At 38.6% G+C, this 288,358-nt stretch overlaps 1 protein-coding gene across 3 annotated transcripts; it reads right to left on the bottom strand.

Moving 5' to 3' along the window:
- Positions 1 to 46,483: 46,483 nt before the first annotated feature.
- Positions 46,484 to 268,180, bottom strand: DCLK1 (doublecortin like kinase 1). Of its 3 annotated transcripts, XM_088522248.1 has the most exons (17): positions 267,803 to 268,180; positions 257,625 to 257,971; positions 153,532 to 153,631; positions 116,337 to 116,453; positions 106,302 to 106,396; positions 89,662 to 89,746; positions 88,205 to 88,313; positions 82,622 to 82,679; positions 81,754 to 81,873; positions 75,423 to 75,569; positions 70,550 to 70,683; positions 70,314 to 70,391; positions 69,581 to 69,677; positions 67,635 to 67,715; positions 62,225 to 62,338; positions 56,353 to 56,426; positions 46,484 to 46,967 (listed from the first exon to the last, which is right to left on the bottom strand). In XM_088522248.1, the coding sequence occupies exons 1-17, from the start codon at positions 268,176 to 268,178 to the stop codon at positions 46,910 to 46,912; spliced, it is 2,190 nt and encodes a 729-aa protein (XP_088378374.1). In that variant the 5' UTR covers positions 268,179 to 268,180; the 3' UTR covers positions 46,484 to 46,909. The 3 variants fall into 3 exon arrangements, with proteins under 3 accessions (XP_088378374.1, XP_088378373.1, XP_088378375.1); XM_088522247.1 differs by lacking the exon at positions 56,353 to 56,426; XM_088522249.1 differs by lacking the exons at positions 46,484 to 46,967; positions 56,353 to 56,426; positions 62,225 to 62,338; ... (7 more) ...; positions 88,205 to 88,313; positions 89,662 to 89,746 and adding an exon at positions 100,258 to 101,491.
- Positions 268,181 to 288,358: the final 20,178 nt, after the last annotated feature.

Here is a 288,358-nt window from a genome sequence, read left to right as displayed (position 1 = left end):
AAGTTTATGCATGCTCTTGATGCCTTTTGTTCTTTATCTACTATCTATTTTCGTGCTATGCCTATCATTACAGAATCACAGAATCACAGGATGTTGAGGCTGGAAGGGACCTCTAGAGATCATCTAGTCCAGTCCCCCTGCACCAGCAGGGACACCTAGAGCACGTGGCACAGGGTGGCATCCAGGCGGGTTTGGAAGATCTCCAGAGAAGGAGACTCCACAACCTCTCTGGGCAGCCTGTTCCAGGGCTCTGTCACCCTCACAGGAAAGAGGTTTTTCCTCACATGGAGATGGAACTTCCTGTGTTTCAACTTACACTTGTTACCCCTCGTCCTGTCACCAGCCACCACAGAGAAGAGCTTGGCCCCATTATTGGTCATCATTGTATGTAGAAAATTTGGATATTAAGGAGTATGCACATTTCCAACAGGAGGGATGACTAACAAGCATTTTTAAGGTGATATAAAAATGAAGTGAACTGCTAATGTGCTTTTAGGGGAAGCATGATCACTATGGTTTATATTAGTAAATGAGACTTCTGTAGATTGCACCAATTCAAATGAATCTACATAATTTTTTGGCAATCACAGAAACACATATTGCTTTCTTCTCTACTGTGGCTGTTTACTTGTCCATGTTCTGATGTTAAAGTTCTCAAAATAGTGATTAGCTTGAGAGAAAATAGTAACCCATAGTAAGCCCTGTACCAAAATTCTTATTTTTATTTTTATTTTCAATTTATAGGGAGTTTTTTAAAATTCAGTGGACTTCCTTAGCAGTTTGAGGAAGATCTAAATATTCGAAGGGAGGATGTAAAGAGGATGGGGACAGACTCTTTTCAGTGGTGCCCAACAATAGGACAAAAGGCAACCATCATAAACTGAAAAATGGGGAGTTCCATCTAAATATGAGGAAAAACTTCTTTACTGTGATGGTGACAGAGCACTGGAACAGGTCACCAAGATAGGTTGCGGAGTCTCCTTCATTGAAGAAGTTCAAAAGCTTCCTGGAGACAATCCTATGCAACATTCTCTATGTGACCCTGCTTAAGCAGGAGGGCTTTTCCAGAGGTCCCTTCCAACCTCCACGATGCTGTGATTCTGTGTACTGCCCCGAGAACTGTGCTTGGAAGAGCTTCTTGTCTGTGCCAGGAATGGGGTCTATGGCCTAACCTTTACCTGAAAGAGGCTCCTAAGATTAGGAGTAACAAAAGGAGTTAGGATTAGGTTATGGTTATGATTATGATTAGGGTAGGGAGTAAAGGAAGCCTAGCTGTTTCATTGGTGTGGGTCTGGAAAGAGTGTGTGGAATGAAGGCATGTGCTGACAAGAGACCAGTGCTGTGAAGAATTTCTTGTCTGTTCCAGAAATGGGGGTCTATGTCCCAAACTTTGCGTGTTTGGAAACTTTGCAGCAGGAAAAAACTTTGCGTGTTATGGTTCACGCGAGGGTTGAGAGAAAAAGGACACCCAGAGATGCCTTTGGTGTGGGAAGGAGCTGCTCAAGGAAGATGTGTGCTGCTGAGAGAGTTGTGCAGTAAAGAGTTCTTGTCTCGGCCAGAAATGCAGGTCTACATCCCAGCCTTGACCTGAAAAAGACTTTGAGGGTCAGTTTCGGGTTAGGGTTCAGTCTGAGTGGAAGCCTAGAGGTGCCATTGGCTGGAATGGAGATTGCAGTTTTTGGACCAAATGAGAAACTTCTCCCAACAGAGTGCTCTTGGCAGCACACATCTTCCCTTCGCAGCCCCTTCCAACTCTCATGCCAACAACGCCTCTAGGCTTCCTCTTTCTCTCAACCCAAACGCTAATCCTAACATGAACCCTCCACATCTTTGTTTAGCCAAGGCTGTGATGTAGACCCCAATTCTGGCACAGGCAAGAAGCTCTTCCAAGCACAGTTCTCGGGGCAGTACACAGAATCACAGCATCGTGGAGGTTGGAAGGGGCCTCTGGAAAAGCCCTCCTGCTTAAGCAGGGTCACATAGAGAATGTTGCATAGGATGTCACAGCACAGGTCTCTTGGCAGTAACACACCTTCCCTGGGCAGCACCTTTCCACCCACACACCGGCAGCTTTAGGCTTCCTCTCTTGCTCAACCTGAACCTTAATCCTGACCTGAACCCTGAAAGTCTTTTTCAGGGCAAGGCTAGGACATAGACACCCCAATTGCTGGCCCAGATGAGAAACATCATTTATGCAGTGTCTTCAATATTATCTTTTCTTTTTCCTAACTTGTACTCTAGTTCCTTAACCACAAAATCCCACAAGAGCACATTCCCATCTCCTTTTTTTTTCAGAATTAATTTATCATCATAAAATGGTTTATTATACAGCCTTGAGCTGTAAGTCTTTTCTGCTCTGATGGCTGAGAGAAGTCTGGCACTGCAGTAAGTTCCTGCTCATTTACTGTCTGGATATCTGGGATACTGCTGATTTGAGAATGAGCTTCCTGGGAAGTCTCTCAGCATAGAAACTTGACAATCAAAGAACTTCATTCTTTGGGGATTTTTTCACTAATTAGGCTCTAAACAGTTTTATAACCCTTTGTTTCCTTAGCTTATTTTTAATGGAATCTGGAGTTTGGCAGGGAAGCATCTTTGTATCAAAAAAAAGGCACTAGAAAATAAAAAGCCAAACAATAGCCATAAACTACTGCTTAAGTTTGAACTGTTTAATCAACACAGTAATGTAGAGTAAGTACACTTAAGTATATGTGGATCTACATTTTTAATAAATACAATTTGTCTCAGTGAAATAATCAACGCTTCATACGTCTGGGAAGGAAGGAGGAGGAATGGGAAGGAAAGGGATCCAATGTATCCTTAGAGATGACTTCTATGGACCCATAAATTTAGGGTTTTCCAAGGTATATCATTCACTGCAGGAACTATTTGCCAGAGTAAGCAAGGCTTAATTCATAAACAGTCTGGTGTTGCAGAGATTGAAGGTGTCCCTGTTGTGCAAATTCCTGTCAGTGCGGAGAAGTGACATTGTAATGAGAAGGCTATTTGGAGGCTATTTCTGAATAGCAGTCACTATGTAACCTCAGATCATGTACCCGTGCTTGAACTAGGTCTATATAGACTATTTTGAGTAGGCTGGCCACATATGCATCTCAGTCTGAGAAGATGATTGAGCACAAATGAAAATGGCAGAGACTCTTCCCTCTCTGCTATTTGAAGTGACACCTGTGTAAAAAGGCAACGGCTGGAGCTCAGCTCCAGCAAAACTGTGATAAAAACATTCAGGTTTAGAAAGCAGGCCTCTTCCACCTATTTTACAGGATAATTGTGTTTCTTGTAGATGCTTCTAAGACAACTTGTTACCTGATAACAGCTGTCTTAAAGTTTATGTCCATTTATGAGTAGCCCAGCACCATCGAACACAGAGTAATGAGAGTAATGACACAATCATTTTTGTACTTAATCATTGCCACTCAGTCTATCATGAGGTTCCTTTGAGTTGTCACTGCACCCTGATAAAGTTCTAACAGATGCAACTGTAGCATGCTGTCCACTGAGTAATGTGTTAGTGTGATCATGATAACAGTATGTGTGCACTCTTCTTCCCTCTATTTCCTTCCTATTTTTCTTTCTTTCTTTCTTTCTTTCTTTCTTTCTTCCTTTCTTTCTTTCTTTCTTTCTTTCTTTCTTTCTTTCTTTCTTTCTTTCTTTCTTTCTTTCTTTCTTTCTTTCTTTCTTTCTTTCTTTCTTTCTTTCTTTCTTTCTTTCTTTCTTTCTTTCTTTCTTTCTTTCTTTCTTTCTTTCTTTCTTTCTCTCTTTCTTTCTTTCTTTCTTTCTTTCTTTCTTTCTTTCTCTCTCTCTCTCTCTCTCTCTCTCTCTCTCTCTCTCTTTCTTCCTTTCTTTCTCTCTTTCTCTCTCTCTCTCTCTTTCCCTCTTTCTCTCTTTCTTTCCTTCTCTATTAATTCGGAGTGTATTTCAGACCATTTATCCTGCATTCAGAGCCCTTTTGGGAATAGTCCTCATTACCTGCAAAGATTTTTCCCATAGCAGCTGTATCCCTGGGAACAATGAAACCATCAGTGAGCTTGGTTAGTGCATGGAAAGCAACCTGCTTCTCATGGCAGCTGGGAACGGACTTCGGAAACATTCCTGCAAAAAACATTACAAAGGACTTTGTCATTCAAAACTGAAACATGTGTCTCCTGACTCTGCACAAGGCTCCCTGCCAGCAGAGCTCCTGACTCTATTTTTGTCCTGTTTAATCAAGGACAGGCAAGAGAAGAGAATTTGTAGTTAGTTTCTACGAGCTCTGGTACCCTGGTACCCATTTCACACTTCTGTGAAAGGGCCTTCTTCTCTGAACTGAGCTCAGTTTGGTTTCCTATTTGCTCCTACTTCAGCCTGGAAGCACCAAACATCTTGATCACATGTGAGTGCTGGGAGATGACAGCTTTGGGTTGCAAAGTGGCTGAAGGACAGGATTGGGAGGAAGAATTTGGGGAGCTAGGTCTTCAGGTGGAAGGCCTTGGTGCTTTTGATCAGGGTGCTCCTAAAGCAGAAGGTTTTGAGGCTTATTTTCTCAAACTGAGGTCTGCAAGAGAAATTGGTGAAACCGTTATGGAAATCCATCATCATAATGTGGAGTCTGTTCTTTGTGCTCTCTGTACATACACTGTGTTTGTGGATGACATTTTGAAAGAGCTGTATTTACCTCAGGATGCTTCTCAAAGTGTGGAGACTTCTCACTCCGTAGTCACATATAAATATCTTATGAACAGGGTATACTCAGACTAAGATTTCTTCCGTTAAGCTTTCCCTTCCATACACTGTAGCTGCTTGGTACGCTTCCTGCAGACTCTGCTGGCTCTTCCTAGAAGATGAATTTTTGCCTCGGTAGCTCCAGGCTTTCTATTAGCTTAATCGCTTTCACTCATAGTTTACCCCCTCAAGGTCACATTATAGTTAAGGCACTACAGTGCTGAGCAATGCACAGAGGTGGCTACTGTAACTCTGTTCTCTTCCATGCCGTCAGGCCTCACGTGTGGATGTCACTGATGCTTGGTGGGCTTCCTTGAGGTGGAGGGTGCTGCAAATTGCAGCTCAGAAGCTCTCAGGTGAAGTCTGAGGACAAAGGCCTCCTGAAGAACCCATGAGCAAACGCACCAACGTGGGACTTGTGGGCTGGCTCGTATGTGTGTGCTGGGAGTCAGTCACTTCCTCAGGCCGTAATTCTGCCATTGTGTTCCGTAATCCCCTTCCTCACACTCTCTCTGAGTTCCCCAGGTGGTCTCCTGGGCACAGTTTTGGCTACAGTACATTTCTTTTGGCTCTCCAGTGCTACTGCTTTGAGTCAGCATTTTATTTTCATTAAAAAAAAACTCATTTATTTTGTACGCAACAATTCAGCTTGCTGAAATCTGAAATTAAAAGTTATTTCCAGGAATTTTAATTTACTAATTTACTCTAGTTCTCAATGGCCACTAGTAACTTTAGCACCACTTATCACTAAAACAATAACTCAAGTCATTTTATAATACTTCTAATTAGACTCTGATATTTATTTATGTATATATTTATTTATTTATTCTGCAAAACAGGATGTGAAGGGAGTTCAAGAAATAGAGCTTTCCATAGCTCTCTCCCAGGATCACATACAGTGGGACAAACTTGGCCTTGCGCTGTGGCCATCAGCTGGGCATGTTTATCGTATTAGCTGGCTTGCCAGGTACAGTGTTCTGCTAATGCTGCCAGAGCCTTGCAGATGTTGCCCGGTTCCCTGCTGGGTAGACGTGTAGCTTTCAGCCCTCAACCCCATTAACAAAAAGGAAACCGCTGCAAGCTCAGATGTGTTTTCCTGCCAGTGTATGAGTTACGTGCACAGCATCCTTTGGGACTCGGCTGCACATTTTGCTCTAATCCTAGCTCGGATCTCCTAGCTCATGGATCTCCAGGACTGCAGGTCTAAAACATATATGCCGCACGACTGCTGCTGTGTATGATCACTCCCAGTGCTGAATGGACAAGTGAAGTAAAAGTTGCTGGTACTTGAATCAAACTGATGCCTGCTGGAGTTTTAGGGGAGGAGGCTTTATTTAGGAATGCAGTCCCTCTTCTTGGCTGCTACCCCTGCTTGTGCAGAATAGCGCCTCAGTGGAAACACTTTAGTGAGACCTATAATGAATGACTCTGTCCCCTGAATTTTTTCTGAGACTTAAATGTAAAGCGTAGGGCTTGGTTTTGCAATGATGCTCTCCTGCCCAGCTTGTCTCTTTGCCTTGCAATAGCAAAAGGAGCTTATATGTGAGGGATTTCAAGTCATACCTGAGATATATTCATGTTCATCTTCATGATGAATCATCTTGCGCCTTCCTGATTTTGGATTCAGGGAGTGGTCTTGTCCCAGAGAACCATTTAGGTAGTGGCAATCTTCCTGATCTCCATCCACCTAAGAAAACCTTCACCTGAAGCCCAAACATGTCCACTGGTCCTGCCAATGGAAGTCAGGTGGAGAGGAGATCCCCTTGCCTAATTCCTGATGGTCACAAGGCCAACTTTACTTTTCTCCACTGACTGCAAATGGGTGTTAAAGTGATTAAAATTAGATGAATGCCACCTAGTCAGTCTTGTCCACCTAGTGCTTGATCAGGGCCAGTGTTCTCCCAGCTGTACATGAGGCTGTAACTATGCAGAGGGTTGGATACTGAATTAGATGATTAACAAATATCGCTGTGCCCCAGGGTACAGATAAAGATCAAACATATTTAGAAACATATTTCCACATATTTCTCTAACAGCATATGTACATAATAATGATTTGGAGATCAATTGTTCAGACACATAAGTATTCTGTCCGAGAAGTTGCATATTTTTAAACTAAAAGCTTGAGTCTCAGTACAGGCAGGTAATTGTAGAAATCTCATTACATACCAATTTTCTGCAGGCTACCTGCTCTTAACCTGCTCTTTGTTCCTGAAGGCTAACAAAAAATAAAAATCAAAACAGAAACCCAGGACCAATATTCTGAGAGCACTCTGGTCTTCTGCCATGTGTAATGGGAATTCTGCTCAGCATTTGCTTACTCAAGAAATTTCCCAATGCAGACAGGAGTATTTTTAGCAGCATGGCTAAAAATGAAATGGCTGTTATGTACTGTACTCTTTTTTGGGGGTAGTGATTAGATCAATGGTCTATGACCAAATATTGAGATATAGTGAACAAAATAATGAGGAAAATATGTTTGTCCCATTAAAAAAAAAAAAAAAAACAACTGGATCTCTCAGCATAAGTCTCCTTGCTGTGTTTGCCTAGAGCAAACAGGCAGGACAGGGAAAGCATTCATGTGGAATGTGGATGAAAATAATTCAGCAAGAGTTACTGTAAATACTGTAGAAAAGCATTGGTGAAAGCAGATTAAATTTCTATTAGACAGGTCCCAAATGCTGTAACACTATGGCATAAAACACAGAGAAGAAACAAATTAGTTTGCTTTAATAGCCTTGTGTATACACTAACGAAGAAGTATGTCTTTCCACTGTGATAGTATCTGCAATAGTTTTCAGAGCAGATAAAGAAGCTCTTTTCACCGTCCTCCTTTGGGGATGGCAAAAATTCTTTATAAATTAGCCTATACAGTTTCTTTCCAGCAGAAAAGTACGTAAGTTATTTTTCAAGACGAGACAGGCATCTTTTCTTTTTCTGGGTTCCACAAAGCACAGAGTTTTTACATTTTTATGTATTTTCTTTTATATATAGCATCTATATGCATTGTTAATATGTATTTCCTATTAACAAAATAAAAATGGGTATCACTGCAGTGAAATATGCATATTTTATTCATTTTATAACAGAAAATGTGTACAACTCTTTTCAGTACACAGAATCTGCTTTAATTCTAATTTTTTGCAGAAGAGATTTAATTCATTGTGGTACCTTAATTATTTCATGCACACAAAAGAATTGACTAATACATACTTTGGCTAGGGAAAGACAGAATCAAGTAAAATTGCTAGATTTTTTGTCTGAAGACTTGAAGATGCTACATGACGCATGAGGCTGGAAATAGTCATTTTTTAAGAGAAAGAAAATGTTTTTGACCATTGTTCTTCATTAAAGAAGTATAACATGCATCAGGGTAGTGATTTTGGTGCACCTACTTCATGCTATGGCCATTATGCCCCCAAAAATCCGTCTGTCTGCTGCAGGTAATAGCCTGAGATGCAGAACACTTCCTGAGGGCACACAGTGCTGCTTAGTGAGATGTGCTGCTTTAAGCACAGGCCATTTGCAGGGAATCAGTCAGTCGCAGCTGACCATGGCAACTATGTGAAAACAAAAAAAAATGAGGGACACCTCTTCTTTGAAATTGTATTTTCTTAATCTCCAAAACAGTACATTCTCTTTATTCTCCTCTTTACGCTTTTCCTTCTTCTGCTTTGCTTCCTTTCTCTGTGCTCCTCCACATGTAATTTTAAAGTGAAAACATACGAGTCACAGCCCAGCTCTGCCCATTTACTCAGCTGCACCTATTTATTCAATTTAAATTGGAAGGAGAGTTTACCGACTCTCAAAAACAAATCCAGGACTGGTGCAGAGTACTGTATAAACAAAGGTCTAATTTCATTTCTACTGCTCAAAAAAGAAAAAAAAATGTGTAGGGGGAATTTTATGATATTTTGACCTTCTACTTAAAAAAAAAAAGCGTGCAGTTGTTTTTCACTTGGTTCTTCCTCTTTGAAAACCACAACAAAATTAACAAGCCCTGAAACAAAACTGAGAGTTTAAATTAATGGCTTCTGGCAAACTGTCAACTGATATTAACTTTATCATTCAACGCAATGTCAGTTTGAAAAGCTCTGGGATAGGGCATTTTGAATGTTAGAATCCTGATTAGCAGATTAAATGAATTCCGCTTTATCTTTCAGCCCAGTCCTGCAGAGCAGGACACCTGAGTTAGTTCCTAATCTGCTCTGACTTTGGGGTAAGTGTCGCTGACTGCAGCTTGGACTCAGACCACCGTAAGACAGATGAAGGCAGCATGGCAGATAGCTTAGCTGCTGTTTTCTAGCAACTGTTTTGTTATTTTGGCTGATCTGTTTAGATACCATTTTTGCTAATACTAAAATAAATTCATGGCACACAATCCTAATCTGTGTTTCATGTGGCCTGAATTTTCTTGGAAGTAGGGGTTGTTGAATATTTATTTTATGCTAGCACTTAGTGTCACTAAGCTCCATGGGCCCGTCTTACTCTGTTCTGTAAAAACATTTAGTTCATACAATCCTTTTCCTAAGGTGCTGCTGTGCTGTGCTGATGGCAGAGCACAGCATGCTTCCCAGCCTGGTCCACTTTATTAGTATGTGCTCCTTCCTATTACTAAATCTGCCAATTTTATAATTTGTACCAGCAAATTTTATTTATGACATGTTAAGTTGGCATTGGAAGGAAGACAGTAGTGAAGCTTACAGGTTTCCTGGGGATTTATTTTTGTTTAAATAACAATAACCTTTTGCAAATTAGAATTTCACATCCTCCTAGGGTTCAGATGTGCAGTTCAGCCTGAGGTTTTTGTGCAGGCTTGGGTACATAAAAGCAAAGACCATATTCAAAGCCTGTGTTAATGTGTGCTTGGAACAGGGACATTGCTAATGTTAGGAATAATAGCATATGGAAAAGATTATAGCCATTCTGATTTCCAGACAAACAAACAGCTTTGTTTACTTCAGATTTCCTTTCTTTTAATGAACAGGAATATTTTCAACAACTTCAGTAAGTAATGATTAAATTGTAGAGACAGGTATCGTATCATGGCATGATGATATGTAGAGGAAATTTATCTTGGGGTGAATTTGGGGATGGAATTCCCCTTGCCTAACATAAGCTGTCTGCATTTGTGTTAGTCATCCTGAGCTCTCTGTATAAACAACTGAGAGAAACAAACATTCTAAATCTCTGATAAGTGTTTGTTTCATAATGGGAGGAATTTTACTCTGAAAGTTCTTATTTATCTCTGCTACCAATAAAAGCAACCAAGGATGACTAGCTCAGCTGCAGATGTCCATAGCACATACAAACTGTGCAAGTTCAACCCACTGGGTGCACATTTAATTTCTTGCCTTTTTGCCTCTTTCCAAGGACAGACAGACACCACTATATTCTTCCCATCATGTCTTCTTCCTGGACGGTTTCTCAAAGTTGATGAAAGAAAAAGAAACTTGAAGTTTTACATAGATATTCCCCATCATTCAGATTTCTCTTTGGCATGTCTGGCAAGTGGAATCTTCATTTTCATCTGGGACAAATTTGTTGGTTTTGCTGCCTGCTACAGAGCTTCTCTTTCAGGAACATGCACCTGAAATGCCTTTCCTTTTCAAGAGGAAGGTGGGTAGCTCAAAACAGGATAGTGTCTGCTGGTGAGGCCCTGACAGCTGATTAACTTCTGTTATCAGGATGTTTTCTCTATTCCAGCTAAGACTCTTGCAAACATGTGGTTCCAGCTTATCACATCACTTTGAAGGGAGCTGCATTTTGTTCTTTTGCTCTTTTGATCATTCTTCACAAGAAAGTCATTGCTTTGCTTTCCCCAAGAAGTGTATATTGGTCAGTGACCATGTTTCAACACTGTAGAACGCTAAAATATGGCTTTAACCCATTTTGCCCAATGAGAAAAGCACCGCAGAATTGTGCTTCTGCATTACCTCCCACCTAAGGAGGCCAAAGCCCTATGCAGGCAGGAATATGTGTGAAAAAGGAAATATAATATTCATGATTTTCAAGATGAGCAATGGAAGGAAAGGCTACAAAAATTGCCAAAGTGGCACCTGGACACACACACGGACACACACACGGACACACACACGGACACACACACAAAAAAAAAAAAAAAAAAAAAAAAAAGGCAGTTTTAACCCTTCTCAGTGCCAAAGCCAACTTGGAAACACATCTAAGTCTGCACCTTTCCACATAAGATGCTATCACACCCCCGCAGCCCGGGCAGCTCGAGCTGCCCCCTCCCAGCCCTCGCTCCCAGGCAGCTGCTCAGCCCTAAAACTCAACAGCAAACACCATTCATAAGAAGGCATTTGTTACTGTTACACAAGGGCAGTTTTCAGTTATGTGATGATATACATTAGTGTTTCTCTTTCCATTTCTCCCCACACATCATTGGCGTTATTTGAATTAAACTCGTGCTACTGATCTCTTCCTCAGAAGCTAACCCAGCAGATGTTATTTGGAGCGCACTCAGTGGAAACATGGCAGGTATTTTGTTAATGGACTATGCAGATTTTTGCAAGCCAGGATGGAGGAAATCAGCCCATTGCCAATCCTGACTTTACTGCCCCGTGTTTTCAGCATAATGTTTTCACCCAGCAAACCAAGAGCTAGGGCTGCCATGGGCAGCACAGCCTGGCCCTTCAACAGCATAGGGAGAAGGTTGGATGAGTGAACAGCAGAGGTGGCTGTGCTCAGATCTAGATTTAATTCTCACCTCTGTCAGACATTACTTTATATAACTTCTGCATTACAGAACTCGTAAAATGAGTAAAAGATATTTGCCATCTCAGCTGGAGAACAGAGGCATTACAGGGAAATAAATGTTAGGAACAACATAGAAATATGGATGGCAATTGCTAGAATGCATCAATTTACAATCTCTTAGTTCCCAACCTAATGTAACGCTTTCTAAGATACATGGTCTTCATTTTTCTTAAAGCAGTGGGGGAAGGCAGAAAGGAGCTCTTATATAAAAGTTATATATCATGTGTGATTCTCTGAAGGGCAACTCCACAGATACTAAAGGAATGTTATAAAGTCATCTGGATGCCATCATGTACAATTGTGCAGACATGGAGCATCTTTTGCTAGACCAGCTGAAGACAACAGATGAACTTTAGGACACACAAGTCCTTTTCAATCTGAAAGGCAGTCATTCAGTTTCAACCTAAACAAACTTGAGAAAAGCAGCTCAGCACTATTACTATCAGATCAACAGAGCCACAAAATAAAATTAAACAGAGTGTCCAGGCAAAAATAAAGAAATAAATACATAAAATAAAAACTTCAGCTGTTAATGATAATAATAATAATCATTATCATCATCATATGATTGAGGCAGTTAGTGGTTGATTTAGCAAAAGAAAATTTCTGCTACCATAATTCATATACTAAGCTGGGACAGCAAACCTGAATTAAAGCAGCTAGCACTGGGGTCAAAGCTCTTGCATGTGTACAGAGCAAAAGATGTTACGCTTAAGAGGTAATGCAAAAATTTGTCAGTGGATACAAATCTTCAAGCAGGTTGGTCTTCTCACAGTAAAATTGCAATTTCATGATTTAATTGTGAAAGTCTTGGTGAATGGCACTATGTGGAAGGTGAAGATGAAATATGGATCTAGGTAGGTAAAACAATTCAATTTTGGGTGAAGGTCATAGCTTTTTCAGTGTCCATAAGAATAGTAAAATCATCTTATTTTGCATCTCTTCTCAGCAACAATGACTGAGAGCCTAATCGCAGGGTCTTGCCTTTAACCAGCCCTTTAAGTGGCCATTTTTTTGATGTCAAAACATCTGACAGTGACTGTCGTGCCAAACAGTTATTTGCTGTTCTCTTTTTCCTGGCAGCCACATTTCAGATGACTCTCTGTTTAGCTCTCTAAACACTGGCTACTGTGTTGAATTGCTCTTCCCATTAATCTCTGCTTTCATAGACATGAGGGCGCAGATTTTTAGACTGCTCTTGCAGATCACCTCTGCCTTTGCCCTAGAAGCTAGGATTTTCCTCTAAAAGAGACTGTGAAATTCAATGTCTGTGGACAAGCTAGTTGTGCTAATATACAGAGTTTCCAAGTTATGGATCACTCAGTGCTGCGGCAGACGGTTGGACAGCCAGGCACAAGCTGATCATGTAAATCAAAGAGTGGGGTATTAGGCCTAATTCCATTCAGGACTGCAAAAATAAGACTGTCCCATTTATTTTGCTTTCAGTATTAATAAAGCTGCATCTCATTATGAAAACCATATGCTATGTCCTCAGTTGGGTGGGCTAATGAAATCCTCAGAAGAGGGGGGCTTGATTTTTGCGATTAAAAATGGGAACTCTTCCTATACTAAAATTCCTTTATGCATTTGGTAACAGTCTCCTCAAATCCACTCCTTGGTCTCCGGTCCAAAATGTAAAGAAAGATTTCCAAAGGGGCAGAGCCATGGGGGAGGGGAGAGTTGACAGGAACAAGGAATGATTTTCTCCAGCATTTCACGATCATTTTAAGTACTTCTTTTGATTTCTCATCCTTACACCCATGTAACTTCCTTGTGTAAGCAAGAACAGATGTTGCAACAAGCAGAGTTCACCCTTTGACCCCAAGATCTCACTGCTTCTTTTCTATGGTGCATGTTTGGATTCAGTGAGAACTTTACAAAAATGTATGGGGGTGGGAGGAGATGTGAGGCGGGGGAACAGTCTAATTTTGGAAAGTCTTCCCTTTCAATCCCTCCCCAAGCTCCACTTGTCTCACTTTAACTGTGCAAGTCTCGGTGCCAGAAGCTGGAGACATCTGCAACGCACTCAGGTACGACACTGAGCAGTATCGGATCAGCAGAGTCCCCGGAGCACCAACTGGATTGCTTTCTCTAAAATTATTTTCAGAAAACAGGGCCCACCACCATTCTTGTGGAGAATAACTCATTGCCAGAGATGGCAGCCCCTTGCTCACATGCACACACCTGTGCAGTGAGGTGGCTCTTACAGAGTTGCACATGCTCCAAGATCTCTTATTGACCAACAATTGAAAAAAAAAAACAGAAACAAGCACAAAATGACAATTTTGGCTCCCCATGCTGGCCGCGTGCAGTGCAGGATGGGCTGGCGCCCCAGCCAGCTGCCTGCTTCTGACCAGGGCAGCTGGCAAGGGCCAAGGAGCTGCTGTGGAGCAGCTGCTGGTCATGCTGAGCAGGGCGGCTGGCCCCGAGCACGGCGCTCTGCGGGAAGGTTGGAAGCCCCATCCCGCCCCAGCCAAGCAGGGCTCTTCCACGGCTGCTCCCTGCCTCTGCTTTGCTGTAGCAGATGCATGTGACAGCAGGGGCCTTCATCCCTACCGGGGTTGTCTCATGCTCCCTAGAAAAACCCACTCCAAGACATGAGAGAAAGAATAACAAACAAGCAAATCAGTGCAATTGCAGTCATTATATCTGAGTGTATAATTTGGAACTTTTTATAGCTTTTATGGCCTGGCTTGGTTTGTTCAGAGGGCCTTTCCCCCCAGAGATTACTTCTCAGTCCTGTCAAAACTTTTATCCAAAGCCAGTTTCCCACTCTATTTCTTTCTCTTTCGGATTCTTCTGAGATACCTAAGTACATGTCTCCATTCTTCCTCACATACGTTCTTAAAGTACTTGGAGATCAAATGTGTCTCTACCTCCTTATGCAACTTCACCTTTCAAACACCTTGCAACCAGACTATGAGGTGACTTTCTAAATCTTGAAAGCTATAATTCCACCAGAATTTCAAACTCTTTAGAGTGTTATTTCTTTACATGTATGCCCTGTTAAAATGTATATATCTATATTCATCAGATGCCTAAGAATATCTCGGAAACTAAATTTATTTAAGACAAAAGAGCTTTTTTTTTTTTTTTTTTTTTTTGAGAAGGTAGCAAACACTGGAGGTTAGAGTTGGCAGCTTTCCACTGTGTGACCACTTATTGTCACAGAATCCGGCAAGAGAAGGTTCTCGCCATTTCTTTTTGATTTCTCTCTGTAAATCTGCTCTCACCTAAAGCTTTACCACATGACAGCACATATTCACATTAAACTCATTGTTTCTGTCTGAACTAGACAGAATAGCCTAGAATAGGCACTCTTTCACATAAAAAATGTCCCTTCTGGAAATACCACCACACACTGCAGAAGGAGATGTATTTCATGGCCCTAAGAGAACCCTACATTTTATACTAACTTCTTGATGATAACCAGGCAGAAGACAGTTCAACCTAACAACTGTGTCAGATGTTGATTAAAATGTTTAGATAAAATATCCAGACATACGGATTAACCCAAAAAGGCGCAAGTTTCAGATAGTGCAGATCAGATTAAAATCTTCCCAGTCCTGAGAAATTTGAGCCACTCCCAAAAGCTGTGTTCACAAATACTGAAATAATCTGGAAATAGTCTATAGTTAACTAAGTGCCACCACAACGTGAGGAGGAAGAGATGATCCATGCCCTGCAGAGCCGACATGGTAGAGCACAAGAACAGAAAGTGGAAGCAGACAGGCTGGCACAGGCGCTGCAATCCTGATTGCAGAGAGTTCTCACAGGGATGACTATCCAACCCTTTTTTCAGAAATACCTCATGTGTCTAGAGAAAAAGCACAGCAGTGCTGCATCTTCAGGGAAGAACTGCTGGTTGATTCAGCAAGTTATCTTGCTGTCCCCTTAGATCATCAGAAGTATGGCTCTCTCTCCTCATTTCTCTTAACCTCACAGCTTGCTTGATGTCAAATGGTACATTACAACCACTAATCAAGCAAAAATTTACAGCAAAACCTAATTAGATGCATTTTTAATCCATTGCAGAAGTTGCTGACATCATATAAATGCAGGTTTATAGGTTGTTATTTGGAATATTAAGCTACAATAGAACAAAACGGATAAATCAGTCAGACCAAGTATGTAAGCAGTTGTAGAATTTCAAAAAGGAAAGCCTATTTATAGCATGGATATGACTCAAAATGATTTAGAAAGTCTCATTAAAAAGAACAGGATGCAGCATTTCAAATGTTTCACCATCTCTAGCTCTGGGATAAAGGTTTCAGGAATTCATAAAATTAAGCTGTTCGCATTGTTGGTTGCACGTCATCTCTGAAGCCACAAGGAAGTACCTGTCATCACTTTATTTGACTTTCCCTCTCAGATTTGTGGTATGTTGTTGGACTGCGCACAAAAACGGAGTACAGAAACTCCCATGATTATATACAAGTTTCAAGCATTTCTGAACAACCCAGAAACCTGCATACATAAAACTTATGTGCCAGAATCCCCTGTGCTAGGTGGCACACATTCAAGGATTGCTTTTGAATGATCAGAGACCAACTAATGTAAGAAACAGTGCTTGCATTCACATAGCCAAAGGATTACATAGAAATAAGATGAGGACTGGGGACAGGATGGCATCCAATGGCCTCAAAAGAAGAACCAGCAAAAAACTTCTAGGAGAAGATTCTGGGGGGGAAAGGGGAATGACAAGGTAAGTGAAGATAAACACAAAAATCATGCGCCTGTTTTTTTTGCCAGCTTTGAACAAAGCCAGTGAAGACCTTGGGACAATAGAAGAAAAGTGCAGCAAGAGCAGAGCCTCATTGAAGCTGAGGAAAAACAGCAACAAGAGCAGAACTGAACAACAAATAACTCCTCATCCCTGAATTTGATTGAACAAGAAGAATTAACAGATGATGAATTGTAAGCAGGCTAGGGGGTTATCAGAGGAGGATTAGCATGAGAGACAACTATCAAAGGCAGAAGACAGCAAAGCATGGCCAATAAACTGCCCCATGAACGGAAGAAGTGCATAGAGGCAGATGAGAAGTCCTCAATGCTGGTAGTCTAGAACCCACACAGCATCAGATTTCACTGAGATGAGGCATTTGCAGGGTGTACATACATAGGTCACTGAAAATTTGGGACTCACCATTCCACCTCATTCCCCTCAAAAAAGTGTATCTCTACCTAAGAGTTGCGTTTTTCTGATATAGGTAAGAACAGCTACCAAAGTGAATATACAGATGATAAGTAATAGTGCAAGTATACAACCATATACGGTATCTTCTGAGATAGCAGGTTCAGCCTCACTTTCATATATAATCATGACCATAATCCTTTCAAAAAATTGGCACAAGTTTCATGAAATTGTTTCTTCTGCTTCCTCCTGGTGTTACAAGACCATAACAGAGTTTGGAAACTTTCTTCTCATGTATGTGGTGATGATCTTCTGTGCTCTTCATTAATAGATTTGGACACAGCTACCTCCTCAGTTTTCATGACTCTAGACTGAAAGAGTTGAACTTATCCCAACAGTCTTCTTTCATGAGACTCTTCAGTCCTCCAGCTTCTCTACATTGGTCTCTCTCTGCACAGCTTCTCGTAAGAAAACACCTCTACTGAGAATGAGTGGTTAAAAATTGTGAGCTCTCATTGGCAAGAATTAAATTGGCATTTCCCTGAGAAAGTTAATGGTTCTGCAAATATCTTGATTGCTATGTCCTTGATTGTGTTTTCCATTTCCATAGCTGTTATTACATTGGTAACTCATAGTTATCTAACAGTGTCACTTATTTCACATGCAGGACCTAATCTGTTACATGTCCATAGAACATACCTGCTGGCAAAACACATGGGACAGAAAAATAAGCCTAATCATGGAATCATTATGGTTGGAAAAGAACTTCAAGATCATCGAGTCCAGTTGTAAACCCATCACCACCATACCTGCAAAACCATGTCCCTAACTGCCTCACCTACACATTTCTTGAACAACACCAGGGATGGTGACTCCACCCCTTCCCTGGTCACCCTCTTCCATACTCTTTCCGTGTATAATTTTTTCCTAATATCTAATCTGAATCTCCCCTGGTGCAACGTGATGCAGAAGGTCTTCTCTGCTAACACTTTAAAAAGTATATCAGGATTTCTAAGAAAAGCTCCCAATAAGCACATAACCTGCCATATTGTCATATCAAATTTCATCTCTATTACCAAAACCCTTAAGACTGTTCACCTCTTGCCTAATATTCCTTTACTGTATGCCTATTCCTTTGTATTGACGATGCTTCACAACTTGGTGTTTTGTGGAAATTTCACTACCACTCTTCTATGCCAAAAGCTTAAATTAAAATATTGAGGTCTTCAAAAATATCATTGCCAGTTCCAATACTAAGCCTTTAGCCTGGCAGCTGTCCCTCTAAAATGTTTTTTAATTCTTCATTTGATTCCTTATGGTTTTGCACTAATTTTCATCTTTTTGTGCTTCTATGTTGAGCACAATAAATTTAATTTCTTGCAAATGGAAATTTCTCATTTCCATTAGCCACCCCGTGTTCATCATCTTCCTGTTTATCTTAATTTTTGTTACCTTTATTCTCAGTCAGGCTTTATTCATTCAATGACTAGCTCTTCTAGAATGCCCTCACTGGTTACCAAACCAAGTTTAAAACAAGCTCTTTTTAATTCAATAAGCGTTTCTTCAGAGAATACGACCAGCTATCTGGGCTGGGCAAAGGACTATCTGGGCTGCTCTCCGTATTAGCCTGGAAAACAAATGTTTATGTTTCTTGGAAGCCAAGTCTCTGACGATGCAGTTCCCAGGTGCAGGTATTTCTCTAAAAATACTAATATTTTTATGCATACTAAACCTATAGGATGACAAGAACATAGTAGTATCCCTCCGTGTGTGATTCTGTGATCCCCCTCAAATCTTCTTTTTTGGTATTTTTGACTCACATGGTTTTGACTCAAATTTTACCTATGCTATCATTTCTTATGTTTTCTTTTTTTATCATATCACCATATACAATCTGTCCCTCTTGCTTCACTTTTGCATCTGTTTGAATTGTACGCACGCTTCAACAAGTGACTTATGCAATATTTCTCTTGTTCTTCTGTAATCTGGCTGTCCCTGTGACAGTAAAAGTTGGTTTTTTTGTTTCTTTTTTTTTCTTGTTTGCTGGGTTTTAATATTTAGGTATATAAATCTAGGCATAGATATTATAAAAGTGCTTGCCACGTTTACTTTCATATTTCTAGGGGTAGATGTTCTAGCCTGAGTCCCAGAAGACTGAAATACAGTTATTTAAGAGGAGTCTATAGAAATGCAAAATATCTTCCCTCCTTGAATAGCTCTCAATGCTCAACATCATAAAATATCTCTAAAAATTCAAAACTAACTATTGTCATCATAGTTTCATCATACTTTCCCCTGCTTGTCTATGGAAGAGCATGAATCTATTGAGAGCCACCTGAATTTCCACTTCTTTAAGTATCTTTGCCAATCTTTCCTCTATGAAGGCTGACAAATAGATTTTCCTATGTAATCCTCTGCAGCCTTGTGTGTGTTCATAGCAGACTCTTTCATTCTCTGCATCTATTCAGTGACGGGTTTATCATCTCACAGTAACGAGTTGTCTTTTGGTACGTAAAACTTCTACTCCTTGTGTTCACATTCTTCTCTAATGGATTTCTTTCTGTTCTCAGATCATTATGTCTCTTCTCTCTCTGTGTCGCAATTATCTGAAGAGCATGAGTCACTTTCTTTACATTTCAGTCTCAGGTTTTGTACACAGTTTTGTCTTGTTTTTCTGCTGTTCCAGTCTAGTCCTAGAATCTTCTCCATCCACGAGTGGAGCATTTGCTGTTTAAGAAGCGTGTATTAGTTGCTCATTTTAGAAGAATGTAGGTCACCACTTCTGCATTTTCTTTTTTTTTCCCTTAGATCTATTCTAGCTCTGTCTCAGTAGCCACATCTCTTCCTAATCCCTGTTTTTAAAACAGAAACGCAAATCTCACAAATAATTTCTTAGAGTTTTTAGATATATAATCCCATTTTCTATTTTCTGTATGCTATCTCATTAAAAATGTATAATCTGAAGTCACAAACAGAAAAATGGCACTTATAGCAGTTATACAAGAAGCATTCCCTTTAATGTCACAACAGCACTTAGAGAAAACATCTACATTTCTGTCATTTATAAACACCATGTTTATTGCTATCTTGTCACTGTTATGATTCAACGAGAATAATTTCTGAGATTTTTCACTCCTATGGCTTTCCTGCTCAGAGGAAATGTCTATGTAAATTGCAACCAGGATAAAGAATCCTTTTGCTTTCCAGTTCCCACTCTCTGTGTGCTGTTCAACTCTTAATAGTTCCCACACCAGAGTTTGCTGCATTTCAGTTTTCTTATCCACAGATATATGTTCAACCCCTTCTTATAGTATTTTCTACTTTTTATCCTCAAAGCTTTTTATGAACTCACCAGCTTTACAAGGAGATGCTATTTATATTGGATCTACTCCTTAATCTCTACTTATTTGATTTTACCTTATCTGACATCTTGTTTCTCATTGTTCTCCACATATACATATGCAAATCTGTTTACAGCATTTCTCATTTTTCTATATTTTTAGTTCCCACAATTGCATATCTTCTACAAATTTATTCAAGTCCCTATTCACTACTGACATCTTGACACTAGCAAACAGCCGTTCACTACAAATCTTTTCCCATGACTTAACTCGGGAATCAGTTGTTCCCCATTTCCTTTGTTTCTCCATAAGTTAAAGCACTAAAGATTTTCCTCTACAGCAGTCACACTGGTCTAAGCCAACTGAATTAGCCTTCTTCACATCATGCATTCTTCCAACCCAGAAACTAAGAGGAAGCCAACCCAAGCAGTAGATCATGGCATAAACTCTGCTGAGGAAAAAAAAAATCAAATGAATTTAATCAAATGACTTTGAAGCCACAGTAAAAATCACTGTACATGAAGGGCCTCATCAGTATTTCTGCTATTTCACAGTTTATTTCTTTCAGACTCCTCAGATTAATACCATCTGCTTCTGGTAATTCACTGCATTTGTCTTTCTCAAGTTGCTTCATAACTTCCTTCTGAGAGACTGCAATCTCTCTTAAGGCTATCATCTGATTTCCCATAGGAAATGCCCTCTGAATAGCACCTTCCACGGAAAACACAGATGCGGGAAATTTGTTTGACTTCATTCTTAGTTAAGCATCCTTCAGCACTGAGTCCTCATTACCTAAGCTCATTACCTATGAGTACAGGCACTCATACAGTTTTCTAAACACTAACAAGTAGTGAGATTCTAACTTGAAAATTTTTAGTCCTCATAGTGTCCCTTTCTGTTGTAAGATTTACATGGCACAAGGTCTTCCAGTTTTACATTTACCAGAGTAGAGCGAGAACATCAATTAAAAAGCTGTTCATTAGAAAATGTTTCAGACAAAGAATGACTGAGAAGTCTAACAAAAATTTTCCTAATTTTTAGCCATCCTTCTTTATGCACAAGCACTGTGTTTCCCTGGAAGAATTTCCATTGATTTAAAGTAAGTCTAGCCTTCTACATTCCTCACCTCAATTAACTCCTGCAATTACATGATGAATCTCTTCCTTTTTCACAGTCTCCAAAACGACTTATCAAATAATCAGTTACTTATGCTCTCAGTAAGCTGCTCCAATCTGCCATTCTGCAAAGGCCAATAAGGTGAAGCACTAATTACGCATCCCTACAGCTGACAGATTAGTAAAGCTCTTACAAAAGAATGGCTTTGGCTAAGACAATTGTTTGGATTTGAAGGTCACGTATGTGTGTTGCCTGCCCAAGCAGAACCACCAACATTAGTTAAACCTCACTGAATCAGTAAAAATATGGAGAGGCATGCAAATTCCTTTACCAAGCCAGCAAAGTAAACACAATAATAAGTAAACTAGGACACAATGAGATTAAAAACAAGAAAAAGATCTGTGATCAAAGAATCCTTGTCAGCACTTCTCATGCACTGACAGTCATTTCTCTTGCCAAATGAGCTGTATGGAAATACAAAAAGGAGAGAGGGGAAAAAAGATTACCAGGAATGTTTCAGGTCAGTGGCAACTCAACTGAAATCAGGCAGGTAGAAAAAGCAATCCACAGGAAAACCAAAATCCAAACCACTTAATGGTTTACAACATCAAATACAACTCTTCGTAACACTCTTATAAACAGTCTGGAAACTAGTAGACACTACAAAGAACAGGTATAGTGCAATCCTTCCTGCAAGGATTTCCTATTAATAGGTGGCTGTATTTTGTAGTTCTGTTTTACAACTGCAGCAGATCCAACAGCAGTGAACCCTATTCCCTAAATTTTATGTGCCAAATGGCTTAATCAGCTTGCAGTCTTTATTTTTTAGCCACAGGAAAGCAGGATTGAACAAACAATGATCAAACAGGAGAAGGGCATCCTCTGAACAAAACAAACCAGAGCTAGGTAATGCCAAACTGTCATCTTGTCACCAACATCTGAAAATTGCAACAGTGAAAGAACCAACCAGAATAGTTTTGTGAGATTTAGAAGTAACACACTGTTTAAATATTTTGTGTAAAAAAAGAACAAAAAGCTGTAACTGATAACACCAGGTAATAGCTATAGGATTCCTTTTCTACAGTTTCAGATATGCTTTATATTAAATTCTTCAGTCTTTAACATTGGATTCAATTGTTTCACACAATGGTTTTACTGAATTCCTTGGCTCACTCAGTTTTCATTGGTTATCTGAAGACAGGTGACATTTAGAAGTATCATGGAAATTTGCTATGAGGTAGGTAGGTAGAAAAGACACAGGAAGTCACAGAAAGACACAGAAACTTTCCAAGGACCAGCCATGACCTGACCTACTGGCTTCCACATGGCATTTATTTATACTGTACACTATTTTAAAATTAGTTCATGCTTTGAAACATATAGGAAAATTAAAACTCATAAAATTATTTTCTAGAGACTTTCAGTAATTTCTTTAAAACCTTTCTATTATATTTTAGATATCCCTATGTCTACAAAGTTGTTACAGGCTTTTTAGGCATTTCATAGCCAGGTAGAACAGCTACAGATTGTACAGCAAGAGAAAATAGTTTTTCTGGTCCTTTTGAAATGTGCTACTTTCCAATTTCATTGAACACATTATTTTTATTTTCTGAAAAAGTGTGAAAAATGATAGCGCTTGTTCATTTGGTGTTTTCCAGTTATTTCTTAGCATATTTTTATTATAACCCTTTTCTCTCTCTTCTGCCCTAAAGGAAATGGTCCAGCATAGGAATTAATCATTCTCCTTTCTTAAATGCCTGTCACAGATATATCCCTTCCTGATGAGATAACCTGACGTAAACATATTACATAATACTATTTCTGGTCTGAAACAACTACTGATATATGTAGAAAGCTTTATAGTATCTCTGGAATTATTATCATCCTTTTTCTAAAATATTGCTGAGGTTGTTTTTTTTTTTAGTGCTATTGTATATTAGATAGAAGTCATAATTATGTTCTCCATAATGGTACCCAGGTGTCTTCCCTGAGTTAATTTAGAATTCAGGAAGGCGTATGACTAATTAAAACTTCATTTAAGAACCAGATACTCTTGAGGGCTGTGCAGAAATGACTTTATGACATTTTAAAATGTATAACAAGTGAAATGTGGGATGATTCAGCTGCTCCAAACCTGTAATGTCTGATAAGCAAGTAATATTTTAAAATATATGACCTTCTTTATCTTAGCCTTTTGAGTGTAGAGGATGAGCAACAGATGAGAAAAGCTTTTAAAAAGCGTAAGAAAAAGTAAATGAAGAAACCATAACCCCCATTCTAGCGTTATTTAAATTTTGAGGCAAATTTTACAGGAAAAAGGCTAGAAAAGAGATTATGCAATATGGATAGCTAAAGCCAACAGGTTTTGGACATGATCATTTGATTCTTTCCTAGAGACAACCCTGCAGGTAACAAAACATAACTCTGGGTTTAAAAAGCATTCGAAAGTTATAAATAGAAATTCACTGTCAAATATTTCCCTGGCATCACTGGAGATGAGACACAGACAGGGAGGAGATTAAATCTACAGGAGACCTGGGGTGTATTAATTAAGTGTCTGACATTACAGAACACATGTCTGGGGTGAGATAACCAATCTCATCTTGGTGAATTGATTTTCTGATAGTGTCTTGAAGACTAGTGGCCTGTATCCTTGAAAAATCTCTACATATACATTACTTAGTGAAATCAGGAAGTGAGTGTCACATTCTGGGCATTTATTAGATTTAGTTCAAATTCTAAATTCTTGCCTGGCAAACTGCCACTTTTTCTAGAGTTACCAAACTTATTCTCTATCAGATTGAAAAATAACTGTGAAAAATCTTTACATAAACCTGCTGTTACTCCATCAAAGCCAGGTGTTTGGGCAGGAAAGAATTCTTCATCTGATCTCCAAGTTTCCTAAAACATTACTGCCTCCTCTGCTACAAAATAGAAGCTTCAGAAGAGACAGGAACTAAAGTTAACAGAAATGCAAAACAGAAATATGCAAGCATCATAAGACTGCGTTTTTATCATGCCTTTAAAAAGATTTAAACTTACATAAACCTAGGCAAAAGATGTATTAAAATAATTTTACTAAGCTTTCAAAATAGAGTAGTAAAACTAAGGATAGTCAAGTCAGTCTTCATTCAATTCCTCTTGCATTTTTGTGTTATCATAGAGCATAACTAATGCAATACATGATGAAGCTCCATTATAATCAAAAGGAGGTCTCTGGAAAACTTGGGAGCAAAAGCAAGTTTCAGAATTAAAGATTTATCTACTCATCACAACAGGATGCATATAGAGACTTGACATGCATGCATACCAACACACAATGCTAATTTATCCCTTTGCAAATTGCTTCCCCAGTTTTTACTTACAAATGGACTTTTTTTTTCTTTCCCCAGCAGTCTAATGATTTTTCTCCCTTCTACATGCAGATGGGAATAGCTATAATTTGCCAGTCCTTCCAGTGCACTGCTGCACTGCTCTTATTCCCCCTACCACCTCAATTCATCTCTCAGCAGACATATAAAATCTATGACTAACTTAAATTGATTTGTCTTGTTGTACCTTAAAAAGCACTGCACCAGCAAAAGGGAACATAGAGAGAACCACTAAGATATCCAGGTTCAGATCTTTTATGTTTAGACCCCCCCTCTTGACAAATATGCTAGAGGGATGAGGCAGGGAAAGAATGGAGTGGAAAAAATGTATGTGAGAAAAGAAATATGAACAAATTATTGCATGGTAAGCTGAAATCTCAGCTCCTTCTTTCTTCTCTCTTCTTCACCAGGACTTAAATACACAATAAAATGTTCATTTTACAGTTACCTCCGGCTTTTTTAGAACGCAGTCATGAGCTTTTTATTCTCTTTTATAGCATCTACTACAACTATGTTCTGATTTGTGGTTGGTGCTTCTGTGCAATACTTCATAGTGACAGCAAAAGCTTCGCATTTCAGATTTTCTTCAGAGGATTTTTCAGGTTTGGAACCTATGCAAGGGTCAGGAGAAGGAAACAGTATTTGTTTAGTTAATGTAGCCAAATGAACAAGACAGGGAATATTTTGGTTTACTCTGTGAAACACAAATGTCTCCCCTCTGTTCAGTTTTACATTCTAGTGACCTCCACAGTCTTAGAGAGGATATCTGTATATCATGAACAGAAAAGATCCTTAGGTATTTAATCTACTCCTTAATATATATTAGGTAAGACTACATGTTTTCTGGTACATATCCATTTAAAATCCCTTCTGAGAAAGGCTTAACATGGAAAGAGTTAATACCAAAAGAACTAGTGTCAGCCCAGCATCACACAAAGTTTACATCTGAGAGGAAGCTTTCAGAAAGTTTGAGGACCACCTCTCTTTTTCCTGCTTTTGTAGATATCCATAAAGAACCCAAGTGATGACCAAAAAGAGTAAGCAGATGACTGCTTTGTTGTTCAAAGTATGAATTCAGTGAGTGTCAAGCACTTTACAACTATTAAAACTTTTCTTTCCTATCTCAAATTTTGTACTATATATATTGATTGGTATCTCCCCTGGTCTATGTTAAGCTGGATCATCATAACGTTTTAACACAAGAGTTTTGTCAATTTGCTTAAGTAGAAAGAAAAATGCATTTTATATATCTATGTGTTTGTGCATATGCATGTCTATGCACAAATTTTATTTGCTCCTTTGTTGCAAATGAGCAACAGGTGCAATAAGTAGATTTATCATTTACTTTTCAATAAATAAAGCCTGGAAAAGCTTATGGAATTTGCTAGAGCAACACTGAACTCACCAGTAGTATTTTACAGCTATTAGTACAAGACCTTGCTGTATTTTTCTTTCTACAGGGGTCATGCACTTTATAGTGTTTTGTTTTTAAAGAGCCTCAGAGCTGAACAAACAAAAGAAAGAACTGAACAAACCAAGAACTAAATTAAATTCAGCTAAAACCATTGTGGTTAATCTAGGTGTGAAGCATGACATCATGAAAAACAGAGTTTTGCCCAATTTCCACATGAATCAATCATGGCTGCCTCACAAAAGACAGACTATGTTCATCAGAAACTGCCTAAACATTGTTTTCCTTATGGAACCAGTCTTCTTTTGGTGGCAGTGAGGGAGGGGGAGGAAGTAGAGTTGTTATTTATTTATTAAAATCAGATCCAAGAACAATTTATCTACATTTTTCTCACAACTCTCAGTCTCTTAAAAAGGATTATAAAATTTAATCTTCTCCTTTATATTTGGAAATACAGGAGCAACCCAATCTGAAAAAAAAGACTTTAACAGAGACCAAAAAAAAAGGGAAGGTCTCATAAAGAAAATTCTTTCAAAAACCTCAGCCTTGCACTAAACCAGATGTACTTCAGTTCATTTCTCAGTCAGGAGGTATGCATACATATTTTAAAACTGTACTTCAGTAAATGAAGCAAGCAGATTCATATCTCAGCTTCAGCAGTGAGTTCAGTACATAACCCAAGTCTTGTCACAAATCAATGTTATGTACCCCTACTAATTTTTGTACTAGTCATACAAGGCCTATGTCCAGAGGTCCTTCCTTAAACCTATTCATAACACTTTCATTTCATGTATCCTTTATAGTCTCTGCCCTCAATGCCCAGTTGATCTCATTAAAAATAAGTACAAAACAGATGATTCTGAAATATACTTTCTCTGCATTTCTGCAAAGAATTGCAGTTACACTGTAAAATGATGCTCTGGTGTGTGGACAGACAGTATTTGGGTTTTTGCTGCAACATTTGTTCACAATTCTTCCACATACCTGTAAGAGGAAGGCTCTAAGTGGGATCGCCAGGCTGAGAGGTTGTTGCCCTGCTGGGGAACATCCTTAGGCTGAAAGGAGCCATGCCAGGAGTTCCAGAATAACCTCATGCCATTGAAGTACTTAACAATATTTTATTTTAAGATTATTAGAAGGCTAAAGATTATAACTTTTCCTTAAAAAACGCTACAATTATTTCTTTCGTTACTGCATTTATTTTTTGCTTTTGCTTTCTTCTACCCCTCCTAGCATGTTGGAGATAGGGGCCTCAGTGCTTAGTGGGTAGACCATGGTAGTGGGAGAGAAGGAAGGAGACTGCAGGAGGTGATAGAGGGAACATGCTGCTATGCTTAGAGTCATTTAATAAATTCACTGGCTTTATGGAAAAAAACTTGATTCGGTTGTTTCACAGTGCAATGCTCTCTGCCATGATGATGCTTGGGATTGAATGATGCTCTTCAACACCTTTCTGCATCGCAGAAAGCTGCTCTGTCACCAACAGGACATGAATGCTTTTTCTGCTTTCCTGCTGTCAGTGTTAGCTCTCCATTTGGTCTAAACAGTTTAAGTGGGTCCGCTCTGTCGGATCCTTTGACCTAAGCGGAAATTTCCTAGAGAACATTTGTTGAGGTCCTGGATTTACGGGTTTGCCACACTCCGCGACAGGAAAGCTTCACTGTTAGCTAGTGAGTTACATACTGTTGTGAGAGAGCTATACTTAGATGAAACTAAGGAAAAACACAAACATGCATTTTTTCATATTATTCAAAACAGACAAGACAGTCACAAGCGTTTAGAAAAGATGTAGGCAGAAAAATATGACGAAAAATACACTGAATCTGTTTATACTAAGGTAACATGAGGAAGTTACCTCTTTCCATTACCCAGCTGATTTGCTCTTCACCTCCTGGTGAGATGATACCTTCTTTTTGAATGGATAGCTTAATTTTATAGCCAACAGCCCTTGAAACGTACTAAGGGGTGAAGATTGCTTTCATCTTTCATCCCGAAAGTGTTTCTTTTTTTGCCTTAGGTAGGAGACAGTCTGCTCATGCTAATGCTTGCCCAACCACAACAAGGTAATGGTCTGCTGTTGTGTTTGGCTGCTAACATGCAACACCAGTTACAGCATAATAGTAGCTATATTAAGAACTCAGTGGTATTTTAATGTTGACTAAGTAGTCACCTCTGGTTCTGAACTGGTCAGTGAAGGACTGCTTGGCTAAATAAGGCCTAAATTTCTTTCTCCTCTCCCTTTGACAGCTTGTCGTTATAACTTCAGTGAGGAATGCACCTTTCATTGAACCTGATATTCTCTTATCATTTTGCATGCAGAACTGTACATGCTTGTAGCACTCTGGTTGTATATAATTTATTACTAGCCTTTTGCCTGAGCCCAGGCAAGACAACAATCAATCACAGTGAGGCAGCAATGAGTTTGGGGTGACTGGTCCCTGAACTTCTTCAGAACAATATGAGGAACAAACTGAGCATGGATATGAGAAAACAAAATGAAAATGGTGAAATGGTTCTTCATATTTTGAGCTTTGCATGCACTCATGTATATAGAAGAAAGAAAAGTTGATCAGTTATTTGTGCAATTTTGAACAAAACAGCTTGAACATCTTAGTTATTGTTCTTCAGCTTCAAGCAACACTGTATTTTGTTGAAAAACTCATTAATTTATGAGATGAAACCGTGTATTCCAACCTGTCACATGCCAGAGGATCACAAGACAGGCACCACAAGTGCATATGCATTAAAGACCATTTGTGAGGGGCAGAAATTCTTAGCTCTGAACGGACTAAGGGATAAAGCAGATTTTGCTCAGTATCTCAGATCAGGCATGTAGACCGATTCACACTTTCCTGACACTAGCAGTGGGGCACAGGGGAAAAGATGTGCCAAGTTACACAGCTGTTCACAGACCCAAATGCTTCCGGCTCTGCATTCTCAACCTATTGGACAAGGTTTCCAAAAAAGGGGATTACCTGAAAGTCCAGAGAACAACTGTTATCTAGGCAATTCACCATCTGGTAAACGAAACGGAGCGAAAAGTTCCACTTGCTTTCCATGTAACGTCGTGCAAAAACAAATAGGTAAAAAAGTGTTTCAACTGAAAATCATCGAAGTTGCATGATTCATGCCAAACTGAACTGGATAGTAACCTATTGTTTGGAAAGAATTCAAAGATGTAAATATCGGCAGTCAATTACCCCAAAATAGTCAAAGCAGAGTCATTAATATTCAACAACTTGCTTTTGAAGCTTTGGATCACTCACATTCCATACCTGGTTTTAGCCATAGAAAACCAATTGAGACCACTGGAGAGGGATTGAGTTACGGGACAAGCTAGATGATAGACGACAAAATGAACAAATGAAAGATGAAGACAACAGCATTTCTTAAATTTTAAGTTATTTCACATGAAACAAAAGGAAAATCCCATACTGCTTAAGTTAGGAGAACAAAGCAAAGAAACCTCAAATAGGAATGATGAAACCCAGAAACCTGAGGGCTCAGGAGGAAAAGCAAGGGGACAAGACATAAACCTAAATTTAAAAAAGAAGAGATTTAAACTGGAAGGCAGGGATAAAATCCTATTCAAAAGGTTATTGGGTTAAAGACCAGGCTGCCAAGGGAAGTAGTTCAAGACACAATTATCAAAGAATTTAGCACTGGAACTTAAGAGCATCTAGAGACTAATAATGTTTCTGTATGGGGTGGATTCAGCCTGATAAAGCCAATGGCCCAGACTAGACAGAGCTGTGATTCTCTTCAGTCAAATTTCTCCTGTAGAAACCAGAGCAGAATTCCTTTCACCCATTTCCAGTAAATTAGACCACACTAAACTTAATATTTTTACGTAAATGTTGCAATGTGTCTGTCCTTGGAGTGCTTGTGTTGTGCCGCAGGTTTGCAAGGTTATTGCAGGTTACAGCTCTGTCATCCAACACACACACATTAATGGTCAGGAGTGAAACATTATTTCTGTAAACAGCAGTCAGTTGGGGCAAATGCGATTTCTGATGTGAGTGCCAAAGAACAATGCCAGCTTCTGCTGCCATATGGCATGGGGACAAGCAGCAGGGTCAGCATTTCGCAGCGTGTCACCTGATTTCATTCCTCAGAGTGATGAGCGTTAGCCAAGAAACTGTTCGCATAGGCGTGTAAGGCCGTGCTCCTTCCACAGTCAGCTTAGGTGAATTCTTTTAAAGAATAATTGTGAAGATGTGTAAATCCTTTTTTCCCGCTATGATCTTCCAATTTTGTAAAGGATGAATAATAACTTCTAAGGAAAGCTAGCTGGAAAAATAGCTTTTATTCTGAGAAAAAAAAAAAACAGAGTTATGAAATAAGGGATTTTTTTTTTCTCCCCCAAATTCACAGGACAAATATTTAAAGGGTCTGTTTCATGAGAGCTACATGCATTGCAAAAAGTTTCACAGCAGCACATTTGCTGTTGGAAAGGTCAAAATGATACAATTCCAGCTAGGACAGGAAGCCAATGCCTAATTTCAATGCATCAAGAGAGAAAAATGGAGGATAGAAAGGCAGGTCTCCCTCTTGCCCCTTGCTGCCCAAACCAGCATCCAGTTGGCTTTCTAGCCCCCCAGCCTGCCCAGCACCCAAGTCCCCTCCAGGAGGCTGGGCAGATGTGAAAAGCTACTGCAGTTGGTCTGCGCACTCTGGAGATCTCCTGTTGGCATCTTGCTGGCACAAGTGCAGACAGCTAATTTGGGCCTCCCTTGGCAACTGAGCTGCTGATTTTCACAGCGCTTGCAGGTACTTAATTATTTTGGAGAATTCTGCTTCGTCTCTCCAAATTGGTTGAAATCAGCCAACAGATTCAGAACTTGTGAAGGAAGGAGTGGGCTGATGACAGTGGTACAAACAGACAGAGAGGAAAAGAGGTAAGGCTTTAACTAATGGTGCTCTGGCACCCAAACTAATGAATTTTTCACTGCAGACGCATGCAAGCTGGGGAATGTTGACAGCTCTGTGGGCAAAGGAGCCTCATTTGAGTGTAATTTAAGACATACATGAAAGGCAGCACATATGAGAATGAATGAAAGCCCTTTGGGTGATTTTCTTACACATTTGGACTTCAAATAAGTAGTAAAGTACTTTGGGGTTGCAGAGGGGAAAGTTGACCAATATTCTCTCCTCTTCCAGTAACCTAAACAGTAGGGAAAAAGCCAAAAAGGCATCATGGAGGAAATAGCAGACAAGCAAAAGTAGCATCTTGTGTAGCTAGAATCCTGTGGTTGGGTGGGAATGTGACCAAAGTTGATTCAACAAAAACACTGGCTGCAGAAGTGAACGCAGCCCAAAACACTTGTGTTAGCACTTAGGGAGCCTCTGTGCTCCGGGAAGGGTGCAGAGGTTGTGGTGGGTGTCCTTTTTCTCCTGCTGAATTCTATTTTAGCAATAACCATTTACTATCCCATTGAATTTTCTGACTTTCCCAAATTTCCACTAGCTCATTTGGATAGGTGTGCTGGAAAGGTGCTCAACTGGAAAGGTGTGCTTGTAGCCCCAGTAGCCTAGGGCAAGAGCTGGGGTAAGGTCCATGTGGAGCAACTGGGGCAAGACTGTCTGGAGTTGTTACCTTTGCTATATTCTCACTGAATTGCATGGCCAGTTTGTCTCCAAGTGCTCATTTACTTCCTTTCACCTTTTCTCCGTACTCCTTGTCTGAAACCTTTCTCCTCATTAGCTCTCCCGGCTCAGCAAACCTTGCTGGAAGAGTGGTTTGAATTTCCCCTTTTTGCATTGCAGCCCACGCACATGGCCCCTCTGCCCATGCTTAGCCGTATCTGAGAGTGGAAGGGCTAGATGGGCCTTGGAAGCTCTGCACTCATCTGATTTCCTTTTTATTTCAGACACATGAGAGCAAACACCCCCCCTCCTCCTCTGCCTGACCTGGTAGTGCTGACAATGAGGGGACAGCACAGAAGGGCTTGAAGAAGAGCAGTTTTTTAAAGACAAGGTTTGACCATTTGTCACTGTCCTAATACAGCCCATTACCCAAATCCCTGTCTATGATACCTGAGCACGCATGTCTAGAGCTGGTCACAAAACGTATAGTCACAGTCTTTTTTTTTTTTTTTTTCCCTCGGTTTATTGCATTGCTTGTTGGGACAGGCCCCAAGTCAGTCACTGCTTTGAGGTGACCCTACCAGAACTTCTTCTTTCCAGGCAGCAACCCCAAAAAGGGCTCTCAGACTCCACAGGCAGGTTGCATTAGAACATAAGCTTGGCCAGCAATTTCTGTATTTGAGGCAATCAGGTCAAACAGAACAAAAATAGAAAGACTCTATTAGCATCCTGCCCTTTGTGCCCAGTGGGTCATTGCAGACAGATCCTTTCTTTCAGTCCTGGTTGCAGACAACTCCACGGCATTTGGGCTGTAGCAGACTCTTCCCAGTTCATTTTGATCCTCCAGAAGCTCTTTCCATCCACCTCAAGCTTGGGCTGGGTCTATTCCTTTCAGGAGCTCCTGTTTCCTCTGGCTCCCACCTACTGTCTGGCAGAAGGTGCAGGCCACCCTCTTCCCCTCCATGTCAATCATTTGCTCCTTAAAGAACACGGCACACAGGCTAAAAATTAACAAATAAACCAGATACTGGTCCTCACATATGCCTTAGCTGTTTGAACTGACAGTTCATTTTCTCTCTTCTTCCCTGCCATCATTTCTTTAAAGAGCCCTAGGACCTCAGTGGTCAGCTACAAAGACATAAAATTTGCCGCTGTGCTGATGTTGGGGTCAGAGAGAGGCCACTTGCTGTTGCTGTGATTTGGGAAAACGGAAAATGGACATTCATACTGGAGGTTATCAGAGCTGCGCTTGTAGAAATCCTCCCGCGTTTGACGCCTTTCAGGGCTTCCTACGCACCCGCCACCATGAAGCCTCCCCAGAGCCGAGCATAATCCTGCAGCACAGACTCATCACCAGAGCTGTAGGCAGGAGTCCTGTGGCAGCTGTCACCTCTTCATTTGCCCCTAAAAAAACCCCACAGGTTTGGGAATCACACAGAAAACATCAATCCTCATCGTTTGACCAGGGCCGGCTTGTACCCCCACGCCAGAACAGTGCGCAGGTGATCCTGGCACGCGCTGCCTGCTCCTCTCCCAAGCGCTGTGTCTCACCATCGCAACATCATTTGTGCACTCCAGCAGTGGGAAACACTATGCAGCCTGCTTGTGGCCCTGCTCTCCAGCTCTTGTCGTGAGAAAACCCTTAACCTGGGAGTCCCTGAAATCCTGCAGTCTGCAGTCTTTGCCATGGTTCCCGGCGCGTCAGGCTTTCCTGCTCTCCTTTGCAGCTCATCACTCTTCACCAGGTTTGTTCTCATGATTTGTGAACTGCTGGTCTCTAGGAATTCCAGCGCCACATGGTTATTTGTGGCTTGGCTCTCGCTGTCCTTCACTTTATGTATATATATCCTAGTCCCTATCCTGTTCCAACTTCTTAGACTGCCTGCGTCTGTGGCCTCTCCCAGGCTCGCAGCAGGAAAAGCCAGTTCTTGCCAGGCTGCATTCACCCGTGGGCACACAGTGTTTCATTGTGCCCCTCCCACGGTCTCCGAAAATTTCCATCTTTGGCAATTATGGTGCCATCAACCCCGAGGTGCAGGCAGCAACTTACAAGCCTCTCGTCCAAATTTAACAGTGCTAAGGGGCAGAGGTTAACATTTTAATGGCAACCACTGCATATTTTACACAAATGAGGCTATTGAGCACATGGATTGGTGCTGGCACTGTGTTAGCTCCTTAACTGATCACAGAATTACCGAATGGTTGAGGCTGGAAGGGACCTCTAGAGATCATCTAGTCCAACCCCCCTGCTCCAGCAGGGACACCTAGAGCACGTGGCACAGGGTGGCATCCAGGTGGGTTTGGAAGATCTCCAGAGAAGGAGACTCCACAACCTCTCTGGGCAGCCTGTTCCGGGGCTCTGTCACCCTCACAATAAGGAAGTTCTTCCTCACATGGAGGTGGAACTTCCCGTGTTTCAAATTGTACCCATTACCCCTTGTTCTATTGCTGGCCACTACCAAGAAGTTTAGTCCCAGTCTCTTTACATTCTCCCCTCAGGCATTTATACATGCTGATAAGATGCCCTCTCAATCTTCTCTTGGCTAAACAGGCCCAGCTCGCTTAGTCTTTCCTCATATGATAGATGCTTGAGTGCTTTAAGCATCTTCGTCACTCTCTGCTGGACCCTTTCTAGAAGTTTCACGTCCCTCTTGTACAGGGGAGTCCCGAACTGCAGACAGTATTCCAGCTCAGTATGGGCCAAATGAGAAAGGCTGTAGAAAAGTGGACTGATTTCTCCCGATGTAAAGAGAGCAGCATGACACCTCCTGATCTGCTACAGACACTCTCTTAGAAGAAAATATAATTAGGACCCACATGTGTTTTCTTTGTAACCACAAAAACACCAAAGGCAAATCCACAGTTCTCCCAGAATTAACGTAAAAGCAATATGATTTTTTTTTCTTCTTCTAAACACTGGTGAAGGAAGAATGGTATTTTTAATTCATGTATAGAAAAACCTAACTACTTAAAATCATGGTATTTTTCTCCTGCTTAAATTTATAGGCTAATGGGGGAGAAATTTCTGCAGAAGACCCGGAGCCTGATTACACCACTTTAGTGGCACTTATGCCCAGCATTTCTGTAAAGCAGATAAATTGCTGTGACATCCCAGCAGAACTGCAGCCCACAATCCTCTTCTTGCCTTAGTGTAGCCGCACTCAGCTGCAGCAGAAGCAGATCATGGGCACCCAGCAGAAGCAGATCATGGGCACCCAGCACTAACCTATGGCCACAATATCTGCAGGTCTCTACCTGCAGATAGTGAGTGTAGGGCTCTGTGGACTTCAATAATTCAATGTGCATTAGTTAAATGATTTTAAGAAATAATAGTAATAAAAATAATTAAAAAATCCAGGCCAAAATGCTTTAATTGATTGCAGCTTAACTTAATGTTTCCTGGTCAAAAATGAGATCTTTCATGTTCTTAAAAAAAAAAAGGAACTGACAAATTCATTACCTAATCAGGATAATCTAGCAAATTAAGAGGTAATTCTGAAGAAATAATGAAAACTCTCTAGTGGCATATTAATTATGATTTTCTTTTCAGCTATTAAGAAAGGAGGATTATGGAAGTGGCCAAGAATAAAGAGAGATCTATTTTCAGGGTCAGCGGATTTGTCTTTTCACAGGCCTAGCAACTCAAAAAAGAAGAAATTGATTTCTCTCTATGCAGGTGATTCGTGAAGCCTTGAGCAGAGATGTCTTTTTTTTTTCCTACGCTGCATAATTAAACTTGATATATTTCAAAGTCAATTATCTATTCCAAAAAAAGGCATATAAACCATTTGAACAAAAATCCAAGCCAACAGAATAATGACAACCTCTGATACCAAGCAACCCTTTGAGTGCTAGAAATTTAATTTCCCTATTGTAATGTAATTTATTAAATTTGCTACCTTTGGATTCGTTTATCCTTCTCAGACCTGTCAAAAGTTGTCTACCTGGGACATGAAACACCATGTTGTCATAGATTTGAGGCCATTGCAGGTAAAATAGCAATGCAAAAACCCATATATATGAAGAGAAATAGAAAAGTGAATTAACCAGGTTTCTCTATAGGTGACTTTTCTGCCTGGAATGGAATATTTCTGTACTTCAAAATAAGCAGCTGAACACAATCTAGTTGTTATATTCCTTATCTGCTTGTTACTCTAAAAGGAGAAACACAATAAGATTTGTAAGATTTGGATGGTCTTTGAAGTAATACTGTTACTGTTACTTTTTTATTGTCTCCAATGTCCCATTTTCCTAAACATAACAGCAACAAGCAGTAGGAAGTGATTTCCATGATCAAAAATAAAAAGTCAAAAACCAAGCAAACCAAAGCCACACCCATCTGCTTTCCAGAGAATATTTGATTAAGTAATTAAGTATACATGTTCTTTTACTATTGACTTTCAAACTGTCCACGAACTTCCTGTTTCCTTACTGATGCCTGGCATGACCTTGCAGCCAGTGCAGATGCAACCCCAGTCTCTGCATTTTCAGCCACTTTGCAGGAAGTGCATTGGTGGATGAACTATTGTTGTCGGACTGTGGATTGCGACCTTGTACCAAGGGACAAAGGCGACCCCATTCTGGTATGGGTAGGCAACTGCGGATAGACTGAAGTGCTCTGCTTCTAGGGTGACTTCAGAAGAGCTGCAGAAGGCTATGAGAGCAGAGAGGCAGGTTAACATCAGCATTAAAAGCTATGGTCACAGCATTTCTTCACCTCATTTTCAATAGTTTTGAACCACCAGAATGAGATTATATTGGCTGGATGCTTGGGGACATGTGGCAGTAGTGCCCTTAAGCTGCTGTTGATGATATGATCAATGCAACTTTTTGTTTGAAGCTTGCCTTCCTGTCCTCCTCTTTATCAGGCAGAAGTGTTTATTGATTCCAGTGTCTTTCAAAAAGAGGATTTAACTGGCCTCCATCTAGCTGGATTAAGTAGTGCTTAATGCACCCTCCGAGATTGATGATGACCATGAAGAGTGTAAGGGTGTGGAGGAGCCTCATGGCTGCTGGCACAAACCAGGAATGCCAAGGATGCCTGGTGGGTGCTGGGTGCCAGAGTCAGGTCTCCACCTATTCTGGAGCAACTGGAAAGCCCTGCCTACCAGGCCAGAGTAGAAAAGCTATGACTGGGGCAGTGTCTAGGCATAACGTTTCATGGAAAACTCAGGGCTATAACTTTAGGAAGACTAAGTGGAAGCAAATAATAAAACAATGTCATTTTTGGCCTTGGAGCAAGTGATTGCAAGATAGAGTTTGTGCGTATCTTCATTATATTCCTTTTAAAAGTACTGGAAAAACTTGAAATGCATAGACTAAAACATGATGCTTTCTCATAATAGATTCCCAGTTTAAACAGTATATGTGATATATAAATGTAAGTGATTGTGTCCCAACTTCCTCCAGCTCTTTCCTGTTTTGTTAATTCAATATTTTTTTTCAGGATCTCACACTCACTTTTTCAGCTTATTCAAAAGAAAAATGCTTTGAAAGATCCACATATAAATAACAACAGTAAATTCAAACATAGAACTTTTAATCTCAACAGTCAAAACATTCACCACCTAGACCTTCGCCCTTACTTTCATTTATAGTTTAAGCCACCATTTCTGTTGAAAACATTCCTACATCCCCACCATAGCTGTCACTTTTTCATACCCTTTTCTTTGCGTGCTGATGTATAGGAGCAATGAACAGAACCGGGGCATTAATGCAGGTTGAAACTTTTTAATTCGCCTGGAGCAGGTTCCCTGAACTGTTTTAGCATATGGACGTATAACATTTGCACTGCACAAGAGAAGGGAAGTGCAAGACGAGGAAGAAAACAAGGAGCCTGGAGAGGCCAGGGCTGTATGAAAGGAAACAGAGGAGAATGAGGCCGTTTCTTTTGAAGACAGTGAAGGTTTATGAAGGTCTAAAGTATTCATGAAACACTACCTCTTATTTCAGGACTTCAGGAACGTGTGCTGTCAGGATGATGTAGGACACACTCTTTGGGAAAAGGGTGTCAAAAAGAGGAAGTTGCAGTATCGTATAACTATAACCCTGTTGTCAAATTATAATTATCTGTGAACATATAAATTCATCTTCTAGAAAAACTGAAAGACTAGTATTTAGTTTTGCAGTTATGTCCCACACCTAGAAAGTGCCTATGAACCAGCTGTTAAATAGCAACTATTAACTAGTAAATGAGAGTAAAATAAAACACATGTTTTTATCAACATAGATAAAATAGCACTTCTTATGCCTTTCAGCAAAAATAATCAGAGAGCCCTGGTGGGATCTCATATTACTCAGACTCCTTATTTGTAGCTTTTACACTCCAGCACACTTGCTGATAATGTATGAAGTATGAAATTAAAACCAAATCAATTGTCAGAACAAATGAAAAAGTACACTTTGCGATGCATTATCCTCCAGTCTTTTATTGTATTTCTTTATTCACCTGATAATTCCTCAAATCCAGTCATTTACAATGGCTCTTCCAGTCATTAGTAGGATTTAGTGGGGTTCCACTGCAAAATAGTATTCACATTTCTCATGAGAATTGGTATGTGTAGTGTTGAAGGGCACCGGATACAAAAGCTGTCAGTCTACAGCTATATTCAATTTCCATATGCTTATCCAAACTCATGTCCTGTGCTGGGAAATTAACACATGAAGTGCAAATTTTTTGAATAGTTTTTTTTTTTTTTTTTTAATCATGCTCATCAAGACTCACATTGGTGCAGAGGTTTATGTGGGAAAACCAGGATGTGGTTGCAAGACTAATTTTTAAAGCCTGTGCATAGCCTCTCAGGAATGCAGCTGGATGCAACTCCTTAGTGGCTTGATTGTGATGGCTGCAAATTGAAATATATTTTAATGCTTCTCTGCTCAAGAAACATGAGCTCATTAGAAGTTGAGACTTTAGACAATGTATTAAACGAAGTGATCTGTCACTCTACTCATTCTTGTCATTTATATTTTACATAAAAAATGCAGAAATGTAAAAAATGTTTATGCTATCATGTTAAGGTGATAATATCAAATCTCATTCCTGTTCATCTACATTTAATAGCATAAATGGCAGGATTTGAAAAATGACATTTGGCTTCCTGTCCACTTTCCGTGGCAATATATAATGTTTGAAAATGATTGAATTGGTACCCAGAAAAATAAAAATTCTTCCACAACTACATACAAACTTCTAAGTTTCCAATTTTTAATGGAAATATTGAAAAAATATCTAAATTGAAATCATTTAGAAATAATTTAACTTCCTTAAAAGAAATCTGTTCCTTAGATACTTTTTAGCATGCATGGGAAAAGTGCTATTTAATTTCACACTCAACTAATCCTTTAATAATTTTCTTTCAGGTAGAATATAAAAGGTTATTATTAATTCCTTAATCAAATCAAAAATAAGTTATAGTGATATGTTTTAACCTTGGACCAGTTGCAGTAATTTTTCCCCATTCAGAGAAGGCACCAAAGATCAATACAAATGGCAAATGATAAATTGGCCTTTGGGAATTGCTCAAGATTCCCCCTCCTCGCGCTCTCACTCTCTTCTTTTTCTTTTGCCCACATAGGTTCTCTCTGCAAATGACTCTCCTGAACTTCTGTTTTTTAGCATCAATCAATCAATGTGACCTCCCCTCTCGTAACTATCAAAGGCAAAAGTTGTCAATATCCCATGTTATTCAGTTCCCAATTACACTGCAGTTATTTCACAAAGACTATAGCTAGTTAAGATTCATGATCTATGCTACATTGTCAGAAGTTCAGCTCATATCTCAGAAGCTTATTTGCCTTTTCCTATGTGCTTGAACTTTGCTGAGGAGAAAAATCTTTCACTCTCACTTGCAAGATAAAGCATCAAGAATTCCAATTTACATTCAATCCATTGCATCTGTAACTGGCAAATAATACTCCTTCTCATTAGCCCTCAAATTCTCATCATATTATGGACTCCAGAAATACTGCTTGAATAACTGTGGGCTACCTGTTAAAAAAAAAAAACTTGCTGTTATTTATCCCCTTCGAGTCTTAATAGCAGATGTTGAAGAGAACTACAGGCACCCAAGATACCTGCTTTAAAAGAGTAATTACTTCCAAATGGCAATGGTAATAGCAGTGGTAGTAATGTCAGCTTTTCTTGAGAGTTACTTTGGAGAAAAAAGCCGGGTTTCTCTTTCACCACCCCTCTCTTTTCTCCAGGCACTTATAGTTAGATGTGTATGAATAACTGTCATCAATAACTTTAAAATCTATTAGGAATATAGAAGTAGAAAGGATATTCTGGGTTTCTCAGTCCAACATTTTCCTATCACAGGAGACACATAGGGCATGCCAGAAACATCTCAGGAAGAAACTTGCTCATAGCAGATCAAATTCTACCTTAAAATTGCTTGGAGTTTCTTTACTCTAATGCTCCTGCCAAAAAAGCAAAACCAAAAAAACAACTCTAAAATCTGTTTGATCAGTTTGTCATAAACCATCTCCCAGATGTCAACTGAATTTATCATGGCTAGTACTAAATCTCTATCTGCCTTTTTGCTAGATCTCTGTTTTAAACTAAGCAGTTATTTTCCCAGCGTGATGTTTACCTGTGGCTTGCCAGAATGTCAGGAAGTGTTTGTTGCACCCTTAGATAATTTTGTAGGTGCTGTGCATCCAGGGAGGCCAAAGTAAAGAAAAGGTGCTGCTCTGTCCTGCTATCCCTTGCCACCCAAGCAGGTAGTCTAAACACTTTGGGAAATGACTGAGTTTGTGGTTCATGACTCAGGCTAATTGCTAGGAAGGGTTGGGAGGACATCACCATTACTGGTGGGCTATTCCGTGACTCTTCATTGCATGGATGGTTTGTTGTTCCCTGCAGACCAAATCTCTGTAGCAGAAACCTTGTGGATGGTAGGGTATGAACCACAGGCTCAATACAGCAACTTAGTTCTTATGAAGGCTTTTGGCCTGGGCTATCCACGTGTGTGCCCAGACAAAGATAACACACTTAGGCAGCACTTTTTGAAAGCTGTCATTTCCCAAAAGGAATCATTAAAGTTGAAGCATGCTGTGGAATCAGTATTAAAAGAATTAATTTACACTCATTTTTTAAACACCTAATTTCCCCGCTAGCCTGTATGTAACACTACTTCAAACAGCTACACACGGTGTCATTTAGTGAATATATGAGGCACAGGTTTGCATTATGTTTGCTAAAAGAACTAGGATTTCAATTCCATCTGCTGCTGGGTGTGTTTGATTTGTATATTAATTATGCCTGTTTGTAGCTGTAAATTTGCTCCAGATTAGTAGCTGATTGGTTCCGCACATGGATTCATTATACTGAGTGGCTCCCTTGCACTTTTACAGTTTTCAAATGATTCCATACTTACGCCTTTCAAAATGCTTTTTATACCTCACTTATTCAGTGTGAGCTTTCAACCCTGTTTTAGCCAGACATTTTTTTTTTCCCCTCATGTTCCTTTGATTCTTTTTTCTGGATACCTTTGCCTGCTGTAACTCCAGCTTTGTCCATGGTGCTGCTCAAAAATGCAAGAGGAAATGACTTCCTCTCCTCAGGTTACAGGGAAATTCAGCATATTTGCACTGAGCGTTTGCTACATGGAATGACTTAAACTAACGGGTCGAGGAATTACATGAGCACTCAGCGGGGGTGTATATACATACCTGTTATTGAGCAAACTTGAAATGCTTAACCCATGGAGATAAAGCTATCCCACATGTGGAACTTCCTCAGTGGTTTGCAAAGTTTTGAGCTACCCGCTTTGAGGTTTGGATCCCTGAGATACGCTTGAAAACTTAACACATTTAAAATGAGCTGTGTAAAAATGGCTTTTGTTGAAGTTACTGCTATTTGTATCTGTGGGTGTGAATGTTTGTGTACATTTAGAAAATAAATGTCAAATAGGTTGGGCAGATTTCCTTCATTTCCTTCATTTTAAGAAAAGAATCACTCTGAGCTGAAAAATTGTATGTCAAGGCTCTGCCTGAAGCAAATTTTTACGATCAAATTAAAAACCTTTGAGAGTAAGAGTTTATAATGGAAATACTAACAGCGTCTTAACCATGGCAGCACTAGCAGGCACTGCAATAATACTAGGAAAACTCTCCCTGCCCACAATCTAAACTAAATAAAAAAGATGCCATTTTCTAACATATACCCCAGGCTAGCAAATAATTTAATTTAATGTACTTGCCCTGTGGTAATATGGTAGCTCTGCAAACCTCTGAGCCAATTTTTCTTTTCTTTTCTTTCTTCTTTTTCTTTTTGAACATATATGCCCCATAGGGAAAGGATTGCAATTTAGCTCTTATTTGTGGATATATCGCTTTCCTTTCAATAATTCTTGGAAGCCTTCCTGCTGTCACACACCACTGTATGCAAGGACCCAACTGAATAAAGACCCACCAGGCTTTTTCAGGAGTTTATTCACAGGTTTGGCTTTGCTTATTGTAGTATGCACCACATTTAAATTAGATGAGGGCTACTGTAAAGCAATAACATTGTCAATGACTGGAATCTCACTTTCCCCTCTAACAGTCTGAAGCAAATTAATGTATTGGTTGTTCATTAACAAGTAAACAGTTTCTGCTACAATGTCAAGGAAAAAGAATGTGTTCATTAATATGAACGATCTTCATCTACAAAGATGATTTACACAATGCATGTCATGAGATAGCTTTCCCCTAACTAGTACACTACCAAACTGAAAGCTGATTCTTAGGACTTCCTTGAAATTACAATATTGTTTGTTTACCAATAAGAAAGACAGTCTCAGTCACCTATGCCACCATTGTAAGCTCTATAGTAAGTACTTAAAAAAAAAAAGATTTTCTGGAATCACTTGTAGAATTAGTAAAATTGATAACTACGGACTTACACTGCATCAATGATACATATTATTCCTGTGATAAGTTAAAATAAGATTAATTTGGTTATAGAAATCCCTTAAACAACAACACTTAAATTATTTCAAACTTGAATTTTTTCAAGAATTTTCTGAAAAAATCAGCAAACACTGGCTAAAAAAGCAAAGCAGTTTGGATACACCAATGTAATCAGCATGCCTTGTGCTTTTATGTTAACCCTCTGAGTATAACCATAGTATTCTGGATTTTTTGTGCATTAATGCTATTAAAATTATTATTAACAGAAACATTACATATGTCATTATTTAATAAATCATGTTCTAAATATATTTAGGACAGGCACCTCATCTAGTGGGTGTTTCACCTATCCTAAAATTTTAATTTTCCCCTAGAGAAGCCAGTCTCTAGGAACCGTAAGGGAAGTTTAAATGAGTGGCTTAGACTAAATGCCTGACTCCTAGATGGATCCATCTAGATGAGGTGGAGCCCAGCACACAACCTCACTAGAATATTGCACTTAGATTGCAGCCCATGTTACCTCCACTTGTATTTAATTGAGAGGAACTTAGCTGGTAGCTACCCTACTCTAATCTCTCTTTAATAGTAAGTTCAGACTGACAGGCATCTCCAGAGACCAAATATTAGATGACCTGAATCACCCTTTGGAAGTGCTTCTCTCTATCTCCTTGATGATCGACAGAACTGACAACGTCTGCTATCCTTAAAGTGCCCTAATTAACTACATAGACATAGGTGGGAGGAAGTTGTCCTTGTATATGTAATAAGCATTAAAAAATAATTCCGTCACATTTAGCACCAATAGAATTCAATGATTTGAGGAGAGATGAAAAAAAAAAAAGTCAGTAGGTCAGTAGGTAAGTATTACAGTAGAATGACCACAGTGTACTATATGCTCTCTCAGATTATCACATCAGAAATAGTCTGTTATCTTTGATTCCCTTTTTTCACTGCTGTTTCAAGTATATTTAGGGTCATGTGTTCTGTCTTCACTCACCACTAGGAATTCAGACAAAAGAAAAAGGGGAGAAGCTGACAAACAAGCCTAAACCATTATTATTTCCATCAAACCATACACACATACATATATAGAGATATGCATACATACATACATTATCTATATGTGGATATATTAAAACCGTCATGGATACCTCTTTTCAAATAGTTTAAATATTTCAGTACCTTTCCTTGAAGTCTAAAAAGGGGCTATCAACATTTTAAAACCCAATCCCTCACAGACCTAAAAATAACTTAAAATAAAGATTTTTATAGTTATGTTCATAAAATATGAACCAAAGATCAGAAACACTTAAGACACTAGGGATGAGTAGGGATTTTAGAATCTGGGATTATTTTCACATATATTTTAAGTAGTACAAGATGGCGAAAGATGGAGACAAAAATTTTATTTTAATGATGACCCTGGATTCCAAGGCAAAACAAAGGTGCCAGGAAAATCCTAGACAGGTTTCTGAATTGTATTTTGCATGCACAAAGTGAAACTTTTTTTTTTTTCTCTCCTGACTTCCCTGTTTAATTAAGAGGAATTAACATAGGCCTTTGTTTCAAGACAGCCAAATTTTCCTAACAGTCGAGGAGCATGTGGTATTAATGGACAACTTTTTATTACCAAATATATGTCTTGCTTTTACGTGGTTGAGTTGTATCTAAAAGGAAGTCTATAATATAATGTGGGAGGGGCAAGGCTGAAAGAACATATGCCTGATCTCAACCTACTCTAAAATGATGTAAGTTGGTGGCAAGGGAGGATTTACTTCAGCTAAGGGTTTGGTAAATGGGAAGAACAAACAATCCTTGTCCTATATGAATGTTTCCAGACTAAATACATTAGCAGCACAAGAGCCCCATCTACTTTGTGCCTCTAAGGCTGGCTGGCCATGGTCAGCAACCTGCCACAGATGCAGCCCATTCCCCAATCCTGATGTTTCAGTACTTTTGCATGGCAGTTCCTTTTTTCATCCTCTTGTTGCCCTGGTGGAGCTTGCCAGCAAGCCACCTAGTTGCTTCACCTGGGTTAAAAAGTTGACCTTTAGCCAACAACCCACTGTTAATTGCACATGAGTCAGCCATAAGGACATAAATCTACAACCTAACCCAGATTCATACTTCAACTTAGGTTTTCAATAAGGTAACTAGGACCATGCATAAGCACAAAGCTTCTCCCCATTACATGTTCAGAGATTAGAGTTTCCTAATGGCTCAAGGTAAGATTCATTTTACTAAACTTAATATTCTCAAGTTTGGTATCTATGTAAGCTTCCACCGCTAGGTTTCTTCCATAGCAGAGTGAGAGAAGAAGGTCTTTCCAAAGCATGAATGTCCCTAAAATATACGTCTGTGATAGATGAGATGAATCAAGCTTGGAAATGTCCTTCTCTGTACTTATAAGGACCTCTAGAGGTCTACATTAAACTAAATGCTTCTCTTAGATTCTTAAAGTATGATGAAATCAATTGCATTCTCTGTGAAATTCTTATAACTTATGTGAAGATTCAGAAGACTTAAATTCCTGTATAAAAATCTTCAAAGCTTTTAATATATAAACTCTTATGTCTGAAGAAATGAAAGATGCATTTTGAAGGATGGAAAACGAAACAATTCGAATGTTTCTTAAGAGATGTTTCAACTTCTACTTGAAACTAGAAATGCAGAAGAGCATTATTTTGAAGCCAACAAGCTGCAGGTAACACATTAAGTGATGCAACTGCTTTTAGCAATAGTTCTTTGAGTAAACACAACTCTGAATATACAATGCATTAAGAGTAACTTGCTCTGCTCTTCCAAACTTTATACTTCCCAGAAAGATCGGCATAATCTGCCTCACTCTTTGGGCACCACATTGATGATTCTAACTGGATGATATTAAAACAGAGAAAGAAAAAGAACAGAAAAAAAAGAAAAAGAAGAAAGAAAAAAAAGAGGAAAAAAGAAAGGGAGGAAAGAAAAAAGAAGAAAGAAGGAAATGGGAAGGAAGGAAGAAAATGAGGAAAAGAAAAGAAGAACAAAAGAGAAAGTATACCCCGTTCATGTGACTTTAAAAAAATACAATGACAAAATGTGAACTTTAGAAGAGAAAACTTAAAATACGGGTAATCTTATATGATTAAAAAGAGAAAGAATAAATTTCATGTTTTTTTTTATTTTAAAATAGGATTTTGGAAGTGTGCCATTTTTCTTTCTTTCAAGTGAAAATCTGAGTGAATTTGTAATATTTTTTCTTCTATTTACCATATTTGAAACCAAAATTTACAAAGCATAATATTTTGTGAAAGCCAACTTTACAATTATGACTAAATAATACACTATAAAGCTGTCCTGAGGTTTTAACAAGCCAGAAATGGATATTCTCTGTGAAAGTACTCATTTTATAAAATAGTACAAATCAGCTAGTGAATCATTTTTTAATTTCTCCATTCTAAGATGAAACTTCCACCAATTCAGGTTAGAAAAGGCTTTTGTCCACAGCTCTAAATATCTTAAAAGACTTTTTTTTTTTTTTTTCTGAGCTCGGAAATCCTCTAGCTATTTTAAAAGTAAAATTCTCATTAATGTTCATCTTTAAAAATGGCTCTCGCCACAGCATAACTGTGGTTATCTATGGAGTAACCAGGTCATGCTGAGAAGTTGTCTCTACCTTTCTGAATGCGAGGCAAAAGGAGCAGCAACTTTTAAACTAGATAATTACATACCATTACATGACAGAATGTGTCCTCGAGCCATTTCCCAAGACCCCGCACTGTCATTAGCAGCAAATGATATGGAAGCAACGTTCTGAGGCCATCATCATGTCATCTCCTGTAAACTATGAGACAGCACTAAACTGAATTTCCCATTTACCCGGCATAATATCGTCCAAAAACAGTCGCTCTTCTATGGAAGTATGAAGCAGGTTTAGAATGGGCTGCTGTAAAAGATACTGTTTGTTTCACTTTATGTTTGCTTTTAAAGCCCATATTTTCAGCCCTTAAGCAATAATGTGTCTGATATTGTTTTGGCCAGAAAGAGGCAGGGAACTTTAGCGTACTGTAAAAGATATATGTGTATAAAAGCAAAAAAGCCAGAAAAAAACCCTAGTGTGGGCTGTCAAGATTAAGTTGATCACTTACTCAGAGGGTTAACATGTGCTAAAATTACATACTGCAGTTCCTAGCTTCACTGATGAAAACATTCACTGCTTCTATCTTTAAATAAAAAAGCAAAATAGCCTTAACCCTTTGAGGATCATATTAGCAGCAAGTTGCAATCTAAACAGAGAACAAGTATTTTGATCAATTAGGAAATTATTCTTACAAAGATTCTGTAAACACCCTTTTGTGTTCCACCATTCAAGCTTTTAGCACTAGATAGATCAGCTGTAATCACTTCACAGGTCTGAAGGATTTTCAGGGCTCAAAGGGTTAAAGCCAAGACTTTTGAGTAAAAGTGTTTTATTAAAAGGGTGAATTAGGTGAGCGAACAGTCTCGGAGGAACTTGGTGAATAGTCTTCCGATTCGGAGTTGAGTTCAGGTGGAGCTTGCTGTGCCTTATAACGTCCCCTCACATCCTGGTTGCGTCTTCGTCGGAAAACCTGCCTCTCCTTATCAAGAGCGGTGGTCTGGCAGGGGCATAAAATAAGAATAAATGAAATTAGGCTGTGTGTGAAATGCAAAACTAATGAAAACCATGAGTTTGTATGTGGCCCGCAAATACCAGGGATAATAAATGTTCAGACCAAATTAAACCTGTTCAGTTTCAGTCAGGTCTGAAAGGTTTAGCCCACAACATAGCTAAATGCTTTAAAAAGTGCATTTCCCGAACCTTAAGATAAGGTAGCATGACATCATCAAGCAGATACAGTACCATGTATATGGATGCCATATGTTCTACTTCTGGATGCTATTAATTTCATACTTTAATAGATTCAAGTTTCAAGCCAAATACCAACTGACCTTCCCCCCACCCTTCTCAAGGTATAAATCTACTTCTACAGGCAAGGCAGAGATGTAGGCTTGTCTTTGCTTTGACCTAATGAAGGTTGATGCACACTCAGCCATGTGCAAGTCAGTGCAATCGGTTAACAGAGATGGATTGTGATGAAGTTGTCAGACAGGATAGAGAAACAAACAGCAAAGGAAGCTAGCCCAGCTCTGTGACACCTCCTCATGCCAGTCAATGGATGTTCTTAGGGAGAAGGCTGATGACTTCTTACTGAATAACCATTGAACCTGACCATCCTGCCTCCTCCTTTTAACCAAGGTCTAGCAAATTAAATAGTCCACTGACTTTATCTCAATTTGAGAAATATTGAGAGATGGGAATGGACATCTTTTACATGATGACCTTTTTTTCTTTTCTGCTCATTTTCTGACACTGTTGGGACTATAGGGTTTAAGGGTGATGTAGTTTCTAGCCACATTGCCTGACACATTTAGGCAAAACCCAGGTAAAAGCAGTATTGTCTGGTCAATGATGTCAAATGTGGGACTGGGTATCGCCTGTTTCTTGATGGCAGGACATGAGACCACAGTCCCTGAATCTATAAAATTACAAATTCAACAGGATGGCCTTGATTCAGCAAGAGCACCTTGACACACACTGCTTTCTGAAGCAGCGCTGCCTTCTTAAATCATGGCCCGTGATCTTGGGAAAATGCAAAAACCGCGAAGGTAGGCAGCTAGCAAGATGACCCACAAAATGCAATCAAATATCCAACATGGCACAGGAGCCAAAGACAATTTGGACAGCTGAATAGGTTGAACTGCTAAGGCATGTACGTTTTTTGCCTACTATGAAAACCTCCGTTTAAAAGAATGCAGCCAAGAGGTTCTCCTGCTTCAAATGATTTATTGCCTTCTCTTGAGATAAATTTGACTGGTTTCTCTAGAAAATTTACCAGTTATAGTGTATGCCTCAACAGAGAACAGAGATATGTTTGCACCCAACATATCCTTGAGAGCAAAATGAAAACTAAATCCGTTATACTAGTGCAGAATAGCATTATAGCAATCCGTGCTCTGAAATAATGCAATAAGCATTCAAAAATGATGTAATAGCGACAGAAAGATGGACCCGAGTACAGAGCTACTATAGCAAATGGATTTGGTAAGGCTAAATTGCTGAACTATTATTTTTGTGTCCAGAACCTACAAAGCACTACTTTAAAAGGGTAGAATAATTATCTTTGATAAGTTCATCCCTGTTTTTTAAATAATAATTGCTACAAAATCCAACACTTATCATCTGCTGAGAATTTGTTTACTGCTAATCTTTTGGTTAAGAACTCTAGTATTTCTCAATGCACGGTACATTTCTTAGCCTTGAACCAACTCAGTTTTTGATTATATTTTAATGTGAAACAGAAGAATACCTAGGTCCTTTACACATACTGAATATGCTGCATACAGCATGTAATTCTGTGTGAAAATCGGAAAGAATGGCATGTATCACCATTATATAAAATACAGATTTACATTTAAAAGATTTTTTTATGCTTATAGGAAATAAGCATTTATTTAAAGTTTAAACCACATCATATCATCTCATGGTAATAGATATTCTCCAATGAGGAAGTTAAACATTTCTGGATAGATAAATAAAAGTACTTGTATTATATTAAAAATTAATTTTAAAATCTGGTGCATGAGAGTGGTAAATGTATATGTAAATGCTGAAAGTATTTAAATTTAGATAAGTTACACAAAAGTGAATACTCCTGAATAAAACATTCCTTTTAAAATGTAAATGTAAAATGTAGTTTCTTTTTAAAAAACAAAGTTACAAAATTGCAAAATGTACCAGATAATTAAATATCATGGCATCACTTTAAAGATGTCTTAAAAATAAAATCCTAGATAGCACTTTTCTATCATTATTAGGAAAACTTTTGAGGTTTTTTTTTTAAATATAGCTAAAGGCATTTACTGCCTTAATAATCAAATAAGTTAGAGAAGACAAAAAAGTGATGATTCCACTTAATCAACACCTTACACTGTGGTTTGTAGAACCAAATATTTCTGGCTTCCTAACCCTTCAGAAACTTCCTGGAAGATTGTTGAGATGACATTTCCCTTTATATTTTTGCCCAAAGTCTCTATCGAATTTGATCTAATTGGCCTTTATTTATAAAGACATGTTTGTAGACTCAGTGCCACTATCTGCTTACTCTCCTGGGCTGAGTGACATACAAGGTCTTTTCTCACCCCATAACGAAATACCTATAAAATAAAATTTGTAAAGCCTAAAAAAGTCAAAGTAGGGAGTATTTAATCTAGTAGAAGCAAAAATACAAAAATCACTTCATTATAATACCTAGTGTTTAAAATGCCAAAACCACAAAATAGTTCAGTTCCTGTGATGCATGGAGAACTCCCAATACCTACTCTTACAGCATCACCATATTGCATTCTGCACAAATGTTTGTTTTCATTGAGTGAGGCCTCTGAAGAATTTCAAAATATAATGGATTACTCTTTTGGAAGCTGGGAAGATGGTAGTGTGTATTAGAGTATTGACTGTGTGTGCTTTATAAGTGTAATTTTTATCTACTGTACTCTATGCACAGGAGCATATTCCAAATGTGCTATTGTGATTAAAAATAAGCATTTTGATTATTATTACTGTTTTTGTAACAAAACCAGCTTATATTCATTTCCTTGGTTTAATAGATTTATTATTTCATATACTATTCAGCTGGATAGGTTGCTAGTGCATGAACTGGTCCATTATGGATTTTCAGGGCATATCTACTTTAAGCTGCTCTTTCAATAAATAATAAAGAGGATCTGAAGTGCACTTATGCTTCACAGGGCTGCAAATCCCAGATTTTCATTATCACATTTTGACATTTTTTTGTCAGCTTGAGGTGAGAAAGTGAGAACTTTGAGGACTATAAGATAGTAATGGCAACTAAATGCAAGTGTAGCATTTTTATTTAAGATATGCAGATATCATCTTACAATCCTTATGAGGAAATGTAGAGCTTCTTATCCATAGCAAGTAAGTGGATTGCCTCTAATGCTGATGCTTAGTGCTGATGTGTCTGAAGCACTTAATTAAGCGCTAGTGTATTTTGCATCAACATTTAGTAATTCTGACACCCTGTAGCAAATGGTTAACAAGCTCTTTTTGGAAATGCATTTAATTTGAAGAAACAGAACATTATTGTAAAAATCATTGTTTCTATTATGCATATACTCAAGTGCAGTTAGCATTTTTCTAGGATTTTACGATAGGGAGTATCTTTTTCCTGATCTCTAAGCCATGATGTTGCAGAACACCAGAACCATGCAAATTCTTTGTTTCTTGGAAAATGTTGAATTCTGTGTTTATGAGCAGACATTCAAAAGCGACACCTGCTTTGACATACATGTTGGATTGGGAGGACATACATGTTGCAGTGAGAAGAGCCTTATTTTAGCTGTGGGATGATATTTTCTGTCAGGTCAGTAATACTAGATTGAAGTGAATGCCTTTAATGAATGCAAGCAGTGACTGTTTTTCTTTTCACTTGTCTTAATTTACTGCTAGCCACCAAATATACATATATATATATATATTCATTTCATTAATAAAAGAACATTATTGTGCATTTTGCTTCTTGGTGCATCCATTATTCATACCAGCTAGGAGACTGAACTGGAGATGCAGCTGTTCATGCATTAATCTAAGAAACCCTTCCCTTCACTTGCTTTTATTTTGCAGGAAAATATTTGCAATTTGTTTGCCATTTTGACAATGCTTTATTGGTATCTAGAATTAGATCGATATATCTAACAAAAATGGTATTTTTCTTCCAGTGCATTGTTTTGTATACATGAATGTATACAAGCATATTTAAATGTTCAGATCTAGAAAATCTTATCCTGTCTATTTTTATTTTCTGGTTCAGGATTTTGGTATGTTTAGAGATACAACAGCAGATTTCCCTGGTAAAAGTGACCATTAAGCAATAACAGCAGCTTTACAATGCAAGGCATGAGGGCATGCCAGGCAGCCTTCTGCTCTGGCACTTCTTGCTTCCATGGGCCTCTCAGGTAATATGATTAATTAATGATTCAACGCACTTCTGGGCAGTACTTCAAACTTAGCAATGCACCGTAGGCCCCACGTGGAAGACACATGCTGTTTTCAGTCCCTCAAGCAAAGCTATAATTAAGTCAAGTTACATGGTGATTTGGAGATGCACAAATGACCACATCGAGGGACAGATGAATCGAGTGGATTTGAACCTAGACCTCCAAATACAAAAGGCCAGTGCTTTGGTGCACCATGTAACTTCTGGCATGGCATTAGCTAAAATGAAAGGAAAAAAAAATCCTTTTGATGTATGCTTTGTAGTGCGCTGGTGACTGAATACAAAGATAAGCATTCTACATGTGTAACTTCTGGATTCATACTGCTACATTTAAATTTGTGTTTACTCTTTGACATCCCTTACTTTTAAAGACAGGATTCCTCAGCTGGTTTCAATTACATGTGGAAGAGACCTAGTGCCAAGTTGTTTGCATGGGTGAATTTTATTTATAGTTTGTAAATCAGTTGTGGTTTTTGTAGTCAAAGAGCAGGAAAAGAGATTTTAAATGAGTTTAGGTGTTTGTCTGTTTTTACCAGGATTAAGTTTACAGCGGGTTTTACTATATTAAAAAGGACACTTTGGAAAGACTGAGCTTCATTCCCAACTACTTTTCCCATTCTCCAGCTATTTGGCTGTAACTTTTAACTGACTGGTGTATTGTACTCATTTGGGACATCTGTAAGTGACTTGACAGATGTAAATTAATGGGAATTAGGTAGAAAACATGTAAGATGGAACTATGGATTTACAAATTGGCTATTCAGATTTTTTTTTATTATTTGTGACTATGAGAAGTATATTTCAAAAACCCAGTATCCTGCGAATTCAGTAGTGGCAGGACTGACAATTTCATTGCATGTCTTTGTAATCAGTCTCCTTACTATTTATTGCCATTACATGGATAAGGCAATTAATGACTTTCCCCACATATTTCTTGTTTATTTTATTGCTCCTTTAGCTTTACACACTAATAAGACACTCTAATATTTTATATTAACATTACATATAATGTCACTACCTGATGTATTATACTAACATTTTACATTAGATTCATCCAATCTGGTGTATCTATCTCATTCAACTTGAAGAAAGCAGAAAGTACAGGCAATCCTGTCAATCACAAGTTAAAATAATTTTAAGATTCAGACAAGAATGTGATACAGTAAGGATATTCAGGGTCAAAGAAAAATTGTTAGGTTGCCATCAAAATGCATAGGAACAGGCAATGCATCTGAAGAAGACTATGTACTGAACATTTCGGCACTTAGATTCAAAGGGAAGGCTTGAAATACTGGAAATTACTCTTAATATCCTGGCTTAGGAGGTCAGAATATGTTGCACAATTATTAAATGTCTCGGTTAAGTAGACCTAAAAAAGATAAGTTTCTTATAAGAAAGTAAACCTACCAGTTATAATGTTTCTTGGGGACAATGTTTGTGCTACTCTATGTCTTTGGATTTTTATAGTCATCATTGCTAAGTTTCAACAAGTAAGTTATAAAAAATGAATCCATGGGTTTCGATCCTGTAAAATGATTGATTAAAGAATGGACTTTCTTAGGAGAAAAAAAAAAAAGATCCGTAACATAATATATCTGCAGAGGGAGGAGCATGGGCAATCTCTGCTGACTTTGACTTGGGTTGACTTTGGTGATTTGGGATGGCTGAAGCTGTGATTGCAGCATATCCAGCTGTTATCTATTTAGCCCAAAGCTGGCTTTCTTGGCCATGGATAGCCAATAAAGAGTTGGCAGCCTCAGGTCAAGGCACACAATGCAACTTTCCCTGGGATCTTGGGATCTTGTTCTCTACTTAAGCTACCTTGGCCTTCTCTGCACATCTGATTGGAGGAATGATGTTCCAATGACATTATATGTCACTGCTTTAAAATGTGTATCATATTTTACTGAATTGGCCATTGTATTTTTCCCATTTCTCACACTCAAGGTTTTCCAGACATCACATCTAACAGTTATTGCTATAAATAAAGTGTGTTGCATTTTAATACTTAAAAAAGTCACTTCACTTAAGAACACTTGCACATATTATCTTCCTGCCAAAAAAATAAAACAGGACATAAAATCAGTGCTTAGAAAATTATGACTTTGAGGCACTTTTTAAAGAAGGAAGTCTTTCAGGTAGAGAAAGGAAGAGGTTTTCTGGTTGACTGAAGGAGGAAATAGTGCCATTTAAAAAGATATTTTAGAAGACTTCTAGAAACTAGGGATGAAAATGATCAAAGGAGTGGAGGAAAAATGAATAGCTTAACATTAACAAAGGGAGTATTACATTTTCCTTTGGACATGCTTTCACTTATTGGTGTACTTGTGAATTCAGATTAATTTTCCTGTGCATGTGATAAATTAACTGTTTTATATATAGGAATTGGCGAAGATTTCATATGCTTTGCATTTGGGCTTATAGTGCCTACTATAAAGTAAATTACTGCTGAACTGACGTATACTAAAATGTTGGTTGCTACAGTAGTTGCTCTGTAAAGCTCTCCTTCCTTGGTGATGAAAGAAGAAGCAATAGAGACCAGTGCTTCTTGCTAGGTACCAAGCCGCAGAGCATCCCCTAATTAAGGGTATTAGCCTAGAAGCGCCACTTCCCTAATTTGCCTTTACGCACTAGGTGCACTGTTTAGAAAGCACTAATTATGAACATTGTTGTTACTGCCCCCAGCTGGAAAACAGAGCAGTTTATGTATGAATAAGAGAGATTATCGCCCATCTGCTCCAGCCCATTATTCAAGGAAATGTCATTTTGTATGCCGATGGCAGCCATTACTAGCGCTTTAGTCAAATGGCTTTTTTTGTTTGTTTGTTTGTATTGTTTTGATTTTATAGTGTTTATTTATTTACCTAGGTGCAGAATTACAGGCTGCCTCCCCAGCCCCCACTCCCCACGGTGCATATGGTTTGCGTAAAAATCTGGGCTCTGCAGTTAAACTGAGTCAAGGCCAATCTGAGAGGAGAGACTGTCTCTTTTCTCAAAGACACTTATTTTGGGTGGTCTGTTCTCTCTGAAGGGGCATTTTTAAGAAATCTAAATATTGAGTATGGTAAGCGAAAAGACACTATTGGATTTTTAGTGTAAAACTAAAAAAAAAAAAAATCAAAGTTGCAAAAGAGTATATAAGTGGATCGTGGATAATAATTAACTCTAGCAGGACAAATCAGCAATCCTATCAGCTTCCCTCTGTTTTCCAGAGGAAACATTAGATTTGCAACCACTTGATAAACTTTTGACGAAAAAGGTCATCTTTCCTAAGTGAGTGGGAAAAAAAAAATATTTCCAATACTACCAAACCCACATGGAGTCAAAGCTGGGTGCTCAGGACCTACAGAAATGCTGTCAATTCCCCTCTTTTTCAAGAAAAAAAGCACAGATGCTACGCCGCTGTTTCCTCTTTGCGCTGTGTTGTACGACTAGAGCCATGTGAAGCATGATGCTAACTGGCACAGCAGACACATTTTGCCATCTTTTGCAAGCTGCAGTAGGTTTAGAGCCATGAAAAAGATTGCAATAGGCACAAATGCAAAAGAACTACAGATACTCCAGCACATTTGAGCCCTTGGGGTGAAAGTGTTTCCCAGTTAGTTTTAGCCAGCATTTAATTCACTGATGGGTGGGAACTAGTTTTCTATTTCTTGGCTGAAGAGGAGGATTTTTCTTTTTTTTTTTTAAATTCCCCAGAACATCCATATCAGAATCTACGTAATTCTTGGTGTGCGCTCAGGGAACTGCTTGGTTTTATGGAAACTGTGCTGCAGTCCGATTCATGCACTCAGTGAAATGAGACAGGGAGGGGACTGGACTTCCCTGGAAACGCTTGCAGTGTTCATCTCTGCTGTTTCACTAATGTGGTTAATTTGCTGATTTTTTTTCCCCCAAATACCTCATTGGTGAGGTTTTAAAATTGTGCTGTTAGAAAAATGCAGGTTTCACGAGGAGGTTTCGAGAAAATCCTCTGACCGTTCACAAATGAGGTCTAGTGAGTAATAACCAGGCAAAAAGCCAGCAAACAACCACTTTATGGAAATTGCAGGGGACTCGGTTGACTGAGGTGGCGAGGGGGCCTGCTGTGGGCTAGCAGATCAGGATCCCTTCTTGCCCCCATTCCCAGATAACCCCCTCCCGGCCCAGCTCCCGATTTATCATACAGGTCAAGCCAACTAACGACAACCCTGGCACAGTTACACAATGAAGAAAAAGATACTGAAAAGATTCATGCAGTATTATAATAAATGAATAAATAAAAAGGCGTAGGTATCAGAAGGGTTTTGAAAGTAAAAGAGGAGCGCACTGTTGGGAACACAAGCTTACCCGCACATACAATGCATCGTGGTGCGCTGAACTCAGGAGAGTTTCTACACACGATGTTAGGCAAATGCATTGTGTGGTCTAGGGTAAGGATTGTGCTTGGTGGGTTTAAAGTGACAGTATATAGCTCCACATCTCACATGGGAAACAACAACAAAAAAAAAAAAGGAAAAAAAAGGGGGGGGGGGAGAAAAAGAAGAAGATATATGCTGAGCCCCTGTTGCTGCTCCATGTGCTTAAACCCAGGAGCTCGCAGGGAGCAGATGCCTTCGCAAGCAGTAAGGAGGGGGAGGGCGCATACTTCAGCATATCTCCTGTTTTCTATATGCACTGTCCTTCTAGTCCCCCCTTCTAGGGGGAATCGGTGCTGAGCATGTGCCATGAGGAGGAAGCGGGCGATGCCGGTGCTGTGGATGATGAGTGAGGAGAGGGAATGAGGGGGAGTGGCGTCTCAATCAAGGTCCAAATGAAACCGATAAAGCAGCATATGGACTGGGTAACAAATCAAAAAGCATGTTTATCCACCGAAGGAACTGGTTAATGGAGACTGCCAGCACGTTGCCATGGAAACACTGACTGTTGGAGCTGCACCATCTCATACCTTATCCAATACATTCCTGGTTGTTGGTAGTAGTCCAAAGACCCTGATCTCTTGATGGTAAACCCGTGGTCCAGCTGAGCAGAGAGAAACGGGGCAACTCAGTGGATCGACATTATGCTAAAGAATTAAGACTCCAGAGAAAGCTGTTCCTTATTTAGTGCATATTTACGGTTTTCACTTTCAGAAGGCACTTAGCTAACAGCCTACGTCTATGCACCGGAGACAGAAACAAAAATCATAAGGAAAGAAAAGCAAAAGCAAAAAAGCAAAGAAATGAAAGGAAAAGATACTAACTCTAGCCTTGCTCTTGCTAAATTAGAAGCCAATTTACCCAAACTAAAATGGAGTTTGTGAAATAGGTTCCTTAATGCATAATGCATTCATTTAAAGGTCTGACAAATAACTTGTTACCTCCAAAGACAGAAGTGCCCTTTAAAGTTGCACATACCAGTAATGGAAAATTATCTTTTGCAATTAAATGGAGCAGTTTAGTAATTTGAAAAAAAAAAAGCAGTGCAACCATCACAAGGAGTGGGCTAGACAGACTACACAAGGCTTAAATTAGGCTGCTTCATAATCGTGGAATGTGTAAAGATGAAAAGAATCAGGTTTTGATACCCCATCAATCATGGTAATTCATTTTTAAAAATGCGTTAACCTTGGAGAGCAAGACCACTCAGAGCCAGGAATAACATTGTTTATCATTTCAGCTTACACCTCGTGCTCAAAAAGATAAAAGTTCAAAACAGTTACATTGAAAATTGCACCAATTAAATTCCAAATGGAAATGAACTTAATGTTGTGTCCAGCAAAGTGCGCTTGTGGTAGAATTTAAAGAGAAGAGATCCTTTAAGCTTAAGCTTCTGGCTAGCCGAACTGGGTGCACAGGAACAAAGACAGTGTGTTGTTTTCTCTAGCCCTTCTGTGCTGTCCTAACATATGGTTGAGAGAGCGTTTAACTGAGTTAGATATAATTTTAGGGGAAATATCTTGAGAGAGACACTCTGCCCACTTTAATATTGGAGATGGCAATGATTTTCTCGTCGTGCCCTATGAAGAGAAAAGGCCATTTTGTGCTTCATTAGGAGCGTGGCATATATTTCCAATACTGATGACAGTTGCTAATTCTAAATGCAGAAAAGCAGTTCAATGCGTTCCTAGCTACCAGCTATGTTAAGGGTCACTGGGATCTAAATAAATTTACAGTTTTCTTGATGCCTATGTTGCAAGTATAGAATTGAATGATTTATTCTGTTTAGTTAAAACAATGCCTGATTCATTTGATTGAGAATTATTTAAAGGACGTTTCCTGTTTAAAAACAGGAGAACCTTGTAGCTATCGTTAATTTTCTGTAGGCTTAACTACACTGGTCTACTATTGCCATCTTCTGGTATCCTAGTATACTGCATAAAAAACACACGAAAGGGCTGGTTTTTTTTTTTGGAAAGAACCAATGTTCACAAATCTAATAGACAAAAAGAAATAGAGAGGAAAATCGGGCAAGGTGCATCTCTAATATGAGGTCAAACAATTTAGTCCCCATAGAAATTATTCTCTGAACAAACTAACTGCGCAGAATGCACCCAGGACAATACAGGTAGCTACAAAGTAAGTCACAGACTTTTCTTTAAACCAGACAAAACAAATATACTTGGCTTCTCTTTCTCACCACCCAAGAAATCCTGCTCCTAGGAATGCCACTGGTGAGTTGTAATATTATTTTTTCGATCAGCAGAAGGCTTGGAAATTGTCTCCTTCTCTTGAGATCTTAAAATCCCGCTTGGACGCAGTCCTGTGCCACGTGCTCTAGATGACCCTACGTGTGCAGGGGGGTTGGACTAGATGACCTCTCGGGGTCCCTTCCAACCTTAAGCATTCTGTGATTCTATGATTCTATGAAATGCCTCCTTGCTCTGCCTTACCCTTCCCTGGCGCGGGACAGCACCCCAACTTGTGACCTTGGCTATCTAGGGAGTCCCCAATGTTTAGGAGGCAGAAAAGTTGCTCTCTTTTTCTTTTCTACCTGGTTCATGTGAGTCTCAAGCTGGAATTTACTTCCAGTGCCAGACAGAGACCTCACACAGCCTGAGCACAGCAAAATCGTTAGTCTTTTCCTCTGCCTTAATAATGGCAAAAATGCAAGCACAAAGTGACAACATACAGGCAAAGCTTTAACACTTGAGACAAGACCACAAATTGAACAATGCTTGGTTAAGATACAGAATTACAGCACATCTCTAAATTGCAAAGCAGGGTTAGAAATGTTTTTGGCTCCCTCTTCCTCACTTTAGACACTGCCTTTAAAATGCATAGGGCCACAGGTGGTGTTTAGTGGCCAAAGAACTAACAGGGTGACATACTTGAAGAGCTGAATGAAAAATTCTGCCGCAGACCTTTCAAAGATCTATTTGGTAAACATCTATTTTTATGTTTTTACTGCAGTAGCTTTAAAAACACCATGGTGGAACTACAAAATATTATTCCTGCTGGAAAGCTCTAAGAGAAACCTGATGCAACTAATGTTTTGTCACATAAATAACAGAACATGGTGGTTGTGAGATGGACCAAAGGGGCACCTAATCTAGCAGCCTGTTTTTAACAGCAACCTGTAGTAGATGCTTACGAAAAGAGTTTAAGAGTAGGGCAAGAACAGTGATCTTTCTCCGATATACTCTCCCATCAACAAGCAATGTGTTTTAGGACTTTCTTAATTTCTGTTTTAAAAGCTGGCTCTCCAATTGCATTTTGCTGGAAAAGCTATGCTAGTTTAAGGGAATTACTGTTTTTTTTTTCCTGACTGACATATTGAGACTGGCAGAAATCTCTGCCTCCACCTCCTTGCCTGCATCCTTAATCTGGGGGAAGCATCTTCAGCTGCACCAGCAAGGGAACTGCATTGACAGGCAATGGACAAATTCTTTTAAAGGTAGATAAACTTTAAGTCTGGACACACACTCGAGAACTTGCAGTAGGTCTCTGGCCTGAATGGGCAGAGGCAACTTTTACTGAGAATTACTACGCACACAAAACTAGTGTTTTCTTGACCAAATGCTATAGGCACAATGTATAGGAACGCAGCTGAAGGAAACAGGAGCCACAATACAGGCAGGTAAAATACATGTGGCTTCAAACTTCCAGCTAATCATGCTGGCCAACCTCAGCCAAACTCAACCTTGTTAACATAATTTTCATATTAGTTTTAATTGGTGCATATGAAAAATATAGCTTTGAGGTGTGTTACTGCTTAGCACAAAAGAAAACAGGCATATAATATCATACCATTGTGAGGATAAATAAATACCCAACTAAATAGCACAGATTAGCTCTGTCTGGAAGCCAAAAATATGAAAAATTCAAAATAATACTAAGATTTCTATTGGATAATATTAAATAATCTATATAAATATATGCACATATTAACACATTTTCACAAACACACACACACAAACACAGATGTGCTATATAATATATAGAATTCCACATTATATATTATATACACAAGCATTCGCTCAAGAACTTACAGTAAACATACAAGCAAGCACAATAAAACAGTTTTTCTTTAGAAAATATACTTAGTGCACTCCTTTAGTGCTAAACAATATGCTACAGCATCTGTGCATACCTTGAAAATTTTAAATGTAGAGCAGGCTTAGATAATAAGATTTTCCTCGATGATATTTGATATCACAGTGAAAAAGAAGATTCCCAAATGTAAACCCCTAATGACTAACCACGTCAAATCTATGTTTCACATGCTTTTAAATGCAGCAACAGCAATTAAAGGCTTTGTCAGTTTGCTTTTGGCTTTCTTTTACTTATTAGGTTAGTTTTGTATCAAATAAAGGTAATTTATTCCTAAAATCAAAATTATCCAGCCTTCTGGAACATTACCAAAATACGGGAGTGATTTGTACTTTCCCAGCTCCTCCAAGTTCTTAGAAAAGAAGTGACAATAGCTAAGCAAACCACTTTCTGTTTTTTTAATAGTCTGAACATTTCTAGTTTATAGGCAAAACTATAGAATTAATCACGCCAAAGTGGGATATTTACCATAGTGATGAACACTAAAAAAAATTTGTTAAATTTTCGAACACTAAAAAAAGCTGTTAAAGAATATAAATTAACAAATACCTTTTTTTTTTTTTTCTGATGTATAATATTTTTCAGTGGAAAGATTCACTACAGTGCCTTTTCTCATTACTCAAGGGTCAAACTGCTGTAAACAAGTTCCTTGACAGAGCAACTGGGGCAAAGGGGAAAAAAAAAAGGAGGGTGAGGAAATTAAAAAATAAAAAGGAGGCGAGGGATGGATGAGGGCAGAGGCATCATTTCTTGCTTCTAAGCTGTGCAGTCATTTGCAGAGCAGCTCTGAGCAGTAATTCTCATGGACAAGCGTGCTGGCAGTCCATTCGCACAGAACACGGTTTCAACTAGTCTGTACAGAACATACCTGCATTTCACATGAGCAATGGGTATGTGATGTTTTAGTTGTGGGAGAGCTGTTGCAGGGTTATTGCTTAAAAAACGAAAATAAAAAAATGCTGACCATGTTAGCTGATGACCAAGAAAAATTTAAGAAAAGCATGAGGGACAATTTCTTTCCATGTTGAGGAAGTTCTGAGTTGGAAAGAGTAAAGAAAAAAGTATGAGAGAGGCACAGCTTGAAATTGTAAGTCCTTATACTGAGTAACTTTGAGAGAGTTTCCATTTTGCTGCACAAAGAGATCACACCTGTGAGCCAGATTGCATGTGCTGAGCTGAGTTTACTTCATGCTGATTTAACTCACCACTGGAAGGGCTGAGCTGAGAAACATGAAAGTGGAAACAGTACAAGAAAGTGTACATGTGCAGTCACACCACCTGCAATTTATGGAAGCTGGGAATGAACACAGAGTAATCCGATATGGGAATGGTTATGTTTAATGTGTCACTTATTTTTAGTGACTATCTGGAGCATTAGCATTACCATGAGTAATAAAGAAAAGCTTACAAACACAGGCAGATGTATCAAAAATGTAAAGGATGTACATGTTACTATTTAATGGCATTAGTATGAATATCTCATAAAATGCTGAATATAGTCTGTGTGCCTGTATATCTAACACACATGTTCATCTTTGGAAAAAAATACAAATGTGCATGATTTATGCTGCACTGCGGATGCCACTGAAATCTCAGCAGAGCTTGGTCAAGAGTTTGATCAAGCTTGGTTTCAGAAGCTCCAGTGCATTATATCTTGGAATATCTAGACCGTACAAAAGGTAGAAAGAAGCTCTTCAACAAATTTAGCCCTTCTGCTCAAAAGGGAAGGAGCTAGCAAGGTGCATGTGCTTGGGGCATGTAACTAAATAAAATGTTGCTGCTCAGTTACATATGAAATGGCTAATTCGTATAAACTATGAAGGCAGCACTTTTTTAGTACGCAGTGAGTTATCACAGCTCTCTTTGGTATCTTCAGAGAAGTTCAGGTTGCTGTACAGATTTGCTGTTACAATTTTGGAGTGCTTTCCACTCATTGTAAAATGCTGCTGTCCTTCCACGACAACCTCTGTGTTGCCTCAATCCATGTGATGATTCTGCTGCCAAGCAAAATGACATGATCCGCCAGTTTAAAATGTTGAATTTACATTGGAATTAGCCCACTGATCTTCTGTTAAAATATAGAAGTGCGCTTACTTTTTGCATCCTAGAGCTGTTAAATTACAATTTAAGGAGAGGAGAATCAATGGAAAAATTGTGCAGAATATCAGTCTAAATGCTTGAATATCTATAGATTAACCCTCTCTGGCTTCTCTTGGCGACATCTCCTAAACACACATTGCCTTGTGGTCACATATTTAAATGTTTCAGCTGTGTATTTCAGATGCTTACTGCTATGACAGAAACTCCAGCTGCTGTGCTGTTCGGTTTAGGGCCTGTGTTGAAATGCTTCTTTATCTTCCCAGCTACTGATAACTGATGCTCATTCTCTGGAAGGCCATCATCCTGCAGAGAAACAACACACAATACAATTTCAGAAAGAAAATGTCAAATAAAGGTACTGTGAGGCGAGCATCCATCATTGCAGGAAAGTTGGAAAAAAAAAAAAAGGACTGTAATGTAATATTTGTCAGTCATTATCCCCACTAAAATATCTAACCTATTGGCAACATGAGTATCATATTAGACTATGAAACCAGCCTCTCTCCTCTTCTTACTCTTCCTTCTCAAACTTTTGTAATGTTAAATAACAGTTCTATAACAAATATTTTACTCTTATTTCTAGCATGTCTTAATTTCCATTGTCCAGTTGTTTTTATGGCCATGAATATTTTAATGCGTGATAAGGTTGGTCCTATTCCTTATTTTGTTGAACCATCATATAAATTTTAAAGATATTGGTCTTGAATGCAGCAAGTGCTCAAGGCAGTAGAGAACCAGAAATCCGGTTTTAGTAGGAAGCTCCTCTGTAGCAATGTGAGGGGAAGACTTTGAATCTTGAAGGAGCTTGATGCAAGCAGGCACTACATGTGTGTCAAAAACTGACCTGAGTGAAGGCAACTTGTAACACCTCAATGTTCTAAGTTGTTGTAAGTTGCCCAATCATAAAGGCCACAGCCCAATCCACAGCCCAATCACAAAGGCCACAGATCAGGGACTAGTGGGTTGAGCGACCGCAGTTCCTGTTCATGTTCTGCTCTCACTCAGAGTCCCATGAGATTCATGGAGAGTCTCACTGAGGCCCATGGTGAGGAAATCCAGGCTAGGTGGGAATTCCTGGCTTCCCAGCAATTCTGGGGGCTCTTTAAGAGTTGTGCGGTTGCTGCAGTAACACATGAGTCCTGTGAGCATATGGGAAATTTAGGGAGGTTGGTTTGGGTTTGTGGTTTATTTAGTTTGGGGAGTTTGTGTTTAGAGATCCCTCTCTCACCCCTTCACAAAACGTCTCAACTGGCAAAATATGGTCAAGTGCACACAGCTGCAGAACGCAAACCAAACCAGTGCAATCCAGTAGCTGATTACTGTCCAGCACTGGGGAGTCTTGGCTCGGGGATATATGACCCCTAAAAATAACCTACATTCTGCTGACCTTGCCTTTCCCAGAAGAAAGCTCGTCTATAAAGAAATGAGCTCCTCTTCACTGGAAGGGGAACAAAAAAAGATCATTCTCTTGGCTGTCTTGACATGAAAGCCTGCCAAATTTTCATGTCATCTTGTCAAAAGACTAAATTACAGAGAAGACAACAGTCACCAAGACTGTGGTAATGTTTTATTGGTGAAGCACCACCCACACAACCCCAGTGGCAAAATGCCAGAGACGTAAGTATTGGCTCCAGCTTTTAGATAATATATATTCCAGCTCAATTTAAGATGCCACACAGGTTTACGTGGGAAATATTCTGTCACTCTTAAGTTTTCTAACTGCTTGGGCTAGTATCTGACATTTTCTAGGTATGTTTTTATATTCCAAATGTTTTATAAACAAGTTAATTTATGTACAATGGCTCCTGGAATCACTTCAACCAACACTAAAATAGATAGATATTGAGAGCGAGAGATGACAGCTGTTTATCTACACACAAAACAAATTGCTCTGCGGTTTAAAAAGGCAGGATGTGAAGAAAAACATAAGATTCACTAGAATCAGCAGGATAAGTTGTAGAAAGTTAGAACAGGCTCAATATTTCTGACAAAAATTTCATCAAGATTCTGTAATGTGAAGGATTGATAAAGAGATGAATGCAGTTTCTCTCCTCTACTTTAGCTATATGAACTACTTTTTGCAGTGGGTGATGATCACAGAAATTCATCTTAACCTTTAGCAGTCAGGACAAGATCTTTTAAAGATGACTAGCAGTTTTTGGTGCTCAACTCTGAGAACTTTGAAAGGGCCAAGAGCTTCAGAAAATGCTGATTGCTGACCTTCTGTAAAAAAAAAAAAAGAGCTTTCCTTTTGCAGGTTTCAAAAATTAAACACCCCAAACCAAAATGATGGTCAAGAATTTGAATTTTCAGTTGCATTCTCTTCATTGCTTGAAGTCTTGAGATTTTTGTTTTTTTTTTTTCATAAGGATCTGTAAAATGCCTTTTTGCTCTATTTGCAAGTCTTAAAAAAAAACACAATGAAACTCCAGGAAAAAAAAGAGGCAGAGTGTTATGGCCTTACTTCAGTACGCAACAAACACTATTTTCATATATGCATCATTCCACAAGGCAAGACACATCATCACTCAAAGGAAAAATAGGAGTGTTAAAGAAGCTGAACAAAGTTAAGGATTCCTAGACTCCTACTGCCCTGAAGATCCCTTTCACAGGCTAGTCACAAGAGGCTTGCTTCCCAGGTCTAAATGCACCAGATGAAGAGGTCATTATATAAATAATAGTAGAAAATCAGAGCAAATAAAAGTGCCGGAAAAGCATTTTGACTCTGTTTCCTTTAAGGATTACAAGGAGATTTTTCTTTGGGCAGTGTCTTAGGGTGTGATCAAAAATACTGCAGCTGCCAAAGAAGAAATGTCTTCTTAAATTAACTTCTTCACAAATGTTCACTTTATTACTATTTACTGGCTGGTTATTCATTTATTTCACAAACAAATCTCCAAGGCAAGTATCTTTAAGGAAATATAAGGCAAGTATGTTTAAGAAAATATTTAAAAGCTACAGTTTCCCTAATTCTTTTCAAACTGGGATTACAATCTTACTTCTCCAGTAACAACATGCCCTGTTTTTTATTGATTAGTTTAACAGAGAAGGATTTACAGAATGTAAACCTTCTCTTTCAGCATTCCCTGATCAATGCTATATGATAAATTAGAGAATATTTACTTCTCATCCAACAAAAAGGGAGTAGATTTGTCCCATAACTTGCCACTAGCATACTTCCAGTTATTCCATACTACCAATGTTTAAAATGCCAGACCTCAAGCCTCCAGCCCCTTTTATAGCTCTTTGGTTTTGTGAAGAATTTGAGCAGGTAAAGGAAAGAGCTGGGGTCCCAATAGGGGAAGTATAAACTGGTGGATTTGTTTCCAGGTCTAAGTGTACTGCATGTGAGAGACAAATCCAAATAAACTAAATGGAGGGGGCAGAGAACTGCTGCTGAATTGCATTTAGGATCCAAGATCTCCATCTGTGGCAATGGCAAGCAGCCAACATTTTTTTCAGGTTTTGTTTTTTGAATTGAAAACAGCTGGGATATTATTGACATAGGAACTGCTTTACTGGCCTGACTCTGACCATAACAAGTTTTGCAGTTTCCAAGAGGATTCCAGCTATTTTTATAGCAAAAACTGAAACTGAAATGAGCGTTGGCTCCTATTGAACCTGTCAAAATACATTCCAGGAATTTCAGCAATTTACCAAGTAATCACATAGTAAGCTGCTATAAAGTAGAATAGTTATTTACAATCTACAAAATGCTTTTATACAGTGTAAGCAGTTAGAACACCTCTATCAAAGTTTGGATCAAAGAACGAAAATGTTTCCTTAAAACTGTCAAAGAAAATACATGCCTGCTTTTTGATCCAGCTATCCTATCCAGTATTTTAGCTGCAATTTCACTAATCTTATCACGTTTTCTACTGGACAGGAAGAGACAATATTTTACAAAAATTGCAGAAAATTGCTCAGGTAATTATGACTCACAGATCTACAAGCATTATGTAAATATTCACTCCTTGTGTATTCACATTCTTTAGGAGAATTAATTCAGCACAGTGACCCTTTATGAAAACATTTATGTGCCTGTTTCAGCTCAGCCATGTTCAGACTTCTCCTGAAGTAAACTTGGCTTTAATCTAGTTAATTTTATTTTTAATATTAGGCATTTCCATGTGTGATGCCTTGAAATAGGAGCAAATTTTGAGATGTTCTGTAGTACTTTCCCGCACTGGCCCCAGTGCTAGTCTTTGCCTTCCAGAAAAAATATCTGGAAGATGCATACGAGAATTAAAACACATTTTTTAAACTGTTATTTTTAAACTGTCATTAGTGTATTGCTGAAGACAAAATACTGACTCTTCTCAGTTGCTAAGAGCAGCAATTGCACAGAAAAGAAGAGATTATGGAACTGTCATGAAATATTTGCTTCAGGTATTTATGAACAGAACTGCTACAGGCTCTGTTTGCAAAATTGTTTTCCCTGTTTCAGTTATACCATATATAATACACTTTAGGAAGCCATTTCAGCAAAATGTATCAAGAATAAGAGGTGCTGCTACCAGGAGGGTGGTGCTGCCCCACGCAGGTGACATGAGTGTGATCAAACTCCCTGTCCTACCTTGTGCCTCCTGAGGGGCACAAAGGGAAGATGGGGAAGGCTAAACTCTTTAAACACTCCAGTAAAGGCATGATTTGGTTACCAAAACACCCTGTGGAGTTCCTCGCTTTTATGCAGCAAGTTAGAATGTAGATCCTTGAGCCAGAGGATGCTACAGGGGCCAAGTATAAATGGATTCAAAGGAGAGTTTGATGCATTTTTGGAGGGTAAGTCTATTGATGTCTATTAAATACAGTGGTTTGGATAAAACTTTTGGTTCAGAAGTTCTGAAGCACTTGATTGCCAGAAACTGGAAGATATACCAGGGAAAGTTCAAGCTCCACTTGCCTGTTTAAAATGTACTATTTCATAAACAGTAACTACCATCCTCTACTGGAAATGGGATATTGTGTTGAATTCCCTCTTGGTCTAGCTCTGTCGCACTTCTTACAGTCTTTTGCTGATTATAATGCCTCACAAAGTTTCCAAAATATCCCACCCACCTCTTCTCCTATGAGGAAGAACAGATGCGTCAGTAACTAAAAGTCATACAAACTGTGGCAGAACACTGTGTCCAAGGACAGTACCTGGCACCAAGGAAAAAATACTATTTCTGCTGCTTAAATGTCATCTTTAAAAGATTTATATCATATGCTGTCCTCTATCCTTGCATTCTGTACATAGCAGAAGTGCTCTGCATGATAATAATATTTACAGAAAGAAAAAAAAAAGGGGGGGAAATAGAACTAAAGGCCTAAAAATGTAGTCTAGGATTAAAGTGCATACTTAGTAAAGATTTACACCGTCATTTTGGTCTATACAGAGAACACCTTAAAAAAATTATCATTTCAGATTATTGAATACTTAACTTTTTAGAATAGTGTTCTCATGAGAAAAATCCTAAATCTGTAGCATTTTTAGGAGGTGCCAGCTCCAAAAGGGCATGCAAGAGATTTGACAGAGAAGAGCTAGAGCTTAAAGGTGCCAAAGGTGCCAAAGGTGCCAAATTACCAAAGCATCATCTCCAAGTCTGGAATTACTTACATTAACCCATGGATGTTCAAGAACTTGCAAGGCTGAAAATCGCAGATCTACATCTACTTGAAGCATCATTGTGATAAGTTCCTGAGAAATGGAATACCGGGTCATACTTAAAGAACACTTTGCTAAAGCAAATCATCAGACTTAATTCATTAAAGCACTCTTTGACTTAATATATGAGGGTGTTCAAAGATGAACTACCAACTGCAGAAATTTATTAAAATTATTTTAAAAAGAACAGCTACAAACTGCTGAATTTTAAGCCGAACTTTTTCTGAATCTGTATCTAATGGTACCTTGGAAAGCTAGAAGACAGAATTATACCTCTGTAGCCACTGTTTAAAAGAAGAGCACTTAATATATAATGCACAAAACAGATGGTTGCATGAAATAAGGTTAGCTTCCTATCAAGAAAAAGCCAAATTCTCTGTAGGAGAAAGGCCAAAAAATCTAGAATTGTATTTTAAGTGCTTGTATAAATGACATAGAAGATATTTTTTAAAAGTCTTTAAGACATAATTTTTGCTGATTTGACTTCTTCTGCTACTACTTTTCTATAGTTTTCAGCTAGCATGTTAATAAACAAATGCCCAATTCCACCAGTGAATGCAGTGCAGTGCACACAAAATAAGATGGCAGTATGAATGCAAATAAAGGGATATCACCAAAGGTCTTAGTAACAAGGAGAAGTTGTTAAACTAACAGGCCTGCTTTAAGACAGGAATTTTAGAATGAACCAGTCAGAAGTAGGAATTTTGCAGGAGAAAACCACTGGCAAAGGACCTATGGATTTCTCATTAGTGATGCTATAAATTAAAGCCTGCTAAAAAACAATAAGGGGATTTAAGGACTTCTTCCAGCTCTGTGACTGTAGCCCATTTATTGACTTCACTTTACAGATTAAAATCGTATTCCTTATCGCTCTACATGTTTCTGTAAAATAAGGATGGAAAAAAATGCACCAAAAATGAGATTCAGAAGTTACAATTTCCTTTCCTCATATCCTGTTCAAAATACCGTAATCGTACTGTCATTAACTAAACACTGAAAGAAGTAGGAAAACAACTTTGTATGCGTTTGCCCTATGGGCTACAGAAGTGAACTGGCAGAACACTCACTTATTAGGGAAACTAAGTACTTACCTATATGCTAACCAAGTAAACCCTCTTTTTACATGCCAAGACAAATTTCTTTTTACATGCATACACATGTATTACCAACCTACCTCTCTATGTACAAAACTATAACCAATGCCAAATCCCTTGGAAATTGGAAAGGTAAACTGTCACTCTAGTACACTAATGAGAGCTTAAAAGCTTGATGCACCGTTTAAGTATGTTTAACACTGTCAGAATCTGCCCAGGAAAAGTGTGTTTGCATCTGCCTTAGCACTTTGCAAGATCTAACTCTGTTGTGCCAAAGGACTAGAAGCAATGAACCGCATGGACAGAGTACATTTATATTTCATACCCCTCCGGCAAGAGCAAGGAGTTACAGCCAGTGCGAGGCTTGGGTCTTTGCCAGAAAGAAACAACAGACATATCACCTAATGGGATTAATAGAGGAAACAGTCTCCCCATAATGTCATTATAAAATGTCCAAAGGCTCCAGGTTGGAACCTGGTCCTCATCATAAATCCATACAACGCAGAGACCTGGGGAGCTTTCAAGTATAGCAAGCAAAGTTACTCTATTTTTTTCTTGATCAGGAGGAGCCACTGGTGTGTCTGCTGTATGAGACACATAGAGATGGGGTCCAGTTTGAGAGTCTAAGATACAGACATGGATCAAATGAAAACACACTTGGTGACCCACAGGAATTTACAGGTATAGCAGGAGATGTTATGGGATATGGCAAATAGAGCACTGCGGAAGGATCATGTCCATTATATACTACTAACTATACTGTGAATGAAAGTGCAGAAGCAAGTAGTAACTACAGAAACCTACCTTCGCAGAGTCAGAAACATTGTCCCAGTAGGGAGATGGAAAATCCACCTGTCCCATCAAAATCTGATCAAAAAGAACTTCTTGGTCATCTCCACTTCTATAAAGTAAAAAAACAACAACAACGTACACATAGGAATTATTTCAGAGCTGGTTTTAGTAAATTTTTTGAAATTGCTTTTTATTGGAGAGCCCTTAGGATGCCTTTGGAAGCTGTTGATTCTCCCCAAGCACAGATATGAATCCTGAGATTATAAAATGAGGTGCATTTGGTACACTGTTTTGGAGGTAACCTGCTTGTCTTTAGGCCTGACAACAACTTTTCATATGGTTTGACGGGAAAAAAAAAGATCTTTAAGACAAAAATTGAAACATCCTTATTAAGTAGCTGACATTTTAATTACCTTTTACTGACCACAAAATATGTTGTATTTGATCCATGAAAGATGATGATTATTTCCCTGTGTATTTTAAACATCATGTAAAGGCACTCACAACCTGAAACGGAGACTCTTGTAATACAGTGAGGTTTAAGCTAAAACAAGCAAACGTGAGACAGAGATTTCGCAGCAAAATCACGGACATGTATGGCATGTAAATTACTATGCAGAGCATGGGAAACCCAAAGGCTATGAGTAGAGAGCTTTTTCCAGTGGGTTATCTGTGTACTTAAGACAGACAGCAGCACAGGGACCGTCCACAGGACAAGGATGGTTGAAGAGATTGGAGCCCATACCCACGGAACGGAGGAAAACCACAGAGCAGGATGTAAGTGATCACACCCGCTGCCCAGATGTCCACCTTCAGGCCATATCTAGAAGTGTAAGAAATGTGGTTAGAGAAATCACAGTTATATGAACCATACTGTAAAAATAAACATTTTTAGGATTGTTAATAACTTCTTATATGTTCTGACATGAACTTCCTCTATGCTCAACCTGCATCGATGAATCATCACTAGATGTGATTTACCCAGTTTCAGCAATGATTTCTGGAGCTACATATGTTGGGGTCCCACAAACAGTATAGAGAGGTCCATCCACAATCGTTGCTAGGCCAAAGTCTCCTAGCTTCAGAGACTTGCTTCCATCTTGGTGTTCATAAACCTAAATAAGGGATAAAAAACAAAGATTTAATATAGTTCTGTTAAGGAAACTGCTATATCATTTACTAAGTACCTGAAATGTTGCTAATTTACACTCTTCCCTCCTTACCTAACACTTGGAGCGGGGTCTGCTTTAGATTTCACAACTAGGACAACTTGTCCATTAAATGTACCCATTGTGACTGAAAATGTAGGTGGAACTTGAATACAAAGGCAGAAATTGCAACTTCTTAGAAAACACATCAGAAACTGCCCTGATAGTAACCGTAGAATCTTCTTTGTGTATTGATCAAATGCAAACCTACCTAGAATACGTGGGTTTCCTGGAAACACAGTCCTGTCCTTGAATGACTGTTAAATACCAGTATCTTAGAAGGATGTTCTCTACATGACCAATGGATGTATGTTGGCTGCAATACTGCACACTTGCAAATCCTATTCAAAAACATGGTTTATATACCAGAAATATGATCTTTTTGTTTTCTTTTTATGGGTACTCTCTAAAGGAAGATTAAGATATAGTCAAAAAAAAAAAAAAAAGCTAGAAAACACAGTAAAAAAACCCCACAATTTAAAAAGCTGGGCTCATGTAGAAGAAAGACACTCAAACATGCAAACACTGAAAATATATTTAAAATACTTAAAAGAGCAAAATGTATCTAAGTTAAATATTAGATTTTGAGTCTTTAAGGTAATTGTTTGTTGAGGTACTTGCTTCTTATTTTGAAACTGTTTATGATGCAATTTAATGCTTTTTATCTTAATGGAACTGAAATATCCCACAGAAGGGCATCTTTATGTATGTATGTATGTATTTCATTAGTTCTTTGCAACCAATTCAAAGTTGCATGCAGTCTGCCTCACTGCCAGTGATACCGCGACAGGAATTACCTGGCAAAAAAAGGAGAAATCATACTTCACAACAAAAAAAAAAAGCAAATAATGCTTAAGACGTATCCTGGATGGCTATTCCCGTAGCAGAAATCACAGAGCTGTTTGCATAGAAGTCCTAGATTTTTTCCTACCAAAATGCAACAAATTCTACTCAACTTTAAAAAGCTACTTTTACAGTCCCTTTAATAGTTTTCTTGCAGCAAAAATAAAATCTAGATGCCTCTCCCCACTGTTCACAACAGATCTTCAGTAACTCATAATAATTACTTATATCGTATATATATGTGTGTGTATATATATATATTTATGCATATACAACAGTACTACTTTGTTAATGCTGGTTTTGTCTAGAGAGGGAAAGAAACTCTTGAAACACTGTCCTGAACAGTCCTGAAACACTGCTATGAGGTGCTTGAGTGACATTTAGACATTCAGAATTTACAAAATTCTTCTCCTTCCTCATGTTGTTTGTTTTAATGATACAACGGGATCTTTAAGAGCGATTTGATACAGATTCATATTTCTCTGCTCCTATGCCAGAAAAAAAAGATGGGCTTGCAGAAAAGCCCTGGGAAAAAAAAAAAGCAATTATGGTTTTATTAAAAACACAGATTGTTAAATACATCTGGTTCCTGAAACTAAAGAAAGTGCTCTCTGAAATGGCAGTAATAAATCTAATTTCAACAACAGTTTTAATTAAAGACTAGGGACTAGAGACTTTAAATATTCACTTGCTGAAAAATGTAAAGTGTTCACTTAGACATCAAGAGCTGCATCTAGTCTAATTAGCATCTCATACTCTATTTTATAAAGTTATTTTTTATAAAGCCTTATGTGAATTATGGTAACATATCTGTTTATAAATCTCCTCCTTTAGAGGGGCTTTTATGACTTTTATATATATATATATAAGGAATTCATTACGAAAAAACCTTATTTGGGCAATATTTGCCAATGAAGAATATTTGGTACTTTATATTTTCCAGTATTTTGCCCCATCTGTTTCCAGGGATTACTTTCTTTGGAAAACGACTTCAGTTGACTTGTAAAGCTGAAGAAAGTAACTTTTCCTCACTCTGTTATAACTCCATATAAAAAGGAGCCCAGTGTGAAGCTGTGGTATGTTACTTGCCAGTCAAGGAATGCAAAAGATAATTTAATGCTCATGTTATTCAGAACAAACGCTATATATATTCCACTGCATTTAAATACTGAAGGCAATTAAAAAAATGGGGATTAGTGCAAATTACCCACTATGTAGTGCTTTCACTGTTTTAACTAAGCAATAAAACTGTGTAATTGTACAACACTAATTGAATGCAGCCATACATAATTGTGTGCCACCATATGTATCCTATTACTATAAAGACCCTCAGTATTTTCTAAACTGCTCTTGTGATCACTGCAGATGGCAACAGTCAGAGAAGTTGTTCTCTAGGGTTTATTATACGGCTATAAAGACATCCTAGGACTTGACAAAATAAATGTGCTAAATAGCAGCAATTATGAAAAATGTTCCAATTAAAGCGTGGAAGACACTCTCTAGAGGACAGAAAATGTGTGTGTCAGTAAAACATCACAAATATTTGGCATACCCTAAACTCTTGGCCAGTTGGCTGTTGGTCTTTGCAAGTCTTGAAGATAATAAGGAATATTTAAGCACTCCTACAAATGACTGCTGTTTCACCAAGGAGGTTGAGGAAGGTTCACAAGCAGGAAGGTTTTTTGGTCAGGTTTGTGGCTGATGACGTATATCAGGTCTACCAGAGACATTTGCTTTTGGAGAAGAGTCAAAGAAAATGAAGAGCGAGAGGGAGAAAAAGAAAAGGAGAAGCTCTCCCTTGTGGAAGAGATGTGGTGGGAAAGCACCACCCTGCCTTGGGTGTCCCCTGCACAACAGGTCCTTACCTGTCCTCCCAGGCCTTGTATTGGCTCCCCTCTTGCAACCCCAACCATGGGGTAGGAAAAGGGTAGGGGAAGGAGGTGTAAGGCCCTGAGAAGACCAGCATGGAAATGACGACATTCAAACCAGGAAAAAATAGCACCCTTAGCTGACAGCTTAGGCAAAGGGGTCACAGAGCAGCCAGCCAACGTACTGTATCGCAAGCAGAAAACCCATGGAAATATAAGGGTTGAAGCCTCTCCAATATTGTACAAGTGTTTTATAGATGCCAAGGAAATGCCAATCGTCATTTTTTAACATAAAGAACAGCCATCCTATTTAACAGATAGGATGATTGAAGCAGAAAGGGCACCTATGGGCACGAGCAATCAGTGTCAGAAAGGGTATCAGCGCTCAGGTAAGGCTTGCTCAAAAGCCCTCTCCTAAAACAGTGTTCACTTCTGACAAAGACCTGATAAACCTTAGAGGATGAGTAGTATAATTTGTGAACCAAATGCTAGCTTTTGAAAGTTACGATGCTGAAAGCAGTTCAGTGCTGCATATTCATTGCTTAACAGTAATATATATGACCTTTATTTGGGCACTAGAGAGGAAAAATCACTTGGAAACAGATCGATTACAATGCAAAACAATGTGATTCTTCATTTATTGCCACAGATGGGTGGGTAGGTGAATTTATTCTGCTCCCCACTTTCACCACCTTCCTCCCTTCCTGCAAAAGCTGCTTCTATCATTTTCAGACTTTAGAAATCAAGGACATTTCAGGAAAAAAAGGGAGGTGAGCCTTTCCCCTAGGCAGTCCTGTATTTCCCAAGTCTCACTGTAAATGAATCCTGGTGTGACGTCTATAACTTATGCATGCAGCCACCTACGAACACCAGCATTAAGGTTGCTATAGGCTGCTCTATATATAAGCAGTTGGAGATTAATGAATGTTCTACCCAACATGTTTTTAGCAGTTTCTGGAAAACCAGGGCAGCAATAGCTGCTTTCTCACCCAGAACTCTATAGGCATCTATCACCAGAGAAATCTCAACTGTTAAAAATTGCTTTCCCTGGAACTTCATTAAGATTTACTGGAGTCAGTTTTCCCGTAACACCTCCTCAGAGTCAAGCACTACTAAATGTGATGGTGGACAGCACACAAAATTGGTATTTTGGTATCTTAAACATTGCTACATGGTTGCAGAATATGTAGGAACTGGGACATCTTGACAGTAGAACATGTCAGCAAATTAGGAAAAGCTCAGAGAATGGTGAAGTAATTAGGAAACATTAGTTTCTTGGAAGAAATGAAACTCTCAGGTGGAGAACACAATTGTTTCATTCACAGGTGCAAAACCCCTAAAAGAAGGACTCATTACCAGAGGATCTTCATGGTCTTCATTGTTTGAGGTTCATACAGATTCAATCAGGAAAGGAAAGATTTAAGCTGTCTATCAAGAAAAGTGTCCTAATAGAAAGTGCAAGGATTATTTGGGAGATATAGGGAGATTATTTGGGATGGGAAGGACTCTAAAGATCTCTTCCTGGTTCTGCAACAGGAACAGTCCATCGCTTATGCACACATATTTTTAAAAACTGAACTGCTGCTAATTACTTAGGGAACTGTGTCGCACTGCAGAGGTACAGATTAGTCTATTAGGGGAGCGAACACTTCACATTTATGAAAAGCCTGGAATTATGTTGCAGCACAATACAAGATCACTCCTAGTGACCACTGGAACAGTTTGTCCCTGTGTCCCAAGCAGCAGAGTACATATAGCATCTGATATTACTGTACTCAGTGATAGCTGTTATTCTTAGGAGCAACTTTACAACGGTAAAGTTAAAAGACTGAAATAAATACAAAGGTGGGATGGAGAAGGAGCGGAAAACCCAGACACACTCTCATTCATTCCCAAATTAGCAAGAACAACGTCAAAAGCTTAATTTTCACTTACCAGCAGATTCTCAGGCTTGATATCCCTGTGAACAATGTTCAAGCTGTGAAGATACTTGATGGCACTGGCCAAATTGTAAAGCATCCCACTGGCATCCCGCTCTGTGTATTTGTTGGTGGAAGTAATAGCATCAAAAAGATCTCCTCCCTGGAGCAAAACAACCATGGCACATGAGCAACATTTACTTGTGAAGTGACTGACAAATTTAGGGAAGATCAAGGAGTATCATTTATGGAGGAGGAGGGAGGAGCAGTACATTTTCCTTCCAGCTATAAACTTTGGGTACTGTGCTGACATCTTCCCTAAAGGAAGATGAACATTAATTCAGAACCATTTCTCATGGTTTAACTGGTCAGACAGACTTTCCTACCAAACTGTTCCCTTCTGCGGCTCTTGTAACGTTTGGCAGTACTCACCAACGTGTGTGTTCAGAGCTCCTCTTGCACATTCCTGGTGTGCCTACACACTTGCCTGTCGCCGTGTTGGATACCAACCCTCACCACTGTTTATTATAATCACAAATGAGCTGACATCATTTTTTTTTTGCCCCAAATCTGGCAATTCCACAAAGATGAAGACTTTCTGAATAAAACTAAAAGAACTACTTGTTGTCACTGCTAGTGTATTTTAAAAAACTGTTTCCATCTTGTAAAACTTTGAAATATGGCTTTTAGAAACTGCTTTCTCTACCAAGATATCAGGTGCTTGGTATTGTGAGGTTCTTCTTTCAGATAATTCTGAAGAATTCTCCAGCATATATTATGGAGAATCATACTGCAAGAAAGACAGCTGTTTCACCATAGCTGCAAATACAGGTAGCTGCCTGCATCATCTCCAGATCCTCATGCTGTTTAATTCAGCCAAAAGCTACTGTCAGTGAAGAGTAGGCAGTGAGAGGGAGGGAGGGAGGAAAAAGGAAGGAAGGAAGGAAGGAAGGAAGGAAGGAAGGAAGGAAGGAAGGAAGGAAGGAAGGAAGGAAGGAAGGAAGGAAGGAAGGGAGGGAGGGAGGGAGGGAGGGAGGGAGGAGGGAAGGGAGGGAGGGAGGGAGGGAGGGAGGGAGGGAGGAAGGAAGGAAGGAAGGAAGGAAGGAAGGAAGGAAGGAAGGAAGGAAGGAAGGAAGGAAGGAAGGAAGGAAGGAAGGGAGGGAGGGAGGGAGGGAGGGAGGAAGGAAGGGAGGGAGGGAGGGAGGGAGGGAGGGAGGAAGGAAGGGAGGAAGGAAGGAAGGAAGGAAGGAAGGAAGGAAGGAAGGAAGGAAGGAAGGAAGGGAGGAAGGGAGGAAGGAAGGAAGGAAGGAAGGAAGGAAGGAAGGAAGGAAGGAAGGAAGGAAGGAAGGAAGGAAGGAAGGAAGGAAGGAAGGAAGGAAGGAAGGAAGGAAGGAAGGAAGGAAGGAAGGAAGGAAGGAAGGAAGGAAGGAAGGAAGGAAGGAAGGAAGGAAGGAAGGAAGGAAGGAAGGAAGGAAGGAAGGAAGGAACCCTATATATTGAAATAACCTTGTTTACCAAAATCCAAGGCAGACATCACATTTGGACAGTATTGCCAGAGCTGAGCAGGCAAGAATGTATAAGCATTTGGAGAAAGACTGAAAAACATTTTAAAAAAGAGATTACAGAGGAGGCTAATAGAGGGGAAAACCAAACCAAACCAAAACATCTTTTGAGAGACACTATTCGGAGGTATTGGGCTCTAGGCCAAAACCAAACCAGTACCTTAAAGGAAACACAGAACAATGGAAAAAGACGAAAGGACAAATCTGCAGAAAAAACACTGCTGCAGTCACAGCACCAGGAGAAAATATACATCACAAGAGTGATGTAAAGATTCTGAAATCAACAGAGATCCCAGCTTTGACAGCTTTCATGATTTTATCAACAGCCTCAAGATGTTTAGTGTTTTTTACTTTTTTAAGCTCAGCTCCTGAGGAAATGAGCGATTGTTTTCATTAAGAGAAGGAAGGAGGGGAAGGAAACAAAGATTTTTTTTTTCTTCTTAGAATCATGGCTACAGAAGAAAAAAAGTAGGGAAAGATGAACACTAAAGGCTCAAACATGAAGAAACAGACATTACTTGTTCAAAAAAAAAGTATACATATACATATATGTATACATATACATATACATATAAATACATATATAAAGAAAGTCCAGCTTTGGAAACTGCTTGCAGACAACTACCGTCAAATCTAGACCACATCAAAACTTTCTACTCTGGCTAGTGACCAAGCAAGATACCTCAAGGCGCACAGTGTCAAAGAAAAAGAGGCAGAAAAGGCCAAGCTAAACCACAGGGAGGATTAGAAGGAAAGGCCAAATATTTAGAAAGAGGTATAATACCATGTACTTTATGACATTAACTGATCCCTAAGTATTAGATATCAGCATGTGGCAAAATACGTGGGACAAATAATCTATCTTCCTTAAGCTCTTTTCTCTGAAGCTCCTGTACCAGCTGCTTTTTAACATGAGGTAGTGGATTAGACAGATCTTTGGTCCCATCTAATATGTTCCAGATGCTCAGCAGAAGTGTCAATAACATCAGCAAAAGATCTGCCTCAAGAAAACAGAAAATCTGAGGTGAGATGCAATAGTAGAGAAAGCAAGATGAAGAACCTTAAAATCAAAAGGAGTAGGAAAAAAATCAGCCTGAAGTCAGAACAAAGAGAACAAATATTCATGTGCAGAGGAAATCAAAACTCTCGAAAAAATGAGGCATTCAGAATCCATCAAGAAAAAGTCAAGTCAGTCTGAAGAAGAATCATTTTCTCCCATTAAGTAATCTGTTTTAGTGAGTAAAGTTTCTTACCAGACAGTCTGGCAAGAAAAAGAGAGCATAAGGTGATACCCTGGAAAGAGTTAACATAGCTGACAACTATATCAGGCAAAATTGTTTTCAGACTTTGCTCTCCCAAAAGAGCACTTCAACCTGCAAGAATCTGCTTAGCTGATTCACACAGCAGGTCACTATCATTTATTCAGGCACAAGGAGTGAGTTTAGGTTGACATTTCAGTCTTAAATCCCCTGTTCTGGAGTGAAATCAGACTAGCAACATCTGAATGCAGTTTTTATCATCTGTGCACATGAGGAAGTATACTTGGTACAGTACCCAATTATTTATTTATTACCTTGTTATGTAAATGATATAACCTCTCTTTTCTTCTGCAAAAGTGAAATCATATCCTGGAGCAGTAAAGGAAACTGTGTAATAAATCTTGCTTGTTAAACTGGCCAAAGCCCTGTTAGGTTTGAATAACAATTTTGTTTCGCTGTGTAAAAAGGCAACATGCCAGAGACCACGTCCTTGCTTCCTTTTACAAGCACCACTTGCAATGTGTTTATATTTGTATTTATGAAGTGCTTTTTCTTACACTTTACAAAGCAATGAATGGCATATCTGCCAGGAGGTGAGGCAGTATTTGCAGCCGTCACTTATGTGAAACATGTTACTGCCAATTAATGCAGGGTGGTATTAACTGAAACCGTGCTCTGCAGCATCAAGTCTTTTCTCCTTAAATTTCTTTCTTGTCTGTGAGTTTGATTTAAACTCAGGTCTTCGGAAGTCAGTCAATAACAGATGGTTAATCAACTCTAACAGTGCATGCTGTGAAATAGTACCAGTCAGCAATTGATGAATTAACAATTAATGTTTTTCCACAAATACCTCTCTTGGTGTCCACAGAGTATAACAACATTTATTTTTCCCAATTAATACAGATGTTTCTTTCAGAGACACAAAGTTAGCCTCCCAAAATTAGGATATTACTTTTAAATTTCTTCTATTATTCCACATGAAATTAAAGAACTTACGAAATCAGTGCTATGATATTTTAACTACACTGATGTATTGAGAAGCTATCTATAGCATGACTGATGCCATGAATATCTTAGTATTTGCAGTGATTCTGAAGATTGAAGGAGAAAGAGTGGGAAAAAACAGATTTTTCCAAGAAGAAACTAAAAGGGCTGTTTTTCCTTATACATTAGGCTAGTTATTTCACAAGAGATTTTGATTGAGGAAGAACTTCTTTACTGTGAGGGTGACAGAGCCCTGGAACAGGCTGCCCAGAGAGGCTGTGGAGTCTCCTTCTCTGAAGATCTTCCAAACCACCTGGATGCCACCCTGTGCCACGTGCTCTAGGTGTCCCTGCTGGAGCAAGGGGTTGGACTAGGTGATCTCGAGTCCCTTCCAACCTCAACCATTCAGTGATTCTATTATTTTGGTCTTCTCCTATTTTATTTAGCTGAATAGGACTTTGATTTAAACATCTACCAGAAACTACATCTTTCAAGCATAAATAGCACAGCGGGTTGAACCCATAAAACCAGCTACATGCTTAAGTCCTGGCATGCTAGACAGAGGCAGCTTTTACTACTTAGCACACCTCATGGGGCAAAGATGAAGGATTTGTCAATATGAGCCAAAGCTGCAGCTTCATTACAGTGTGCAACAGCCTGCAAAAGTACTTGATGTATCTTTACACAAGTTACCCTGGATACTGAATAACCCTACAGTGGTGTGGCTTTCAGAGTGCACTCATGTCATATGAAATGGCAGGAATTATGATTAAAATAGGAATAAATGGCTCATGGTACTTGATCTAACGCTACAGCAATGCAAGCCCCTTGATGTCCAGGGGCCACAGAGGGCTGCCACTATGATGAAGATGGGACAGTTCCTCCAGGGTCGGCTACGGAGAGGGACTCACAGAGTGGAAGAGTGCCAGTACTTTGCTTTTTTTCCCTAGAATTAAACTTCTCATTCTGAGACTGTGCTAAGATGAACGGGGAAGGCAAGTACCCTCTGTGCTCTTTGTCACTACCCTACAAGAGCTCAGGGGCAGTAGACAACAGGATTAGGTGGCACATAAACTCCATAACACAACTGAAACCAAGGAGGGCATCAAGCAGGCTAAACCTAAAAGTAAGCTGAGCTGTGGAGCATACCCTGAGCCTCCTAAGGATAACAAGGCTCCCTCAGCCTGACCTCAATGAGGTCCCTAAAAAACCTTCCGTAACCTCTACATACAACCAGCGTGAAGCACTACAGAGAGCAATTCTGCATGCAAAACCTTCCTTCTCCCACCACCTCTGCTGGTGCCCTTTTCTTACCATACTTCACAGAGGATGCCTCCTGACTGCACTTTTCCTTTATGATAGGTGGAACTGACCTGGGTTTCAGGGTTTAGAGAGCCTCACAACCGCTGGGTATGCACGTGCAACATGCCTGTACACAAATGCTACTGCACAGCTTGAGCTTCCATATTGCAAGGTTTATCCTTAAACACTTAAATTAGTGGATTTCTCAGCCCTAGGCCTGAAAGGGTGCTTGCTGACCAGGATATGAGAATGAAAGTGGCAACTGGAAAGATTGCCTACGTGCACAATCGCCGAGGAAGGCAGAAGAATCCCTAATTCCCCAAGTGAACATGATAAAGAGGGTATTCTGTTATAATAATTATAGAAGACAAAATTTCTGTAGTAGTTTTCTGGTCTAATTTGGACACTTGATTTTGGATAATTTGCTCAAGTGTATTTTTACCATCTGTTATGCATAGTGACATATTTGTGTATTTTGGCAATACTGGGGCAAGAGAAAATGCGGTCTGTGTTTTAGCATCCAATTTGAATTTGTAGCTCCATCAGGGAGGGAAAATAATTAATGAGATCTGGAAATTACTCTGAAGAAATAAATAGGACCCCAAATACAAAATATCATATATATAGTTTTACTTTTTGGAATAGAACTACGATTTAAATAGCAGATTTTTCTCTTTTTCTCTCCTCCTCCTCCTCTTCTTCCTCCTCCAGGTTAAATTTAGCTTATATCAAGAACGGAAACCTGTCAAAGGATCAGTATAAATCAGTGTGGAAGAAAGACAGTTAGTATGGTTTTAATTTAACAAAACCTAATAACATTTAATTAAAAATATAATTGCTACCAAAGAATACCGAATTTTGAGTACCTGGTACTTACAATTATTCAATAGGATATTATTTCAACTCATCTGAAGACAGCAGCATTTTTGCAGGTAAAACTTTTTTAATCACATTTTTTCTGGTCCAAAAAAACTCCACTTGATCTCCAAACTACTGTCCACAGAGCACTTTTGAATGTGGTTTGTAAAAAGTTATATGAATACTGGAAACATTTGAAAGGAGACTATTTGGCTGTGAGTTCCACATTTTTTAGCAGAGACTGGACCAGGTGACCTTGGGACATGCCTTCCAATCTAAAACATTTTATATTTCTAAGATTTTAGTAAGCATAAATATCAATGAAATTTCTGAACATGTTTTAAAAAATTCTTAGGTAGTAGCTTATCTCTAAAATCCTTACCTTTACCAGTTCCATGACCAGATACAATTCAGTTGGCATGTCCATCTCCTCAATCAGAAGTACAATATTGGGATGTTTGACTCGTCTTAAAATAGATACCTCATTCTGGATCATGTGTTCCTGCCACATAAGAGAAATTTTTAATGTCTATGTATTGGTGGGAAAAAAAAAATCACCTCCATTGTTCAATGAAAAAGGCAGACAGAACTGGGACTTGTATGGATTTTTCAGGATTTTTTAAAAAGGTTACAGACATTGCCTCTAGCCACATGGAAAGAACATATCAAGAGATGAGATCTTTGTGAAAAGGAAAAGAGGACATGTTTCTGTTGGAGAGAAGAGTAGGTTATGGCAACTTTTTCATTTTTTATCCAATGCAAAATCTTTCCAAAACATTAAAGAATACAACTGCATCTTCTCAAAAAAAAAAAAAAAAAAACTGAAATAAATTCAGTTAGCATTTGATTCCAAACAAAGTGGAAACAATTTGATCAATCTCGTGATACTAATTAGATATACAGGATGTGCTAGGATTGCCTAGTATTGTATTGCTCTCTTCTATAGCATCTGGGATTATGAAAGCTAAAGGACGTAATTACAAGTGTAAAGAGAAAAAGGAGGGAGTGCACTTGTAGACTACTAACCAAATGGAGAAACAATACATGCATCTTGAAAGACAGCTGAAGTATTTTAGAAAGTATCTAAATTTATACTCTGAGGGTCTCATGAGGGCAGAAGACTTCAATCAAATAGATTTTGACACTTGCTAAGGAGATAAATACCAACAGATTCTCCCAAACTGATCTTGTCTTTCAGATATTCCTTGAAAAATAAATGATTTGCTCTCATTTGAATTTTTTGTACTTACTTTTCCTCTACATTTACTTTTTTTGATTATTTTCAGAGCATATTCTCTACCAGTTGATCTGAGGAAAGAGGAAAAAAAAAATGTTCAATCACATCGAATATTTTTCTTAGTCAAGTCTGTATTAGTCATTTGAGCACAGTATTAATGACTAGGTCTGGGCAATAATTCTGTTCAAGTATTTGTTTTGTCAAGAAATGAAGCTTGTATTTTACTGAAATTATGATCTTCAGCCAAATTCAGTGAATACTTGTGTCTGAGAAAAAGAAAAAAACATTAAATATGTTCTGGGAAAACAAAGACATTCCAATGTTTTAAAAATTAAATAATTTGATTTTTTTTTTCATTTTAAAGTGGAATTTGTTATTTCTTCTGCAGCTTTCTCTAAAAACATAATACAGTATTAGAGATTCCAACCTTCTTAAAAATTAAAAGTTTTGTTTCCTATCAAGCAAAAGCTATGAGTTATGGAAAATGCTTATTTTTATTTAAAATGAGAAGACATTTGTTTGCACACTCACAAACCCTAAGCTAAAAGTCAGTCCTTAGAATAATGATTTATATATTCAACAAGTATATGATATGTAGCAGTTACATATGAGCTCTATGAAGCAGAATAAGAAAGGTTCTAGAGATGGGAAGAAATTACAGTGAATTAGTTCAGGATGAGAATACTTTTCCCTTTAAGTGTTTTATTTTATTTTTAGAAATCATATAATGTCTATCAGTACTACAAATATCAATATTTATTATAGAATACTAACATACTAACATAGAAAACTCAGCTTGTATACAAATTCAAGATAACAACTTCTGCTTCTTCATCAAGGTATATAATCAATATCTGTCTGCAAGAATAAAAACAAGAATGTTCATTCACAAGTTCTAGTTCCATTTTGCTTGAAATAGAAGATGGGCAATATAAGAAAAAGCTCTCATTGAAACGCTTTCCTCTTGTAATTCATAGAATCATAGAATGCTTAAGGTTGGAAGGGACTTCTAGAGATCATCTAGTCCAACCCCCCTGCACACGCAGGGTCACCTAGAGCACGTGGCACAGGACTGCGTCCAAGCGGGTTTTGAAGATCTCCAGAGAAGGAGACTCCACAACCTCTCTGGGCAGTCTGTTCCAGGGCTCTGTCACCCTCACTGTTAAGAATTTTTTCCTTAAGCTCCTGTGGAACTTTTGATGCTTCAGTTTCCAGTTGTTTCCTCTAGTTCTGTCAGTGGCCACCACTGAAAAGAGACCAGCACCATCCTCCTCACTGCCTCCCTTGAGGTACTTATAGACGCTGATCAGGTCCCCTCTCAGCCTTCTCTTCTCCAGGCTGAACAGGCCCAGCTCCCTCAGCCTCTCCTCATAGGGCAGATGTTCCAGGTCCCTGATCATCCTTGTGGCCCTGCGCTGGACTCTCTCCAGCAGCTCCACATCCCTCTTGTACTGTGGAGCCCAGAACTGGACACAATACTCCAGATGCGGCCTCACCAGGGCTGAGTAGAGGGGCAGGATCACCTCCCTCAATCTGCTGGAGACGCTCTTCTTAATGCACCCCAGGATCCCATTGGCCTTCTTGGCCACAAGGGCACACTGCTGCTTCATGGCCAACTTGTTGTCCACCATGACACGCAGGTCTATCTCCGCAGAGCTGAATTAATCTCTACAGAGCTGAATTAATATCAAAGACTGTTTATAGATGTTGCTACGATGCACTTACACATATGACTGGTTGAAAATAAAAGAAAAGAATGATACCCCAAGCAAACTGGGTAGTTTTCTCCATTCTCTATAGCATAACAGTTAAATTGCTATGTAATAACTTTATCTATTAAATTGATATATAATCAGTTCCATAAAGAATGTTATATGAATGTGCTACCTACTGCCAACAAGTGTCCACAGCTTTTCAAGTAGGAGATGTAAAGTGAGTCATACATTCAAAACAGTGCATTAACAAAATAACTGGGCATTTTCAGTTGTCCTTAAGCATGGAGCTATCTTCTGGCAATGATACACCACTAAGCATTAATTTAAGAACTGATGGGAATGTTCAGGAGAAAAGAAAAATTCCAAGGTCATCAGGAATCAAAAACACTCTTTATTAAGATGTCAGTTAAGAGACCATGCAAAGAAATCACACTGAATTACGTTGTTTACAACTTAGAAAAAAAATATATGACTGCTTAGGACTTAAGCAAAGAAAATTTAAAAACTTCTCCTAACTGATTAGAGGGTTTAATGCTACAGTTCCCACAAAGGCACCACACTTCACACAGGTGCCCCTTCCAGGTGCTGGTTGCTGGACAAGCTCATCTCGGGCTCAATGAGGTGACAGGCAGAGATGCCAGCACCTTTTTGCAGGGAACGGAAGGACCAGGTAGGAGTAGAAGGAATACTAGCCTTAAAGACATATGGGGTTCAAACTCAGATAAAATATATTCTCTTTCAATAGGAGTCCCATTCAAGCTCTTTGGCTGCACTAGGAATGCTTCCTTTCTGTCACAAGAAAGGAAATTGATGTTTTTTGTTGGCTGTGGGAGTCTCCATGTACTCCAAAACACTGGGAAACATGAGCTAGTGAGGAAATGTCAGAATTTGGAAGTATCTGAAAGTCAAAAATGAACACGTACAAAAACACCGCAGGACAAATTGCGCTTATGATAGAGCAGGCATGTAACGAGCAGATGACAACTCTGACTGCTCTCTGTTTTTGTACAAAGAAAATTAAAGCTAAGATAATGCAAATCCTTTCGCTTTAAAAAGCTGTAGAACCACAGGCTGTCAGCAACCCTGCAACCTCTGTAACCCACTAAAAATACTCACAGCAACTCCAGAAAGCTACAGCAAAATGGGTATATCATCTCTCACTTGTCACTTAAACTAAACAATAAAAAGGTGCCACACAACGTATGAAACCCACATTACTGCTGGGTAAAAGTCGGGGACAATGGAACTACCACACGGTTCAACTCCCGATCTCTAGTTCATAGAGGAGCTCTGTGGGTATTTTAACTTTTTTTTTTTAGCTTGTCTGGGGTTCCCAATGTACAAAAGACAGAAAGCTACCTTCATTATTTCTGTGCCTGTATTAAATGTGAGTGCACACACACATGTGTGTATGTGTGTGGGCAAAGGACAGTTAGAAGTCTCCATAGGAAAATTCTGGAGACTAGTTTTGGTTTCTATTTGCGCTCTATATTGTCAGATGAAAGTGCCTGTAGATGCATCCGTAGTGTCAGAGGGGCTGACCAGTGTTCTGGCTGCTCTCTATGGCTGTGGAGGAGTACCCATGTGAGCAGGGGAGATGTTTAACAAGACCCATTCCTGGTTGCTTAACACCTCATAGTGCTATTGCTTTGAAGTCTAATGCACACAGGAACTGTACAGCAGTAGAAAGTGGAAAAGTCCATCCCAAATATCACCCCATCAATTCTGGCTCTGCACATGATGGACATATCAGACTTTGAAGTGCTGCTTTCCGCTTCGAAAGACTGCCAAGAATGTTTTTGAAAGTGTTTTACATTTACTGGCTGTAATTTACTGTTGGAGCTTTAATTTCTCCTTCCACACCTGTGATGGCAAGGGCATCATGCTTTAGAAGTGGAACTAACAGAAATAATTCTACACTGTTTTAATTTTCAAACACTCCCAAAGCAGTAATATCTAACATAAATATAATCTATGCAATGATGTGGTTCAGAGATCATGACAGTACTTGGGAATTTCTGAGTAATGAGGCAACTTAAGCCTCACTAGATACATCATATTATCAAATACGTAAGAGACAAAGGAGGATAGGGAAGAGGACAGGAAACAGTTTTCAAGTTTTCCTTTATGTTGTCTGAGAAATTACAAGCAGTAGTATTTAGGGTGCGGTGAAGCCTATATTTAATTTTGTCCAAATCTTTTCTGCCAACTTTAGAAACACTCGTGAAGCCCATTCAAACTAGCACATTCAAACTACCTCTCAGTCCAACCAGAATTTTTAATCAAAGCACAGTGAATCAAAACTTTAGAGTATTATTCAGCCATATAATGTTTTTCTCAGCACATACTCACATTTAGCTCACTTTTTTTTTTCTCTTTTCTGATTTATACATTCACTTCCATTTTTTCCATCTGTCTCTCTTTCTATCCTGTTTCACAGATCTTTACTGCGCTCTTTTATTTTCATACTGTTTTGCTGTGATTTACTTTGATTTCTATAACCTCCAGTTTCATGTTCAGGCTCTGGGGTTTGGTATGAAGAACTACTGCCTTTTGCCTGATCATCTCTACTATAAACTCCCCCAGAAAGAACTCTAAAAGCCTCACAAGAACTTCAGTTAAGTCTCACAAGCTCACAGTCAGCTGATACAAAATTCACTCTCCCAGCAGCTGTTTTGATGGTCTCTGCCATGTCAGACTTTATTGGACCCAGATCAGGACTTGTCTTTTTCCAAAAGGACTTAGTTTAAAACCAGTCCATCTAATTCATCATCATCTGTTCCTGACTTAAGTCTCTACGATTCATATCACATTCCTTCAGGCTGGAAAGTAAATGTTTTTTTCAAGTCCAAATGTGCAATTACAGTTTGCTAAAAGATTCCCCCCATCCCCTCGTATATGGCAATAAGGGATGTAAAACTTCATTTATGGAATTTCATGATCAGATCTGGACCTTACTATGGTTCTTTATTCCACCTACCATCTAGCATGAGCTGTCTCACAACCACTTTGGATACCGGTACCTTCTCTCTGACTTATTTTTCAACAATACCACCAAAAGGCATCTACATTTCTGCTTAGAGCATTTTTGACTTTTGTTCCCTTCTTCTTCACACCATTAAGGCTGGATTGAGCCAGTTCAAGCAGCGTGGGCAAGACTAATCTGAAAAGAAAAATCAATAAACTGACACCTAAGCTGCTCAACCTGAGCCCTTTCTGAGGGCTCACCTTTTCTTCTCTAACCTCATGTCTAAAATCAGTTTGATTTAAAATCAGTCTTCAAGGGAGACTGTTTTTCTACTTTTCACAGGCACCCAAAACGATGAGACTTTGATGCCTACGCTGCAGACTCCTGAAGTTACATAGGGCTCATATACTGGTATATAGCAGGAGATAGTAGCATTTTGTTAAAGACAAACATAGAAGAGGTTACAGCTCCATGTTAGATGGTAAAATAGATGAATTTAAAGCCACCCTTCTACCACCACTATTATAGTACAAACAAAACCTTCGTACCTCTTTACAAAATGCTCTTAAATGCGAAATGTCTCACTAGTCTAGAACAAAAAGCATGTTGCAAGGATATACTGCAAGGAAAATCTTATTTCAGGGCAACAGGAAAGATTTAAAACAAAGAACTGGTAAACCTGTGCTTAGCACATCAGAAAAACATAAAAAACCCACAAAGATTTGAAGCCATAGAGTGTCTCTTGGAATCTCTTCTTTCACACAGGAGAGAGTATTAGTCTAATTTTTCTAATTTTTCCCTCTCGTTTTGAGGTTCCTTATTCCACATGCACTATATTCGACAAATAAAGACATGATCCAGAAAAGCATGACATTGATTGCTTTTACAATAATAAGCAAATAATCCTTCTCACCTCTCTATACACTCCTTCACAATAGCAAAATTTCCATCTCCTATAGTTCTTCCAACTTTATATCGCTCTGCTATTGATGCTGGAACCTGGAAGCCTTCCTCCAACACTTCTGAAAGAATCATTAGTACATTTTTATTGTTAGTGAAGGAAACACAGATGTTGCACATAACATGCATTTTAAGTCTATGGTTTAGGAGCCTGGAAACCATTCAGAGTCAGTATCTCACTTACTGTACAATGAAACCATGCTGCTGACATTGTATATACTCAACAGGTTTCACGCAGATACAATAATGAAAAATAAGACTTCTGGGGGCTCAAACATACCACCATTTGAGTGTTACATAGTTTACCGTTCCCATTCCAATATGCCCTCAGGACAAAACCAAAATTGTATTTTTTTAATTATAAAATGGCCTCTGTGATCTGCACAAGCGCAGACCAGCCTCCAAAACGGGCTGGAACTCCTTGACACAGCATGATTAAATATATGTACCAAAGAAGCCCAACACTCAAGCACTTATTTTATTACATCCTGTAAACTGAGACATCCATAAAACTCCTCATGTGCTAAGTGCTAGTTCTCCCCCTCCCCCAATATTAAATATTTAGTTTTTAAACAAATGTTCTCAATAATACTACCTCGCATGCAACCTGGGCACCAGATGTTTAGGTAAAATCGCATTACACAGTGTCTAAGCATAAGAGAAGTTTGTAGCTTCATGTGTTTTAGTGCTCATTCATGTGCCATTATTTTTAAATGCATTTGAAATAATGTGTTACAAATACCTAACACGCCTCTAAAAGCTGACTGTAAACTTCAGCTGATACAAACTATGTAAGTTTTTAGCATAAAGAGTGCCTCACAAAGATATAACTTAAATTTACACTTTTCAAGACAACACGTTTTAACTGTGTCTGTATCTGTCCTTTGCTGAGGCTTAGTATTGAAAGTGAACGCTACGACATATGGAGGCTGGGGGTTGCTGGAATTCATAGGTGCATGAAGAGTTACTGTCAGACAAGAACGTACATCCACACTTACGTATATGTGCATGTGAACAGGCACTATCCCTTAGCCAACTCGTTGGAAGCCTGGCTGTGCGGTGAGACTAGTCATTTCTGAGTAAGGACTCAGCACAGCACTGTGTTCTCTACTATCACGTACGGCGAGACAAAAAACACAGCGCAATAATCCAGCCAGCACTGTGTCACTATACAGCTAATACCCAGGGTATGCTGTGACAAAACCATTTCTGCGTAGGGATGTCCCAGATGCAGGATCAGATCTGATCCAGAGTGAACGTGCCGGGGTTCAGTGAGCCTGACGAGGCTCCTAACGGAGAGTCATCCTGCCTGCCACGCTCCCACCTTCTCCGGCAGGAAGAATGACTCATTTCCTACACAGCTGCTGTATCACCGTTGTCTGCTTTGAAATGTCAGCCTCCCAACGTTACCTTCCGCGGGTCCGTCATTTTCGTCCATAGAGCTGCAAACTTTGGTGGATGCTAATGAGGTGGAGGAGCCGCTGTGCTGGGAGCTCTGGAAATGGAGAGACACAAATGAAAAGAGAGGCTTGTTACAGAGCACAAACAGCCCCAGCAGCTTCCTACTGCATGGACGTCCCAGAGGGCCTTCAACGAGCTCTGCATTAAGTATGGATTTTCTTTTGTGGATGGACACGTGAGATGTTTGGAAAGAGTCCCATTTTTCCATTGAAGTTATATTTCTGGTACCCCATTTTAATGTAGAGATTCTCTCATTCATTATATGCAGCTACATATTTATGTAGACTCCGCTAGAAAAGAAAAAAAAAAAAAGAAAAAAAAAAAAACAGTGCTTTCTCTCTATTCCATACACATTTTGGCAGGGAAAACTGAGGAGCTGCATGCCCTCTACTGGCAAGAAACTTTTCTCGGGGGCATCAGTAACCTAATAGGAACTAGAAGCAGAAAATCTGGCTGAAGTTGGTTTGTTATGGCCTGAATTTCGCGCTTTTGCAGGTTCCCCTCTGATGATAACCTCCCCAGCTGTGCTCTAGAAAAGCAAGTTTGTTAGGAAAATATATGGAAAGAATAAAATGCAGCGTGAATAATGTTTGCTTTTTTTTTAGCAAAGGAAGTGATTGGATACAGCCCACTTGAGGCATGAGCCTGTATGTCAGTTTTAAATCTTACAAATTGAGTGTCTAAGCGAGAAGAATATACCTTTGTAGCCTCCAAAAGGAGACTCTAGCCCCCTAACTTAGATGCCAAATATACAGCAGGCAGGGTAGCAGTAGGGAGGTCTTTCAAAGTATCCATCTCTGCCTATCACTTACATAAGAAATCTAGATATGTACTTTAGAAAGACTTCTTCCTTAAACATCCCGAAGGGTGAAATTATACAAACACATGAGATGATGGACTGGGTTTCACCCAAAACTTTTACTCTGTGCTGTATAATAATTCTATGAAAATATCTTCACAAATCTTCCATCTTCAATGGAAACTGAGAGAAACTACAAAGGTAACAGTTGTCCTGTAATATTACAGTAAAAAATGAGCATTTCCTCAAGTGGTCATGTTGAAACATAGGTCATAGAATGCTTAAGGTTGGAAGGGACCTCTAGAGATCATCTAGTCCAACCCCCCCGCACACGCAGGGTCACCTAGAGCACGTGGCACAGGACTGTGTCCAAGAGGGTTTGGAAGATCTCCAGAGAAGGAGACTCCACAACCTCTCTGGGCAGCCTGTTCCAGTATTTCCAAAATTAAAACAACACCTCTCTTGGGTTCACATATTTTTCACACTGAAAGATTACAAAGTGCTGCAGTATTTAGTTACCTCCTTGAATCTAAGCTATAAGCTCTACTGCGTGTAACTAACATTACAGATCATTCCTGGCCTGTGATTGCAAGGTATCTACATGCTAGCAACCAGGTTGTCGATCCACTTTATACATTTAATACACAGGTTTTTTTTTGAAATTATTTCATCTGTCAGTGCATTGGAAAACAGATGTTAAATAGAACAACTAATCACAGAGTGGTCAATTGTTTTGCAAAGCATGGAGATGGGAAGGATGCAGACAGCAGAGTCAGAAACTGACCATCACACTGAGCTCATTTGAATAGACTAAGTTTTATTTTTTCCCAGATTAAGGCTAGATGATTTAGACTAAGGGTGAAGTTGGCCTATTGTTTTTCATTTAATAATCCTGAGAGCTTGCACGTACCCTGTCTACTGAGATTCTGTGTCTTTTTTAGTCATCATCAGATCACTTTTTGCATCCATCCAAGCATTGCTTCTTAGTTTTGACCAGAACTAATTGAATTCATCAGGTTTTGGGCCATGTATGCTGCCTCTCAATGACAGAAATGAGCACTGACTAATTTTATGCAGCTTGCTGAGACATTCCTGTCCTTGTTTCATGGTTAGGACATTCTAGGTGTTACTCCTGTTTAAACGCTACTAGATATCTCAGTAAAAACTTACCTTAGGCTCATGTCAAGCAAATGTGCAGATGAGGATCAAGGTAACAGGAAAATGCTATGATTTCTCAGAGCTGGAGAAGTCACTCTCAAAGTCACTCTTTTTATATAGCTTATAATGATAGATTTCCGCTACAATCCTGCTTGTAGAATAAATGGAAAAACATGCTTTTTCTACTCATACTTCTGCTTCAGCTTTTCTTTTTTTTTGGGGGGGAGGGAATCTGATTTGTTACTTCTTTTTTGCATCATACAACATTTTCTTAAAGGAATTTAAGTATGTTTAATATTTGATATATGTACAATCAGGAATTAAACTTTACATCGTTTAAAGGGTGCAATACAAAAAAATCTCAGTGGAAGCACTAGATTTTCAAGAGATTACCAGACAATTACCCTATTCAGTTTTGCATTTTAAATGCTAAGATGACACTCTCAGGCAGATGCTGGGTCAAGCACTGTTGCCTACACAGTACTGCAGCTTTCCTTAGCACTTTGAGGAACTCTTCACAGAGTCCTTCCCTCATTGTTCTCATGTGGGAGAAGAAGAGACAGTAAAATTAACACTTGGTGGCTAAATTTTCTCCAAATGGATGTCTAGAGAGAGAGACTCAAATTTCTATTTGGGAACGTGATTTCTCAAGGATCCTCAGCTCTGGTTTTGATGAGGTCTGTGAGTGCTTAGTCCTTCCCAACCTGGAATCCTTCTAGGTCCCATTTCAGAAAAATACTTCAGGGTTTCACTTTAAACACAAACAGTCTTAACACTCCATATACATAACTCTTTTAAACATAAACTCACTCTTAAATACTTGTCTTATGTGTACTTGTATGTAAATATGTATTTAGGATATGTTTAGTAACCAAACTGAAAAAAAAAAGTGGCCAATATAAATTTTAAACAAAACACATCACTAATATGAGATTTTTTAAGCGCCCCTATTTATTTTCTTACTGACACCAAGTTTGCAGCGCTAAATAAGAAATAGAAGACTAAGATGGTACTCAGAGCTGAAGATGCACTGAAGTGAAGCATTACTAGTATAGATTATATCATAGCTCTGCAAACAAAACACATCACCTTTACTAAGAGCTGTGTGCAGAGTACAAGTGTGGGGGCAGATGTAGAGCTTGCCAATGGCACAAACGCAGGAGCTAAAGATGGAACTGATAAAAATACATACTGTGATTTTAAAATCTACCGAACTGAAAAATACGAAGAAAACAGAGATTTTTCATTACCTTTGCTGAACCCCTCGTATTAAAATAGCAGACTTAAAAAAAAAATAGGAACAGGACATTTGAATATATTGCAACGTCTACGCACAAACCACCTTCTTTTACAATTAAAGAGACGTTACTAGGCAAACCTGGCATAGAGCAATTTCCTCTTTTTCCAGCCCTCCAGAACACCACGCAGGCATTTATTCATTTATCTTTACTTAAGCTAGAAGGACGCTCAGTCCATTTGGACCTTAACGAGCTCGTTGCTCTCACAGCCCTCCGGGTCCAAGACTCCTGGTGGCTCGCGGTGCTCCTTGCAGTGGCTTGCCCATGGGCAGGCAGTCTGGTGTGCACACGGTGGCTCTCACAGCTGCAGACCCCATCAGGGACATTACAGAGCAGGGGAAAACGCAAACTCTGAGCAAGAATATAATCTCTTCAGCCCACAGACCTTAATGCAATTAGCTGTTCTAATTTTAAGAGATGCTGAGGCGCTTGAAATGTCATCACTTTTGCCCAGATTTAAAGGGGTCCAGTTGCACAGGTTGCCAGCACATGGTCATTTTTACGGCACACCTCTGTAAAAGCTATAGCATAAAAAAATTGAGGTCTTTGGTGTAAGGATTTCAGATCCTATTCAGGTTTATATAACAGATGGCCAACACAACACACATCTTACTGATGTGAATAGAAACATTAGCACTATAGAGTTTCATCCATGTCTCACAGGGAGATTTATTTAGCAACTGTTTTGTAAATAGTTTGCACCTCAGTGGAAATTCCTCAAATTCAATGAAAAACAGAAGTCAATAAAGCAAATATTATTTTAATTGCTCTCTTCACATACTCACCTTCGTCCTGAATTAATCTTAAAATCGCATTCCAACTCAATAGCAGGAATAACTTTTATAGGCTATCAACATCAGCAGTTATGAAAGCAAACAAGTATGTCTAGGAAGTTTGTTAATGCGGTTCAGCTTCTTGCATCTTGAAATCCAAACACTGTATTATATTTTTCAATCCTCTCAAAACCTTTGTTAGTGCATATGGAGTCTCCAAAGTCCCCCGACAATAGATTCCTTTGTATGGCGTGAAGGAAGCATCTGGATGAAATGTGAGTAACAGAAATGTACACAGGTGTAAAGCTAAGCTGGAACTCATGGAGAGTTTTGCTCTTTTAGAAATGCTACTAATGAAACCAAGATCAAAACTGGTAAACAAACTGTAAATTCAGGAATGAGGCCCCTAGCACAGGGGGATTTTTAAAGTCTTCGAATGTGCTCCCTAACATTTCACTTATTCCTAAGAATTTCACAGAATGCAAAAAGCCTGGAAAGAGAAAAAGCTGAATATATCGGTAATGCGTAGCATAATGTTCAATTCAACAAAGATAAATAGGATTAAAAATAAAACAAAACACTTAAGCAACCACAGTCACTTGTTTGCATCCTGCACTGTCTAAAGTGTTCAGTCTGCCTATAAATAATCTTTGCAGGGTAGCTGTCATGAATTTCTGATATAACCCATTCCTTAGCCTGAAGATTATCATGTTTTTAACAGTAAAATAAAGACAACAGTACAGTATAGGCATTAGCTTTGAAGGACTTTGAAAGACTTCCCAAATTCCTGTAGCATATAATAGTGGCATGAAAGAAGTGAGTCAATACAAGAAAATGGTGTATGTCCAGGAAACGAAATGCTTTTAAAGGTTAAGCAGAGGACAGCTGGTTTGAAAACAGTAAAATTAACATATCTGGATGCAACTTTTAGAAGACAGTTTATTACTCAGTTTGGAGAGAAACAAAGGATTAAACTGAAACTCTCTCAACTGTCCTGTGAAAAATGTTCCTGGTTTTTGTTTAAATGCTTAGACTTTTTGACTCAGCCGGTTGAGAGGGAAGAAAATTCTTCATGTAAACAGTACAAAATGGGCAAAAATATGCTTAACAGAGAAGCATCAGCTCCTCAGTCTTTGTGCTGAACGGAAGGCGATGGGATTCAATGTACAGAAAGATAAATGATGCAGAGTTTTCTCTTCAAATTCAGACACTACATTACAGTGACATGTAAGATCCACATTTATTTATAAACTGCCTTCATCTGGAAAATGTGTGCTAGCCTGCCACTTGTCCACAGTCCTACATCCCACGCTGCATTTTTAAGACACGTCATTTAAAAGAGACCCTACGTGGGGGACCAGCATGCTTTTATGCATGCAATGCAGGGTTTGCACAGCTTGGAGAAGGGCTAAGTGCTAACAAGACAAGCAAAAACTGGGTGCTGGTTTCCTTTTTGGAGGGACAGTGGGGCAAACAGGAGAGTGTGCAAGGAAAGGGAGCTGACAGAGGGCAGCTAAATTTACAATATCTGAAGCACTTTGTCAGGATCCTCTCATTAAGCTGCAGCCCTGACTGCTCATATACCCAGTTGATTTGTCCAAGAAGGGAATTCTGAAAGACCAAAATACTTTCCTATATAGAATTTAACAGTAAACAAATCTAACCCCTGCTAGCTCCTAATAGCTACTTCCAAGGATGAGCTATAACTCAGACTCCAACCTCCTCAACCTTTGGCATCCTCGAGGAGAGATTGACAGTCCTAAAAATTTATCACGATTTGGGAAGTTGACCTATTGTAGCTCTATCCATACTGTGGTTAATGTAAAAAGTTACATAAGCAGTAGGAAAATGTCAAAGTTTCTTTTTTTCCCCTTTGCTAAAGTTATACAAAACTAAAATTTTCCACTCAACAACAAAATGAAAATAGAAAGGCAATAAAAGGAGGTTCCTGTTCCTGCCATCTCATTAAGAATACAGCACAATCATCACTTTAATTTTTAATCTGTTTGAGGTGAATTTTAAAAGCTTTCCTGATATTCTTAACTGTTACTGAGATATAAACTTCAGTTGTTTTCTTCTACCTCTCCTCATTTCTACAGCGTTCTTTCCTTTCATGTCTGCGTGTCTTTTCAGGCAGACCTAGTTCCTTATATTAGCAAGAGAGCTTCAAAACCAGCATTTATATCAGCCCCACTTCAAGAGAGTGTTTGAACATGATCTAAAGCAGCAGGACAGCAGGAGACAGAGTGTCATAAACTGTAACTACCAAACAGAAGTAGGGAAGAGATATGTTTTTTTAAAGAGCAAACAGATAATTCAAGGAAACTTATTTTAGAAGGCAGCAGGTACATTTGAGTCCCCTTAGCTTTTTGCATGCAGACTTCCCTGCCGACTGAGCAGGCTGGGGTCTGGCTGTCAGCAGGGAGCTGGCACGTTGCTTTGGGTGCATGATCCCGACCCCTCACTTCATACTTCAAATCTGTGCCCTGTCATGTGCACACAAACCCACAACCAGTTCACGGCAGGTGGCTTTACTGGCTCTAAAGGACCCATTAGAAACAAAATACTTCCTTCAAGGACCTTTTACATCTACGCTAGAGCCCAGAATTTATTACTTAAAAAGGTACCGAATGCATCTACTATTTAAAGGAGCCCATCAGAATGCATGAATCCCATCTGCTTACACTATGTGAACTCTTAGATGGACAATGCTGATCCAAAATGGACATGCAATACCAACCATTAGTGTTTTTTTTTTTAAAGTCTGTTAATCACATTTCCAAAATAAACTCACCAAACAGTGTGTATTTTTTAAATATATTTATTACATTGTTTACAATAATCTACGGCAATGTTAAATCTAGCGAAACAACAAACTGCCACCGGGATGACATGGTCAAATATGAAACACAAGTACAACACAGTATGATGAAACAATGGCACAGAAATGAAGGTGTTTTTTTCAGCTGATTATATGAAATAAAACATTCATCGGCATTTATTTTTCAAACTTTTACTTTTGTTGGTGTTGTTGTTGTTGATAAATCAACAGCTTTCTTTTTAGTTTCCTGCATCACATTAATACAAAAAGGTATATTTGAAAAAGCAAATACCCAAGCACTTTTGTTTAAAAAAAATAATTGTATGCAGAACTTTGTAAAATCTTTAACTTATGTTGTAAGTGTGCCAATATTTACAATATCATAGTGCAATTAACAAAATGATGAGGCCTTTGCAGAAACATTGTTAGCTCCTCTTTCACTAGAGTTTAAATCCCAAAACACTGTATTGCAGGGCAAACCACAAACTAATTACCTCATATAACATCAGACAACAAATACACACTGAATACAGTATTATCTTTTCTTCATACTTCACTGCTGAGGATTAGTTTAAGCAAATTTGAATATAATCAACATGCACAAATACAGACATTAAAATGCATACAAATACGGGTGTGTGCATTACATGTGTTTTCAACCCCTCTATAGATTGTGCATATACTATACATGTACCTACACATCCAGTGCGTTCAACGGGGAGTCCAGGGAACTTGGCCATTCTGCAAATTCAGGTGCAAGGTGAAAGAGGCAAAAAGGAAAAAAAAAAAACAGGAAAAGCCAGGCAAAAAGTGTTCCTACCGCACACTTGGCTCAGCGGAGCCTCCGTCTGGCTCCGAAAGCTCGGCTCTCTCAACAGAGGGTTTTCCTGGGAGCTCTCCCACCCATTTGAAACCTCTCAGACTTTTGAAACCTCTCACAGACTTTTATTTCCATGCAAAGCTGCTGCATGATGTAGGATTCTTTTTTTTTTTTTTTAGCTGATCACTCAAAATTACAAGATACCATCCCATCATTAAAAGATAAACTGGACGCTAACATTAGGTTAAAAACAATCTCCTATTCTTAGCTGGAGAGAAGGAAAAGAACAGATTACAGTAACCTAGGTATTTTCAAGTGATGAGGTAATTTAGCACCTTACAGATTTTATATTTGTTCGATTTTCAACTATTTTTTGACAAAACAGCAAACCCGTGTTCATTACAGATTGTAGTTGATTCACTTTAACACTTAAAGAGTTGGAGGACATTTTCTGTTACATACTGCACTACATAAAGTTCACGTCATAGTGTGGAACATGAAACTGTGAAAACAAATATTATTATTATTTTTATTATTTAATAAACCAATATCAACTCACGTGCTCTTCAAGGCTGTGTAACCTTTCTTACGATACACATACATATTCACAATGACAGGTGCATATTTATACAAATACCACTGAATTTTCATTTTGCAGCCATATGGTCCCTATGAAAATGGTTTAAGGGGCAAATAACTAAATAACTAAATATAATGTGTTGTCTGTGAATTACTTTACAAATTGAAAAGCATTTTTCACATTAGAGTCTGACTGTTAAAGACTTTACAACAGGTTCCTACAGGAAATCTTCGTAAGAGTTGATGACTTGATAACTGCACTACAGAACAGTGCATTTCTCAAAGAGGTACATGTTAAAAGAACATTGTTTTAACCTTATCATTAATCTTCAGTCAGTACAAGTAAACTTCCATGCATAAGGCCCTATCCTTCCCACCTTGAAATCAATCATGGTTTTGCCACTAACATGAAATGGAGCAGAACTAAGCCCTCATTTGTACAAGAGATCTCTTAAAATTGTATGTAATCCCACAGGGGAGTTGCTCAGCAAGGACAGACTGTCACAGTCCCATTCATTTTGGCAGAGTTGTGGCAAACCCCACCACATGAACAGCTTCCCACATCACATTTTCCCCATATATTCATTTAAAGAAGTCACAAATGTGACATGGTGTGCATGGATTTCAAACCCATTCATCTATACATATTTGTCTGTGCGTGTGTGTGTGCATGTGCGTATAAATGTACACATATGCACACATACATTCTGTGCTTCACATGTGAACTGTTTGTTGCATAAAAGAAAAAGAAAAGAGAGAAAAATAATAGAAAGTTGCATAAAGCATTAGGGAAATAATCACAAGAATTCATAAAGCTCAAAGAGAAGCAAAGCATTCACAATCTATATAAGGCTCTTTAGCTACACCATAATCACCTTATAGTAGGCACAAATAATGCAGCATACAGAGAACTATAAGAGGTTTAAACACTATAAGGTTTTTTAAGCTATTCTGTTATTTAATGAAGTTGATGAAATCTAACAAACTAAAGCCTGTGCTGTTGCAAGCAGCACTACAGTATCAAGAAACACAATTTCAGTTTCCCCAATAAACTGAAACCTTCTGGTCTTGTTCAAAAGAAACATATAATTTCTGCTCACGTATAATGGGAATTACATTCCACACTAAAAGGATCTCAAAGTCTATAAACAGTGTACCTTTTCAATCTCTAAGGGACTTTCATTTCTTAAATGAAATATTAATGATACATATTGCCCCCAAATAGCCCCTTAATACAAGTCGTATGTTGAAATGATTAAATGTTATGAACTAGCATATTCTTTGAAACAGTCTTGGTGGAAAACTCACTATGATAACAATTACTGATATAAGGTCCATTTTTCTTTTCCACAGCTAAGCAAAGCCATGGAATTCATGTTTGCTGGCAAGCTGTCCTCTCGGGGCAGAGCAAACGTACTGACTAAACTGCTTTAAGCAGCAGTAGTCTATACAGAAGAGGGGAGGAAAAGCAAAGTTCCTGAAATTTACTTTTTTTATAGACAAAAGCAATCCTCCAAAAGTCAGTTTTTTTTTTTTTTCTGTGCAAAGGAGTTCTCTGAATTTTTGGAAACTCATCCCAGTGCACCTTTACTTAATATGCATTTCTTGGGATTGAATTATATATTTTATAAAGACATATTCTCATAAGAAGCAAATATGCAAGTAATTTCACAGCTGTGAACTCTTCCAGTAGAACAGGACAGCCTTTTGACTGGGGGGAGGGAGCGGGGACTGTTCATATTGCTGGAAACAGCTTTAAATCTGAAATCTTGAAGCAGGAATGGCAAACACGCATTTTAAAATGGAATGACCTAACTGATTCAGCAAGCCTGCCAGATCAATGACTTTTTCTTCAGGTAACACTAGAACCAAGTATTGGAAACAGAGAAGGTAAGTTTTGTATTCTGCTGCCCTTTTATTTTTGTAAATACCCTCCATAAAAAAAAAAGGGAATACAGTGAAGCCATAGTATGACAAGCCAACAATTTTTAGTTGTGGAATTTTAGTACGGACAAATCAATTTAAGTGTATTATTTCTCTGCATAAAAGTCAGCAAGTAATAGCTAAATATTTTCTTCGTACTAAGTAAATTTTCCTGTTTTCAACATATATTAAATCATTACTAATATCTTCTCTACAGATTTTTGAAGGAGGTCAGAATCAAACTGATTTCTAATTTTTAAATCTTTAGTTTCTGAGATACTGAAAGGAAACGTATAAGATGGTAGAAGTGTGTTGATCAGTATACTATGCTCTTAAATACAACAGATAAATACTAAATCAATTTGCAACGTATAACTGGAAATATTGCTATTATGTAAATTAGAGCAGTTGACTAAAATTTGCACAATAAAGCAGCAGAAAACAAATAGAATAAGTAGATATTTGTTAAGCAACTGGTTATAATGCATGATCTACTTAACACTAAAGGAGTTTTGCATATTCATGCTGTACAAAATGACCACGTTAAGAAATTATGGAAACAGAGAAATTAGGTCAATAGGAGGATGACTCATAGTTACACCATTTCTATATGCTTTCATTTTAAAATGACTAATTTAGAAACAGCATAAAAGGTCTTATTAAAGCAAACAAAAAAAAGTTCCTGTCCTTAATATTGGTGAAAAAATATTAGCTTCTGAGGCCAAATGTGTTTCACCAAGAGTGTCATCATATGTGGGTCAGACTGTGCGTATGCTGCTAGCCAGCAGGCCCACATATTTCCTGTTAGGATTTTTTTTTTTCATATTTACTTATCTAACACAACAGTGATCAGCATTAACCACTCTTGCAATGTAAAACATTCCTTTTGCCTGCAAAATCCTTTTGCCACCAAACTGTAAAATAAGAAAGGTAACTTTAACATTGCTATAAGTGCATTCACTTTTAGTTCAGACACAGCATTTCTTCCTTTTCTTTTTGTTTAGATAAACAGACTAGCCACTGAAAAGAATGAGATCTGAGAGATCCAGATGTGCGTTCTGGGATCAGGCAGCATGGTAAAAATCAGTTTAATATGGTAGGTTTTTCTTTTCTGCAGTTTTACCCATTCATTGGTAAAGCAAAGCATTCATTAAAAGTTCATATCAAAATGAATAAAGATTCCTATGTTAAAAACAGAACATATAATCAGTACTTCAGATGATAAAAAGAGTGCTATTCATAAATGTGCTCACTATGGATCTGTGCGTTATATTCACCTTATCCAACCTCATCCCTTGAAATGTGCACAATGCTGTTTTTTATTTGATGGACATATTCAATGGCTCATTTTACAAATTATTTCCTTTAAAAGCAGTGGTAAAGCCAAAAATGCCCCCACACTTTAGAATTAATTTGGCCCCACGTTTTAAATATTAAATATGCAAAACTCTTTCGTGTGATTCACTGTTACTGTAAATTAGCAGCTATTCTCTTTTAAAATGTTAAACCTTCACCAAATCACAAACCATAAACACTGTTCCATTTTCTCTTTTACACTGAGTCTCCTACTGAATCCAAATCATCCGAAGAGAGTGGGCGATACAGGTCCTGTAAGATGAAGTGCAGTATAGATTTGTTTATTTTGTTTGATTTGTTGCACTGCAACTGTCTTACAATCTTTGGTTACTGTGGACCAGAAGACACTTTTAAACAGAAAACACACAGGTTGCATACATTTAGACTTTTAACTTAATTTCATAAGATAAATAGTTTTTAATCAATGAACACATGGCTAGTAAATACATCTAGAGTTTGAACATAAAAAAATTAAATAGCTATTATTTTCTTCTTTAAATCTTTCCTATTAAACACTACTAAAACAATATTTGGCTATTCCAGAGGGTCTCCAAATGTCTGGCAATATCAGTTTAATCCTTTCATTTTTTTAATCAAAATAAAAAACATATATCCTTTTGTTTCACAGACAGCTGTAGGAAAGTAAATGCCTACCTTTCATCATTGTAAGGCAAGCAAAACCTGCTGCCCCTTGGTCATACAGTATGAACCCAGCAAACCAGGAGGCTGCCACTGAATACTGCCATTAAGTGTATACATATATTCTGCACTACTTGACAATGATATGTATTTTATACTTTTTTTTTTGCTGGAAAGTATGTAAAATGCCCTAGTTTCTGTCTGTTCCTGATGGTAGCCAAGCAACCAGCTCAAGACAGCAGAAGGAGAGACCCAGAGTGGATGGAGGGCCTGAGACAACCAGGCCTGGCGCTGTAGGAGGCGGCGCTGCCGCCTTCAGCCCACAGGAGCCTTCCCTGAGATACGGACAGCCAAGAAGCCAAGAGAAAGTTCATCAAGGAGCAGTGGCAGAGGAACAAGTGCTGTCTTTGCAAGGGCATTAAGCCAAGAGGCTGTTTTAGAGAGGTGCCGACGGAGCCGGCCCGCTCCCAGCACTCCTCTTTAAAGCACCTTGGACGCTCTTAAAGTGTTTCTGGGGCTCCGTAGAGCGTAGAGCATAGTTCTCCAAAGTACTCCAAGAACACATGCAAGACCGAAAGTCAGCGAGGTCTCCAAATTAGGAGAGCACATGAAAATGCAAAGGCTAAAGGAAACAGCTTTAGCATTGGTCTAGGTTTTTGCTCTTGAGTTTTGTGCATTGTTTTAAAAATCACAGGAGGATAACTGAGATAAAATGAGCAAACAAACAAACAAAAATACCTGAAATCTATGCGTGCAAGCAAGAACTGCTTAAAATTAATGTTTTAAAAATTCAAATTTACAAACATCTAAGCAATCTATGTAGGGTTATGTTTCACTTGCAAGCATGTTATAAAGGTGATTTTAATTCCTTGGACTCCTCATTCTGCACCTAAAATTCTAATAGGCATGTGTACAAACAACGACAGTCATATTAATCTGACATACACTTGGTATTTCTAAAATACAGTACAAAAAATCTTCTGATTTGCTAGCAAGGATAAATCACCATTTTACTTTCAAATATACATGATTGATCTAAAATAAAATTATGTGCAAAATTTTAAGATTGTATTCTCTATTCCTTTTAAGTACTTGATGCTTTTTTGAAAGAAGCTTATTTTCTTTTTTTTTCAAATAAATAATATTAAAAATATAACTATAAGAAAATGCAATTATAGTACAAAGGCTGCAAGTTTAAATACTAGGAAGACAAAATATCCAAATGATCAAATGACTTTCAAGTGCCTATATTACAACTATAAAATTAAACTGACCTATTAGTTTCTCTTTTCGAGTCTCAAGTATAGGCTGAATTTTGCCTAAGATCATTAATATATATCCCCTATATTTAAGTTGCCTAATACATTTCATAATTAGAAGGACTTTTTTTTCTTTAGAAAATTCTAACATTTTTCACAGGCCTTCACTACTGACATGGAGAAATCCATCCATTTATGAAAGTTCCTTACTTTTGTGCTACTGAATTCAAACCCATCACTTCCTCTCACTCTCGTTTTTCAGGGAAAGTGTGGACAGTCTGTCCGCATCCCTGAGCATTTCAAGCACCATCCCCATAGCTCCCTCATAACACTCAAACGAGGATGCTGAAGAGCTGATCTACTAGTTACATCAAGGGGAATCAAGCTATGCTCGATTCAACACTTGATTCAATACTCAATCCAATTCTAGTCTTCCAGACCCAGCACATACCAATGGCATCCTGTTTACCACGTGGTATGACAGAGGAGAGGCACTCTCTAATTATATCCAAACGAAGAGACAAACAGGGAAATAACTACACAGCTGAGCTTGGGCTGGCATTCTCAGGACCTAGCAACTTATTTCAGTTCTAGAGCGCTCGTTCTCTCAGACACCAAGTAAAACCATGCCAGAATCCCAACCATAAACTCCAGCTGCAGGGCACAGATCTAGCTGCCAATGCTCTTCTCTTGCGCATGGGCAGAAACATCTCCCAAATAAGATGGGGACAAGAGCTACAGTCACACTAGTCTCCCCTTCTCTCCAACACCTCAACAGCCTCCTAGGGAATAAATCTCCTGTGGCTGCCTAGTTATTCTTGTAGTTCAAGGGTTTGAAGACAATACAAAATGCTCTGGGTTCAAATGTGGTTTATGACAATATGATGCACAAAATAACTTTTTCTATAAATAAATATGAAATGGGTAAATAAAAGGTTATGTACAAAGATGGCATTAAAGTAAAACAAAATATTATTAAGATTAGTAAGCTCTGTTTTATAGTTGTTCATACAACTAGTTCAGTCATACGAATACACATTGTGGCCCTTAACAACACAGTCACATGGTTGTGCTCATTCACTTCACAAGGTAAGTATGAAAGGACCTGAATTAAATTCTCCTGGCAAATGTAAAGTGTCCATTCCTTAAATTCTGAGCAGCAGATTTTTCAACCTAAGTAACATTGGTTTAGGGTATTTTACACAAATATACCCTTTGTTTTCATACGTACAAATATATTTTGTCTACAATAAAGTCTCAAAATAGAAGGTGTCATCATCTTTAACAATGTGGTTGCCTATCCTACCCTGTGTTTAAGGGTTTGATTCTGCTTCCAGACAAGCACGAAATTTCCCCTGAGGTCAATGGGATTTAATATGAATACTCAAGAGGAAAATTCAACTCTTATACAATGTTTTCTCTCTCCTGTAATTTTATTTCAAAACTTCTGAACACTTAGCAGTGTGATTATATGACCATCACACAATCCTTTGCATCCATAAGTCTGCTTTAGTGATCCTGTTGTGATTCCATATACGGAACCAGGTTAGAAGAGACCTATTTGCCTTCCACCTCACATTTAGAAAATCTCATGGACAAACACATCCTGTGTGTAATGGTGTTGACCACATGGTTCCCATTCAGCCATCCACAAATGTTAACAGAAAAACATTTATTCATTAAGTGGTTAGAAGCAACAAAGGAAGCTTTGGAGGGTTACCAATGGAAAGAGGAAGCCTTAGAACGAACGAAAATCCACTATATTCTGATATCATGCATCTTAATAGACACCGTTACATCATCAATGTATAATTCATTAGGAAGACTCTTCAATGACTTATTAATGATTCATTCATGAGTCTTGAGAATAAGAGCAAACAGGACACTGCAGTCAAGGAGATTTTACTACCAACTTACCCAACTATAACTTTCATCTTTACTTACTGTGCATCAAACAATGAACAAAATGACTATTCTGAGGTTTCAAGCTGACTCTCAGCGGCTACCTCTATGCTGGAAGACCACAGAGTACTTCCAAGTCAACTTCCAAATGTACAAGCAAGTCACGACAGAATCTCACTGCCCAATCCCAGCTTGGTATAAGACTTGGACATGCACAATTCCTCTGCCTTCTGGTATCCATGAGAAAGAGAGAAGAATGTACAGGCATGAAGGGTCTCATGCCTCTTTCCAGCTATCCCTGGGATGGATATCTGGGGCATCAGGAATGCACTTGCTGCTAAAGTCAAGCACTGTCAATTCTGTGTATAATCTCTTGCTATGAGAGATACAAATTATGTCTTAAACAGACAGGAAAAAAAACAAACAAACATGTATTTCAACTGTACTAGTAAACAGAAGTCTGAGATATAGAGCACTGCCTTAGGGAAGCTTTCTTTGAGAACAACTGATCACAGTTTAGAAAATATCAGAAGAGAAGATAAATAGATGTGTGTCCCACAGCTTCTGAATAGCTCAAAATAATTACATCTGCATGTAGAGTCTTTTGGGTGGGACCAGTAATATTCTATTACATGGTTACAGCAGGAAAAGGGGTATTACCATCATTCTGGATGGCCAGGTGCATTATAGATTATCTATATAGAATAACAGTGGAAACTTAGAGCTACTAAGAATTCTGGTCCAGCAAGGTACCAGAAGGGTGTCCCCTTGCTTTGCCACTGATAATATCTTTACTACACAAGGCTATAGTATCACAGATAAATTCCACACAGCATTGTTTCACTTTGTTTCAAAATCAAAGCTGCGGTAGGTTTTGCAAGTGTTATAATGCCTAGGGCAAATTAAGAAAAAAAAATAAAAAAAGACTTGGACAACATTTTCTTCTAGTTGTGAGATGCTTGGAAAATGAAACTAAAACAAACAAAACAAAAAATTGTTTTAGAAAAAAAGAGGATCTCCCTCCCCCTTTTTTTTCCCTTCAAAGATAAATCAATTCCCAGCATATTTAGCATTTTGAAGGACACAGAATAGTTGTATTCCACTTAAAAAAAATGTACAAACAAACACAATGAGGATTGTATCCAAGCTCTTCCAATCTACTGTTCGAAACACAAGGAATTGCTGAGGAGAATGCTGTCTGATAAAGGCTATGTCAGACCCTACCCGGCCACTCTCAGAAATCAGTTTCCTTATTTCCTTACCCTCTGTTTCCGTAGACTTCCTGGGCTGGTGGGAGATGGGCTTGGAGACTTCCCAGAGCGGGGAGTAGAAAGCTGGCTACCAGGGGTTCCATTCACTAAGGGGACAACAAATTTAGAAAATAAATACACGCAATTATTAAAAGCAAGGAAATAATTAAATCAACATCTCTCTCTCTCTCTCTCTCTCTCTTTTTTTTAGCAGATTCATTTGCTCTGTTCATATTTTAAGCATTAAATAAGGTCATTCACAAAAGAACTGTTTCCTCAGAGGTTGTAATCTTATGAAGCCAATTTTTACAGAGAGTCTAAGAAAATAAAGAATCTGAAGAGACTGTTTAGTCAACGACAGAGGACACTACTATATGTTAATCTGTATTGTTCCTACACTTCAAAGTAATGAAGATCAAGGTGCTTTGTGCTTATCCTTAGCAGATATTTGCTGTATTTAAAGCTCTTCCTTCCATTTAGTTGCTTCAAGTGGAACTAACAAAAATAAAAAGCTGTATTACTTGCAAGAACAAATCGACTGCTTGCTGTTGCTCCCTCACTCACTTGAAGAGATTATTGTATTACAATCTGACCCAAACGTCACCTCAGACTTCACTCAAAAGACCTTTCAAAATGTAGATAAAGTGGATGCAACATCTCAGATCTGAGTTACAGCAAGCCCTCACTTTCTCAAATTCAAATATGTCAGTGCTTTTCATTTTTGAAGCATCATTTGCATGCATGTGACATTATCCATTGAATAAACAAAACAACACCAGCAGAGGACAGAATACTACTACAAAGTAATCACAAAAGAGGCTATCCATAATGTTCACACTAAAACACCGAAATAAATACTACAAAGCGTGTATCACATATATATGTAAATATTCTTTAAACAAGCAACTGTCATATCACAGTCCGTATCTGTCAGCATCAGGACAAAAAGAATCAACAATTAGGTTCCCAAATTCTGCATTTAAGGAGAATATTTACATACTAGCTTATCAACGAGGCATTTGACTTACCTTCTATGAGTTCTAACATGGACAAAATCTTAGTGTTTAACCTGATAATGGCAAGCAGCAAAATTCCTGCTCTGCACTAAGCCAAGCTGAAGCAAAAATGAGAAGCAGTGGGATTAGTTAAGGATAGCTAGGGCTGTTCACAGAGAGAGCTGAATGCGATGCAGGATTCATAAGCAGAAGCCGTTTCTGCGTAAGGCTGACGTCTTCGGAGCAGCAGTGGGAGGTGCAGGTGCTGTCTTAGGGCTACATCAAAGGTGTCAATTAAGCATAACGCTGCCGCTCCAGAGTGCTGAGCAACTGCAACCCCCACTCGCGTTGCACGGAGCCCCGAAAGCCGAAGCAATGTTAGACGCTGTGCACTGAATCACAATGAGGTGCCTTTGGGGGCAATATAACAAATGACTCATCTGAAAATCCAAATGACAATAACTCTTGTAAAACCTTGGCTGAGTGGCAATCTGGCAAATACTAAAATCTTTGGAAAACACAGTGGGCATTTTTAATAGCTTTCTCTTACTTTTTACATAACACATTATTCTCACTGGCTAACGATATTGGGCCCACAGATTATGAGAGAGAAACATGTGTACCTACTATACTACACAGATCAATAGAACACATTAGACTGAAAAATAACGGTCACTCAACCGTGATTTGCTGCTATTACTGGTTAGATCTTCCCATCACTTTGTGCGAGACACTGTCTAAGGTAAAGGTTCGATATCTTTGTATAACCATAGGAACAAGAAGAAACAGTTCTCATAGGAACAATTGTGTTCAAATATGCTGCTTTTATATAAAGCCATTTCATTCAGTTAAGCTCAAAATTCACTTTGTACAGAGGACAACAGCTTGTACATAGGGGCACTGATTCAAACGCACTAAGTTTGAGGGACATGCCTATGGACACATTCACAGAAGTTCATAAGGATGCCCAAGATGTGACCAGCAATCTCTGAGTAACCCCAAACTGGTTATCAATACTTTTGAAAACATTTAGGAAAAGGGGCACAGGAGAATATTAAAAAAGAGCTGTTAGGAGTCTCGGATGGTCTTAAAAGTTTTCTTATAAACAAATACAGTGTCATTTAAAACTAGTACTAAAATACTGTTATTCACTTTAAGCTGAAACTCTACACTGTTCATTAATAAGTCTAGTGGGCGGTCTTCTCTTTAAACCAAGCAGATTGTCTATAGCTATGAGAAACTTTAAAATAACAACTACACTTTAGTAAACCTCATAAGACAAAGTACCAGATACTGTTCCTGAGAGATTATTTCCTCATAATCTGAAACAATTTTTTGCTTAGAATTACTATTCCAATTATTTTGTCCCAAAGACAAAGACTTGAGACCACTAGGTCTTACATGCAATGATGTACTCGACGTCCATGTATTTCTCACATCTGATTGCTAAGTATCTACCTAAGATTAAAAAGAAATATATAGGTACATATACAAACCCTAAAAATTACTTGCCACTATCAGGGAGCCCAGAGTGGTCAAATTAAGTTCTGGGGCGCTTCCTATTATCGTTTTTTTAAATGGCAGTTCTTATAGCTGTTATGTTAATGTTGGCCATCTGCAACATGTGAAATCAGAGCATAATTAATGGCTTACAGCCTTCAAGAGATTTAAGCGGAGTTTTCTCACCTTTTACACATGATCTAAATTTAGGTCCCTAAATGCTCATACCAGGATATTTGTGAGTATACAAGGAATTTCTATGGAGAGCTCTGTTAGGAAGCTCTAGCACAAAAAAAGAGATGTGAACTTGGATTTGGGTATGGGATTCATTTTACTGATCTTTAGTATATATTAAGTAGGCTCCTACTTCTAAACCTGTTTTCTAGACTTTACTTTAATTAATCAATAGGTTCTGTCAGAGTGTGAGCTGTTTCACCTGCAAGCAACTATCTAAAATGAATCGATGAACTGCACCTCCTGTTCTATCCTGTACGCTTTTAAAGTGAGATGAATCCAACTCCTGGTGTCTAATGGATTAAGATGTGTTGGAGATTAGAAGAACAAAACTGAAATTCTCCCAGACTACAAAGTTTGTTGGATTCTACGCTAATCCCAGAATACCATTAAACAAACTTGGGTGACCAAAGTCTGTACAAGGTCAGCATTAGAATCAACCTGAACAGGACTCTGGAAGATCCCAAGAAGGAAGCAGTAATTTCTAGTAATTCCCCAGTCCATGCTAGGGCTCCTCCTTTTGGCCTCTGTTCATCTTCTGGAACTCCAGTTATGTCCAGGACCCCATGCAGCTCATGACCAAATAACATGGCTAAAAATATTTGTCAATAATGTATTTAATCTTCAATATATAATAATTATAGGCTTCTGATAAGTTCAAGAAAATAGTCTAAACTGCCTAAAATGTTCCTTTCTTGGTGGGATATATTCTGGTTTGAAGCTGCACTCTTGTACAGATGTACTGGATGTCTCACTGACTGATGCAGCACATGTTCTTACAGGGAATCCCAATGTAGATAAAGACATATGAAATTGGTAAATCACTCTTGCGTTTAATCATTTTACTGAGTGAGGCAAGAGGCTCCTTGTCACTTTTTATTTATAAAATGGAAGGGATCGGTGAGTTCAGCTTAACACACCATACCCTACCATAGTCTCATGAAAAAGATTTATCTGTTCAAAATTGCACAGGTGAAATATGTATTAAAAAGCTAAAACAATAACAAAAATATTGTGGCTGCACTGAGCACATGTATGCACATGCTTAGCTATGAAATCCTTTGCTTACTGTCATTTCTTGCTGAGTCTGGAAGCACAACAGGACAGGAACCTGTCTTTTTATTTGTTTTTGCAGCACCTGGCACACATATGAACGTAGAGAAAAAAACACAAAACAGAACACTAAAGCTGGATACCACCATGGAAAATAGGTTTCATATGAAGACACTTATAAACTAGTGAAAATGTTGCAAATAAAAAGACCTTGACCACATTCCAGCAAATAAATCATTTTCATAATGTATCATTTTATTTTGCAATAAAAACAAATGTGAGAAAAGCTGGATTATAGTGTCAAATGCCAGTATGAGAGGCTGCCAATGCCAGTGAGTAGTTCTAAAATCATACTCTCCTTATAAAACCTGCCTGTTGATGTGTGACCATCTTGTACTCTGTGCACACGTTGGGATGACTCTGAGTTTACAAAAGCGGTTTGTTGAACAAAAAAGAAGTGTATGCAAAAAAAACAGGAGAGAGGGGACCGAGAGAAGGGAATGGTGTAGGCTTTTTCCCATCCATAACTTTTTGAAGACTAGGAGAAGAAGCACTCTAAAGTACAGGATAATTTACGGAAGTCACAACATGTGTAGGTTGTGTTCAGCAAAATTAATTAGAAAATAGTGATGCAAGATCACTACTTGACCTTGTCCCAATAACTCTTATAGTTTGCCATTTTACTTTTCAGAATAACACTTCTGTGCAAGGAAGACATACCTTGCTTTTACTTTCCTTCTGCATTTGTATTTTAACTATATACATCTCTCAATTTTTGTCTACATTGCAAAAGAGAGAGTTTGGTCAGAGCGATGATCAAGAAAGCAATTTCATTATCGCTCCTCAGTGAAGCCTTTAATAGATTCTTCCTTAGTACAATGAGCTGAGATATATTCCTGATAGTCAGCACTGCATACATTTTAACTACTGCTAAACAGTCCTTTTTATGTTCAGTCTTTTATCCAGATATAAAAAGAGCATCTCTGCCGCTGAAGACAAAGCTTAACAGAGCTTTAAGCCTATCAGCATATTAGAAATGTCGGCAGAAAAGACCAGTTTCAGGTCAGATTTATATTCCCACCCCAGCAACATCAGACACATAAGCAAACTTTAAACTCATTTTGGGAAGTCACCAGTATGCCAGCCTCAACACATACCCCAAGCAGCACAGATTTTAAAAGCCACCCAAGATGGGAGGATGAGTCTCAGCCCCTTGGCCAACACTGATCTCACGGGGTGGCCACTAGCACCCCACCGAGATGGCAACCTGAACCTGTTTGAGCTGTACCCACACCGAAAACCAGATGCAGATGTGTTGTAGACACTGTAATGCATAACCTAGAAAACACCTAAATTTATGTAAGACTTAATGAAAATCTCTTTCTTTTGAACTGTTTTGCCTAATTAGAAAGACAAGGATTCTCGAATTAGCCTAAAGGAAATGCCTACCAACTTGAAGGCTTGTTTGCTCTTAGATGCTTAAACTAGTATAACCATCTCTATTTCTCTTTCTAACTCTTGGTTTAAATACAAGCTATAAAATTATAAAACTTAATCGTTTAATATTAAGTTCTAAATATCAATATAAATAAAAAATTAAAGGATCATAGGATCAAAGTGAAACTATTTTGGAAAACTCTGGGACTGTAGGATGACTCCATCACTCCCATGGGTTTGCGCTGTTCAATTCAGAAAAAGTTTTGCTTCAGCACATTTCTTAGAAAAGAAAAAAAACCTGCCAGATGAGTATATATAATAGTGTGAATAAAAACATGTGGCCTCACTGAAGATAATATTATACGTCATGCTCCTTGCTTTGGGACCCAAAAGATCTTCTTGAGTCAGGTGGCAGAAGAAGGGTTGTTTCTGGTTAGAGGATAGGGGCCTAAGGATGAGCAAACTAAATGAAAACATCTTTTTACAAAGGAACATATCTAGCTCTTTTTTTTTTTTTTTTCTAAATAGCTTAGGAAAGTACAAGCATCTGCTCTAGAGAAGCTTTTGAGTAAGATCCAATTTCTGTATCCTAAAACATTTTTTTTCTTTAGGGGATATCTATCAGGTTATAGTTTTAAAATGACTTCATGCCTTCTTTGCCCAGCTGCAGTTTTTAAAAAAACACACAGCCCAAGATATTACCACCTACTCTATCAATTCTTCACAAACATTCCCTCTGTCACAGAGAATATATTATTATTTCACTTACTCCTGAAAAACACTAGTACTCAGCAACTTAAATTCACACTAGACCTAAATCACAGTTACAAACAACATCTTAAGGATTTAGAATATTTTGGGAGATAGTTTCAGGGTAAGATGGGGGAAAGTGAGGTGGGAAGGAAATAGTTCTGAAGAAGGTGCCCGGAATTTAAAAAAAAAAAAAAAAAGTTGTTGTTTTTGTTAAAAGTAAGTCCTGAAAATTAGAGTTTGGATTTCAGAAACTAAAAAGAGTTCACCTGTATGCAATAACTTTCCATAATTTAAGGGACTGAGGATATAATAATTCCAGCTGTCTCAAGCTGTTCTTGTTTTGATTAAAAATAATGGCCACGAAGAAGCAAGAGTGGTGGCTTGCTTCAGATCTGTGGGCTCCTCACCTGAACTGAGGCTGCCACCAGTGGTGTTAATTGGTAGCTGGACAGAAGCCGACAGCTACTGGATAGCTCTCAGACATAATTTTCAGTCACTGGCAATGGGTTGATAAGTGGCCTCACTGAAATTCAGCATCTCTTTTGTACTGTCGTCTCCTGAACAATACCCAATGCCAACAAAAAAAATCAAAGTTTTACAGTCTTGGAGAATACCTCAGGAAAAAAAATAAAGAAAGGCAGGATTATCTATTGCACTTGGAGCTAGACTTGAGCACACTGCCCGCCTGGGAGGTCACGATACCTTTCTCTGCTCTTGTTCCCTTGCTTTATTCCTGTTTGCTCTCATCTATGTAGGCTGTGAGCATTTTGGAACAAACCAAATCTCAAATTCATTAGTCAAAATCGGGCAGCAATCCTCCTGCAGTGAGATTTCCATCTTGTGACACTGTTTTGAAACACTGTCAGATACAAATAAAAGGCTGCATTAAACACAAAATAACACAGAAGCTGGCCCTTACCACAGATCTTCCCAGCTAGCCTATGTCTTTTAAGAAAGGGTGTGCTGTGTTTTCACATAAAAACAGGATGCATCCACCCTCAGAAGCCAGAGAGGCTACCAGGAAAATCTAAGCATAGTAAAAATATGGTGCACCAAAGAAAAAGAAGGAAAAAAACAATGATGGAAGAAGGCAACTACTGTCTACAGAAGGGCATACTTTCCCCTTAAAAATGTCAAGAAATTGTGTAAAAGCAGATGCATTTTTTCCTCATTTTAGGCTAACTGAATGCATTAAAGACTGCACTGTAATTCTGATGCATATAGGAGAAAAATAAGGGTAACTCGGGGTCATCCTCTCATATTAGATTTTTGTCAGTTTTAATAACTGATTTTGCAATTTTGGCATTTTTTAATCTAGCATTTGTATCTAGTCATAGTGTTTGTGTCTTCTGACTCATGTGGTAATGTATGTGCATTATGCTGATAAGGACAAGAATTGATGACTGAGCCACATATTGCTTTTGTGTGGCAAGAATGGGCAGATTTTCTGAAATGCAGCAGGAGCCAAACAAGAGGAATCACTTTCTACTTAGCAACACAAACCTCTATGGAAAGCCTTTTGTCCTAAAAGGTGCTCTCACTTGGCTTTTTCTCATCTGCTAGTAATGCTTTCTGCCTACCCCATCTCCCTACCCCATCTCCCTACTCTTCTCAACTTTTTGCCTCCCTCTAAAAGTTGTAAAGCACAAAACTTTAAAGAATGATAATTGAGGAAGGCCCTCTACATGTACACGCCTTTGTTTTTTTATATGTGTATTGTTATATGTATATGTTTTGAATTTATGTATTGTCTATGTTCTTAGCAAGGAACCTCCTCTGCTTCTCAACTATTTTTTATGTTTATGTCTAGTGAACAAAAATTTCCTAGCAATAAGTTCAAGGTGAAGTGAAAGCAGTTTGAAAGCACATAAGAAAAAAATACACATATATACACACTCAGCACTAGCAACAGTGACAGCAAAAGAAGACTCTAATATTGAGAAGATGTTCTCTATATGTAAACAATACAGAAAAACATATCCATAGGTATGTGCACTATATGGTAATTTCTATATTCTGCTCCTGTCATGTGTATGTAATTATAATAAACAGGCAGTATTTTTAGGCCTAGTGGAAAGTGTACTAGTGAAACCTATGTAATATCTGCACTTAATGGTAAAATTTGGGGTTTTAACAACAATTTTTATTTTTTTTCCCTCTTCTTTCAAACCCTTTTTAATATTTAAAGGACCAAAAGAGACTATTCAAACAATGACTATTTTCAGTTAGGAGCAGACTTCTCTACCTTGAGACAGCAACAGGAAAAACTGCAAAAAAAAATTTATGCTTCAAGCAGAATGTTTGATTTAGCCTGAAGCACTTACTTACTCCAACTTAGCTGTTGCTTTCTGAGTACACTGTCTCATATCAAGCTTTTTTAATTTGTCCTAAAAACACTTCTTAAGGGCAAGTACCTACTCAGACAATACGGATCCCTTTTGTGACAGCAATATTGATGTAAACATTCATGCAAATATTCAGGTTAGGAATTTTTTTTTTGAACATTCACATGACTTTTCTTCTTTGTTGTTTGCAGAAAGCAAACATAGAAGTTAGAAACAACCAAATCAAATCCATGTTCCCAATGCAGTTAATTAAAAAAAAAAATGTAAATTGTTTGTCCTTTTTACGCTGTAACAAGTTACAGGCTACTATCCAGGCAGGTGTTCTGTCAGCATCCTGTACATTTCTGCTCCAGTATCTCTTTCTAGGGAAATCTTCCTCAATACAATGTTCCAATCATGCTGTCAGATGGGGCAGATCTGGCAGACTATGATATGTTCATGTTCCACAAAGTTATATATATATTTTTAATGTGTTTTGAATAGGTAAATCTGTCATTAACATAGAGGCTTCCAAAACGCTTTTTAAAAAAATATTTCCATTACCATGCTTGCTTTCTTATAACTTTATAACTTTATAACTTCTTATAACTTTAATAATGTATTAATTATCTTTGTGGCACAATGAAAGCGTTTTTTTCATAAGCTGTAAAATAATCTTCTGATCTTTTTCAGTGGTTAAACAAGCTAAGGTATTCTGCTGAGACTAGTTAAATTAAATTGCAGGAAATTAGAACTTACTCATGTCCATTTCTCCTGCAGGTTTAAGTAAGTGTGTTAGTATTTATCTTGAAACAAAACCAATAAAGTAGCATGTAGCCAGGGTGTCAAAAATGCTGTCAATCACATTGACAGAAACATTTGTTTATGCACAGCAGGAGAGTTATTCCACACAGAAAACGCACATGCAGAGTTCAGTGTCCATTAACTGTACCCTAAATGAATATTCATTTAAAAAGAGTCCATAGTATCTGCTCACTAAATAAGACCTCCCTTTCTAAAGTTTAATTTAACTCTGCTCTACCTGCCCACAAAGAAAATTACTTAATGCACTTTTATGAAAGAACAGAAGAAGAGAATATATGCCAATATTTCTTTGTAGGCTTCTTCATTTCTCCTGTTCTTAGGACGTGTAGGAGGCCTCCTAGCCCTGCTTACCACAGCTACGCCTCCATCTCTCCTCCTTCCATGAAGGAGGATGCTCTGCTGCTCCATGCAGACCTCTTGTGAAATACATTGAGCTGGTTGATCTGTACCTCCCCTCTCTGAAACCAGCTGGAGCACCTGGGCCATTCCATTTGATCACCACCCCCCTTCCGTTTAAAGACTTTATGGTGTGGGATGCAAATACAAACCAGAGACCCCACTATGCAGCTTGGACTACTTTCTACACTGTGTTTATGCAGTCCCTAGTACAATCTTTATCTCTTATTTCAGTCTTTAGGTATTGTGATAATAATGATACAAAGGAAAAAAAAAAAGAAAAAAGGGAAAATGAACCATGATATTGCCAAAGTACAATCTATAAAGCACTGCAAAGTTCTTTAGTAGAACACTTCATACCACTTGGAGACACTTCATCTCAGATATGATTTAGAAAGCAAGTGAATTTTAACTGTCAGCTATTTTATGAATACAGTGTTTTGCCAGAAACACAGAATCTTAAGCACTTTGCCAATTGTATCCAGAAACATTAGCTGTTAATATGAAGAAACATTTCTTGCTTGCATTACCTGAGCTGGTAGAGGCAGGAGACTTGCTGCGCCGAGACGGGCCTGGGCTCTTGGTAGTGCTCCTACGCGAAGTTGAAGCTATTTTGGTATAGGAAGTGGATTTCACTACCCGACATTCTAAAAGACAAAGAAACTGCATATATTAGCAATTAAGAAAGCCAGCAAGATCCTGTAAGAGAAAAAGCATTGAAAAGCACAAACATTTAGCCCACGCTTGTTTTCATTCATTTTGAGGAGTTTTCTGTGGAAATGAAAAATCTGTATAGATGGCTGCATTAAAATCTAAGTACAGTATGTACCAGTGCACAGCCAAGGAACCGTTGCAGTAACCTGAACTTTTAGATACCATGGTTACTGCAGGTACTTAAAAACAGCATAATTCAGCAGTGCTGAGACTATACATAAAATTCATTTGCTTTTGAAGACTTTAGCCCAGGTACCCAGTGTTTTGTTGTAAATGCTCCTGTTGCAATGTAAGCATTTTTGTTAGCATAGACAGCTTCTTGCAGAAGAACCGGAAGGCTGCTCTGGTAGATCGAAATGTTAAGACTGTACAAGATGACTCAGGCGTCTGTCACTCATGAAAGGTCTGAGGAAAGTGAAGCAGGTTTGTTGCTCCTGCTTAATCCTCCGGTGAGCAACAGCCCACATTGTATGGCACACGCAATTCATCACTGGCTGAGGAAAATGGCACTACTTGCTCATATGAGACATCAGTAAAATCAATGAAGAGGCGAAATTACCCTCCCACTTGGGAACACTGCAAGATGTTCAGGTTAAAGCTTATATACACCCACACAGCTCTGTAGGCAGTCTTGCATTACGCCTGCAAAATGGTTCTTGGCCTGAGGATGAAAGAACTTAGTGTGCATAAAGTTGATGTCTTGCAGTCATAATGGATATTAAATTAATCACCAGACATACTATACAGTCAGGAAGAAGAAAAATAAAAAAAAGGAAAGGAAAGATTTAGACTTTTTAGCCAACATACAATTAGAAGTCTGCACCAATGTTTATACTGTATTCACCTGACAAATCAGTATATTTTGCTTGTTTTAAAATATATCAATAAGCATTTATTTCTATATCCAACTTGTTCCTCATTTTCTTCCCCATGAAAGAAAACATTACTTTATGTTCCTCTAAATTGGTTAGGAGAAATAAACAAAAATTTTTTTTTGTCTCCCTAGTCAGAAAATACCACGTACAAGCCTGCATATTATTTAGTCTTCATATATCATCAGTGGAGCCTGAAACATAGTTTAGACAGATTGCAGAACAAAGAAAGAAAATTGAGCATAACTAATTAACTTTAATGTATCCACCAGAGGATGATGTCATAAGGTGTATTTCTCTTGGCTATCTTAACTGTTTGCCTGGTGGAAAGCTGTTGAAGGAAATGGAAGCAACAACCGATGCATTACTACAGGACTGCCCAGCACAGCTGAGAGGAAAAAGCACCAGAGAAAAAGCCCTGGTCTTCCCAGACAAGTTTTCTTCCCCAAATTGTCCCACTTTCTTAATGTCTAGTAGCAGCTAGTTTCTTTCTGTTGACATTTTGTGTGATACCTAATCTCATTCTTTTTATCCACCAGTGAGTGAAAATGGATAAAATGCATTTACTCTGTTGTAAGAGGAAATTATCAACTGGAAACAGGAGATATATGAACACTTTCAATTAGACTCCACTAGGTAACTACTGGAGAAATCTTACCCTGATGTGTTTGCATAAATTGCTGCTCCAGGAACTGAGCACATATCAAAATCAAAGAGGTTCTTTACTCTTCTTGCAAATGTTTTAAATGTTCAAGCACTTGAACATTTGTTTGTTTTCATAATGCTTTTGTCCTCATAAAATTAATAGGTGATTCCAATGTGGATCCCTATCCACAATAATCAGTATGGAACATAACCGAACAGTGTAAGAGTCACTAAACAAAAAGACTAAAAAAAACTGTTTTAATCAAGCAAAATCCATCAGACAAGATTTGCTTAGTGGGAAAACTTTTGAATCTGAAGAAAAAATCCACTACTTTCTGTAACATACTTTACTATATAAGAAGCTTTTCTCTACTTCCAACATATAAGAACATAATACATCCTTTTGCGTTAAATCTTAACTCTCAGCTCATTACAGTTAATAATACTTATTTAAGCTCTCTGAATACCTTATACGCACACAGAGTTGGAATGAGTTTAGATATAAGATTCTGCATTAGAAAGTCTATTTCCCCTCACAGCGTTGGAAAAGGCCACATGGAAAGTGGTATGAAAGAGGCATTTAAATGCACAGGCATGTTACTTCTCTACCCTGCTGATTAAATGCTGTCTAGGAAAATACTCACAATAGCACTTTCATCCCATTCATTCACAGATGTCAAAAAATCAATAATAAAAAAGTCATGCATTGCCCCTTCGGGTTTGTCAAACACTGGCAAGCAAGATGTGGGTCACCTGAACTGCAGTAGGTAACTACATCCAGTCACCACCTTCCTCCTCCTCGGTCTTGCCTCTTCAGCAAGACATGCTCCCCCACGGGAGGAGAAATGCTTACAGAAAATCCTCTGTGGACACATTCATTTGAGAATTGACTATTCTCCATAGGTTCCCAGGACTGTAGGATAACTGAGGTTAGACTTCAGATAGTGCCTAGACACAGAATCACAGAATCCCAGTTCAACCTCCTGCTCAATGTAGGGTCAGTAACGAGGTCGGTGCATGTTGCTTGGGGGTTTATCCTGTTGGATCTTCACTCTCCCAAAGGATGGAGACAGAAAAACTCCCTGGTAAACTTGTTCCTGTACCTGACTGTCCTCATGGTAATAACCATCCATTCCGAACATTTCTTGTTTCAGTGTTAATTCATCATCTCTCATACTCCCACCGATCACCACTGTCAAGAGCCTGGCTTCACCTTCTTGATTAGATCCCAGCAGACACTGGTGGAGGGAGGAGGGTGCTACTGTTAGGTCCTCCCAGAGACATCCCTGCTGCAGGTGGAAAAGCCCCAGACCCTCTGCCTCTCCTCACAGCGCAAGTGCTCCAGACCTTCCACCATCACAATGGTTCTTCACTGAACTCCCTGCAGCTTACATCAGCCTTTCCTAAACTGGGGGATCCAAACTGGGCACAGTGTTCTAGATGCGGTCTAGGAAGTGCTGAGTAAAAGATATTAATTACTTTCCTTGCTCCACTGGCTCTGATCCTGTTAACTCCAAGGAGCTGGCTGTGAGGGTTCTTTGCTGCCAGCACAAATCCTTTTTTTCCCTTTAGCTTGAGACATGGATTTTTTTTATCTCTTTCTCTCTGTTCGTACAACCCCTTTTAAGCTCCATTTGGAACTGCTTTGGCAGAATTTTCTTTTTTCCTCTTAGAAGTAAATCTGCAAGCCCTGAAGTTTTATTAAGGGTACAGTTCAGATGAGCTAATTTTCTGTCTGTTCAAGAATCACTGTGAACCCCAAGGCAAGTTTTGTCAAGTGCTACATTTCCAATGGTTTCACATAAGTTTAATCAAAGATCATATGGGCTAGGACATGGCCTGCAGATAAGCATATGGGCAAAGCTTCAGTGTTGCACACACCAGGGTCAGGAAACTCATGCCTTTGAACATGGTGGCAATACTAGGTAAGCAGTCTAAAATAATTACAGTGACAGGCAGAATGATACCATGCTGTTTTTGCAGACAGGTTTCAACATATCTGTGCCTATGCACAGTTCATATATGCACTTCTGTTGTCACGTTTACTTTAGAGAACTAATTTTTACTGCAGGCAAAGATCCCACCCAGTAACTGCATAATCACTGCTTGCCTCCTCTAAGACATTAGCATAATCTGCTGTTGCTGTAGGAAACCTCTGTGTACACACAGAACAAGTGAGAATGCACCAAAAACATATGCTTTCTTCTTTTTTTTAAAAAAAAAAATAGTTTTTGCACATAGAATCTATGCCAGCAAAGAAATGAACACATATGCTGCCCTCACCAGACTATATTTGGATAACTACACATGAACACAGAACATGAACACAGCCTATTTTCCATGATTTTCTTTTGATGCCAAAACTGTACCAGAAATAGTTACCAACTCCTAACGGAAAAGTTATGGTATCTTTCTCACTCATGTGGGCAGACTCAAGCAAGCAGCAACGTGAAGTGTTTCTATAGTATGTTCAGTGAGGAAAGAAACATTTCACAAAGATTAAAGAACCAAAATGATGATATCCATGGTAACATGAAGCTAAAGAAGGTCAACTTTTAGGTCTGATCACAAACTCTACTGGCTTCTAACCCAGAATACCAGACAAATAAGAACAGATTTTCAGCCAAAATATCTTGCAATAAGATGTTCTATTGTATAACTACAGACTGAACTACAAAGTAGAAGAGAGAACCACAGACTACCAGCACGGAGTAAGTTTAGCACTGCAGTCCCTTTATAGCAGGGAACATTACCAGAGAGGTCTGAAGCATTTAGTGGACATTAGCAACAATAAGGCTGATAAAAAAAGAGGAAACATCCCAAGGCTAGGAGTTTGAATCACTGAGACACCTTTGGGACAGGATACAGAACAGATTGTCCCTGAAACTGCAGAGATGCCAATGAGTGGTAGAAACTCATACAACTAGTAGGAACACTAACATATCTACTTGTGAGCTCTTGATTTCTCCTGCATGGGATACTTAAGGGATATTAACACATTGTATCACACTGCCTCCCACCTTCTGCCCTGTGATGTTCTTATTTCCAAAATGTTCATTAGATTTTACAATGGCAAGAAAGAAGTAGAGAGCAACTAATCTGCAATAACTGTGACAGAAAAATGATTAAAATAATACATTTCCACAGATCATTGTGAAAAGTTATCTGCTATGACATCAAAAATGGATGGTCAACTACTCATAAGATGAATGTATGGAATTCACAAGTTCTTCCTGAGCTGAAATACCACTCAGCTGCATTTTGATTTTTTTTGAAGTCTGTGTGGGGACGACAGATGTTTATTTTTTGGCATGCCTGCCAATCTGTTTCTCTAGGATGAGAATATTTAACTTGGTTTCAGGAACAGCTGTATCCTACAGATAAGCAAGGAGGGAGGATCAAGGGTATCTGTGCTTGTTGGTAAGCGACTTTACAGTAAGCCTTAGGCTGGTGCCTTTCACCACTGCTTAAAGATGTTAGCCTCACTAGCAATGTCCTCAGGCCAACCAGTAGATCATTAAGCCAAATGGAATACTAACTTCAGTTTTAAATGTTAAGAGTAATTTGTTCCATGTTCTAATTCTTAATGCAGCTAATAAGATTTTACTTTTCAGTTGCACTCATGCCTTCAATTAAAACTAGTAATCTGCTGTTTGCAGAACTAAGTTCCACTCTCTTCAACAAAAGGCAAACGGTATTGTCCTCTCTGGTAGGCACCAGCACATACTGCAGTTCACATAACTTAACTGATGAACCAGTGGCAGATATGACTTGTAATTATGACACATTCCAAAGGGTGACTATCACCAAGTTTCCAGAAATAAAAGGGATAAATGGTGTTTCATGGCGGTTTAAGGAATTCCAAATCTTCTGCTGTCATAGTTGTGCCTAGTTTAATTATGTTCTGCATGTCTTCCCATGTCGCGTGTTTCTGATGCAGATGGACAGTGATGTATGTGCAAAATACGAAACACTAAAGTTTTATCCCATGTACTAAGCTATCTACCATAGGAAGTGTGTATTTTATAAGATATCCTATCTTTTGATTTAATATCTTACCAGCAACCAGTTCTTTGCTAATGATAAGGATTAGGAATACTCTCTATTTAAGCAGTATGCCAAATATTTGTAGCAGCAAATACCTAATCTCCCCCATCCCTTTTTTTCATTCTGAGAAAAATGCTTTGACTGGGATTTTGACTCCCTATAAAATATTTAAAAATCTAAATTCTCTTTCATGTGGAAAAAATCATTCTCCAATTTTTACGCAAGGCTAAGGGTTCACTGACAAGGCAAAAGCTGTATACAGTAAAATATGACAAGATAAAGACATCTATACCTAAATCTAACTCAATAGAATAGAAAATCTTGCAAGCTGTTAGGAATTCAAACAGCTACACCCAACCTAAGAATGTTTTCACATATATGTACGGATCCATAAATGCCTTCTAACTTACAAAATGGAAGGTCTTTGTGAATCTGTTTCAAATATCATATACTATCACTAATTTCTCATTCTGCTCTAATCCATAGCATTCAAAGACCTCATTTGTTTCTAGACTCTGTGAAGTCTGTCAGAAGTCTTACTAAATGCCCAGATATGAATTAGAGATGTTGCATCATACTGAACATACTGTAATCACAAACAAAATATTTGGATGGGTCTGGGTTCTATAATTAATTCAAAAAGTAACAGAAGTATTTGCTGTATTTCATGATCTTACATTTTAGGAATGGATTTTATCATCCCTACCTTCCCCAAGTGATAACCTTTTGATCAGAATCATCTGACATGAACCTCCACTTTACACTATACAAAGACTACGAAATTAAATTTTACTCTTCAACAGAGTAGGAATCTGCTATCATGAAAAATTCCAGCCTACAGCAGCAGTAGTAAGTAGCAAAAACATATTCTTCATCACTGCAGTAGATTCTCTGACACTGCAGAACATCTAAGTCTTTTCTAACTGCATTTGTAGGCAGTCAAAAATTGAAGAATTTAAAGACTGTTTGCCTAAATGAAATAGAAATATTTTCTAATGAATTTATGTAAATGAACTTACATGTCCAAAATACTAATTTCTGTCACTGAAACTGCATTCTTTCCAATTTTCTTTTAAGAACAGTTCAAGACTGAGTTGAGATAGGAATTTTATTTGTCTTTGGCTAAGACATACTTCTCACAGGAAACACCCTACACCACCATACATCACAGATACGTGTATGTATAAGTATTGGCACAAATTCTATTTCACTCACAGAGATTTTAATTAACTTTTCTTCCTCAACATATTTTACCCAAGCATTACCACTCCTGATATAAACATTTGTTACTCTGCCCTCATTCGGAAGCTATACCACACCAACTACACTGACCAAAATATCAAAAAAAAACAAAAAAAACCCTTTTGACTGGAAATGGTAAAGACAACTGCAAACAATTGCATGATTTTTATTTATGAACTCACTGTTATTCTTTCTTGAGCAAAGAAATGTGTGCTCTCTCTTTTTCATGTATTTTTTCCCCTTCTGTAACAAAAACTCATTTTGGAGGCATGTACTGCAATAGAAGATATCGTTTATCTCTCAAATATCTCTAGTGAAGTCAAGGGAAACAATCATCATTAAAGCACCTAACTGTATATACACTATTTGGATGGCATTTTTGCTGCATTGTTTTATACATGAAACTGGAAGAGAAATGAGAGGGCAGTACAATTTCATTAATTCTAGCTTTTCTGTTCAGTAAGATCAATGGGTTTCTTGTTCAGCACAAGGAGGTAATATTTGTCATACTACGTATTACAAAATCATCTTGTTCTTTACTTTGAGAATAGACAGATCTCCTATCCAGTCCATATGTTAAATATTAACAACATCTTCCTAAGCATCAAGTACTCAGCTATTTCTTTTTTTTTTTTTTTTTGGATTCCAATGTAATAGAGATGCAGATGTTGCAGTCCAATAGATTCCTATGTTTTTGGTAATACAATTTACTGTATGAGGAGTGTCACTTGTTTTACACTGTCTTCCATTTCAAGCAACTCCTTTGGAAGTTTATAAACTTAAGTCCCTTCCACAATTAGAAAAGTAAAAATTCTTTATATGCAGAACACTGAATTCATATGGAAAGTGAATAGAGGTATTACTGAGAAACACCTATTCCAGATAGTTAACTTACTTAAAAAACACACTCTAAACAAGACTCTTAAACTTAGTGCTTTTTATTCTGGCTGTATTTGTGATGAAGAAAGGAAAATTACATTTAAGCGGAATGTCCTATTTATCTCTGTTTTTGAAGCTTTTTTCTTGAGTAAATTTGCATATTTATAATTCACATATCAGTCTAACAACTTTGTTATGCAGTATAAAGTTTTAAAAATCAATCTTTATTCCAAGAAACAAAACCCACTACATTGGGATAAAGATTATCATCACAAAGGTTAAGCACAAATCAAATTCTCATGACAGTTAGACAACTAATTGGTTAGATTATCAAGGAGTCTAACATAAAGAGAAAAGTAATTATTAAAAAGTAACAAATAAAAAAGGATGAATCTGAGAAGCCCTGCACTTAATTTTTTTTGTTTCAATCATCATTAAAAAGATTAACTGCAATCATGTCAATAACTCTAGCGACAGGGGAGTAAAATGTATTAAGAATAGAACAGGTCAGAGAATCCTTAAATAACATTCTCAAATTGACTAAACCTGAAGAATAGGAAAAATAGAAAAAATTAGGCAAATATTCAAGATAATCTTTGAGCTAGACTTTTTTTTTTCCAAAACTGTGAAGAAAAGATAAAGTTCTGAGAGATTAAGAAAAGCAAAGCAAGTACTTGTCTACTTGTCAACTCAACAAGTCCAAAATGCTACATTCAGGAAAGAATAAGCAACAAAAAAAAAGGTAGGATCCCAATTTCCCTAGATCAATTAGTTCCATAAATGACAAACAACAGTTCTTCAAAGAGGGACACGCAGGTGGCAATAGGTCACAAGGTGAATACGACACAAACTACTGGAAGAAAAGCAACCACCATCCTGCAGGGATGAACAGGAACACTGCATGGAGGACACCTGACAGAAATATGTTCTCCTCAGAACTCTTATCTTATTTATGGATGAAGTTTTCATCCTGAGCAGGCTTGAGAGAACAAGAAGAAAAATCAGAAACCTGGCAAACATAACCAATGAAAGGTAATTAAAACAGTCTTTAGTCCAGAAAAGAAGTGATGAGACAAGGTAACGTCTTGAATATATAACAGACTGCCAAAAAGAAGGAAAAGATTTACCATTTGTTAGTTCTATCAGGAATAGGACGAGGAAGAATGATTTTTATTTTACAAAAGTTAGATTAAATCAGGTAAATGAAAGAGTTTTTTTAAACTGCAAGAATAGGTATATTGGAACAGATCACCTAAAAAACTCATGGAATTTCTGTAAGTAGAACTTCATGTAAACAGGTTAGCTAGAGATCTATAAAGTCAATTTAGGAATAACAGGTCTTCCCTTGGGATCTTTCAGATCCCTTCCTTGGTTCTTGTGATTAAGTTGTCTTAGTATGACTCACATAAGCTGCTCAAAAGTTTTTTCATTATCAGCACTTGTATCTGGATTCTTCTGAAAGGTATGTAAGACAGAGACTTCAAAGTAAAACTGACAGTAAATCCAAGAACATTTTAGTAACGGTAAGGTGCTTCCTTAATGGAAGAATTAAAATAATTATCATTGAGATATAAATCTTATATTTGTCTTCAAAATTCAGACTGATGAGCTTCAGGAATTTCTCTCAGCAGGGCATTAGCATAATTGAAATGCAAAACAAAACAAAACAAAACAGACTTTTTCCTTTGCAGACAACTCAGAATCCAGTTGGCTAATATCATTCATATCACTAAGATGCATGAATTTTCTTCCAAAACAGCTATATGGTGAAATTTTATTTTGAAAAAATAAAAAAGCAGTTTCTTGTGATCTGCATGGATTACAGTTTCTCATATTCATGGATTATATTCTTTTTTAGAATTAGTTTGAATGATTTAAGCTGACTTTTTGACAGGACAGTGAAAGCTGTATTGTTTGAAGAAGGATTGCTCTATCTACACTTCTCACAGATCAATCTGTTTTTCCGCTACACATACAAACCTAGAGATATTACTTTTTTCTTAAACTTATATATGGCCATGTCCAAATGAAAAAGCCCATCATCTTCTGAAACGGTCTGTACTAAAACCATCTGAAGCAGAGATCATTTCTGAAGAAGAAGCTGAGGCCTACATGGTAATTAACACACAGAGGATAAACACAGGGACAGGAAGAATGCTACCTATGTATCCTGCTACCTATGTATCTATACACTGGTATTTATAAACATTCACTTGTGTTATAGTTGAGAAGCAGTGCACTCTAACTTTTTTTACAGGTTTATTTATGATAATACCTAATTCTGTTTCAGTGGATCATTACTTCTAGAGCCTTTTTTTGGTAAGATATCACTAGTGAATTGCACACCTAAATAACATTAGACAATGTCAACTTGACTTGACCTGCTTCCATTAAGTGAAAGTCATTATCATGACTAACAAAACATATATAAAAATATATATATTTATAGAATTATGACTCTTGTAATTATTGTTGTGCAAGGTGGTGTCCAAGAGCCCTGCATCTCTTCGTTAAACTTTTGAGAAATTTAAACATCGAGCTATATCCATTTCTAGATTTTTTTAACAGAAATGGAATTCTACCCTGTAATTGAAGAGGACTGTTACAATAGTTGACAAAATATTGGACTGCTTTGAAGTCACATAGAAACTATGAAAAATGGAAAAATAACTTATTCAATAAGTTCTGCCATTTTATTCTTTGTGAATCACCCATAGTTTTCCAAGATATGTTCTTTATATAAAGTTGTATTTCTGTAAAACATGTGTTTAGAAGTTTGGGATTATTCAGTACTTAAAAACAAGTGCATTTCCAGTCTTGGAATGGATGCAAGACTCAGAAGCTGTTTCTGAAGAGATAAGAAACAGCCAGCAGTAAAACCTGATGCAAACCCACTGTTTAATAACATATTTTCTATAAATATTCTCAAATAGGCACTTAAATTTTCTGTCAAAAAATATTCTGATATACTTTTTTATCATAATATGTTCAAAAAACAAACACCAAGACTTCCAAACACAGCAGAAACCAAAATAAAATGAATTAACAATCAAGTCTATTTACAGGAAACATTCCTGTTTCCTCTAGATATCCTAAAAAAGAAAAGGCTTCTTAAAACAAACTCAAGTCATATACAGCAATGTTGTTCAAAGTTACAAAACATTTAATCGGATGACGATGCCAAGTGATAAAATTGAGTCTCCAAAATTTCAGGTTCTGCCAATGTCTTTAACCTCCAAAGATTTTCAAGAGCTGATCAACATCACTGATCTGTTTCTTAACCAAAATGCGGAAAAATAAAAAATCTAGAAAAATAAAAGGCAAAGTAAAAAGTGTAGAAAAATAAGAGGCCAAATATCCTTGTGGTAACTTTCCAATTTGCTTCTAACCTTCTGTGGTTTTGTCCATGTCAGTCCCAGCTTCCCATATGTCTGTTCCTCCCCTAGAAAAGCCTCTGCACTTTCTCTGACACCATCTCCTATGAATAGAAAACTCTCCTCGAGGCGACCTGCGAGAGGCAGCTTCCCCCTCCGCGTGCTCGCCTGATGATTTTACAGTTTAAACATCGCGATGGGGATGATGCAACACGGTGCAAAACAAACAGATGGGCGAGAGATGTGTAGCGTGGCCAGGCCTAAACTGGGAAGCGTCGCTGCCAGAAACGCTGCTGGGATCCGAGCTGCTGACTCGGCTCCTGGGATGCGTTCGCGCCGACGCTCTGCCGGCAGCTCCGCGGCTGGCCGGGCTCTGCCGCATGTGCTGCTGCTTAGGTACCACAAGCTGGGCTTGCCTTGCTTACTCTGAGTTAACATGTGCCTGCGTGCAAACCTGTGCAGATAAAAGGTAATCCCAGATGCCAGAACTTTGTTGTGTTGATCAGGTATGTTTTCTTACGCTGAAAGGATGCTATGAACAAATGGGGGTTTTTTAATGAGGCATATCTACCTTGAAACTGCAGTTTAGAGATCTGGGGATACCATTTCCTTAGATTAACTCCAGCAGGGGTAGCTTCCTAGCCACATAAAAAAAAAAATGAAGCTCAGAAAGGTAAATCAGCATATATTAAACTTCTCTGCCACTGGAACAGAGTGCTTGATGCTTGAGAGGTTTCATCCAAACCTCCCAGGAATTCTGTGATGGTACTGGAGACCATCTATCCAATCTCTTCCTTAACACCTACCATGCTATCTCTACCTGACAGAACGTGCAGCTCAATAACACAAAAGCAGGCTGCCAGAGATATTTCTCTAAGGAAAACATCTCTATGGAAAAGTCACTCCAGCAGTAACAAAAATATTATTAAAAAAATGCAAATAAGTAGATAAGATGACACAAGCATAAAGATAAATCGCAGGAGAACACGGTGAACTGAACTGTCAAGTATTTGATTGTCCAATCTCAGCCCACCATCAAGCGAATTACGAGCATAAAGCAGTGTTTCTGCAGCAGTCACGGTCAAAAGATCCTGGCAAGGAGTATTGGGCAGATTGAGCTGCTCCTAGGTGACCAGCTGAAGCACCTGAAGAAAATCAGCAGCGTTTTAGCTCCTTGAACTGTTTCAAATAAGTGTCATGTCTTAAAGAAACCAGCCTGGTGTCTTTTCCCTCAAACAGCTCCTTCTGCTGATAGCTTCATTTGATAAACCCAAATGATAACTTTTCTGTCATTTCAAAGCTGGCCCTCCATTTTATGGCTCTGCAAGACTGAAGTGAGCAGCCTCACTGGTCGGAGGAACACAGAGCAAACATCCCTAGAGACTCAACTCAAGGACACTTTTCAAAAAGTGTATGAGCACTGAATTCATACTCTATTTCCAGCAGAGTGAGATTTGGAGAAACTGAAATATCAGAATTAACATCGGGCCTGCTTTGAAACACATGAATGCAAACAAAGATTTTCATTTTGTTCATTATTTCTTTCATTCCTACACTGAATTTTATACTTTATAGGCTACCTGTAACACCAAAACCAGAGATTTAAGTTTATTTAATCAGAGGTACTCAGGGGCTATTCACAAAAACCTAACTCTTTATTTTAATAGGCTTGCATACCACTGCCAAACAAGGTAATGCACTAGAATTATGTAGCTGTTTCTTGCAGAAGCAGTCCACTTTCAGTTATTATTCAAGCGTCAGGAGACATGAAAGGAATGGATTGATGAGGCAGGAGGGTATAATGATCCATATATATTTTATAGACGCATAAGAGGTTTTTTTTATTTGTTTTTTGCTATTGATGCAAGGACAATGGAAAAATTTAGACAAATGCTCCCCAAACGAATCATAGTTCTAGGCAGAAGACATCATCAGCCACAATTCCTATTCACAGGCAACTCATCAATGATTTAACATGACAGAGGGGGTTGCAGCTTCATTATCTTCTGATACTTTATTTATTCATATTTAATTACTGCATATCATAACAACTCAAATCTGACTGCATTGCAGAAGAAGGGATGGAATGAAGCTGTTATACAGGCTATACTAACACATCTGCTTCACAGACCTGCAGGGATTCACTGAGCCACAATATATAATAAAAATGAAAAAAAACACCCTTATATTCTACAAATGACTTACAAATTCTCCACATTAAAACTGGGTGAAATAAACAACACTGTCTTAAAACTTCATGTTGTGGACATGAATAATTCTATTTATCTTCATTATATGCTGGAAACGTTTGGGCCAAAATCCCCAGTATAGGTGAACCATGAGGAAGAAAAAAAACTGATGGCAGGAAAAAAGTAACATGACAAATTAGCAGAACCAAACCTCTCCCCCAGTGGGAGGGAGAGGTGAGGGCCAAAGGGTAGATTAATCTTGCTATATCATATGGTCTTGATCTTAAAAATTTCCCTGTATGTTTAGCAGAAATCACACATACAATTGGGGGACTTTGAAACGATTGGGAGCCAGAGCAGATTAAGACAAAATGGGGCGAGATCCAAAAACCCGTCAACCTCCCACCCTTTCCTGCAGACTCCCATGTGGGCCGGCGAATGTTTCGTGGCTCCGAAGCGCTCGCCTGTGCTCAGCTTGTCGACGAGCGCTCGCCCTCCCTGCGGCTCTTCTTCGACTCCGTTTTCTGCAGAGGTACCAGCTGCAGCTCTGGACTCAGCGCTTTGGATCCCCACGCACCCTGTGGCCCCGAATTAACGTGCAGAACCCATCTGATTTGATTGTAAAAAAAAAGGGGAGGGGGATTCTCACCCAATGCTGAAAATTTAGCATCTTTAAAAAAGCGAATTAAATAATATATATTAGGCTCATTCAAAACAGTAAGTTTTAAGAAAGGCTGAAGCAGATGATGAGGTTATTGCAGCTTGCAAAGTGACTTGTCAGCTGAGTCACAGCAATTACCTGCACACATCCCCAGGAAGAAGGGAGCTCATGCAACAAGGCTTAGCTGAGCCTGCAATAAGAGAACATTAAATGATGAGCACATGGGCAAGTGCTACAGCTCAGCTGATGTGTGATTGCTTTTCAAGCTGCTGAAATTGCTGGTGTGTGTGACCGTAAAGACTACTACAGCCAAGAAAAGAAAAAAAAAGAATAAAAAAGTTGCATTTGAAGGCATTTTACATTCACCTATTTATTTAGAAAAACACATGACCACAAGAAACACTAAAGGTCCTCAGAAAAGTCAATACGGTATCAAAACTATTGAGCTGAAAATGTATTTGCATGAGAAACTGTTTCTGGACTAATTTGCCTTCCATACAGCTAGGCAAACAGAGCACACATCCATTCACATAAATCTAAGAGCAGGGTTTTCACTCTCTTCCTTTTAAGATAAAAGATAATTTGTTCCATGATTTATCTTACTGACCTTCTGTATTGAATTAGGCAGTTGAAACAATCTCCATCATCCTGTAAATTATTATTAATATGGTAACACACCTAGATACATTTTATTTGAATTAATTGTGGGTGGATATAAGACAATAATTTTAGAAGCAAGCTTTATACATCTACCTATGACAAACTGTTGTAAACAGTAATTCTGCATTATAAAATAACAAGATTCTTGTATATAAAAAAAGAAATTCTGTGTTATAAAATGTTCGAAGTGTTCCAAATACAAACACTAAACTAATCCCCAATTTTACATTGTTACATTAGTTTTTGCTAATTACCTAATTAAATGACTTAAATCTGTTTGCCTTTTCAATATTACCTTAGAAATGTCTACCAATCAAGTTACTACTCACTGAATGGGACACAAATGTTCCCCCCTTCCCTCCCCCCCCGCCTTTTTTTTTTTTTTCAACTATGACTCCTTGCTGGTTTCCCTCTAATACTTAGATGTGTTAGAATGAAATCCTTTGGACTCTACCTAATGCAATGCATATGTTTATGTAACACAGTATGTGAATGTTACTTTTTCGAAACAGAACAACAGAACATCAATTTATTCAAGTTTTACTGTTTCTGATTCTCACTTCCCCTTCCCCTCTGTCTCTGATCCTTCACAGAATCTGAATGGAACATCTGGGCACACTGGATTAAATAACAGATCCTTTGTTTGAAGAATTTTTCCAGGAAACATTAAACTTCTCTTAAGACAGAAGAGGTGAGTGCACAGCAGGCAGGACAGGAGAAAGTCAGAGAGTCAAACTGGAGGCTGCTATGCTTGGGATAGCGATTTAAACCTACCATGCAGAATGGTGAAGCTCTGCCACGAAATCAAAGTCTTAATGAAGTACGGTAGTGGATAACCGCCAGGGAAGCAAGATGCTCCACTGGGCTGGTGGGACAAGGCAGAAACGCAAACCTACCTAAGCAGGGAGGTTTCAACCAAGAACTTCCCTTTCTGTGGGAGAACTTCTGCTGGCCTTTTGTGGATGGACTGGAACTCAAAAGGACTATAAAGAATCTGCTCTGATGTGTTATCTTTCTGTATTTCTTTACAGCTTTCCACATGTTAATGTGGAAGAGGGTGTATGCTAATTTTTTGCTCACCTCTGAGAGAAAAATGGTACTAATAAAAAGTACATTGCTTTCCCAGTTGAGCTCAGCTCAGTGAGGCAGGTTTTAGATAGATAGAGAATAAATTGCTCTTCGGCTTAATACACCATATTGCTTTTTATTATGTCAAGTGAACAACTGATTTTATTTTAAAGTTAGTTTAATAATACAGAAACTTCTGCAGAATTTGTCTTAAATGTTAGTACGTTTTTAAATCTGCACAGATCTATTCCCCAAAGTTAACTGCAGATCTTTTGTATCTGGACGTAGCTGTATCCAACAAAAGATTTCTATGGACACAGTTATCTAAATATTTTATGGCTTCCCTAGCAATTTTAAAACATACATAAAATATACATGTCTCTATAAAAACAACAGAATTCTAGTAGAGCAGTGTGCTGCTGATATCCAGAAGATTAATTTTATATCTATCTCAGGCATAAGCTATTTTTTCTTTATGTATGTAGGGAGTGGGAAAATATGTGGTGATTTTACTGTATTGGTTCTATAGATGTGGAGAACACCTACGTAAAGTAAAAGCCTTATGCTTTGCTTAACTTCTTTGGCTTTATTCTACAATATACTAAGTAACATAGGAGACAAGGGATAGTCTCAGCCATTTTCCCCTTGTCTCTCTCAGTTTACACGTGCAGAATACGAATCAATTCATTTAAGCTGTTATCCTCTTCAGGACCTAGATTCATATTATGAGTCTCACTTCAAAAGCTATCAGCTGCATGACCTGAAGCAAGAATAACTGCGTACACACAGTAATGAGAACCCCTAGTGAAGCTTGACCTTCCCTACACTATGCTTTTTCTCTTAAGTTTATGGTCAAAAGCTTAGTAATTTCGCAGCTTCATTAAAGAAACCCAAAGAAATCAAAACGGATTTGTGCATTTCAAACTCCAGAAAGCAAAGGGAAGAGTTTGCAGCAAAAGATCCTTTTAGCATATGCATCAGCAAGTTATTCTCAAAGCATGGTATAAAACAAGACAAGAAACAATCCAGTCCTATCATTTCTCCCCATCACTTTTATAAAACTGTTCCTATTTCTTTCACACATTTCTTTGAAATTTCCCTAACTTTCTGCCTGTATATCATTTTGACTACCTGAAAGAAACTGGCTGAATTTATTTGGCACATAGTTAACCTTTCTTTAATATAAAATCTTTCAGGTTCATTTTTATGATTTATGCAATTAAATGACTCCAACACAGTTTTATCTTTGCATACATAGTTTAGACTATTAACTATCTTAAAAGAGAAAGTAACAGAACACAGACTTTTTGCAAAATTTATTTCACTCTCCAAATATTTGCAGTGCATATTTTTTTAAAAAAGCAGATGTTTAGTGAAGCACACTTCAGTGTTCATTCTCAGTTTTATTACTTGATTTTAGCTGAGTTACAAGCAAGCGACTAGACCATGACAGTACATATTGGCAAAGGATCTTCCTGAATTGTCTTTGGCGGTATAAGAAGCTTCTAGCAAGAGTTCCTATTTTCCCCATATTTCCTTAGATGAATCAGTGATGAATCCAGATGAGTTAGTTTTAGTTTTTGTTTTCCGTTCAGGCAGTTCTCATTATTCCTTTATTTACTCTGAGCAGGATATGAAAAATGAAATTTGGAAATATGTCTCATATTAGTGAATGTCTAAATACCTGCCCTCTCTAATATTCTAAATTTGTAATCAAGTTTCTGTTTGACAGCAGTATCACCAGCATACATAGGATATACTAGGGGTAACTCCATATGTATAAGACCACAGAAGTCCAAACACTTAAGATGACAAAGACACAACTCTGCTCAAGAGTCACGACAAGAAAAAGAAAAAAAGAAGAAAAAAAGGTAAAAAGAAAAAAACACTGAAAGGCTTGAATACTACAGGATTTCCTCCATTAACATAAACATATCTCTCCATAATTCCAGTTTCACAATTACTGCCAACAAATCAGTTCCACCAGCAAGAATAAAGTGGCACCAAATTTCCATGGAATAATTTTGGTCCAAAAGTCAGCAGTTTCTATAGCTGAAGCAGGTCTAAGGAACAATGGTCTTGGGAAACTTCCAGGGAACAGCAGCTTTTCCCCCAGAACAATATTCAAGAAGATCCTTAACCCCAGTGCTCAGCTAGAAAGAAGACTATTGCCTACAAGCACCGTATCACAGCTCAAGGCTTGTTTTGTCACCTCTCTCCTCTGTTGCCTGAAAGTAGAAGGGGGTTTTGTTTGTTTTTGTTTTTAATGATACACTGAAACAGTGATGGAGATGGAGGAAAGGGGAGAAAGATGCGGGAGTTATCAGTAAGGAGGTCAGAGCAGAATTTATACATATCTGAACGTAATCAACAAGAGGAAGGGTGCAGTAAATCCATCCAGGAACAGATAACAGCGAACCTTTGGAAAACTGTAGTTTGATGAGCTGGAAATAAGGCAAGCAGCACTGGGCCTGCAGCTGGGGAACGGAGGAAGCGGTCGCAAGTAAGAGGATCCAAGAGCATGTGAGGGGAAGGACAACAAAGTCAACTGTAAGAAAGCTGGTGTTCTGGCAAAGGAGGAGGCCGTGCTGTAAGCGAGAGACCAGTCCTTTATATGACTGAATTCTTGCAAAAAACTGCAAGAATAACATTTTCAGCTACTTTTAGTGTTATATTGAATCCGCTGGTTTGCCACAGGAGTTCACTAAAGTCTACTGTAAGCAGTCCTGTTGTGTTAGAAAACAGCTTTTTTTTGTCATGGAACATTTTTATTGTTTCCAGTGCACACCATGTTCCAGCATATATGCTGGCACTATGAGGAGAAGGGGTACTAAAGACAAAATTTAAGTAGAGGTCCAGATGTAACTTGTTTTCTCAGTTCAAAAATATCTATTGGCTTAAAAAATAGTCAAGATTGTTTTCTATTTCTTGCCTCAGATTTAATAACATGATTGGAGCTGATCTAACTTCTTATCTCTACAACCTTTAAAAACTTCCGATATCAGCGTAACTTTCTTTTAAAAAGACCTTTTCTTAAACAGTTTAAACATCAAACTATCTAAAACATATTTTCTTACTCTCCATAAACTAAATCCATAAAATACAAAATGCTTATTACAAGAGGTGCTTATTTACTTTTACCAAAAGCCAGCCCATGATTGTATGTCTGAATAACACACTGAAAATTCTTGAAAAACTTTAAGAAGAATCATTGGCCTAAGAGATATCCACTGATTTCTATTGCAATTTTTGTTTGTTTTTGTGATCATAATTTATATTTTCAGACATCACTGAATACCTGACTTTTGCGAGGATTTAGACTCTCAGACTAATAACTGCAAGAAAAATCCCAGATGGCACTTTGCTTTCTGTATACTCTGCTTAATAGATATCTCAACATGTAGTATTTTGTTTGCTGCTGTAATTAGTAGGATTATTTAATATAGATATATTTTTAAAAGAGAGTAATACTTTCAACATTTTGTATTTTATTGAAGGGCATCTCAGGAAATGCACTAATACTAAGCTCTTCCATTCTGTGACTCATATTTACAGCACTGCCACATTTAAAAAATAAGAGGTTTGGTGCCAGGATATTTCATTTTTGTGAAACTCACGTGTATAATGTTGCCTGGAACACATCACCAGCCCTCCTTCCTACTGAAAAACATATTATTGATATTACACTAAGTGGAACATTATGCCTCACTTCAACCCAACATGCAATTCAATGTTATTGTTAAAGCTGCTTGATACTTTCCATTATAAAATGTTGTTTACCAGTTGCGTAGAAAACTTATTGAAAATTTTAACTCTGTAGACTGAAAGCTTCTTCCAAATTGTCTGTCTGTCCTCAGGCTGACTTTAGTCAATCTATATGTCTTCAGCTGATTACCAAAAATTAGTGAAGGTTATGGAAAAGTTATATTATTCATTAAAAGAAATCAGAAAGCGTAAGTCTAGCACAGACCTGAAAATATTAGGATCCTTAAAAGTTTTCACTGATGAAGTTCAGAGTTTCTATATTTCAACTACTGACTTGATGTCAGCTATGCAAGTTGCACAGCTTCACAGAAAAGCAGAGGTCTGGTTGGAATACAAACTTCTAACTGTTTTCATGCGACTAAAATTCTCCTTCAGGACCTCACAGGCTGCTCTGGAGGACCCAACTCTTCTGTAGCTCCTGCCCACTGACCACACGCTCAGGTATGTTCTTGTGCTAGCATGGGAGCAGGAGCAAACTCCTTCCAGTTCCCCGTCATGACTCCCCCGGCTACAGCTACTCCAGACCAGGAAAGAACACGGAGACCCTCCCGTCTGTAATCTCCGTGCAAACAAGGATAGCGGGGGAAGAGAAGAGGCAAACTGAAATCTTGCAGGAGCCAGAAAATGGAGCCCTACAGGCAATCTTCGCTTAGGATTTTTCCTAACATTTGCAAGCCAAACTTAATCGGCTCATAATACAGCATGATATTGTTTTAACACAGTCTTAATAGTATTTTGGATTTGGAAGGGTTTCACCTTCCTTTTGGATTTTTTTTTACTTGAAGCACTTATTTTGAGTTTTGCAAGTGCTTTATATAAAAAAGATATTCAGAAATACTGAAAATTTACCGGATAGCAAACAGTAAAGAAAGAAATTACTTCTGACCGTTCCCCTTCTCCCTCCCAAAATAAAGAAGCCTGAAAATGAAAACAAACCATTAAAGGAATAAAATCCCTAAGCAACAGAATCAGTATTCTGGCTACTATATTTTTGTTACCATTTGTGCATGTACATACTCATGAGTCGAAGCAGAGGTATTTTTAGCTCTCTCCTTATAATCTAATTTTAGCTGTTTCCACACATCATTTCTATTTCTACCCTTTCTATCACAAACCACGCATTACCAGTCAGCTGGTTACAATATGAGGGTCGAAGAAAACAAGCACACTAATTGATTCATTTGGAGATATTTCAAGTAAAAAGAAAAAAAGAGTAAAAAATACCAGCATGAAATTTCTCAAGCATCAAGCTCTTTGGGCTTCTCAGTGGCCTCTCTCAGCAATATGGATCATTCCCTGTCTTGTAAAAAGGGGAGCCAACAAAGATAGGAAAGAGTTTGTGATGAGTGAAGAGTTAAATTCTAAGTAGGGGCAGCTTGAGTTTTTTTAGGAGAGTGCACAAAACACACAAGTAATTGCACCACTTTTGATAATATCTTGTCATCTTACAGCAAAAGTATTTGACAAATAACGGGTAAAATATGCAAGTACTAATAAAATAAATGACTGGCTTTAGATGTATGTGACGACACTTATTCAAACAAAATATCACTAGCAGTCCAGTTAGCAAGCTCCAGACAAATACGTTATGGGTTTTTTTTTTTTCCCCTGTTTATCTGGAAAGTCATGGTTCCTAGCACTTCTTCACATTCACAAGGTTCAAATTTTTAAGTGTGAGATTTTAATTAGTGCTATATGGCTTTGAAATACTCCAGAGATGTATTACTGCTTTGTTTCATTCCCTTCTTTCTTCTTTGTCACTGGTTTGCAGGCAACTGTAAAGAAAACGGGGGCAACTTCAGCTATAGTAGCAATGGTGGCACTCACACATTCTGCCCAGCCACACATTTACACTGCACACAGCGTGTGGCATCTGAACACGTTCAGAGCGGGAGGCCTGACAGCAACGCTGCTTCTGATGACAAATGCACAGCAAGTACCTGTTGCGGGGAGAGGAATGCACTCAAACTTTTAAACTGTGTGTCAGGATGAGATTTTTCTTTTCCTCACTTCTTTTATCAATGCAAGATTGCTGTGTCCGATCTCTTCGCATAGACCCGAGAATAATGTTAAACACACATCTAAGTGTTTACTAGTTTACTCTGGCTGTTCCTAGATATATGAGGTGCCTTAGCACTTACACAAAAACATGGAATATTTGTGCTGAGGAATGTGTGAGGAAGGGGAAGAAGCTTTGTGATGGCTAGAAAGAATCGTGCAGAACTGTGCTCAGCTGTCCCATATATGTTATATAGATCATTGTTTCCCCAGACTTGGACTGAAGGACTAACACATGGGATAAATGTGATGGACGACCTTTGAAGAGACCACTCAGTCATTTCCCATTGCTTCCTGCCAGCCTTCTGCAATTACAGAAAGGAAAAAGCCTGTGTGTAGCTGGAATGTTGATGTTTGCCTAAACATGTAAGGAGCCTCGAAATAGGAACTGCCCTGATTCCTTCACATGGGGGTGAACGATGGTATTTTAAAATGTCCCTGTCATTAAAAGGACATGGTGAAGTTGATGGAGCGTCAAGAAATACTTCCTAAAAGGCAGATAAAAACACAAAAGCGGCTTTCAATAGTTTCAGAAATGTTTATATAGTTTATTTAAATACAAGGGAAAAAACACAATTTCCCCTAAGATACACATCAACTAGGTGCCCAGTTCTTGTCCTCTTAACAAGGTTAATGACTAGGCTCACCAGAAGAAAATAGTAAGAAGGATTTGAGAGAAGTTACAGGACTTATGGATAATCCAAGAAGGACATTTCATATGAGTATAGCAGGAGAGGACAAGAGAGCCCTGGAAAACATGGGGGAAACAGGCAAGGAATACTTGTGCAATGCTTGTGAAAAGCAGCTGATGTTAAGCGCTGTTCAGTAAGACAGGCAGTAGTTCCTAAGACATTTAAAGTCTGTACTAAAAGTATCCAGAAGGTAGCCATTCTATTATTCTAAAGTCATGTATGAAAATTTTCCCTGTCATTTGGAGAGGAGAGAGACAATTTATTTGGAAATTTGGCATACATAACATGCTAACACAGTCATATTAATAAGGGACATTCTCTATCAAATTGCATGCATAAATGACTTATTTTCTAAACTTACCACGTAAGCAGCATGCATCACAAGTCTGAACTCTTACAAAAGCAGAAATATTCAATGTATTTAGCTACTGCAATGTAGGATACATCACAGAAAGCTGGTCCTTCACTATCCATCAAGGCTTCCATTCTGAGACCTTAGAGACCTCTAAAGGTCTCAAAAGGTTCCAATGACAACAAAAAATCTTACAAGTAAGGTGATCTCTGAGGACATCAACAAGAACTATTCAAATTCTTCACAGTACATAGCATCTATCATTTGAAATAGGACTTATGAGAATGCAAGCAATTTCGGAAATCTTCCAGAGCAAAGATTTGCTAGAAAAGAAAGACTGCTGTACTACACTATGCAGACAAAAAAAAAAAAAAAAACCCGAAGAGCAAAATTCCCCTAAAACTACCAAAACCCCAGCATCCTTATGGATAAAACTGCTTTAAAGTGTAAACCTCACTTATACCCAACCACATCAATACCATTTGAGCAAATAACCATCCATCGAGCTTCCAATTCAGAATCTTTGAGCTGCCAAGAGTCTGGTAGCAGACAACCCCTGAAAAGACTTCTACTTATTGCTAATATACATGCCTCTCTTTCCTTGGTAACAGCTATGGATCCTCCTCATTCAGCTGTCCATTCCATCTTATGAATTCAAGCAGAATTCATTCTCAATGAACGGTGTGAAAGGGACTGCGATGAACACAATAACCTACAAGTCTCTGTGCTCTTTCATATCATATCAATTTGTGCAGAAGAACTCGAAAGTATTAACCTGGCACAGTGTCAGAATGAAGGCATTTCTCCTTCTCTTTAAGAACCTAAATTATATTTATGAATACCCCATTTGAACTCATATCAGTTCTTATTTAGCAGTGTATTCATATATGCCAGTTATTTTAAACAACTTAAATAAGTCCCAGTGTACTACAAGCAATACTTTCTATATAGCAGCACCTCCATCAATAACTGCCTGTCATCTGTAATGAGTTACCAACACTTAATGAGCACCTGGATCAAATTCAGTGCGGGAAATAAAGACATCATGGAAGTAGGTAGAGGAAGTACTCAATATTCTACCTCACTAAAAGATGAAAGCTGTTAGAGCAAAATGCAATGTAAACTGTATTACGGCTCAATGTAACAAAAACCCTGGCAATGTAAAACCTCATGACAAAACTGAGTTCATCATTAATACAACAGAGAAATCCATTGTATCTAGGAATAGCTTATTTTAGCTGGAAAACTATACCATCACCAGTGCAAAAGGACTTACATCACTTTGGCCTCAGAATCAAGTGCTAGGGCTGAGGAAGCTATTGTTAATGAAGGACTAAGGAAAACAATTGAGATTATAAATAAATAAATAAATAAAAGATAAATCCTTTGGGCATTTGAGCTTGAAAACATTTTAGAACAGCCCTGGAGTTGAGAGAACCTCTAACTGATAAGGTACTCAGCACTGCAGCTCATGAATAAGCATGGTTTCTGCAAAGATTTCTGCTGATGTTATCAGCTCTTCAACAGCTTTATGAAAGTGCAAACCCTGACAGTAATGGAGAAAGGCTTTGCTACTTCAGACTTTGCTTTTCAGACCAGCTATCAAACAGAAGCAAAATTAAGCAAGAATTGGATGTCCACTAGTAGGGCCAAACACTACTACTGCCAAAAAGAAAGCCCTAAAATTTAAATGCTGAACTACATCTTTCAAGCTGACCTGGACTCTAGAAATTCTAGAGTTGAACGGTAGGTACAGGGAGACAAACAGTAAGGTATATATTTAAATACCATAAGGCAAAACAGAAGTAAAATTACTTACACTACCTATGTTAGGTTTTGATACTTTCTCTTTTATTTTTTCTGAGATTGGTCACAAGTTTCTCAAATTACCTATAGCAAATTTTTACTATGGTGGCATTGTTGACAAGATCTGGTAAGATAATTTGTAAAATGGTCATTGCCCTCTTGTTTTACAAACTACATTTTTCTACTCAATTTTTGTTTTGCATTAGAAATTAGTTTAAATTTGATACGGGCTTACAAGCGATTGCTGACAAGGCAGTCTGACTCAGAAAAATAAGAAATAAATGGAAGATTTCAAAATTCAAAAATAATTTTATGGATTTTTTTAATCTTGGAAAAGTTTGTAAAATGATGAAGTTAAATTAATTGATAAATAAATACAAAGATATCCATATATGTGAATTTGAAAGGAGTCACGTGATTAAGGACTACGCCTATTGAATTCCAGCTTATAAAAGTGATTGGAAAAAAGGATGAAGCCTCTGAGGGCTGTGTCCTCCTTTCCGAAGTTTAAGGTTCCTTTCCTCTTGAGATGGATTCACAGAGCCAAGGCAGGTTGCAAGAGCAGGTCTCACTGCTGGGTGACAAGGGTGACAAGGCAGGGTGACAAGCCAGCAATGGACATGCTCCTGGCAGCTGGTGGGACAGGGCAAATGTGCAAGTCTGCACGTGGGGCCACCTCATCTCGTTACAACGGGCTGGGCACTGACTTGGCTACATGACAGTTAAGGTTCAGTGCCCACTACCACACTGCCTGCATATTTTCACTTAGGAGAAATGTGGAGTGTAGATATTGTAAACAACCTTAGCAAGAAGAGAGTTGAATCGCAGTGCTCTTCCTCTCTGATGCATGTCCTTATCATCAGGCTGAGGACACATACTCCTTCTTGCTTCCTGTCTCCTTGGTTTCCATTCCTACGTGCATAATACCAGGACACTTGTTTTGGAGGTGGGAAATGTGGTTTCGTGCCAGTAAGAAGCAGATTATTTTAGTCTAGTAGGAAGTTACTGGTTTCAGCATCCAGTATAGCTCACTCAATCTGCTGGATTTTACGCTAATTTTAAATCTGCCTATAACATGAATATTAGGTCCCTTGCAACCCTGTCAAAAGTGGTGGATGTTCTGTTCTATCTTCGTAAGTATCTATGATACTTACTATGAAAGAACAGCATACTAACTCTGCATTTCTTGCAGTTTTTATTCTCAAATTGTCCTTCACCAAGCATCTATCCATTCAAATTCCAGCATGATATCACAGGGAAAAAAAAACCAAAAGAAAAAAGAAAAAAAGCTTCTTTTCACACCTCTTCTCTGTCTTCTTTACGAAAAGCCATATCCAAAACTAGTCCAATCCACCAATCAATCACAGACTTACCTCAAATCACATCTGTGTAATTGGGCTGAATTTGATTCTCTTTGGTTGGCAGGAACATGTAAACTGGTGTGGATTGCTTGTAATGGGTAGGAAAAGGATATGAAACTTTCAAAATATTGTTGCAAAAAAAGCAGAAATTAGAACAGCCATACCTTTGTTCCACTTAAACACATGCTGTTATGTAAGTGCCCAGTGCTGGAAAGTTTAGGTTTAAATGAGTTAAACACCCATACAGTGGTTCTCTTTCCATCATGTACCTCAAGGAATCCGGAATATTACAGACTAATTTTTCAATCCAGTGCCTCAAATCTGCCTATAATGAGTATTGAAAGTTACTAAGCAATGGTGGTTAAAGAAAAAAAAAAAACATAAATGTTTTTGTCTAAAACCACCTGGCTTTCCAGCAGCTCTTTAAAACTGGAACTGCTCTGCATGCCACTGAGAAAACAAGAATGCCTACAATGTCAAGTATTAAATATTCTTTATGTTTTCCTCAGATTTTCATATACATAAGAAACAAGACAAATATCAAAGCCACCCACAGCCTAAGATGTCTATGAATAGACCTCAGAAATAAGGCACAAGGCTCACATAAATGCTTCTCAACAGTGTATTTTGCATCTTTAACTACAAAAGCCCCATGCACCACACAGTTAAATATAACACACTTACTAAAGCAGAAACTTTTTATATCGCAGCATTAATAAAAAAGTATTCTTACCTGCAACCCCCTACTTTCCACAGGGAATTGGCCTGAAAGTTTTGCAACAAAACCTGTGTGACACCTGTGTGTCCATCCAACCTGCCAGCTCCTTCTACCTCCAGTATGGTATTGCTGTCTCCAACTACATGGGACTAATTGCAACACTGCTTTACCTATCATCAGAAAACACAGAAATTAGCTTCCTATCTTAAAAAATACCAAGAACCACAGGATAGTCTAAGACTTAAAAATCCCCTAGGTATCCTTTGCCTCTAATAGAAATGTGTTCTCGACACTCTGGCTCAGACAGTTAAATTTGGCTTTGATTATTCAGATAAAACTGAAGTAAACAGGCTGAGCCCTCCTAGCAATAGGTTAATAGAGGGATAATGGAAAATGCAGCTTTACTAAGAATATCTGTTAATATCAAAATACATATTGAGGTATGTGAGATCTCTATAATTGTTCTGTTCTGCTAAGAAATTTTAAATAAGTGAAAACTGAAAGATGTAAATTAGGCTGGAAATGGACTCAGAAACCATCGGTCATTCTGTACTGTGTTGCACACTTCTGAAATTGTTCAGAGGAGGTTTTTTTCATTTCTTTAGGTGAATTGGTTCGAGGCTGATATCCTACCTGAAAACTCAAAAAAAAACCCAATTTTTTGAGTATGTGAAATTGTATCTGTGAAGAAATGGCAGGCGATCTGTACCAGTATCAATTTCATCTGCTTAACAGGAGGATGTATTGTGTTAGGGTTCTGCTGCTTACTCAGTAACTTTGAAGTATATACTCATGTTTTCCTCAGAAATCACAGATCTTCCCTGTATAACAAGATTTTGTATTTTGCAGCTGACTTAACTCTTGCATTAACTTTTGGGATTGCAATTTTTATTTCTGCGTATGTCCTCCTTAATGTGCTTTACTCTCATGATACAGTTCATTTTTTTTTCTGAATATGGAAACAAAATACTGAAATAGTGGCTCTGTCTTTATTGCACTGTGTCTTAAGTTCATAATTTCTTTTATACTTGCATATGGCTAAAATTTTTATCAAATTTGACTTCCTTCACATAGGCATAATTAGCTCAACTTTGGTAAATGTTACTTTAAGCCTACATTTTCATGTCTAGGTTTTGCTAAACAAACTTCTTTGCTGACCGCTGCATTTTAGGCTATTTTCTATCAGGTAAGTTTGCAGCTTCAATGCCTATTTTTTCCTTTGGATTGAGATAAACCAAAGATAAGCTTTTGAGCCTCTGATTTAAAGATATTCCAAACCTTCTAAATGTTCATGTACCTTATCTTTTAAGCCCACTCACAAGTTTTTCAAAATACTCTTTTAAATGCTTCATTGCTGGACTGCTTTGGTTTTCTTTAGTGCTCTATTCAAAGTAAATGAAATCAACAGATGATTACAATATCTAATGCTTTTTTTTTCCTCCAACATTTGTTTATAATACCTTTATTATTAATAATACGTCTAAGATAATATTATGCATTATATCCCAGTTGATATTAGCAGCATTTCTTTGATTTATTTTCTTTCACATGCATATAGGATGTTTAAAGCTTTTCATAACATACTACTATTTCTCCCTCTGGTGAAAATTACCCAGCTGTCTGTCTATACGCACTCCGGGCTCTGATCCCAGTAGACTCCCAGCAGAATCTCAGGAGAACTGTCCTCCCCTAAGTGATTTTAACAGAAATCAATCCTGTTTTATTTATGTGGATTTGTCTTCATTATTAAACATTCGTGTATGAATTTAAGAATTGTATTTTTAATGATAATTTCAAGCAGTTTATTTGATCCCATATTTAGGTTTCTTGTTCTCTACTTCCCATGCTCACACTTGTTATTTAAAGTAGACAACACTATACATGCTGACTTTCAGGTCTGCAGTGCAGCAGCTGCTACTCAAAAATCACTTTTTTGTATTATCTTACCACCTAATTTGTAGATGTTAATGTGTGTTTATAAAACAGAAAGAGTACATAAAATTAGAGACAGAAAAACTTTTAATACTCCTTCGATTCTTTTTTTCTGCACTATTTTTTCCATTAGACATTAGACTTCATCAGAACCTTTCTTGCTCTGTAAATCAGGTCTTTCTTATTTTGCTAAGCAACACAGTCCGAAGTAGCTGTGAAAGATTTCTCTTTCCTGTTTCAGAGAAACAGAAGAAACTAAGAGATTTGAAATCCTTTGTCTTCCAACCACCCTCCACTCAGGAATAAGTAGCAATCTGGCAAAACACTTTCCTTAACCCAGGTCCTGCAGTAAAAAGAAAGAGATCTCAGGTTCTGTTCCCTTATTGCTTCAATCAGTTTAAAGTCCTTACAGGATTTTTTTCCCTAAGAAAAAGGAGTGTTACAATTCCTTTGGAATAAAATTTTAAAAAGCTCCGAGCAAAGAACAAAAGAATCCAAATCAGAGCTCCATGACCTACCACCTACGGGTGCTCGATTCTATGGCAACAAGAGACTTCCTAATGATTACTCAGCCTTAGATTACTTTTTGCATTATATTAGCATACAGTCCTCCTGCAGTGAGCTATGCTAAGAAATTAAAGTTTATTTGAAAGTAACTTTATAGGAGCAACCGGAAGTGTCAGATATCATGTTGAATTTGTAAATGGGTAATTTCTGCAGGCTTATTTTAAAATTCACAGCACTGAACCAGTATTCCAAAATCTATTACAAGAGATCATGTTTGCAGTGCAGACCAGCACAGTCATTATACAGAGGTTTTGTACTAGCTGTATTTGTTGGATGGTAAAACCCCTCGTATTTAATATATTTGTGCCTGTATATGCAGCATCCAGCTAAGTATGTATGAATCAAATACGTGTCTCTGATGTAATCGATTTCTGACTTTACCACTTTGAAATATTACCCACATAGTATTTGATTTTCTCTCACTGTTGTACTTGGCTTTATGTTTGATACATTTCTTTATCAAAAGGCTCTTTAGTTAATATTAATATTTTCCTCATATGCCTTCGAAAAGTTTCTGCTTTCTAAAAGTCAATGAATTACAGATTTTTGAGTAATTTTTCTTATTCTCTTTTCAAAAGATCTTCCCAGTATAAGAGAATAATCTGTGAAGACTTTTGGCCTCAAAAAGGCATGTGCACATTTACTCAAGACTTCTGAGAGTCTGCAGATACAGGGCCTCTGTCCAGTAGGAGAAGCAGAAAAATATGGTGGGCAAATTTAACAAGTTAATCTCAATTTATTAATGATGAGCAGACACGCATCTTTGGGCAAAATCTCTGGTACAATGAATACGAATCAAGAAAGAGGCAGTTCTCTGGGGCAGATTTTAGCGCAGTTTAGGAGACAGCAGAGTTGGTTCAGGTTCTCAAACTCAGTAATGAAGCACTGTCACAGCAAAAACTACTCATCTCTAAGACGTCTCATACAAATTCACGCTAACTGCAGAAAATGAGATTTTCACTGTGCTGCGCAGTCAAAGGATCTCCTGGAACAGACTACAGCGTTCATGGTTCATCTTTTCAGAAATAAGTGAGATTTTAGTGTTTCCTAGCATTGAAAAGGATCTCTAAACCACAAAAAATTACAAATACAAATATACCAGCCAAGATGATTAAATTTTATACTGTGTTTCAACAAGCTAATTAACAAGAAGAGGGGAAATATACAGATAAACAAGGTGGAAAGGTAGTCTCTAATTATCCCTGAAGTTGAGTTAAACTCCCTTCATCTTGTCAATGGAAGTACTGAAAAGCCTTGAAGGAGAGAGTTATAATACCCTCTGTTGCTTGGATCTTCACTGCAAGTCTAATGGCAATTTAAAAATGTAAGTCTCTCCTAAAAAATATTCCAAGAATGTCAACATATTTGAAAGGCATCATCCTTCCAACAATTTAGAGGGATCATAGAAACTCGATCTACGGTTTGAATGGACCTGCTCTAAGGCTATAAAATAACTTCCACAAGAGGCGATACCAGACAGCCATATTAATAAGTAAGTTACCTGCCCACAAAATAATATGAAGATCTATCCTTATATCTACAAAATTTATATGTTATACCCACAGCACTGCTAGTTAGTTTATAAAAATCATCACTAAAATTGGAATTGCACTCTTTGTATTTAGATATACAACTGGGATGCTTAAATTTTTGGAAACCAGCTAAAACTTTGTCTCATATAAAAATCCCTTTTCCTGAACCAATCTGAATAATCTAAATTCAGATTGGCAAGACTAAGTTCAAGAAATTACAACACAAAAATAAAATAAATAACAAAAAAATCAAACTATACAAGACAATAAAAATAAATACATTCTGCTTGGTGAGTTACTAACTACATATCAGAATATTACCACTATGAGAAAAATCTCCAGTTACATAAGAATATAGTGATGTTTAATTATATTTTACTTTTGTTTATAACAGTATATATTTTTTTTTTACAAATTCTCAATAAAAACCATCTGTTAATTAATATACCAATATGATTTAGAAATGTTTGACACTTTTGGGTCAGGGGTTTTTAGTATTTTTTAAGTTCAAAATCAACTTCACCTCTGAAAAATACCCAAAGAATATGAATACTCAAAATTCTGTATGCAAATAAAGTGGGAATTTCTACCAGCTCAGATTTATTGGATGATGTTTCATTTATGCTTTTTTTTTATCAGATATCAGAGAAAGCAATGCAAAAAAAATATTGAAGGATTGAAGGACATTTGGTTCAATGTACACAATGAATCAGCATTAGCTGGAGCCTTACTGTTTGGCTAGTTTCGATGCAATACTGTTTTACAAGTTTTAAGTGGTCATGATTTTTCCAGCTAGGTACATAGGTAGAAAATTTCATAGAAAGAAAAAAAAAAAGTGACAACTGTGCAAACAGATATGCATGTATGATGAGGAGGTGGGAAAAGGAGGTAAACAGAGACAAACTACTAGGTATGTCTGGACTGCAAAGTATATAGGGCATCTTCCTGAAAGCCCTTTTCCTTGCTTGTAAATCTGCCATTGAGGGAAGCAAAAGTTCATGCTTGAAGTGACCAAACTTTCCCTGCGATAGAGGCTTAGCCAGAAAAGTGAGCAGCAGTGTCTCAGGTCAGCAGACCTGCGAGGCAGAACAGCACAGTCCAGGCAAACAGCTTGGAGGTACCACCCAAAGAAACAGATTTACATAATCAAGAACATGTCGGTAAAAAAGACAGAGTGTTAAAAGACAAATGCTGAGCAGGAGAAAGCCCAAGTTCTGTGAATACCTTTTTAATTCAAATGGCTCATTTGACTCAAGTGTTACTACAGATTTAATAGAGCTCTGTATAATATTACAATAACAACCACCTAATAATAACAAAAACAGCCTATTTTTAATATTTTGCCACAGGTTAGGATTCTCTGGTTAAGCGTATTGTTGTAGTTGAAGTTACACTATGCTTAACGCCACAGGATGAAGTAAGGCTGCCATCCATCACCCTGCGGCTGCGCACATCCCCACAGCCAGAGCCGAGCCCTGCGCAAGAAGATCGAGATGTTTCCTGGCACCACTTCTCAAGGAAGAGCCTTTGCTGACCACCCTCTGCCTGCCACTTCTCCCCACGCAGCCCTGGGACCTGTCAGACACTGTTCACCAAGCTGGACAATGTAGAGGTGATCTCCAGGATATTTCTATCAATCATCTTTCTTGAAGTTGTGGAACTGTCACCTGATGAAGCAAAGAGACACCACACTAATGTCCTTACTGTCAGAAAGGCAAGTAAGTGAAAGAGAAACCCAGTGGGAAAGAACTAGGGTACCGTGGGCTTGCCCAAAACACGGAGATGAGATGGAGATGAAACTGGAAGTGTAAATGGTATCGATCGCCTGAGGACCCGTCCCTCAGTTTGTTTCTGCCTCATACACAGAATATCTGTCTCGAAGGCCCAGCAGTTGTTGACATTTGAAAATATCACACTGTGCTGGGACACATTATATTTATGCCTCTGCTGAAAGCACAGTTATATCTCAATGTCCCTAGAACCTACCATTATTTTCCCTTTGCCAAAGCATGAGCTTTTGATGGGGGCAGAGTAAGTCAGCCAGCATCCTCTGCACTTGTAAGTTGGGCCAAAAAATGCTTTGTACATCAGTCCTTTGTCCTATAAATCAGCACAGATGAGAGTTAAAACTGATTTCCCCTGTTTTTAGGAAGGACGGAGCAATCAGTGTTACAGAAACCTGACAGTTACTAGCAGGGATAAACACGATCCTCCTGACCTCAACCGCAGTTGTTGAATCAGATGTGTGTGCAAACCTCCATGCACACACACACGTGTGTGGACACTACAGGACTCAGATTTTCCTGGCAAGCCGTCTCATGCTGGCAAGATGCTGCAGTAAAACTGCTGGCACAGAGCTGCAGCGCTGAGGAGCAGCGCGGGCCAGCGAGTCAAAGTGAAATCAGGTCTCCAAGATTCCAATCTGAGTGTTCCCCTTGAAGAGAATCTTTCTCATCACTGTTTCCATAGCAGTAATATGTGCTCCTGACAAGTGATCTCAAGTTGTTTGTATGTCCAGACATTCTATATTGGTTACGCTCTGCTTGGAGGCAGAAACTGAATTTGGCCTGTCTTTACTGCAGCCTTTTTACATGATGCATCTCAGTATGTGATGAAGTCCGCCACAGTTAGGAGTTAGATTGTGTGACTCTCAGCTTTCAGAGCACTCAGCCAACATTAACAAAGCATAAAAATCATTTAATGTTTTGAAATTTAATTTCGATATTGCAAATCTCAGAATTCTCATATTTCACAGTACTGACGTATTTGTTTAAGCCAAGGCAATGTTCTCATTGAGGACCAGTTTCATGAGTTATTTACATTCCCAAATCGTACTTAGATGTCTAAATAATAGCTGATTTTAAATATTGTTAAGAATGTGGCCCTTAAATCCTAATCTCTGCCAACATGCAACTGGGGATCTTTAGAAATGCATCCTTTAACGACTGCTTTTATTTTAAAACCAAATTGCCATTAATGAAAGCGAACCTGGAATTTCTGGGAAAGTTCCCAAAACTACAAGCTAACAATGCCTGCAGCAGCCACTGCCATATCCTAAGCTAAGGAAGTTTTCATCCTACAAAGTGTCTGATGTAATGTGTCTTTCATTAATACGATTTTTGGGGATTTTTTCCCACACACACAAAAAACCCCACATCATCACCACTGATGATTGACAAAGAGTATTTATTTCTTAATATTATGGCTATTCCTTTGTATTTTCTTGTTCCATCTAGACTTCTATTCATGTAAATGTGTGTGGCTGTTATATCTAACAATTAGGTCAGATATGGAAATGAATACTAGAAATTATGATGGATGCCTACTGATACTGTATTTCAAGTGATAAACAGTGTGTTTAATATGAAAACCATCTGTATATTTTAACTTCAAGGAATAGAGCATAAAATACACTGTAGAAGCCAACAGCTTATTATGCTCTTTGATGGGCCCTTAATTAACCAAGTTTTCTCCACTGATAGCCAAGGGCATATGTGATGCCTCTTCCCAAAAGACATAAAACAGGGAAGAGAGACAATACAAAAAGGGAACAGATCCCTTGTTTCAAGGAGAAGTTTGATCCTACAGTCAAAACAAAGAAATCTTGAACTAATTGCTAAATCTAAAGAAGAGGAGAAAAACGATTGGATTCACAGCAGTCCAAAGATTTTTCAAAGAAAAAGGGATTCGTCTGTTTCCCATGTCCATGGGTAGAAGAGTAACAGTATTAAGCTTCATTTACAGCAAGATAAGAGAGCAGAAAAATGGTAAAGAACGTTTGTAACAGAAGGTCTCGGGAGGTTGTGGAATCTTCATTATTAGGAACTTTTAAGCAGCAGCTTGGACAATTATCTGCCAGAAATGGAAAGGTAATGTTAATCCCACACTTAAGCAGGGGGACTGATTCACTAACTTCTATGGCATTTTTTCTAAGTTTCTGATTCTATGCCTTTAAGCATCCTTGAGTCAGAGCAAGCTATGGAAACTGTATCAAGATGTATCTAGATGGATGGAATCTTCAAAGTTATTTCAATGGTTTTAGATAAATACAATATAGATAAGGCTTGGGACACATCCTTCAAAAGCAAAAACCACATTACTGGCTCACAGTTCATTTGACCTGTAGTGACATTTACCACTGACAGAGAGGACGTATCGACTATGTTCCACTCACCAAGGAAGTGGCTGGCAGGACTGGCTCAGTTGTAGGTACCAACTATCTCAGTACTTAAGGCAGCTGAAACTCAGTAGAAGTGATAGATTTGTCAGTCCTAGGATTTTCACCTTGCACTTCTAGTGTTAGGAACTCTAAATCTGGACTGTAAAACAATGCCACTACTTCTCCCTGATAAATAATCACCAAAAATATCAGAACCGTAGAGGTCTAAATATTTTTCTGTCCTTCTCTTTTCTACCTTCAATTTTTGCTTTTCTAACAGCTTAAGTCGCACCACCACAACTGTTGTTTTCTGCGAATAATCTGTATGAAACTGGAAAACTTTGGAGGGGTGTAGTGATAGAGACGGAACAGGGATGCCTCAAGTTGCTTTACAGGGAAGTAGAGATGAACTTTCCAAGTTGGATTAATAGTTTTGATGTCCTAAGATTAACTAAGAGGTACACTCATATACAGACCATGGTCGCACTAGATTCATTCTCCAAGGAAAAGGAGCAAAGAGCTCACTTGCTTTTTTTCTTTTTTTTCCTCTCTCCGAATCTTGCTCCTTTTACTAGGACAACTTGAGACCTCAGAGAGGGCTGACTGCATCTATGTCAGCTGCACAATAGCTGTGTATGCACAGCAGCTATTGTGTATGCAATAGCTGTGTATGTCTTGTTTACATTTTCCGATACCAAACTTCCCCCAAAATGTACAGTAAAGATGATTGACACTCTGAAAATAATTTAGAAATATAGTTTAGATCTGATTTTCTTCTATTAGCTCTTGTTGTCAAAATAGTTAATATTAACTGCAGATCTAGAAAAATACACATCAAACACTGTGGTAAAATTATACTCTCAACCTGGAGTTTTTTTTATTATTATTTTGACTCAACAGAACATAGGCATAAGCACAAATGTTTAAGAAAAAAAAATACCGTTTGCTTGCAGAGACGATAATGTATCTTGAGAAATAAAGACTAGACAGAGTTAGGATATGTCTGTACTTTGACATGAGATCTCCAAAAATGAGCTATATGCTTCAAAAGGGGATTTAGAGGAGTCTCTTTGTCAGCACCTCTCCTTGAGTCAGCTCTGGAAAAAGTGACAGGATTCAGTGACGAGACTCTATGAAGGGGCAAGAGTCATCTTTCAGGTAAAATACAAAAGTGAAGACCAACAGCCTCAGCGGTTTCTCCCCTGAAAGGAGGAGACACTGCAGTGCTGGCTGTATTCTCACCTGGGCTACTTCCCTGCTACACCGTATTTCATTACTGAAAAGAGCAAATCTAGTACACCATATGATTTTTGTTTCCATATTCCAAAATTCTCTAGAGGAGCATGCTTACTTTGGCCTGTGACTGATACAAAGTACCATTCGCTTGTTCAGTAGCAAATATCTGCTTTTAGGTTTGTCTTTCAGCTTATGATACCAGCACTGCATAGAGAAGATTCTTCTGTTGCTACACATTTTGCTGGAGCCAGATAAAGCAAAAAGTGTTCCAGTTCCATCGATTATGGAAATACAATTGCATCATCTTTTATTTTGAACGCAAATTTGGATCAGAAAATAGTGATAAAGTTGTGAAGTTGTACGTGCACATATCGGATGATCAGGAAGTAGGCTATTGTTACAGCAAATTTTGCCCCAGTGAACTAAACTTCCAGAATACAAGAAGAATTCATAACAAAGAACTGCAGACATAGCTTGGATTGAGAGAGTGTGGGGGGAATAAAACCTTTACTGAACCTTGCTTTACTAGATTTAACTAGTAGCTCTCTCTCTCTCCCCCTCTTTTTTAAAAATTTATTTTTAATGCACAAAGCTTGTAGCTTTTTCTTATTCTACTCTGTAGTTCATAATTTAGGAATACACAATTAAGGCAGGCACAAGTCTGTATTTTCCTTTTAGGATTATGTACTTAATTGTTGCATTAGTCTCTAAGAAAACAGAAATCACTGAGTTTTCTCAGGTGACTCTGTCTGTATTTATTGATTACATTTATCTTCCATATAGAATTGTAACTTCTTTTATCATATTACCTAAGGAGCATTACCTAAATTTGGATTACAAAAACAGTGAGGCTGGGAGACTGTGATACAGAACTAGAATAAACTCACAAGAGAAAAAAAGCCTGAATTCTAAGACAGACTTCATAAAAACAGGGGATCCATAAAACACATTTCCATTTCTATTTGTGCATCAAATTCAAGCTGAGGTAAAGCTTTATACTGTATTTGCTGATACGTTACCCTTTGTATCTTTATTGCTTTCCTTTGCTTGTTTTCAGTATTTAGAATTTAAAGCCTAAAAATATTTATTCTTCTTCTAAAAACAGTTTAGGTGATACGGTTTGAGCTTAATTTAGCATGATAGGAAAAGCTGCCCCCTGCTCCGGTTGTAAATATTTTTAGAAGACATCTCCTTACCACTTTCATCCAGCAAGAAATCGTCCTGGTAACGGAACTTTTCTGGTCCACATGCAATAAAAATGTCATCATCACCAAAGAAATCCTGAAGGCACATCACCTGCAAGAGGAAAGAAAAGGAAGGCGTTGGATGAAATAGCTCATCGGCAGAACTGCAAAAACAATAAATCCCTCCTTGTCTCCATCTGCATGAAAACTGTTTTTAATGGAATCAACAGGGTTTCATCTCCAGATAAATTTCAAAGCTGTGCTCAGACCATCTGTTACAAGTGGGAAACTCTTTCACGGACACTGCAGGAAGAGCGAGATAAGACGAAATGCTGTTAACTGTCACATTTGTTACACGATGGATCAATGTGCTATGAGGTAAATGCCTTTTGTTTACACACAAGGTACCATTCAGTATTTACTGCGTAATTAATTTGCTTTCTGAGCTCACGTTCATATTCTTTGACAGCCATTAAACCAGGTAATGGTGGTGTAAACTGAATTAAATGTAGTTATTTCAGCAAAATCTCCCTAACAGAATGAAATTTTTATGGTGGAACTGAGTCTTCATCATATAGCCAACATCTTCATCAGCAGAGCTTATGTAAAGTCTGTTTGAAGGCACACATTAGAATAATCAGGTGAGCTGGTAATTATTCTTCTAGTATTGGATAAAAGAATTATCCCTTTCTGCTCCCAAATATGAGTAGTCAGGATGGGGATATGTAGTTTTGTGACCTTATTTGAGATTTCCTTGCAATAGCTTTTAGTTCACATGCACTACTGTGACTTTTTTAACAAAAAACAGGTTTAAAGTTTCCATTCTGATGACTATTTCTTTGCTAATATTCTTAAGCAACTTTTCCAAAATCTAGAATGATTGACTTTTTGAACATTTTTTGACAAAATTTAATAACAAATTAGATATATGACTACTTTTAAGGAAAACAAGGATACTCCTTTTCTGATTAATGCTTACAAAAAGACTCTAAAAAACTATTTTTCTTTATTTTTCTATAACATCCTATAATTAAATAATACACTACTATTTGAACAAAACAATTTCACAAATAGAATTTCATGTCAACAGTGCACAGATAGGAAAGCAGCACATAAAGCATTTTTAAAGATCCACACAATTATAGTCCAACTAAACTAGATCATCCCACTCATAAAAATAGGGAAAAAGTCAGCATTTACAGACTACAAAATAAAAAAGGAAAAATTAACTGAGATCAGACAGATCTCTCCAGTCATTGGTGTAGAAAACAAACAAACAAATCCCCCCTCAACTTGCAGGAATTGGTATCTAAAAGGTTAGAAAACTCTTATCATGCTTCTTGGATATATGCCAGAAGACTTTGGCATCTACAACAGTGAAGAGTCTCTATGCTAAGGAATTCTTAAGGAAGATATATAGTGGTGTATGTCGTGACTTTCTTGCAGAGTAAGACTTGTCATTAAAACTATTTTAAAGACAGAGCAGATGAAAAAGGAGGCGATAAAGAGAAGAACTAGACAGAATAAATACCCGAAAAAAAGAGAAAAGATACTGCTAGAGTGGCTCTTTCTCTAGGCAATGCATTTGAACTTAAATTCAGGTCCAACACATCCCCATTCCTACCCATATTCTTATCTGACACCATACAGTATATGAACACCAAAATCCAATATGTAAATATTTGGTGGAGTTTTTTTACTGTATTCCTACTCAGTTTATGTTCTACTAGTGTATCAGCCTCACCAACCTTTTCATAATCTCACTTATTTCCTATCTTTTTTTTTGTCCACAAGACACATCCTGCCTATCTTCCCACCCCATACTCCCACCAAGCTTCAAACATCTCTTCACTTCAATCAAGTTCCTCTAAAATTACCACCTCTCCCACAGCATGCACAAAACTAATAATTTTCAGAATGACACTAAAAATCTCGCAATTTCCTGTGTATCTCTTAGGTTTGACACATTTCTACGGGGTGATAGCCTTTTTTGACAGCATACATGAATTAAAATGAAATCACGTTTGAAACAAACAAACAAAAAATTTAATCAAAATAAAAAGTATTTGTCCTTGTTCAATTAATAAGTTTTAATTCAAGCAAAACTAAGACATCGAAATGGAAGCAGCACCACCTATGTGGGTGTTCAGCTAAACTAATATTTGAACTATCTCAACTTAAATCAGTGTCATTTCTATACAAAGAAGAAAATGGGATTAGAACAATATGAAAATAATATGCTTTGAAGGAGTGTAAAATATATTTAGATATCCTGGCTTTTCACCAGATTTTACTTATATAATTTAAAGCACTGCTGCTGCTTGCCTCCTCTCCCAGTGCTGTCAGTGTGTGGTTACTAGCTCAGCTCCATCTCTGTATAACGACACCAGCTTTTTAGAACTTCTCTGGCCTCCTGAAATGTTACTAAATTGGGAATTATAATTCCAGCTCTCAGAAAGCTCATGGCAGGAGCACAAGTTCCGCTGGGACCACTTCCCCGCAGCAATCTTACAGCTTCTCCTTAGGCTTCCAGCATCTTTTTATATGCTAGATTAGAAATCTTGCCATGTCCTTCACTAGCTGCTCCCTCCTTTGCCTCAGCGGCCCTGCTCTGCACCGCTCCGCAGAGCTTCTACCCCACGGCCCTTCTGGAGGAACGGAGCAAAATACCACAGCGCTCCCTTTCAGGCTATTTTTTTCACCAGAAATCTGCAAGCACTTTCTATTCACACTCAGTCACCCACTAAGCATCAGGACCTGCTTTTTATTACCCGTTTGCACTTCTGGAGAACACACCTCTCACAAACTGTGGTTTAGAAGATCAAGGATTTGTATCACCTGGATTGCGCTGTGCCGATGCTTACGAGGCCACTATGCTCTGCTGCACATCATCTTCTTTAAAATCAGTCAGGTTTTAAAAGGGTAAATTACACAGGCCACCCACTATAACATACTTGTTGTTTTCAAGTCCCAGAATCCTTTCTTCTTTTTCTGTAAATACGTTCCCACCTTCCATATTCTTCCAGGACTTTTCTCATGACAGGGAGAACAAGGGAAAGCTATACAGGAGCAGTCAGACGTACAACTTAGGTAATATGACACTCTGCAAAAATAAATGTTTTCCTTCATACGCCTGGTGCCGAATATACTGTGACACTTGTAACTGGTAAACAATCATCTTTCTGTCAGATGATTTTTAAATTTAATCGCCTCTCTCTGGAAAGGATAAATAATAGGAAAGCCAGCAGAGGACAAGAGGACTAAGACATTACAATCCTTTGCATTTGTGTCAAAAGAGAAGAAAAACAGCAGCAAAGAGAACTGATCACTAGTACAGGCACTGGAAAGCCACATAAAAAAAGACTAGCTTTCATTTACTAGGAAGGTGCACACCAGATGCAAAATAGGAGAGCTGAAAGAATTTGCCATGCCTGAACTTATCTGAGCAACTTTCACAGGCTGAAGCCTGGGTCCTCCTCAAATCCTTGTCCCTGATGTCCTAGTAAAGAGCTTAATATTAAAGAATCCCATCTGTCCTTCCAGTGGGAAACAAGAGAGTCCAGGAAGAACCCCAAAATATTTCATGTCTTGGAGGTTAGTCCGATGCTTTCACTAGAAAACCAGATGGGCCATGTGGAGCCATCTGGCCCAGGCCCAGCCACAGGTATACCAGAGCATTGACACCCGAGGCACCTGAAAACCTGAAAAATTCTTTTACCTTTTTTTTTTTTTTTTTTTTTTTTTTTTTTTTTTTTAACAGGAGAGTACCTGGAACCAATGCAAAATCTCCTAACTGTTGTGGAGCCTTTTGTTTCCCCTTGACTGTCTTGAAGCATTTAAGGTCTTAATATTCACCTCTTTGAAGTGGGATACTTTACTATGGACACTCTCTTTCTTATATCTATGAAATATGTTAAGAAATTATGCTTTTCATTTGGGAGCACAGATGACCCAAGAGGAAAGAATGGCAGGTTATGGAGCCATTACCCAGGTTTATTCTCTCACCACAAGTGAAAAAGAGCAGCTAGTGCTGGAGAGGAGGCAGAGGGAGAAAGCGAGAGCGAGGAAAGCCAAGAAAGAATCAATTCTTCCTGTAAAAGTGGGAAATGAAAACTACGGATGGATTCATCTCTTACAATGGTTATATTCTGATTACAGTGGGGTCAGAGACCTTTTTGAATTCATGCTTTAAAACAAACAAAAAACACACAGGACAGACCAAAAGTTTTTGTGTACGTCCTCTTCATCACAGCAAATTGAATATGCTCCTTGTGGTTGGCCAGGTATCTAATTAATACAGACTGAAAATTTTTAATAAAAATTAATCAGAACAGATGTTTCTATGCATTCATGAATAACAGAGCATCACCAGCATCACTATCTCTCATATTTTTACTACAATTTTCATAATACTGAGCAGGTGTAGGGAAAGGATGGGGGAGTGCTATGTGTGTTTGTCTTCTTTTAGGAATAACAACTTAATTAGAGCCATAAAGCTGAAAGCTATTTTGGATAAGCAATGAGAAAATCTCAAATTGGGCTGCCCTGAGGCAGCGCCGTTGTGGGTTGTTGGAAAGCTGGAAAGAAAAGTGAGGAAAAAGAAATGAAGGGGAAAACAAGAAAAATCCAGAAGGATGTAAGGAAAACTCAAATGGGTATAGAGTTATCAACAAAGATAGATAAATAGATGAAAAATGGGAAAAGGAAAACAAGAGACATAAAGAATAGCGAATGTAAGAGATGTAGGTTGCATAAGAGACAGAAGGAAAGTGAAATAACCTAATGGGGAAGAAGAAGTCCAACAGAAGAAGGACACAGAGAGATCCAATGGCAAGTGCCTTTCAAACTTAGTCCTGCCATTCAGGAGGATTTAATGTGAATTTAAGAGTATCATTTTTGAACATGAAACAATCACATTAGATTATAATTCCTGTTAAAGTTAATAAGATTTTTTAAATAAATCCTTTTATCTTTGGAAAAAAACTCTGTGTGTAAATGACTCATGATGTTAGGACACTGACTCAATTTTTTGTTTTAGAGCATTGGCAACATTATAAAACTATCGTTTCCTAGGTTTTATTATAAAGCTTTTCTTTTCTCATGTTTCTGCTACATTTGGCACACTCAGCCTCGATATTTAATTCCTGGACAGGTCTCAAGTTCTTTATCTGTCAAAGAAGCTCACTTTATCGCTGTTCTCTTTTTCTGTTTTGCTTTTGCTTTTTTTTTTTTGCTTCTCCTCTGCTTTCCATATTAAAAAAAAAAAACCCTCCTAAGTAAAGATTTTAATAACTTTATATTTTGTCTATTTTGTCCTCAATTTTCCCTCTAACCAGCCCAACTCATACTGCCACTTTTACAGAACCTACTTCCTATGTTTTCCTATTCTCACCTCATGGAGCAACATCTCCTAGACTAGATCCTGAAGTCACTTTATTGCCATCTACCACTGGCAGTTAGTTAGAACTTTTATCACAGATATGTATTTTCCCAAATGATTATAAATTCACACAATAATTTGTATTGGTATTATACAGTCTTGTTTAACTTCATGATCTACTGCAGTTACAGGATCAGAAGAGCTCTTTTTCTTACACTGTTACATTCATTTCCCAGGCACTACAGGACTGCTGCTCCTTTCACACTTACCAATGCTTTGTTCTGCTTTGCAGTATATGCTTTCTTCCATATACTTCCCTTAGCAGACTATGCAATAGAAAGACTGCTGAAGTAACCAACTGTTACTCATTCTAGATTACTTCATGGCTTCATTAAAATCAGAAATGAATCACGCATATTGATGCAACTCCTTACTGTGGAATGGAAAATCCCAAAATTCAGGGAGGCTTTCAGGAAGAGGAAAGGAAAAAAATCTTTATAAATATTTTCTAAATTCTAATAATTTCTAAATCCTATCAGTTACTTTTTTTCTTAAATATATGGAAGGAAACCCATTGTGTCCCTGCTTGAGCAGGGGGGGTTGGACTAGATGATCTCTTGAGGTCCCTTCCAACCTCAACCACTCTGTGATTCTGTGAAACTCAGTCTGTTCCATTCTACATGAACAATGGGGTGATATGGAGAAACACCCTTTCTGATGAAAAGGAATTAGACAGAAATTCACAGAATACCACATTTGAATATTGTCCTCAAATTGAAGGGAAGTCTGTTTCCCTTCCTGTTGGCTTAGGTTCAGAGTCTTTTATTTATGCCCTTCCACATTTGTCTGTCATTAGGCACATGCTAACTCTTGAGATCCAGTTATCTGCAAAAAAATATAATTTATCATCAGCATATATGTACTTCCTCCCTTAGCCTCTGGTCCAGGTTATTTCCTAACGGGGCAGTCAAGCCAAAGGCATTGGCAGGTATCTGCTACACATTTCTGAAGCTGAAGGGCACCGAATGCTTTCCTTTCTGTTGGAATGAAATCTCCATGGTGACAAGTGCATCATCAAACTGAGAGAGCTTTCCAGCGAAGGAGAGTTTTGTCATGAGATTCTCATTACAAGAGTGCCCTCTGTAAATGAAGAGGGGATGTTACCGAGGGGTTCAGGTTGGCAGAAGCTCCGCAGCAAGGCTGTCTTTAGCAGCTGGCTTGTGAGGCCACATGTCACACTCATGCCTCTGAAACAGCACATCTCACACTGCCCATTTGAGGAACACAAGGCAGCATCGTTACAATGGGCAGTAGGAAACATGAATTTTCACGCTCAAACTCAGCAGAACTAGCTTGTTAGCCCACTTTCTCTTCGGAGCCCACCAAAAGCAAGCAAGCAAGCTTGTGCACGTTGCCTCTGGGGCTGCCTCCTGATCGACACCCTCAGATCTGACATCTCTTTGTTTTATTCTGATACATACAGCTCTACCTTTATAATCTTCATCCGGCTAAGACTTGGCAAATAAATTACTAAGAAAAAAGTATTTTTTTTTCAATTAAAATAGGCATTTCTGTCTTGATTATTAAGGGCTTTTCATAAGGATATGAAACCCTTTTTATGCTATGCTTTCTATGCAAATTGTGATATCCCCCATTTTGCTTTACTGTGTTGCACTAAATGGTGTCATATTTAAAAGAAAATCTTTTTACAATAAGTTACCATGCTTTGCAATTGTGTCATAGCCTTCTTTTTGAGGAATATGGAAAATTTCTGAAAAATCTGTATTAAAACTTTCAAATTAACCCTCTGAAGTTCAAATTCTATTATTAGAGGTAATAGAAACTATATAAACTTGCCAGCTCTCGTTCACTGCAAAAACTACACCTGAGACGCAAAATTGCTTTGTTAGACTAAAGGCTGTTTAAATTTCCCCCTTCATTGTTATGGATTTTAATTATGGTAAGAGATATTATCAAATAATCTTCTACAGTCAACTTTTGGGTTTAAGCATGAATGCGACGTTGAGAAGCAACTAATATTGACACTTTCCTGAAAAGTTGAGCTCTGGGAACCACCAACATGTACAGTTCAACTCCTCTTGTCAGAAATTGCTTCATGGGAGACAGGATGAGAGCAATGAGAATGTGGCTTCTATCAACCCCCAAAAATGACTCCTCTGCAAACCCTGTTTTCCTTTGACAGATGCAGCAATGCACAGTTGCATTGACTAGCTAATGTGGAGGAAGGTAACATACAATTACGTGGGAAGAAGGAAAAAGGTAGGCAAAGAGTCACCAAGCCTAGGACTGGCATCTCTTTATTTCACCCACATCTGCTCTAGCATCAGATATAAAATTTCTGTCCTCACTCAACTCTCTTTGCTTCTTTTGCCTCCTCACTCCCCCCTCATTTAAACCTTGCAGTGAACTGCTGTCTTTTTATCCCTCTGCACCCTTTACTTCAGGAAGTCCAACACTATTCTTTGTTCCTGCAGTTATCTCTAAATTAAAACACTACTCAGTTCTATACACCACAATAATGTTTCCTGCCCAAGACAACTCCCATTTTTTCTTTTACCAAACTCTATTCCCTTCCTGCACATAATTTGTTTGAGTGTACCCTTAGCATAACATTCCCAGTAATGCACTGTAATTCTTCTCCCACACTCCCCTCTTCAGCACCCTCTAGAGAGCATCACAAGCAAGAACTTGCAGCTTTCTATCTCCATCACTCTACTGAGAATGCAAACGAAAGAGCAGTCTTCTTTTTGAAATGCTTTTTCCTCATTCTCATCATAACTCCAATTTATATCCACATTTATGCCGCTTCATTTTCTTTGAAAATCTCCTTGTTGGTTTGACAGAAGCATATTTAGTTATTATCCTACTTGCAAAGACTGCAAACAGTAACTGGCAATTTCAACTTCTTCATCTTTTTCCCACTGTCATTTCTAGCGTGCTTAGTCCTTGACCCCTTTCCTCTTATTCTAAGCTATGACCCTGATTTCACTAATTAGCAAACTCCATCATATTTCAGCTTTTCAACTTCAGGGCTTACAATGTAAGTCAGAAAACTATTGCCTTGACCAGTCCATAGTTTAGTATATCCCTTTTTTGTCCTTACTCTCTAAATTCTGGATGCTGTTTTGTCCCTTTGCTCTCTATCTACCTAGGTCTCAAACACTTTGATACTAATCTCAAAAACACAGCTCAATATTCTCTTGTAGAGATCACAGAAACCCCTTTGCCTTAAACTACCTAGTTCTTGCCTTGTACCACTCTAGTTCGAAGTAGGTGTTTCAGAGGGATATCTCAGATCTTGCAGCTACTAGACATGAGATGAATGAGCTCCTTTACTAGCTTCCATCGCTAACACTTGAAGACTAATGAAGTGCATGAGTTTTCCCCTTGTAAAACTGGAGTGTTCATGCTATCTATACAACGGCAGAACTCGCAGTAGTTTCAATAATTTCTCTATTTTCTAATTTTCTCTAACATTTTGTCCTTAACCATAGAATTTGTCAACCTGTACCACACAGTGTCAACGAGTACCTGTGCACAAGGTGCAAGGTTCTTTAAGTTTTGATTTATTGCCATCAATTTTACTGAACAACTCCTGTATTACATTGTGAGGCAGTTCTATGTACTGATCTCTGGAGTTCTTTAATACCTATAATTTGTTTTCCTCTAAAATAAACATAGAAAGGGAGGCTGAGAAAATAAGACTGAAGCCTTCCTTGACTTCAGTCATGCTCATGTCATTCCTCAAACCTTCTTCTATTTCTGTTGTTTTTTTTTTTTAGAGTGCCTGTCTTACATACCTCAGTACAGGGAAACATGGATTTGTGCGGTTTACACAAACCAAAATATTAAGCTTTAATGCTGCTTCTTTTGGACGATCAAAATTTTATTGTTTGGTATTTCCTACAAAAGGAGAATTTGCATTTCCAGCCATGTATACCTTATCTTTAGACTGGATGCACCTTGTAGCACTGCATACTCCCTAAGCCACTGTGAAGCAAAACACAAACAGTAACAAGCAAGTAATGACTGCAGTGTACAAAATGTCACATAGTGCTTGATCCTCTTATAGTCAACAGAAAGATGGACGTTTGCTGCAAGGTCTGAATCAGAGCTGTGCCCTATCACTGCATGGCCTGACAGGTGGCCCACAGCCTTCTCTTGGCAGAGAGCAGGAGAGAGGCTGCCGCATGTCCCCGACCGTCTGCCACAGGGTGACACAGAGAGTGTGATCAAGCGACACGGCCTCTCGCTTTGCTACTGAGCAAAGGACAGGTTAGTGCTGGTCGTGAAGATGACTGCTCTGCTCCACCAGCAGCTCTGCTCAATGTATCTACCAGAAGCAGCAGCTGCTGCACAAGTCTGCTGCTGCAGAAGCCAGAACTATCCGCAGATCCCTCAAAAGCCAACACCAGGTGTTTTCTCAAAAGGTCTGAGGTGCTACCTCAAATTTTCAAATGATTTAATTATAATAATTCTTATTATTTATAATATTTTAATTGTTTTTATAACTATAAAACCAAATGAGTGGATAGATTTCTTAGGCAAGTTAGCACTCAAGCATTCTTTTCAGCAATCCAAAGACTGCAACAATTTCTAAACCAGGTTTTTGGCAAAGAAACAGGAAACGAACCTTCAGTGTTCAGAACTCCAGCTGGATTAAGAAGCGGGACGTCCATCTGTCACAAGTGCCTTCCAAAGGCATTCCTCTTCCTTGTCAATTATGCAGTGCATATTCCTACACCACAATTAACCGGGAGACAACTTCACAGCTACGGAGCCCAGACAATCTTGATCATCAAAGCCATACATAGAGGTCAACAAAACATTCCTCCTAAATAATGAACCACTTGGCCACATCAACTACTCTTCTTTTACACTGAAAGAAACCATAAACTATGGTCCTCTTAATCCCCTGCAATTGCATAATTAATTGGTATGATTGTAATAGAAATTTCAAAAAGAACAACAAAGCTTGCAAAGGGACAGAGAGGAACCCCCCTACACACACACACCTATTTTAAATAAATAAGCGTCGAACAGAGGGAAGTGTTTTCCATCACACTACAGCACTGAAATAATAGTTGATTTAACCATAAATGGCATAATTAACGTGCCAATGAAAATACTGTTGAGATTCTTTTGCCTGAATTCTGCATTGGGACTAACTTTATTCTTTGCCAAATTCATACATTCTCCTGCTTCAGCTGCAATACAACACTACCAGTTAGTGGTCAACAAAGTATGGAACAACATTGTCTATAGCCCGCCCTCCCCCTTTTTTTTCCCCAGTCAACTATTTTAACAATATTTTAACTATTTTTAGCAACTATTTTAACAATAAATAGTGCACTGTCATAATTCTGTTTACCAGGAAATACTATAACTTGAATTCGTGATAACCTACTAAAATAAAATTTCTTGAATATGAGTGCTTGAATACGGTCATGCCGGTGGTACTAAAATAGTTTATGAGACTGGGTAAATAAAACAAGAACACATTACAGATATTTCCAGGAAAAGCATGTTATTATAGTAAAAAACAGCTCTGTGGACTTTGGTTGAAAAGTATCCGAATTTCCGAAAATATGCGTGCAAGGGAAACAATGTGCACAGCTACAAAAGCTATCCTGGAAAAAAACAAATGCCTCTGTGAGGTATTTATTTTGACTCATGATTTATTACAGAATTCTACCATTAAATACCCAGGAATAGCAATATTAAGCACAGAACATGTTATTCATGTTTTAATGAATGATGAATTCATTCTTCATTCAGTTCGTTGGCTGAATGTTCATCCACTTACAGCAATATAGCTCATACCCTCCGCACCAAGATGGTGCTTACTTTTATTTATTTATTTACCATTCAAATCCTTGTACTCATGCAACTGGACTTGAATAAAAGCTGCTGGTCTTAGAGCAGTCTCTTAAACTATCTTAAACACTTGTCAAAGCATTCTTCAAAAAGCAGTTGCTCTTGAGAGTTTCTTGACTGAAAAAGGCTATTGTATGTGAAAACCTCTCTTATAAATGACAAAATTACAATTTGTCAGTCATTTCTTTCACCACTGAACTGTTTTATACGCCAAAAAAAAAGCTTTTTTATTGTTTTGGGTAGTGTTACTCTTTTAGACCACTTTGCCAGATATATTTAGAAACAAAAATCAAATGCTTTTTTATGTTTGCAGTTAACAGCAGAGCACTGGACTAGAAACAACTGCCTGGGTATAAAGTTCAGAATATAAGCAAGAATGAACAATCAACAATTATCACTATTCGCATTTCATGAGGATTTTAGTGGATGATTTAATCCTATCCTTCTATTTGCTTAAAGCAGGCATAAGAAGGGGCAGAGACCAGATAGTCAAACTGAATTCATTCAAGAGAAAAATGTAGGTAGGTACCAATTTCTGAAAATTACAGTGACAGGTTTTTAGATAAGAAGGAAATGTCTTTTTAAAGTAAAGATTAAAATATTTTTTCAGGGTGCTAGAAGAAATTATACATTGTAGTCAGTCATGCTGACTATATTTAATAAATGACTTACATTGGCTTGTTTCTTCAAAAAGCATTAGTAGATCTGCTATTTTTGAAGAAGCTTTAATGTATTTCTTTCCCAAAATCTTGAAGGCTTGGATTTTATTCATAAGACTCAAAAATAAACTATATGCAATGAATATTTTTCCAAATCTACTTTTTTTTTGCATATATATATATATATCTGTAAAGCATTGTGATTGGTATTTAGTCCTTGAACTCAATAGCCTCTTGTAACCAAAATCTCTCATTTTTACTTGAAGTGTAGAATAGTTATTTCTGTTTTACTAATCAAAAGGTGAGAAGCATACCAAATGAATATTATTAAGTACAATTTTTTGAATTAACTTTTAGAGTAGAAGTACTCATTTCATTCCTTATCAAGGCCCACTATGTAATTTGCTAGCCATCTGTGTATTTTTGTAAAGTTCTGCTCAGCAGGAAGCTGAAAGCTAGTTCCTGCTCTGCTTTTGGCTAGCCAGATGCTGCTCTCTGCCTTTCCAACGGGGAATTGTGGCAGCAAGCTGCAATCACTCTTTGAGACACTGGGAAATCACATGATATTCCTCAGAAATGTGGGAGACAGCGGTTTGGAGAGTTCCTAATAAAATTTACTCTTCATTTGGATCCAAATCCAGATAGAAATCTTGTATTTATACTTTTGCTTCAGATAATACTGCAAACCTCTGTAAAACTGAAGTTGCATGAGATATGTATCACTGACTGATGCAAAGAAAGTTTATACTCCACGATGAAAGCACCAAAGTTAAACTACCTTGTCAGCAGTTCACCTGCTGGCATTGAGGAAGGCAGTTTCTACAAAGCCTCCTCCAAAATGAGGATGTCCTTTAATTTCATCTAATCTTTGGAGTCAAATCAATCTATCTGCTTCAGAGTATGCCTCTGTTGAATGTGAGAACACTTCTGGCTTTCTTGTTCTCGTGAAAGAAAGACAGCACTGCAGAAGCAGGTAGAAACATGGAATTTGCAAAAGCAATTAATATCTGAGCCATATCTATAACGCCTTGTTCCTGCAGCAGAACCAGGTTTCAACCAATGATTCAAATAGCAGATGGACTATGAAATAACATATAGGGACAGACATACATTTTGAGACGGGAAATTTATTTTTTTCTTCTTTAAAAACATGTTAATTCCAAAATCCCAGTGCTACAACACAGGCATCACCGTAACGTCCATGATGCAATGTTCCAAAGTTAACTTATTGAATAACGGCGGACTCTGGTGATAATGCTGTAAACTGCACTTCTTTCAGGCATAATCATTAATAAAAAGCATTCAGGACATCACTCCATCTTACAGTGTCTGGAATATAGCTGAGATGTATGATGCCTTTTGGCTAGGTACACATGCTAAGTTAAAGCTCAGCATGCAACACTGAAAGAGAGCGACATGGTTGACTTCTAAAAAAAAAGGAGGAAAAGGGAAAACAGATGTCAAGGTTTCAACAAGTCATTGCACACTGCAGCTGGAACCAGTACAAAACCAACACAAGTATGCTGATAATGTAGCATTTCATGTAACGATAAGGGCAATAAAATAGCAGAAAATGCAAAACCTTGAATGGCTGAACACCTTCTTCAAATTCCTGAGGGTCATTTGGGCTGAACAATAATAGCAATCCTTTCAATAACCAGATCTTATGACCCAACTAGCTAAGGTTTTTATGCTCTCAAAAAGTGAAAATTGAGAGCTTCTCTTTCTTGCAAATGCAGAATGCGGACAATAAATCTAAAGTGCAATCCAAACAGACATTCAGATGCATGCTATCGCATCACCATCACTCTTCAAACTATTTGGCAATAGTTACCACTATTACAACAAATGTTAACAAGATGGATAGAGAGCATGTAAACTAAATATTAATATTAATATATAAGTATCTATCTAACAATGCCCCCATTGAATTGATATGCTTCACCAAGAGCATTTCTTGGGGAATTAATCAGGGAATTTGTCTCATTAATTAATGCTGCAAATTCACAGACATTCCATTAAGACAGACTGTGTCTTTCAGAAAACATACTAAGGAATGAAATGAAAGTCTAGACTTTTAATTCATGACTGGAATGGTGGGATGATTCACAGAATCACAAAACAGGTTGGAAGGGACCTCTAGAGATCATCTAGTCCAACCCCCCTGCTCCAGCAGGGACACCTAGAGCACGTGGCACAGGGTGGCATCCAGGCGGGTTTGGAAGATCTCCAGAGAAGGAGACTCCACAGCCTCTCTGGGCAGCCTGTTCTAGGGCTCTGTCACCCTCACAGGAAAGAAGTTCCTCCTCATATGGAAATTAAACTTCCTGTGTTTCAATTTGTACCCGTTACCCCTTGTCCTGTCACCGGTCACCACGGAGAAGAGCCTGGCCCCATCCTCCCTACAATCACCACTCAGGTACTTGAACACGTTAATCAAATCTCCTCTCAGTCTTCTCTTCTCCAGACTAAATAGCCCCAGCTCACTCAGTCTTTCCTCATACGATAGATGCTCCAGTCCCTTAATCATCTTTGTGGCTCTACCCTACACCCTCTCTAGAAGCTCAATGTCCTTCTTATTCTTATAACTGGAAAGTCATTACCACTGATTTTGGTTCCTTAAGACTGAATGACAAAAGGCAGGAGAACCTAACTTTAAAAAATACTCAAGCTTAATAGCTTTCTGCTCAGAATAGTTTACTTCAGTGATCTTGTATCTTTTGGGGAATGATATGGTAAAGAAATGTGAAAAAAAGTCAGGCTAAGAAACTTATAAGGTTCTGCTACGTTTGTAATTGAGGGTGTCATTTGACCTAAATACATCAGACAGAGAAAGACAGCAAAAAGCACCATGTTGGGGAAGGAAATTTGCACTAAAAGCAATTTCAACTGTGGTAACATCCTGCTGTGTTTTTGAATTTCTTTTCCTTTTCACTCACTGATGCCTTTCTTTAGCATAGCCAGATTTTTAGAAGGACAGCTGTTAAGCGCACTACCTACAAATGAAGTATTTGCTTCCAGAATAATTCAGCAAACTGAGTTACATCCATATGCATTTCTCTACACATTCAACATGTACCATATCAATATCAAAAGATCAACAGATCTAAAGATCCCAAATATAATTTGTAATTGCCAAATAATGAAGTAGAAAAAGTCATCCTATATGGAAAAAAAAAAATCAGATGAAGCTTAGTCCAACTGGTTATCTCTTTCAAGTTTGAGCATGCTTGTGAAACAGTCATAGCCTGAATTTCCCTATAGTGTTTTTTTAAAAATTATTATTATAAAAACATCCTTTCCTTTTGTCAACTTAGAAGTAAAACATCTTAAACATCTAACTGGCTTGGAGCTCTGGCCACACTGGCTGTTGAAGCTGTTTCATTTATGCAAAACCAAAAAGGAAAAAAAGGGGGAGAAAAAAATATTAATTTATTAAGTCAGACAGACAAAAGCAGCAAGAAGGAACCAGTCCACAGATGGTGACACACTCTGATGAGGATGGAAGTAATTGCAAGCTAGTCCTAGTCATGGGACTTTTCAAGGAGTCCTTGAATGATATTCACAAACATTAAGCAAGTGACAGGATGAGTACTCTCACTTAGATTAGTGGCAAGACTCCAATTTTTCAGACTGACTTCATTAGTTTGGAAATGCTATTAATTATTTTCAGCAAGCACAGGTTGCACTTTAGAAGAAATATGAGATGCTTTGCTATTTTAACAGATACTACAATAACAGCTTGCCATTTGAAGGCACAGTTTAAGTCTTCATGTTGCCTAAAGAAAAACAGAAAAAAAAAGGAAAGCCAAACACAGATGAATATGTATCATAAGTACACTTGCATAGCATGGTCAAGTCCATAATTGCTAAGGGGCACTCTGTGTGATTATTCTTCTTGAAGTAAGTTAGACAGCAAAGTATATGAAATGCATTTGTTCTGTATTAACTACATCATTACAGTTTTCTACCAACTTCTAACGGGCAAAACTTAAAACAAAAAAAAAGACCCCAGACATGTCCATTTGCTTGAGCATTCCTCACCACTTAAACTGGAATTAATTCTTTCCATCCTAAAACCTACTTCTTTCTGTCCATTCTCATTTTTATAGAGGCAGACTTTTGCCTTTTTTTCCCTGAGATGATTACCATTTAGTGTAATTCCATATTGCAGAAGCCAAAAGGAAGACAGCACGTTATCCCTTCCTGTAATAGAAAAGACCCTGAAAAAGTCTTGTTGTCTGTTGAAAGGCAGTAACTTGGTATAGAAATAAGCTACAGGAATACAGAATAAACTCTCAGAGAACTCAAAGAAAGGCTGCCACTACAAGGGATGCGTCTGTGTAAGGCCAATGTTAGGACTCAGAAATGTGTACCAAGTATTTTTACTTGGCAATATGTGATTTGTTCATAGCCAGGCAGCAGTATTCCTTTAAAACTAATTTACACAGTAAAAAAAAATGTATTTTTTTCCTCTACTATCACACACAGAGAGGAGACTTTATTCACAAAAATAGATTTCACCAACAGAAATCTCTTCACTGGAAAGACAGACGTAAAAATGTAGTATAGAGCAGAAGCAAAACTTTCAGTGTTTTCTATTACTTTCAAGAGATAGCTCACTCTGCTGATTATACGGGGCAGCTTAAAAGCTCTCAGTACACAGCAACTTTACTAATCAGCTTCATAAACAGCTTTACCTGGCATCTCTGATTGTCTCAAAATTTCCTAAATCTGTAAATTTAGGAATTCTCCTCTCTTGCAGGAGATGAAAAATGAAGACACAGCAATGGGAAGAAAGCACCAATAGCAACTCATAAGAAATATCTAAAGACCCTTCAGACACCACTAAAACTCACCTCTGCAACAGAAACTAGATCATCTTAATTACTGTATTAATTTCTTTTTAGTGACCTAAATGTTGCAGGAAAAACATTCCCAGGCTACATGGGAATGTTTTGAATGCCACAAAGACTCAACCAACCCAAACACTGAGAAGAATGTAAAGCTCTGCAAATTACCACCCAGGGCATCTTTTCAAATATTTCCCATGCAAAAGCAACTGCCTTTCTTTAGGGAGGTAATTAGCAGGCCACTTCAAGGATGTGTTCCCTCTTGAGAAAGGACTGGCTTCCTATCTGCATGGAGCAGTCTTGAGTTAGCTATTAAGTCACTATGAATATTCAGGGAGACGAACACTGTTTCTAAGCAAGACTAAATAGCTCATTGTCCATCTGAAGTGGCTTCACTGCATGTTATTAAATCCTTAGTTATCCTGTGTGGACCTCAAACATTTTCCATAGTTCACCTGATTTCATGAACTTATCTAATGAACTTTCCTTGTTTATTGTGAATTTACTTTCTGTTAAAAGGCTAATAATGCTAATGCTTAACGTTAAATAAATCAAATGTTTACTTGAAAGCACTGATAGTTAACATTACGCTGAAAACACACACGTAGGGGTATGTTGTACATGCAGGTTGGACGTCAAGGACACCAACCCCGTGGGTTGCTCACCAGGTGCGGAGCAGCCCAGGCATCTGCCCAAGCACCCCTTGCTTCCAGGAGCCTCTTCCCATGTGCTGCAATGTTCCACTTCCACACACGGTGGAGCTGCGGCTTAACAAAACCCCTGTCACTTGCTCACAGTCATTTCAACCTGCTTGTTGAAGAAATTTCGGGAACGACTGATTTTCTGCTGTTTTACAATCCCCCCTCCAAGAGACTAGTGTTTAATAACCAGCACCTCTATACTGAGACAGGCTCAAGGGTGAAGAAAAGCATGGAAGTCATTCAAAGATCATACATGAACTGTCCCTGCATCCTCAGGAGAGTTTTCAAGTTAGAATTCCCAAAGCGAGTGACTTTTATTCTGCAAAACTGAGAAATCTACTGTTGCTACCCATAAGGAAAGTGTTCTCCAAATCTGATGCTTCCAAATGCATGCACTTGTTTTTATAAAAGCTCTGCTTGACTATGACCAATCACCAGAGACCTTGTGAATCACAAATTTTACTTTGCATCTTCCTTTTTCCATTTTTTTCCTTCAGTTGACTTTCTCTTGCTACCACCCTCTTGATTGCTTCTTTCTCTGTACTGTGAGCTGCCTCATTTGCCTCCTTCCTACGCTATTTTCTGTCCAGTTACTTCTCTTCAGCAGAGCAGGAACATTTCTCGGTTGAGGGGTTCCAGGAGGGGTATCAGCTGCTCTTACCATGTACGATAACAGCCAGGTCCTGCTGAAGGATCTTGCATCTCTGTAGTAACACGGGACAAGAGGCACCACAGGAGAACGTAGTTATCACGGCTTTCAATCCAGGCATGTGCATACTGTGTGTAATCAGTAAGTGGTATCACTGGCATCAGCATTGGTATCTGCAAGTCATTAAGCCTGACGACATGCTAGGATGAAGGCACATGCTTTATTTGTGGAATTGCACGTGCATTCTGCAAAATCAAGCCCAACCTGCAGATTTTTCTTCTTTAATTTCTTTTTGAAACTAATTGTAAAGGGTACTTAGATGCCCTCATGGAGTTTAAAAGCAAAAGCTCTTGAAGGTGACTGACAGCCTGTTCCTAAATAGCTCATTCTTTAAAAAAAACGTATATATATATGCATATATATATATATATATAAATAACACAACCTCAGTGTAAGTTAGTTTCTTGAAGAAAAGTGGAATAGAAAAAATGACAAAAGACATCACAATTTCTCCGTAATTTACAGGAGACAATTCTCACCACCATCAATTCATCTCAGTTCTCCCTCTGCCCTGTGAACAAATCTATCATCATCTACCTGGACATTAAATTCCAGAACTACCTGTCCTAATTAACCTTACTCCCAGAGGCCAAACTATGCCTGGTTTTCTTCACTGGGAAGAACGTTTGCTCTACTTCACCAAGCTGTGCAAGCATCGGTCTGTCACCATGTCTCTGAAAAAGAAACTATTTCCCCTTCCAGAACTACATCACTTGTCCCAGTGAGGACATGCAACATTCTTGGAAAAGAGTAGAACAAGTTCGGGGAAGCTCCCTCACCTGTCTCAAAAAGCTGAAGTGCAGCATACCCAACTGCTGGCTAAGAGGCCTTCAATGTTTCTTCAGTTTTGTGTCTCTGAAGTTCAGAGTTCATCTCCCAATATTCAGTTAACAAGTCTTAAAAGCACAATATATATGCACACATATATATATACAGAGAGGTCATTGCATTGCATCCATAAACATAAGTAAGTAAGCTTGTTATAAAACGAGATAATAAAAATATTTTAAGATTTGGGCTTGCACAGCTATAATTTCAATAAGAACAGAGTAACTTGTATGAGTAAACAAATAGGAAACCAGTCCTGAGGAAAGACACTCTGCTGGACTCTTGAATATCTGCAAAACCCTATTTTCCACTTACGGAACTAAAGGATTTAACCCAATCTCTGTAAGGGACATTTTGGAAATAATTTTACTCTATTATCAATTGTCCTGACTTGCACAAAATTCCTCCTACCTGCAGCGCCAGCAGTGACACCAGTGAGGAGCACGGCTGGCGCGTCCCATGCAGGGCGCACGCGGCCCTGCTCCGGGTGCAAAGGGGACATGCCAGGCTGCAGGTCTGAAACTGCCATGTGGTCTTGGGCGCATGGACCACAACAGGTGACAATAAGATCTGCCACGATAGCGGTGCCTTTTGTTCCTCGTTCAAATGCATTTTTCTGATCTGTAAAAATAAATTTAAACCCATACCCCTCAAGTTTATGTATTCTTGAAAAGAAAAATACCATTTTAAAAATAATACTGCATTCCTATCTAATTCTATCCTTTATGTTTGTTAAAACTGCTTCTCGGCAAAAGCCCTTCCTTCCAACAATTTCTTACTTTCTTGTTACAGTCTTAACTGCAGTGTCTTGATAAATAGATGTTTCCATGGAGATGACAAATGAGTATCATCCATGTTGCAACGAGCTTCTGATTTCATCTTGAACCATTAGCTTCCAAACCACAGCTTATTCATTATTCATTTGCAGCAAGGAAATGGCTGAAACCCAGCACATTACAGCAGATAAAAAGCTGTGCATGCAGCTCGGAAGAAAACGCAGCTGCCACCATAAGAAATGAAGAAAACTCCCTGGGATTAAAATAACGTTTCTAAAAGCTGTACTAAATGCCTACAAAAATTTTCCCCTCAATTAATAGCAAGCATACATAAAGCAGGAGAATTAAGATACCTTTTAAATATTCAGATAGAGTCTTTCAGAGAGGGCGGCAGAAAACAGTAAGTGATGTTGAACTTTTTGTTGCACCAGATCAACCACAATAAGATTCAAGACCAGGCACAAACACATAACATTGAAATTGTGACCTGCACAGCTTAGGAGGAGCCTGCACATTGCTTGTTAACTGCTATTGAATGTGAAACCAGTATCTTATTTCCATTAAGAAAATGCCTTTCTTCTTCTATATTCCAAAACGGATTGCAGTCTTCGGCAGTTTGGCAGGTATTATAGGAAGAGGGTGTTGAAACAGCTTCAATCCTCCCAGTTATTTGCAGTTATTGTAGATATTTTTTTAAAAAAAGATATTAAAAGCTCATGAAAGCTTTCTACTCTAAAGGAATAAATGTCTATCTTCATCTACTTGCCTTAGAGAACTATCTTCTCGTATATACCAATAAATTAAAAGCAATATAGTTTTCAGATGGCAGTTAACACAGAATATTAGTTCAATCCATCATCGGAAGATAGTTTTTCAGTAGTGAGCTGGGAGGAGAAAGTCAATGTACTCTTACTGCTACAAGGAGGGCTTTTTTGAAAGAAAAATTTCTATGTCCTGCCCTTGCACATATCAGGGCTTCATACTTCTGGTAATTCAGAGAATAAATAATACCACTTCTTACGCTGAGCCTAGATAGTAATAAATAAATGCTAACATAAAGCCAGCCTCCTGGAAAGGAAGGAGTCCGTGTCCAGTGCCTGAAAAACACAGCACACACATGTTCTGTGGTGTCACCTAACTCTTACTGACAGCTCGTTAGCTGGCATTGCCTACATTAGTATTCAAATTCAATATAATTAAAGGTAAGCAGGAATCTTCTGACTGCTTTTAATGCTGAAGGTGTTTATACACACATAATCTGAACTATATTTTGTCTGGATGAAAGCTATCACACACCTGAACAGGGAAACAAAACAGGACATAAAAGTGGGACACCCCTCACACTTGCCCGGGTTAATGACATCCACACTCTCCATCTGAGCACTGCAGTCATTCTGGGGAAAACATGTCAATTAGGGTAAGTTATAACCAATTACATGTCTCATCATTTGAATTACTGTCCATTAAGAACTGACCTGAGTTTACTGAACATATTTCATTCATACAACAGGCTTAATATCAGGGTGACAAGAGGTCAAAGGGTAATGAGAAATGATAAGCAGAGGTTACTTTGGTGCATGAAAAGGGGAAAATGAGCAGTGGCTCATGTTTTCCCCCTAAGTTACATGCCATTTTCCATACTATAAATATTTTTACTTACTTTCTCAGATTACAATGAAGCTGGAACAGCTACATGCTCCACTGCACTAACAGCCATCTCCACACAATCCCTTTGTATCTCACAGACGAGACCTTATCCAAGCATAACATAGGGATGAGATGAAGCAAGCAATAAACGCCAGCTCTTTTTCATGTCAAGAAATATGCAGAAAGTCCAGGCAAAACGCTGGGGTCCTCCTGTGGAGGTTGCATCAAATGGAGTTGCACCTCTAGCACATTACCTTACCCTGCAGAAACACACGCTTAACTTTGTTGTTGTGGACAGCAGGCAGGTAGTGGGGAGAAGAAGGAGAGAAGGAATGCATGGCCTTTTTCAGCCTCTGAGGACTTGATCTGTAACATTTAATTGGGGGAGTTTTTTCCACTTTAAACTCAAAATAGAAGTTTCTACTGAATCTGCCCATTATTGCAACTCCCAGCAGTTAAGGTTTAAACTCCCTAGAGTTTTAACTGAGACATTTGGGACATGGGTTGTCAGAAAGTGGATCTGTCTCTCAGCCGTACTCTTTTCTTATTTGGCAGGAAATGTGAAATATTCTCTCCTCACCATGTTCTTCATTTGTCTCTAAGTACAGATCCATAAAAACCACTACGTGTCCTCACCCACAAGCACAAATTGTAACTTTTCTAGGACATAAAAGCTACAGGCAGACAGGCAAAGCCATGGAAACCCTTCACCAGAGCATGGTCAGGATGTCAGCAGAGAGCTAGATTATGATGGAGTGAAATGCATGTTCTTTTCCCTTGATAAGAAAAACAAGAAGATGTAAGATGGATTAAACCATCTCAAATGTACTACATTGCTTTGTACCATGGTAATAGCCTAAGATAAACACGCAACAGACTCAGATTTTTTGATGATGTTATTATTGAAACTAAAATGACCACTGCGAATGTCAATGCACTGTGGGGCCTGCTGGATCATCAGAAAGAATAATTTGATGTTTTAAGTTAAGTGTTGTGTTTGTAAATCCTTGTTTAACCTTCACTTACTATATCATGCATTTTTTAATCTTGTCACTGTATGCCTAGCTACTACAGCCTTTAATTATTTCAGTTGGATATGAAAAAATAACTCCTTATGCAGATAGCATGAGGTAGCCTGAATCCACTGACAAATGTATCATAGAATCATAGAATTATCACGTTCGGAAAAAGACCTTTAAGATCATCAAGTCCAGCCCATCACCACCATGCCTGCTAAACCATGTCCCTAAGTGCCTCACATGCATGTTTCCTGAACACTGCCAAGGATGGTGACTCTGTCTGTTCCAATGCTCCACCACTCTTTCCATGTAGAAATTTTTCCGAATATCTAAACTGAACCTCCCCTGATGCCACTTGAGGCCATTTCCTCTTGTCCTACTGGTACTTATTCCAGAGAAGAGATTGACCCCTGCCTCACTACAACCTCCTTTCAGGCAGCTGTAGAGAGTGATAAGGTCTCCCCTGAGGCTCCTCTTCCCCCACACTAAATAATCCCAGCTCTCTCAGCTGCTCCTCCTTAGGTTTGAGCCTTAAGGTCTGAACACTCATATTCCTTCAGTAAAAGAAAGCCAGGGTGTCCACGCTGCTCCACGTGAGGCAAACCTAGCTGACTGCCAACACCCTCCACTGTTATCTGCCACAGGATACCACCATATGCAGTATCTTTGACCCTGGGAAACAGAATGACCCTAAATGCCCCCAACTCACTGAGTGAGCATAACCCATATTTAGCAATGTTTTTACATGTCTTACAATATTAAAAAGCCTGTGATTTTGATAATGCCCATGGGAGAATAAGAAGGTATATACTGCTATTACTGGACATGTTTGAAGTGGTAACGGAATTTGAAAATCACAGCCCTAAAAGCTCAGGATGGGAAACTGAGATACATGAAGAGTTAATTAGTCACAGTAACAAAGTAACTAATGCTATTCCTAACAGGGAATAAAGGCTCATTCTTCTATAACATTGTTTATATTTAACCCTTAGGCCTAAGAATATACTTCCTCGTTCTGTTTCAAACTGATTTTTTGCCTGACTTTAGGGAAGCTATTGTGTGATCTGTTCCAGTTTCATGGGTGTGTTACAGCTCAGGTAGATACACTTTTTCCCTGCAGGTAAAATAATATGTACACAGTGTCCTGAAACTGAGGAACATTCAACAGAGAGCAAAATGCAGAAAATGAGGTTTTCTTTGCCCCACTTCTACTTAAACCTGCAATATGACATGTATGGTCAGTCTATCACTAAAAAATATTGGATCTTTACTCAATGGCAGTCATGAACTCTTAATTAGAAAGCAGGCCATATACAGCAGGCCCAAGCGGGGCCATGCAGGCTTTAGCTCAGCACGCAGGCTTTGACCACGGCTCTTTCTGAGCTTTAAGGCCAAGCTACAAAGCTGCCACGGCAAAAACCCCGCTGTGCATTTCCACGAAATCCATGCAGTCTCTGCAGTTTCCAGCCTGCTCACTTACACCAAAGCAGACAAGGCAGCACCGCTGACTTATTAAAAGCACTGCAAGCGTTGGCTTTAAATGACACTTCTCTTCCAAGAGGGATTTTATTTTTTCTCATCAAAACTACTTTTCCTAAATTCTTCTTCTCTGCAGAGGGGAAAAAAAATACGAAACGGGTGAAGCTGGCTACATTATGTTTAGATACCTCTTATGGGATCATTTTTGATTACCATGTTGGGACCTAATGTCATTTGACATTTTTCACACCAGTGTTACTCCCCAGTAGCAGGAGGGAGAGCTGCAGCAGCAGATGCTCAGCCATTTGTGGCTGCTACAATAAAACTCAAACACTCGTAACTGCTCTATATAGATGATTCAATCCTTCCATCCCTTGCAGCAGGGACTTGAAAAGCATCCAAGCAAGCCACATCACAGTCAAAGAAAAGCTTCATTACTCTCCCTGTGAAAATTCCGGTTTGGTTACGTTTTAAGGTGCGTGTGCATTATTCAAATGTGCATCCTATAAATGTGCATTATCATCAGACACGTTCTTTTTCTAGCCCTCTACCTCCAGAGGACAGTTTCTAGCACCAGAGAGTGCAAAACAGCAGTAGCTCTGATATGCCCTTGTTAGCTCCATGAAACAAGATGCAGAAAAAGAAAAAAAAAAATTTTTTTTTGCCTCTGCAATTACTCCTGCAGCCACCAGATGCTACTGCGGCATCAGGCCTGAGAGCCAGGAGACTGCGGCTGCTCTGCTCTCAAGAGTCCCCTACTGAGGACCCTACATTACACATAATCTTTAATTACACCATCATATATCACCTCATCCACAGAGCAGGAGTCCTTTGGAAGGATAATGAAGAAAGCCAGTATGTGTGGGACCCTTCCACATTCACTGGACAAGCTGAGAGCCCTATGAAGGGAGGCGGGAGCTGTCACAGCTGAGACTGTTCAACAGAACGAAACCGCTCTATTAAAAACATGACTAAAAGGAGCTGTGTAGCTGGGAGCCAGGGCACACACACCGCTGTGGCTACCAGAAACAGCACGTTTGAGACGCTGCGTTTTATCTCCCCATGTTTCGGCTCCCTCTGTATAATGGAGATAACACCTGCTAACATATTTGCAGTGCCTTTCTGAGTATTAATCAAATACTAGTTCTAACACATTAATGCATTTATACGTGAACCATTAATAGCCATAAGATCTGATACTGGACATTGCACAGTGAAGGAAAAATGAAATATTTAATATGCTAATTACATATTTAATATTCAGTATTAAGGCCTTTTTTTTTAAGCTAAATGTGTGCAAAACTTAAAAAAGAGATACCTGTCCAACATGTTCTAAGCACTTTTGATACTATTAAATGCTAAAAACGCAGCAGGATGACTTAAACTCTAATTTTATTTCTTCCTTCATTGGAAAGAAAATTAAGGAGCAAGAGATAAGGAGAGGACAAAAAAAAATCCCAGTTATTAGGTAGCTGGAACATCCCAGTTATCGCTTCACCAAACTAAAGGCAATCTTATCACAAAAGCAAGACAGAGGTTCTGCTGAAGCCATTGGTTTTTCTTTCTTCCCTTCCTTTCCCCTCCCTTTTTTTTTTCTCTTTAATCTTAGGGTTGCAATGCTAAAACGTTAAAACATTTGAGCTCAAGAAGCAGAGCCTAGAGCCTCTCTGCGTGATCTTGTTTCCTTTGCACGGTGCTTTTCCTTCACCGGGAAGATGTCTGCACTCTGCCACCCGCATTCCCAGCTCCTCTCGGGAAGCCCAGGCCGTCCACAAGCTCAGACCCACCGTCCAACTCCCTGCTGCCCTACAGCAACTTCCACTGCCAGAGCCTTGACCTTGCCTATAGCCACCTAAACGAATGGCACACATGTCCCTTTGCTCACATTTCCTCCCTTTTTGCTCTGACAGAAGACATAGAAGCCTGTGAAAAAGGCCAAGCTTTCCTTCCTCCTCCTCTTTTCCCTACACATTGGCCTGTTCCTTCTAGAGGGAGTCAGAGGGGATGCTGCTAATGGCATAGCCAACCTAAGCTAATGCCAGGACCTGCTTTAGTCTGTGAGTGCCTGGAGGACATGGCTGGGGGGTAAAAGAGATGGCTGAGGATTGAGGCAGGTAGAGAGAAAAGGAAGTTCTGTTCTAAAGTAAAAAAGAAAAAAAAAAAAAGGACAGAAAGACAAAGACCTTTCTGGATGATGACTTTGGTTTTTGTGCATCTTTTTTCCACTGAAAAAAAAATCCAGATCATCCGGATCTCACTGTCAGGACCAGTTTAGGAGCTTGAGGTTGCCTAAAGAAGGAAAAGGTTTATCATTTTATTGGCAACTTTACAGTTCAAGATATCATTTGGAAGTGACAGGACAGCTCTCTTCCACTTTCTCAAGTATATTTGTCCGACTGGTTTGCTGATATAAGCCACAGGGAGTTTGCAGACACAAAGACACACGGGATGAAACCCCTCTATTAACACATTTACGTGCACCATGTCTAGAATATGCATTATCCTACCAATTCCTGATATAGTGAAAAAACATATGCAGTACAGGAGTTTTGTAGCTTTACTTAAAAAAGGCCTAAACTAGCAACGGATTTTTCAGTGCTTTCAACTTCTGAACTACTTGACCACTTTGCCATATGGAAAAAGTCATCAGCTTCTTCACTGCACAAGCATGGCTGGAACATTTGTCCTTATTAGATTCTGTAAATTCCACATTTCCAGGATCACACTGAAACAGGACAGTGTGACACACCAAGCCAACACAGATAGTCATGGCTGGAACTGAAGTCGGGATAATCCAATTACAGACTGCTGTAATGCTGTGTCAGGGTGACAGAAATTCATCTTCGGGGTTTGTGATGATTTAGGTGCAACTACCACAGAAAAACCATAAGGAATTAACCGTAAATGCTTGCACCTTCCTAAGATGGGCTCAAGCCAATGAATATTTTAAGTCCAGGTAAACAAACAAACTAGCACACAATTCCTAAGGACCAGGAAAGCAAGCTGGAGCATCACATCTCGTCAGATAATTTTTGGACAAATAACTGGAAACGTAAGAAGAAGAGTAAAATAGTTAACTGAGAACACAGAAATCAAGCATGAGTGACACCGACTGCAAAGATCTGCAAAGGCCACCCAAAATGTTCCTTACCTGCCAAGGTACCAGGGAATATAGGCCAGGAGAAGACAGGAGCCATTTTAGTCTAGTCCATGCAGTAAATTCTTAGAAGAGGTGAAGAGAAATCAGTAGTCAGTGCCATGTGTAGATCACTGTATTTTGCAGAACCACAGAAGGGTTGAGGTTGAAAGGGTCCTCTGAAGATCATCTAGTCCAATCCCTGCTCAAGCAGGGTCACCCAGAGCACATTGCCAGGACCCTGTCCAGGCGGCTTTTGAAAATCTCCAAGGAAGGAGACTCCACAACCTCTCTGGACAGCCTGTTCCAGTGCTCTGTCACCCTCACAGGAGAGAAGTTTTTTTCTCATGTTCAGATAGAGCTTCCTGTTTCCCAGGTTGTGTCCATTGCTTCTCATCCTGAAAAAAGTCTGGCCCCATCCTCTTTACACTCTCCGAGACCCCCTCAACCTTCTCTTCTCCAGGCTGAACAGGCCTAGCTCTCCCAGCCTTCCCTCATAGGAGAGATTCTCCGGTTGCTTAATCATCTTTGCAGATCTGGATTTCTTTTGAAATGTGTCTCCGAGTACTTTAAGGCTGTTAAAGGATCCAGAATACTATTCATCTGCTACAAAAGGGGGAACTATTCAGAAAATACTGACTCTATATTCATTATCATACTCTAAGCATCATAAAACATTTTGCAAAGAACAGGGTATCAGAAATGGTATTTTTGTTTCTCATGTGGATTTTGATCCTTTATCAAAGTAACATAAATGGTAAGAAAAGAGATCATTCCTATAAACTAAGTTCAATTACACGATATGAAACTCTTCTTAGATTCGCCGTACAGTTCCATTACAGCATTTTAGACTAGATTCAAGTAAAGCCAGAAAAATTTCAGTTCCTTCTGTAAGTTCCTTCCATCAGACTGATAGTAATCACATTTTAACCATGGAAAGCCTTCGAAAAATAGTACTCAGACGGCCTAAAAAGAGCACAGCTGATTTTGATAGAACTTGACTGCCATTTTCTATTCAAAAATCCTTTAAGTACTTGCAGCACATGCTGTTATGCAAGATAATTTTCCAGCTATAATGAGGTTTAAAATAGCTAGAGACACAATCTAGAACAAAATAGAGCATATGCAGTAGGTATTTCATATGCTTTTCAGCTTCATTATCAGTAAGGCTTCTAAATGCACAGTAAAAAATGTGATATTATTTTGATACAATCAAGCATAAGATTTGGATCTTAAATGACTGACCCTGAATGTGAACTTACTTTAAAACTAGTATGGATATATCTAGTGTGTGCTCTTGTGACTATGGCACAGACAATGCTGTGACTCTCAAATGCATGTCAAAGTATTATTTTCCCAAAACATACCCTTTAGAATAACAAAAAAAAAAATTACAACTAATTTTCATGCAGTGGTAAAATTGTGATTGAGGTGGGGACAGTTGCATCTGGATGAATTTGGCTGACCCTGAATAGTTCTTTTCCCCCCTACAAATGCAACACTGTTAATAATGCAGGATATGGAAGATATAGAAACATTTGAGCTCTTTCCTGCACATAATTATGAACACAGGAGATGATAAATTCAAAATGCCTAGACTTGCTGATTTTAGCCTCTCCGATTACTACTGCACTTCTGAAGGAGGCAGGGAGTACTCGATAATTTTCTGTGATTGCCTGCAGTCCACTGTTCCAGCAGAGCGCAATGACTGCTTATATTCAGCTTTGCTGTATGAGCTACTTAAATGATGGTAATTCTTTGCCCTCCCCCAGTTGCTATAGGGTGAGGAGTAGGTGCCCATGAAGGACAGACACACTGGCATAGCCCCTGGGTAGAGAATCAAAGAGCAGCACCAACCACCAGCCTGGGGCCAGCAGGTCCTGCAGAAGAAGTCTGCAGTATATGCCCTGCCAGCATATACTCATCTCCTTCCTTCTTCACCTTCCTAGCACTTGGGAGGATTGGAGAGCTTCAAATGGTTGCTTGCTGAAAGGCTACCACATGACTCACACTCTGTAAAGCAACCACCACATTCAAGCATCTCAAAGCAAACAGAGATCTGGTTTTAGACTGCAAGCCATCACTTACAACAGGCCTGTATAGTGCACTGACAACAGCAACCTCCAATGCATCTGTGCTACTTTAAATTAAGGTGCGGAACTGCACGGTGAGACCCTCAATCACCTACACCTTAGGAGAGGTTTAGCCAGTTTTCTCTACACTCTTCTTTCTTTGCTGGTTTGTAGAATAGCTGAGTCCTGAGGTCAAAGCTCTTTTCTAGTCCAGCAAAAATTTCCAAGCATAGGGAGGCCAAAAGATCAGTTTTGTTATGAAATCTGATCACATTCTTAAATCTGATTTCTGGCCATTCAAAATCTTTATTTTAATTTCACTTCCATATGGAAAGGCAGAAGAAAAAGATATGAGTAGTGGGAAAAGATGCAGCTACAGATAACAAATAATTACCCAAAGGCATTTGGGTTCACTATTTTTTCCCACCACAATATTCCTTCTAAAAGAGCACTTAAAATGCCAAAAGGTGTCATTCTGATTCAAAACCTTTCCGAGTACATTTGACATTTTTGCACAGTTCCACCTCACTCGCCCCTCTGCCTGTCTGCCTTGCCAGTCACTTATTCTCCACAGACCAGTCCAGAACCCAACTTTATCTCAATTGCCATTTTCTTCTTCCCTTCCACCACAATGAACAATCCTCTCCTCTCCTGCTGCACAGCGACTGAGCTTTCACTTTCACACATTTGCAGGTAGGATACGTATGCCTGACATCTCATGAAAACAACAGCAGAATTTCACTAGATCCTTTTTTTAAAAAACTTACTCAGTAATCTTCTAAAAAAAATCCTAAGTTAATATGAAATTTGTCTTCTGGTAAAAACAACAGTAAATGGACAAAATGAGTGAGTTAGTTACCTCTTGGCAGTAATCACAATCTGAAAATTACAGAACAGAAACTAGGCTGAACTAACAATACAGGAGTGCACATTTGCATCTCCAAAAGAATATACTCCCCATGTCTGTGAGGCTACTTATTTCTTTCATAATTATGAGCACAGCTGATTGGGAGAAATATTAGAACTCATTATTAGGTGTCCAAACTCTAAAACTGTATGACCAAGCAAAATCATACAGGCCTAAAAGGCTTTTTTAGCTTGGTGGATAAACAGAAGCAATTTAAAATATTTTTTATCAAATCATACAAATGGAAATAGGAGGAACAGATAAGTTCTGTAACTGAGGATGTTTTAAGCACATCTTCAGCTTCAATAACAGGCATCACATAAGCTAGTTCCCAAGATCTGTATGTTAAGGTCATGACCATTTTACTTTAAATTTGAAATAGAAACTAGGAAGGAACTGGTAAGGAAATCTGACATAATAAAAAATTTCACCTTCGAGGACCCAAGTTCATGAAAATATTCAAGCAAATGAAGAACAAAAGCAGTAACACAGGTTCTCTACGGATCAAGGTGAAAAAGTTGTTAATAAAGATGCACGTCTATTTCGCAATTGAGAAACAATAGACAAGTTAGTGCCTAATGTTCCAGTCTCTTGATAACTGGAAGGAATATCTACTACAGATCTTCCTTCCTACTAGATACTAGTAGGAAATATCTACTACAAAAACAAGCAAAATAAACTGCAAACCTTTAAGTGGCTTTGATACGTCTATAAGCAATTATCTGAAAAAGACTCCTGTTGATACAGAAATCTGCTACTACTACAGATTTTTTTAAAGATTGGAAGGCTACCAATACAAAGTAAAAGGTCATTGCAGAGAACATTGGCAGGCATACTCTGGTTAGGCTGACATGAATCCTGGGAAAGATAAAGCAGCTGGAAGATAAAAGAATCAGAGGATAAGGGTATAATTAGTGTTGGTCAATACAGTTTTGTGGAAAATCTGTCCTGTCAAATAGACCTGATTTTATCTTCTGATGAGATAACATCTGGCTGATAAAGAAGGTAACCATGCAGATGTAACAGACACAGACTTAGATGAGCTATTTGAGATAGCACTTGATGATATTCTGATTCAAAAACTGGCATTATTTAATATCAATAAAACACACGATAAACAGATTAAGCTGTCTGACTGACAGTTCTCAAACAGTAGCTGCAACTGGGACATCGACTTGAAATGAGACTGTTTCCAGCAGAGATCCATAGGGATAGGGCTTCGTGATGTTTAATAGTTTTTTGGGTTTTTTTAAATCAGTGACCCAAAGGTAAATAGAATAAAGTCATTACTGATGAGTTTGTCAGTGACAAAAGTAGGCAGAATATGTTAAAGAAATAGCCTTGTAAGTCATGTTTCATAGATTTCTAATCATACTTCACTGCTATTTTGGACCCTCAGATGATATCTATACAAGTAAATCGGACATTTCTACAAAGTGTGTTAGTTAGCTTAAACCAAAAGCATTCCAGGAACCTTTCTAATAATTTAGCACTATGGAGCAAGAAAAATGTATAAATCATGACACACAGGAAAAACTGCACAATTTAGAGTTGCTTAGTCTGACGAAAAATATGAAAAAAAAAAGAAGAAAGTAAATGATCCTCCTCCCTTTTACGTTGTACTGCACATATCTTTTTTCCCTAGCACAGATAAAAATTTTCCCAAAGCTGCAGAAACCCAAAGCTTAAGAACTTAGGGGTTCTGCTTGAGTGTATTCTTGCATTGACCAAAGCAACTGAAAGACTCAACTTGGTGACTTCTCTTCACTGTTAGGGGAGATCTTAAAAGAACTCATGAAAGGTCACCTTTAAAGACTGCTACCATTCTGTTCTGCGAACTGTATCTAAATGACATCAGCATCCTCTAAGTCAGCAAGCCTATACCAATGCAAGAAGAGCAAGAGTCCCAGTGTCACACAAAGCTTTGAGACTGATCTCTCCAAGTGACTGTATGCTTGCTGAAGAATCAATCTAAAAGTGAGCAATGTTGCTAACTCTCGGAAACCGGTAACACAAAGTAGACATCAATATTCAGAGAAAGTAGCTTGATTTTCAAACACAAATTTCATGACTTGTCTGTAAACAGAAACGGGGCTTCAGATTTCCACCCACTTGGCATTTAAATATGACAAATTTTCAGGATGTTTCAAGCACGTCACCAGCTTAAGTAAGACACATCACCTAAACTGCTTCCCAAGATGTGTATGCTATGGTCACAAGCATTTTACTTCAAATTTGAAATTGAAACTAGGAAGGAACTGGAAAGCATGATCAATTATGCTAATTCAGAATAAAAGTTATCTTTCCGCTTCTCATGTTAGTTTAATAATACACAGAGTATAGAATGAACATTTATGAAAACTGAGACTAAAGCAAACATTTATGAAGACTGAGATTTAGAAAGCAGCACTGGTATTGAATCTGAGTTTTGTCAAACAGTGTTTCTCCATTTTTAAATTATTTTCCAACAGTTCTCTGTTTCTAATTCTGAGTCTAATTTGAAGGGGTTTTATTAGGGCTTCTAATAATCCAGAGATCAAATCTGCCAAAGTTACTTATAATAGATTTGCTTGATTACACGACATGATTTTTGTCCATACTATTTGCAACTGATGATTCATTGGTCTCTTACTTGTATACTACTGGATCTCTAGTCCCCAGCTAGAACTGGGTCTGTGCAATGGAGCTACTTACATGATTAATAGTTACGAGAAAACAGACGATTGGGAGAACGAAGAACAAGAACATGGATAGTGCACAGGGGGAGAAGCTGACACATGTTTCTGCTATTATTGCTCCACAGCAGGTGGAATCACTGGTCAGCAGTTGACAAAAGATCCAGCTGGCCAAGATCATCTCTGGCAGCAGCCTGTTGTGACACTAATAAAACAACGGAGGAACAGGAAACATGCAACGGCCTTGTGAAGGTACCAGGCAGACAACGAGATCCTAGCCTGAGGTTTAGCTGACTGGACAGATCTTGGGGAGCTACTGGACATAAGAAATTGCTGAATGTACAACTAACAGTGGGAGGAGTTGACAAAACTCCTGCTATCCTTACGTCCTAAGTCCTGCTATCCTAAGTTGCTTTCCTTAGAGATAGCACCCTGAGGAAAGGCCAGAATTCACAGGAGGTTAAGCGAAAAAATGGCCAGACTTACAGTGAAGGCAAGCACTGGGGTCTTGCAAAGCCAGCCAAGATCAGCAATACTGTGTAAAGCCAGGGTGACTTCAGTAGCCGTACCAAAGGTAACAAATTTGGCTGGTAATAGGTTTATGGGTGGGGAACAGGACGGGTCTGCATGGTTCATTTCTGAGCACTGTCAGTGTTTATGCAAGTGCAGGCCAAAGCCCTGCGCTGTCTCTGCAGATTCGTGGAGAATTCACTGACTTCTAGTTTTTTTCACAATATTTGGTGCTCCTTATTATACGTAAAACCTGCTTCATTTATCTATTTAAGACCTGGCACCTGATGCCTTGAATTTCCTTATTGCTTAATGAATAAGAAACAATAAGCAATAATTCTCTATCTACCCACAATATCCACTCACAATAATGAATAATTCCACATTATTCATTATGATTATGAACTTCAACTCCACCTACCTTTTGTTGTCTTTTCAAACTGAAAAGTCTTAGACTTGGAAGCAGTTCCTTTTTTTTTTTTCTTTTTTTCATGCCTTCTATTCTTCTCTGCACATATTCTAATTTTACTCCATCCTTTCCAAAATGGGGTTGGTCAGGACTGTAGGCAGAGCTCGAGCTGTGGGCATGCCATTACGGAGCTGTGTGAATCAGCAGCATCTGCTCTTTTGTCTTCAAGCCACTTCTAAAATTCCGCTTCTGTCTTTGACGGCTACTGAGCTTTAAAGAGGATGCTTTCAAAATATAATCTATTTCAAACTCAGTATCTTTTTTCTTAACACTAACAGCTGATTTAATTACGTGCATTACTTCTCATCTGCTGACAAGAAGTCTGTGCCTTATGACTGGTCAAACATTTAACACCCTTAAATACCTCTGCATTTTTTTCTATCAATCAGATCTATCTTTGACTTTCCTGAATAGGAAACACTTTGCTCCCCTACTCCAGTAGCTCCATGCTCTTCTCCTGCTCTTCTTCTGCGAAAACCAGAAATGGACACAGTATTCCATATGTGACCTCACCAGGGCTGAGTAGCAAGGGACAATGACCTCCTTTGACCAGCTGGCCACGCTCTTCCTAATGCAACCCTGGATGCCATTGGTCTTCTCGGCCTCCAGGGCACACAGATAACTCACGGTCAACTTGTTCACCAGGGCTCCCAGGTTCTTCTCTGCAGAGCTGCTTTCCAACAGATCAGTCCCCAGCCTGTACTGGTTCATGGGGTTATTCCTCTCCAGGTGGAGGACACTGTAGTTCCCTGTGTTGAACTTCATAATGTTTCTCTCTGCCCATCTCTCCAGCATGAACAGATCCCTCTGAATGGCAGCGCAGTCCTCCGGGGTATCAGCCACTCCTCCCAGTCTTGTATCTTCAGCAAACTTGCTGAGGGAGCACTCTGTCCTTCCTCCAGGTCACTGATGAATATGGCTGCACCCATACTGACCCCTGGGTTACACTGCTAGCTATAGGCACCCAACTAGACTTTGTGCAACTGATTTATCCAGTTATTGTGCCAACTATCTGAATATAACTCACATTACTCTTTCTTGCCTGACTCACAGAGCTCTGCAAAAATTAACCTGGAAAGGTTCTGAAAAGAAATCTGAACTTGGGGGAGATTAGAAAACTAATGGGCAATTTATATTAGAAAATTCATGTGCATGACGTAGGAACCAAAAGAAATCAAAATTAAACTAAGCCCGTTTAATTACGAACTACATTTTCCAAATAATTTAAGAATATTGAAATGTTGGGTATGCAGCCAAGCTTCCCAAAGTTCAAACAGCTGCAGACTTCATTTTCCATGCTTACTTTTAATTTTGGACCAATGACATTTTATTTACTTGTGCTAATACAGAGTTTCTGTGGGAAATAAAAGTGATGTTTTACTGCAATCATGCCTTCTCTTCAACTGCTAAAATTCTACATATTTTTATTATCCAGACTTGCCCATAGACCTGGGAGGCATCTCCTCCCACATTAGATTTAATCCATATGATGGTGGCTGAAAGCAAAGTCAGAAAAAAACCCACAACACAGCGCACAGGATTACAGGGAAATAGGAGATAGGAGTCAGTTCGACACTTCTGTTACACTCCACTTCTTTATCTCCTCAGTCAAGTTTTCCATTTAGTCTACAAATGGTTTAGGAAAAGACCACATTGTCCAGAACTATCACAATAAAATTAGTACTGCTTGACCTATATGCAACTCAGATCAGCTGAAAACTCTTTATAAGCAAACCATTTCTTAGAAACAAATTCCTTTGTGCTTCCAGCTTGCTCATTGCATTTGCAGAAGTTAAATCCGCATGCCCACACATCCACCCACACGCACTGAAAGGGGGCAACTGATCCATATGCTATTACCCAGCGTCTAAGTAACAGGTACTGCAGATTAAAAGACCTCAGACCAAGTTGTTCTGTGTTCAGTGACTGTGGGTTGTCGCTTCCAAAATAATAATTTAGCTTTATTTTCAAGGTTTCTTTTATATAGGCGAAATCATAATGCTACAGTTGCAAAACTGGTAAATAACAAGAAACACACGCAGCTTTCCCAAAGCCAATTACTTGAATTTCCTTGTTGTCGCTACTAGGACACTATTCTGCCAGCCCCGTAAATTCCTCTACAGGATTAAAGGTCTCGGGTTGAATGGGAAGACGATTTTAAATTTTTTATTCTAGAAAGCGCTTTCTTAGGTACTTCCTTAAAGAACTGGTGATAATAAGCTATTGTGACCTCACTTCGTATGAAACCCAGACTAGATTCTGACTTAAGAAGGAGGTTAATGAGTTGAACAGTCTGACACCTTCATTTGATAGGCAGTGGTGAAAGGCCATATGTCAGATTTAATTTCTTTGAAGATAAGCTCTAAGTGCAGATTTATTGCTTGCAAGTAATATGGCTGACAGAGGGCATGTGCCTGGGTAATGGTTTATTTCAAATGACTGGCACTGGTACAGTGCCTTCACTTTCAGAAATACAAATGCAAATTTTAAAATGCTATTTCCCACTACCATTTTCTTTACCTTCCCATGCCTTCTGCATAATGAAACAATTCATTTCCTTATTTTTTCTTATTGAGCTGATATACCACAACTAGCAGCTAAGCTCACACCCATTCATAGCCACTTAAACATATTTACCTTTAACTTTAAAAAAAGAGAATAAAGAGAATTGGGGAAGTTTTTTTGTTGTTGCTGTACAGTCAGTGTTTTCAACTCTGTATGTTCCCTAATGTTTCACTTGTATCAGTATTTCCTGGATATTTTTATGCTTTACCATCATTTTGAATCAGGACAAAGCTCCAATGTACTAAATAACTAAGATCCAGGAAAATCAATTAAAAATCTTAAACCAGGCCTGCCATATGACTCAGAGTGGTACATTATTTTCTCACTGACAATGAACAAGCAGTTCTAAGTAGGAAACGATTAATCAAATTGCCCTTACAGGATAACCAGTGCAAGGAGACTTAAAAGCAGTAGCAAAGTCATCAGCACTGATAGCCTCTGTGGCACAGAAAAGCTGAGTGACAGGATGAGAGGCAGAAGTGACACCAAGGTGAATCAGGACAATCAGAAAGGATGGACACAGCATAAGAGAATTAGAATCAAACGAATAGCCCTTTTGCTGAAGGAAAAAATCAACTACAGCAGATGTTAAGTGAGAAAGATCTCAAGTTTTAAAAAGTGAGAAAGTTGAGAGAAGAGTGCATCAGTGGCTGCTGGAAGGCAAGAAATGGGAAAATGAAGACAAGCAGTTACTGCTATCTACCTGTTCCAAGGCTGGACAGCTCTGAGAAGGAGACGTGTCCACAAGGAGCAATATCAAATGCCGCAATTTAGATAGAAACACAGGTGTACAAAGTGTTCACACAGTGTGAACAAATGATCTGAAATGGGAGTTCCAGAAAGAGTAAAAGATGAAAAGTTAGATAGCCTGGTTTCTCTTGTCTTTGTAACTACTGCTGTGTTCTGTAACTACTGCTCTGTCTCCTGTTTTTCTCTTAGTTCCTAGAGAGGAAGCATTTGCTGACTGTGTTCACTCATAGCATTCCTGCCCTCAGGTCCCCATCTCCACTTGGCTTTTGGCCTCTTGGTATCCACTAAAATTTCTCTTGCCAAAATCTCTAATGATCGCTTCCTATTCCCATTCCATAATCTGCACATTGTTGAATCCTTTTAATAATTCATTGCATGAAGTAGCAGTACTGCAGTGATAGGAAATGCCATTTAAAAATTAACTTTGTTTGTAAAATGATCTGCAAAAGAGATAAAAATGGGTTAGAATTTCATTTTTTTTAATAGATGGAAATGCTTCAAAGTACTTCAGGGGTTCATTAAAAGGAAGCATCAGCATGGTAGCTTTATTTTATAAAAGTTACTTATGCAATGCTGAGTACAAAGATTTGGTATCAAGGAAACACCACAATGGCACTTGATCTTAGTCACGAGTATAAATGCTTGTCAAAAAGAAGGCAGTAAGTCTTCTTGTGAGGCAAGTCTTCCCGAAAGGCATTACTCCCAGAACTGAAGCTGCATGAGCCCCAGTGAGAAACAAAGCATCTCCAGTGAACAGGAAGCTCACATTACACATTTAGTCCGAGTTTTGCAGAGATGATTTCTCAAGGAACAAGGTTTTAATTGTTCTCATTTTGCTTCGAAAGAAAGGACTACAGTCTTCATGAGAAGAGGAAGTTCATCAGCCATTCACAATACTAGCAGCATGAAAGAAAAACGTTATTGCTTTTGAAATAGCAAACGAAAAGAGAGTTGCAGTAAGTGGCTTAGGCATCATCACCAGAGTGACAAGGAACCCTCCCACCAGGCTTCACCACAGCCACAACTTACAACTGATAATGCCAACTTCTACCATGACTGTCCCTGAAGGACCCGATTACCTCAGCAGTTCAAAGTACTTCAGAGCTTCTCTCTACTAGCTGGTTTATCAAGAAGAGCTTCAGACATTTAATGAATTTAATATGCATATCTTATAGCATAGACTTCAAAGTAATTTTTGTATTCCAGTTTGCAGGCATTGTAAGTTAACGCTCATCTGATCTCACCACTGCAATTTCCTCTGCTGGCCACCCCTTGCTGAATGAGCTGTCCTTGCCTCTCAGGATGAACCACGTTTCACAGGAAGCCACAGTGTCAGCTCTGCACTCCCTTTGCAAAGATGCTTGGGTCAATTCTTTAAAGCTGATAAGCTTTACAGCAGCCAAAACATTGAAAGATGCAGGCTACATGAGGGAACACAGGTTTGTTCAGCCATATTGCCTGCATTACAGGAGATGAATTTGAAAAAAAAAAAAAAAAAAACAACCATTAGTACAGGCAGGTGTTTACTTACAATGTCCTACTTAATACAGAGTCACAGTGACACAGAGCTGATAGCTTTGCTTTTCCAACAAGGATTCTTCAAGTTACATCTGAAAATACCTTATTTTTGCCATCATCTCTAACATGGCATGAGAAATCAAGAACACTTTGTGTTGCAGACACACTCTCATAAATAACTATGGGAGAGTACTCAGAAAACCTTCTAAACAAGCCTGTTATGGACTAAGCTGTTATGTACCCTCCATGCAGATGAAGGGTTTTAACACTTTATCTAGCAGTGGGAGGCTGAACTCTTCACTGGGTATCCTCAAGAACTGATATCACATTCTCATTGATGTCTCATAGGGCTTGAGGTATCCATGACAGAGTAAGGGAAGTCAAAGAGGTTGCTCAGACATAAAGGGGCTAAATTCAGAAGCATCTTTAAAAAAAACTAAAGGAGCACCTATGGTTTACAAGAAAAGCGATCTTTCCAAGTATTTAAAGCTTAGAAATAAAGGTTAAATATCAAGAAAGAGATTTAATTCACTTTAAAACCAAATGCATGCTTTTTTTTGCACCTGTCTCAAAGCAGGATTGAGAAAATACCTAAAAGTTGCATGCATCCAGAAAGCAGTTTTTTCCAAACTACTCTAGTCACTGGAGGAGTAAGACGGTAGATCCAGCACAAATGGAAAAGAAACTAAATTCAGTGATAACTCTGAAGTTCTGAGGTTCTGCCTAGTGTCTTCTTAAGTGTATTAATTATCTCTGCAACAGAAACTACATATCCAGGAGGATAATGCTTTCCTAACTGAAATTACAATTACATACTAGACATTTTTCAGTTTTATAAAAATAACCTGAAAATCTTTTTGAAAAGAACGTTTAAAGGGAACACTTTAAACATAGGTATATTTTTCTTCTATATCTAGTAAACCTCACTGCTTTACTTTAAAGGTTAGCAGCAAGTTTTCCCATGTCTATAGAAGCAAAACACACTGAGAACATAGATTCATTAGTATGGCAGTAAAACAAATCTCATCCCTGCTTTAAGCAATAGTTATTTGCTTGTTTGTTTTTGCATCTTAAACTGGGATCCCTTTGTTGACAAAGTAAGATTCCATACAGCACTGACATCTCAAAGCCAAAATTCAAGGCTTTTGTAAAAAGAAAGAGAATATGATGGATTTTCTTATTGTTTATTCCTATAGCAATTTAAATTTTTCAAGTGTATCATTCCTTCTGTCTGTAAAACAGTTTCATAACATCTTGTAAGTTCTTATATTTTGAGTATGTGAGCAATAAGGCTTTCCCAAATCTTATTCACATGAATTTTTTTTCCTAGATTCTTTTACTATAATCTTCCTTCTAGTTCAAACTGCAGCCATTATCTGGATTCATTTGATGGATTAATAGTTTTTATTATTACTTTGACTTTCAAATTATTAATTATTGCTTTAATGTTTATTATTCCTTTAACTGGGAGATTTATTCCAGTAACGGTTTTCAAAATCTCACACATTACCATAAAATCTTCCATTTAGCACAATAATTTTGTGGAACTCCAAACTGCTATTTTCAGTAATTTTTATTGAAATTACAGAGGAGACAGTAAGAAAAACCTTTTCTAAAAATTGAAATAAAGACTCATATATTACTGCTATACTGCCACAAGCAAAGTGACATTCTGCAAGATGTCACAGTATGCACTGTGTGCCAGAATGACCCTTTTGAGGTGCCCAGATGGAGTAAGTAGCAATCACACTTTGCACTGCCAACATACAGTGCAAAGTCTCTTTGCTCCTTGGAATGAAAGATCACTCTTTCCTAAACAAACAAACAAACAAAACAAAACAAAAAAACCCACACATTATACGTATGTATAAATATGCATATAGAAATATATATAATAATAATATCCCACTAGCGAAGTATCAAATACATGAGTTCATAACTCTCTCTCCTGCACACCAGCTAACAGAGTTGTTCAAGTATGCAGTGGCATATTGCGAGTAATAGGATGGTCCACATGAGTACTTGGACAACAACGGAACAATGTGAACCCTGAGCCTAAATTTCTGGATGGTTTATAAAGATTCCTCTGTAGGATACACCATATGGTCCCAAGGGAATTTATGTGGAAAGCAAACCTATTTTGTTAAAAAAAAAAGAGAGAGAGAGATTAACTATGTATCTCTATGAAATTGCACAGAAAAATACTTTTGCATTGGAAGACCCTCCTTTTACTTTAAAAGCATCCAACTGTCGGGTGCAATGCAAGACAATTGGCATATTGGCATGATCCCGGATAATAATGCGCTAGTTGAAATTAAGCCAAGCTCAAACACCATATCACTAAGCTGCTGCTGTACACTAAGTCATGTTTATCTGCAACATCGCACACGGAATCTGTTTGCAAAGCATCTCCATCCCTCCAATTTAAATTAGGCTGGCACACATTTTGAGACCTTTCAACACAGATGCAGATGAGCAATTATTTTAGTTGCCTTCTAAGATGTCAGGTCATAATTAACTACCATACAGATAAAAAGCTGAGGTCACAGATACTTCTGTGGAAGATGGAAACTGATAAAGAGGTTGATAGGAAATTCAAAAGAAAAATAAAAGCAAGTAAGCAAATAAATAAATAAATAAATGGAAGGATGAAGAATGATACTTATGTAACTGAGATATTATATACTGAAGTCTATATTTTAATTCCAAGACAGAAAAGATAGTTTGAATCTTCTTCATCAATACACTGAACAGAACAAGGCAGAGCAAGGCTTTCATGACCATGCGCATTTATATATCCTACATATTTAAACATGACAGCTGAACCCGTCAGAGCTCCAGGCAGGAGAAAAACCTATAAATACAGGCATTAATGACAGTGAACTGAGAAATTTGGCTGACCTGAGACAATGATATGCATCAACTGCCATGGTGTCATTCCATGTGTCTATTTTACTCTGGATTTCTACTTATTAGGAAACATCAAAGAGCAATTTTTATCTCCAGAGACTGATATTCAAAACCAGCCATTAGACAACTGCTTTTAATCGCAACTTTATTTTGGTTGAAGAAATAACAAAGACAGAAGTGGCCTGAAGTGTAGATTTGCAGGCTGCATCGTGATGATGAGAAGAACACCTGTAGCAGACAGCCTTAAAATCCAGGAAAAAATGATGCTTTGAACAAAGATCACAACATTTGCACAACTTCGAATATGAGCTGCAGATCCCATCATAGCAGAAACAGTCTAATCAATTCTCTGCAAGTCAAACTGTGAGGGAAAACCTCATGACACTTGACACTTAAGAAGCTGTACTCCAGCACAGAACCTATTTAACCAGCCGAAGAAAAGCAGGGTTTTATTTGGGAAGCACATATCGGAACAGAGCTTTCTTCTTTCATTGTAGTTTTACTTCTAACCTGCAACTGATTACAGAATGTTCTGATGAGCAGCACTGTAGACACAGACTGTCAGGGAAAGGTGATGGCCAGTTGCTCCAAAGGGATGGTGAAGCACAAGTATGATAACAAGGCAGGCAGAAGAGGACCTCACCAGCATGAAGACAGGAGGCAAAGCGGTAAGGCTGGATCAGGGTGAGAGACAGCCATAAGGATCAGACACCATCCATCCAGTGATAACCCAACTAGTCCATAGGGATAAGACAAGTCTTCATCCAAGCAGGAAACGGAGTCAGCAGATCCAGGGTAGGATCTGAACCAAGGAGAAAGGAGGTGGGCACAGCACAGGCCGGGACTGACAGTAAAGCCTCAGCTTAAAACCAGCTCCCAAGGGAGATGAGGGGCAGGCCCTTGTGCCTAGCTTGTTTCACAACAGCTCTTACCGGCTAAGAAGCTAAACTTGGACTCAACCAGGTAAACTCCTTCACTCAACCAACAAAACTGCTGCTCTAGGCCCTGACAGCAGCCTCCCCTCTCGACAAGGTGCGTCTCTACCCCTACGGGGGGTTAGGTTGACTGGCGGGGAGCCCCAGTGAATGCCTGCTTCAGTTTCTCAAAAGCCACTTGTGCCTCAGGCATCCACTGAAAAATAACCCCCTTCCTGGCATGTGATATTCTAAGAGCCACAATAGTGGAAATACCTCTCATAAACTACGAGTATAAATTGACCCGCCATATGAGTGATGAAGCAGCAGCACTTCTGTCCACTACTTCTCAAAGACATCAGTAGAGACACTGTACTCTTCTGGTAGTGTTGGTGGCAGGGCTCCAGAGGCTGTAGCAGAGGCACAGTCATTTGGCCACCATAGAGGACATGGTCACGGCACGAGCATGGTCCTCCACTGAAGTCCTCCCTGGGGGTTGTGTAGCGGTCTCAAAAGTATAGGGGTCTGAGGAAGTCATTGAGCCAGAGGGCTGCTCACAGAAGTGAAGCCAGTATCACAGGGATCTCTGGACCAAGCCACACAGAGTAGTGTGGTAGAGGAAGCAACAACCATAGCTCCTGGGTCAGGTTCTGCCTTCAAACTTCAGAATCATCCCTTCTACAGGGTAGCAAAAAGATCCTTGGCCACCAGGCAATGACAGACTGGCCTTTGTTGCCTCCGCAACCAGCCGGTTCAAGGATGCAAGGAAGGAGGGCAGTGGGCAGGATGATGACGGACAGCACCTGTGAGGGCCCCGTTGCCATGGTTACCCTAAGGGGAATGCTGTCATAAGCGATGGGTCCACTGTGGATTCTCCTCCCATCTGTAACAATGACGGTGGTTGGGGTGGGTCAGGAGTGGGTGAGGATCGCAGCACCCAGGCAAACTCAGAGGCCACAAAACTACAAGAGCCTCAGGACTCACCAGAGCAGCAACTTGGAGGGTGCCCCTGCCAGGAGAGGTGAGGGTAGGTCTATTGGATAAGGGGGCTTTTAATATGCATGCCCCTGGCCATATTCCCTTTGCTGCAGTTGGGATAAAGCACTGCAGAAGCAAGAGGTCTGCAGGTAGCAGGGGCAGGCCATGCAATGGCCTATCTTGATCTTGTTTCCATCTGCATTTTTTTTTGCTTTTTGGGCAAGAACTGCAAGCATCTTCACAGTCTCCTCTGCTTGCAGGAACAAGGGAGATGGTGCAGACCCCAGAACCTATAAGGCTTTGCATGTATGTTTTAACTGCTGCACACTGCTGAAGTCTTGGTGAGGGGTGAAAGCTGTCCCAGGCAGCTCTTTATCTCCATCTTAAGATGGGCAGCATCTCTGAACACAATCTTCACAATCTTTCCTATTCTCTATCTCCCCAAGCTTTGTCCTCCTTTATGATCTTTCATTACGGTGTCTTGTTGGTAATCAAACCACCCTCTCAACTACTGGTTTCCACTTTGGAAAAATTTTATAGCAATTTCCTTTCTGACTCAACCATCTTGAGTTCTACAACATACATTATTCTTTAATTACTGCTGTAAACCTCCCACTTTCTTTACCAGAATTATTTTACAAGAATCTTTGTATTTTCAGAATTGAAGTGGAACCTTAAATTTAGATAAAATATCAGTATATAAAGCTTATGTATCTTTCAAATGCTATAAAATTCATTGCATGCAACTTTGTAAATCACTTCTATTTTTATACGTTCTTTCAAAAAACACTAATTACCAATACAACCATCCCTCTTACTGCAGAACGCAGCTTTGCCTCCTACAAGATGCATAATAATTGAAACTTTCATTTTACTTCGAACTTCTACTAGTAATTACCATCTAATAGCACCTTTCAGAATCAACTCAAAATGCCGAGGCCCTAAGTTTTAGAAAAAGGGTATAAAAAAGCAGAGCATAGGAGTCAGCTCATATGGATTCTTTAATAATATCAGCATTTCTGGTGGCCTCAAATGATGATTTTTTTCCAAGAGATTCAACAGCAACCACTGATATGAAGGGCGCTCATGTGATAAAACTTCCCAGTCTTCCAAGACTGCAGCTTCCCAGACAAAAAGAAAGACCAGATGAAATGGAACTCTTCAAAGTTCTGAAGCCCAGCCTTAAAGCAGATGCAGAATATCAACTGATGACCAACTCCTGCAACTTAACCCATAACTAAAAGTGTAGTCCATTGAGCTTGCAACTACAATGATACAAAGTTTTTACGTATTAATAAATAATACTTAGAAAAAAAAGAATTTACAGGGTTCCAAAAATGACGTTAAAAATACCATAGATAATTTTTGAGGTGCTTTTACAAGAAGTGTAATGCAGTGGATTTACGTGTGAAAATACTGGAGATTTAACGATTACTGCGCAACTTAGGAGACATCATCGCCCCAAATTCTCACCCTTGCTGTTGAGCTATACTGGGTGGATACCTATTAAATCAGTCCATCAAAAGCAAGATCAGTAAGACTGTTCTGCAAGCTGTGATCCTCCTTAGAGTCCCTCTAAATATCATATATACAAATTATTTATGTTTTTTTTAACAAAGCAACACTTTGAACACTAATTTGATAAGCAGACGCTGATAATGCAGAAAGCTGAAGCAGGGATAATCTGCAGCAATGTTCGGTGTAGCTGACAAGAATATTAAAAAGTGCCAATGACCAATAAAGAAGAGCTGTTCTGAGGAGCTTTGATTATGATTATTCTTTCTGTAGTTATGTTGCCTGTATTTCTGATTCACTTCTCAAACACTACAACTTGCATGGCTGAAGAACAGCTGACTGCTGTACAAGTCCAATTTGGTGCCATTACCAGTTCTTTCCGGAAAGTTCTGTGTAAGGAAACTAGACCACAGTTCTATGTAAGATTTGCTGCTTCTTGTCTAAACCCAGAATACTATTCCCTTCAAATCCAATACGTGCCTGCAAAGAGAAATGAAAACTAGCTTTAGTTATGGAAGAAAATTGTCTCATACTATTTGATAAGATCAACTGCAGATCTCCAGGAGCATCCTGAAACCTTAGTTGGATTTTTCAACCACCACTGAATCGTAATAAAACATTAATAAAGAAATCAATAGCAGCAGAAACCTGATGTACAAAGTTACTGTCTGGAAGAATATTCTCCTGCACAGCACTTCCCACCACCATCCCATATGCCTTCCTTTAAAAACTTGCTTAAGAGTTTTGGCTTCTTTCCAGGACTGTATAAAATCAAAACCTTTCAATCTGACATGTTACTTCTAAGATTTAAGAATAGTATCATCAAAAAAGTCATCACCACTAGGTATGCATATGAAAATATTTTCAGCAGAGATTTAACCCATCAAAGACCACAGTGGGAAGAAAAAATCCAGTAAAACAATGCTAAGGGTGCCCAATCTTAGTTAGATACAGGTAAAGAGGTGGATCATCTTATAACATACCAAAATCAATGCACAAACAAACGTATTTGAAAAAAAATACCCTAGAACAATACAGAAACTCCACTAAATCTTTGGTTTATCATCAAAAGGTGTATTTTTATTTCTGGGAGGGTCTACTTTACCTGGACTTGGTTCTAAGCAGGCATTATCCCAATTTGTAATCAGGTCTCTTTTTTTATTTTTCTTGTTTTATACCTTGCAAAATTAAAAACTTCAATATGCAGTTGAAAAATAAGTAGCAGTCTCAACAATTCCACAGGATACATGTCACCATACGGTCTCCCTACCACACTGTCAAAGGATGTTTAAACAATTTGTCAGAAGTCCTCAATAGCAACTTACAATTATAATAAAGCCACTTGACGGAGATTTAATGACAAACTGTGCTTGGAAATTCTCTTCTAAACACTGATAATTTTCAGTTGCAGTTGAATAGTTTTGCTCCTTCTGCGGCCTAGAGAAGAACACAGACAGGTCTGTTCTGAAATCTGTTTGATGCTTGGTGATGTTAAGGTTTTTTTCATTAGATGAGGCAAAAATATGCAAGCAAAAACCTTTCTAAGTAGCTAGGACAATGAAACATCTCTGTCTTCACAGGGCGCTTTAGTACACACGAACAGAGCTTACTGCCACTTGAGTAACTCTTAAGATAGGTGAAATAATGCGCTTCTGCCATGGAAACCATTCACTGGCACAACTTGTCAGACGGTTATTCTAGCATGAATTTTGTTACATGGTAGCAACATGACCAGACAGGATAAACTACAACGGTTCGTTCAAAGCAGAACAGTAGCATGGTTTGGATTCATTTTAAAAACCATAATTGCTTGGGTTCATTTATACTGGAATAGCTAAAACTTCAGCCTAAAGCTGCTTTAGACTTTACACAGAACAGTTCCATTTAAGCTTCTAACAGGAAATTGTGCTTACTGTATCCATGCAAATGTAAATTATCATCTAGAGGTCAGACACAAGTATTTCTGGTTCATTCCTTGAAAGTAAAGGGGTCCTACACCAAGATCTGACAGTTCATTAAGTGGTGTCTTCCGGAGAAGCACATTCTAAAAACAGTGCTAAATGATTTGATTTCTTTTCCCATATCACTTCTCCATTGAAATTCTAATGGTAAGAGTCCCACTCGTCTGCCTACATAACTACTCCAAGCACTGCCTTATTAATCTATCTCCTTCGCACCACTTTCACACAGGAAAAAGAGGATTAAATAAAACATTGGTGTTTGTTTTCAGGGGCATTTGGTGTATTAATGGCAAATTATCAGCTTAAATATCAGCTCTCATCACCCTGAACTGATGTGGTAGCTACAACCGATTATGTATTTCCTAACCTTGCTGAACCTTCTGAAAATATAGTTTTCATTTCATTAGGAAACATTTGTATACTAAGCTGATGCTGAAAAAAATAAAAACCTCTTCCTATTTACTCTTTAAGTTCCTACCCCAATGCAAAGATTAACAGAGTCTGTTTACCACAGTGTTTCTCTATAGAATGAAAGCAAAGCAAGCTTTCTGTTTTGCTGATCCATACCTTTTATTAACTGTGAATGTTTTCCTCAAGGGACATTTCTAGTAGCTGTTTTTCTCAATTTTATATGTGATTTGAGGCAACATACATACCAAAACAATTCCAGTATGGGAGACAGTGCATTTTAAAAAGTTATCCAAATAATAATTTGGGAATATATTAGTGGTAAAGATGCATTAAAATATACAAGCCATAGCACAGTACTAGAAAATTCTACTTAAATGTGAATACGTTGTTATCTGCCAATGCTAGGTACACTCCAACAAACACTGAAAGCCTATGGATAACAATGCACCTTCCCTTTGCACTTAGGCTTTTAGAGTGTCATGAACAACAAAACTGAGCTTGGCAGTAACAAGCTAATGACTTGGCATGAGATCTGTTGTCTCCCTTTGTGTAGTACCACTACATGACTCCTGTTGAGTTCCCAGGAGGGATCTGCCATATCAATATTCTTTTACATGTATTGTACTGTATTGCACCGTACAGTTGGGGGCAGCAATTAAAAATTGAAGATTCTGTTCTTGGAAGTGAGCAGTTTCTAGTGTGGGTATTTGTGTCCTCTGAAAGTCATAACACGTGGCTCGAGACCTGTAAGCGTATACATGTGTGTTCCGTCAGGTTTGTCAGAGGTTCTTGACTAGCCTTCAGACTTGACTCTTAAGAGCCTGAAGAGCAGCCAGTTGGTCCTCCTTTTTTTGACTTGAGTAGAGCCATGGACAGGAACAACAAAGATTTACTTATAACACTGAGGAGAGATACCCAGAGTTGGGGATCAGCAGATACGTACAACAGAGGTGAAGTTTGTGGCTTTCTCTTTTGTACTGTGTTCAATATGTTGTTTGCTAGCAGCCAAAATTAGTACTGATTTGTAATAGAATCATAGAACGCTTAAGGTTGGAAGGGACCTCTAGAGACCATCTAGTCCAACCCCCCTGCACACGCAGGGTCACCTAGAGCACGTGGCACAGGACTGCGTCCAAGCGGGTTTTGAAGATCTCCAGAGAAGGAGACTCCACAGCCTTTCTTGGCAGCCTGTTCCAGTGCTCTGGCACCCTCACTGTTAAGAAATTTTTCCTTAAGTTCCTGTGGAACTTTTGGTGCTTCAGTTTCCGGCCATTTCCTTTTCAGTGGCCACCACTGAAAAGAGACCAGCACCATCCTCCTCACTGCCTCCCTTGAGGTACTTATATACACTGATTAGATCCCCTCTCAGCCTTCTCTTCTCCAGGCTGAACAGGCCCAGCTCCCTCAGCCTCTCCTCACAGGGCAGATGTTCCAGGCCCCTGATCATCCTTGTGGCCCTGCGCTGGACTCTCTCCAGCAGCTCCACATCCCTCTTGTACTGTGGAGCCCAGAACTGGACACAATACTCCAGACGTGGCCTCACCAGGGCTGAGTAGCGGGGCAGGATCGCCTCCACGCTGCTGTGGAGGTGATCCTACATATGCTGCTGTGTTTTCTTCACTGATGAAAGAAAGAAAAGATTCTTTCCACAAAATGTAGCTTTGTGGCTATATCAGAAAACTAATGTATGAAAGAACTGCAGAAGTAGAATTCTTTTAAACGTAGATTTATGATACACTAGCATCACAAGTCAAGAAATGAATCTTCACCCCCCACCCTGCCCCAAAAAGCCTAACAGCATGGAAACATAAAAGACAACACAAATAAGGAATGATAAGGTTTATTTCTTGGAGTTCCTTTCTCACTCCTAAAGGAAAAAGAAAGCAGAAAGGAAAAAAAAATACTAAACTTTGTAAGCTACTTATTAGATAGTGATACAAAAGTTATATGAAACCAAGGGTTGACTTAACTACAAATATAATTAACTTATACAACTGGTATCACCTGTGAGTGAGAAAAGCAACCTTCTCAATAGCATGGAAAAGGCAATATTTAATAAGTATTTATATCCCACATCAGTGAAAATGCAGAAGTTACATAGGATGAAATAACTCCCATGAAATTAGGGTCAAAGGAGAATAATTAACAGCTGCTCAAGTAAGGGACTTGGATCAGAAGATCTGTACACGTCGCATCTAAGTGCTGTAATAGGGCTGAAAAAGGAGCTCTGCAGCAACACAGTTCAAGTCTGACAAGAGCGTTAACAGTTGAATGTACAAGACAACTAAATAGGGTTATCTAGATAATTATATAATTACAGACTTGTCACCCTGACACTGAGCTCTAGTAAAATAAGGCAGGAGGTAACATAAGGTTCAAGCAATTAAAAGGAGGAAATAAACTAAATGACAACCTGGACAGATTTATGGAAAAGAGGCCTTTTCATTCTAGTCTTCCTCATAAAGACCTAATCAGTGCAAATTACTGGAAGCTGGAGCTTTTGATTCAGATCATGATCACAGAATCACAGAATTGTTAAGGTTGGAAGGGACCTCTACAGATCATCTAGTCCAACCCCCCCTGCTCCAGCAGGGACACCCAGAGCACGTGGCACAAGGTTGCGTTCAAGCGGGTTTTGAAGATCTCCAGAGGAGACTCCACAACCTCTCTGGGCAGCCTGTTCCAGTGCTCTGGCACCCTCACCATTGAGAAATTTTTCCACCTTATTTTTCTATAAAGCAGATTATTAAGACTTTTACAGTAACTACCAAGAATTATGGTGGATTTTTCCACCATTCACTTGGAACTTTTTAAGTCAGTGTTTATGCTAGAGCAGATGCTGTTCAAACATATCTATGGGCTTGAGAGCAGACATCAGAATAGTAAACCCTACTGGGTTTGTGCTACATTGCAGATCAGGGTAGGTGGCCACAATACATCTTGCTTATCATTTGATCTATGGATCTGTCAGCAATTTCCCTCTATTTTCCTTCAATAGATAGGCACTCTATCCTGTCATGGACAAAGTCCTTCTATGGGTTCATGAAACACTCAAAATCATAATTGTTTTGAAATGCATTGGAATTTTGAAGTAAAGCCATTACAATAACAGCTCATCATCTCAGCAATTTTAGGGTATTTATTTCCCTGATTCTACTTCTCCTGCTTCAAGACAACACCCCTTCATAGTCTATAAAGCAATCTGTACAACTGACAAAAACATGTCCAGCAAAAGCACCATCAGCAAGTACTGCATCTCCAAGGTACCATGCACCATGTTCACAACGTGCTCTGAAATATTTGACTCTCCTCCTTCTAGACCAAGACAACATCCCACTCCAACAAGGTCATAACATATGGTCTCTTAATTAGGAAGATTAGCAAGGAAATAATTAAGAGATCTAATCAAAAGTACATTTTTCCCCAGTAAGAGCCATGCCTCATTCATCTCAACCACTTTTCTCTGGTAAATCTCTCTATTAGTGACATGCTGCTGGCACACAGGGAATCTTAAAATCTCTGAAAATACTATAAGGAAGGGCAGAAGTTTGTCCTTTATTTTTTGTCACTAAAATAATCAGTTGTTGGGAAATGTCTCCACATAGCTTTAAGCACATCTGCATGCTGACTTGAGCCGTTGCCTTGGAAACTAAACTGCTAAAAATGCAATAAGGACAGGAGACGTAATAGTCAACAGCTTCAGAATTGTTCCCATCATTAAACAAACACACCATTTGTCCATCTCTACATTATTGCTAAAAGTGCTGCCAAATAATTCTGTCATTAGACGTTTTGTCCAGACATACAAGAAACAAGAGGGTTCCTCCTGGCTTGGCAGCTTCTTCTGTACATTTGCAGGTTTCAGGGTTATTGGGTTTCTTTTGGCGAGAGGTGGAGGGTGTTGGAGGTGTGGGAGTGGAGTGGTCATATCAGTCCTGATCATATCAGTGGTCATATCAGTCATTCAGGACTGGTCATATCAGTCCTGGTCACAGCTGGTCACTCAATTCTCTGATATCTGTGATGGGCAAATAAAGAGTTAACAATGAAACTGCTGAAGTGCAGGAATTCTACCAATGTGACAGAAGTGCAATGGAGAAACTTTGGATATTCTTCCCAACAAGACAGGGAAGTGGGAGGCCTTGTGGAGGCAGCATGGTCTAGCTTTGCTAAAATTTGCAAACAGCACTCGACTGGCTAAAGAACTGAGACACTTGCAAACACCTGATAAGGAACCGAAACTCATCTTGCTGATGGTGCAAAGAGCAGATAATCTGCAAAGAGCAGAGCAGATCTCTCCTGAAGTTTCTGGAAGGATCCCTTATGAGGATGATCACAGCACATTCACATATCCTTCCCTAAGGGTAGAAAGGACAGAGCCTAACACTGACAAGTTGAGCAGGGATTGGGAACGACACCTGACCAACTCCTCCGGCTGGACCATGAATATCCTTCCCCTCCCCTTGACCTGGGACGCTGAGCTGAGGTGACTCCTCACAAGGCTGAGAGGCCCCTGTACACACAAGGTGAAGAAACTCTACAGAATTTAACTGGAACAAGCAGTGCACTCCATTTAGTTGCAATAATTGTTAGTTACTATTTACTAACTGATAAGCCCAATGTCTATAACAATCACAACAGTTAATGGTGGCTGTTGTTATCACAAAGATCTTGTCCTGGTGAATAAAACCAACAGACTAAAGCCCAGTGGTTGTTGCGCCTCTGGATTATTTTACTGACTCCTTTAATGAGCTAACACAACTATCTGGAATGGAGTAAATAACCTTATAGTAATGTTCTTTTTTAAGTTTCTCATTCATACAAAACAGGGAGAGTGAGACGATCTGTAAAGAATGATCATTTGACCTATAAAATGCAACAAGTTGATTGACATTTTCTGTAGAAGAATGTCAGAAAAATAAAACTATTGGGATATTCAAGAAAGGGAGATAAGAGAATGCAGATCCCACAAGTTGCACAGCAAAGCTTCCTCAGTTCTTTCAGTATCCATGATGACACGCTGGCATGGAGCAGGTACAGAACACAGCCCTCACTTGAGCATTTCTATACTGCTCACTCTCACAGAAGATGTGTGTCCATGAGGAAATCCAATGACAGCTACTAAGGAGAAACACTCTCACATTCATGCACATCAGAATGAAATAAACGATTACTTGGAAATTTCATGGCCTTTCTCATTTAATTCTAGAAAATGTATAATTGTAACAAGACAAAAATAAAACATAAGCATAAAATGACGGTTCAAAACATAACATGCTGGTGAATTAAATCATATTGGAAATAACACCCTGGCTTGCTTCAGTGTGGGAATAACATCATATATACAGGGGCTGTACTTGTATATATACAGGGACTGTACAAGACTAACCTGTGCAGAGCCATTCTTCTGACTGAGACAAAATCCTTGGAATATCAGATTTTTGTTCTAATTATCTGTAATATGTCAAATAGACTTTGAATAAACACATGGATGAATGAATAAGCACATCAGCATGTAAGAGGATAATTTTTGAAAGCATTCAAGGTCAACTTTTCTAGAAGACTTTCCTGAGCAAAATAGAACACTGCTCTATTAAGAAGGGCCCCTCTGGCTCAGAAAATCTGATGTTAAAATCAGTGAACGAGCAACTTCTACCTACATGCCCTTCTTTGAAATATATCCCATCACCCAGCAGGCAGAGCATGGAGGAGGATGGAGAACCAAATTTGATCTTAATAAGAGCAAAGATTTCAAACTGGGTTCCCCTCTTCTCCCATGAAAATGTTGTAACAATTGTGCTATTTACAAAGGAAATGTGCTAAACTATGCACACAGGTTCAAAAAATCTGTAAAACATTTCAGTTTCACCGTGATGCAGGACAGTTAAAATAAACAAGTAACGTTTGTAGGATAGTACAGATATGAACTGGCTTTTATTTAAGCCTGTAGGAGAATGACCACTGACTTAAAAAAGCAATCAAACAAACAAAACACCCACTGCAAGACATATATGTGGAAAAATCTTTCAGAAAAACATAATAAGAATATAAAAGAAACAGAATAAAATACAGACTGCAACAACAAATAGGTATTAAAGATTTAAGGAGAAATTAATCATTACACAGTAAGGACATTATTACACTTTTGAATGACATTATTGATGCCATGAGGGCTCAGAGAAACATCAACCTGTTTTTTGGCTTATGGCTAGTGAGGATTTACTGTAATTCACACAGTTAGGTGAAGTCACACCATGGCAATCCCATTCTTCTAAAGTGCTCTTTTTGCCTTACAAATGTGCTCCTCAAAGACAATTTCTTCTGTTTTCACATTTTTGTAGGTACCATTCACCTCTACAGCTCTTGGAGGAATCTGCGACAAGTCTAACCGTAGGACTTGCCTCATTAGTACCAGTGCCTGATTAAGCAGTTCAAAATGACAGCTTCCTTCCAAATCAACACTGTCCGTTCTGTCCGAAAGCACTCAAGGAGCAGAGGAAAAAAGGTTAAGCACATAATACTTGGAGCTTGCTTCCAGCTCATCCCCTCGCTTAAGGCTTAGATGACCCAGGATGTCCCAGACAGCCAACAGAGCTCTTTGCCTTAATCCACAGCACTGCTGCTTGAAAGCATTTCTCCATCCTCTCCCTTTACTACAGGTCCTACCTTTGAAATGCTCTCATGAAACCTTTTTTATATATAATTCAGTGCTTATGTCCTACCATGTTCCAAAGGCTCCTCTTAGCGCCCTACAATCAGACAAAGTAATATGCGTAGTTGTCATAGTTAATAATCAATTCTTCATGCTTTTTTCCTTTTTTTACTTCTACATAAGTAATGGCAGACTGCAAAAAGAGCCTATGATCAAGATGTACCATGATGAGCCAAATATATGTATAATAGATGACTGGAACATGGTAATTGATTCTGTGTGAGCTTCCTTCCTGTTCTTCCCATCCTTCAGCATAGCTGCAAACTTTACCTCAAGGGATGCAGCACCATCAGAGCAAATTTACCTCCAGACCTTCCAATATGAAGCTCTTCCTGCAATTATTCATATCGATCTGACAAGCTTTAAGAAGTAATTTCCTAATACCCCTGTATTAGCCTCCAGATGTTTTTTTGCCACAAGCACAGCAGTAAAAGACCTGCTTGGTGAATCTGAACTCCGCCATGTTGACTGCAGGCCCAGTACGGACGAGGCCTTCCCAAAGAGCTTTCCGTGTTGGGAAGTTGCTATAAGATGGCATTGCAGCAGTAACTGTACTATCTCATGAATGCATATCCAGAACCCATGCAGGTGGTGCTGTCAAGTTGTTTCATACAGCAGCTATACAAAATCTAAGACAGAACTCAAAAGAGGAAAGCGGGTATCTACCAGCAGACTGCAAATCTAGCAGACCCTGAAATTCCTTGTTTATTCCAAATAGTATTTTGTAGACAACTAGTTAGTGAGCTTTTAACTCTCTTTTAACTCTCTACCTCTCTTCACCTGGTGGAACACAAGAAAATATCCTTGTTGTTAGTTCACGGAGGGCTCCATAGCCAAATCCTATTCAGCACCTCACATATTCTCTGTATTAATCCCTCAACATTCCTAACTGTCAGGGAACCAACAGGATACAGATATAGCTAACTTACTTCTACAAGACAATATTCCCAAGCCAGAAAACCCTAATAACTGAGCTTTTAGTATGTTCTCATAGAAGATATTTTCCCCTGTGCCCAAAGATCACCAAGAGCAACAAGACATACTTAAATATAAGCACTTCTTCAAAGACTGTCAATCAGGAGAGCCACAAGCCTTTTCAAAGGTTTCAGAAGATAGCTGAGATGAGTAAAACTTCAACTGGTGTTGCTATTTTCCTTAGTAAAACAGATAGTATCAACAAATGCATAGAAAATTCATATAGCTGCAATCAGATTTTGTTACCTAATAAATTCATTGCTGTATTTTATTGTGTATTCAACTAATGCACAACTATTTAGTGTCCAATAAACACCAAATAAAAGTTAATCATCAACTGTGAGAGCACTCTGCTTCTCTTACTTAACCAGTCTATAGAGTTTGAGCAAGACACCTTAAAAAGTCTCCCACACTTCTTCTAGCCACGTGGGCCTCTTGCATATTAAAGCTTTCCACATATAGAAAGTGAAAGATTTTCTGTTTAGGAGGAAAAAAGCTGTCAATGAACAACTTCCTAAAGGAACTACTTCCTGCTTTTATCCACAGTAAAACCTTTGGCTACAGCTTCACTGAATTTGCATTCCTGTCTATTTGTGGGCCCAGTATAGCAAGGCATTGACTCCATCATATGATTTCAGATTGAAAAGCTAATTAAGTTGGAGAGTAATTATGTCTTTTCATGGCCTGATAGACAAACTGACTAATGAACCTGAGCTTTGGAAAAAAAAGAAATGCTGCCAAAGACCCAGAAAAAAAGGTTACAAAAGCAGAGAAGCTGTTTAAGATATATTAATTTTGTGTGAAATTCAGGACAGAGAAGACAGCCTATTTAGGGCTCTGACTATTTAAGTGCAGTAGGAATACAGGGAGGGTCTGGCTGCCTGTCAGCCTTGCAGACATCTGCACAGCTGACAGCAGCAGGGTTTGTTTCGGGAATGCAGATGATGCAATGTTTAAACAGGCAGCACACAGCACAGCTCCCAGTCACTCCTTCTGTTGCAGTATTAACAACCCTGGCCTGAGAATTTAGACTCTGCAGCAATTCTTAGAGCAGGCAGAACATTACACCTTGGTTCTACAGACACTTGCATTCAGAAAACTAAGATCCAGAAATTATGATGAGAGTTAGCTTAGCTTATTTATATATTCTATCCATCACAGCTATAGGTAAGTACAAAGAAAAGTACAAAGACCTAAAAGAAGCATTGGGATATTAAAAACATCATCCAAAAGTGTTACCTGATGACATTCCATGAGCAGAGGCAGTGTGGGCAGGCTGAGTGATGACACCCTGGGACCCACATTGCTCATCTTTGAATCTTTACAGCCACCATAAACTGCCTCATTGCTGAGGAGCCTTTCAGACAAGCTGTTAATGCAAAAACTGCAACACTTCCACAACACAGCCCCAGGCAAAGGTATATAAACAGCACTCATGCCTTGCATCCTATTAGTCCATTGAGCCATGTCCAGAAACAAAAAGGTAACCACAATAATGTACCTTACAGTCATGGTGAAACAGCTGTATCAAGATACTGGCTGCTGTATTATTGAAAACTACTGTTACTGAAAATGAAGTACAGAGACTTCACTAGATGTTTGCATATGGAAACACCCTTTAGCACTGCAACTTGTTTGCAGATACCATGAAGCCAAGACAAAAACACAGAAGAGGAAATACTCCCATTTTTCTGTAAAGTTATCATTCCACTGATTCTTTCATGCTCAAGAAGAAAATAACAAAACAAAATCAGAAGCCAGGCTACAAAATAAAACATCTTTCATAGCAGAGTGAACAAAGATTCACGCTTATAGCATCTTAGCATCTTTTACAATATAAGTGTAGATTAACATCACATTATGTTTCTAGGTGATATTTTCACAGTTTTCATGTAAAGACTGAGCAATAAACAGTGTTGCCAACTCTTTAGTGCTGCCATTTCAGGTTGTGGTGGAGGTAGTCCCTTAATTATACAAGAAACTCCAGATTAAATAGAGGAATTAAGTTCTTCTCTGTAAAAACATCCACTGACTAAAAACTCTCTGCCCAAAAGCGGTAAATCAGATTTTGAAGTAGAAAGAAGATTTTTTTTTTAGTTAGAGAAAGAAGTGAAAGCATTTAGGAAACTCAGGAGTGTGGGTCCCCTCCTCCCCTTCATACTGGCAAAAAAAAAAAAAAAAAAAAGAAAGTGCTTATCTTCCAGCACACCTCCTCTGCAAGAGCAGTGCTGGAAAGGGGATGACGGGAGCTCGGGCGGGCAGCAGAACTGCTCCAAGAGAAGCAGCCCTGAATTGAGGCTAGGAGACAAATTGCTCCCAAGGAAAAAACGATGACCAAGGTGCTGGATTAGACTCTGGATAAACCTGCTGGGTATAATCAGTGTTTGAAAACCAGCTTCTAGCTCCTTCTTCCAGGAAATAGCATGACTTTCAAAAAGAAGAAAAAGGCCATTGCAGACTACATACTCTTGCAAGATGCACAGATATAAATGGGTGTTAACAACCTCCATTTTTTTTAACACCATGATAATCTGGATCCTGCTTGAGTTTAATTTTGGCATTAACTGCACTGTATCCAAAACCCAAAATATATTCTTCAGTGCTGCACAGTTAAAAGGTATGTATAGAATAAAGGCCAGGTACTTAAAGGCACTCTAACATGTTTGCATGCTCCCCAATTGCAATGATGCCAAGCATTCCTTAAATGGAAAAACAGAACAAGATATTTCTGAGCTTCAGGATGTCAGCACCACCATATTTTCATATTTTGTAAATATTTGCTGAAAATCTCCATGGAGAAGATAGAGAACACTAATACCATGATGTAATTACAATATAAAGTAAGTTAGAAAAATATTTTTAAATTTTATGAACAGAAGCACACTCCCAGATATACACCACCTCATTGCAACTCTTTTTTCTAAACTGACAGGAAGGAACTGTGCACTCTTACGTTTCTGGGTGCATAAGCACTTCAGTGGCAATTCATGGAAATACCATGCTCAATAGTATTCCCAAGACCTATGCTGTGTTTCTACCACCCCAGAACCAGACAGGTTTAATTTCAGAGCATTTCTTGATGATAAGACCTTTGGGAATAAAGGAAATAAAGAATTATTGATTTGATAAGGGCAGTGAAAACTGCATGGAAGTATAAAACTCCATGCAGACGAGCAACAGTGTTAGAAGAGGTAACCTTGTGTACATTCATCCTTGAGCAGGACTAATGAGGCAGGTATTTGTCTTCCAGAGCAGAAGCTACCCAGAATGCCTCCACAGGACTTAGTCAAATCTCTCAGGAAATGGATCTGAAACAACTAAGTGCACTCAGTGGAATATATGAGCACATATAAGCATATAAGGAAGCACAAAAAAAAGGGAGGGAAAGAAGGTGTACCTTAAACACCACCTCTTCCAGTCTTAAATGCTGTGTATGCCTTACTCCAGGCACTTACCCACAGTCTAAAGCCTTCAGGTAACAGAGAAGAAACAAACAAAGTAGGTTTTTTTAAACAACAAATAGGCAATGGCAAGACCTTAATGGTTAAAGGAAATATTTCCCTTTCCTCAAGAATGTGTTCTAGCCACCAGGTCAAACTGTTTCGGACAGCAGCACTTAGTCCCATAAAGCAACTGTTTCACCTTGAAAACCACAATACAGATCATTATTAGTGTAGTAGTAGTAATTTAGAAAGCCAGATAACATGAAGGACCATAATTTTCTAGCCCAACTACATACTCAAGAGCAAGGAAGCCTTTGATGTCAGTCGCGGTGATCATGCTATTTTTTTAATTTTTAATTTGGTAACTCTCCTGTACTCCAGCCACAGAAATGTTACTTTTATATGCTGCGGGGCAATCTCGGCTGAAAAGCTGAAGTGCTTCCAAGTTTTGGGGATGCTGAGCATGTTTAGAAGAGATAGTCACTGTTTTCAGTTCCAATCCCATAAGCTCTAACTTTTTGGGCATGTATCTGATTTCCACCTTTGCAATCCATGATTCATCTACAAAAGCACAAAGAGGAAGCCAGTATGATAATGCTACATTTATTAATTACACGTCTACACGTCTCTCCATTTTCCTAAAATTCTATTAAGCAGTCCCTGATACTAAATTTAAAACCTTTTTTTTTTTTTTTTTTAATAGGGAATGGTTGCTAGTGAATCACATGGATGTTCACAGCACTCAGCATCAAAGTCTACAACGCTTGGCATGTACAACATGCTAAGTTCAGTTGTTTTATTTTTGTCTGAACAAGGTAAGAAGTTGATCAAAAGCATGAATCAAAAGGTTGACTTGGACAGGAATTCTATTCATTAGCTGATTTTTTTTTCAAAAAATGTATTTAAAAAATCTGCAAGACTAATTTCAAAATCAAGAGGACAAAAAAAAACAGCTGTTGTAAAACCTGCTGGCGAAGTAAAAAATGTGTTCATGGTTCACTTTTTGGCATGCATCTAAAAGAGATGGCTGAGGAAAAAGAAACAGTGAATTCAGTGGCAAGCTACTACAACTTAAAGCAAGACCACACTGAATGTTTTGAGATAGTATGACAAGCTTTTTTTCCCTCCAAAGTTTCGTTTAAGCTATCCAAGTAGACACTTAAATACATGACTCAAAAATTTATTACTCCTTCCCCCCTATTTTTTGCCCCTTTTGCAATGCAACTTCCAGCAAAGACTAGCTCTTCATTACATTCACATGCATAATGTTATGAATGTAATCATGCTCAACATGCACTTTCTTCAACTCAGTTTTAGTTCTAACTATCCAATCTCATGAAGAGAGCAGCCTTAATGAGAGAACATGTCTATTAATATCTCTTTTAGATCAGAAGGCAGCAACTACTGTTAAAATGCTTGACCTATTTTTAAGAGGAAAAACATTGGGAAACAGAAGTGGTAGTCTATAATGTCCTATAAGAAAGAGAGAAGGTCAACCTACAATTAGTCTGAGGAGGAACATACTACGCAATACTGAATGAAAAACAGAGTTGGGAACTTCACACAAACTGCCATGAACGAACAGTATCTTCCAAAACATGTAGCTCCTTTGTCCACTTTTCACCTCTTTCCTGGATTAGTATATACCTGATTCTGGGATGCCCCTAGCTTCTGAGGACAGTACTTTCTGCTTAAAAAAATAGTATTATTTCACAAGAAATACTGCCTATATTTCTGGTTTGCTCATTACGCTGAGCTGGGCATGCTGTACATGGAGAGAGCTCTACATTTTCCTGATTCATTTTTAGAATTAGAACAATGGATCAAGGCAAAACAGGCAAGATATTTTTTGTCATCAATGAATCACTCTAACTAGTGCCTTAAAAACAAATATTTCCAAAAAAAAAATCCACAATAGTGTGGATTTTACTCACACATTTCCTTTTATTACTAAAAGACTGATTCTGTCTTTCAGAAAAAGAGTACTTAAGCAAAAAGTGCCACCAGCTTGTGTATGCTAGAATGACAACAAAATTTCTACCAGATAATGCTCTTTGATTTTCACATATCCATGCATGCAGATGTGGGTGTGGGAGGGACTTGCAGATTCACAGTCCAGGAGAAAACAAATATGGTTAGCTAAAATCTACTCCTGAAGCTGAGACTAGATACCTACTAGGTTCTAACCTGCTTCCATTATCCTACACAAAGAGCACTCACTTTCTGATTTCCAGGGCAAAACTGAAAACTCCTGACAAAGCTGTTTCGGGAAAGAAAGAGTATATAAACCTTTCTGTATGCTATTTTTAAATAAATACATCTAAAGCCAACCAACATCGCCTGAGAGGTCAGAATATGGTAATATTTCAAAATGCTTTTCACTCATCAGGGTAAAATTACTGTACCTTGTTAACATTCAGGATGCAAAATTACAAAATGGAGGGAGCAACCTGAATTTTATGAAAACTGTAAAAGATTTTTCTGACATTCTTATTGTATCAATGAGTTCCCTCTGCATCAGTAGACCTGTTCAAGAGTAAAATGCATAAACATATCAAGTAAAATCTTCTATATATCTCAAAATATAATTCTACTATCATATAACGTGAGCTTTTTATTAGTAAAGTGATAGACCTGCCGTATTTATTTTGCATTAACATATTGCTTTTATTTGCTGGTAGGGTATGTAGTAACTATGAAATATAAGGCCAGAGGAAATATTACCACAACCCCCTAATGTACATCTTCAGAATTGACTCAAATACTGGGGAGATCTAGTACTGAGCCACCTTTGACCATGTGTCTGCTTAGGATCCTATGCCAAAGAAGTAACAATCTTTAAGTCCTCCCAACACTACATCCTTTCAGAAGGTAACTCATATGAGCAATGTATTGATACTTTGTGATGAAGGATAAATGTTTGTGGAACTAATGCTTAAAATGAAGCAAGGCTTAACAAGAAAGCACCGAAAATACATGGGAGAAGGAAAAAAATACTAAGTTATCACAATAAAAACATGCAGGTCAACATCATGATAACATGTGAGTTTGGCATGCCAACACATCGAAATGAGAGAGCAGGATCCTTTCTATTCAAAAATTAGGGAGGTCTAATAGATGAGCATCTTTGAGAAGAACTGAAAAAGATGAACAGGATTTACAAACAATCAGACACAATAACTCATTTCACCCTTAAGATAGGCTATTTTAAGCCAAGTGTCATGACCAAAAGGCAGATGTGTATCCAACTGACTGAAATGCTGCAGTCCTGCTTCCAAAATCAGGGCAATCACTTTCTGATGCAATCACTATCACATACAAAACATACTCTGTTGACAAGCTATTTTACTTATGCTTGAAACTGGGGGCTTCAAAAGCAGCAGGAATAAACAACTGTATAGTAAACTGTAAAGTTTGTTTCTTCCTGCTGAAATACTTTTACTTCAGTAAGGCAATATCAATACATATTTCTTTCTAATAATAATTGCAGCAGTATTATATACTACATACGAAACACTATTTTCAAAGTGCCTTGTCTCCTGATGAATTCAATGAGGTCCAGCTCCCAAACCCACTGTTTTTTCAAAGCAGGCTTTGACTTTTTGACTCTAACTTTAATGAAACGAGGCTCAGGCAGTTGAGTCTGTAGTTAGTGACAACCAGCTCCACAGCACCAACAGGACTGGGGGCACGCGTTAGTTTAACACCAATACCGGCTGCAATTACGTAACAATTTATTCCAGAACTGTCTGTCTCCTTCTGCATCACCCAGCCTTGGTCCTATGCAATTTTGCTTCCCTATGTTAAGAATATTAGAATAATTATGCATAATCATTTAAGCCAGCTTACTGAAAATAACAAGGTAATTCTGAGGGGGGAAAAAAAAAAAAAGTTTATCTAATTGTCCTAGGGAATAAAGGAATCCCTGTCAAATCACACAATGCTAAAAATGAGCTCATTAATATCCCTATGACTGATCATAAACAAGTCCACAATATGATGCTATTAAATGAAAGCAGGATGCCCCCCTCAATAACTGGACACCTACGAAGCAAGGATTTCTAGTTCCAGGATCCGGTAAGGTAAAGAACCAGAGTCCTGCAAAGCTAGTTAAAATAATCCAGGAAATGGGGTTGTAGGTTTTATTTCCAAAAAGATGCAAAACTTCACTTGCATGAATAACTGCTGAAAAGATAGAAGGTGCCTGGAAAGAAACCCTAGGGCACTCGAATTCAGATCAACCAAATAGAACACCATGCAATCAGGTCTACTATGAGCAACAGTGATAGGGGCCTCCTCCCTGTCAAACAGACTCACAAACCTAATTCTTCAGAGGTTCTCAGTTTTCTGTAAGTCCACAAAAGCTGTACATGCTTAGTAAACAAGGAAGTACAGACCTTGTAACATTGTCACATTTATAAAGGACTTCAGAATATTAACAAAGGAGAGATCATCTAGTTCAATTACCCACTCTAACTTGTTTGCCTTGCCCACTGTATTTTTAATGCTATCAAACAGTTGTAGGGTAGGAATTACGTTCATGGGCCAAATCCCAGATTTGATGCTGTTCATATGTATTTTGAGGTTCTTAATATATGTGCCAAGTGAAAACAACTCACTTTGATCCTGCTTGTGGTCCCTACAGTGATGGTTTCAACACTGACAAACTCCCAATCAGGAAAGAAGTCGCAGTGACCATTGATTTCTCCTGTTCTTGTGAAGTGAAATAATTAAAATTAATAGACTACAAACACCTCTGGCCTGTGCTTCACAGTACTTCTACAGTCTCACTCCTCACTTTTCTCAACCCTCTGCACTTGCTTTGAGCTTTGCGGCACGAAGCAGGTGCCCTGAGAGAAGCAGCAGCCCAGGAAAGCCTCTCAGCGTGGCACCCCATGTGTGCAGCTCCCTGGTGAAGCACTTGCTCGTGTAGTGAACACGCTCCTCGCAGAAGTAAAGCACTTGGAAGTGGGATCTGAACAGCACAGCGGGGAAGTTTCAACACAGAAAACAACTCTTCTGGGGTGAGTCTCTAATAGGCTTGAGTGATGGGCACTGCTGGGATGCAGCAAATCTGGTCCTTGGTCTCAGTTAAGTAAAGCTGAAACTTTACCCTGCGTAACCTACATCTCCAGCAAGTGTTGCAAACAGCACATTATTGGATTTTCTTCTCTGCCTCCTCCTCTTCTCTCCGGGAACTCTGTAAGTCCAGGATTCATCCATATGCTGAGTATCTGGGTTTTAGGAAGTTCAAAATTTAGGAAGGTGGTTATTTCCCACATCATCTCCTCCTCATCCTCCCCTCTGACATGGAATCCAGTTATAGGCAAGTCACATCATTCTAGTATGACAGACTAGGGAAAATCTTTTTTTCATAGTCAAAAATTTCTAAGAGTTCGATAAGCAAAGAGGCAGCAATCAATAGCAGGCACATTTTTTCAGATCCCAGTCTTTAATGCAAGTAAACATTTGCTTATCTTCACACTAAAGAAATGAAAGTTGGTATCTCTCCCTCTAGACTACACGGTCACAAGAAGAACAGATACAGCCATCAATTTGTTTCAACCCACACAGGAACACAGTACACATCTTGCAAAGAAACAACTGCTCCTGACTTACTTTTTAAAACGAGCTAGAAGCTGCAGGGAATGAACACCATAATGCTTCAGACTGAGAACATAAATCTGTTGCACAGCCTCAGTGTTGACTACCATCAGCCACGGCTAACTCTGTGATGAATCAGCAAAAATAATCTGAAATTATCAGGGCAACACAGCATATACAGATGCTTTGTATTAAAACCAGTGTCAGTTCCCTTCATCATCTTTATGCCTTTCTTATGCAACTAGTCTCTCCAAATCCTTCTGCTCATAACACTACAAGCCCTAGATATTATTCAGAGATGAGCTGGAATTCTCATGGATTTTATTCTATTCAGCCTGCAGTACACAGGATAGATGTGCACCCTCCGGATAGTTAATCTGGTCATGGCCCAGATAGCTGCATTTCCTCAGCACTGCTGGCTGAGGAAAGCGTCTTCAGGGCAAAGGCTCCATTCGCTGCCCTGCGGCTGCTGCAGCGGCTTCACGGGGGACCTCCCCGCGATGCCACACAAGGTGCCACCACAGGCACCTCCCCGGCCCCCCGGCGATGCCGGCGTCGCCAAACGTGCACGGACAGCTGTAAAGCTGAGGCACCAACTCCTCCTCCACACAAGTGCAATTCCCAAGGCCTGTCAGGACCTGTATATCCAGTGTAAGCTCCTTCTACTTTCCACACTTGTGATTTACTGCCTTATTTTGAATGGGTTGAGGATGTTCAGTGACTTGTAAGAATGAACCACTCAATGCAATTTTGATGTATGTGGCTAAATATCTGTTACTTTTCTCTGTAGGTAATGACGGATACTATTTAAATGTCTGTCAAATGTAAGTAAAGAAGTAAAAACCATTAATGCAGTTCCAGTGGTCTTACAACTGATGAGACATAATACAATGAGGGAGGAAAAATGGAAAAATCAGAAGCAAGTTTTAAATTGCAATTGCTTCATGTTTACCATGCCTATCTGGGAATTTTCCTCAGACCAGCAGGTCAGAGCTGAAATTAGTCATCATTTTCTTTAGGAACACTGCAGGAAAGTCAAATATTGCAAACATTTTAACAATCCTAACTGCAGTGTTAGGCATAAAAATATGTTTTTTCTACAGTATTTGGTAAAGAGATATTTGCAACAGCTTCAGAGGAAACCTATAATAAAATCTAGGGTAGCATATAAGACTCCTTTTATTACCCTTAGCTTTATAAATACCAGATACTGCTGGGCACATTGGAAGAGGCAAACCTCACCTCCAGTACTCTAATCCCCCAAAGCTGGTTTCGCAAATTCCTCATTAAAGGATGCACCGAAGCAGTCTCAGTACATGTCGTAACAAATACGCTGCCTTGCTTAATTCTGGTATCCTACAGGAGAAGCCAGATCATTGAATAATCAGATTTAGCTACCAGCACAGCAGGAGATCTATGTTTTAAACCAATTTAAGGACTGCAAATGCCATATGCCAGCTGACAAAATCAAGCAACATAATTGATTCAAATGCTATCCTCTTCTGTTAGGCTGTTGTTCACTGCAGGACAGTCTACCAAGCCACCCTACCAAAATAGAGACAGTTCATTTTGTCAGAGGCCGCTCAGCTGTCGGGCTCATTAAAATGCCTTCATACACAATGTGCATGAATAAATGAAGCTGAGCATTTACTGTTGGTTTAGGGAGACATGGAGTAAAAGGAGAATAACGTGCACCAATTTCTGGTTCTTTTTCCGCCTGAGACAGCATGGCAGTTTCTCCATTACATGTTCAGTCTCCTACACGAGACAATTTACTGGGGACAAAGAAGAGCAGGGACTTCTGCAGGGCTTGCTAAGTTCTTTGTGGCCAAAACCTGCGCTGCCGTTGCTGGAAAGCCGTCTCCACCCGGAGTAGAGCGACGCTCTCCGAGCACGCGGAGCTGCAGTCGCTCCCGGCACCGCACGCAGCTCCCAGCGGCACTGCAGACGTGCCAGGAGCCTGCAGGAGCACAACCCCTGGAAGCCCTTGGAGAAACACCACAGGGAGCTGCGGCAGGGCTGAGAGTGTCGTCACGGCCCAGCTTTCGGCCATCTGCGGGTCTCCTACGGAGCACGTACACAAGATGGTTGAAGTTATAGGGTTTGGCTTAACAATAAGAAACCTCTAAGCTTCCGAACAAGGGTTTCATATGGAAAGTATTCCCTAAGCTTCTCTATTGCTTCAGGCTATTATAGTTTCTCATTGTACAGCTTATGTTCGAAATTGGCTGATATGTAAGGGCAAAGAAGTAGCTATATATTTGCTACCTTCCCTCACCTCTTTTAAGACTACACTGCAGCTCTCCATTTTTGCTCAGACTAGTACAATTTCATAGTAATTTTGCAAACTTGATACTCTTTACATTTCTTTAGGCAATGCAAGATTATTTGGGCTGAACGGTGCACTGCAAGTTATATGTTAACTTCTTTTATAAGTAATGGAAAATCATCTCTTCTGCAAGGGGCCAGACGGAAACAAAGAGCTTAAAATATGTAGTTCAAGAAAGTCACATTCTTAAAATGTATGTCCCTGCCCTTCAGCACACAGTCCAAGTGTGTCTTACAGTTGTTACAGCTTTATTTATAGATACAGATACATACATATATATATATATAATATTAACATACATAAAAATACAAAGATTTAATTCTGGTTACATTGGAATTGCACCAGTGGATGAAAGATCAGAATCAGACCTTGCTTATCTACACATTCATATACACCACTGTAATCACCTTCCTATCAGCATAGCTTACAACTAAATGAATTTCTTTACCACACAGTACTGAAATACTGTTCATGTCATGAACAAGAAGGATAAGCCTGTCACAAAGAATTTTTCTTCTGCAAGTGGTGAACATTCCATTTTAATATTGCCATTGAAATAGCTTAAATCATGTATAGCAACAACTCTCATAAAATTGTGACAAGCAAGAAAATACAAGTAACTATCTCCTTTTATTACTACGACAATATGTCCTTAAGTATCTTCAGATACTAAAACCCCATCATGAGTGAACAATTCTATACTAAATGGCTCAAACTCATTTACTGCTTCTGCAGTAGGTTGATGGCAGCAATCCATCCTGCTTCCTCCTGGTATAAGTACAAGCAAAGAAGTCCAAAAAAAAAAAAAAAAAGTGAGAGAAACCTTAAAAACATTGGACTGCCATATCCTAGAAATGAGGAGATGTTACCAAGACACCCACACATCTTTTTCAGTTTGTGGGCATTCATGACATGCAACAAATGAATCTAGAAACGTGTATGACAGACAATAATATGCAATTGTATAATTAAAAAGGCACCTTGTGTTCATGCATGGAAGCTGAATAGACTTACACAGATATGAATTAGCATTTCTCAATTTTTGGATCCTAGATTTTCCAGACTCAGTATTGGTCTTTTCTGAATAAGGAGGTTTTCCCTTCTTTGTTTTAAAATGCAGTTTTCTAAACAGGTGTTAAGAGAATTAAAATGAAATATCTGATTGCATACAAGTTGTACAGTAAGCCACGGTCAACAGTCATTTTCAACATGAAGAGGAAGGACTGAAGACACAGACTACCACGGCCATGGACAGTGTCTATCTGTCATGGAAGTTTTCTGGACATCAGACCCATCTTGGGGCTCTCACATTTGGTTTCTGTCCAGCTGTCAACATCTTTTAAGTCTGAAGGTCCATATAAGACATGGGAGATGTTACTCCTTAATCACAATGCTTCTCAGCCAGACTAGCATTACATTACATACAACCGTTTTGTTTATACAGCCAGTGGTAATGTTTTCTAACAAGATGTCATTCATAATTCACGTTCTGTTTGAAATAACTACAATCTCAAAAATATTTTATTCAGAACTGCTTATCTAACAAGTCATTCCTATGTTGTATTTGATTATTCCCACTTTTTTCCACTTAGCTTTACAGGGAGAAAAGGAGAAGAACAGAAAAGAGAAGAAAAGAAACCTTATCATGAGATTCAATTCTGTAACATTTGGTTAAAAAAACCTTAATTTTAGTTCTGTCACATAACATAGCTTCCATCTCTGGTATTATTTATAGAAGAGATCCTAATTATAAGTTCTGTTGTTCATAGCATTAATATTAATATCAGATTTCAGATAAGCTACTGCAAAACTGGGAATTTCTCTGCAGCTGGAAGCACATGAACAAACCACGCACTAAAGTTGGTACTATGTCAACTTTGTCCAAGTTTCAGCTAGACGGTATTTCTCCACCTTGTTTGTAAGAGTGAGAGGGGAGAGTCAAAAGCCTTCCTACAGTCAAGACGTATCAAATCTACTTCTCCCATGTCCACCAGGCATGTTGCCTTGTTACAGAAGGAAGACAAAACTGATTCAACATGACTTGTTTTTGACAAATTCATGTTAACTGTTGCTTACCACCTCCCTTTTTCCCAAATGCTTCAAATTGTTTGTTCCAGTATTTTTCCAGGAATTAAAACTAATCTGTCTGGTTTATGTTCAAAACTTCCTTCCACCCTCCCCTTTAAAAATTGGCACCAAGTTTGTCCTTCTGATTTCTAGAATTTCAACTATTAGAATAGAAATCCTAGAATTTCAACTCAAGTACAGTCACCAATAATAGCACTAAACCATTTCAGCCAAACAATCTATTAAACATAAAGTTACGCAAGAAGGAATATTAATCTTCTGCCTCTCTATATGCTAGGCTGAGTTTTTACATCTCAGTTCCTATGCTGTCTGATCACAGTTAATCCTAAGTAAATTCTCAAATAAAAGTGGCACTAACAACCTCTTTAGCACCATCTATTCCAGCTTTCCTGCCCAAAAGACTAGTTCTTTCCTTAGTGATTTCTCTTGTTATTAATATATTTATAGAATAACTTCATGTTATGTCTTTGACAGTTGTATATTTTTTTTATACCTGGCCCTTCAAATAACATCTCTGTAGTGTGAGTTCTATTCTTTTACATCGCATGTTCAACGAGTGATGTAGTATCCATTTCTTGCATGGCTCCTTAAGTTTCAGACTACTAAAAAAAATGTAATTAGGCAGCGCCAGTTTCCGTTATCTTTTTGTGTCCAAAACACTGCTTACATTTGCGTCCTAACAGCATTTCTTTAAGAAATCACTAAGTCTCTTGAGGTTCTGTCTTCAAACTTCCACCAATTCTTTGATTTTTTAAAGCACGGTTTTTAGGCCACTGCTTGATAGTCACTTTCATCCAATTCCCCTTCCTCCTCAACCCACTCCTTGCTATTAGTCAGAAGCAAATATAACAGACTTTCACCATGAGCACTCAAAAGGTTCATCCAAAGGCTAGCCACCACACTTTTCAAACTTTTTTGACCATGCATGTTACAATCCTATTTTTGGCAGTTGTCTGAGTAGTGGAAGTTCCATGTCCTACATTTGAGAATACACAAGCATGAAAAATAACTTACTTGAAAATCTAAAGAAAATTTTAGCATCATTTTTTATTCTTCTACTTTTGGATGAAATGAGTGACTGCTTCATGCATGATACGAAGGCCACAAAAGAATATGAAACCCTTGATTTGGTCCTAATTAGAGAGTGGCTCTTCAGCTACAAGATTTTGAACCGATTCTGCATGCTGTAACTTCCCTGCAGGAGCAGCAAAGATAAAAAATAAATCTACAGTTGCTCTCTACTTCAGCCCGTGCAACATGAGAAATAAGGGAACTTGTTAAAGAGGATCCAACCTTTATGGGCACCATGGAGATTAATTGACAAAGGACTGGAAACACAAGATGGGCACACGTATCCTAATAAGGAAAACCCAAGAAAGAAAAAAAGGAAACCAGAACAGTTAATCAGCAGCATATTCTAGATACATTACTAGCTGATAGACTAGATATAATCACCACTATTCTACCCTCCAAAAAACTGAAGTCATGCCCTAACAGAAGAAGTAGAAAGGTCCCTAAACTCTGGCAAATTGAAATGAAAAAGCACAGCAAGGCCAAAAATATAAGCTGATGAATAGCTGGCAAAAACTAATGATAAGCCTTTCTTCAGGCACGTCAGGAGAACAGGAAGGTAGCCAGAGTCTGTAGGACAATTCATGATCAGAGGAGAAAAGGAGCACTCAGAAGATAAAAGCATTACAGAGAATAAATTAAAAAGATTCATTGCAGTGATGGTAATGCAGTATGAGAAGCTGGGGGAGCTTCTGTAAAGAACTGCAGTACAAATATTAAGACTGGTAGGAATGGAAAATAAATGGGAATGTTTGAGCACAAAAACAGTAGATAAAACATCAGAAAAGGGAATATAAAAATAGCATGTGTTGTTGGCACCTAGATCTGCAGGTCATCAAGACAGCAGCACATCTACATGTAGCATCTCATGATAGTTAGATCGGGAAAACAAATGTCAAAGACAAGAGACTGTAATTCTTAAAGATGCAGAAGTGGGACAGGATGTACAGACTGGCATTGTCAGCTTCTCATGGTATAAAGGCAAATGCAAAATAAGCATGTCTTTCAACCTAGGGATCCCGAAGAAATGATGAGAACTCAAGAGGAGCAGTCCCTTGTCCACCACAGCACTGCAAAGAATCCTGGCCTGACAACTTGGATACCACACGTCTTGGTGTCCAAATGCAGGACGGACTATTTGGATACGTGCATCTTTGCACTTGCAAGTATATATGTGAGAGAGAGTGGAATGAAAGGCAAGAAGCCAGTTTTGTTCTGAAATAAAATCACTTCTCCCTTCTGTAAGGTCTTGAATTTTGCCACACGCTTACTACGCCACTGCAACACTATTTCCTACAATTCCCATACCAGAACCCTTCTTGGCAGGGGACTCCAAGGATCTGTTTGAAATTGCAGCGATTGAATAAGCAAATAGAGAACAGACCAGCAAAACAAACATCAACAAATCACCAGGACCAGACGGTACTCAACCCAGGAACTAGAAAGGAACTCGAGCATGAAATCGTTGAATTACTAACATGATGATATGTAACCTCTCAATTAAGAATATCCAGGTAGCTGTGGACAGCATAGTAGCAAGTGTGACACAGTTTTAAGAGACTGCAGGCGAGATTCATGGACCCTTTGGCCTGTAAGCCTGAGATCTGTGCTACACAAACTAATAGAAACTGGAATGAAGAACAGAATAAGAAGACATCTGGATGAATATGATCTGTTAGGTAAGACTAAATGTGACTTTTGTAAAGGAAAGTCCTGATTTAAAACCTGCTGAGTCCTATCCACAGGCAGTGGAAAAGGCTGAGCCATTTCCTCTACTTTAAACCAAAAGATTTTCTTCTTTAAATACCAAAAGATTTTCGAAGTCCTTTATGGAAGGCTTTTAAGGAAACTAAGTGTCTATGAAAACAAAGGTCCTTCTTGCACAGGTTAGAAGGATTAGAAAACTGGAAACATGAGTGGAGGTAAAGGTCAAATCTTGCAGTCATCAGTGGAGTTGTGGAAATATCTGTGCTGAAATACAGTGTGTATATATATATGCATACTATAAATACCTGTGTATATTATATATACTATAAACATCCAAAATATAGTAGTGTTTTATCACTATGCTTCCAAGTCTGAAAAGCGGTGAACGGTCAAGTGACAACATCCACTAACCCATCCACCTTCCCTGCTGGTCAGCTCCAGGCACACTGCAGGAACCAGTCACTGCGTCTCCACCTCCTCTTTATCGGTCTCCTGAGGCAGAAGGAAGAGGCTGCAAGTCCCCGCATACGCAGATGGATGGAAAACCACCACCATTCGTAGAGGTGGTTTGCACCCCATGTGCAAACCCATTTGCGGAAAGATGAAAAAACCTAGCCTCGAGCTGGCTCAGGTAAGATGCTTTCTTTTTGTTACTATGGTTTCTTAGGTTTCACTCCAAGCTTACCATCCAGCACCTGATGGACACCTGCATCAAACTGTTTTCTCCAAAAAGAACTGGATTTGGTTTGGGGGAAAGAAGGAAAAAGCCTGTTGTAGCTTAACTCCATCTCTGCATTTCCACCACACTTCCACCAAAATCTCAGTGGAAGGATCATTATCTCAGGTGTAGGTGCCATGGACAGGATGCTAGCACTATATGTTGAGCTATTTGTTGAGTTTCAGAAGACCAAAGAATTCCATGGCCCATGTGTGTCATTCTCTCACAATGCAAGAATTACAATTTCAATGGCACATCATTCCCCTGAATATCCAAGGCTTGATGAACCATTTAGAACTTTCCTAAGGAAAGCTTTCAGAAACTTTTTATAGCTAAAAAAAAAAAAAGTCAGGTGAATAGATTACCTCCCCTGATACTTACAGTTCAAAATCAGAGCATAATTTAGCTGTGAGTAGATTTCCCCTCCACACCTTTGGCTCTTTCATTAAGACTCAGCAGGCTAGCTTTAAGAGAACATTTCTATTAGCATTACTCCCTAAGGAGTAGAAACATTTAATAACAATTATTATTTTGAGCAGTTTATCTTGTCTGCATTTTCCTATCATGAGATGCACAACAATGAAAATAATTATATTAACACATTCTGTGTTTTCACAATAGCTTTTTACTGCATGTTAAAAAATTTAATTAGATGCTCAAAGGCCAGAAAAACTACCAGAAAATCTAATTTTCTTGCTGCTGATTAATCTTTTGAGACACAAAGTCACAGTAAATAAAAATTGAAACTTTGAAATAACTGGCACCTCACCCTCATCCAATTACTTTTTTTTTTCATTAAAGCATAAAAGAAAACTTTGCCAGCATTCTTGAAGTAACCAAAGCACAGCCATCTCCAATCTGCATTCCCTTCTGCTAGAGGATTTTTTGACTAGTCTGACTAGAACTCTGTCAAAAAGGTAATTTACACATGGCATAAAGATTAAAATATTCAGGTGTTTGCCTAAGTAATCAAGTCAAAGTCTTTAATGACAGTATGCAAATAAAGTGCTGTGAACCATATTTCCAACATTTCTTCACAATCTTCATGTCTACTAATCTGGAATAAAAGAATAGATTCTTAAAATTATGCAAGCCACATTTTCAAGACAGACAGTGACTACCACATACTTAACGACAGAAAAATCAGAGTTGCCAACACTGCAATTAAACACCTCCAAGCAGCCCATTTTGTTTAAAATTCCTCAGCAAACAGCACCCTTGGTTTGCTCTCCTCCCTGGGTAGCTGTCACCTTTCTACTGCTGTGGGTGTATAAAATGGTTGTTACATAAGGGTTGTCTCCGAATTAGATTAAAAAAACACATTTTTAAGGTAAGCTATGATAGGCTAAGTAGTTCTATCACTTCATGGTTTTGGAGGTGGATTTTCCAGGCAGTACAGAGTCACAGATGCTTCTTCTTCCTTTGAAATTGTCCAGTGCCTGTATGATGCACATGGTGCTTTCTTACCCCAGGGTGAACTTCTTCCCTAGCTTTAACCTTCCACATGCAGACATTCATGGATGCTCTGCTACCTCAGGCTCCATTCACTGAGATGCATTCTTTTTTTGCCAGCCCAATTCATCACATCCTAAAGAAAGATCGCGAGTCGCGCCTCAGAAATGCCTATTTCTTTTCACCAGCTAATAAATTAGTCTGGATAATTACCTTAAATGCAGGAGTCTCAGTTGCAACACTTAAAGTGAGGCAAACGAATCTCACAACAGGAGACAAGACTCATGTCTGTGCACAGCCTCCTTCCCTCCCCATTCAAGCCTGGGCTGCCTTACCTCCTGTTTTTATTCTTCTTGGACTTCTGATATATGTCAGCCCTTGACTCGGTAGTCCTTGACTACCAGGATCAGAATTTAGATTCTAAATGACTTCCTTTCTGAAAAAAAATATATAGCTTCTAGAAATTGCAGAGTATTAACCATTGTAAATAATCACACACATACACAAATGTATGAATAAAAATATATAGGAATAAGCATGATAATTAAAAACACTAGCTTTCTGTTTCAAAAGATGAAATGAAGTCGAATGTAAACGAATGAATCCACTAGCCCCAACTTGCACATTTTCCCACCAAATCAGTGACTTCACCTTAAACCAAATCAACCCTTCAAAGATGCATTAATGCATCTTATCTGGGATTTTGCTCCTGTCAAGCTAAAAATACCAACACAGCACCTCCTGCTTTGGAAAATAACTGCAAAGTTACGTAGAAGTTTGTCAATGAATTAAAAAGGAAGCGAGAGTCCAAACAGCCCTGAACTTTGAAAAGTCCCTGTATGGGAGTGAACACCAATCTTTGGCCCCTTAATTTTCCCATCTTTGATATAAGGAACTTTAATATCCAAAACAAGACTGTAAAACTATTCCAAAATTCCAAAAGTAGGAGAGATCACGTGCACCTCAGTTAAAATTCTGCTCTGAAATCTGCTCCTTTCTCTCCTACCCCGGACTTCAGATCATCTCCTAAAGTTATGTGCTAAGCTGTAACCAAACCACATCTATTAAATATCCAAGACAGATAATGCAAACTTCTGCAATGCCTTCAGCTTTCTTTTACAGCTGCATAAAGATCAATGTCCCTTAACTAACAGAGATATACATTTTATTCTCCATTTTGTAGACATTTTAGGTGCAGTTGAGGTCTCGGAGTATAAATCAGTGATATTTCAACGCTTAGCCACATTATGACATCCAGAGCAGTCTGCTAAGGGCTATGCCTCAGCGCTACAGAAATCCTGCAAAGTGGAAAAAGAAAAGTCACTCCACATTAGTATGAATGGCGTCTTATTTAAGAAACAGAACAGAAGCATGGGATCAAGTTTTTATATTACTTTTTTTTTCCCACTGTGTTTGAATATCATGTGTATGAAACTCAAGAAATAGTACAGACCCCAATGATCTGCTAGTTCAGGTAAATCTCCACAGTGGTTGCAAGTGGTTCCACCAGAACTCTGCATTAAAAAGCTCCTGACCCAGCCGAGCAGCTGCTCCTGGGCTGAGCAGATGTAGCTGCCTTTTACCAGCTGGTACGGGGGAAGCCACATAGAGAGAACTGCCTCTGCCTGGGCTGGCCTGTCACAGCTGCTCCTCTTCAGCTTATAGCAAGAGCTTTGGCTTAAACGAAAGTGATTTTCCACCACCACAGGTCAGCACAAAGCCTCAAAAAAGTAGCAGTACACAAAAATCATCTGAAGACTTGCTCATGTGTGTTACAAATATAAGTTACTGTTGACTCTAATTTGATTAACTTCATTTTGTAACCAATATTTTCACCTGAAATCAGACGGGACTCATCTTTGTCTAGAAAACACAAGAACCCAGCAAACAGCAGCAAACCTCATGCTCACTTGAGTATGTCCTGATTCCCAGCGGAGTCTTGGAACAGAGTCACAGACAGCCCACACTGAAACACAATTTCTTAGTCCAACACACTATACAAAGAAGATACAAAAGTTTTAAAGGGCAGAAAACACAACAGCTACAATCCCAACCTTTGGGCCCTAGTACAGTATTTCCTCTGAAATTTCTAGGAAAAACTGTGTTAAAAAATTCTGAGAAATGGTGAAGTTAAAGGCTAACAACCAGATCTCTGGATCCTGCTAACTCATATAACAAAGATTTTTACTTTTCTGGTTAAATTTTTAAAGAAGACACCAAAATACCACATTTTGAATCGCAAATAATTTAGAAATAGCAAAACCTTTTCAAAAGTAATAACACATATGAAAATAGAAAGGAAATTGAGGGATTTCATAAAACAACACAGAAAAATAATACTTCTCAGAAGCACATTTTTCTTTCTCAGTAGTGCTAACAAAGCCATACATGCTGTGCAGGGCCAAGAAACTCGGTTCTTTAGAATACCTCAAGTTTAAAACAAAACAAGAAAATCAAACAATCTTTTTAACTTCTGCAAGAATAAAGATATTTAAATAAAAATTATGCTAGTAGCTACTGTGTTCTCCTTGGGGGAAAAAGGCTACAGTGTTTAAAGTACTTATAATTAACTCCTCTATGTCTTATATTAGACTAGGAAGTTTTCATCCCTAAAGGCAATGCAGGATGCATTTTTCAATCTCCTATGCCATCAGCAGAAAACCGATTTTAATTTGAACTCTGTATAGCCTTTAAATTCCAAGAGGTTGCAGTAATAGGCAGGGGTCATCAGATGGGATAGGAAGTAAATAATGAAAGCAACTGTTCGTGTGCAAACCTGACTTTCGCTGCCTACGGTTCCATGTGATTTGAAGCGCACCACGCTCGTTTGCTGTCAGCCAGCTCTCTGGGCAAAGGCAGGCGTTTGCATAAGCAAAAGGAATTATTCTAATGGGCTCCAAACTCCCGGAGATTTAAGCATCATTAAATGCATACTAGTTGAAGAACTTTCCACAAGAGATTTCTGTGAAATCATAAAAAACGGTTTGTGCCTGTTCATCGCTAAATACCACTTTAGCTAGAGATGAGAACACAATTAGAACCATCTTCAAGGACCTTCCCTACCCACAAAGGATCATCTTTTAAAAGGAATGTTATCTGCCACACACCACAAGGTTTTACCTAATTTTAGAAGCTGAAAGGGGACATCAGTGGAAGTCAGTCACCTCACAAACAGAGGCTCTATTAGCCTGTATTTGGTTTCATCACATAACCAGTATCTCTAAATTGAAGATCTGTCCCCTGAGGCACAGAACGGCAACCAGATTAAAAAGCTGAGAAAATTTCAAGACTGGTGAAAGGGAAAAATAAAAGGCTTTTTATATAAAAGGCAGAAAACACATGACTTCGCTGTACACTGAGCATTTCTCATCACATGGGAATTTCCCCCTCAGAGCTTGTATTTGGAAGGAATGAAGTTGGAGATACGACTTCCCCAGCAGCCACAGGCTGCTTACCTTCCACTCTGGAAGGTAAATTCAGTAGTGGAATATAGTCTCGCCATCACGGCTGCAAGATCCGTCAATATCAAACCTGACCAGAACCACGTCCTCCCCTTCCCCTCCTTTTAAAAGGGAAAAACAATATTAACCCTGTTCTAAAAATGGAAATGCTCTTCTTCCAAAATTCGGCCAAGCTTAATGCATGGGGACTTAAAATTTCCATGTCACATATCAGTTTCACATAACTGTTATGCAGGAAGCCTCTTTAACAACCATTCAGACATGAACAATATTCCTCATATTAAAAATCTCTGAACTCCCATTTCAATTAAAAGTTCTTGTAATCCTACAATCTGGAGCACAGCCTTGTGATTTGCTTGGAGATCTGCGGTCAAGGCCATGACTTTTAAAGTTCTTGTAAAAACCCTCTTGAACTTGACCAAGTTAGAAGGTTCTGAAATGAACACAACTCAGATGTAACCAGCAGTTATTTGCTGGGATGTGGTGGTTAAACCAGTAATTGCAGCCAACCCACATTGGTGCTGCTGTCACGTGGCTGGTACCATCCCACCCTTCCGCGGCTGGCCAGCGCAGAGCTTTCTGCCCACCTCCTGCTTCCTGCTGCAAGCGGGATGCACGGGATCCTGGTCAGCCAGCCCCGATTCCCAGCGTGGGCATAGGGAGAAGCAGTGGGAATCACGGCTACATCTCCTGGGAGCGCTGCCGAACAGGAAGCTGCTCTCTAGGATGCAGCCTGGCATCAACAGCACAGTTCTGGAGCCGCTCTGCACTGAACATGTTAAATACACCACACCTGCTAGAGCTGGGAATAAAAGTCCTGTCCTGCTATGAACGTGAACATAAGTATCTTAAAAATAATCCTGCATTTCAAAAGCAGGCAAATCTTTACTACGTTTTTCATCGCTCCCATAGCTGATCACAGATGAATAGGTACCTAACTGAAGATAAGCAGTAAAATAAGAATATTCTGAAGGGTGATAAGGGAGAGATGAAAGGAGAGATGTGATAACATAAGCCAGCCAATCTACCATTACATCGCCAGAACTTGCAACCATCAGGGGCAATAACCAACAAATACCCAGGAAAGAAACCGGCAAAAATACATTGTCAGCATCCTGGTGCAATGCTGCTGACCTTACACTTACAGATGCAGCTTTTAGATAAGACCCAAGACAGTTTTCCTGAAAAATGCACTGAATCCCAAACTCCCAAACATACGGCAAACACATTTGTTGGAAACAGTTTTGGTAAAGGACTGAAAGTAGCTAGACAAAGTCATAAAAGGGTTTTAAAAAGGAAAGGAGAGAGACTATAGTCTGTACATGTTGTCTGCAACCAGTATGCAATATCCAGAACTCCTACAAATTTTGTGAGGTGAAGTTTTAAACAGAAATAAAAATGAAAATATTTCTACAATACACTAAAAATGGGCACTGGTACAAAAGGTCAGGTTTATATACAGAGTTTAAATAAGCTCTGACATCCGGTCATTTTTACAAGATGTATTTATGTACACAAATGTATTATACTGACAGGTCGTACTAAAAAATGCCTAGCTTTACATACATTTGAGTTGAATAATGAATACCAGAAACTCGTACAATCTATCTATAGAACTTGAATTTACATTTAGTATGAAATAGGCTGCTAGGATTTTGAAGGGGAGAGGGTTGCTGGTTTTCTCTTTTAGGATATATAGTTTTCATAAGGATGCAAGACTAAGGTTTTCTTGTGACTTTAAAAAAAAATCTAAGAATTTATATAGCAAGGAACATCATTCATACAGTTTGGGGGGTCTGGTATTCTTACTTGATCCACATTCCTGAAAATTTTAATACAAATATGTGCACAACTCTTTAATATTTTTGTATGTCCATCCGCTAAACAAGTAGCGCAGACCACTGAAGTCTACATGAGGGATACATGAGCGATATTAATTCATATTAGTACCCCTCATGTATGAGAGGTCTCTAGGTTGAACCATTTCCAAGATCAGCTCAGGTCAGCCACAACTTTATCTTGCCAAACTCTAAAGACCTACAGGATGGAAGTTACACAAACTCTGAGCAAACTGCTCCAGTGCTGTTACTGCCCTCCTACCAAAAATGTTTCTCCCAGTTTCCAAACGGAGCTTCCCAAATAAGCCATTCTCCTTGCCACGCTGCATCACACTGCTGAGAAGTTTGGCTCTGTTATCCTCGTAACTACCCTTAAAGCAGCTCCAAGGCAGCTATTACCTTACCCTTTAGGCTTCTCTCTGCAGGACTACACAAACCCAGATCCAACAAGCTCCTTCACAGGCTGCAGGCTCTAGGCCCCCAGACATCTTGGTAGCCACCACTGACCCTGAACCCTCTTGATCTGGGGGATCCACAAGGAGACAGTGAATACCAGGTACAACCTCATTAGCACCAAGTAAAGGGGGATAATAATTTCCACGAAGGTACCAACCAACAGGCCATTGGTGACCTCACTGGCCAGCAACACTTGCATGTTCATGAAAAGCAGGGTCAAGTAGAGTACTGCCCCCGGACATCCCTTCTGTTAGGAAATTGTCTCCACTAATCAGAATGCAAATGTTCTAAATAATTCAGCATCTTCATCTGCTCCAGAATTGATACATTAAGAACTAAATGCAGTAATTTCCATTCTATACCCCACCTTTAAACCTGAGTTTGTCTCACAGAAGAAAACCGGACTGAAAATTTAGATACACTGGACGATCAGAGTAAGTGCACAAAACTGATTATGAGAAAACGAAGCAGCACTCACATTTTTCCTTCAATATGCAGTATTATATAATATGTTTACAGGCTGGAACATAGAAGAGAACAAGACATGAATAAAGGCTGACATGCCACAGTGCCTCTCTGACTTCCAGATAGTGACCTGTCCTAAATAATTCTTCAAAAGTTTCTCCAGCAAACCTCTCAGCAGACATTTAAATTATGTGTTGGTTCATTGCATGGTCACGGTTAGGGATGAATTACAAATCTTAACATACTCTGTCTTACTGCAGTGAATCACTTCATATTTTTCTAGCCTATGTCCTCTCTTAAATGCTGAGGCAGCTTTTCCTGGGGAAAGACTCGATCTTATTTGACAAGCCAAGCATTTAACCTAGATCCCTTCATATTAAGTAGTTTCTGCTGCCCAGCCCATTGCTTAATCTTTTGAAAAACTTCCCAGTTCTATTATATCAGCTTACTGCTAAGACTAGGAATCATTTATTATGCTCAGCACATTAGAGAGAGGACTGGGAATAGTACCTACCCCTACTACAGAAACTGTGAGTGAAACATACACCATCATTCCTTCAGAATACTTGAATCCAAATCAGGAATTCCCCAAAACTCCAAGGCCATTGCATTTTCTTTCCTCATTTGCCTCAGGAGTCTTTATGTGACTCCCTGAAACAACTGCTTTGCAGATCCCATGCTTGCAGAAATTTGTCCATGATCTAATCCATAAAAATTAATATCACGTAATTCCCACATACGTATCTTTTTTATCATTACTACTTTTCTTACCTCCTCCATTTGCTATGTCCTAACTTGTCATCAAATTTGTTTGCAGCTGCTACACTGACTGATTGCATCTAGCATACCCTAAATATATAATATGTATCCTAAAATTACACTTTCAAAGAGCCTTACTAAAACCTGTGAAATTTCCAACTGTTTTATTTCGGACAGTACACTAACTTCCTTACTCTAGAGCAAAACTTTAGCGAGGCCCTGGAAATACAATTTAGCAAAAAAGTTTCTTAGTGAAAGCAAAAAATCAGAAATTAAGACTTTCAGAAATGAAGTTAAAAGAAAGTAATAATTTAAGCTAAGGGAAAAAGAAGCCTTATGAAACAGAATGAATTGCTTTATAAAGTGAAATTGCACCAAAGGGCAAATCTACAAGAATGATAGGGAAGAACATACTCTGTTTTCCTACTTACATTCTAAACTGCTACAGCCTCACATGTTCTCATTTAGCATTATTTCAAGGCACTGAAATATTACATATGGTTTTAATCTTTGCACTGCACATGCAGGATGCTTTGTTTTCCATATCATAACCCTGCATTGAAAAGAGGGGAACCTATCTCCTAGCCCAAGTGAAAAGCAACACTGCCAATGCACAAGTTTATCAGTAATTTGCTTATTTCTCCAAAGCACTTGCTTCTGGATACAGGCAATTAGACAATACTTATTCAGTTTAGATGTTAGCATCTAAAAAAAAAAGGGGGTAAAAAAAAAAAGAGTGAGTGAGCAGAGAAAGAAGGAAGTTTTGTTTGTTTGCAGTTTTGTTTTGTTTTTTTAGGTAAAAATACTGTCTTATATTATAAGCTGCTTGTGATCATTTTATCTTTCATTTTCAAGTCCTTGGGGTCTTTTGAATCCCAAGAAAACAGCCATATTAATAAATAGCCTCTGGTTCTCGAATTATATCCTAGGACTGTTTTAACAACAGACATGTTAATACATTGCACACTTAATCAAAATATTTTTGCTTACCACTGGTCCAAAACCAAGATTAAAAACTTAAGGCATGACACAAGACTCAAAAGTCATAAGTGCAACAGACCACCACCGTTTTTCAACATGGCCAGTGAAGGGCTGTCAGCTTTCAGCTAGGTCCTGCAGTTCACCACGTACCTGCCAAATAATGACTCACAGGAGAAAAATTCTCAAAATATTACACAGCAATCAAGAAAAGCATTACGGCTTGCAATGGAAACACAAGTAAATCAAGGATGGATTAGAGATCCATTTAGAGATCTATTTAAAACAATTGACGGATTTAATGCAGCAGTTCTGAGTAATGTTCAATACACAGTGCACTACCTTAACAATCCCCTTGCTAGTATCAGCAAAATAGGAAACTAATATAAAAAAAATCCAAACCAAGCCCCAAAGGCATATGCATAAGCATATAGTTCAACTCATAAACCCTTGGATCGAAGCTGTCTAAGGACAACTAACCTTAAGTACACTAGAGGCAGTGACAGATAGCTTGTCAATGAATGTTCAGCTCGGTCTTTCGCTCAAAACACTCTTCCATTCACTGAAATTGAAATTTTAATATCAAATAAAAGGACAGGCTCTGCCTTTTGGCACTGCAGTGAAAAATATACTCAAGTTTGTGTGTGTGCGTTCAACGGAAAGCAGGCATTTCTGAAGTCAAGTGATTACTTTGCCACATCCTTTGCTCTCTTCCAAAGAAGGTAAGAAAATTGTTGGTATCACCTGTTGTTTTCTCAGACAAAGAGTCAGGTTCCTGGATCACCTGAAGTTCCAGTTGGGTTACGGAACAAAGTAGCATTATTATAATATACCATGTTGGAATTCTTCCCTATACCTATGCTTTAATAAACTCAAGGAGTTTAACTATAACTAAATATAGTTATATTTACACACCTTTCAAACTGACTTTGAATCCTGGAAAGTATATTCTCCTGCTGTGCATGTTTCAAGTGCCCTTAATACTATATGTAGCTGATATGAATCATTAAGGTCTCACAATATATTCAAGAAAGAAAAGTCCAGAAGTCAAAAACTGCAGAAGGTTAATAAGGAGGAAAAAAATAAAAAATCTCTTGTTCTTTATTTTACAAAGGGCATCCTGATTTATGAATTATCTCTGTTACTCAAAATAAGTGGGACAGCAACTGACCTTTTAGATGTTGTTTAAAATGACAGGTAAATAAAATACGGGTAAAAGAAGATAAATATCACCATGTGACACAAGTAGTGACAAGGCCAACACTTACCTACATGCATTCACTGGTCTGACTAGAATTAAGGGGCTTTACAACCATTTCTCATACAGACTAGCAAAGAAACTCAACATACCTTTGCTGAGCACTAAATAACCAGGTGGCAAACAGAGCAGATTCTCATGGCAGAGGTAGGAGAAGAAAGATGGGCTCATGACCCATCCAGCAGCTCATACAGAATCCAGAAGCAATGCAATGTGCCACCAAAGTTTACCTGTGTTTTTGATGTGACAGGTAGAGATGAAAAGCTAAGAACAGACAAAACAGCTTTCCTAAAAGCTCAAAGAGACCTGAAGGCCATTACTAGAGAAGGGAGGGAGAACCTTGAGTAAAGTACCCTTCATCAGACCAGGAACAAAACAGCTGAACAAAACAGCACCTTTTCTTTTCACTGCAATTCTGTGTATTTAAATGTGAGTTCACTATTCCATTTTCAACTTCTAATAAATGGCCTTATCACAGAGCTGATATCAATGTCTTTATTAAATCAACAATTTAGCATTAGAGTAACTTGCACCTAACAGTACATTATTTATGTCTCCATTTAGGCAGCAACAAATGACAGCTTAAAGAATGGAAAGTCTAATCACCTGCAGATTCTTAGCGAAGTTCCAGAAAAGGTCTCCATTCTGTTATATTTTCTAAATTACTCTTACAAGGAAATTAATTCAGAGAGATTTCTGAGAAGTCATTTACTTGGTCAGCTGAGCTCCTTTCTTAAGGAAGCATCAGCATGCTTACAGAATTTTCTCACTCAGTCCAGCTCCAATATGTTCTAAATTTAGCCTTGTGAGTTTGAAAATTCATTGTGAAAGTTACATTTAAATTTAGTCCTATCTTCCTCTTCTCACACACATCAAAGACCCTATAGAAAGAAGCTAATTTCTAGCTCAAATCAGGATGTGTTTGTTCCCTTCGTTAGGAAGAGGACACCCGAAAAGCCTCCTTCAGTTTTTGCTGAGTGTAAACTACTAGAAACTCAGATTATGAAACACAAACAAGGACTCCCCTACTTAAGGATCCAAATAAGGCAGTACTTTAGTAGTAGCCAAAGCTGGGAAGAATATACATTACAAGGCTAGGGCAGCTTTTGAGCTGACAAATTCAGAGCAATTGACGGATTGAGAATCAAATCCTACCAGCACTAGGGTATCAGGTAATGTAGCCAAGTTATAGAGCATTCCCATCCTATCCTGCACCAAATTATAAAATGAAATAAAATGCAAACTATGATGTGCAATAAAATGGTTCCTCATTCAAGCCCTCTTCCAGAATACATCGTTTCTAGCCATTTTAGGGAGAGCAAAAATAAGGATCTTTTAAAAACTGCTGTTCATGTGCACATTTGGCAGTTCATTTGATTTTGGCACAGTAGATGAGAGATGAAATATAGGACATGCATTTTACATAAAATGTTCGTATGGATTTTCACTACCAAATCTGGATTCTAAAGTCTATTATGTCAGACAAGGGAAAAATATCTCTAATTTCAACATGTTCCATAAAATTTAGAGGATTAATCTCACTTAAATAAAGGTCAAGTAATCCCACAGGGTGTAGTGTCCACTACTATTTTAACTTTTTCCTTCTTCCAAATGGTATTTATAATACACAATTTTACTCAATTAACAGTTAAACTGTGATCATTGGCTCTAAAAATCAACCTGATAACAGAATACTGTTACAGATTAGAATACTGTTATAGTCCACAGAGTGTCTACACTACGTGTCTATGTGCTGCCTTGTATTTAGTTCAAAAGGACAACATTAGGTCAAATACTTAATCAAGTTGTCTGGCTTTTGTCATTCTATGTTATAACTTTTACATTAAGGATGGCTTAATATCTAATTGATTCATATAATTTTTAAGTAAATCATGCCTCAAGTGACTTGTAAAGCTATTTGGGCAACTGAAATTATTGCGAGTTACACGGAAAGAGAATTCATGTTCCCCATTTAATAATCCCCAAATGGTTTTTAAGGAACACTGTAGGGCTTGAATCATGGAACACAGTATCTGAAAGAGACCAAGTAAAAAGGGTAGACTTCTATTTCTGTCATTCACTGAAAGATAGGCAACTTGCTCCTTTATTTTCCAGGATATTCCTCTTTCTCTGTGAGGCTTCCAGATTACAGCTAATTAGGGGGCAAAAACGGAGTTGGGGCTTTCTGTGTTTATGCTATGAAATATCAACACCATACACCTTACTTCGTTCCAAAATGCAGGTACTTTTTTAAATTACAATACAACAAGCTTCTGGTAACTAGCTTACTAAACAGTGCTCTGAAGCCAAGTTACTGCTCAGTCTGAACTCCAGTAGGTTTTCTTATGTCGACTACACCACAGCTTTCCTTACAAAATCCTCTGTAAGAAACAGAAAATTATTTTATTACAACAACATGGCGAATGTTTGCACACTTTTGCATTTATACTGGAGAAGAAAATAACAGATTTAGTAATAAGGGTAATAGCAATGGTCAGAAATAAAGTTATACCTCATTCAGTGACCCATCAAGCTAAGGAAGTCCAAAACATTTTTAAGCTAAGCTAAGTCATAAAGATTTCCTGTAAGTCAGTCTGCAGATCAGCCACTTTATGTGAACAGATCTAGTACCGAATGATATAGGGCCTAACATGTCCAAAACCAAGAAAACAGGAGCAAGACCTTTTGGTCATACTTATTCTAGGAGATTATGCTCTATTCAGTGTCTAATAAAGCAGCAGGTAATGAAGTTTTTCTCTGAAGTCACAGAGCCAGGGATACCAGCAAACTTCCAATCACTCAGGGTCCCCTTGCAATTTGAAAGCTATGTTGTTCCTTTGCAGTATTTCTAAGTACAGGAGAACAGAACTGTTCTTGGTTACTTTTCTTGCACTGTTATAGGTAGAGTACTATGAATACCTTTTCTGTTTCACACAGTTTACCTGCATTTTGCTATGCAGAAAACTACTGTATACAATACTGTACACAATGCTCACTTCACCTTCCCGTGGATACCTTGACTCAAAAACACTGATACGTAGCACTTGTGTAATACATAATAATCACAGCACTTCACAAGAGAATAAACAAAGGGACTAGACTAGAGCTGAGCTACTTATTCTATACTACGAGGCAAAAAACTACAACAGCAACAAAAACCTATTTCTGTTACTTCCTTAGAGATTGGTATATGAGCAGAGTCCATTTCCCTCATTCCTTCATCCACGCGGAAGCAGATCTATCCATATGCCTATGCACTAAATATATTTTGGATATTATTAAGAAAATTTAATGTACTTTTTGAAGATCTAACTTCCAATTTCTGAAGTAGAAAACAAATTAATATTCTTCTTTAAGGATAGATTTTGTGTATTATTTTGTAATGAATTTCAAGTAAATTCTTTAACCACTTTGAGATCTTGAATTCAGAAAATCACAGACTGATGGCTGCAAGGCAGCTTCAAAAAAACACACTAATTCAAAATTATGACTCACAATATGTTCCCTCTATCCTCACTCATTTTAGAAAAGTGACAAATTGATGACAGGTGTCATTTTGTACTTCTTGAAAGAAAGATCAGATGGGAATCCAGATTGCAATTACACTGGAGGTCAAGTAAGAAAAGAGTCTAGGGTTCAAAAGACCCTAAAGAGATATTTGTCCAAAAGTGTTTCCAGTAAATGCTTGCTTTTAATTCCACTTTTTAATGATATGTAGAATGACATCTGTTTGCTTTCTACAAATCACCACAGAGCACAAGGGCTTTCCTACCTTCAATTGTAAAAACAATTCACTTTTTAACTACAGAATAACACCTTTTATTGCAACCACAAAATCAGAGTCTTTTAAATTGCCCGAGAAACATGCATTTCCTAGCACATTATGCATATGTGACCATTACACCTTTCAATGGAAATCCTGTAGCTGGGGATAAAAGGAAGTTTGTGATAACAGAATTTAAAAATAAATCAACACCCTAATGGCACTAGAAAACGAAGCGCTCCTGGTAGCAGTCAGCATGGAGGCTGTACTTTTAGCATTACCAAGCTTTTCCCTGTCTATTTGCACCAAGGATGAAATCACTCCCTAGCAGCGTCCCTGTCCTTTGTGCCGCAGACGCTGTTCCTTGGCAACCAGTGCAGGCAACTGAGTTGCCACGGAAACAGGAACAACTAATTTATTAAAAAAGAAAAAGACTCTACAACAAAGCAGCTGTAAAGGCAACACTAAATAGGGTGTATTCTGTATTATGTCCTCAAAATTTCTCACCATAAAAAAAAAAAAAGAAAAAAACAGACACTGAATTATAAAATTGGGTTACAGAAAACTGTTTTATTGCATTGACAGGGAGCTGCCCTTTCCTTTTTTTTTTTTTTTTTTTTTTTTCTTCAAGTTGGCAAATATAGCTGAAGATTTAAACTGCAGTTGAAGAGGAGCATTACCCATTTCAGACTGGAATTTCTCTTTTGAGGGAAGAGGGGAACCGAAGAAAAAGAGCATGGTGTAACCGTTTAGGGATGTGCCCAAGACGTTTGCAAGCTGGATAAAACAAACGTTCACATATTGAAGAGACAAGATGAGCACCATAGCTAGCTCATTTGACTTAAGGAATGTTTATCCAAACTTTATTTACTGGTAAACCAGCATTTACTAGGAGAAAAGTATTTTATCTTCTTTATCAATTAAACTTCAGAGAGAAATGCCAGAAACAGTCATCTACTGAATGCATTTTGACCGTGTGTGTGTGTGTGCGTACGTACGTGTGTACACATACACATGCTGAGAGCATCCAAGGAATACACTTTTAAAAATTAATGTGGGGTAGGAGGCAAAATCACATGCTGCATTTGCCAGGAAAAAATAAATAAATAAATGAATACAAGTGTTCTCTTCAAAGAGAAAACCAGCATGCTCAAGCTCCCTAGCCAGGTTACAGAACCACTCAGTATGAGATACTCAAGGGAAAGCAAGATAAAAAAAAAAAAGGCAGAGCACATCTGTTTGGCGAGACAGAACTCCTGAGAGCAGGTTTCCTCCCGATGGGCACAGCCCCCTCCTCCCATGACACCTCGGCTGCATCCATCTCCATGTGAGGAAGAACTTCCTTCCTGAGAGGATGACAGAGCCCTGGAACAGGCTGCCCAGAGAGGTTGTGGAGTCTCCTTCTCTGGAGATCTTCCAAACCCGCCTGGATGCCACCCTGTGCCACGTGCTCTAGGTGACCCTGCTGGAGCAGGGGGTTGGACTAGATGATCTCTAGGGGTCCCTTCCCACCCCAACCATCCTGTGATTCTGCGGGATTCTGTGATCTCTCTCACTTTGCTACAACACTTCCACAGAGCAAGAGTGAGCAGAGCTGGGCTTAGCCAGGAACCATTTTTATTGACTGGCTGGCCAGGACTTCTGTGCTGTATGGCCAGACGGCCAAACATAACATAAATGAACAGAAATGAATTCTCCCTGTGCCACCTTTGTAAGGGCACATGGCAGCACTGGAAGCATCAGCCTGAGGCTCCTTTACCCCACGATAAAACTCCATGAAGTTACGGAAACTGCAACTTATCTTTGTAGTTTGACTTAAGCAGGCTAACAGTTTCTAAATGAATTAGGAAAGGACTGAAAAATAGCTCCCATATTTCATTTTCTTGAGAGACTAGATTGAAACTGAAGACATCGGTTAGTTCAAAAGAACGTGGAAGGGAATTCCTGGCCTCCTTTTGAAGCTCTCTTCAAATCAAAGAAATTAATCACACAAATGTACTCTACCCCCCAATATACTAGGAGCACCAGTATTTTCACTGTAAATTGAGATTCTTATCAAGATTTTCAAGTGCGTAAGACACTGTGGAGCTGAAATGCTGCACATCAGTAAATTTGGGGGGATTAAAAAAAGATAAATGTACATCCCAAATAAACAGTCTCCCTACATCTGCTAGTTTAATGCCTTACTTGCTATATGAACAATCAAAGACACTGAACAGCACAGGATCTGCTGTTGCAGACTGAAATTCATTTTATAGAAATGTAGGAAATTGTCACCCAGCTATCTCAGAAGTCTTTTTGTACTTGCAATACTTGGCTATTCAGATGCCTTGGAAAAATTAGAGATTTTGTCACCTTAGCACACAGCCAAAAAAAAAGCATTGGTATAACTCCTTTTTGTCTCCTTAAAGACTGTGTGCCACAATGCAAGATGTTTTTTATTAACATAAGGCTGTTGGGTCATTTCACTGAAATACGCAGTTGTGCATTTTCCAATTTTCAAAGGACGTAGGCTCCAGGCACTTCTAGCACTCTTCATGGTCAGACCACAAGTCTTCTTGAACTACCAACGATCTCAGAAAGCATAAGGCAGTGAATAAAATTCTACCAACATATCTGACAGAATTATACTTAATGGCACGTTCAAAATTGAGCCATAAATCCTGAGCTCATGCAAGTAATGAAGAATGCTGAGCCCATAGGCATCCAGGCCAAGAGAGAAGATTACAACTCCAATTTGTTATCAAACTATTACCTTAGTGTAACAGGGTTCCTGGAATGATTCAAATTAAAACAGGAATTCACTTTACTGCTTATTTGAAGAGATTCTTCATTCCTAATCCTGAAACATCGATTGGATTAAAGATCCTCTGTCATTTTGAGACATAAGCAATATCAAGCATCCCAGGAATACCTACTTCCACGTTTTTATATTGAAGCAATATATTTCAAAGATCAAAAAGTCCAGCAGCATTAAAATACTCTCTCTGTTGGTGACATTTTTTTCCACAGCCTGAAGAGATTTTAACAAATAACTTGAAGCAAATGGCAGATTGTTTGCATATATATGTAGTGGAGCAAGGTCAGGGAAGAATAGCCCTGAACCTTCCAGTGACATTTTCCTCTACAAAGAAAAGACAGCTGTATATGCTGCCGCATATACGAAAACTATGACAGGTGGCTCCATAAGGAAATAACTAAGGGCTGGTCCAGAAAGGTTCTGCTCAGTACTCATTCCTAAAAGAATCAAACCTCACAAAAATGAGGAAAGTCTGAACAACATGAATAAGCAAGGAGGGGAAACAAGCTATCTGGCAGAGCAGAATGACAAGTTCATGCTCACATTATATTTACTGGAGGGAAGGGAGCGCAAAACTCCCAAACCAACCTCTCCTTCATCCTTCCCCCCAGTTCCCTTACTATGAGACATTAGTTCAACCAGGAAGAGCAGAATATTCCCAGTTCTTTTGCAGTGTTAAGCATGCTCAAAAGCTGGTGGTCTTGATTTCTCCATATGACAATTCAGAGGCAGGTGAATTAAATAAAAGGTTTGAAGAAAGTCTTCAGAGGGTTGGAAATTTATGAATGAGAGCACTACCAAAAATAGATTAATTTAGTTTGTTATTCTATCATAGACCTGTCACAACACTTGAATCCTGTTAGCATTAGTCGGTTGACTCAGAATGCTCTTATTCATAGCACTTAATCTTTTCAGAGAAGAAAAATTTAAGAAAACGGAGCCTAGATCAGGATTTAAAAAAAATAAATAGAAAAAAAATCCCACTTATGGCTTTGGTCACAAAACAAAATTAATTTTATCAAACTATTAAGTCCTTTGATAAAAATCTCTATTTTAAAAGTCACTAGTTTCAGCTAAGGCTTTGCCAAGTTAACACTTGAAATATGCCTACAGACAAAGCTTACTGAGGCTTGCTGGAGTCAAGATTTACAACTTCAACCTCACCAAACTGCTAACAATTTCACAACTTGCATGAACATGACAGCCAGATTCTGAGGGAGTTTCTTACCTTACAGCCAAACTCACCCAGACCTTTACCACATAAGATACACCCTCAATATCTGCAAGGATTTTGATCACGCACTCCAAAGTGACCTAGATACTTGTGCACGTGCTCTGCAGAGTCAGCTTTTTGACAAATCCCACCCAGAGCATACGTACTGGACTTGTAAGAGATACTGAGATACACCACAACTTGTGTGGATACCAAAAGGCTCTATAAATTATGTTTTACACTGGAAATATTCCCTCCATTTGGAAATGGATGGGTATCTACTGTTTCAAGGTGTCTGATCTTGTTCTTCTTTGGGATGCATTACTTGGAACTTGCCATGAGACACCCAACTGTCCCTCTGCAGTGCCCACCAGTATCCCCTCTACTCCCATGTAGATCAGGCATTCCTCCTGACCCGCAGGTAACACAGGCTCCTACAAGCAGACTCCAGGGAAAGATTTTTTTGGTGCTGCTCAGTAGCTCTGCACTGCTTCCCACATCCCACCGTTCCACTCCACTAGTGCCATCCATGACCAGTTTATGTTGTCCCCTCCACCTCCTTCCACACGCTCCTTCACAGAGCTCTGGTTATCCACCCTCACGCCGATCTTTATGTCCACTGTTAAACAATCAACTTACCCTTCTCTAAGTCTCTGTTTCACAGTGATTGACACCAGCTTAATTAAGTACTAATTAAAAAGGGAAACATGCACCTTGCTAAAGACAAAATGCCTCAGCCTGATTTTGTGTAAGCCTCCCCACTCCCACTCAACTGCCTTCTGGTACTTTCTGCCTAACCTTGACTAGGACTGGGGGCAGAAGTAATGTCTGTCTTTTTAATGCAGCAGAAAGCCTTTCTGTACCTCAGGAAACTGTTTCAGAGCTCCAGTTTTCAGTTTTACCAGATGAAAATGACTTGACACTTTTTCTAAATTGCTCAAAGGAGTTTTTTTGTTTTTTTTGTTGGTTTGTTTGTTTGTTTGTTTAAGTTTGTTTGTTTTTTATACCAATTTCAAGGAGACATTTTCAAGGAGTAATCTCAAAAAACACAGATAAAAGTTTAGCACAGCTGGTACGGGGTTTCAGTAAGCCTCACTGCCAACGAGCAGAAACCGCCTGCTGTATGAGGAATGATGATAATCTCTCAGACTGATGACTCACTGGTTTGGGACACAAAACCCAACAGAACAGTGAAGTTCTCTGGGAGATGTTGTGAAGTTGCCTCTCGGGGATGCTAAGTGTTGACAAGCTGCCAACACACACACACACACAACCACCACCACCACGTTAACAAAAACACCAAATCTGATGACTATGCAAAGTTACACTGTACTGCTTCCTGCGTGGTACAGCATGACTTTCAGTCGTTCCTCTTCTTCCTCTGTAAGATTTTTGAGAGCAGTTCCTAGTGTATGCTGGGAGAGACGACCAGCAATCACCTGGATTCCACACAGGAGAAATCAGAGCTTAGTTCTCTTTTCTAGGACAGTCTTCATCCACCTGCAGATGGATGGCTTCATTTTGACAGGGATGCTGCATTTAAAGGCTAGTCTTCTTACAGGGTCATTGAAGACTTCCCTAAAAAAGTGTCCTCATTTCCTCCCTTCACCTCATTTTCTCTCTCCTCCCAAAAAAACAAGGTAAAAAAAATGCAATGTTCTAGACACAAGAACCCTATAGTTAGTTACCTCTGCTTAAAGAAGCTTTAAATAAAGCAGCAATATAATTAGGGTTGAAAGCATTTTTCATGCAGCTGTTTTTCCTGCCTGAGTATACCTGAGACATTATTTTCTTATAATTACTTCAATACATCTTTAGCTACTTACAGTTTAATATTTGCTCCTAACTTTAATATTTAGTGATTTTAAAATGAATGTTCAGCTTCAGCACAATATTTCTTACTCAAAACTTAATGAAATTGTCCGATTAAAAATTGAACTGAATAGTTTTCTGTCAAAAACTTAAGTTTTTGTGAGAATGTATTGATTTTGACCAATATTTTTTCTTGAAGTGTTATATATTTAACTATTGGAGTACTTAAATAACACTAAAAAAGTTTTTTTTTATTTTTTCCTTTAATTCTTGTGTTATAAAAATGGAGTCCCAGGGTGACTTTACTAAACAAGTCGCTTGGTATGCCCTTGCCTAAAGGTATTGAATATAAGTTTATCTCTTGCCAAATATAAGCAAAAAAGGGCAAAGTTAAAGAATCAATGTTCCTGGTTTTCAGACAGCTAGAATAGCCTTAGTCTTCCTGTTTCATGCATTTAAATGCTGTGTCTCTTCTCAACCCTTGCTCACTATGCTGAGAACATTCACTTCTAAGATTATTCTCATTGCCTTTACTCATTTATAAGATGCACAATTTTGGTTTGCCTATGCCAGATGCAAAAAGCAGATGTTACCAACTGCTTTCATAAAAATCCTAATCACTTGCACAACCACTAGAAACTTCTTCCTTAGATCCCATTCTCCTGCATGTTTTTCATTATTTCCTAATGATAAAGTGTTCAATACTTCTTTTGTTAAAAGGCTTTAAATATCATGCTTACTGCACTCTCATCTGGGTTCTGTTTCTCCACTTCTGATGAACCATTTGATTATTTCTTCCAACATTAACTGCTTGATATTTGTCTTATTAGATTTCATACTGATTGCAGTCCCTGTTCCCAATTCATCACAATCAAACTCTATTTAAACAGAGTCTCCAGAGTATTTGCAGTGTTCATCGAACTGCCCCGGAGCAGATGTGTTCTGGTTTAGAAACTAAAATGTCTACATAACCGTATTTTCCCCTGTAAGCTCTATTCTTCTTCAGGAAGCCACTGAACATTGAGTACACCAGATCACAGAAGCTATTTTTAAGTAGCAAGAGTAAAAGAAAACAATATACATTAGCATGTCAGATGGCAACAAGAACTACTCAGACACCAGGGAACAGAGAGCGCCTTTGTGTATTCCAGGAGTATTCACCCCAAACCCAACAACTTATATGGAAACTTTACTATGACCATCTTACTTCTATAGTGGCACCAACTTATGCTCACTTAGCTGGGGGGGGGGGGGCATCAAATACAGTCTGAGATGTCTGATCAGAATCAGACATGTCAGATGTCAACTGCTATGTCAACGATGGACCTTTTCATGAGCTTCTCTATTTTTAATATTTTTATTCCCTCAGAAATACTTTAAAAAAGACAGAATATATATATGAATACATGTGTTGTCAGCATACATGTGTTTATTCTCACACAAAATCTATTCCCACACAGAGTTTGTGATTATCAATGTCAGGGTTATTTACCATGCACATTGCTCTCTGCTTCCTTCTCAAAATTGTTTTCAAAGAGTATGCAAGTGTTCCACCTAGATATTCTATAGACCGCATTACCTTTAGCTCACCTTTATTACCTTTACCTTTATTACCTTATCTGGGCATAAGATGCAAACAAGAATCTTGTAAATGCAGAAACAGCAGAAGAAGGTTAAACACATCAGGCTGGTTATAAAAACATAGGATCTACAAACAGAACAGAAGAGCTGCATTACAAAATCCAAACCTGTGATCAAGAAACCATCTCACATACAGAACAAACTCCACAAAGTGACATTTGTGAGAATGTGCCAGATGTAAATCAACAGGAATTGCAACTAGAGCACATACACACATACAAAACCCACAGAAGATAACATTGATATACAAAAGAAGCATGAAAATGAGTAATCAGAGAAAGTGGAGGAGACCTTTAGAAAGCCATGAGAAGCAGACAGACGATTAGGAGGCAGATAAGAAACTAAGAAAGGCAACATGAGACAGGAAGATATTTCAGGGGCAGCTGGAATAAAGAAAGTGTCAAAGGTTTGACTTTTTGAGGCATTCTGTACAGCAGCAGCTACAGTTTGCAATTCAAATAAATGCAAAACATGAAAATAACCTCACTGCAAGGGAAAGTAGGTAGAGGTATTTTCAACCACATTCTCTATTTAAAAAATCAGCATGTGCATCTGCAATAAATGTCTGTCTTCATTTTTAATCAAAGACATTCTACAAGATGCCCCCAATCTTCCCTGACTGTCTGGCAGCTTTGAGAAAGTCATCGCTTAAACCAAGCCAAAAAGATAATTAAAAACAGTTCAAACTGAGATTTCACCCTCTATTCGATGAGTAGATGTCTCTTACAGTTTTAAGCTACTAAAGCTCAGAGGAATTTTACATAAAAAAAAGTTTTTAAGATTCCACATTTAATAGAAAATCAAATCCACCAGAACAACTGATTCAGAAGGAGCAATCAGCTTTAACTACTTAACATGAGTGCTATTTTCAGTAACTTTCAGCTCTGGCTCCAAAGCCCTGTATTTCTTTCCCATTTCCACTAGAAGCATAATACAATCTTCTGTCATGACTTTTTAAAGTAAAAGTTACTTATCTCTGATAATTTCACACTCATCTGTGCTTATTTTATCTCTCTGCGAAGACAGATCTGATAGATCTATCTATCCTCCTGCATCCTCCAAGTCCTTAAAGACTTCTTCTATCTGCGACTTTAAGAGTCCTCAAGTCCTTCCTCAGCAGCCCAGGCTCATTCAGCCAAAACAACTTCTTGTAGAAGGTGCTCTGATCTGCTTTAACAGTTCATGGGAAAAAAAAAAGGTGTTTCTGGAAAACTAAAGTCAGTAGAATGCACACCTTGGAGGACCTGTCACATACTTATTAGCCACTGACATCCGGAAAACAGTCTCCAAGGAGTTGGCTTAATTTATTGGCTTAATTCAACCTAAGTCCTTTTTAGAGCTCTACAGTCTGCATGCTGTACAATGGAAATATTCTAACCTGATGGTAATTGTATTAGTTCTTTAATCTGATTGAGTCTAGGCATTCTACCCTCATGACCTGGCACACAATAGTGAGGACTTAAAATCAGAAGAGATTAAGTCAATACTTCCTACAAGATTGAACAAAGGGGTTTCAAGCTTAAAGGTGTGTGGGGGAGAACACGTGTCAAGCATCAGCACAGAACATTGCTGACTTATTAAGCACTTAATATTGTAGTCCCTAAACATCTTTTAATCAACCCCACTTCTACCAAAATTCACAGCAGAAGTCCTCAGGCACAGGGAGTAAGGAAACACAGTTGTTCCTCAAACTCACTCATAACAGAGCTTATTTAAAAAATAATCTTTCTAGAGTCAGAGACCTGGAATCATCTTGTTTAACTTGACAGATACTCAAGAAGTGAGTGTTGCAGTCCTCAATTACTGCAGGAATTGCATTACTCGACTACTGAAATAAAAGAAACATGAAAGTCAATTCCAGATCAAATAAACGGAACATCCCCAGAGCGTTTTTGTGCTTTTTTTCCAATGACCATAAGAGACAGTGCAGGGCATGCCTTCAGAAGTTGGAAAGTACTGAAAATAACTTTAGATGAATCATAGTTGACTACGTTTTGAGAAAATAAACTGACTTCATAAAAGTTTAACTACCAAAACAAGGCACTTAGTTGGGCATTCTGTCACTGCCATTCTTTCCACCATCAATAATTTTTAAACCATTTGGACAGTATCAATTACATTTGCTTGCACTTTAAAGATCTCTGTTCCTATAAACAGAAAAAAGAGACAGAGAAAAACAAAGGAATTAGATTTCACAGAAAAATCAAACTAGTCATAGAATATTTATGTAGCTTGTCCTCTTACACCACTCACCAAGCTCTCATTCGTGGAAGAATTTTCTTCTACACAACAGCTTTACAAAAAAGGTATTGAATGAAAATTAAGTAGAAAGAAGGAAATAATCAAAACACATTTGTACCAAGTCTCAGGTGGCTTTTCAAACTTGTATTTGATTAAAAAAAGTTCTCATTAAGTTTTAGTAATTTAACCTCCTCAAGGAGAGACTGCAAAGATTTTTCAAGTGTTTGTGCAAAAATGCTAGACCCAAGAAGCCATATATAGATTACCAATCAATTATGTAAATTGCAATAAGTTGCATGTAGTACTGTTTATTTTCTTTAAAGAGCTGTATATTGATTTCACTAGGAAAGACATATGTGCTACAGAATATCTTGAGGAACACATTTTTTTTTTCCTTTGATGTTTCTTAAAATTCTGTTAAATGACAGAAAGTTACCCCCGGAAACCAAGATCCATTATCACTTTCTTACTTTCTTTGCTGCCTTACTACATCATACCACTATATCATACAATCATAGGAAATGGGGAAAAAAAAAGAACTTATTCATTCCAATTTAAAAGTTATTAATAATCACAGTTTCCGAGATTAAATATATATATATCATTTCAGTAAACACAACTGAAAATACACATTGTGTAGTCTCTGACTATTAACTCCTTCAGTCAAAGATGTGAAACAGAATCCTAACAGGACTGGGGAGAGGTACAGACAAGGCTTAGAAAGACAGCACAAAAAGAGAGATTCCAGCTATTTACAGAGAATGTCTCTGATCCTGAGGCCTGTGCATTACTCATCTTTTCAATGACTATCCCTGAACTTGCTCTTTTCTCCAGCACAGCAGCATGTGCCACCAGGGAAATTTGCAAATGCTTTTAAAAGAAGTCCTCAAGGAGACAGAAGTGAAAAAACAAACAAACAATCCTGTTAGCCCCCTCCTTTCCCCTCGCCCCCACACCACCATCAAAATAACCAAAAAAAAAAATCCCCAAGTTTAGAGTGGTTTCATTTTGGTTTACTGCTCCTCCTACCAGTCAACAGAATATCACTTTATGAGAAGCTCAGTTTTAGTTACACATTTAAAAAATAAAGCAAGTTGAGACATGAAGCAAAAGGACACTTATTCCAGTAACGCTAAAAACTCTGAATTATCAGACAACCTCCTTTCCACTGAGGCACCATCTGTCACGCTTACGAAATGTGACACTCGGTCTTTGAGGAGTCAAAAATCACTTGTCCTTAGAAAATGGCTGCTAACTACACACGAACTCTGGTAAGTAGCTGCATATCCTTATAGGACAGTAACATCAACTTCTGTGACATTTAAGGCACAGTGAAACAGATGTACAAGTTTTCAGTCCTATTCGATTAATAATAGTTTGGCTTTCATGCTATGCAGAAGAGAATCTAAAGGTCAAAGAAGATGGAATTTTCTCTTCTTCATTTTCCAAGTAAATCTACAGTTCATAGGAGATGCCAATTAGCAACCTTGGAAACTCCTATTGTGAGAGGGCTTTTAGAGATGGAGCAGCACAGTTGTTGGTCTCCGTTTAATAGGAACCAAAACTAGAAAAAGGAACACACACACTGTTTTCAATTAGGAATGGGCTTCTGTTCACTCCCTTACAGAAGGCTTTTTTTATTTAGTTAACAATTAAAATTGTTGGTCAATGTCATAACATGACATCAACGCAGCCAACCCAGAGGCACAAGCGCTCAAGGTCCTAGCATTGCTCTTTCCTCTCCACCAGGACAATTTCAAATGCCAGCAAATTGCCTAGAACCCTGGCATGTGTTTTCGTGATTTTGTACCAGACTTCACTCCTTGTCGTATTAAATATACAGTGCAATCTATTTTGCAAAGTAAGCCCACTTCTCAGTGGGAATCAGATGCATCTTCCAAGACCCTTAGAACCTACTACCATCTGCTGAGATGAATGATTTCTAGTCATTAATTTTTATTTAATTTTGCTTTGTCTTTTTTTCTTTTTCCCAAAGGGCATTACTGGGCTTTCTCTCCCAATGTTGAAAGCCCTCATACTTAAGAGAAACCTCTCACCTTTGTCCTTCTCCTAAATCAGTTTCAAAAAGCCAAAGCCAGGAATGATGCATCTTCCCAAAGAAAAGAAAGCAGCTACTTCTTATCAAATATATGAAGCAAGATGGAAGGCAAAGCGAGTTGCCTTACAGGGTGCAGAGATGCTCAGAATTGCTCTTGGGAAGTGTCTCTCCCAGCTAGACAATACATCAGCCCATCCCTGTCTCTTTTCCTAAACTCTGTGCCAAAACCAGGCTGCATGAGTATTTTCTGGAGTGTACGATCCTGTCGTGTTCAGACTGTTAAGATCTCTCGAGACGAACAGCTTGTATAGTATAAGCACACTAGGTTTCAGTGTACTTAGGTTCAGTGTAGGTTTCAATAATAAAATACTACCGCAGAAACAGAAGCATAAACTTCCCCAGCGGTTGCTTTCCTGCTAACATACTTGAGTGATCTGCAGAAGCCATCTTACCTAATATTTGTTTCCAATTAGTCAGCACAGCTGCATCTCACAGAGAACTCAGGACAATCTTCTGATCAATCAGCACCACCCCTGAGCTGGCAAGGAGCTGGCAAGGAGCTGCACTGCATCCAGCATAGGAGAGTTAAAAGTCACCGCGCTCCAGAGAAACCATAGTCAAGATGCAACAGCATTTATCATCCCAATTTTTCAATCTAGGAATAATTTTAAGTTGTATGCATTTTGAGTGGATTGTGACTAAAATGAAAGAGCAAATCTAAAGATCAAGCACAACTAGTCACCTCAAAAATCAAATGTCTGTTCTATATTAAGAATGGTACCGATTACAAATACTGATGTGAATCAAAATCTCAAAGCGCACCCACAGACAGTGAATCATTTTCCTGCATATAAATTTTATTTCATTTAACATTAGTCTTATGTGGATTATTGTGTGACATACTCTACACAAATGCTAACTGGAGAATGTCTTGCACAATTAATACCTACCTTACGTAGATCTTTCCATATCAAGGAGAATCCAAGTCTAGAAAGAGAAATTTGAGATCTCTAGTCCATCCTAAAAAAAGGGCAAATTTGGCCAAGGATTTACTTTAGAACACTGACATTATTAACAACTGAAAAATATTTGGTAAGAAGAGAAAGAAAGAAGAAGAAAAAAAAGACACACTCAGGTGTAGATAAAGATAGTTGCTTTCTTCTTCTTTCTTTCTCCTTTCTTCTTCTACTTTCTTAAACCAGCAGTAATAAATCCTGATTAAAAGCTAAAATACTAGGTACTTCACAGAGGGAGGTCTCCAGGAAATGGAATTTAGTTCATAACATAACATTATAGCAGGGTTCCTGTAAAAAAACACATGTATTCACTCACTGGAGAGGCTTCATCCTCTCTAGCCCTGTGACTTGCCCCTTCCCTGCAGTCACTGCTTTTAGCATAGATATTTCAGTGGCTTAAGACAAAGTAATTGTAGGGTGGGATTGATGGAAATCGCTCCTCTCTCTTATGTTCACACATACACAGACACACTCCTAAAATGAATATCCCTAAATAACAATCACTGTATTTCATATTTGTAAAGCTAAATTTATTTAAATGATATACAAAAGGAAAATGTCACATGGTGACTTTTATTCTGGTACCTGTGCCACTGAGCGCTAATCTACCTTGAGTTGAATACATAACATAATGAATATATTGAAAAGTCATTTGTATGACTGCATCTACTCAAACTAAATAAACTACCTGTTCAAATGAGTAGGTCCCATTACACCGCAGATGTTTGTTCTTCCAAAAGGGAATGTGGGGTCTTGCAAGGTGATAAAACATTTCTGTCCAAATTTTAGTTTTTGTCTAAACAAGCAATGCAAATGCTTTGTATAAATATGCACATCACACACTAAACACTCCTAAAAATGGCACTAATTTCGTGTGGCTGCAATACGTGTCCTTCATTAACATTCTCCCATTTCAGTCTTTGGTGTTGTTCTAGAAGATCATCAGTGTATAGAAACCAGAGAACAGAGCTCACGACACAGCGACCTGGCTCTACCTGCAAGGGCAGCTTGTGTCCTTGGTGCTTGCATCGCCTGCCCACACACCTCCTACATCAAACCTTTCTCTAATGCACAAACTGAAAATGACACCTGCTAAGAGAACCAAATTGAACGTGGGGCAGCTACAGAAAAGCAAGACGGTTCAGCGCCTTATCTGCAGAATATCTGAGAATGTAAGAGTGTCAATACTAAAAATGTCTTTTCTTCTTAAATAGCCTTTTAATCTAAAAATGAATAAAACTTTTACCTAGGACATTAAAAAACAAACAAACAAAAAAACACCCCACAACACTAAGAGAACACCTTCATATCCATCTAATCGTTCAAAGCAGCCATTAAACACACTCAATCTATTTTTTGCTTTCCTTACACAGCAAAGATGGCAAGGAGAACATTTCAGGACTTCTGCCTAAGCTGGTTTTAATAATATTAAGGGAAAAAGATTTTATTTAAACTACCTAAAGGGCTTTGGAAGAGAATATTAGTGCCCAAGCTCACAAGTCTGTTTGGGAATCCCCCATCAGCACGAGTATTAGCATCTTATAAGAAACTCATTCTATATCTTCCTCTAAAGATACAGTATCACTTTATTGTGCCAGTAAAAAAAAATATCCATTAAAAATATTCTAGACACAGTATGAATCCCATCCTGCTTTAAGGAATCATTAGTATTTGAACTGAGAGGATATACCCAAGTAAGGCCCCAAGCTTGAATAAGCACCATCTTAAAGTTTTATCTTGGGCCCTTTTTGTGCTAATGAAATTACATCCTAAAGTTTTTTGAAACACTGAAGTCAAAATACAGATCCTGACCTGCTTTATAAGGAAATGTACTATTTGTGGTAAATAAATTTTAGTAGGTTAAATGCATAAAATCCACAGTAACATCTGCAAAACACAGGAAAATGCTGAACTATAGTCCCTGAAATTCCACCGATGCAGTGAGACAAAAAAAACAGTCATTTTCAGTTGATTCTAGTTTTTCTTCTGTTAACTCTGCCATCAAAAATGCAAAGGGCAGTTGCAATACACCTACCTGATCAAGCTCTTCTGAGCTTTCAAAAATACCAAAGCATCAAATGCACCAAGAATTACTAAAGCCTCCCACAGGTTAAAAAAAAAAAAAAAAAAAAAAAACCACACACAACTGGACAGTATGGGAGATTTTTCCTCCTAACAAGTTAGGCAATATCATCTCCCCTCAAACACTGAGTCTCCAAGCACCACTACCACCATCACAGCAAGCTTTTAAAGTCTGACGACAATGGGCCATATTATTTAAATTCTTTTAACTCAGCATAACAGTTTCAACCACGTAAATCAAAACATTACAGCTGGCCAGGCTGTTAGAGACAGAGCGTTTAAACTCACTGCCTAGCGCTCATATGGGACTACTTCCACCTAACTCAGCAGCCCAGCCAGGACACTGACTCCTACTGCTTTTTTTGTCAAGCCAGAGGCATCAAATGCCATTTTCCAACACCTGTCTGCATGGCCATGGCCCTCTTGCCCACCTGTGCTGGAATATATTTGACTTTTGTCATGGAGTGTAATTCCTGTGAGTTATTTTTTGAGGCCCACGTAAGAGAAGGCTGTACAGAAAAGCTTTGCTTCCAAGTTACATTCCCAAATAATAATCCTACAAGAGCTTTACTCTCTTATCCTTAGAGCAAATTACTTTTCTTGGCTCAGGGCCTTAAGATTTTATTGCTTTTTAAGTTGGTGGTGAAAGATTTAATCACAGATTTGTTAGATTTAACCACAGGGTTTTCCAGAACCTTCTAAATTCCCACAAGAGCTGCAGTAGAAGTTCCCAACTATAAACACTACTGGAAAAATTTTGGATTTACCATGGATTTCCTTCCAGTAATCATTCACAGCTTGAGTTTAGCAATAAAGAAATCCATCATCATGCCCCCAGCAGCATATGGGAGCTCAGGCTTTTGGCAGAGGAAATGGAACAGCAATTGCCTTGCAGAACAGGAAATCAATGACTTCCCCACAAAGGGGTGAACAGGTTGCTCCTGCTGCGCGCAAGATCATCGATTTCCTTTTCTGCCAACAAAGCTGCTTTGTACATTCAGTGAACAAAGTCTCCATCCCAACCAGCTGGAGACACAAACCTTCCCCCAAGCCCTGCCCTTACCAATCCACTTGGGCAGCAGGTTATACAATTTCAACTCAGTAGACAGGGAGGAAGAAAGGAAGTGTTGGGACACCTGGTCTCCTGGACATCCTTTAGACAAATGGCTATGAGGTGTTTGATAAATGCCCAGCACAGCACTTGTCAAAATGCACCTCAAGTCTCATGGCTTGACAAAGAATTCAACTGCACTGTGACAACAGCAGGGCCAGGAACACCCTGGTAGTAGGACAGTACTGCGTATTTCCAGTAATTAGAGACCTGAGACCAGCATAAAATATTCTGACAGTGTATTTGACAGTGACCAAATTTCTTCATAACTAAACCAAAACAAGTTTATTCACACAGCCCAGAGAACCTCCCAGTATAAAACAAACATACATCCTGTTTCTGAGAGGCTACAACAGGGACTCTAAGAATTGCAATATTCACCCAAGAACTCCTGTCAAGTTCACAGCAGAGACAATCTACGAATGGAACAATTTAAAACATGCGTGTAGTCACCTAAATTGAACTTCGAGTCTGTAACTGGTATCAGAGGTCAATCATAAAATGGCAGATGGAACAGGCTTTCAGTCAATCCAGACTCGGCCGTGCTTTGAACCAGTGCTCTGAATAAGCAGCTTGTCCATTAACTAGTCATGTTTCAGATGAGAGGATATTGCTGTAGCTGTTGCCAGAGCTATGCCTGCATATTATCTCCAGTAACTGCAGACGTTAGATGCACAGATGGATCTAGCTGATGAAGTATTTGACTATACCAACCATATTTTGCAGCCTACACTGATATGACTACATGGCTAGCTGTATCTAGGCTCAGTGACTACAGATATTATAGACTTACAAGCTGCAAAACAGGGTACCAATACATTTTTAAGTCTCTAGTAGCTTCCAGATTTTCAGCGAGACTCTGCTCACTTCTCTGAGCACGTTTTATATTTGTATCATTTCTTCAGTGGAAAAGGTTACACTTGTAAACTCTAAAATCTTATTTCTCTAGAGTCATTATTGCTCTAAATCAATTCAGGTCATGCTGAAATTAGTCTTGTCCTTCATCAGGGTTATCGCTCCTCCGGTTTTGCGATAATTAATATACACTTGTAGATAAATTACAACTGAAGTGAAAGACAGAAAAGAAGTAGGGTTACTCAGTAATATTTGTTCTTCTCCCTCTGTCCTCGAGTTCCATGAGAAGCCTCTGGAACTCTGACTATGCCCCAATCTGATGAATCAGCAAAGACGACACTGCTTGAAGATGTTTCCTAGAAGAAATAAGTTATCTACAAGAGATTCCTCAGTAAATGCAGGCACCACAGAAAACCCTACCTGTTTTCCTGTGAAAGGGAAAATCCTCACTCACTGTTTCCTAAATTTGTCACCTTCTTCATAGTCCATCCTAGCTGCAATAAGAATCACTTTCATCATTACGGACAGCAGCAGGCTGAATTTAGCATGGTGGAATGTGTCCTCACTGTTCATAGAGGTTATGGAAAGGTAAGTACAAAGACTGAAAACTGCTGCAGTAAGAGCTGAAAAAAAGTTAACATGATGAGCTCCAGCTTTTTCTATATGTCCTTCATTCTAGGTTTCTGACATGCATAGCCAAAATGACACCACCACACCATGCTTTTGACTGACAAACTTAAAGCTATTATTTATCATCAATGGTAAGACCGTCATTGAGGCCAAATAATACTTCCTGATACATTCTTAAACTGATCACACATCCTAAGTACATTTTACTCTGTGGAAGGCTTCATTCTATATTTTATAGAAAAACATAGTTGTACTAATTTACTACTTTTGCCCTTTTGAAAAATTCTCCTTTCTTCACAGTGAGAATGATTTGGATGAGAACTCTTACCTGTTTTCCATCTAGTGTGTACAAGCGTTTAACCACCCCAGAATCCAGCTTGATGGCATCTGTTATATCAGTAAGAACCTGTTCAAACGAATGTGCTGTCTTCTTGTTAAGCAGAATCCGGACTGCTTTACGTGGTTTCACTCCACTCCTGATGATAGTGACTAGCTTAGGCCTAATGAAATCCTTATTCTCCTTCGCATCTGGAGTACCTCCTTTGGCAGTGGCGAGAGACGGCACTGAACGGGAAGTAGAAGTTGTCTTAACATTCACTGACCAGTTTGGGTTTACATTCTTCGTGTACTCCAGTTTCTTGAAGGGCTCTATTGAACCACATACATAGCTTTCCCCTGCAGAAACAAAAGCACCAGATGAGAACGTCAGATTGGGCAGGGGAATAATAATAATAAAATACAAAAACCCAAGAAAAACACAAAATCAAATCCTGCTCAATTATTAAACATTATTCTTATGGTTCTTGATCTATAATGCATAAAATACTGATGATCTACTTTCTTGGATGTTATGGACTAAGAAAATATCTTACAGAACACTTATCGACCATTAAAGATATTATTACAAACCTCTTGAAAGCATCTGTTTTCTTTTCAAAAAACACTATCTGAAGTAGGGACGGCTACTGTCAATAAGTGGCCTATGTAGCTAATCAGCTTTCCAGCCTGAGTGCATTATCACAGTAGTCCTCCAGCTTCATACTTTAATTCACACTTAAATGGGCCAATACCACCAAAACGGCAGGCCCCAAACACTTTCGAGGAAACACTATGAAACATTATCAAAAGCAACAGGTTGCAAATTAATTTCTGTAAGAGAGGGATGAAAGGATATATGTTTATTTCAAGCTTTAAATATAAAACAGGATGCACATAAGCAAGAAGCCTCACTACTGTTCTACTGACTCTCTCTCTATATATATGGGGAAAGAAAAAAAAGCAGAGCAGAATAACTGCAGAGTTCCCTCCCACTAAATTTACCAAGAGGGAGAAAAAAAAAACAAAAAACATATATTATAGCTCATATTTCTATCAGAGCAAATCAGAATTAACACGCCTACTTATTTCTGAGGAACTAACATAGCTAGTAAGTACCACCACATCTGCCTTCAGCATTGATGCTAAAGTGAAGAGTGAATTGGCAACTTAATTCAGTCCAACTGCAGGTTGCTGCAAGACGGGCACCCTCTCCATCCCTTCCCTCATGCTTGTGTGAGGGACTGCACTGCCAGCGGGTGAGACTGGTGATCTGGTAGAACAAAAATGCATCAATAAAGACAGAATGAATACTCAATGAGCTAGCTCATCCAGCTCACCCTGTGGCTGGGGGCAACACACACAAAAACCCGTAACACTAAATCCAGCAAGAAAGCACCTTTTGGCAGCTTAAACTGGATGACAAATAATACAAAACCCCATTCCGAAAAATACCACAAAAACATTTAAGATGTTTCAAATCTCCTAGGTTCAGTAGTTCAGCGTATGCTATAATGGCATAAAGACATTTGTGTTTGCATTTAGTCCAAGGTATTAAAACAGAAATGGGAGGAAAAAAAAAAAGAAAAAAAAAAAAAAAAAAAAGTACTTACTATGCCAAATAGCATACAGGAAGAAGAAAAAAAGCCATCTCACATAAACTAAAAATAGATTTTGGTAATTATTCTTACCCTAAGCAACAGAATTCAGGGTTCAATACCTAGATTTCCCTTCTGGCATTCATTTTTAATATTTAAGGGCCACTTCCTCCAGCCCCACAAGAACACAGTGAATACTGGCAGACATAGGGCATTACCACAGCCAGCTCTAGTGGGAACCATTGGGACAGAAGGTCCCAGGATGCAAGAGGGGTTTGGGCCTCCACTGGCACAATTACCATGATCCCCCAAAGGGCGAGATGAGGTGGTAACTCGTAACTCCACGACCACCAGAAAGCCAGTGGAAGAACTCCAAGTAAAGAGGTCAGAGCAACACGGGAAGATGGACCATGGGACAGGAAACTGTGATGGGGGCCTAAGATCAAGCAGCAATCATAAAAAGACTTTTATTGTATTTTGTGTTCTGCTTTAAAAGAATGTTTACAAAAATAAAAGCAGGAGACAAGTGCAACATTGTAATGTTTGCTAGTAATCCTATGATTTCAAGTTACTGCACATTTCACGGTAACATCTTAAGTGTTGGGAAAGGAATCCAAGAGAGAAAGCTACGCTAAATTAATGAGAGTCTAAAAGACATTTTTTTCCCTTTTTTATCCATATATATGATGTGTATATACTGTTTGTGTACATATACACATACATATATACATACACACACACATATAGATGGATATATATACTTAGAGAAAGACAGACAAGAGGGCTTAGCAGTGGTAATCATCCAAAAGTGACCAAACAAGACATTTTCTTATTTTCTTATCCATGTCCCTTGACACTATTTTTAATACTCAACTGATAAATTACTACAGGGTAAGAACAACATGAATGCACCCTCCCTCCCCAATGCTCCATTTATAATGGTAACATTTTAAAAAAAAATAAATAGTAATAAAGCTTTGTGCAAAAAAATGAAGATCCTAATATGAACAGAACTGCATTCAATATAGTAAATACCTCAAGTCAAAAAATCCAAGATTCATGAGATTTTAGTGTCCTCTAGGTTTTAAGAAAACTTGTCTCTATTTGAGTTGTAACTCAAATTTAAAACACACTGGAAACCTCTTTCAGGGGAAAAATATATTTGGGGATTCCATGTTATCACAGAAATTTTCCATTTATTTGCATAAAACAAGACTGTCTCGCCAAAAGTGACATCATATGAAAGCTTATTTGTCAAAAGTCCATCCTTCTGAATTTCAATTTACATTTCACTACCAACCTAGTTACTCAGAAACGAGTAAAAAATAGTTGCATCTACTGTACCCAGAAGATTGACACTAGAAGGCTTAAGAATTATTTTAGTTCCCTTTCATGAAAGGAAAATGTTTCATGTGATTTTTAATGCTACCTATATTTAAAGATCAGTTGGGTTCCTAGCAAATGTGTAATAGCATTTGCCAGCCACTTACATTTAGCCTTTTGTGTAAGCAAATATGAAACAGCCCGATATGATCCCGGAAGCTATAGGACTGTTTTACCATCCCACTGCCTCCCCCCTCTTCTTTTCCAACAGTACTACATATGGCAACAATAAAATATTTGCACCAAGATACATTTTTTTCCTTCTTGAGAGGCATCAGATTTAGCTACAGAATTCCTCGGAGGTAAAAGAATATCCAAGGCCTTCTAGGATTAAATATCTTTATTAGGAGCAACTTTATATAGCAAAACAGAAATACAGGCACTCTCTCTCCTTCTCCCCACATCATGTCACTTCTTAAAACTTCACACTTCTTTAAGACCTCAACACTTGGCTTGAGGGAAGTTTGTCTGGGATTGTACTTGACAGAGAGGCCCAGACCTGTAAGGACATCAGTTAAAGAAGTCCAACACCTTAAAGGTATCTCATCTTCTCTACAATCACTAAACTGTTTTACGGAAATATTCAAAGTTTAAGTACTCCTAATCCTAGAAATACTTTAGTGTAAATTCAAGTTTCCTGAACTTAAGGCCCAAGCCTCACACTGACAACAGCCAGAAATTCCAGTGTCTGGTGTAACCCTTTAGCTCTGGTAGTGCTTGTGTCAGCAGGAAATCTCAACAGAAAGGCCAAAAAAAAAAATAATAATAGCAATCTTAATTTTCATTTTCACTTCTTTTTCACCATTACCTTAAGGAAGGGAAGACTGTAAAGACGTTCCGCAGTGGACACCACTAAATTGCCTCAGTACTGCAGGGGAGGATTGCTAAGCCAACAGATCCACCCTCTGCTTAGCTCCTGCCTCCTGAAGAGCCTCTCGCAGCTGCTCCGATGAGGAGGCAGGGAGGCCTGTAGTCCTTTAGTCTCACACTACAACAAGGAAGCTTGATTCAGGAATCAGGGCCTGGAATCAAACTGCAATCAGGACAAGCCCCCAAACCATCAAATGCAGCTCTAAAACGTTCTTTTTGGCAACCTTTCTCTACCACTGTCTTTTGGACAACCACGTCACGATAGTAAATGGTGCCTGAGGTGCAGCAGAGCTGGAACCTGCTCACTGGCAGGTGACCACTGGCACCACTACCAGCAAATTAGCTTCCCCAGATCCAGAGTAACAGAGAAACACACATCTGAGAGGTGTCAGAGCTTACAGTACTCTGTCACTAATGAAATCTTGACTCTTGATTACAGTATCAATAACCATTAGAATTTTAAAAAGGGGTGAAGGAGATCCAGCTATTTTGGAACACCTGAAACCTAGCCGGGGGGGAAAAAAAAAAAAAAAAAAAAAAAAAAAAAAAGCATTAAACACTAATACCTCTTTCCTGACAGCCCCACTTTCCTCCTCACCTTCTCAAATCAACAATATAAATTAAACATACCCAACTTTACCCACTCAGAAAGAATAAAAGCCTTGATGTTTGTTTTATGTTTCTGAATCAGTAATCTCACAATTTAAGGTGTATGAGTACCCAACACTTACTAAAATCTAAAGTGTAACCAATGAAAATCGTGGTATTCAAAGGTTAATCCAAGACAATCCTGTAGAAGCCTGGTTTGTACTAAAAATAAAAAGTAAAATAAAACCTACTACATACAGGTATACCTCTTGCAAAAATTAATGTAGCTGAACTAGTGGAGCCACTGAACACCAGAAGACAATTCTCTTAGGCCATGACAGAATGTCATAATACACTTCAAAATAAAATCACAATCAAAAAATAAAAATCTGTATAGCGAGGGGGTGCTAAGGAGACACTGAATCATTACCGGTAAATACTGGAGCTTTCCCGGCATGAATGTTTGCCTCCCTCTCTCTGATGTATTGATATTAATATTTTCTTCAGCTTCTTAATATGCTCATTATTAGAATGTCCTCATCACTATCTCTGGAAAGAGACTATTCAGGTTGCTTGCCTGGCTAAAGACAACCTAACCTAAAATGGCTAAATGGAGGAGGTTCCATAAGGTGGCCCTTGCTGGTGGAAAACCCCAGAGAACAGATTCAGAGGCTCTTTAAATGATGCAAGCAAGCAAGGAACAGCTATTCCTTGCCGGATAGCATGACTGCCACTTTGTTGCTTAAAATGGTATTGGTTCCTCAGTTGAGAGCATCTACTTAGAGAAGAAAAAAAAAAAAAAAAGTTAATCTACAAGCCCACCAGAGGTGGAAGAACAGCAGCAGGCACAGCTTGTGCCTCCTGCAACCGACATTCATTGTGGTCCATTTTCCCAATAAATGGAACAAAAACCAGACTAAGAGATCACGAAAACGGCCTGACAGCCCATCATCCAGGCAACCTCCCTCGCTTCCACCCCTCTTATTTCATACAAGCAAAAGACAAAGGAAAAACACCCTGTTCTGACAATCCCTCAACACCTTGTTCTGACAATCCCCCCACCACACACAGCCAACTGCAAAAAGATGACCTGAACCAAGGAGTTATTACCTGATAGTTCCCAAATGTGTTACTTAATAAAGCAATAACCTAGTTAAACTACATTACTGGCACCTTGTCTTTCTGCAGTGTCTTGAAAAAATGCAGCACAAAAGAAATGATTATCTTGAAGAAACAAACCTACCCCACCCATTTTCGGCTAGCAATCGGATGCACCAAGAAACTTGTAGAATTTGGAATAAACTAGATCTCATATTTTTGAAAAGATTTTTGAAAGGAAGGACTTCCTTTTTTTAAAAAAAGAAAAAAAAAAAAAAAAAGGCATGTCATTCTTTCTGCTCAGCTCAGACTGAAAACAAACAAAAATTCTCCCCTCTTCCAAGCACAACGAAGAAAATGAAATTGCACTGAAATTTACTTTAGGCACAAGCCTGAAGTAAAAAATTTCCTCGCTCTTGGTGAAGAAGATATGCAAGCAAGATATGCCTTGCAGTTGTGTTAAGAATAGCACTGGAAAATACCAGGCAAGGAAAGGGAAAAAAAGAAATCAAGGGACCTTCCTAAACAATTTTTGGGAAGACACACTGCATATCATCTGGCTAATGGGCGAATCTTCTCAAATTCATCAGATAGTCAAACAGTGCCAGAAAGTCGAACAATCCTCACCAGTTTTGTGTAACGGGATTATTCAGCTGTTTATTTATTAAACATTGTAAGAATTTCAGACATTTCTGCCACAGGATCCAGTCCAAGCTTCACTAACTTTGACAGACCTGGATAAAGTCCATGCCAAATAGCCAGCATAAATTCAGTTCCACAAACAGATGTTCACATAGATTCAGCTCTACTAACATTTAAGCACACATTTTGCTATTATTATTTTGATATACATAAGTACCAGTATTGCACTCTTTGCAGCCCATCAGTTCCTAAATGCTGAGGCCAGCAAGACTCAGAAGAGCTTCAGCTACAGAGCACATCAGAGAGCAGGTCAACCGCTTCCCAGGAGCAGGTGAGTCCAGCTCCTCCCAACCACGGCTGCAGCAGAGGTGGCAGCAGCAAGAACAGGAAGGAGAGGGGAAAGCAGCGGTAAGAGGAATGAGGTGGGGTAGTGAGACCTACACATAAGTGTTGGAAACTCCGTCACAGCCCACCACTTCAGCCAGGAGACGCTGCTCTGCTGGCAGGCAGCCTTCCCGCTGCGTCAAGTGTAACCTGCACTGCCTGCACTTGGAGACTTTTCAGTCTAGGCTCCTGGGGTCCATCAGCTCCTTCGGGGCAGGATTCCTGCGCCAGTTACTAGTAGCTATAGGCATTACCAGTTTTTCAAACTGGTATATTTATACTCACACAGACAGCTTCTTCAGTTGGGATTAGAGCTTTAAGATAATCCCCCAGAAACATTCATTTTTCTTTTTCAGATCATTCCTTAGAACTATTTTTAACACTAAGCCTACACAATTCATGTGCACGCATGCAAACCTGTTTAATAGTTTGGCAGTGCATCCAATATTGACATGTGACAACGCTGTTTCCTAGCACTCCTTTGCCCGTCTTGCGGTCTGGGGTTTTTTGGTTTGTCTTTGACTTCAAGTTTTCATGCTTTCAGAAGGCTTTATGCTTTGTGGGAACCTAAAGCAATTGATTCTGGTTCATAACTAAGTCTGAGGTAATATTATAATAAAAATTAACAAGAAAGGGATGCTATGGATTGATTCTGTGGTCATTGTTTCACAAAGCAGGACCCTAAGAATAACAACTGTAAATAATATCCTTTATTTTAGAGTTATTTCATACACTCCAGTTTATTATTGTTCTTAACCCAAGAACATTTAGGACTGTAACAAGATCCATCAGTTCACCTTTGTATTTGGTTTAAAGATGTTACACTAATCCTTACAAAAGCAAACAGAACTAGTCCTTTTCTGAGACCTTCTTACAACTAAAGAATTTGGGTTTGAGAGCAGCTTCCTTTTTTCATTGTTCCCAGAAGCTTTTATTACATGTTTCACCAAAGTAGAAAGGCATTTCACATTTGGAAGCCATTCTCTAATGACAAAAGGGTCCTCAACATCAGCTCTGACAAAGAAGGTAACCCAAATCCCTTGCATTCTCTCTTTAGCTAAGGTAAAAGGAGAAAGGAAGTTACCAAGTGCATCAAATTTTACACAACAGCGCATAGCCCAAGAAATACTGCATGGCTCAAGTCTTCAAAAACATAGAGGGAAGACATTAGTTTCAAATAAAAGGAAGATGTGCTCACAGACCTCAAAATAGCAGCACACACCAGCTCTGAATTGAATGCAAAGCAGAACTAAATATTATTGCTGAAAACAGCTCCTTTACAACTTTTGTTCTGCTGCTACTACTTTCACGCAGGTCTATGTACTTAGCTGTTAGATGAAAGGCAGTATCTATGGCTTCCCCAAGAACTAGTTGCTTCTCTGTCTTTATTACACCAGTAAGGGAAGGCAAGAGTAATTTTGTCACACACAAGAACAAACAAGCATCATCAAATACAGAACTTACCACATTTACATGTCAACAGAATCACTAATTCAGTCCCTCTGAAAAACACTATTATCCAAAATCATAACAGTCTTACGAAATTCATACATGCTGCTGTATGAGTTCATATAGCAAAGGAATTTCATGAACAAAGCAATGCTTCATATTCCAGTAGTTGGAGAGAAAATGTAAAATGTCATTTAGCGAGAAGCAAAGATTGTGATTTTCCAGCTATTTAAACATAAAAGTAGAGCTGCAAGCTGATTAATGCTGTACCAGACTACCTAAACGCTATTAAATTTGTACAGAAAAGAGTGCAAAGGGTTTATACAAACCATCACTACCATCTTGAAGTGTCCAAAGGACAAGAGGTATTTTTATTAGAAAGATAAAGAAGAAAATCTCATAAAAACAGAAGATATCTCAAAAGACTTGTTTTTTTAACAATAAGCTCATGCCTTAGTACTGTCTTTCATTTTGACTGATTCATAAACACAGTAATATTATTATCCAGGAGGCCAAAATAAACCAGGTTTATGAGGTAACAATTTATTTCATCCTCTGCACTCATTTTTTTCCCTCCTTTTCTTCCTCAACTGCTGGTTTTGGCTAGTAGCAAAAGACTGTGCAAATCAACATTAATAACAATGATACATGCTTCTTGGTGAGCATACCAATCAAATAAACACAATTATTTATAAGGCTAATGAGAAGAAAGTATATAAATACTGTTTCTAAAACACATGCTTATTAATATTGCTCTATCCTTACAGAAATTGATTGTTTCTGCCAGTTAAATATTGCCCTAAAAAACACAGTTCCAAGACAGCCATGGAATTCAAGACATTGATGTTAATATCAGTTTCCTTTGTTTCACTAAAACTGCAGTTCTGACCCTGAAAACTCTTACTTACATGGGCAATCCCACCCCTCCAGTTCTTTTTGAACACTTTCATGTTGTTCTCTATTCTGCTTTTTAACATGTCTCTTTTCAAAACTTACAAAACTCCTTAAAAAGCTCTTCTCTATTGCAGTGCCTACAGCAAACAACTTGGTGGAGTCTGAATACCTGCTATACCAAGATAGGCTTCTCTTAAGAGCCTTATTCAGCATTAACATCTTCTCTCCCCAACTTACCCTACTTCTGATCCTCTCTCATAATATACTCATTCTAAAAATTCTTTCACCTGGTGTTAAAAATGAAAAAAATCACAAAGAAATTATAATCCCTGTTATAAATCTAAAAAGGCTCTCCCATGACTTTAGACACAGACAGACGACACTATCAGATTACCCATATAAGAATTAACAGGCCCTAGTTTACAGGGTTGCCCAAGGCATATTGGAGCTGGGGCAGGGACACCATAAACAAAATTGCTCGGGTAGACTTTGTTTCTACAGGACTGAAGTTATGCCTCTCTACTTCACAGAGAGGAATGACTTCAGCTACAGCACATACTCGTTAATGCTTTCAGGTCTTAGATGCTCTGAATGTTGCCAACACATGGAATGTGAAGCATCTACAAGCCAAAAGCACTTTATGCTGGAGTAATTGATAGCGCTTTATATTGCGGGTATAAGAGCCTTATTTAAAAGTAATGCTGGAATGTCACCAGGCCAGGGAAGAGGAAAAGGAAAGACACTGCAGAAGAGAAAAAGGTTGAATCTATTCAAACCATCTACCTTAGCACAGTTAAAAGGTACAACATGACTTTAACAGTATGACTACTTTGACTCCAATACATCATGAGTGAGGAGAAGTTCACTTAAGGCAGAATTACTGGTATGGAAGAGTTTGAGCTCTTCGCTTGAGAAAGAGGAATCAGAACTGACTTTCATGTAGAGGTGACAATATCTGCTTGTAAGACCTATAAAAATGGCCATCGTGGACCTTGCCAAGTCTAACTGGCAAGATTTCAGAATAAGCAGTAGGTGAGGTCTTCAAGATCTAGGACTACCATCACTAGATTAACAGGGAACAGACACTTTCAAAAAGAAACAAGTAAGCTAAGGCAAGAATATTTCATAGCACAATTTAAGATATTTGTAATTCAAGTTATACTGTTGGAAATTCTTTTCCTCTATCAATACAAACAATGCCACTACTCATTTGTGGAAGACCTAAAAAAAAAATTAGCAAACACTGATTCAAATAGAACTTTATACTCCAAATGTTATTGCTGACCTTCTACTAGCTGGTCCAAGGAAGTGATCTTCTTGGTGCCATCGATTGTGTAGATCGTTCTCACCCCCTGGGGCAGATTCACATTATCAGACAGAGTTCGGGTCAGATCAGCCAGCAGAGCCTCAAAGGATCTAAACCGGTCAGGGGAGATAGCATATACAATTCCTTTGAAATACCGGTCTCCGTTACGATAGAAACGGACTTTCTTAGCTTTTTTCTCGGAACTGAGGGTCTGTAGAGTACGGGTTCGGTAGAAGCTGCAGTGGGCACTGTGGGTAGGGCTGGGCAAACCATTCACCCGGGACCCTCTGCCATAGCGCTGCGCCTTGTCACGCTCATCAAAGTGCTCCAGCTCCATATCTCTCCCAAAGGACATCTTGAAGTTCAATCTAAAGGATGCGCAAGAGAAGAGAATAAGTTTAAGAACTTACAAAGTTTGAGAGCTCATTTTGAGACTTCATGTTATATACAGAGCACACACAGAAAACTTCTTTCCGAGTTCAGAAAACAGCTTCAACAAAGACATGCTACATTCACATGCTCATTTTATGGCTCTCTTGTCAGGCTGTAAAGTCTGGATTATAAGAAGTTGGGGTTTCATACACCATAGACATACCACTCATGAAACCAAATGCTTAGCAATATGCAATCAGAAAAGTAAGGGTTTGTTCAAATTCAGTAACACCTTAGACAGCAAAGCTGAACTACTGGAAAAAAAGAGCAAAGAAGTCAGCTGCCTTTTCCTCATTTTACATTAGGTGATATTTGAATCCTATTCTAAGTGACATAACTCAACTGTTCCTACCACTCCCTCAGAAGTTACCATCTCAAAAGACAATACTTGTTGCCAATCACTAAGCAATAAGAACTTCTGCAAGAAAGATATTCCAGGTTGGTAAAGAAAGTCAGGACTGTCACTAGCAGTAAACTGACTTAGGGGGATCAATCCCACCGTTAAAAAGCCCTTGCTTACTCCAATCATTGGTTTTCCAACAGCCTAACCTTTGAAATAACTTATTTCAGTTGTCCTTTTGCAAAAACTTCATATACTGTAAACCAGAAGAGGTGGTCAAATGTCAGGAAATAAATAAGAAAGGCAAAAATGGAAAAAGATCAGAAGGAATCATGAAACTAGTACTATTCAGTCAGCAAGCTACTTTACTACTTTATAAAATTACCAAATGTATTATTAATATCCCAAGACTAATATTGAGATTGATCAATGCTGACAGAGTCTTTCACCACAGGAAAACTATCACTGAAGGAGTGATAAATTCAATGTCAGCAGGCAAATTAGCGATTTATGTCTTCCATGTTTGATAGCAGCAAAAGCACTTCAGTGTGAGCAGTTCTGACCAAAATGACTGAGTGCCCAATACAGCTCACACTTCCTCAAATATACCTGCTTTCCTGCTTAGCTGCTGACCAACATAAGAATAATTACTACAAGTGGGATGTTAATCATACGTAAAATGAACAAAAATAATTAAAAAAAAGTCTGAAAATACGTATCTTCGAGCTTAAGAGCCACCCACATCTGCAGAACAGAAAAGCACAGTAAGTTTATTTATAGTACAGATACACAGACCTAACTTAGAAGTGGTCTTTCTCATTGATTTCCAATGAAAAGGATGAGGGAAAAAAAAAAAAAAAAAAAAAAAAACCGCAAGCACAAGCTTTCTTCAACCACTAGTAATTAGGTGACCATTAAAACAAAATCCTGACCAGCTATACAGCAACAGGAAGATATGAAGGAAAAAATAAAGAAAAAAATAAAAAAGACATATGGATACTCCTTAGCTTATACAAGTCTATTAAAGCAATGACTATACATTTGGACCCTGGTGCTGCAAAGCTGAAGGGGATGCGCTCAGCAACTTCTTGGAGCTGTTCACGTGCGTAGCTGAAACGAGCACCTAGCACTAAGCTCTGCAAGAGCAAGGCCTTGGTGCCCTGGTTTCGTTACAGCTCACAGCTTATTCTCTTACACAGTACTATGGGATCATGTGCTTATGTATATATGTAAGATATATACTTGTAAATACCTGGCTTTAAAGCTACCTGATTAATATTTACTGCCTTACATATAGGAAAAAGTAGATCCTAATCTGCACCCTTCTACATCAGAGTACTCGCACATACCACTGGTTAGAAAAACAGGGAGATTTGCTCTGGCATTTCAGTGACATTTCTCAATGGATTAAATGAAAAATAGTATTTAATGGTCATGCTTAGGATAAATACTATATCACCACTATTTCTGCGTAAAACATTTATAAGTGTTTGCATTCATTTTTTTTTCATTTATTCCAGTAAGAACCATTTATTCGGGTTTAAACCAACCCAGAAGAACTCACAATTCAAAGGCTACACCTCAGCAGCAACGCCCGACAAGAAAAAAAAAAAAAAAAAAAAAAGGATTTTTCCTAGATGTGCTGTTTCATTTACTCAAACCATCTCAAATACAGAAAAAAAAAATAATGGAAGTGTGTACAAAGACAGACTTTCTGTAGTCTTTCAGCTCAAATAATTTCGGGTTATGGGGCTGGGGAGGGAAGCAGGGTGAGTCACTGCCCTTTCTTCCACTCACTTACGCTTTAATCGATAATGGCCGTAATTCCCAACGAAGCTCTTTAAAGCAGGAATAGAGCCCTGCCTTTTATAGGGAGCAGCGAGCTCCAAGCACAAGGTCAGGGCAGACAAAGAAATCCTAAATAATTTGATCTGATCAGATGTTTCTCCATGTGGACGTGCGTGTAAAAATATATAAATAAGAGGAACGGACACACCCCTGGAAAGCCACCGTGCCCGGTAACTCACACCCTATAGATCTGTTAGAGGCATATTTACAATGCAGGTGTGGGAGCGCGGTTACATAAATCACCCATCCGCGCCGAGGCAAAATACCTGCCGCGATACCGCTGAGTCCCCGTTCAGGACCAGTCACTACGCAGCGAACGGACCAAGTCATGGGGGAAAAGGAGGAAAAGGGAAAGAAAAAAGGGGGGAGGGAGGGAAGGAAGGGAGCGCCTTAAAACGAGGGTTCCTTGCGCTGGGTGGAGGGGGGAATTGTCTGCAGCGCGGCGGGGCCGCCCGGGGCTCCGCCACAGCCCCGCGCCCGCACCTGGCAGCGCCGCCGAGGCGGCCGCCGCCCCGCACAGGTGCCGCGCGCCCCCGGCCCGAGGCCGGCGCTTACCTGCGCTGCGGGCACCTCTGCCCCGGCGTCTGCGGCGCGGAGCGCTGCGGAGCGGGCGGCGGCTGCGAAGCGGCAGCGGCTCCCCCCTTGCCCACCCCCCGGCGACCACCCGCCGCTGGTCGCAGTGGCTGCCGCAGCGAGCGGCTCGGGCGCCTTTGTTACTACGCCTCCCCCGGCTGGAGAGCGCGGCTCGGGAGCGCGGGCTGCAGCTGCCGCCTCGCCTTTCTTCTGCCGCCGCTCGCAGTGATTTGCATTAGCCCGGCCCTCATGGAGATGCGGCTCCGCGCAGCAGCCTCTCGCGGGCTCTCCCTCCCGAGGGCGGCGCCGCCGCCCCCTCGCCCGTCGCCGTCGTCGCCCGCGCCCCTGCGCGCTGCGGTAGCGCCCGCGGAGCCGGCGGCCGCGGGCGAGGAGAGGCCCTCGCTCCCCGCTAGCGCGAGGCCATTCTGGTCGCCGCCCTGTCCCTCCCTGCCCCGGGGAGCCGGCGGGGAAGCGAGCTGCGTCCGGGGGGCACACAGGGCATGGGCTGCCGCGGGAGGCCTCGGCCTGGCGCCCAAAAGCACCGTGTAAAAACATTTGTTGGCCCAACGCATCGCTGGGTATTTCCAGGAGGCGCGGCTGGTGCCTTGGGACGCCCAAGGTGGCATTTAGGCACCAGGGTCGTCAGGCCCTTGCTCACTGGCCGATCTCGGAGGCGACGAACCTCCACGGAGGCTGCCTTTTTTATGCCAAAGTTTCTCAGAAGCTGCGTTTGCCCTAAAGCGCCTCAGCCCTCATCAGACTAAGCAGTTCTGCTCATGCTTGAGCCCCTCAGGCCTTGGAGCGTGTTTGCTGAGTCAACTTACACACACACACACAAAATCGGGATGGCTGCTCCTCGAACTGTTGAAAATTCTTCTCGTTAATATAAAAGTCTCACTGCTTAATATAAAAATTTGACTGATTGAAGCATTCCCAAGGCAGAGGACCTGGTTTCCTTCCCTCTGTGCAGCAAGGATTTTAACTCTTATCTCTTAGTTGCCAGGTAAACATCCTAGTGCACAGTCCAGGGGGATGTGGAAGGAAACAAAGCAAACACTTTCTGTCCCTTCTGCGGGAAGTGTGCTGTACTCTGAAAGAATTAAAAATGCATTAGATCAGAGAGAGGGAATTAGTTATAACCTAGCAATTATGGTACTCGGTTGTGAAGACCAAAGATGGCTTAGTGTGCCTATGTTGCAGACCATATTCTGCATCCATAAATCCCAAAACAGGCAGAGGTGTGGGGAGTTAAGCCCAGGGTGCCTTCTCCCAGTGAAGAGGCTCCTGCTTAACCTGATCCCATGGGCAAATGAAGCCTTCATTCTGCGGAAACTGAGAGAGGCTCAAAAGAAGGGGCTGGAGCACTCCCCTTCTTCCCTATGCCCCTAGGATAGTCCACAGATGGGCTCTTAGGATTCCCAGAAGGAAAAAAAAATAACAGTTTCTTTGGCTTCAGCATCCTGGAGGAGTTCTTTAATCATGAAACTCCTGCATAAAGCAGAAACCAGAGTCTTAGACTTCTGTATCATTATGTTTTGAAAGAAAAATGACCACGTAAGACCTCCAAGAGAATCTCTGCTGGAAGAGGTAATAGCAATAAAGCACCTGAAAGATTCAGAATTTAATGTGCAACCGTCCTCAGCATTTCTTTAAACAGCTTGTTTAGTTTCTGTAGATCTCCTCTTGATTCTCTCCATGTATTTTCAACGTTGGAACTTACACACTTAGCTAAAGATTGTCCTTTTTCAGATATAAGTTCCTAAAAACTGAGTACCACCACATTGAGTATTTCACTAATTGTGTTTGAAAATCTCTGGTCTGATTAGGTATGAGTATAGATATGACTTTAGTTATGATGATAGTGGTAATTGTTATTACACTTGATTGGAGAATGGAACATATTTTGTTTTAAAAACTCTGGTAACTTTGCATTAAAATTCCATTGTTCTTTTTTTTAAACTACTTAAGGGGTAGGTCAAGAACAAAATTAAATGTTGATGTCTTAAATTACTATTCTTTAATAGGAAAAAAAAAAGACATCTCAAAGATTATTGCTAGAGAAGACTAGCATGATCTCTAGGCCTAATACCTGACAAAGTAGGATTGATCTTTAACATTGATCAGTGCTGTTTAGTCCAGTTAATTTTAAATGTCTCAGGTAATGGGGCTTCTTCTGCTTCCCAAAGGAGACTTCACTTGGAAGTTGAGTTTCTCCAGTTATGTGGAGTTTTTTTCTGACAATCAGGTTAATGGAAAATTTCTTATGTTTAGGCTCATTACTTCTGGCTATAGTGCCCTGTGTTCACGTACATAATTTATTTCTCCCATTGGTGTTTACATTTCTCTGACATGTATTATTTACATCTAGCCTAAGTGTGCAAAATACTTTGCAGATGTTCAAGATAGGATCCTCACTCTTACTAGGTTACACTTGGGGAAAAAAAAAAGAACAAGCACAAAGCAAACAAAGGTAAAAGGAAACAATAACAGTAATAAAGCATAAACCTAATAGGTAAGAATCTTTTAAGGTATGTGTCTATTTTTTTCCATTTACAGTGTTGTGTTAACAACACAATGAAGGTACAACACAATGATGTAGTATGGAACGTTTGCCTTCTTCAGGCACATTTGCCATCTTACTCTTTTTAAAGCACTTTAAAAGAACTTTCCTCGTTAGCTTTTTTGTTTGTCCATAGCCTAAATTAAAACAATATAATTCTAGATAGAAATAAAAGCTTGTGCAAATTGTTTCAATAGATATGTAGCCTTCCTCTTCAAAGAACTCTACTGTGTTGTTTTGTTTTGTTTTCTAAAATGAAATTGTCTTTCCTTCCTGCACAAATTTTGGAACTTTATGTGTTTCCAGAGCCCCCTACAATAATATGTGCTTATTAAATCATGGTGCAGTCACTTACCCTTCCTTTGGATGACCTAAGTAACTTGGGCTTTACTGTCACAGTTCTTCAGGTTTTTCAGATCTAGCAGTATTGTAGAAGAGCTTTCTGGAAATATTTCTAACTTTTAAGCACCTTTTAGGAATGTGTGCAGTAGAATTGGATACAATTAACACCACCTCCTGGTGCTGAAGGTTGCACCAACTGCCTTGGACGATCATCCTGGGAGCTTCTCTTTAGTTGCCGAACCACTATGAGCCGTAAATCCTTTTCAGAGTCACTGCTTTTCAGGACACTGTCTCCAATCTTCTGGACGTGACCTACATTCTCTGTTCCTGCTGAATGACCCTGCATTCAGCTGTCTCAAAAAGCCTGTTCAAATAACCCTGGCTCACTAAGGGATGTCAACTTCCCCATAGAAAACCTGCTTTGTCTATGTATTATTTAGTACTCTATGCATTTTATGCCTTCTGCAGATTGCACCGTTAACACTGTTAAATATTCCTGCAGATCCCTCATATTGTAGGAGACAGAGGACAGCATTTTCCAAAATGCCAGGGCTTGACCCACCGGACAGGAGTGCCAGAGCGTGTTTAGACCTTGTTCCACTTGGTGTCAGAGAAGGTCTCGGCTCTCGAGGTGCCAAACGGGGCCATGGAGGCTGGTGCGGGCGCTGTCACGTGCGCCCGGTCCCGCGGGCAGCCCGTGCCAGCTCTCTGCAGGGTCGGAGCTGCTGAAGCTGCACCAAGCTGCAGGGCTCGCCAAGGGCACCGAGAGCCCGTGGGGTGCAGCAGCAGGGACCTGAACAGGCGCCAGGAAAACTATGGATCCTTCAAGAGTTAGCCAGGGGATAACGAATAGCTGTTTGCGATTGCTTTTGGAGATGTATCAGTTAGCCTGTTTTTAATTATTATGTGTTGCGCTGATCCTGTATAACACTGATCACTTAATTAGGTTGATATACTGCTGTATGTCTGTTGCTTTACAGTGTATGTCAATGCCGTCATGTTTATCAATCATATTTGCCAATCTTATCCAGAGAGCTACTAAATTTGAAAAGTTGGCACTAATCATCTTCCATATCGATTGCACCACATAGCAGGACTTAAATTATTTCACTTGGTACTGATTCCAGAATATCTAGAATGACACAGTCAAGGTCGTCTTCTTTGTATTGTCCAAATATTAGCATAACAATGACTCAATCTGAATTTTTAGTACTTCCTCAATATCCCTTGGCTGCTTAAATAGCCATATTAATTGCTCAGACAGCTCAGTGGGAAATTCTTTTTAGATTATGTCAAATTACGTGTGTATGTCTTTTAATTATTTATGCATTTATATTTAGAAAAATATATAGGATAGGATATGTTTGCATTATGCAGAATACTTCTGTCTTTTCTGCGTTGTTATTGACATTTTCAACTTTTTACTTCTAAGATCAGACTTACAACTTTGCTAGGATCTACTTTGTTCCAAATACTTCTTAAATTCCTCTTTGTCCTTAGTATTTCTGGTTGTAAAATTTCACACTGATGATTTCTCTTACATCAGTTGTCTGTATTGTACTTATCCAGACTTAAAATAATGGGAAATATAATAAAATTTTTACTATTTTTTGTCTTCTATATATTTTTAATGAGGACATTTTTAACCAAGACTAACTGCTATACCTGCACAATTGGATTTTTGATTCTAATAGAAGAAATTATCTCCCCTCAATAATGATTCATATTTCAAAGCTCTTTTATTCCATCTATAACTGATTTCTTGAATAAATTCATCCTTTTAAAAACGTATTGGTCAGGACTGAATTCTGTTTGCATACAACAGACATAATTACATGCTGACAGGCATTTTTAAAGTTATTTTTGTATACCTCTCCACTGGGATGAGGACCCCCTATAAAGGAAGGGGATCTGAGTTGGATGTAAAAACACTTTTTGTGTTGGAAAATTATGGTCTTTCATTCTTTGATACTCTGCAGATATTTTAAACATGTCAACTTAATCAACAACCTCCAGCATGGTTTGTCAGACATAGTTTCTCCAATTATTTTTCTTTCATATATTTTGAGTGCATGTTTAAAGAGCTACTTGCCCCTTTTGATTTGGTATTAGATAACAACCTGAACCCAAACCCCTGTCATTTGGGATTATCAGTTATAATTCAGCTATGCAGCTGGTAGGCTAAATCCTACCTGTGAAGCATCTCTACCCGTCTCCAAAATATTGTCCATTATCGGGTACTCCAGCAATACAAATATCTGAGTAAACTATTACTATAATCTTTCTCATTTCCAGGTTGTCAAGAAGCTGAATTGGAGCAATTCTGAATTGCAGGATCTGTGCAGTCCTTTGTTCAAACTAATTAAATTGATATTCTATGCTAACTGCTAACCTTTGGCAGAAGTATTTTAAGTAATTTTGAATATGTATATTCACAATAACCTCAGCCCAAGTCTCAATAGTATTGACATGCTTTAAGCTGAGGACTTGGGGACCAACTGTCTTATTTCATTATGAAGGGAAGCATAAATGTTTTATGAATGTAAATGCACAGACTGTACACAGATTTTTGAACGATGCTGCAGAACAGCGTATGTGGTAGTTGCGTTTACCAGTGTTTTAGAAGGAATTTAGTGAAGCTGGTGGTGGGACGCACATTTTACAAATTTGCTTTTTTAAAAAAGGTTCTGCTTCCCAAAGGGATCTGGAGAGTGCAAGTGTGTGCTAACAAGTGCCACTTCTGGAGTAAATCTCCAAACTGTTTTTCTGCCATGGGGGTCTGGTCAGTCAGAGGAGGTTTAGAGCATCGCCCTAGCTCGTGATCAGGAGAGTAATGAGCCCGAGTGTCCCAGATCGCGAACGGGTGCGTGAGGGCAGCAGAGGGAAATCTCAGGTCATTTAAAGAAAACAAAGGTTGTTGGAAGACCTTAGTGATCAGGGGAGGTGTCACAAGTTCTCCCTTTGTGGGAGAAGTTTCTCCCTGTTCTAGATGCCGTTTTCATGATAGACTGGCCATATAGAGCAGGCAAGCAGTGTCTGTTGGCTCCCACATTTTCCTGTGAGAACAGGAATCAGGTCTTTGGGGTGGCATATGTCATTTTTGTCTGTATAAGGCTTTGTATATCATCATCTTGCCTGAAATTCCTTCCCAGGTGAGGGATGCTTTAAGTAGACAGTCTCCTCTGTCCTCATGCAGGCTGTGCAATATTGAGGAGTCCTGACCTGGCTTAGGTGGTCCTAAAAAGCTCCTCACCTGCTGGTCCTTCCACTTGACCATGATAGGGCTAAACACACCACCAGGTAAGACTGATTTTATTATATTTAATGAAGATTCATCTGTGTTATGGTTGAGATTGAATATTAAATTCTCATTAATTTAATGGAAATTCAACCTCCAAATTATCATGGTAACCTGAAAGATTTCAGCCTGAGGGTGCACAGATGAATAGCAAGATGCTGAGGAGCAAATCATTTTATCCCTAAATAATTAAAAAATGTATGGCCTAGAGAAGCACTCTTTTCTAAAGTCTCTGTTGATGCTAATTCAGGTATGTTTAGACACCTGAAGTTTGTACCCTAAGGTTCATCAGAATGAAGGATTAGCAAAATGGTCACAGCTATTTATTCTAAATACCTAATGCTAAGGAAATCACAGGATGGTTGAGGCTGGAAGGGACCTCTAGAGATCATCTAGTCCAACCCCCTGCTCCAGCAGGGACACCTAGAGCACGTGGCACAGGGTGGCATCCAGGCGGGTTTGGAAGATCTCCAGAGAAGGAGACTCCACAACCTCTCTGGGCAGCCTGTTCCAGGGCTCCGTCACCCTCACAGGAAAGTTCTTCCTCATAAAGAGATGAAATTTCCTGTGTTTCAAATGGTACCCCTTGTTCTGTTGCTAGCCACCACCAAGAAGAGTTTGACCCCATCCTCTTTATGTCCTCCTCTCAGGTACTGAATGAAGTTAGATATCTAAGAAGCAATAGTTTCGTTTCTTATAGAGGTACCTGTCTTCTACTTTACCAAGCTAGAATTGCTCCAGGGTGCATTAATGACCTTGAAACTCTTAAGCCAGTTCTTTTAAAGCTTCTAACTGATGGTGATCTGGACTGATTGAAAACTAAATATCTTTAGGAGATGCTATTTAGCATTATTCCTCGTAAAAGTTCTGATCTGAGGAAGATAAATGTTTCCTGAAATTCTTAAAAATTTGAAGATTTCAGGTCAATCCTTTGATAAGAAATGGGGTCATCTTTATAAAGTAAAGTGTTTGTGTGGGAAACTAATGAGCCCTTGAAGAGATGAGGGTAGCTGTCAGCCCTGCATCACGAGCTAGCTGTCTATCTGCTTGTGCATATGGTTACGTTTGGAAAGTTTAGGTGTAATCAACATGAAATGCACTCATATATAAACTAGAACATGAATTTTAATGGGAAAAAAAGGGAGAGGCCATTTCCATTATTATCCTGAAAAAAAGAAAGAACACAGATTTTAAGATTACATTCAAACATTGTTGATAGGAAGGAAAATAGTATTAAGCAACTTAATCCACATACTCTTAGATGGTAACAAAGAAAAGCATAATTTGGCATGAAAATCAAATTCAGGGTCCTCTGGTTTGAAGAACTAATTAATTTTGCATTAGTATAAGAATAACAAAACCCTTGAAAAATTATGAAGGGCTGTTTTGCATAGACCTTACAGAATTACATCTCTTTTTGGCTTTAAAATAAAGAACCTTAAATCTTGCATGGTGTAAGTTTGTGAAGCTTCAGTAAAGCAAGTCCATGTGGAGAAACAGCTTTTGTTAGGCTTAACAATTAAGTGATGATATTGCAATAAGCATTGATGTTAAAATCTCTTTTCTTCCTTGTCTTTTGGCCAGTCTGCTAGCCTAGAGGGAACAACCTTCAAAGAGATATTTTTTGTTTCCTCAGTTTGATTTTGTCAAGGTCATTATATCTGGAATTACCTGAACAATAGAAAACCAAATTCTGAATTTAAAAATGCATCTGAGATTTTTGCTGTCCTAGGATGCCACTGTGAAAGAATTCAAAGGTTAAGTGGAGATGCAGAGCTAGCATGGACACCGAAGCTTTCATGGAGGCCAGCTTCAACAACTGTTCAGTCTTACTACATACTTACCAGAAAACTGTAAAGTATTTTGTGTAATTTCATATGTCAGGTTGGTTCTTATATATTTCTAATTCCTTGATTAGAATTTCTTTGTCAGAGCTATTCCACAGTGATGTCAGTATTTCCCCTGTAAAGCAAAGCTCCCTTTTAAAGCAAGGTGCAAAGCTTAGAACACTCATTTCTCACTCCAATAACACTGCTCTCTAGTGTGATGATAACATCTCACTTTCCTAAGTGCTAAGTTATTTTGGGAGTTGAAGAGTGACCAGTGTCATGGTTGCAGGGAAAGCTTCAGCCTTATCTTTTTTTTTTTTTGCAGTAACTAACTGAGTCGTTCGATCCTTCCATCAGCCGCAGAACTGAAGCACTCCATTTATCACCCATGATTTACCCAGCAAATCTGAATGAATCTGAGTACGTTTGGGTTTCTGTCCCCAGCACTCCAATCTGTCCCAAGTGCTGCACAGGGAAGCAAAGGCTGCAGCTGGATCCTGTCGCTCGCTCCCCTTTGGCTCTGCCTTAGCTCGTGCATTCATGGAGAGTCACACCCTGCCTGCTCTCCTGGTCTGTGGCCATCCTGTTCCTGAGATGATACCCTAGCTCTGCAGTTCCCCGCTCCTTCCTCAGCGCAAGGTGCCAGACACATCCCACCGCTCACTCCAATCTGTGGTGCTCTCTCACTGGAGAAAAAGATAATCAAGCATTATATAAAGACTGGCACTTTATATAAAGTACTTTGCAGAAGGAACAAAGCCTTCCGGGATAATTATTTTTAAACAATTAAAGGTGTATTTATTCTACTTGGAGCCTTACCATTTTGTTATGGTCATCTATGAAGCCTCAGTCGTAACCAAATATCCCACAAGTATTTACTATTTCTGAGTTCTATTCTTGAAAACTTGTTATTGCCTCCATCTGGCAGGATCCTTTCTCACTCTGCTGCCCTTCCTCCAGTCCGTGTTCTCAAGCTTTAGCCCTTCTGGTCTTATCTACTTAGCAGGAGTGTTCAGAGCCAGGGATCTGAGCACTGACTCTGAACAGCTTACGTGTTTGTTAGTGTAGCCATATTGAGCAATTTCCTTCTTTCCTGCCTGCTTCTGCCGGCAGAATACTGCCAGATTAGCCCTTGCAAGCAAGCATCTCATTAACCAAGCCAACATACATAATATCTCTCAGAACAGCACTAAATTTAACATACTCATTATGAAATGCTGCTAGGGATTCATTCCATAGCCATGCTACCATGCCACCATCTACAAAATAAACGACTAGACTACAGTTTTCATTGTGCCAAATAATTATGAGTTACAATCAGAGTCTCGTAGGATGCATTTACCTGCAAGAGTGAGGGGGCACAGAGGAGGGAGGGAGTTAGAAAGAAGCTGATTTTTTCCTTACTATGCATGTTACCATGTCAACATGAGCTATGCAGCACCACATTCAAAATCTATTCAATACCCCTTCAAAAGCTTAGCAACTAACCAGGATGTTATAGATGGAATATCAGCAGATTTTAGTTTCTTTTGCTTGATAAATGCTACTTAACCACATTTTTTTTTCTGGTTTAATATCAAATACAACCGAGATAATGTTTAATTATATCCATGCAGATGGTTTATTATGTAAGAGCTAATTACTTGGCCCACTTTAAAAGTACTGAACCATGCAGAAAACATGAGCCTCAATCACTTTAAGGTGGCACAGAACTTAACAGAAATTATTATTTTTTGCACATAGCAGGAAAAAAATGCAGCCTCGATATGTGTATATAAATTTCAGATGGTTTAGCTATGATTCTTTTAACCTAGTGTGTGAATATTTCCTCAGTTCTAACTTCATTCTTGAAGTCAGCATAGCTTTCCACTGCTGTCTGGCAATGTTCTAAAGCCTTTTTACTGAAAACTGAAGCAATGTAAATGTTGGCAGCTGATCATTCAGAAAAACACTTTTCTTTATTCCTAAGTGTTTAAATATATATAATAGCTTTCTTAAAGCGTCTTACATACATTGCAACAAGTATTGCTTCCAGTTTCTGCACCATAGATTTGAGGGTTATATAAGTTTCTACACAACAGGAACTGGTGGGTGGCACCTGCTGAGGAAGTACAACTCTCTTACCCGTTTCCCATGCTAGCTGAGCTACTAATAGTTTTTTTTAAATATGTTTTCAAAAAAAAAAGATGCAGAAAAAATATGCCTCAAAAACAAAAGTTTCATTTAAATTAGCACTCTTAGTAAATAAACTAGATTTGTTTTTTCCCGAGTAAAGCACTTTCTCAAACCAGCAAAAGGGAAAATGTAGTTTGATTGATAAATTCAGAAATTTTGATTGAGAAAATGACAAATTCATGAAATGCTATGGCAATCAATTAGCTAAGTGAGAATCACCAATAATTTAAAAGTGATTAAACACGATTCATCACCAGATGCAGAAAGCTCTCTTGCGCTTGAGGGAGATGCTGAAACAATTTGTTCTCAGAGCAGCAGAATGAGCAGAGTCCAGGCTGTAGCACTACTTGTCTATGCCATCCAACAAAGAATGAGTTTATTAACCTTTTCCTTAGCACAAATGCCATCCTTCTTCTACCCAGTTGCCTGGTTTCGTAAAGTTTTAGGGCATTTAACATACTTGAGCTCTCCCTTCTCTTGCGCAGCTTGACTACAGTTGGCCAGTGGGTGCAGCAGTGATTTGGATGCAGCTGATCCATGGCCTGATCTCCCAGAGGAGCAGGCTGGCCCTGATCATCCAGGACGAAACATGTGAAAAATTCGGCCACAGTATTTAAGTGCAGAGGTCACTAGTACTTACTCCATGCTACAAAGGGACTAATTTTGAGTTAGGCCTCATGGATTTTCTGAGTCTCCTATCTTTAGTAAACAAAGCTAAACTAGTTCAAGAAAAAATTGTGCTCTGGCAAATGCAGACGGCACATCTACTGGTGCAAAGCCCGCGTGTTGATTCCAAATGTTACCTGGCACTTAACAGCTAGAATGCATCGTACACCCCTAAACCCTCTAATCTTAGCAGGAGAATTGTCTGCTTATGTTACTGCATATTCCAAAATCAAACCGGGATTATAAAATAACCTATGAATGTTCTCTGGGTTGTTGAGATTATGTTATGTTTACAGAAATTGTAAATCAGGTGGATATCATGGATAGGATGCAGGAACATTACCCTACTGCCTACTAGATAAGGTACGCAGAGATATAATTCCTAAATTCCAGTTTCCAGGAATTCCATCTTTTGTCTAATTCTTGATGATGCTGGATACAGAAATAGTCACAGAGTCACAGGATGGTTGAGGTTGGCAGGGACCTCTAGAGATCATCTCATCCAACCCCCTGCTCCAACAGGGACACCCAGAGCACGTGGCACAGGGTGGCCTCCGGGCAGGTCCAGCAAGCAGTGGGAATTTCAACCTTAGAGATATCCGCGAGCTTTACTTTTATGTTTTCTCTCCTTTCCACTGACAAAAGGAAAGAAAAAGACAGAAATGGAAGTGCAAAGGTGGTTTAGAAAAAAAAAAAAAGAAGAAGAAAAAATCAGAATAATAATTACCTTTCAAATGAATAAATAATTTTGAAACATACCTCAAAACAGCAAAAGATGTGCTTTGGACAGGCTTTCTGAGATAAAATAATACTGACAGAAGTTGGCACTTGTATTCTGCAAGGGAGCTATCTAAACAAAGGCTGTAATCCATAGCAAGGCAAATACTTGAATACCTGGGATAAAAATGCTTCTTTCTCATTAACCAGGTATGGTTTCATTGTTGCTGAACATCCCTAGTGAGTCCTTTGCTTCCCCATTGCCTATTCCTATAAAGTGCAGAGCCAGAGGAATTGTCCTAGATTCAGTATCGTTTCTGTGGCTCTAAGAAGACAAGAAAACTGCAGGGGACAATGTGTTGTAATAGAGATTTTCCCAAACTGCCTGCAGAGTTTGCATTGTTCATTCTCTTTCGTTCTCAAAGTAGAGGGAAGACAAATCTTCTGGGTGAGAAAGGGTAAAATAAGAACAAGGCTGAATGAAGACGAAGGGGGAAATACGGTGTCACATAGACCTTAAAAATTATGTTACATATTATAGGATTCTGACTGTGTCTGATGACAATACTCATGTACAAAATAAGACTTCACTGTTATCAGTGGGAATATCTGTTCTCATATAGATTTGCAGTCACATTTAAGTGCAAGATAAAATTAAAATTGTTGTGATTATAGGTTTTAAAGTGCACTAATTACTGCCCATATGCTATTCATTGTGTGCCAACTTGTAACAATAAGGTGGCTCTTCCAAACTGTAAGTAGAGCAAACTGGCATGATAATACCCTAAATAAATAATTTAGCTGCTGATTTTTTTAACATTAGACTGTATACTTCTATATACTTTTCATTATTTGCTCCTTGCTCCTAGGGTTATAAGGACTGTCACATTTTCCTGTGATTTGAGCCCAGCAGAACAAAAACTGAGCAGGTATATTCCTGAGATTAATCAAAGCTAGACAAGTGTACATTCTAAGAAATAAGGGACTGTATGTCTATCTAGCACAGAAAGCAATGATTGCCATGTGGGAGCTGAAAGGAGAAAACTGAGAAACAGGCTGCTGTGTTACAAACTGAGGAGGAGAAGGTTATATAACTGTAAAGAAGAAAGACAAGGTGTTGCCTGCAAGCGATATATAAGATGAATGTTTTGTAGGGAATAAATGTTAATCAGAGACAAACAGGAGAAGATAAATTTATATACATATACCCATGTATATATACTTCAGAGAGACTGCAAAATTAAACAAGAGAGGTTGCCTGGTTAGTGTTTGTACAGACCCTCTTATATTGTATAAGCTTCTCTATCAGCTCCTTTTCTTGAGATTTTATTTCTCATCTTTTTGTTCTAAAATGAACCAACCTGTAGGAAATTAAACTGTCTTGTGTTTGAAAAAAAGATAAAAACAGGAGAGCATCCCTAAAAGGAACTTATCCTATCCCCAGTGCTCATAAACCTCATGCTCAGAGAACCAGGGTTAAACTTATTATGTATGTAACATACCTGCCCTTTGAGAGGTATAGCCAATGGGATATTTTATTCTCACAGGTTCTCTAATGATTCTCACATGTTCATTTGGAAATGTTTACCATGGTGTGATCTGTGCAATTCTCACAAATGTATTCTTTCCATCTTAAACTTGTTGAAGAAAAGTTTGTTATTTATTCTATGATTTGGTACAGTGCACTAAAGGCAAAAGACAGTGGGGCCCTTTATGTATGACTGCAATATAAATGGCACCTAATACTAATAATCCTTACAAGCTAGGGGAGAATATCATGGGTGACGTGTTGCAAGATCCCCCATATTTCCTTAGTGCCAGTATAGGTTGTAACGAAGGAGCTGTTAATCTTGCAGTTAGTAAGTCATTTACAAAGCCAATAGTTCTACTATACTACCAGCTGGTGACAAATACTCGTCCATCAGACCACTAGACTGTAGAAATCTGTACTTTGTGATAATGGGAAGACAAGGTTATACCTGCACCTTTATCTTTACCCCTACAGACTTGTGAGTGCTTAGAGAACCCTATGGAGTTGAAATGCCTGTCTGTAAGACAGGGAACATCATAGGTATGTCTTGCCACAAACAGCAGAAGGCAAACCCTTTACCCTTCCAGTAACAAAATGCTTAGCTAAAGGACTGGTAACAGGATCTGTTTTAATGAATGACAGACACCTACTCAGCTTAGTTACTGCCCTAGAGCCCCATAAAGTGTTAGTCCTTCAGCTTGTCCATCCTCCTGCTGTGCCTGAGCCGTATGATTTTCTCTCTTGTTTCTGCCATCCAGGTGGAATACATCAATGCAGGATTTCTACATATCCTTGATGTCTGGCTCAAAGGGTCTCTCTTGCCTTTATGCACACATAGGTCACCACACGTTAAAATCAAGAATCGTGATGACAGACTAAAAGCTAAGCATGAAGTGAAAGCAGAAAATTCTCTCTGACTCCCTTACCTCTCCCCCAAATGGTTGTTATTACTGTCATTGACAGTGAAGCTGCATGGACCGAAGAGGTTTCTGTGCAGATGGTGTTACAGATTGTCATGAACTATTCTCTAAAGAACTTTTATGGCTGTTTCCTTTCCAAGATTATTTTAAAAGAGAGGAGAGGAGATCATTTCTAAGTAAGTTTCATGTTTTCCCTTGCTTATAGCAGCAAAAAAGTCATCTGATTGATTGAAAATTTGTATTACCACTCACAGTAATAATAAAAAATTCAAGTCAGTTTTCTTTAGACTTGGAGCATTTCTGTCAGTAAATACATAAATTCATGTTGCTGTTTTAAATTTGTTTACTGATGGAAAGATTGCTTAGGTAGGGAATGTGTACCATCATTTTTTTCCTAGAAGTAAATTCACATTCAGATTAAAAACATTAAAGACCAACAGAAAGCAAATATTAGAGGGCTGAAAAGGAAAGGACATCTGAAAAGCTCTCAGCTCGAGAGACCTAGACCAAAGAATACAGGACAGATAATGCAATTTTACCAAGCAAACCGGGATTAAGATTCAGCAAAGCATTTGCATATGTGCTAATTGAAGTGCATACTTAAGCCCCATAGAAATCAATTAAACTTAAGCACTCACTTAAATCTCTTACTTTAATGAAACTCTAAGAATCATGTAATTTTATTTTGTTTAGAAATAAGGCAAAATGCAACGATGCCTAATAGTATTAAGAAAAGTGCAAGGGAATGAAGAAAAAGAATGTAATTACGCAGGAAAGATTACATCTGCTGCTCAGAATTGAGAGAACAGCTCTCATGAATGAACTCAGCCTCACTAAAGCATAGCCAAGTTGGCGGAACTGAAAAGCTGTGTTTAGCTGTTCCTCTTAGGTTTACACATTTGTATTAAAGTAAGTATCATCCTGACTCAGTGCATTGCTCACAGCAGCAAAATTCTTAATCATTTCAAGGGCTGCAGAAGCAATAGACCTATTGGATATGAATGAAAGCTGGGAATGGATATGCAGTTTGTGTACTTTGTGACTTTCCCACATCAAAAGGACATCCATTCTTACAAGTACAATTTACCAAACACCTGGTGGTCATTGAAGCCACTGGGCTTCACAGAATCACACAGAATTACAGAATGATTAAGATAATTTAGTTTAAAGGCTATGTTGGGGAAGTCCTAAACAAAAGTGTCTTACTCACTTTAACCCTGAATATAGTTTTGAAGGTACGTATTTAATTGCTGAAGTCCAATGGAGTTAGCAATTTGCATTAATAAAGTAATGCATATACAGAAATGTATGCTGAAGTCAGGTGTTTATACTGTGTTTAGGACATTTACTCGGGATTATACACACATTAAGGTATCTGGAGACCTCTGTTAAGTAAAAAAAATCTTATATGAAATATAGACAGGATCGAAGTGTGCATATGTGTAAGCAGGAGGGTTGGATGTGTGAGTTGTGCTGTTCTGGTTTGTGACCTATGAAGAGATGTAATAAAGGTGCAAGGAGCCTAAAAATTCATGCCCTGCAGCTCTTAGGTATCAGAGCCCTTTCACAAACAACTGAGTTTCCCATAAAGCAGGAATGGGAGCAGGAGTATCAAAGCTGGCTACAAAGTTAGGTTAAATAAACTTCATATTCATACATATTCATTGAGGAGAAAAGTGACTAAAGAAAAGTCATTGGGAGCTTTTCGGAAAGAAGCAGCATGCTGGAGGATCTCACAGAGATCACATTAGAGAATACTGAGTTTCCTTAACTGGCTATCATGGGTGCAGGAACACAACTGACACCGGTCTTTGGTGTTGAATTTCACAGTAGTATAATGAAAAATATTAAGCAAGACAAACAATCTTTCAGGCTGAGGAGCTTCTTTAAATATTGATTCCTGTCATAATAGAAATGTAAGCTTATTAAAAGTTAGCAATATTTGGCAAGTGAGTAAAAGTATTGTTAATCTATTCCTTATGTACCAAATTTAATCCACATGTTAAAAGTCAGTGAGAATCTTTTTCCTAATAAAATCTCTTATTATCAAATTGACTATTTTAGCAGAACAGGACTCCACCAGTAGATAAAAATGGTTTGCTTTAAAAGGGAAAGTTCTGCTGTAGTTACTCCAGAAGTATCTAGAAAGTATAAAAGCAATAAATGATCTATTTTAGAAACTATCATTTCCTTTTTCTTAATATACTAGGAACTAGAAATATTTTCAGGAGTTAATGCGTTTGTTCAGAAGAGTTCTAAAATAAGTTCTATTGATTTAAAATAAACTCTATTTGTTCAAGTTTTTTATAAATTGCAGTGTAAAGGCAAAAAGTATTACTTGTTAAGTGGCACCTTGTGAACTGTCATGCTGTTATAAACTGTTTGAAAATTGTGGCTTCAGTAGATCAAATCCTCAGATAAATTACCCAGTGCTTGAATAACTTAAAAAATATATTTTTAAATGTTGCATATTCAGTTTGACCTTCACACATCCACCCCAAAAAGAGACAAAAGTTCCTTTATTTGGTTAATCAAACGTGTCAGGGAACTTTTTGTAATCCCAAAGCCAAGAATGGTCAAGAACAAATAGGCAATAAGGATAAGTAAGTTGTGTATGATTTTATTCATTTTCCAACCTTGTAACCAAAATGTCTATATTTCAGATTAATCCAGAACTGGAAAAAAAAATAGGACAATGGATTAAATTAGCTCCTTGAGCAGTTGATATCAGTTTTGGATAACAGGGAGATTGTAGTATAAATTACCATAAACCTTATATTTCTTAATAATTAACAGGCATTCTTCCATTATAATTTCCTTAACAAAAGCTTGGCTTTGTTTTTGCTAGCTCAGATTACTGTTGGTGAGGTCTCAGTACAATTAATAAAAATTTCAACTTTGAAAAGGGTGATCTTTATAAAATGAATAAAAACTATTTATATATATATATATACATATAGTAAGATAACTAGAATTATAGAATCATTATGTTTGGAAAAGACCTTTAAGATCATTGAGTTCAACCATGCCTGATAAACCATGTCCCTAAGTGCCTCATCTACACATTTCTTGAACACTGCCAGGGACGGTGACTCCACCACTTCCTTGGGCAATCTCTTCCAATGTTTCACCACTCTTTCTGTCTAGAAATTTTTCCTAATGTCTAACCTGAACCTCCCCAGGCACAACTTGAGGCCAATGGGATCCTGGGGTGCATTAAGAAGAGCGTCTCCAGCAGGTCAAGGGAGGTGATCCGGCCCCTCTACTCGGCCCTGGTGAGGCCACATCTGGAGTATTGTGTCCA

Source organism: Tinamus guttatus, unplaced genomic scaffold, assembly GCF_059628265.1.
Source record: "Tinamus guttatus ecotype Peru unplaced genomic scaffold, ASM5962826v1 Tinamus_guttatus_pri_ptg000150l, whole genome shotgun sequence".
Taxonomy (NCBI): domain Eukaryota; kingdom Metazoa; phylum Chordata; class Aves; order Tinamiformes; family Tinamidae; genus Tinamus; species Tinamus guttatus.
Note: the sequence above shows the minus strand (reverse complement) of the source record. Positions and strands in the feature narration are given on the sequence as shown.

Excerpts from the sequence above, each read along its gene's own strand:
- DCLK1 (XM_088522247.1), bottom strand. The coding sequence starts at position 268,178 with ATGTCCTTTGGGAGAGATATGGAGCTGGAGCACTTTGATGAGCGTGAC. Across the intron at positions 116,454-153,531 it reads TTTCTTGCTGGATGAAAGTG|AATGTCGGGTAGTGAAATCC; the intron begins GTAAGGAGATGT and ends TTTGTCTTTTAG. Across the intron at positions 75,570-81,753 it reads TGGTCATGGAACTGGTAAAG|GGAGGAGATCTTTTTGATGC; the intron begins GTAAGGATTTTA and ends GTTTTGCTCCAG.